This window comes from Lagenorhynchus albirostris, chromosome 1 (genome assembly GCF_949774975.1).
Source record: "Lagenorhynchus albirostris chromosome 1, mLagAlb1.1, whole genome shotgun sequence".
NCBI classification, from domain to species: domain Eukaryota; kingdom Metazoa; phylum Chordata; class Mammalia; order Artiodactyla; family Delphinidae; genus Lagenorhynchus; species Lagenorhynchus albirostris.
The window spans coordinates 87,641,906-87,903,786 of record NC_083095.1 but is presented as its reverse complement, the minus strand read 5'-3'; the positions used below and the strand labels follow the sequence as shown (position 1 = coordinate 87,903,786).

The 261,881-nt window shown below is 39.6% G+C and overlaps 7 protein-coding genes, 1 long non-coding RNA gene and 1 other non-coding gene across 16 annotated transcripts; 4 read left to right on the top strand and 5 right to left on the bottom strand.

Moving 5' to 3' along the window:
* Positions 1 to 14,721: 14,721 nt before the first annotated feature.
* LOC132531271 (E3 ubiquitin-protein ligase RNF4-like) lies at positions 14,722 to 22,183 on the bottom strand. 2 transcript variants are annotated; one of them, XM_060168959.1, is made up of 2 exons: positions 22,025 to 22,183; positions 14,722 to 16,006 (listed from the first exon to the last, which is right to left on the bottom strand). In XM_060168959.1, the coding sequence occupies exon 2, from the start codon at positions 15,747 to 15,749 to the stop codon at positions 15,180 to 15,182; it is 570 nt and encodes a 189-aa protein (XP_060024942.1). In that variant the 5' UTR covers positions 15,750 to 16,006; positions 22,025 to 22,183; the 3' UTR covers positions 14,722 to 15,179. The 2 variants fall into 2 exon arrangements, with proteins under 2 accessions (XP_060024942.1, XP_060024945.1); XM_060168962.1 differs by lacking the exon at positions 22,025 to 22,183 and adding an exon at positions 21,651 to 21,937.
* An 11,389-nt stretch (positions 22,184 to 33,572) lies between these two features.
* LOC132520389 (beta-2-microglobulin-like) lies at positions 33,573 to 39,825 on the bottom strand. Its single transcript, XM_060149146.1, has 4 exons — positions 39,682 to 39,825; positions 36,069 to 36,344; positions 35,463 to 35,490; positions 33,573 to 34,097 (listed from the first exon to the last, which is right to left on the bottom strand). The coding sequence occupies exons 1-3, from the start codon at positions 39,746 to 39,748 to the stop codon at positions 35,477 to 35,479; spliced, it is 357 nt and encodes a 118-aa protein (XP_060005129.1). The 5' UTR covers positions 39,749 to 39,825; the 3' UTR covers positions 33,573 to 34,097; positions 35,463 to 35,476.
* Positions 39,826 to 53,305: 13,480 nt separating this feature from the next.
* LOC132520381 (beta-2-microglobulin) lies at positions 53,306 to 59,430 on the bottom strand. Its single transcript, XM_060149135.1, has 4 exons — positions 59,275 to 59,430; positions 55,492 to 55,767; positions 54,886 to 54,913; positions 53,306 to 53,522 (listed from the first exon to the last, which is right to left on the bottom strand). The coding sequence occupies exons 1-3, from the start codon at positions 59,339 to 59,341 to the stop codon at positions 54,900 to 54,902; spliced, it is 357 nt and encodes a 118-aa protein (XP_060005118.1). The 5' UTR covers positions 59,342 to 59,430; the 3' UTR covers positions 53,306 to 53,522; positions 54,886 to 54,899.
* An 8,115-nt stretch (positions 59,431 to 67,545) lies between these two features.
* On the top strand, positions 67,546 to 78,038 carry PATL2 (PAT1 homolog 2). The gene is made up of 15 exons (XM_060164301.1): positions 67,546 to 67,629; positions 70,108 to 70,198; positions 70,798 to 71,018; positions 71,636 to 71,716; positions 72,434 to 72,576; positions 73,087 to 73,158; positions 73,381 to 73,522; positions 74,808 to 74,928; positions 75,026 to 75,123; positions 75,337 to 75,390; positions 75,492 to 75,619; positions 75,759 to 75,918; positions 76,424 to 76,564; positions 77,226 to 77,323; positions 77,885 to 78,038. Exons 1-15 carry the CDS (start codon positions 67,612 to 67,614, stop codon positions 78,036 to 78,038), a joined length of 1,722 nt encoding a protein of 573 aa, XP_060020284.1. The 5' UTR covers positions 67,546 to 67,611.
* A 3,717-nt stretch (positions 78,039 to 81,755) lies between these two features.
* SPG11 (SPG11 vesicle trafficking associated, spatacsin) lies at positions 81,756 to 158,157 on the top strand. 2 transcript variants are annotated; one of them, XM_060149103.1, is made up of 40 exons: positions 81,756 to 82,004; positions 84,307 to 84,491; positions 85,359 to 85,583; positions 87,033 to 87,234; positions 91,623 to 91,760; positions 91,948 to 92,396; positions 93,897 to 94,042; positions 98,689 to 98,821; positions 100,687 to 100,842; positions 101,261 to 101,436; positions 103,100 to 103,276; positions 104,145 to 104,216; positions 104,521 to 104,648; positions 104,968 to 105,149; positions 105,824 to 106,037; positions 109,659 to 109,862; positions 111,202 to 111,308; positions 113,149 to 113,294; positions 114,472 to 114,633; positions 116,967 to 117,033; positions 120,947 to 121,112; positions 122,253 to 122,458; positions 122,711 to 122,819; positions 123,729 to 123,888; positions 124,264 to 124,536; positions 125,176 to 125,376; positions 126,135 to 126,242; positions 139,116 to 139,278; positions 141,468 to 141,682; positions 142,354 to 143,107; positions 148,569 to 148,708; positions 149,463 to 149,661; positions 150,077 to 150,214; positions 152,388 to 152,521; positions 153,300 to 153,407; positions 155,196 to 155,364; positions 155,827 to 155,915; positions 156,065 to 156,220; positions 156,928 to 157,079; positions 157,550 to 158,157. In XM_060149103.1, exons 1-40 carry the CDS (start codon positions 81,775 to 81,777, stop codon positions 157,728 to 157,730), a joined length of 7,320 nt encoding a protein of 2,439 aa, XP_060005086.1. In that variant the 5' UTR covers positions 81,756 to 81,774; the 3' UTR covers positions 157,731 to 158,157. The 2 variants fall into 2 exon arrangements, with proteins under 2 accessions (XP_060005086.1, XP_060005079.1); XM_060149096.1 differs by having other exon boundaries at positions 139,116 to 139,296.
* LOC132504507 (U6 spliceosomal RNA) lies at positions 154,230 to 154,337 on the top strand. The gene has a single exon (XR_009534920.1). It is a non-coding gene; the product is annotated as a U6 spliceosomal RNA (small nuclear RNA).
* A 620-nt stretch (positions 158,158 to 158,777) lies between the features above and the next one.
* EIF3J (eukaryotic translation initiation factor 3 subunit J) lies at positions 158,778 to 180,309 on the bottom strand. Of its 4 annotated transcripts, XM_060149114.1 has the most exons (10): positions 180,149 to 180,309; positions 179,959 to 180,062; positions 169,616 to 169,673; positions 169,019 to 169,110; positions 165,451 to 165,565; positions 162,855 to 162,922; positions 162,663 to 162,731; positions 162,379 to 162,541; positions 160,193 to 160,266; positions 158,778 to 159,847 (listed from the first exon to the last, which is right to left on the bottom strand). In XM_060149114.1, the coding sequence occupies exons 1-10, from the start codon at positions 180,183 to 180,185 to the stop codon at positions 159,716 to 159,718; spliced, it is 912 nt and encodes a 303-aa protein (XP_060005097.1). In that variant the 5' UTR covers positions 180,186 to 180,309; the 3' UTR covers positions 158,778 to 159,715. The 4 variants fall into 4 exon arrangements, with proteins under 4 accessions (XP_060005097.1, XP_060005101.1, XP_060005110.1 ...); XM_060149118.1 differs by lacking the exon at positions 179,959 to 180,062 and having other exon boundaries at positions 180,096 to 180,309; XM_060149127.1 differs by lacking the exon at positions 162,855 to 162,922 and having other exon boundaries at positions 162,663 to 162,730.
* Positions 174,552 to 176,059, top strand: LOC132531264 (uncharacterized). The gene is made up of 3 exons (XR_009544056.1): positions 174,552 to 174,667; positions 174,972 to 175,066; positions 175,965 to 176,059. It is a non-coding gene; the product is annotated as an uncharacterized LOC132531264 (long non-coding RNA).
* Positions 180,310 to 190,541: 10,232 nt separating the features above from the next.
* Positions 190,542 to 261,559, bottom strand: CTDSPL2 (CTD small phosphatase like 2). Of its 3 annotated transcripts, XR_009540529.1 has the most exons (14): positions 261,411 to 261,559; positions 243,294 to 243,503; positions 226,839 to 226,977; positions 225,156 to 225,305; positions 219,244 to 219,456; positions 215,160 to 215,238; positions 214,751 to 214,862; positions 211,906 to 211,992; positions 201,299 to 201,361; positions 201,115 to 201,194; positions 197,686 to 197,812; positions 196,111 to 196,206; positions 194,540 to 195,462; positions 190,542 to 192,149 (listed from the first exon to the last, which is right to left on the bottom strand). XR_009540529.1 is itself a non-coding variant. In XM_060149080.1 (13 exons), the coding sequence occupies exons 2-13, from the start codon at positions 243,477 to 243,479 to the stop codon at positions 195,397 to 195,399; spliced, it is 1,398 nt and encodes a 465-aa protein (XP_060005063.1). In that variant the 5' UTR covers positions 243,480 to 243,503; positions 261,411 to 261,559; the 3' UTR covers positions 190,542 to 195,396. The 3 variants fall into 3 exon arrangements, 2 of the variants coding, with proteins under 2 accessions (XP_060005063.1, XP_060005073.1); XM_060149080.1 differs by having other exon boundaries at positions 190,542 to 195,462; XM_060149090.1 differs by lacking the exon at positions 211,906 to 211,992 and having other exon boundaries at positions 190,542 to 195,462.
* Positions 261,560 to 261,881: the final 322 nt, after the last annotated feature.

Sequence of the window (261,881 nt, the reverse complement as noted above, 5' to 3'; positions counted from 1 at the left end):
CAGAAATAGAAAAGAATTATAAGAGAATACTATGAAAAGCTGTATGCCAATAAATTGGATAACCTAGATGAAATAGAAAAACACAGAAATTACCAAAACCGACCCAAGGAAAAATTGAAAATCTGAACAGACCTATAACAAGAGATTGAATCAATCATATAAAACCTCCCAACAAAGAAAAGCCCAGGACCAGATAACTTCACTGGTGAATTCTACCAAACATTTAAAGAAGAATTAACATCACTCCTTTCCAGACTCTTCCAGAAAATAGAAGGGAACATTTCCTAACTCTTTCTATGAGGGTAGCATTATCCTGATATTAACACCAGATAAAGACATCACAAAAAAAGAAACTGATTTTAGTTTTCTTTTCACAACATAGTGAAAAGGCAATTCACAGAATAGTGGGAGTGGGGGGCAATATTTGCAAATATATATACCTAAGGGTCTAGAATCCAGAATATATAAAGAACTCTTACAAATCAACAACAAAAAGATGCTCAATTTACAGATTAGCAAAGGACTTGAACAGACATTTCTCAAAGATAGACAGATGGCCAACAAGCACATGAAAAGATGTTCAACATCATTAGGAAAATGCAAATGAGAACTACAGTGATATCCCACTTCATACCCACTAAGATTGTTATATTTTTTCATGGAAAATAACAAATATTGGTGGGGATATGGAGAAATTGGAACCCTCATATATTGCTGTTGAAAGTGTAAGATGGTGCAGCTGCTGTGGAAAACAGCTTGTCAGTTCCTCTAAAAGTTAACCAGAGAATTACCATATAATCCAACAACTCTCCTCCTAGGTATATACCCAAAAGAGTTGAAAACAGATATTCAAACAAAAACTTGTATGCAAATGTTAATAGCAGCACTATTTGCAGTAGCCACAGATGGAAACAACCCAAATTCCATCAGTTAATGAATGGATAAAATGTGGCATATCCATAAAATGAAAGGTTATTCAGCCATAGAAAGGAATGAAGCACTGATATCTGCTACAACAACATTATGCTAAATGAAAGAAGCCAGACATAAAAAGTCACATATGATTCCATTTATATGAAATATCCAGAATAGGTAAATCCATAAGAGACAGAAAGCATATTAGTTGTTGCCAGAAGCTGGGGGACGGAGAAGTGGGAAGTGACTTCGTAATGGTATGAGTTTTCTTTGGGAGGGCGATGAAAATATTTTGGAACTAGATAGAAGTGGTGGTTGCACAGTGTTGTGAATGACCTAAATGTCACTGAATTGAATACTTTAAAATGGTTAAAAAATAATAAAATGGTTAATTTTATGTTATGTGAGTTTTACCTCAATTTTAAAAGATTGAAGCTATATCTGACTCCAGAGCAAGAATTTTTATATTGACAGTATCCTACATTGAAGAATGCTGTATTATAGCTACTATTATCAAAAAGTAGCCACCAGAAGTGGCTTTGAGCTCAATACCTAAGAGTCTGATGAAGTAAACATTGAATAATTCCAGCTCTGTTCTAATGACCATACTTGCTGGGGCATAGAAATGGGTAAGATAGAGGCTCTGCCCATGAACTGCTCATATCTGGGTTTCCACTAGCACTTGTGGGCCAAGGCAAAGTACAACTAGAAGTCCCTGGCCCATTCTTCTTCCCCTCCCAACCCCCTCACCCTGTGCCATACCTCATAAGCATGTGTGTGGAAAACCTAGCCCACACAACCAAGCTCCATACATGTACACACACCCCTACACACAACTGCCCTTTAGGCACACAGTTGCCTATGGGAGCTATGGAAGTCCTAACAGTGGACTCAGAATCTTTTGGACAGATAATTTTAGAGTCCTGGGTACATGTCATGTAATTTAAAGTAGGAGAGAGCATGGGCTCTGTGGTCTCATGGACTCTGTATCTTGTAAAGAGGAACGTAGTTGGAGAAGGGTCAGAGTGGGAGCCTTAAAGCATAAGCCAAAGGAAAAGCCCTTCATTGCCCAGGTCTAGGGGTGGTACTTCCCTACCCACTCCACTCACCCTGTTCTGTCTCATCTGAGCACCAGCCATGGATAGAACCTGTTTCTGCTCTGGAATTAGCAAGGAGAGGCTGGCCTGAAAGAAAGTCTGGTGTTTCATCTCACAGGTCACATCTTTACCAGAACTGAATTTCTGTAGCCTCAGGGACCCTGTGGGGTTTGTCTGACTTAGCTGTGTGGAAGACCTTGCTGTCACCATTGACTTCCCAGATTCCAGGAGTTTGGACTCTACTTCCTGCAGAGTTTTCTGCCAGAATTCCTGAAGTGACCTTGCCCACCTTAGACTTTCCAATGCCAGGATCCACTGCTCCCAGCATATTCCATTACCAGCTCTCTGTATTCTTACCTTTTCCTAAATGCTAAAGATGAAAAGCTATGATCCTGGGCTTCCCTGGTGGCGCAGTGGTTGAGAATCTGCCTGCTGATGCAGGGGACACGGGTTCGTGCCCCGCCGCGGAGCAGCTAGGCCCGTGAGCCATGGCCACTGAGCCTGCGGGTCCGGAGCCTGTGCTCCGCAGCGGGAGAGGCCACAACAGTGAGACGCCCGCGTACCGCAAAAAAAACAAAAAACTATGATCCAGGAGTATAAAAATGGGGACTGAGATGAAACCTCCTCAAAGTAGGAGGATCATTTGTATCAATATAATAGAGATAAGTACGTTTTAGGAGAGCATAATAGATGGGTCCCTGATGCATGACTAGGGGGTGTGGTCAAGGGAAATATATAGGATATCTAAGATGGGACTTAAAAGATCAAATCTTGGGCAGACAAAAGTGAGGAAGATTATTATGGGGGGAAAAGAAATGTTAAATGTACATACACTATTTTTCAATTTGCATATTGTGGCCTCTGAAGGATGAAAAACTTAAATATAGACAACATTTATTCTGAGGCAGAATCCCTGAGGATTGGTCCATGGGTTAGTCTCATGCTCTTGAAAGGAAAACTAGAACTCAGAACTTGCTCTGACACTCAAGTCAGTGGTAGAATTGAGGGAATCCAAAGAATTCTAACCCTAAGACCAGCGCTGTCTCCATCTTCTGTACATCCCCTTGAGAATCTGAGTGTCCAGAACTCCTTATTCTTCATTTCTAACCCTCCATTCCCAGTCATAACTTTGTGTTTGCCTCTGTTTGTGAGCTTAGTTTCACTCATAGATCTGTTCTAGCCAAGGGAACATGGCTAAAATTCCTTTGCCTCACCATCCATCAAATTCCATACTCATTGATGACTCTTTTGCTCTCTTTCCATACCTATATCTTCACCTCTTTCTATCCAAATTCTGTAGCTTGAGTCCCTAGACCTTTACTCCCTAGTTTCCCACACTGCCTGTGTTCCTTACCCCTGATACCTGATCTTCCCAAACCGGGGTCTTGCCTGCCTGAACCGAATATAGCCATTTTCTCTTGGAATATTACCTCTCGTGTATTCTCTGCAGTCTTTCTGAAACTCCTATCAGACAAATGTCAGAGTCTCTCACTCTATCCCACATTCCTCTTAATTTCCTTCTCATATTCTCTAACTCCATAGTTCTCTGCGCTTTGCTCTGGACATTTCTCCCCACTCTTGTTTAATGGATGCTACTTATATTTTTGTTTCTTTAAACACTGAATGAGGTGAGTTCTTCCTGAGTCAGCTGTTTGCAAGAGACTTGCAGGAGGGTGGAGGCAGTACCATATTTAAGGCCATTTTCTTTATGAAATAGTATTTGCATGAGTTCTTATAGCCCTTGCTGTTTCCCATGATTAGCATTTCAGGGTTGCTTACAATGCAGAGTCTATGTCCTTCACTACTCCTCACCAACACACTGCTTTCTACAAATATAGCTGTTTGTCCCTTTTCAGCTTCACCTTCCCTGTATCTAAGTCTTTGTGTCAAATGTGTGGAAAAAAAGCCCTTACTTCAGTCTGCTTGCCTGTTCTTATTGTTCAGTACAATAAGGACTTGTGGGTCTTGGGTCACTTTCTTTGGAGAGCTATGTCACTCTCACTTTGTATAAAATCTGCACCCTTAGGCATCCATTATCACATTCCTGTTTGACTTTCACTATATTGGGCAGTTCTTACTCATAGGTTGTAGTCCAGGCTTACAGGTGTTTCTAGTTACATCACAAATAAAGTTTGTCTATTTTTCATTCTCCTTGTAGTTTTGAGTTAAAGAAGGATGAATTTCTGAGAAGAGGAAAAAAAATCACTGTTTTTATTCTGCCACTTGAAAACCAAAGCTTCAACTGTTTTTCACAATTTATCCAACCTTTTTATGTATTTAGAGAAGGGTTGGGGGGAGGGAAGGGGGAGGATATTTCAATATGTCCTCCATACACATCTTAACCAGATTGAGTAAATGAACTTTCAGCAATAATCAATATGGATGCCTCTCTTCAAAGATTGCAAGTTGAATTTCCTTCCAGCCACAGGAATGGGGACTCAAAGTCAATATAAACAGTGTTATAGAAAAGGCTATGCACTGTTCTTCGCACAACTGAGATTCACCCCCAATACCTACTCGATATATTAATCACAGTTGCTGTCGTTCCCATAGTTCATGCTAAAGGTCAAGCCTGCACATAGCTTGTGGCCTCCAATCCTTCTCCCGGGCCACAGGTGATTAAAATACAGGTGGGCTTCTGACTGATTCCATGGGCTGTTCAACAACTCAATGAAAAAAGATGATCTGGGCAAACCAGAACCTCTTGCAAATTTAGCTATGGAAGCAAAAGAGAGAATCAGAAAATTGACAGTCAAAGCAAAAGCTTAAAGATTTCTATGAGGTAGAGTTTGGGACAGAAAGGTCATGGCATGGAGAATCATAAGGAAACAGAATCTAAGAGATGAATTTTAAACAGGAGGCAAAAAAATGCAGAGGTGTAGGGTGGAAAGAGTCAATTAGTTGGTAGAGACAAGAATTACACATAGAAACAAATGTGGAGAGTGGTTCTGTTATGTTAACCACAGCACTGTCCTTTGGCTTTTCCTGGATTCCTGTACCTAACACAACACCTTGCCATAGTAGGGCCTCAACAAATGTGTTTAGAGGGATGGATGTTTATCCTCAGGATAAGTGAGGTTACCTCTTTGCTTAAGGTAACCTGTCTGAATCTCTGCTTTGTTACAGACCCTCTACCCCAGCACTCTATAGAAACTGTTTTCTTAAAGCTTGCCATGGAGTTTGCTAAACACTCATTTAATGACTTATTCTTCATTCTCCTCGATTTATTGAGTCTCTCCTTTGGCTCTTGTGGTGCAGTACTGTCCTAGTTCTCTTGCCTCTGACCACTCCCCTGCCTCAGCTGGTTTCTCTTCCTTTTCTTCTCTTCCTGAGTAAATAATCACCAAGGACTGTCTTCAGCTCTCTTCTAGTTCTATACTCTCTTTTTACCAAGTGAGCTATTCATGCCCATAACTTCATGTATAGCTGCTATAGAGGTGACTCCCAAATCTGAATCTCTGGGAGCCCACATCTCCGAGCCCACAACTGGGTCCTTGAAACTCAACACGACTTAAACAGAACGTGTCTTTCTTTGTAAATCAGTTCCTTCTTTTGACTTCACTATTTCTATTGCACTACCAGTATCTCAGTTTTGAAATCTGAATTATCTTTGGCTGTTTTCTTCTTCATTCTCCATCGTCTAATCAGCTACAGAGTCTAGTTAATAATGCTAATAGAAATAATAATTGCTAACCCTCCTCTGCCTCAAAAATCTTCTGTTGCTCTCCATAACCTACCAAAATACGTTTTTTTAAAGGGCCCCAGAGTTCAGAATTCTCTACAACATGTTGCAAACTCATATTTCTAGTCTTATTTCCTATGGTTCTGTTGTACAGTGAGAATTTTAAATTTACCATCCCTTTACATATTAATGATTCATTTAATTCCATTAACCAAAGATAACAAATGATTTTCTAAAAGATTATTCCTTTTTTTTTTTTGTACTTGGCTGAATGGGAAATTCTGTGGAAGTGAAGAGGAAAAAATATGTTTATTCTCCACCCTCTCTCAATATGTGCTCGGAAGATCAAACTCAGAAAATTATGCCCATCAGGGAATATGAAAGGACAAAAAACATTGCATTTTAAGCCACTCAGACTATCTTGAAAACTTTAAAATTAGATGCATTCTGTATAAGATAAAACTTGTAGAAGAACCTGGCCAATTGAAGGTGATTTAAGAGAAAGTCTTGCCTACTAGAGCCAGTTTTTAATCCTTGTGTATGCAGTATCTTTTGGAAGTGGATGCCATTTAGGAACTTTATTTCATGTGTTTTATAAACACAAACAATAAATGCTGGAGAGGGTTTGGAGAAAAGGGAACCCTCCTACACTGTTGGTGGGAATATAAATTGGTATAACCACTATGGAGAACAGAATGGAGGTTCCTTAAAAAACTAAAAATAGAACTACCATATGATCCAGTACCCCCACTCCTGGATATATATCTGGAGAAAACCATAATCCAAAAAGATACATGCACCCCAATGTTCATTGCAGCACTATTTACAATAACCAAGACATGGAAGCAACCTAAATGTCCATCAACAGAGGACTGGATAAAGAAGATGTGGTACATATATACAATGGAATATTACTCAGCCATAAAAAGAATGAAATAATGCCATTTGCAGCAACATGGATGGACCTAGAGATTATCATACTAAGTGAAGTAAATCAGACACAGACAAATATGATACCACTCATATGAGGAATCTAATTTTTTTAAAAAATGATACAAATGAACTTATTTACAAAACAGAAACAGTCTTACAGATAGTGAAAACAAACTTTTGGTTCCCAAAGGGGAAATGTAGGGGGAGGGATAAATCAGGAGCTTGGGATGAACGTACACACACTACTATGTATAAGATTGATAAGCAACAAGGACATGCTGTATAGCACAGGGAACTCTACTCAATATTCTGTGATAAGTATAAGAGAAAAGAATCCAAAAAAGAATGAACATATGTTTATGTATAACTGAATCACTTTGCTGCATCACCAGGGAAGCCCTAAAATTTTTTTTTTAAGTAGATAAGTGGGGCTTCCCTGGTGGCGCTAGTGGTTGAAAGTCCGCCTGCCGATGCAGGGGACACGGGTTCGTGCCCCGGTCCGGGAAGATCCCACATGCCGCGGAGCGGCTGCGCCCGTGAGCCATGGTCGCTGAGCCTGTGCTTCCGGAGCCTGTGCCCCGCAACGGGAGAGGCCACAACAGTGACAGGCCCGCGTACCGCAAAAAAGTAACTGGTGGAAATGATAACTCAGAACCTAAGGGCTCAGTGTCACAATCTCTTGTTGATGAACTTTAGTGAGGTTTTTTACCTTCCTTGTAGTAAATAAACATTTTCTTTTATCTGTACAACAATCAAGAAAACACTAAATTCAGAATAGCATTTATTTTTAGCTCCGAAGAGATCTTGAAGGAATTCAATTTAAAATGTTTAATCAACTCCACTTTAAGTATAAAATACCAAGTGTGATAGTATAATGAGCAAATCAAGTTATACATAATAAATTTTTTCAATCTAAAATAATAAAGTGATTACATTAATAAGGAAAGTACATTTTTGTATAGTATTTATTTTAATTTTTCTCAAAAGTTTTTGGTAGGTTTCATCACTTTTCTACCAAACTCTCTTCTCTAAATTCTCAATTATTCCAAGGCCTAGAGAGAGTACAGAAGCTATAAGCTGCCACAGGTTAACTATCCCCCTGAATTTTCTTTCATGCTGTAAAATCCATACCCTCTTCTTTGATCCAGTTTTCCACATTATGCTCCAGAAATCAGCTAAGTTAGAAAAAGGTAACTCACCTCCATGAAGCTCTATCATCAGGCCACCACCAGGGGACAGAGGCAGGCACTTGGACCAGAGCTCAATAGGCCTAGGATGGTTGCAGACCAGAAGTCTGTGACCTGTTAGTTTGCTAAGAATGGGCCCAGAGCATGACAGAAGGAGGGAAAGTTCAGGAGCTGGGAGGCGGGGAAGGCCAGAGTGAGGTCTGACAGATTCCGTGACAGTTTGTCAGTTGCTTTGATCATCATTAGCTTAAGAGAAAGAGAAACCCTGACTGGAATGGCCTACCTGCCCACCATTTTTTGTGAGGGAGGGGAAGGCAACTCATTTAGATCCAAGGTGGCAGTCTAATCTTAAGGGTCACATATCCCCATCTCTGGCCTAGGGCACTCTACGAAAGAGGAAATAATCATTATCATCTGCCTAGAAGTCTAACACATGAGAAATAACCACCTTATCCCTGCTCACGATTTCATCACAGCACTGAGACACCAGCTAAGTGGCTTTAATAGTTATTCCACCTCTCAGAGCTCACATTCCATTGAAACAGCTTGGACTCTGTCTCTGAGAAAGTAACAAATGCCTGGAAAACTTCAGACCATAAGGAAGCAAGATGAGAAAAGCTTCATTTCAAACAGCTTTCTTTAGCAGTTTTAGCTCATAGCAGTACATACCTAGACTGTGCTCCTGAGTGACTTATGAAGAGCCATCGTGGAACCAGTTTTTCTTACAGTAATTCCTCTAACTCAATATATTTTCTTGAATGTCTAGCTCCTCCCTAGCTGTCCAGCCTTAATGCCTGCAACTCTTCCACCAGTGTGTGGGATTGCCCAAATATGCTATGCTTCTGTGGCTTTGTACATGTTGTTCCTTATTCTGGGGATCTTCCCTCCCTAACCCCAATCATTATCTCTTCAGTAAACTCTTCCACAACCAGTCCCCCAAGATATAACCCCCTCACCCATCCCTTGTAGAAAATATTTTGCTGGCTGTCTACCACAGTTTCTCAACCTCAGCCCTATTGACATTTTGGGCTGCCTAAGTCTTTGTTGCTGGGGCGCTGACCTGTGAACTTTAGAAGGTTTAGCAGCATTTCTGGCCTCTGATCACCAGTATCACCACCACCGCCCCCCCCCCATGTTGTGAGAACCAGAACTGTCTCCAGACATTGCCAAGTGTCTGTTGGGTATATGGGAGTGGGACCCACCCCCAGCTGAGAATCATCACTTTACACATTTCTATAGCACCCTAAACCTTTGTACATGCTTGTACATAATTATTTTAATTGTTTGATTGCATGTCTGCCCCTTCCCTAAGTTGTGAACAACTGCTGGGTTGTGCGGTGTCTTGCTTACCTTGACAGTACATGGCATTCATTGGATCAAATTCTTTGTCAAATAAATGGCTATGAAATGCTGATGATCACCTAGAAACGATGTCCCCAAGTAAAAAAAATTTTTTTTGTTGCATCTTGAATGTCTTGTTGTTGGCTAAAATGTTTAACAATGTCTAGTAAAGATGATTGTATGAAAACCTGAAGTCTGCACATTCTTGAGTCTTTGGCCCTGGGGCAAGAGCAGTGGGCTAGAAGAGAGAAGCCTTGGGCTTCCCTGGTGGCGCAGTGGTTAAGAATCTGCCTGCCAATGCAGGGGACACGGGTTCGAGCCCTGGTCTGGGAAGATCCCACATGCCACGGAGCAACTGAGCCTGCGCCCTAGAGCCTGTGCTCTGCAACAAGAGAAGCCAAGACAATGAGAAGCCCACGTACCGCAACGAAGAGTAGCCCCCACTTGCCTCAACTAGAGAAAGCCCATGAGCAGCAACAAAGACCCAATACAGCCCAGAATAAAAACAAACTAATAAATAAATTTATTAAAAAAGAAAAAAAAGAAGAGAGAAGCTGTGTCTCCCACCAGAACAATGAGTAACTTTGGTTGATGTTTAACTCCTCTGGGCATCAGTTCTTCCACCATAAAATATGAGTTCCTAAGACTCCCCTTCCACCTCCAAAGTTTGTGATTCCACATCCTATGTAGCAAGAGTCCCAAATCTCACAAAAAGGCACTTCGAGCTTTTATTTCACTATTTAAAAACGAAGTTTTGTACAGCGGGACAGTGATGTTTAAGAAACTACATACCAGGTTTTACCATATAATTGGTACCAGGAGATGGGAAACAAAAACAAAGTCATAAACCAAAGTTACTTTTCTTTTCCAAGCCTCAATTTTATCGTATATAAAATAGAGATGATAGGGAATTGCCTGGCGGTCCAGTGGTTAGGACTCCATGCTTCCACTGAAGAGGGTATGTGTTCAATCCCTGGTCGGGGAACTAAGATCCCACAAGCCACATGGTGTGGCCCAAAAATAAAAAAATTAAAATAAAAATAGAGATAATAATACTTACCTCATAGGATTGTGGTGAGGATTAAATGAGATGATGTATGTAAAGTGCTTAACAGTACCTGGCACATAGTGAGCACCCAATAAATGGTCATAGCTATTATTATTGTTATTGCACTAACATTCGTATAGAAAATAGTTTACAAAACTAATGCCCCTTCAAATTAACTTTGTCTTGAAATATAACAAGAAATGTAAGTAGGTATTAATCTTCAAGGACTCCGTGGAGCTGAATATAAATTAAAAGTTCAATTTTCCATCTTCTAGACTCCAAGGAAGCTACTGAGAAGTCAGTTATTTACTCTTTTATGCCTCGGCAGCACCTGGCAGATATTTCTGTCATAGCTTTTATTTCACTGCATTATTTCTTTTATTATAACTATTTTCACATCTCTTCCCCACTAGCTGTGAGCTTCTTGGAGACTGTCTTATTCATCTTTTTAACTATATACGTCTATCACACTATCAGAATTTAATAAATACTAGGCAAATGAGCAGATGAATGAAAGAATTAATGAGTGGTCCATGCCCAGCAATGCACTGCACCTTCTCTTTTCTGGCTGGAGAATACAGCAGCTGCTACTTCTGTGACTTGACCTCGTTCAGAGGAAAGGAAGAGAGAAATTTGTTCTCTAAAGGCTCTCATCTCAGCAGGGAAGCCAAGTGCTGTCGGTAACTGCTACCTCTATCTTGTGACACCATGCTGGCCGCCCCTCTGCCCTCCCTTTAGAGGGTCAGTGATGCTGGCAGAGTCATACCTGGGGCCACATGCCTTCTCCATGCCACTCCACAGGAGAAAGGACTATGCCCTGTAGGATCTTTTTGCCTGCTGAAAGCTAAGGGGGCAGGGAAGGGCCCATGTCCAATGCTGCCCTGATTAATGTTCCCCACACAAGAGGGTTATCATGTTAGAGCTGTCTGTACATAGTCCCTGGATAGTGAAACAAAAAACATTTTCTCAAAGTTGGAAATCCATCTGCATAATACCATGAAACTGAACTATGAAATTGGAGATGGAAAAAGAAAACGTTTTACTTTCAAAATACTATGTACTAACAAATGTCTAAAACTGTGATAAATAAGGAAACCAGTAGGAGAGAACCATTGGGAGTGCCTGTGCATTTGTGCAAGTGCCGCTGCTGTTCCCTGCTCTTGTTGCAGGGAAACTACTGTTTTAGAGACAAGACACTGAGCCAATGATATCATTGAAACCTACTTCCCTGGGATAGTCATCTCAGTATGCAGATTTTAATATGAAATCAGTGGGATCTAATTGATATAGCTAAGGAAAGGATCTAAAAGTTTATCCATCTTAACAATTTTAGGTTCTCAGAGAGTAACTTGTTTCTTCTGGCAGGTGTGCTTAACATTTGCTGCAGGGATGAATTCAGTGTGGATCAGACAATAGAAAGACCAATCCTTGCTGAAAGATGCCTCTGACTTCTCCACTCTGTCTCTCTTAACCCTTTTCTTGAACAGCTTGATTTTAATCAGTGATTGATGAAATCCTCACATATTATAGCTCAAGAAGTTTGGCTTTAGTTCCCTGCCGTAACCTCAGGGAACATCAGGAAACAGCTAATTTAAATTGCCAGATTATCTCACTGTGAGGCTAACTTGTTCTAAGGCTAGATCAGTCATAAAGTGGATAAATTTGATTGTCCAACCTCTTCTAATCCATTTCTACTCTGGTCAAATGAGCTTCCACTTTTCCAGAAAGGTACCTGAAAGCTAAATCCAAACCACCACAGCTGTTCTCTCAATTCCTATCATTGCTACCTCAGACCAACAGCCGTCTCCCAAGAGCTGCCATAGCTCAAAAGACTTGCACAGCCCTGGTGGCTGTGCTAAAATGAAACTGCTAACATCAAGGGCAAGAGAGTACCAGTGCATTACCACATTCCTCAGACCAAGGGTACTTTCATCCTTTTTCTTATACATTTCAGAAAATTCACTTCTATTTTGGGAGGAAAATCAACACCAGGACCTTTCCTTCCTGATCCTACCTCCATGTTTTCTCCCCAGTTTTCAAGCAGTATCTTCAACCCTCACTGATATCATGCTGAATCCTTAAGAATCCTTCTCTGGAGGCTCTTTTTCAGAGCCTTTAATGGTTCCTTAGCAACTGTAGAATAAAATCTAAACTCCATAACACAGCACACAATGCTCTACTCAGGATGTGGCCTTAATATTCTTTTCTAGCTTTAGTTCTTACTTCTTCCCACAGCCATGTACAATAGTCAGCCAACCTATTCACACTAATGTGCCTGTGGCAGCTCCCTTCCTTCAACTTTTGTTCTAACATCCTGTTGGGTTCCTGCTGTTGCCTAGATGTATGTGTGAAGTGCCTTGTACTGTGCCTGGAAAATAGCTATTGTTTAATAAATAGCAGGTGTCATTATTAATACCTTCTTGCTTCAATTCTTAAGAAAAATAAGTCATACTCCCACTAAAATAAACCCTTGACCCTTGCCTAATGCTTATATTCCAAATTTCCCTATCAAACTTTCCTCCCAGATGATCTGGGCTAGACAATGAAGTAATAAAAGTCAGTGTCCCCAAACATATCTATGATGATAGTAATCAAAAAAGTGGTTGCCTGTGGGGGATGGGGATTGACTAGATGGGAACTTTCTGGAATGATGGAATTGTTTTATGTGTGTGTGTGTGTGTGTGTGTGTGTGTGTGTGTATGTATGTGTATATATATATATATATATATATATATATTTTTTTTTTTTTTTGCTGACAAAGCAAAAGACTTTACTGAGAAGGTGGAGAGCAACAGGGTAAGGGAACTCAGGAGAACTGCTCTGGAATTGTTCTATATTTTGATTGGGGTGCTGGTCCTGTGAATGTACATAATTGCCCCAGCTCATCTAATTATACACTTTAAGATCAGTGAATTTTTCTGTCTGTAAAATTTATCTCAATTTTTCAGAAAAGTCAGAATCCCCTCTATTTTTTCCCTAAAGCAGAGATCAAAAACTCAAATGTCTACATGAGTTTGGTAGATAAGGTAAAAATGTAGTGGACTGGGTAGAACACAATAGGGAGGGTCAAGGGCTGCTGGCAAGCTGGAGAGAGTATGCTCTTTTTCCTGATCACATGGGCAATATATGCAAAAGCAGAATCTGTATATTTAATAGGCACCTCTCAGGTGTTTCGATCATTAGCCAAGTTTGTGATACACTATGCTATGTGACAGAGCAATTAACAGTCTCCAAAGTGGAACACACAAGATGTCCTATTGAAATGCAGGAAGTTCTACATCTAATATTTAGAACTTTTTTCTTTTAAAAAAATTTTCATGTTGTTTTTCTTCCTCGTTTTATTTTATTTTATTTTAATAAATTTATTTATTTATTTTTGGCTGCATTGAGCCTTAGTTGCTGCATGTGGGCTTTCTCTAGTTGCGGCGAGCGGGGGCTACTCTTCATTGCGGTGCACGGGCTTCTCATTGCGGTGGCTTCTCTTGTTGTGGAGCATGGGCTCTAGGCACATGGGCTTCAGTAGTTGTGGCACGTGGGCTCTAGAGCACAGGCTCAGTAGTTGTGGCACACGGGCTTAGTTGCTCCACAGCATGTGGGATCTTCCCAGACCAGGGCTCGAACCCATGTCCCCTGCATTGGCAGGCGGATTCTTAACCACTGCGCTACCAGGGAAATCCCCTCATTTCATTTTAGAAAATACAAGGAAACCCACGGAAGGAAGTATACCCATTTATCTTGCATATCCTGTGCTAAGACAAGCAACTGAAGTTTGGAGTATGAGCTATTGCAGAGAATGCAGTGTGTAGAACAGACATTATGCTGGGATGGGCATTGCTCCATTGGCAAAACTGAGCCTCCATGGAGGAAAGCAACACTGCTACAACCATTGAAAGTAAGGAACAAGCTTTACTGCACATTTCATCATGAGGGAAAAGGAGAGAGCACAGTAGAAATCATGTCCTCTCTAATTCTAAAGTACAGATGGAATTGTGAGTCCTTTGTGATTTTCTTCAAAAGAAAAAAGTGTGTGTGTGTGTGTGTGTGTGTGTTGGGGGTCTGTGGGAAGCAGTGATGAGGTCTTCTCAAGCCTGTGACCCAGTCAGGCTGCAGGAGCAGCTAGGATGGTGATGCAGTGATGTATTTGTTCAAAGAGAAGCAGACCAACTTGTTGATTAGCTGACCAGTATGGTGGAAGGCAGGCACACCTGTAAGCCTAGGATGAAGGGAGCCTCTCTCTGGTGTGGCAGGTCAGAGAGCACAGAACCACAGCTCTAGATTCCAGTGTGTCTAGGTGACTCCTCAGGCTGGTTTCAAAGGCCACCAGGAGTCCCAGCAGGACATGGTACCTGATTGTATACCTACCTCCACCTTGCTGGTTGGAGAGATGGTCAGAAAGGACTGACTTCCTTTTATTCCAGTGGAGTCAGGATATTCAGAAAAACCAGGAAGATATCACCCTGCCTGCTCCATTAATTAAAATAAAGTTCCCATTACTCTAAGTAAGACTCAGTATAATAGTTGCATAAACAAGAATGAAGTTTATTCATCTCTCAAGTAAAAGCCCAAACTTGTAGGTGGCTCTGGTTTGCAAACTTGTCGGTCTCTCAGGTTCCTTCCATCTTGTTCCATCATCTCTAGGATGTTGCCCTTATTTACATGACCCAAAATGCTCACATGTGGCCAATTAAAAATTGATTGTTATGAGAAAGAAAGGAAAATTTGCTTTGAGGACAACCACCAGTCTCTGGCACACTATGACAACCAAGTCCAGTCCTGCAGCATGAAACAAAACAAATCAAAAGGTAGTCTCATTGTGTGTGGGAAATGAAAAAAAAATTTATATACTCCAGAGAACAATTTTTAAAATCAGGCGTTTTTAACTCAGTGCACTGAATGCCAACAACCCACCACTTCTGCACAAGGACATGGAAGAATCTAGCTAGCTTGTCTGTCTGTCCTGAGCAACACAGCACACATCATATATAGATGCAGTGGTACAGATGGCAGCTGATTTTTTTCAAACAAACTGGGCAATTTCTAGTATATTTAAGGGAAGTGCAGAGGCACTGACTACAGAAGATGTGGCCACATTGTGTAGAGTAGATATGTCGTTTACTCAGTTCAATCTCTAAGTACCCATCCCTACAAATTCGACACCAGATATAACCAGGTAGTGTGCAACTTAAAGTTTCTTCTTCCAGGGCATTATGGTAGGCACTGTTGGTCACAGATACATCTCTGTCCCTCATCAACCCCTCCTTATCACTGCTCACCACACAGCTGCCAGTTTGGCCTTGGAGTGACCTTGTATTTCCCCTTGGCCTCCTCCTTTCTTCAGTAATCACAACAGAGTCATGGTGAGTTAGGTCAATCACTGCAGGTTCTAGAGAGTCACAAGTGAGGTCAATTATTTCATCACTTTCCCCAAGTTCTATCAGTTCCACTTCCAAGATCACCTCAGGAGTTGTGCCTCCTTCCCCAGATGTACCGAATTCTCGTGCTTGTCTGGAATTCACCCTAGTACCATAGCACATTCTTGTGTTCATTGTGCTTTTTGGATCCAGTATTCAGAGAAATAAGTGACCTGTGCCAAAGTTTACAGTGAATGCTAAAGTCCTCAATGTCCCACAGCTCTTGGCCAGTCAGTCTCTGACTTACATAAGAATTTATGGTCCACATTTTCTGGTATATTTGAACTCTGGTTCCATTCCTGTCTCCATATCCACAACTGCTGTGTTCCCATAGTGGGGTGGGGTGAATCTTCTGGGAGCCACTTATGAGAAAGCTCAATCTGAATTTTTAACTGAAAAAAATGAGACAAAGATTAAGCATTAGTAGTACTTAAAATAAGATTGACAGCAGTATAAAGTATATAGATAGAGAAAAATGTGTACTCAAAAGTTTTTGATAACTCTGCATTCTCCAGAATAGGTCACAAAACAAGGCCACAAAACAAGTCTCAGTAAATTTAAGAAAACTGAAATTCATATCAAGCATCTTTTCCAGTCACAATGCTAGGAGACTAGAAATCAACTACAAGGAAAAAAAAAGACCACACAAACACATGGAGGCTAAACAGTATGCTACTAAACAACCACTGGATCACTGAAGGAATCAAAGAAGAAATTAAAAATATACCTGGAGACAAATGAAAACAAAAACATGATCCAAAAATCTGTGGGACGCAGTAGAAGCAGTTCTAAGAGGGAAGTTTATAGCGATACAAGCCTAACTCAGGAAACAGGAAAAATCTCAAATAAACAACCTAACCTTACACCTATAGAAACTAGAAAAAGAAGAACAAAACTCAAAATTAGTGAAAGGAAAGAAATCATAAAGATCAGAGTGGAAATAAATGAAATAGGGACTTAAAAAATAGAAAAAAATCAATAAAACTAAGAGCTGGTTCTTTGAAAAGATAAACAAAATTGATCAAACTCTAGCCAGACTCATCAAGAAAAAAAGAGAGAGGCCCCAAATAAATGAGAACAGAAATGAAAAAGGAGAAGTTACAACTGACACCACAGAAATACCAAGTATCATAAGAGATTACTGGGAACAATTATATGCCAATAAAGTGGACAACCTAGAAGAAATGGAAAAAATCCTAGAAATGTACAATCTCCCAAGACTGAACCAGGAAGAAACAGACCACTTTACCAGTAATGAAATTGAATCAGTAACCAAAAAACTCCCAACCAAAAACAAGCCCATGACCAGATGGTTTCACAGGTGAATTCTACCATTAAGAGAAGAGTTAACACCTATCCTCCTATCCTTCTCAAACTATTCCAAGAAAAATGCAGAGGAAGGAATGCTTCTGAACTCATTTTACAAGACCAGCATCACTCTGATGCCAAAACCAAACAAATATCAGAAAAAAGAAAATTATAGGCCAACATCCCTGATGAACATAGATGCAAAAATCCTCAACAAAATATTAGCAAATCAAATTCAACAAACCTTAAAAGGATCATACATCATTATCAAGTGAGATTTATCCCAGAGATGCAAGGATGGTTTGATATCCACAAATCAATCAATGTGATACATCACATTAACAAATTGAATAATAAAAATCATATGATCATCTCAATAGATGCAAAAAAATAAGGTTTTGACAAAATTCAACATTTACTTATGATTAAAATCTTTCAGTGAGAGAGTGGCATGGACTAATATATACTACCAAATGTAAAATAGATAGCCAGTGGGAAGCAGCCACATAGCATAAGGAGATCAGCTCGGTGCTTTGTGACCACCTAGAGGGGTGGGATAGGGAGGGTGGGAGGGAGACACAAGAGGGAGGAGATATGAGTATATATGTATATGTATAGCTGATTTACTTCGTTATAAAGCAGAAACTAACACACCATTGTAAAGCAATTATACTCCAATAAAGATGTTTAAAAAACAAAAAACTGTCACTGAAGTGGGTATAGAAGGAACATACCTCAACATAATAAAGGCCACATATGACAAGCCCACAACTAACATTATACTCAGTGGTGAAAAGCTGAAAGCATTTCCTCTGAGATCAGGAACAAGACAAGGATGCCTACTCTCACCACTTTTATTCAACATAGTATTGGAAGTCCTAACCATTGCAATCAGACAAGAAAAAGAAATAAAAGGAATCCAAGTTGGAAAGGAAGAAGTAAAACTGTCATTGTTTGCAGATGACTTTATACTATATGTAGAAATTCCGAAAGACACCACCAAAAAACTACTAGAACTCACCAATGAATCTGGTAATTCTAAAATTTGTATGGAAACATAATAGACCCTGAATAGGCAAAATAATCTTGAGAAAGAAGAACAAAGCTGAAGGTATCACATGCCCTGGTTTCAAACTATACTACAAAGCTACAGTCATCAAAACAGTATGGTACTGGCACAAAAACAGACATATAGATCAATGGAACAGAACAGAGTGGCCAGAAATGAACACACACTTATATGGGCAATTAACCTAGGACAAACAAGGCAAGAATATACAATGGAGAAAAGATAGCCTCTTCAGTAAATGATGTTGTGAAAACTGGATAGCTACATGCAAAAAAACAACTGGATTACTTTCTCACACTATACACAAAAATAAATTCAAAATGAATTAAAGATTTAACTGTAAGACCTGAAACAATAAAACTTCTAGAAGAAAACAAAGGCAGTAAGCTCTCTGACATCAGTCTTAGTAATATGTCTTTGGATATGTCTCTTCAGGCAAGGGAAATGAAAGCAAAAATAACCAAATGGGACTGCATCTAAGTTTTTGCACAGCAAAGGAAACTATTAACAAAATGAAAAGGCCACCTACGGAATAGGAGAAGGTATTTGTAAATGATATATCCAATAAGGGGTTAATATCCACAACATACAAAGAACTCATATAACTCAACATCAAAAAAACAAACAACCTGATTAAAAAATGGGCCGAGGGTCTAAACAGACATTTTTCCAAGGAAGACATACAGATGGTTACAGACATATGAAAAGATGGTCAACATCACTAATCATCAGTGAAATGCAAATCAAAACCACAATGAGATATCACCTCACACCCATCAGAATGGATATTATCAAAAAGACAGCAAATAGGGCTTCCCTGGTGGTGCAGTGGTTGAGAGTCTACCTGCCGATGCAGGGGACACGGGTTTGTGCCCTGGTCCGGGAAGATCCCACATTCCGTGGAGCAGCTGGGCCCGTGAGCCATGGCCACTGAGCCTGCACATCCAGAGCCTGTGCTCTGCAATGGGAGAGGCCACAGCAGTGAGAGGCCCATGTACCTCAAAAAAAAAAAAAAAAAAGACAGCAAATAACAAGTGTTGGCAAGGATGTGGAGAAAAGGGAACACTTGTGAACTGTTGGTGGGAATGTAAACTGGTACAGCCACTATGGAAAGCAGTATGGAGATTACTCAAAAAATTAAAAATAGAACTATCGTGTGATCCAGCATTTCCACTCCTGAGTATTTATCCAAAGAAAACAAAAACACTAATTAGAAAAGATATATGCACCCCTGTGTTCATTACAGCATTATTTACAATAGCCAAGATATGGAAGCAACCTAAATGCCCATCAATAGATGAATGGATAAAGAAGTTCTGGTATGTATGTGTATATATATTGGGTTGGCCAAAAAGTTCATTTGGGTTTTCCCATAAAATATTACAGATTTTATATATATATATATATATATATATATATATATATATAAAATGCAATATTACTCAGCCATAAAAAAGAATGAAATCTTGCGTTTTTGACAACATGGATGGACCTAGAGGGTATTGTGCTAAGTGAAATAAATCAGAGAAAGACAAATACTGTCTGATTTCACTTATATGTGGAATCTAAAAATCAGAACAAATGAACAAACATAAAAAAACAGAAACAGAGTTATAATTACAGAGAACAAACAGGTTGTTGCCAGAGGGGCAGTGGTGGGGGAGGAAAGAAATAGATGAGGGAGATTAAGAGGTACAAATGTCCAGTTGCAAAATAAATAAGCCATGGGTATAAAATGTACAGTGTGTAGAATATAGTCAATAACTATGTAATATCTTTGTATGGTGACACTATAATGTGACTATTTTGAAATGTATAGAAATATCATATTGTGTGACAGGAACTAATGTAGTGTTGTAGGTTAACTATACTTCAAAAACAAACTCATAGAAAAAGAGACCATATTTGTGGTTACCAGAGGCAGGGGTTTGTGGGAGGGGAATTCAATGAAGGCAGTCAAAAGGTACAAATTTACAGTTATAAGATAAATAAGTATAGGGATGTAATGTACAACATGATAAATATAAGTAACAGCAGGATGTTATATATAAAAATTGTTAAGAGAGTAAATCCTAAGAGTTCTCATAACGAGGAAAAATTTTTTTCTATTTCTTTAATTTTGTATCCATATGAATTGACGGATGTTCAGTAAACTTATTGTGATTATTGTTTCGTGATGTAACACCTTAAACTTATACAGTGCTGTATGTCAATTATATCTCAATAAAACTGGAAGAAAAAATAAGTGTTGGCGAGGATGTAGAAAAATTGGGACTCTCATATACTGCTGTTGGGAAGGTAAAATGGTGTGGCACTTCTGGAAAACAGTCTGGCAGTTCCGCAAAAGGTAAACATAACTATATGGTAAACATATAGTTACTATATGACCCAGCAATTCCACTCCTAGGTATATACCCAAGAGAATTGAAAACTTCTGTTCACACTGAAAAGTTGTACATGAATGTCAATAATAGTATTATTTTTATTTTATTTTTTATTTTAAAAAAATTTATTTTATTTATTATTTTTGGCTGTGTTGGGTCTTCATTGCTGCATGCGGGCTTTCTCTAGTTGAGGTGAGCAGGAGCTACTCTTTGTCGTGGTGTGCGGGCTTCTCATTGCAGTGGCTTCTCTTGTTGCGAAGCACAGGCTCTGGGCGCCAGGCTTCACTAGTTGTGGCTCACGGGCTTCAGTAGTTGTGGCGCACAGCCTCAGTTGCTCCATGGCATGTGGGATCTTCCCGGACCAGGGCTCGAAGCCATGTCCCGTGCATTGGCAGGCAGATTCTTAACCACTGCACCACCAGGGAAGCCCAGTAATAGTAGTATTTTTAATAGCCAAAAAGTGGAAACAACCCAAATGCTCATTAACTGATGAATGAATAAATAAAATGTGGTATAGTCCTACAATGGAATATTATTCAGCAATAAAAAAGAAATGAAGTGCCAGTACTTGCTATAATGGATGATCTTTTAAAACATCATATCAAATGACAGAAGCCAGTCACAGAAGACCACATACTGTATGATCCCACTTATATGATAAATCAAGAATAGGCAAATCCATAGGGACAGAAAGATTAGTGGTTCCTTAGGGCTGGGGGTGGTTGGGGAGAAATGGGGAGTGATGTCTAATCGGTACAGTGTTTTTTCGGGGGGTGATGAAAATGTTCTAATATTGAGAAAATGGTTGCAGAACTCCATGAATATACTGTAACCCACTGAAGTACATTATAAATAGGAAGATTTTATGGTTTGTGATTTATACCTCAATAAAGCTTTAACGAAAACAAATACCTTAAGATGCCATAGAAATATTACACAAAACAGTGTGAGATATCTAAATTTAGACAAGCCCTGGAACCTGGGAGCCCCAGAAGGAAATGGGGAGAGCCCAGAGGATGCTTTGACGAATACAAATACCTTAATAAAGCTTTAGCAAAAACAAATACCTTAAGATGCCATAGAAATATTTCACAAAACCGTGTGAGATATCTAAATTTAGACACAAGCCCTCGAACCGGGGAGCCCCAGAAGAAAATGGAGGGAGCCCAGAGGAGGGTGCAGTGCTCAATGCTCCACCCGATGGCGCCGACCTACTTACTGAGTCAGTTCTTATCTTAGACCCCACAAACACCTGTCTCTCATCGGATCACTTACCTTCGTGACCAGCCTGCCCCTCCTCCGGTCTGCATTCAGGGAAAGACAACCTTCGGGGTGATACCGGGCAGCCCTGCAAAACAGTGCCCACCACCCTCGACTCCACCCAGGCAGCCAGCAGCTCATCAATGACCTAGTGTTTTGTCCGGTTGCGCCCTGTGAGCTATCCAGTGAGAATAGAGCAGGAAGCCTGCGCTCCAGCGGCCTGCCACTTTCCGGCCCCTCCGCTGCTTGTCGGTCCGCTCCGGACCGAGCCTGAACCAGCCGAACCTGGCGCCTAACTACACTGGGCAGGGAAAGAGCACCAAGGAACCAGAGGCCAGGGAAGAAAAGGAGAAGTCGAGGAAGGGGGCGGCGCGGGAGCGGGTACTCACGGTGAACGCGCCCAGGCTGGCGGCAGCGCCCAGTGAAGAACAGAACCAAGGTCACGGAGCAGCAGTCGCGGGCGCTTATTCCCACCCACCCGATGGCAGCAATCACTGGGGTTTTCTCTCCTTTCAACCCGCTATTTTAGTTTCTCAACTAACCAATCAAAATCCGAGCCCGTGGTAGCTCGTCACAAGTCTTTGGGCAGAAAGAGCTGTTCCAGGTTAGAAAAGGGGACTTTCCCGTCCCTAGTCTCTCTCCCTCTCCCTCTCCCTCTCCCCCTCCCCCCTCCCCCTCGTCTCATGTTTTCCGAGAAAGGGGAAGGACCGGGTTGGTTGGTTGTTTTTTTGTTTTTTCTCTAGTCATTAGATCAGCAACTCTCACGCTGAGAAAAGTGGTTCTCAATGGAGGCGGTACGTCTCTCTAGGAGAAGTTTTGGAAATTAACTGGGCTTCTTTTGCTTGTTCCAATGATGGGGTCCCTACGGTATTTAAGGGCTGAGGGCCAGGGACCCCAGCGTATACACACACTCTGTTTCTCTCTCTCTTCCTCTCTCTCTTTGAAAAACCTGCTTACACCAGCTCAGTACCAAGAAGTTTTCCCTTGTATCTCCTTGCTGTGGTTTTAGGTAATTTTATGTTTTCTAGTGGGCTGTGAAAATAAATAACCACTGGAGATAAAAGCAGTTGCCTAGAGCTTTACATTTTACAGAGCTCTTCTTATCACCATCCTCTTCTCAGAATAACCCTTGAACAGAATCTCAGAGTAGACACTCCATATTCATTGAATGAATGATTGATCAAATAAATGAGTAAACTTTCTGATGTAGGGATGATTCTTCCATTTTATGGATATGGTGACAAAGAGTCAAGACAGTAATAATGACTTTTCCAATTTCTTTTATGGGGTTACGATACAAACTTAAACAGTAATATGACTTTTCCCATTCCTTCTGTGGAATTAGGATTTCAACTCAAATTGGGGTTCAATGGCATTCACACTTCAATGCCAGCTGCTTAGAAACTTTGAACTTTTATTGGAAGTTTGGGATAACATGTGTTGTGGGCCCAGTAGAGGAAGTTACCAGGAAACTCACAGTAGCTAACTGATGCCCCACCCATGGTCTATGAGCCCATCCCCAGCTTTTTCATATTTTGCTGCTATCAGCTGCACCTGCACATTACCCCAGTCCTGCAAATTACCCTCAGGCACTGGAGTGAGCTGAAAGTACCTGGGAGTTCTATGTTTCACCCCACTTCACCCTCCTGGCAGCCTATAGCCAAAGCCAGGCTGATGTGGAATACCAAAGCCCAGCTCCTTTGTTTCAAGGCAGGACAAACTCTGATGTCTATTCCTTTATTCTGAACTCCCACGGGCATAGGTTGAGTGTAGGACTTCTGAAATCACACCCTCATTTGGCTTCTTCCTATTACCTATCCTTCATCCCCCATGCCCTTATAGGTTTCTCCTGGAAGCCCTTTCTTTTTTTAAAAAAAAAAATATTTATTTTTTTATACAGCAGGTCCTTATTAGTCATCACTTTTATACACATCAGTGTATACATGTCAATCCCAATCGCCCAATTCATCACACCACCACCACCACCCCCCCACTGCTTTCCCCCCTTGGTGTCCATATGTTCGTTCTCTACATCTGTGTCTCAACTTCTGCCCTACAAACCGGTTCATCTGTACCATTTTTCTAGGTTCCACATATATGTGTTAATATACGATATTTGTTCTTCTCTTTCTGACTTACTTCACTCTGTATGACAGTCTCTAGATCCATCCACGTCTCTACAAATGACCCAGTTTCATTCCTTTTTATGGCTCAGTAATTTCCATTGTATATATGTACCACATCTTCTTTATCCATTCGTCTGTCAATGGGCATTTAGGTTGCTTCCATGACCTGGCTATTGTAAATAGTGCTACAATATACATTGGGGTGCATGTGTCTTTTTGAATTATCGTTTTCTCTGGGTATATGCCCAGTAGTGGGTTTGCTGGGTCATATGGTAATTCTATTTTTAGTTTTTTAAGGAAATTCCATACTGTTCTCCATAGTGGCTGTATCAATGTACATTCATACCAACAGTGCAAGAGGGTTCCCTTTTCTCCACACCCTCTCCAGCATTTGTTGTTTGTAGATTTTCTGATGATGCCCATTCTAACTGGTGTGACGTGATACCTCATTGTAGTTTTGATTTGCATTTCTCTAATAATTAGTGACGTTGAGCAACTTTTCATGTGCTTCTTGGCCGTCTGTATGTCTTCTTTGGAGGAATGTCTATTTAGGTCTTCTGCCCATTTTTGGATTGGGTTGTTTGTTCTTTTCATACTGAGCTGCATGAGCTGTTTATATATTTTGGAGATTAATCCTTTGTCCATTGATTCGTCTGCAAATATTTTCTCCCATTCTGAGCGTTGTCTTTTCGTCTTGTTTATGGTTTCCTGGGCTGTGCAAAAGCTTTGAAGTTTCATTAGGTCCCATTTATTTATTTTTGTTTTTATTTCCATTTCTCTAGGAGGTGGGTCAGAAAGGATCTTGCTGTGATTTATGTCATAGAGTGTTCTGCCTATGTTTCCCTCTAAGAGTTTGATAGTTTCTGGCCTTACATTTAGGCCTTTAATCCATTTTGAGCTTATTTTTGTGTATGGTGTTTGGGATTGATCTTATCTCATACTTTTACATGTACCTGTCCAGTTTTCCCAGCACCACTTATTGAAGAGGCTGTCCTTTCTCCACCGTACATTCCTGCCTCCTTTATCAAAGATAAGGTGACCGTATGTGCGAGGGTTTATCTCTGGGCTTTCTATCCTGTTCCATTGATCTATATTTCTGTTTTTGTGCCAGGACCATACTGTCTTGATTACTGTAGCTTTGTAGTATAGTCTGAAGTCAGGGAGCCTGATTCCTCCAGCTCCGTTTTTCGTTCTCAAGATTGCTTTGGCTATTTGGGGTCTTTTGTGTTTCCATACAAATTGTAAAGTTTTTTGTTCTAGTTCTGTGAAAAATGCCAGTGGTAGTTTGATAGGGATTGCATTGAATCTGTAGATTGCTTTGGGTAGTAGAGTCATTTTCACAATGTTGATTCTTCCAATCCAAGAACATGGTATATCTCTCCATCTGACTGTATCATCTTTAATTTCTTTCATCAGTGTCTTATAATTTTCTGCATACAGGTCTTTTGTCTCCTTAGGTAGGTTTATTCCTAGATATTTTATTCTTTTTGTTGCAGTGGTAAATGGGAGTGTTTTCTTGATTTCACTTTCAGATTTTTCATCATTAGTGTATAGGAATGCCAGAGATTTCTGTTCATTAATTTTGTATTCTGCTGCTTTACCAAATTCATTGATTAGCTCTAGTAGTTTTCTGGTAGCATCTTTAGGGTTTTGTATGTATAGTGTCATGTCATCTGCAAACAGTGACAGCTTTACTTCTTTTCCGTTTTGGATTCCTTTTATTTCCTTTTCTTCTCTGATTGCTCTGGCTAAAACTTCTTAAACTATGTTGCATAAGAGTGGTGAGAGTTGGCAACTTTGTCTTGCTCCTGATCTTAGTGGAAATGCTTTCAGTCTTTCACCATTGAGGACGATGTTGGCTGTGGGTTTGTCATATATGGCCTTTATTATGTTGAGGAACATTCCCTCCATGCCTACTTTCTGGAGGGTTTTTATCATAAATGGGTGTTGAATTTTGTCAAAAGCTTTTTCTGCATCTATTGAGATTATCATATGGTTTTTATCCTTCAGTTTGTTAATATGGTGTGTCACGTTGATTGTTTTGCGTATATTGAAGAATCCTTGCATTCCTGGAGTAAACCCCATTGATCATGGTGTATGATCCTTTTAATGTGCTGTTGGATTCTGTTTGCTAGTATTTTGTTGAGGATTTTTGCATCTGTGTTCATCAGTGATATTGATCTATAGTTTTCTTTCTTTGTGACATCCTTGTCTCGTTTTGGTATCAGGGTGATTGTTGCTTCGTAGAATGAGTTTGGGAGTGTTCCTCCCTCTGCTATATATATATATATATTTTTTTTTTTGTGGTACACGGGCCTCTCACTGTTATGGCCTCTCCTGTTGCGGAGCACAGGGTCCAGACGCACAGGCTCAGCGGCCATGGCTCACGGCCCCAGCCACTCCGCGGCATGTGGGATCCTCCCAGACCGGGGCACGAACCCGTGTCCCCTGCATCTGCAGGCGGACTCTCAACCACTGCGCCACCAGGGAAGCCCCCTCTGCTATATTCTGCAAGAGTTTGAGAAGGATAGGTGGTAGCTCTTCTCTAAATGTTCGAAAGGATTAGCCTGTGAAGCCATCTGGTCCTGGGCTTTTGTTTGTTGGAAGATTTTTTTTTTTTTTTTTTTTTGTGGTATGCGGATCTCTCACTGCTGTGGCCTCCTCCATTGTGGAGCATGTGGGATCTTCCCGGACCGGGGCATGAACCTGTTTACCCTGCATCAGCAGGCGGACTCTCAACCACTGTGCCACCAGTGGAGCCCTGTTGGAAGATTTTTAATCACAGTTTCAATTTCAGTGCTTGTGATTTGTCTATTCATATTTTCTATTTCTTCCTGATTCAGTCTTGGCAGGTTGTGCATTTCTAAGAATTTGTCCATTTCTTCCAGGTTGTCCATTTTATTAGCATAGAGTTGATTTTAGTAATCTCTCATGATCTTTTGTATTTCTGTGGTGTCAGTTGTTACTTCTCCTTTTTCATTTCTCATTCTATTGATTTGAGTCTTCTCCCTTTTTTTCTTGATGAGTTTGGCTAATGGTTTATCAATTTTGTTTATCTTCTCAAACAACCAGCTTTTAGTTTTATTGATCTTTGCTATTGATTCCTTCATTTCTTTTTCATTTATTTCTGATCTGATCTTTATGATTTCTCTCCTTCTGCTAACTTTGGGTATTTTTTGTTCTTCTTTCTCTAATTGCTTTAGGTGCAAGATTAGGTTGTTTATTTGAGATGTTTCCTGTTTCTTAAGGTAGGATTGTATTGCTATAAACTTCCCTCTTAGAACTGCTTTTGCTGCATCCCATAGCTTTTGGGTCGTCGTGTCTCCATTGTCATTTGTTTCTAGGTATTTTTTTATTTCCTCTTTGATTTCTTCAGTGATCACTTCGTTATTAATTAATGTATTGTTTAGCCTCCATGTGTTTGTATTTTTTACAGTTCTTTTTCTGTAATTGATATCTAGTCTCATAGCGTTGTGGTCGGAAAAGATACCTGATACAATTTCAATTTTCTTAGATTTACCAAGGCTTGATTTGTGGCCCAAGATATGATCTATGCTGGAGAATGTTCCATGAGCACTTGAGAAAAATGTGTGTTCTGTTGTTTTTGGATGGAATGTCCTATAAATATCAATTAAGCCCATCTTGTTTAATGTATCATTTAAAGCTTGTGTTTCCTTATTTATTTTCATTTTGGATGATCTGTCCATTGGTGAAAGTGGGGTGTTAAAGTCCCCTACTATGAATGTGTTACTGTCGATTTCCCCTTTTATGGCTGTTAGTATTTGCCTTATGTATTGAGGTGCTCCTATGTTGGGTGCATAAATATTTACAATTGTTATATCTTCTTCTTGGATCGATCCCTTGATCATTATGTAGTGTCCTTCTTCGTCTCTTCTAATAGTCTTTATTTTAAAGTCTATTTTGTCTGATATGAGAATTGCTACTCCAGCTTTCTTTTGGTTTCCATTTGCATGGAATATCTTTTTCCATCCCCTCACTTTCAGTCTGTATGTGTCTGTAGGTCTGAAGTGGGTCTCTTGTAGACAGCATATATATGGGTCTTGTTTTTGTATCCATTCAGCCAGTCTGTGTCTTTTGGTTGGAGCGTTTAATCCATTTACGTTGAAGGTAATTTTCGATATGTATGTTCCTATGACCATTTTCTTAATTGTTTTACGTTGGTTTTTGTAGGTCCTTTTCTTCTTTTGTGTTTCCCGCTTAGAGAAGTTCCTTTAGCATTTGCTGTAGAGTTGGTTTGGTGGTGCTGAATTCTCTTAGCTTTTGCTTGTCTGTAAAGCTTTTGATTTCTCCATCAAATCTAAATGAGATCCTTGCTGGGTAGAGCAATCTTGCTTGTAGCTTCTTCCCTTTCATCACTTTAAGTATATCATGCCACTCCCTTCTGGCTTGTAGAGTTTCTGCTGAGAAATCAGCTGTTAACCTTATGGGAGTTCCCTTGTATGTTATTTGTCATCTTTCCCTTGCTGCTTTCAATAATTTTTCTTTGTCTTTAATTTTTGCCAGTTTGATTATTATGTGTCTCGGCATGTTTCTCCTTGGGTTTATCCTGTATGGGACTCTCTGCGTGGAAGCCCTTTCTAAATACTAAATCACTTACATCCACTGGCTCAGGGCCTGCTTCTCCAAGAACTCAACCTAAGACATTTACTGACTCTTCAGATGATGAAAATGGTATGCAAAGTTGTAGATCGCTTAGCATACCAAAAAACCCACTTCAAATAACAGTATGGCATTGTGTGGCATCAAGAGTCCTCTCTGTTTTTTCTAAGTGAAAACAGTAAAAAGAGGAAGTGGGCCATGGGGGAGGGGAAGGCTGCACATCACTGCGGTCTTTAGTTGGGCCTGTGTGCTATAGAGATATAAATATCTCCTTAGTTTTGTAGACTTTTTAATCATCTATGTTGTGGAGGACTGAAGAAGATGAATAACTGTATCCAATTAATGAGAGAAGTTGTGTTGAATTTAGTGCATAATAAGTACTTGATACATGATCAAACTGTGATTTTTAATTGTATTTACTAGTTGTTTTTTTTTCTGTTAGCCCTTCTTATGCTCTCTAAAGTATCAGAATAGTGGGGTGTTTTTTTTGCGGTACGCGGGCCTCTCACTGTTGTGGCCTCTCCCATTGCGGAGCACAGGCTCCGGACGCGCAGGCTCAGCGGCCATGGCTCACGGGCCCAGCCACTCCGCAGCATGTGAGATCTTCCTGGACCGGGGCACAAACCCGTGTCCCCTGCATCAGCAGGCGGACGCTCAACCACTGCGCCACCAGGGAAGCCCCAGAATAGTTTTTAATGCATAAAGTTTCCAATTAAGGTACTCACAGATACTTTATTTCTTAATATAACTGGGACCCAAATTTTAGTCTTCAATTTTTTTTTGTAAAAGCCTAGAATTCAAGGAAAGATGAGGCTAATTTTTGGCCCTAAAATCTTGATGGCTACATCGCAGACAAAATACTCATTTTTATTAAAGAAAGGCTTTGAGTTTTACCTCAAGAGTTTACAACATAAGAAATATAAGTAAAAAGCAACAAGCCCAAACATATTGGGAGAGTAGTTGTTGACAAAAACTAGAAAAGAACATTTGCCAGTTCTCTGTATTGTTTCCTTTTATGCCATGTTTTCATTTGGGACAGTGAAAAAAAAGTGAGATATAAAAATTATTATTTCAAACAATTTTTAAGTAAACATAATAATAATGACCATTTTTTAAATGATAGAACAAAAATTAAAATCTCCTGAAAAGCTAACCACACCAAAATGAACACTGATAAGTGATCATCTCTGGGTGGTGGGATTAACAAGTTTCTTTTCTGCCTATACAAACTTTCTATTTTTAAAAATAATGAGCATACACTCAAATAATAAAAGATGTAAAAATTCAGATCATATAGAAGTATGTAGAATTATATTTTAAAAGTCTGCCTCCATCTTCTCCTGAAATCTTAGCCCCTACCCCCAGGTAAACATTGTTAAGAGGTAGTTGGATACATTTTTGGACCTTTTCTTGTTGGTGTATGTGCTTAGAGAGGTTGAGAAAAAAAGTTAAAGTTTAATGTAGTTTGTTTTAAATCTATATAAAAATTGGGTCAGAGGTAGCACCTCAGCTTGGAGTGCCTGAGATGGCAAACGCTGATGCTCTGAAATGGGGGATGAGCAGGATGACCACCACAGTTGCCAAGATCTGAGCACCATTCTTGAGGAATACACAAACCACTAAGTTACAGTCACAGTCTCATCTCTTGATGTTTCCTTGTAGGTCTTTGGATTAGCAGAGCAGTTCCAGGTTAAAATTGATGAATTCGAACTCTCATTTCTGAATTTCTTTAGACTCTCTCTTCCAGGTGTGTTTTTTCTCCCTTTACCTTGGTGAATTGCCTTAAGCCATGGGTCCCACCCTAAAGCTTTTTCTCACTATTGCTTGCTTTGGTCAGTTAAGGTAGGGGGTCCCCTCAGGCTGTCCCTTCAGTTCTAGAACCTGCATCCAATCATATGCTGTCTTTCTCTAGTTTCTTGGACCTTTCTAAATTCTTCTAAATGGGGAATTATAAGGAAATGCAAGGAGAACTATTTACCAAAGGTTAAATTTTAAAAATAGCCATAACATAAAATGGAGAGTGATGGGTACACATTGAGAGAATCCAATGGAGTCCAAAAGGTGGTAATCCTGTTATAAGAGATTACAGGAGTTTATGATATTTTTTTCTTTATTTTCACTATTTGATGAGGGAGACAATTTTAGAACAATTATAAAATCAATTTCCTAAAAGAAAAATGTTATATATCAATTAGCCAAATAATTCTTCAAATAATCAATTTGCCCCAAACTGAGAGACAGCTTCTTTGGGCCCTTTTATCAGCACAGCCTGGGGTGAGACCAGCCCCCTGCCTGGGAGAATGGTGGAGTATTGTGGGTTCCACCCTCCTTCCATCTGGCCAGGCCATGGTAGGTGGTGGTTGGCTCAGCTGCCACATCCCAGTGTTTAGAAGAGCAAGACACAGGCTCTATTGTTGGCCATGGTGAGCAGGATGGAAACACCACTGCTCAGGGTCTGACCCTGCCATTTCCCCTCTACTCCTCCACTCTCATCCCACCCCCAAATCCCTCCTCCTTCCCCCCGATACATATGGTTTCAGAAAAACACCAACTGACACCAAGGAAAATGGATTTTAGCAAATTGATTTTCCAACACACTAGTCAGCTTTCTCTTCTTTATTTACCCCTCATCCATGCCTTGAGTAACAACTATTCAGGGCATTGCCTACCAGACCTGCTATGGTGTGTGATACAAATATAAAATGCATGCGCTTGTATATAATGGCTTCCAATATAGATTTTCTAGAAACTGCTTTTTGTTTCAGCAATATAGCATGGTTCTTCTTCCATGTCAGTATATAAGATCTAATTCTTTATTACTGAAATTGAGACTTTTTAATCTGCATTGCACAGTTATATTTAATAAGCTTAATTAAGGTCCAATATTTCTCCTCTTTGATCAACCTCTTCTTCTGAAATGGGGGACTAAGCCATGCTCCAAAGGGGCATTACATTGAACCATTAGCCAGCAAAGCAGCTTTTCACAAAATTGTTCTGTTGAGTGACATGGAACAAAAAGTCCTTTATGATTTAACCCAATAGGTCTCAACCTTGGCTGCACATAAGAACTATTCAAAACCTTAAACAAACAATACTGTGAAAACTTATGTCCACAGAAATCTGCACGTGCCATTTATAGCAGCTTTATCCATAATTGACAAAATTTGGAATAAACCAAGATGTACTTCAGTAGGTGAATGGATAAATAGACTGTGGTACATCCAGACAATGGAATATTATTCAAAGCTAAAAGATGAGTTATAAAGTCATGAAAAGACATGGAGGAACTTTAAATGCATATAACTACGTGAAAGAAGTCAATATGAGGGACTTCCCTGGAGGTGCAGTGGTTAGGAATCCACCTGCCAATGCAAGGGACACAGGTTTGAGCCCTGGTCTGGGAAGATCCCACAAACCGTGGAGCAACTAAGCCCATGTGCCACAACTACTGAAGCCCGTGTGCCTAGAGCCCGTGCTCCACAAGAGAAGCCATCGCAATGAGAAGCCCACACACCTCAATGAAGAGTAGCGCCCCCCCCGCCACAGCTAGAGAAAGCCTGCGCACAGCAACGAAGACCCAATGCAGCCAATAAATAAATATTTTAAAAATAAAAATTTTTTTAAATTAAAAAAGTCAGTATGATAAAGCTACATACTGTATGATTCTGGATAAGGAAAACTATGGAGACAGTAAAAAGATCAGTGATTGCCAGGGGTGGGAGAAATTAATAGGCCGAGCACATAGTAATTTTAGGGCAGTATAATGATGGATACATGTCATTATACATAGTATATACCTACAGAACAAAACACCAAGAGCAACCTTAAATTATGGACCTTGTTGATTATGATGTGTCAGTGTAGGTTCATCAGTTGTAACAAATATACCACTCTGGTGGGGGATGTTGATAATGGGGGAGGCTATGCATATGTGGGAGCAGGGGGTAGATGTGAAATACCTGCACCTTCCCCTCAATTCAGCTGTGAACCTAAAACTGCTCTAAAAACATAAGGTCTTAATTAAAAGAAAAAAAAACTAAGAATAATACTGATATCTGGGCTCCATGTGATTTAGTTGCTCTGGATTGGTGCCTGGAAAGCTGGCATTTTTGCTTTTTTTTTAATAGACTTTATTTTTTAGAGCTGGTATTTTTTATTAAGTTCCACAGGTGATTCTAATGTGCATCGAGGGTGGAGAGTTATCAGTCTAAATAAGGCACCCCTCAATCTGCTCAGCTGAGTTCCTACAAGTCTTCACCCAGGTACCCTTGCTCCACTGGTTGGAATTATCCACACCTGTCATAGCTCCATACATCTTATAATTTTACCTCCTTACCTCAGGCCCCATTTACCAATTGGAAGAACCACTACCCAGTAAGTCTCAGCACAAGCAAATGCCTTCCTTAACACTTACCTAAAGTTTTTGTTTTTGCATATTGGAAGTTAGTTAGGCAGAAATATAGATAAATATTGGAGAAAAGGGAGCACAGTTGGTGCACTGTTGGTGGGAATGTAAATTGGTATAGCCACTATGGAAAACAGTATGGAAGTTCCTTAAGAAATAAAAACAGAGCTACCGTACAATGTACCTAAGGATTTTTGTTCCCTGAACACATTTTCCTATCACCTAGTTGTTCGAGCATAACTATGCTATACTCTTTATCAGGATATATTTTAATTGTTCAAGTGCATGTCTACCCCTCCACTAAGGCAATTTGAGAGCAGTGTTATGTCTTATTCATCTCATCAGTACCTAGCACTAACTCACTCAAATTCATGGTCAGATTTTTTTAAATGCACAAAGCTGGTCATCAAGTATAAATTATGCCTTGAAATTTTTTAATCTAGTATTTTTCATTTAGGTATATTGCTTGCTAAAATAAGAAATCCTCCAGATACTTTTGCTCCCTCTTAAAGTCCGCACAGTCCTCATTTCTTAGCCCAGGGAACAGAATTCTGGTGAAAAGACAGAAGCCAGGTCTTCCAGCAGATAGCTGTGTCACCCTAAGTCATTTAACTTCTTGCAGATGCTGTTCCTCATTTGTAAAATGCAGATCACTGATGCCCCTTCCACTGTGAGCCAAACCCTATACATCAGGAGTTCACACTCTTTTCCAAGTGATATTTGAAGATCATTTCCCTGTTTGAACAAAGGGGTTAGAAGAGGAGTGATATATAAGTACTAAACACATCAAGTTTTACCAGCATTTTAATTAGTGAAACGAAATAACATAAAAACAGGCACAACCATGTCTCATACTAACAGATGTTAAGTAAATATGATTTCATATGACAAAATGTCATCCGCTATAAAAAATTTCCAATAATTCTGACAATTATCTTTCCAAAAATTTTCCAAAATTCTAAGAAACATTACAAATTGGAGGTTTACTCTAAATATGCATAGTTATCTTACTACCTAGTTTTGTGTGCAAAAGACAATAAAGACTTTAAATTTGACCAAGATGTTGATGCTGAACATGAGAGTTCTTTTCTCCCCACCTCTAAGCTGCCAGCACCCCAACTACAACTACATGCCAAGACAGGTCAAACATGGAGACATAGTGCACAAAGAAAAATTATAAAGAAGATGATATTTGTCGTAACATCAATATAACTTCTGATTTATGTCCATAAAGCATAAAAGCATATCAGTATTAAAAAGCAAGAAAACAGAATTTGGAATTAATCCAATCCAAATGAGGCATCCTCAAACCTGAAAAAAAGAAAAAAAGGGTTATTAGCAAATACATTTATTTTATTTGGATTACAGATAGCACTACCAAAATTCACCTAACCTGTGCTATATAAATCACTGTTGGTAAAAGTAATAGCTGCAGGCAATTTTCCAGACTCATTAAAAGAGCATATCCTACTAGTTTATCCCACTGGTTCCCCCATAACCTTAGAGGAAAGAATGCTGGTACTATAGTTCAGATCCTGGCTCTACCATTTAGTAACTGTGTTGACTCTGGGCAGGTCACCCAAACTCTCTCATGCTCTCGAAAATTACCTTCCCTGTCCTACAGTGTAACAGGAAATTTGAATAGGTTTTCAGTGCCAAGATACCCTGTGGAGTAAAATTTCCCAGAAAAGCTGGATTATCTGCCTCTGGCCTCCAACTGAAGATGCAGAGAAGTCTAATTGCTCCCTGTTTCATGCAGCTACAGATACTTGCAAGATACGTCTGTTATAGTAGCTTTACATTAGGTTACAACAATCTGTTTCCATTTCTTTCCTCTATTGGACTGGGAGCTTCTAGAGGCAACCACAGTGCCCACACACTTAGGAACGGTGCATCTGCAGAATCATGTCACTCTTCCCTTATGGCTGAATAACAAAGCAACTGTCATGCAAAGGAAGGGACGGTTCACTTTTGAAGGCACAGAGATGCCCAAGGCAGAAATGGCAGAAGAAAGAGCAAACCCTTGAAGGTGCTGTGGGTAACCACAGCCTCTGTCCTGTCACAGCACACCTGTAGCTCTTCTGTCCTCCCTTTAGAGGGTCAGTGATGCTGGCAGAGACACACTCAGGGTCACATGCCTTCCTCATGCCACCCCACAGGAGAAGGGAATGTGACCCCGTGGGGTTCTTCTCTGCCTGCTAAATTGCTACCCTGATGAATGTCCTCCAGACAGTGCGGGTTATCATATGAGAGCTGTCTATAACAGTCCCCAGGATAGTGACATTAAAAAAAGATTTTCTGGGGCTTCCCTGGTGGCGCAGTGGTTAAGAATCCACCTGCCAATGCAGGGGACACAGGTTTAAGCCCTGGTCCGGGAAGATCCCACATGCCGCACAGCAACTAAACCTGTGCACCACAACTACTGAGCCTGTGCTCTAGAGCCCGCAAGCCACAACTACTGAGCCTACATGCCACAACTACTGAAGCTGGCACGCCTAGGCCCGTGCTCCACAACAAGAGAAGCCACCACAATAAGAAGCCAGCCCACCACAACAAACAGTAGCCCCCACTCGCTGCAACTAGAGAAAGCCCGCACGCAGCAACAAACACCCAACGCAGCCAAAAATAAATAAATTACTTTATAAAAGAAAGATTTTCTTAAGATTAGAAACTTACCTCCATGATGCTGGTTACTGGTCTCGATCTACAGAAAAGAAAATGGAGAAAGAAAAAGAGAAACAGTTAAGTTTCACTTTTGAAATACTATGTACTAACAAATGTCTAAAACTGTTATAAATAAAGCTGGCAGAAGAGCCCACTGTCCCTCACCATGAGTGCCTCGTTAAGAAAAACCCAGCAGGTCCCCACCTTGCCTACTAGCCTTAGATCCCAAGCCAGCCAGAGAACTGAAGGAGTCTAGGATTGGAGGGCACTACCATAGCAGGACTTACAGACAAGACCGGTGCCTTCCTGAGACTCTCCTTGGTCCTGAGTATCCCTGAGGCTATCAGGAAGGCCCAAGGAAGCCAGTAGGGAAGAATCATTGGGAGTGCCTGTGCACTTGTGGAAGTGCTGCTACTGCTCCCTGCTCTCACTACAGGGAAACCACTGTCTCCGTGACCACGCTGTGCAGAGATCTCTCAGAAGGTGCCACTAATCAGAGCTTTAATAACATTCCCTGATAATCCCAGTATGCACATGTTCTTATATGAAGGCAGCTTTATGCTGTGGCTATGTTCAGATACAACTGTCAGCAGCTAAGGAAGGAACTTGAAAACTTACCCCACTTAACTATCTGGGGCTCTCTGAGAGTAACGTGTTTCACGCGGCAGCTGTACTTATCCACTGCGTTGGGAGTGAACTCAGCGTGGACCAGAAGGTAGAAAGACCAGTCCTTGCTGAAAGACAGGTCTGATTGCTCCACCTCCATCTTCTCCCCATTCTTCAGCAAATCAATCTCAATCTGGGGTGGATGGAACCCAGACACATAGCAGTTCAGGTAATTTGGTTTTCCATTCTCTGCGGGGTGTCGTGAGTAAACCTGAACCTTTGGAGGACCTGAGGAGCAGCAGGGGAAGACAGATGAAATTGCAGAGTATTTCACTTGGGGCTACCTTGGTCTAAAGCTAGATCAGGCCCCAAGTGTTTCTATTTGATCCTCCATTTCTCCCAATTCCATTTCCCCTCATGCCAAATGAGCTTCCATTTTTCCAAAAGGCAGCCTCCATTTTCTGGGATAAACCATGACTTAGTATCTTTCCCACATAATTCCCCTACACGTGCCTTTCAGGCTTTTTCTAGCAGATTTCTCTTAACATCTTCTTCAGTGTCAGTGAAGATTGTGCTGTATCTTTAATAATCTTTCTGTGGAGAATCTCAAGAACTTTTCATTGGCTCCTCAGCACCCACAGAATTCCTTATCACTCAAAAGTCTACATGATTTGGCCGTAATCTACTTATCAAGCTTCATTTCTCACTTCACACTCCCCCCATATTAGCCACATCAAAAATTCCCGTTATTGGGCTTTCCTGGCGGCGCAGTGGTTGAGAGTCCACCTGCCGAAGCAGGGGACACGGGTTCGTGCCCCGGTCTGGGAAGATCCCACATGCCGTGGAGCCGCTAGGCCCGTGAGCCATGGCCACTGAGCCTGCGCGTCTGGAGCCTGTGCTCCGCAACGGGAGAGGCCACAACAGTGAGAGGCCCACATACCGCAAAAAAAAAAAAAAAAAAAAAATTCCCGTTATTGTACGCTGTTTCAACCCAGTCAATTTTTCCCCCTATGTTTACTCCTTTTTTTTTTTGCCTCCTGCCTAGATCCACACCGATCAGACTTCTCAATATGTGCCTAGTACAGTGCCTGGCACACAGCAATTGCTCTGTAAGTGGCAGGTGTAATTATTGTTACCTCCTTGCTCAGGTTCCTAACAGAGTCAACCCAAAGTATATTTCTACAAAACACAACCTCCTCATCGCGTCCAGAGTTTATATGACAAATCTCTATCTGAATCTGTATCTGATTTCATGAGCTAGAAAACAAAGAAACAAAACTGAAACACCTACAGGAGCTGGCAAATACCTTAAATGAAGTTGTTGGGCTGGGTAAGAACAATAGGGAAGGGTGAGGACTATGGCAAATGGGAGAGAACATACTCTCCATTAGGACCAGCTGGAATAATGCATGTGACAGTGGAATATGTATTTTTAATTAGCATGCTCAAGTGATTGCCATAATCTGCCAGGTTGGGAATATTGCATAATGCTACAGAACAGTGGCTTCCAAAATGGGATGCATGTCTAGACCCTCCAAGGGGATGTGTAAAGAAAATATTATAAACTCTATTTCTATATTTTTCTTGCAAAGTGAAGTGTTGCTGCTACTGAATATACAGACTGATATAAATATATGTATATAACCACTTAAATACAAATACACTCAGGGTACAAGATTATAAAGTTCAGCTCATCCTCCATGTCCAGTGGTAGAGAGAAGGTGGAGTACCAGGCCACTCTGACCAGATGTATCTGTTTAGAAATGTCCCATCATCAAAGAAAAGGTCCCTAGGCCCACCAAGAGCTAGACTGGACATACCATGAAGCCCTGATATTTTTTCATAGTTCAAAGTGAAGATAATTCAGAAACCTCTTTGCATTTGAGCTTCTAATAATTAGAACATGTAGGTGCTACAGTAGTGAGAGCACAGGTTCAGCCCACCTGGAATTCTCTCTTTGAGCGAGCTAGGCAGTTTGTGGGTTTTCTTTTTTTTTTTTTTTGGAAGAATATCACAATAGTGGCTTCTAAGAAGAGGAGGTGTATCAGACAGGCCTGGGTTTGAATCTGCCCTCAACCACTTACTGGCTAAGGTTTTTGGGGAGAGTTATTTGAGTTTCTGTAGTTTAATTGAAAAATTATCTACACCCAGAGTAAAATAAAACCCACATAGGGGAAAGAGCAGAAAATAGATCCCCCAGAGGGAATCACAATTACATGTTTCTTGTATACGTTCCAGAAATGGCCTTGTATATCTTGCAGGCATGTATTACTTAGGAAATTTTCAAATTCAGATAGTTTTTAATGTCGGCTTGCTATTTTTCTACAGCTGTATGCAACCACAAATATCAATAATAGTGATAATACACACATTATGCTTCTTTTCTAAATAAATTTTAAACTAACTTCCTTTTTCTCATGAACAACAACAAACAAACACACACACACACAAAAAAAAACCCGCTTCACAGAGCCTTTTGTGAGAGAGAAAAATCTGAGGGTCCGGTATATTGCAGGGTATTTAGAAGGTACTGAGTATCCATGGTGTCCCTGACAGCTTGGGTAAGCATGTTGATTGCTCTTATCCCTAGTTTTACAACCTTTCTGAATGATAAACCTTCGCTTACTCAAACCTGAAAGTACATACTCAGTTCATCTTGGAAAGAACCAGGCAAGGAGCCAAAGGAGGAGCCCTCTGTGAAGAAAGGCAACAGGGGCCCATGTCCGCCCAGCCTGCTCCCGAGAATCTCTCCCCAGAAGGCTGTGAAAAACGCACGGATTACAGGCAAAGGGCTCACGACCCCCCAAATGCTCTGGTCAGGCTCTACTGTCTGCCATAAATCCCCTGCGTGATTAAGTTACTTCAGCTCTTCTAGCCTCCCTTTCCTCATCTATGACAAGCTGATGATAAAGGCACCCTGTTTACATCGTAGACGCATTTCACAATTAAATGACATACAGCACATAGCGCAGGTCAGTAAGCCGCCAACGGGTAGCTCTATGATTATTATTAAGAGCGACAGGTAGCGGGAACAAGAGAATGAACGACGTGAAGCGCTATGTAAACACCTCAGGACATTCCACAAGAGTCGCGTGCAACTTCCTCGCCGTGGTTTGGTCGTCGCGGATTTGGGGAACGTGCAGAGAGGCAGCTGAACCTGGCGGGCGCCTGGAGGAAGCTCGAGGCCCTCGGGCTCCCAGCGGACTGATACACCCTGGCGGCGACTCCCCCAAAGCCCACGCGTGGTCTCCACCCATTCGCAGCCCCCAACCCAGCCCTTTGGGACCCGCCAGCCCGCCCTCCGCTCCCGCTGCGCGGGAGAAGCCAAAGGCCCAGCGAACCAGCGGAAGAGAACCCCTCCCACAACTCGGTCGCTCTGTCCCGACCCACCCGGTGCGAGCATGCCAGAGGTCCCCTCCCCCCATCCCGGAGAAGCCGGCGTCCTGGGCTCGCAGCCCCTCCCCACTCCACACACCCCAACCGCCTCCACAGCCCGAGAGAAAGCCTCGTGCTACTCCACCGAACCTTGGGAGCGGGACCGGGGGGTACGGAGTTAGTGCCCAGTGGCTGCTAGCGGGACAGGGACGGGCTAGTGGAAGAGGGGAAGGGAGGAGGTGACACTCACGCTGGACGGCGTCCAGGCCAGACAGCGAGAGAAGCCCGAGCAGGACCAAAGTCATGAAGGGGGCCATCGCTACAGGAGCAGCTCCGGCGTCAGTGAGGACCCGGTCCCGCGCCCGCACTTATAGCCAGGCCCAGGCCGCCAATCAGAACCGTGCCCGCCGGGCCGTCACCGGTCTCCTAGCGAGCGAGGCCCTGGCAGGTTAGAAAGAGGGACTTTCCGATTTTCAGTTTCATTTTCTGATAAGTCTCGTGATGCTTAGGAAGGCAGGGTTGAACCGGGTGGATTCGCTGTCTGTACATTGGCGCCCTCTTATCAGGGGTGCGCGCCCAAGCTTGGGGCGCGGGCCGCCCACCCGAGAGCTTCAGTCCGGAGGAACCTTCGCTTTTCGGAACAGCATCAGAAACGCTAAGGCACTTGCTCCCCAAACATGCCCCAGCTAGTTAGGAGCCTAGAACCTGGTTTTCGATCGGGAAAACTGAAGCCCAGAAAAATTAATGAGAGTAAGGACAGAGATTGAATGGTACTGGGCAGAATCAGAACTTGGGTTCGCAATCACAGCCCGGAAATACGCTGTAGGGCTTCGGGATTCTTTGGGCAAGAAAAGTCGTCCAGAAACCTCGAGGCCTCATGAGGACAGCTCAGAGAACCGTCCAGAGTGAAGGAGGACCTGCTTGCTTCCTGAGTCCCTTCGGGGAAAACCCTGTGTGGAGAAAGTCTGGCCTGTATCTTGCCTCTGTAGTTTAGGTAATTTTCTTTGTTTTGTTGATTTGTAGGGAAATGACCCCTGATAGTAAAAGGTAAAAGCAGTAACTGCTTAGAGCGTTAGGCTTTACCGATCCCTTGAGGAACATCATTCCCTGCAAATTACCACACTAGAATGGTGCTTGGCATGGAGTAAATAGTTGGTAAACTGACTGAATGAGTGAATGGATGGATGGATGGAAGGATGGATAGATGGTTGGAAGGATGGATGGATGAACCTACGAATGAAAGAACGAACGAACATGCGAGGGAATACGTGAGTAAACATTAGGATGTAGGAATTACCCCGTTACATTTTTACGGATACGAAAACAAAGGCTAAGTGTTAGTTTTCAGATGGGCCTGATTCATTTGTCATTCGTGCTTCAGACACTTGGAAGATAGAGAACTGGGCAATTTTAGTGAGAATTCGGGTTGCATCTGCTGTGGGCCCAGCCAAAGAAGTTAGGCCTACTGACTCTAAGAGCGTGTCAGTGTTAGACTCCTTAAGGAAACCTCCACTCCAGAGATACCATAAAAAGATGCTGACATCACCTGGTAGCTGAGAACAGGGATCTTTTCTGAGTGGAACACTCAGAAGAGGAAGTGAACCATGGGGAGGGGGAGGGGCAGAGATCTTGGAAATCACCCTGGTTTGCACTTGAAGGGAGTTGGGTGGTGCTTCCCCAAAGAGCTCAACCAATGTCATCTGGATTTCTTTTACATGTTTTTAGAGGTTTCAACTATCCCTACTGTGGTGTTTGTGTCTAAACTAGAAAAAGGATACTCTCTGCAGACCTAATGAAAGGAGATAATGGCACAGAGGGAGCCCCGGGGAGCACAGAGGGAGTGTTCAGTAATGATTAAGAAGTGTACTATGATTATTGATGCTAGTTTCCTATTTTTTCTACCAGCTCTTTATAACTCTCTCGAAATGAAAGAATAATGGTTAGGCATAAAGTTATGAGTAAAGACACTCCTGCCCCTCGCTTTTGTTTGTTTGTTTGTTGTTACGTCATTTAAGGGTCTTAACGCCTGGAATGTTAGTGTTGAATTGTTTTCTAGTGCCTTGGGAGCATAGGAAGAGACAGGGCTGGTGGTCACCTCTATATTCCTTGTTTACCACATCACAGACAAATACTGGAGTACTTAAAATTCTTAAAAGATAGAATCTGATCTATTCACTTGGAAAACCAGTTTTTAAAACACTTTTTTAAAAAAAACAGTGAAGACAGAAAAAATTATATTTTTTCAGGTTTTTTTTGTTTTTTTTTTAATAAAGGAGACCACTGTTTGCCTAGGAGGGCAAACTTCTGGAAATGTACAAACATGGCCTTTTAACAGTGTTATCTCCCATTAGTGGGATGAATGGCAGAATTTTTTTTTTTTTGGCCTAATGACTTTTCTAAAAAACTTTTGTACAATAAATGTTATTCATAATAGTAAATATTTTCTGAATGTGGAAGAACTGGGACTTCATACACTCTTTTTGGGAATGGAAAATGTTACAACTACTTTGGAAAACAGTTTCAGTTTTTAAAAAAGTTAAACATATGCTGGCCATATGACCCAACCACTCCACTCTAGGTATTTACCCAAGAGAAAATGAAAGTGTATTTTCATGATGAGGACTTGTACAAAACTGTTCAAAGCAGCTTTATTGGTAACAGCCAGAAATTGGAAACAATCCAAACTTCCATCAACAGGCGAATGGATGAACAAACTGTGACAGCTATCCATACGATGGAATACTATCAGCAATAAATAAGGCATGGAGGTTTCCCTGGTGGCGCAGTGGTTGAGGATCTGCCTGCCAATGCAGGCGACACAGGTTCGAGCCCTGGCCTGGGAAGATCCCACATGCCGTGGGGCAACTAGGTCCATGAGCCACAACTACTGAGCCTGCGTGTCTGGAGCCTGTGCTCCGCGACAAGAGAGACCGTGACAGTGAGAGGCCCGTGCACTGCGATGAAGAGTGGCCCCTGCTCGCCGCAACTAGAGAAAGCCCTCGCACAGAAACGAAGACCCAACACAGCCAAAAATAAATTAATAAATTTTAAAAAATCATTGAATAGACAAGGCATGAACTATTGGTACACAGAATAATGGATGAAATAATGAGGCTGAAGGAAAAAAGCAAGACAAAAAAAGAGTATGTGCTGTATGATTCTTTTTATTTAAAACTCTAGAAAAAGCAGACTAATCTATGTAACAGATGGTTGGTTTCCAGAGGGTGGAGGGAGCATCAGGAGCCTAAGGACACTTTATCCATTATCTTGAGTATGATGATGGTTTCTCAAGTGTATACATGTAATAGAACTTATTAAAGTGTATACTTTAAGTGTAATTTATCATATGTCAATTACACCTCAGTAAAGCTCCTTTAAAAAAAAAATAACCTAATAAGACTCCACGCTTCCAGTGCAGGGGGCATGGGTTCAATCCCTGGGCAGGGAAGTTCCACCTGCCGCGTGGCACGGCCAAAAACAAAAAAAAACCACAAGAAAACCTAAAAGCACAGGTACCTGTATCTTTATTAGGCCAAGGAAGAATGAAGTCCTTGAACAGAAAGAAAAAGAAGGATATTGAAGTAGGGAGAAAATAGGAATAGGTTAAAGCTCAAATGAGTTGGGTTGCACCTCAGTGGATCTCAGTCAGCACTTTTCTGGGGTGAACTCATCAGACAGCCAGAAAATCCAGGCCCCCTGGAAGGAGAGGAAAAAGCACACATAGGGCATTTGTGCCTGGACTCTTTCAAATGTTATGTCATAATCAAAGTGTGGTACATGCATCACAACATCAGCAGCACCTTGGAGCTCTTAGAAATGGAGACACTCGGGCCCATCCTAGACCTACTAAATCAGAGCCTGCATTTTAACAACATCCCAGGTGACTCGTATACACATTAAAGTTTGCGAAGCTGCTAACCCAAACTATACAACAATCCAGAAGGTAGGTCTTACTTTCTTTTACAGGTAAAGAGACAGTTTCAGAGAATTAAGATGCTCGTCCACGTTAGCTCTGAGCTATGATTCAAATGCTGGTCCATGTGATTCGAAAGGCCTCATAATGTCCACTAGACAACCACTTCTGAGAAGGGGTTCGTGCGAAACGGTTCATTGGGTGGCTTGGATCAGGGCAACGATTAAAAGCATATGAGAAGGTGCAGAAAGCAGGAACAAGTAACACAATGTATGGTAGTTTTTATTTAACTCACATTTGTTTTTGTCTGCCCACAAAAATAATATATGCATGTGGTAGAAAATTGGAACAATCAAAGAACTATAGGGAATTCCCTGATGGTCCAGTGGTTAGGACTACGAGCTTCCACTGCAGGGGACCCAGGGGTTGATCCCTGGTTGAGGAACTAAGATCCCACAAGCTGCGCAGCGTGACCAAAATAAATAAAATTTTTTAAAAATTAAAAATAAAAAAAACTATAAAGAGGAAAATTAAAACCACAGTGACCCTGCAACCCAGAGAGAACTATCGTTAAATGGTTTAATTTAATGAGTCTGAAGGTGGTTGCCTGCTCAGAAGTCCATCCTGAAAGCATGTCTCTATGTGTATAACCGAGTCACTTTGCTGTGCAGCAGAGATTGGCACAGTGTTGTAAATCAACTATACTTCAATTAGAAAAATAGAATTAACAAAAAAGTCAGTCCTGGTTAGATCTGTTTTGGGGCTGGCAATCCTCAGTCTTCTGTGTTAAATTCCATTGAATACAGCCAATGTCAATTGAGTGCAGGCTTTGTGGCAAATGGAAATACTGTAAGGATAAATCAGAAGATTCCAGACTGCCAACCAGGAGAATCCAATCTAGAGTTCAAATCAGCCCAATAATTAATTTATTAGCAGCCACCTAAGGTGTTCATGCCGACTGAATTCTCAGATATGTGCTGTTACGTAACAGGCAACAGACCCAAAGGAAATGGGACACAGAGGGGAGCCGTCTTGTTTCCTGATAGTTTCAAAGTCAGACGCCATACAAAGGAGGGAAAAAACCTCACAAGATCCCGGGAAGGCAAGTACTATTCTCACTAATTGAGGGAGAGTATGTGGGAAGCCTAAAGTTGAGACAGGTGAAGTATCTCGTTGGTGAGGAATCTCTGCCTCACAGGCTTGTGTGTAACCACCACGCTCTTCCAATTGTCAGGGTGATTTTATTGGGAAAACCACACAGACTTGGTATAAAATAAATCAAGCAGTACAGAACTATAAACAGTAGTAACCACAGTGTTTCAAGCACTTTTTATTTTTAATTACAATTCTGATACATGAATGTATGTCTGTTGCAAAACTACAAACAGGTCTACTGAGTGAAAGTGAAAGTTGCCTTCCTGTGTCTCTTCCCATCTCATTGTCCTCTCCTCAGGAAACATTGTTAAGCTTTGGTGCCTATCCCTTCATGGATATATATTGTATATAGTTTGGAAGGTGAGGAATTTTAAAATTATAACTACAGAGACTGCTATTGTTATGTGTTAAGAACTCAGTGCTCACTAAAAGCATAAAGGGAGTTAGAGGTAGCATCGGTCCTCAGCTTGGATGGAGAGAGCGTTAGGGAAATGCTGAAGCCAAGACCCGCTGACACTGTGGGGACAACAGGACAATCCCAGGAGCCAAGGATCGGGCACCGTCCCTGGGGAATGCTACGCCCAGTGACTAAGTTACTGGCCTCCTTTCATGGGTGTTTTCCTCTCATAGGTCCTTGCGTCTGCATCTCAGAACCTACTTAAAACTGCAGAATTCCTACTTGGATTTTCTATCCTGCCTTGGATTCTATTCAGCACTATTAAAAAACGAAGACTCTCCTTCAAATGCCCTTTTTCCCTTTTGGCAAATTCCTGTACGCCTCACCTTCTCACTTTCCACATTGCCTGGCTGACACTTGCCTCTGGCCAATTGCAGTGTGTGGTCCTTTCTGGCTGTCCCCTGCTATGTTGAAGCTGCATCAGATCCTTTCCTCTCTACTCTCTGGTGTCTTGGACCTTTCTAAACTCTTCTCCTAAAAGAGGACTGTGAAGAAACCAGTGCCTTGAGAGTTGCGTGGGTGAGGTAGAAGCCGAAGAAGCCAGGCTATGAACGGTGGGGTGCGGCTCAGAGAGAATTCATTCAGCATTTATTGGGGGCAAGGGAGATTCCACAAAATTTGGATCATTCTATAAATACTGTACTGAACTTGCTTATTTCCATTTCATAATATATCATCGATACTATCCATGTCGTTATGTACAGAGCTGCCTACTTATCATTAACAATATTATACTTTTCTCCTTACCATACCTTGTGGTAGGGAGACTAATGCCTCCCCCCTCCCCCCAAAAAAGGATGTTCATAGCCTAATTCCTGGAACCTGTGAATATGTTACCTTACATGGCATAAAGGGCTTTGCAGGTGTGATTAAGGTTAGGGACCTTGAGATGGGGAGATTATCAGAAATGATTGGGGTCCGCCCAGTGTAACCACATAGGACTTAACAGCAGAGAACTTTGGGACTTCCCTGGTGGTCCAGTGGTTAGGACTCTGAGCTTCCACCTCAGGGGGCACCAGTTTGATCCATGGTTGGGGAACTAGGATCCTGCATGCCTCGCTGAGTGGTAAAAAAAAAAAAAGCAGAGAACTTTCCTGACTGTGGTCAGAGGGAGATGTGACTACAGAAGTACGATCAGGGAGATGCAGCATGCTGGTTTTGCAGATGAAGGAGGGAGCGTGAGTCAAGGAATGTAGGCAACTTCTAGAAGGTGGGAAAGGTAAGGACATGGAATCTCCCATAGTCTGCAGAATGGAAAGCAGCCCTGCCTTAATTTTAAGCCCGGGAGACTTGTGTTGGACTTCTGACTTACAGAACTGTAGGATGATAAAGTGTGTTGTTTGAAGCCATCAGGTTTGTGGTAATTTATAACAGCAGCAAGAAAAAAAAGAAACAAACCCCCTTCGTACTGCTGCAGAATCCTACAGTTTTGGGCCTTGGTTGCCAGGAGCCTAGCTCAGTGTAACTATTTGCCTTTTCAATGTTGTCTTTACCTGTCGGTTAACCAGATCTGGCCACACAGCGCATTTTGGGTACTCTTGTGTGAGGGAGGGCTATCAGCAGCTCAGCAGCTGAGGGGGGAGGAGTTTTGCTGTAGCCTGGCTTGGTCAGGAGCCTTGGTCCTCCCCCTCCTACCACTGACCCGACTGAGCTGGGTCAGCCCCAGTGATGTGGGCCCAGCTGGCCCTGACATTTCTGGACTATTTCTCTGACCCCACGCACCCAGTGGGCCAAACCACTCCTGCTGTACCTGCTGTTGCCAGTGCTGAGCAGGGAAGGAGAGTAAGAAGAGGAGCCCTCTAGTCCCCAGGACAAAGGTGCCCCAAAGCTTTGGCCTCTTTCTTCTTAGCCTGGCCCCAACCTATCCATCAGGCCTCAGTGTTCACAGCAATCATTCAGGTTCTATAAACTTTTACTATCACCTTGCTAGGTGCTGGGCACTGGGCTGGTCTGGGGAAAACTCATTCTTCAAAGAATTCATGGACTCTGGTTTATATACCTTTAATAGATTATGATTCCAGGAAAGCAACCTGTTCCACGTGGAGGGGTCAAAGAGCCTGTGAACGACTTTGGAGCCAAGAAAAAGAATGTGGACTTAACCTTTAGACCATGATGCTGGTGCCAGTTGAGCTGGGGTTTTGTTTTTGTTTTTTCCTTGTGGTTTTCTTCTGAGCATTTTTTGTTTGATATTTTAAAAAACTTTTCCACTAAGCTTAATATTTTTCCAATTATAAAATTAATATCCGTTGTGAAAAGTTCACACAATGTAGGTAAAAATAAAGATAAAAATTTAAATCACCTGTTAACCCTCCATCTAAAAATATCCACTGCTAATGAATTGATGTTTGTTCCCAGACTTTGTCTATTCATATACAGATATAAGCATGGATATATATGTTTGGAAAGATGTAATCATTCTGCCCATATTTCTTTGCAACAGCTTTTTAATTTAATGATGTGTCATGGACAATATATCTCTTTCTATAATAAAAGATGTACATAGTTTTTTCATACTTTCATTGCATTTCATTATATGAATATTCCATATTTTTATCCAATCCTGTATTGGGGATGTTTCCAGTTTTTTCTATTATAACTCATCCTGCACACTATGAAACTGCCCTCTGGTCCATGTACTATTTAATGGTCATGGTAGTGGTGTCAGCCATTCAGGTTTTGTGCTAATCCATCTATTTGAAAGTAAGCAGAAAAGCAGAACTTACTCCAGTCTATTTAACATTTTATAAAGGGGGCTGAAATGCAATAAACTGTCACAGTAGAGATTATTAATAGTCTTATAACCATGAAAAAAGAGCTCTAACTTGCATTTTTAACGTAGAGAATTAGCCTCACTTTTAGTTTTATTCAGAAGTTCTGTAAAGCCTGTGTGTTTCTGCTGAACACAGGATGTGGGCACAGAACCCAGAGTCGCTGAGGGGCTAGATGAGGCGCAGATGGGTCTCAGGTTTTGCCACCAGCAGTCCCGAAGTGCTTGTTTTTGTTGTTTCTTTTTCTTTTTACTCCTGAACTTCTGAACCAGTTTTCCATTTACAGCAGCCAAGAAGATATGGGATTATGTGTGTAACTCATGCAAAAGTGTTTTTAACTTGAACATCTGGCTTCTACATTCTGAGTGTAGTACCCATGAGTGGGTAGCCAACTCAAGCTCACGGGACCCAGTGAAGGGCAAGCATCACCAGGTGGACCTTAGGGGTCCACAAGCACCCTGCCCTCAAGCACTGAGAACTTGGCTGCTCAGTAATTGCCTCAAGATCCACCCAGGGATTTCCTATCCAATTTAATGGAGGAGAGCTTAAGGATTGAGAGACCATTCGTATTAAGGGTGTGGAAAACAGGGATCCTCTTTTTAAATATCTGCTCCCCAATACTGATCCCAACAAACTGCACTCACAACCATGGATGGTTAAAAATGCACTTTAATTCTCTTGCCCTTTGTAGAGTTTTCTTTCTCATGAATTAGTGTTCTGTCGTTTCTACCAGGATGCAGTGGTTGGGGATGCTGGCCCTTTAACAGGGGAGCAGGGGAGGGGCTGGGAATTTTTTTTTTTTTTTTTTTTTTTTTGCGGTACGCGGGCCTGTCACTGTTGTGGTCTCTCCCGTTGCGGAGCACAGGCTCCGGACACGCAGCCTCAGCGGCCATGGCTCACGGGCCCAGCCGCTCCGTGGCACGTGGGATCTTCCCGGACCGGGGCACAAACCCATGTCCCCTGCATCGGCAGGCGGACTCTCAACCACTGGCGCCACCAGGGAAGCCCTCTTCTTTTTTTCTTTTTTCTTTTTTTTTAAAGAGGATGTATTTTGGTTTTTTGTTTAAATTTTATTTATTTCTTGGCTGTGTTGGGTCTCGTTGCTGCTCGCAGGCTTTTATCTAGTTGCAGCGTGGCAATGCGCAGGCTTCTCATAGCGGTGGCTTCTTTTGTTGCGGAGCATGGGCTCTAGGCAGGAGGGCTTCAGTATTGCGGCGCATGGGCTCAGTAGTTGTGTCTCGTGGGCTCTAGAGCGCGTGGGCTTCAGTAGTTGTGGCGCACGGGCTTCGTTGCTCCATGGCATGTGGGAATCTTCCTGAACCAGGGATCGAACCTGTGGCCCCTGCGTTGGCAGGTGGATTCTTAACCAGTGGGCCATCAGGGAAGCCCTGACTTGCATTTTCCTAATGACTCATGTGTTGAACATGTTTTCAAGTGCTTATTGGCCATTTATATATAACTTTGTAGAAATGTCTACTTAAATCCTCTGTTTACTTTGTAATTGAGTTATTTGTTTTTATTGTTGAGTTCTAAGAGTTCTTTATATATTCTAGACCTTTCTGAGGTATATGATTTGTAAATATTTTCTCCTATGGGTTGTCTTTTCACCTTCTCGATGGTGTCCTGTGAAACTCAAAAAAGTTTTTAAAAGTCAGTTTTTACCTTTTTCAGGTCACTTGCGCTTTTGGTGTCACGTCTAAGAAACCATTGCCTAATCTGAGATCATGAAGATTTTTTTACAAGAGTTTTATAGTTTTAGCTCTCACATCTAGGTCTTTGATGTATTTTGATTGTTTTTTGTGTATGGTATGACTAACAGACCCAACGTCATTCTTTTGCATGTGGATATTCCATTTTTCCAGCACCATTTGTTGAAAAACTTACCTTTATATACTACAGAATATCATTGTAGAACATTGAGTAATAGAGGAAAAAAGGAAATTTGTCACTTATAAATCTATTACTCAAAGTGATCTTGTTTACTTTTAGGATTATTTCCTTATAGTTGTTTTTTCTTAAATATTAATGTTAACAATCAGGTGTTATCTAGTTAATCTTATCAATTTTATAGGTAAGTACTGTTATTATTTCCATTTTACAGATGAGGGAACACAGAGAGATTAGGAATTCCAATTCAGATGTACTTGGGCAGTAAGTGGTAGTGCCAGGATTTGAACCCAAGCGGTGTGACTGCAGAGCCTCTGCACTTATACAATGTGCAGGCATGTGTGAGTTAAATTATTATTTTGTGGTATTACAGCACTGTTCTAGCCTTAGTCTCCCCCTACATACAAATGAGTGAACATGTATGATTTAATTGATAACAACAATAATAACTAAACACATACTCTTGTTCCCACCATCCAGGCAAGAACTCAGGTATCTCCAATATCTTTAAATGTGTTCCCCTTCTGTTGAATGTGTGTGCCCATCCCCATTCTATTCCCTTACCTTGCCAGCCTCAGAGTTAACTACCATTCTGAAATTTTCTACCATTCCCTGTTTTTCTTTATCTGACTTACTCCATATAAATATATACCCAAATAATGCTATTTAGTTTTGGCTACTGTTGAGTTTTGTATAAAATGGAATCACTGTATATATTTTGGGGGGACTTGCTGGGTTTTTCTTCACTCAACATTTTTTGTGATTCATCCATGTTAATTTTTATAACAACAATTCGTTCAGTTTCACGCCTGCATAGCATTCCATTGTCTGAATGTATCTTTATCCAACTTTAGATTGTTTCCATTGTTTGCTGTTAGAAACAGTGTTGGAATAAAGTTTCTTTTTTTTAATAGATCTTTATTGGAGTATAATTACTTCACAATAACTGTGTTACTTTCTGTTGTACAACAAAGCGAATCAGCCATATGCATACACATTTTATACATCTATTGCAGCCCGTGTGCAAGAGTTCCTCTATGTTAGTAGTAGAATTGCTGAGTCATAGGGTATGTGCATCTTTAATTTTACTACATAATACTCTAGTTTTCCAAAGTTGTTTTATCAGTTTATGCTCTCAACAGCAATGTACTAAGTTCTCATTGGGGTATGTCTTTGCCAACACTTAGCATATCCAGATTTTTAAAACTTTTGCCTATCTTTTGGAATGATGGGTTTTAATTTGCATTAATGTTAAACACCATATATATATGGTGTGGAGTTTTTTGTAAAATGACTGTTCAAGTCTTTTGCCTATTTTTCTCTTGGGGTGTTGCCTTTTTCTTAGTGGTTTGTAGTGTTTGATATATTCTAGATACCAATCTTTGTTATAGGTATGGTGAATATATTCAATCTGTGGCTTGACGTTTTACTTTTTTCGTGGGGTCTCTTAATGTAGTTCTAAATTTTAATGAGATCAATCAGTCTTTTGCTATATGCATGTAATTTGTGACTTCTATGTTGAGGTCATAAAAATGGTTTTATATTTTTTTCCTATGTTTAAAATTTTTGAATCTTGCATCTAAATCCTTTTCCGTTGGAACTTACATTTGTGCATAGTGTGAGGTAGGGACCTATTTTCCCCCCACATTTTGATAACCATTTGTCTCAGCACCGTGTTTGTTTTTTTTCAGAAGTCCTTCCTTTTACCATTGATCTGGAATGTCTTGTATGTCAAGTTTCCATAGATGCATGAGTTTGTTTCTGGGCTCTTTTCTATTCCATTGGTCTTTGTCCATCCCTGGGCCAATTCCATCCTGTTTTAATTATAAATCTCTCACTTTATTATTCTTCAGGTGTGTCTTTGTCTTTCTTCCTCCATTAACTCTCTTCCATATTTTAGGATCAGTTTGTCAAGTTTCATGAAAAACTATTAAAATTTTGTTAATAATTACATTAAATCTATATATCAAGTTAGGAAGAAGTGATATCTTTAGGATATTTAATCTTCCTATCCATAAACATACTCTCTCCCCATTTTTTTTGTCTTCATTAATTTCCTCCAATAAAACAATTCCTACAATTTTTCCATTAAGAGCTTCCATTAACATCTTTTGTTAGCTTTACATTGGTGTATGCATTTATATTTAAAAACTGTATACATTTAAATATGTGTGTATTTAAATTTAAATACTATTATTTGAACATATATAGCATATATATTTATACTTAAGTACTATGTATATTGCTACTATAAATTAAATATTTTTAATTTACATTTTGTTACCAGTATAAATACATTTAACTTTTATGTTGATTTTTCTGTCCAGCAAATTTAAATTCTCTTATTCAGTTAAATTCTCTTATTAATCCTAATAATTCATCTTTTATACCTTATTGACATTTCTATATAGTTAATCTATATATAACATCAAAATAATATAATTTTGTTTCTTCTCTTCAAATCCTTATTCATTTTACTTTTTTTCCTCGTCTTAATTTGCTGCTGGGACCTCTAGTATAATATCACTCAGAAGTAGTACTGGGCCTCCTTATCTTATCTCTGATTTTACCTGTAAAATACTGATATCTCTCTATTAATGTGTGCATGTGTCTGTTTATGTGTGTTAAGAAAACCCTTATAAGTCTATTAGCCTATTTTTCCTCCAGCTATGAGTTTTTTATCATAAACTCACTGAGTGTTGAAATTTAATTGAACACTTATTCTGAATCTTTGAAATAAGCATATAAATCATCTCCTTTAATCTGTTACTGTAATAAACCACATTAATTTTATGATTTTTAATGTGAAATATAACATTCCTTTAAAATGTGCAGAATATATGTACATTTAACAAAAAATTACAAAGCAAAATCTCTTGTAACCACCATCCATGTCAAGAAATAAAACATTACTAGCACTCCATAAGCTCCTGTGCCCGCTACTAGTTAGATATTAAATATTCAGTTTATGTGCTTATTTTTTGATTTCTTTTTACATAGAACTGATACATTTCTTTTCCTCTTCCTTTCTTCTCACATTTTAGGCTTTCTCTCTGCCTGAAGTGCATCATTTAGAATCTCCTTTAGTGAGGACCTAAAGGGTACTGAAATCTGACTTTTTATCTAATGACGTTTACTTTGCTGTAATTTTTTAAAAGATATTTTTGTTGTGTATGGAATTGTATGTAGGCAGTTGTTTTACTCCATTCATGATTACTTTCTGCTATGTTCTGGATCCCACTGACATTGAGAAGTCAGCTGTTGTTCCTTTGAGAAGCTGAACACAGTGTTTTACCATTGTTTTAATTAGGGAAACAAACAAAATAGGCACAACCAAGTCTCTCTCTAACAGATGTAAGAGGTAAATATGAATTTTATATGGCAAAATGTTTTATCCACTGTAATAAATTTCCATAATTCTGAAAATTATCTTTCAAAATTTTTCCAAAATTCTAAGAAAAATTACAAATTGGAGGTTTACGCTAAACATGCATACTATCTTATTATCCAGTTTTGTATGCAGAAGAGACTGAAGAGTTCAGATTTGACCGAGATGTTGATGTTAAACCTGAAATTCTGTCTTTCCCACCTCTAGGCTGCCAGAGCCCCCACTACAGCTACCTGCCAAGACAGGTCAAATGTGGAGACGTAGCGCCCTAGGTAGAATTATAAAGAAGATGATATTTGCGGTAACATCAATACAACTTCTGATTTAATGCATAAAGCATAAAAACATATAAGCATTAAAAAGCAAGACAAGAATAACGGAATCACTTTGCTATACAACAGAAGTTAACACAACATTATAAATCAACTATACTTCAATAAACTAAATTTTTAAAAAAAAGAAAAATAAAAAGCAAGACAACAGAATTTGGAATTAGTCCAATCCAAATGAGGCATCTTCAAACCTGAAAAAAAGAAAAAAAGGAGTATTAGCAAATACATTTATTTTATTTGGATTACAGATAGCACCACCAAACTTATCTAACTTGTGCTGTATACATCACTGTTGGTAAAAGTAGTAGGTGCAGGTGATTTTCCAGATCCATTAAAAGAGCATATCCTACTAGTTTATCCCACTGGTTCCCCCACAACCTTAGAAGAATGAATGCTGGTACTATAGTTCAGATCCTGGCTCTACCATTTAGTATCTGTGTGACTCTGGGCAGGTCACCCAAACTCTCTCATGCTCTCGAAAATTACCTTCCCTGTCCTACAGTGTAACAGGAAATTTGAATAGGTTTTCAGTGCCAAGATACCCTGTGGAGTAAAATTTCCCAGAAAAGCTGGATTATCTGCCTCTGGCCTCCAACTGAAGATGCAGAGAAGTCTAATTGCTCCCTGTTTCATGCAGCTACAGATACTTGCAAGATACGTCTGTTATAGTAGCTTTACATTAGGTTACAACAATCTGTTTCCATTTCTTTCCTCTATTGGACTGGGAGCTTCTAGAGGCCACCACAGTGCCCACACACTTAGGAACGGTGCATCTGCAGAATCATGTCACTCTTCCCTTATGGCTGAATAACAAAGCAACTGTCATGCAAAGGAAGGGACGGTTCGCTTTTGAAGGCACAGAGATGCCCAAGGCAGAAATGGCAGAAGAAAGAGCAAACCCTTGAAGGTGCTGTGGGTAACCACAGCCTCTGTCCTGTCACAGCACACCTGTAGCTCTTCTGTCCTCCCTTTAGAGGGTCAGTGATGCTGGCAGAGACACACTCAGGGTCACATGCCTTCCTCATGCCACCCCACAGGAGAAGGGAATGTGACCCCGTGGGGTTCTTCTCTGCCTGCTAAATTGCTACCCTGATGAATGTCCTCCAGACAGTGCGGGTTATCATATGAGAGCTGTCTATAACAGTCCCCAGGATAGTGACATTAAAAAAAGATTTTCTGGGGCTTCCCTGGTGGCGCAGTGGTTAAGAATCCGCCTGCCAATGCAGGGGACACAGGTTTAAGCCCTGGTCCGGGAAGATCCCACATGCCGCACAGCAACTAAACCTGTGCACCACAACTACTGAGCCTGTGCTCTAGAGCCCGCAAGCCACAACTACTGAGCCTACATGCCACAACTACTGAAGCTGGCACGCCTAGGCCCGTGCTCCACAACAAGAGAAGCCACCACAATAAGAAGCCAGCCCACCACAACAAACAGTAGCCCCCACTCGCTGCAACTAGAGAAAGCCCGCACGCAGCAACAAACACCCAACGCAGCCAAAAATAAATAAATTACTTTATAAAAGAAAGATTTTCTTAAGATTAGAAACTTACCTCCATGATGCTGGTTACTGGTCTCGATCTACAGAAAAGAAAATGGAGAAAGAAAAAGAGAAACAGTTAAGTTTCACTTTTGAAATACTATGTACTAACAAATGTCTAAAACTGTTATAAATAAAGCTGGCAGAAGAGCCCACTGTCCCTCACCATGAGTGCCTCGTTAAGAAAAACCCAGCAGGTCCCCACCTTGCCTACTAGCCTTAGATCCCAAGCCAGCCAGAGAACTGAAGGAGTCTAGGATTGGAGGGCACTACCATAGCAGGACTTACAGACAAGACCGGTGCCTTCCTGAGACTCTCCTTGGTCCTGAGTATCCCTGAGGCTATCAGGAAGGCCCAAGGAAGCCAGTAGGGAAGAATCATTGGGAGTGCCTGTGCACTTGTGGAAGTGCTGCTACTGCTCCCTGCTCTCACTACAGGGAAACCACTGTCTCCGTGACCACGCTGTGCAGAGATCTCTCAGAAGGTGCCACTAATCAGAGCTTTAATAACATTCCCTGATAATCCCAGTATGCACATGTTCTTATATGAAGGCAGCTTTATGCTGTGGCTATGTTCAGATACAACTGTCAGCAGCTAAGGAAGGAACTTGAAAACTTACCCCACTTAACTATCTGGGGCTCTCTGAGAGTAACGTGTTTCACGCGGCAGCTGTACTTATCCACTGCGTTGGGAGTGAACTCAGCGTGGACCAGAAGGTAGAAAGACCAGTCCTTGCTGAAAGACAGGTCTGATTGCTCCACCTCCATCTTCTCCCCATTCTTCAGCAAATCAATCTCAATCTGGGGTGGATGGAACCCAGACACATAGCAGTTCAGGTAATTTGGTTTTCCATTCTCTGCGGGGTGTCGTGAGTAAACCTGAACCTTTGGAGGACCTGAGGAGCAGCAGGGGAAGACAGATGAAATTGCAGAGTATTTCACTTGGGGCTACCTTGGTCTAAAGCTAGATCAGGCCCCAAGTGTTTCTATTTGATCCTCCATTTCTCCCAATTCCATTTCCCCTCATGCCAAATGAGCTTCCATTTTTCCAAAAGGCAGCCTCCATTTTCTGGGATAAACCATGACTTAGTATCTTTCCCACATAATTCCCCTGCACGTGCCTTTCAGGCTTTTTCTAGCAGATTTCTCTTAACATCTTCTTCAGTGTCAGTGAAGATTGTGCTGTATCTTTAATAATCTTTCTGTGGAGAATCTCAAGAACTTTTCATTGGCTCCTCAGCACCCACAGAATTCCTTATCACTCAAAAGTCTACATGATTTGGCCGTAATCTACTTATCAAGCTTCATTTCTCACTTCACACTCCCCCCATATTAGCCACATCAAAAATTCCCGTTACTGTACACTGTTTCAACCCAGTCAATTTTTTTCCCTTATGTTTACTCCTTTTTTTTTTTTTTTTTTTTGCCTCCTGCCTAGATCCAGACCGATCAGACTTCTCAATATGTGCTTAGTACAGTGCCTGGCACACAGCAATTGCTCTGTAAGTGGCAGGTGTAAATATTGTTACCTCCTTGCTCTGAGACCTGATTCAACCCAAAGTATGTTCTTGCAAAACACAACCTCATCATCCTACCCCAAGTTTACACACCAAACCTCTACCTGATTTTTTTTTTTTTTTTTGGCCATACGCGGGCCTCTCACTGTTGTGGCCTCTCCTGTTGCAAAGCACAGGCTCCGGACGCGCAGGCTCAGCGGCCATGGCTCACGGGCCCAGCCGCTCCATGGCATGTGGGATCTTCCCGGACTGGGGCACGAACCCGTGTCCCCTGCATCGGCAGGTGGACTCTCAACCACTGCACCAGCAGGGTAGCCCCCTCTACCTGATTTTATATGTGATTTCATGAGCTTGAAAAAAAGAAACCAGACCAAAATGCCTGCAGAAGATGGCAGATACCTTAAATGAAGTTGGGCTGGGTAAGAACAATAGGGAAGGGTGAGGACTGTGGCACATGCGAGAGAACATACTGTCACCATTAGAAAACCAAGTGGAATAATGCACATGGGAATGGGCTTTGCATTTTTAATTAGCATGCTCAAGTGATTGCCATAATCTGCCAGGTTGGGAATACTGCATAATGCTACAGAACAGTGGTTTCCAAAATGGGATGCATGACTAGACCCTCCATAGGGATGTAAAGAAAATATTATAAACTCTATTTCTATATTTTTCTTCCAAAGTGAAGTGTTACTGCTACTAAATATACAGAATGACACTAATACATGTTAATAATCCACCTTTAAATACAAATACATTCAGGGTACATGATTGCAAAAGTCAGTTCATCCTTCATGTACAGAAGGTGGTGGGGTAAGGAGGAGAACCAGGCTATTCTGATCAGATGTATCTGTCTAGAAACATCCTATCATCAAAGAAAAGGTTCCTAGTCCCACCAAGAGCTGTACTGAGAATCCTAATGAACACTGATTTTTTTTTTTAATCAATTTTACCTTTTTTTTTTTTTTTTTGGCTGTGCTTCGGGGTTTGTGGGACCTTAGTTACCCGACCAGGGATTGAACCCGTGTGCTTGGCAGTGAAATGACTGGAACACCAGGGAAATCCCATGAATGCTGATTTTTAAAAAATAAATTTAAAAGTGAAGATAAATCAGAAAGCCCTTCACATTTCAACTTCTAATAATCAGGACATAATAAATGCCACAGGAATCAGAGCACTGATTCATCCTGCCTGAAATTCACTCTTTGAGGGAGCCAGGGAATTTTCTGCAAGAACATCACAATAATCTCTTCCAATAGTGGGAAGAGTATCAGAATCTGGCCTCAGCCACTAATGGCTCTGTGACTTTGGGAGAGTTATTTGAGCTTCTGTAACTTAATTGAAGAGTTAATGTATGCCCACAGTGAAATAAAACCCACACAGGGGAAAGAGCAGAAAATACACCCCCTAGAGGCAATCGCAATTACACATTTCTTGTATATCTTCCAGAGAAGGTCTTGTGTATGTTCCAGGCATTACTTCGGAAATATTCAAATTAAGATAATCTTAATGTCATTAATGACATTAAGTTTTTCGAAAGACTTACATAGTCATGTAATAATAGTGATGATACAGACATTATGCTTTATTTTGTAAATAACTTTTAAACTAACTTCCTTTTTCTCATGAACAACAACAAACAAACAAACATACACACACACAAACAAACAAAAAAAAACCCGCTTCACAGAGCCTTTTGTGAGAGAGAAAAATCTGAGGGTCCGGTATATTGCAGGGTATTTAGAAGGTACTCAGTCAGTATCCATGGTGTCCCTGACAGACAGCTTGGGGAAGCATGTTGATTACTCTTATCCCTAGTATTACAACCTTTCTGAATGATAAACCTTCGCTTACTCAAAACTGAAAGTACATACTCAGTTCATCTTGGAAAGAACCAGGCAAGGAGCCAAAGGAGGAGCCCTCTGTGAAGAAAGGCAACAGGGGCCCATGTCCGCCCAGCCTGCTCCCGAGAATCTCTCCCCAGAAGGCTGTGAAAAACGCACGGATTACAGGCAAAGGGCTCACGACCCCCCAAATGCTCTGGTCAGGCTCTACTGTCTGCCATAAATCCCCTGCGTGATTAAGTTACTTCAGCTCTTCTAGCCTCCCTTTCCTCATCTATGACAAGCTGATGATAAAGGCACCCTGTTTACATCGTAGACGCATTTCACAATTAAATGACATACAGCACATAGCGCAGGTCAGTAAGCCGCCAACGGGTAGCTCTATGATTATTATTAAGAGCGACAGGTAGCGGGAACAAGAGAATGAACGACGTGAAGCGCTATGTAAACACCTCAGGACATTCCACAAGAGTCGCGTGCAACTTCCTCGCCGTGGTTTGGTCGTCGCGGATTTGGGGAACGTGCAGAGAGGCAGCTGAACCTGGCGGGCGCCTGGAGGAAGCTCGAGGCCCTCGGGCTCCCAGCGGACTGATACACCCTGGCGGCGACTCCCCCAAAGCCCACGCGTGGTCTCCACCCATTCGCAGCCCCCAACCCAGCCCTTTGGGACCCGCCAGCCCGCCCTCAGCTCCCGCTGCACGGGGGGAGCCAAAGGCCCCACGAACCAGCGGAAGAGAACCCCTCCCCCACCTCGGTCGCTCTGTCCCGACCCACCCGGTGCGGGCGTGCCAGAGGTCCCCTCCCCCCATCCCGGAGAAGCCGGCGTCCTGGGCTCGCACCCCTCCCCACTCCACACACCCCCACCGCCTCCACAGCCCGAGAGAAAACCTCGTGCTACTCCACCGAACCTTGGGATTGGGACCGCGGGGTACGGAGTGCCCAGTGGCTGCCCAGTGGGACCGGGGGGTACGGAGTGCCCAGTGGCTGCGAGCGGGACAGGGACGAGCTGGTGGAAGAGGGAAAGGGAGGAGGGGACACTCACGCTGGACGGCGTCCAGGCCAGACAGCGAGAGAAGCCCGAGCAGGACCAAGGTCACGAAAGGAGCCATCGCTACAGGAGCAGCTCGGGTGTCAGAGTGAGGACCCGGTCCCGCGCCCGCACTTATAGCCAGGCCCAGGCCGCCAATCAGAACCGTGCCCGCCGGGGCGTCACCGGTCTCCTAGCGAGCGAGGCCCTGGCACGTTAGAAAGAGGGACTTTCCGGTTTTCAGTTTCATTTTCTGATAAGTCTCGTGATGCTTAGGAAGGCAGGGTTGAACCGGGTGGATTCGCTGTCTGTACATTGGCGCCCTCTTATCAGGGATGCGCGCCCAAGCTTGGGGCGCGGGCCGCCCACCCGAGAGCTTCAGTCCGGAGGAACCTTCGCTTTTCGGAACAGCATCAGAAACGCTAAGGCACTTGCTCCCCAAACATGCCCCAGCTAGTTAGGAGCCTAGAACCTGGTTTTCGATCGGGAAAACTGAAGCCCAGAAAAATTAATGAGAGTAAGGACAGAGATTGAATGGTACTGGGCAGAATCAGAACTTGGGATCACAATTATAGCCCGGAAATACGCTGTAGGGCTTCGGGATTCTTTGGGCAAGAAAAGTCGTCCAGAAACCTCGAGGCCTCATGAGGACAGCTCAGAGAACCGTCCAGAGTGAAGGAGGACCTTCTTGCTTCCTGAGTCCCTTCGGGGAAAACCCTGTGTGGAGAAAGTCTGGCCTGTATCTTGCCTCTGTAGTTTAGGTAATTTTCTTTGTTTTGTTGATTTGTGGGGAAATGAACCCTGATAGTAAAAGGTAAAAGCAGTAACTGCTTAGAGTGTTAGACTACCGACCCAGTGAGGAACATCATTCCCTGCGAATTACCACACTAGAATGGTGTGGTAATGGAGTACATACTTGGTAAACTGACTGAATGAGTGAATGGATGGATGGATGGAAGGATGGATGGATGAACCTACGAATGAAAGAACGAACGAACATGTGAGGGAATACGTGAGTAAATATTAGGATGTAGGAATTACCCCGTTACATTTTTACGGATACGAAAACAAAGGCTAAGTGTTAGGTTTCAGATGGGCCTGATTCATTTGTCATTCGTGCTTCAGACACTTGGAAGATAGAGGACTGGGCAATTTTAGTGAGAATTCGGGTTGCATCTGCTGTGGGCCCAGCCAGAGAAGTTAGGCCTACTGACTCTAAGAGCGTGTCAGTGTTAGACTCCTTAAGGAAACCTCCACTCCAGAAACCATACCATAAAAAGATGCTGACATCACCTGGTGGCTGAGTCCAGGGATCTTTTCTGAGTGGAACACTCAGAAGAGGAAGTGAACCATGGGGAGGGGGAGGGGCAGAGATCTTGGAAATCACCCTGGTTTGCACTTGAAGGGAGTTGGGTGGTGCTTCCCCAAAGAGCACAACCAATGTCATCTGGATTTCTTTTACATATTTTTAGAGGTTTCAACTAGCCCTACTGTGGTGGTTGTGTCTAAACTAGAAAAAGTAGGATACTCTCTGCAGACCTAATGAAAGGAGATAATGCACAGAGAGAGCCCCGGGGAGCACAGAGGGAGTGTTCAGTAATGATTAAGAAGTGTACTATGATTATTGATGCTAGTTTCCTATTTTTTCTACCAGCTCTTTATAACTCTCTCGAAATGAAAGAATAATGGTTAGGCATAAAGTTATGAGTAAAGACACTCCTGCCCCTCGCTTTTGTTTGTTTGTTTGTTGTTACGTCATTTAAGGGTCTTAACGCCTGGAATGTTAGTGTTGAATTGTTTTCTAGTGCCTTGGGAGCATAGGAAGAGACAGGGCTGGTGGTCACCTCTATATTCCTTGTTTACCACATCACAGACAAATACTGGAGTACTTAAAATTCTTAAAAGATAGAATCTGATCTATTCACTTGGAAAACCAGTTTTTAAAACACTTTTTTAAAAAAAACAGTGAAGACAGAGAAAATTATATTTTTTCAGTTTTTTTTTTTTTTTTTTTAAAGGAGACCACTGTTTGCCTAGGAGGGCAAACTTCTGGAAATGTACAAACATGGCCTTTTAACAGTGTTATCTCCCATTAGTGGGATGAATGACAGAATTTTTTTTTTTTGGCCTAATGACTTTTCTAAAAAACTTTTGTACAATAAATGTTATTCATAATAGTAAATATTTTCTGAATGTGGAAGAACTGGGACTTCATACACTCTTTTTGGGAATGGAAAATGTTACAACTACTTTGGAAAACAGTTTCAGTTTTTAAAAAAGTTAAACATATGCTGGCCATATGACCCAACCACTCCACTCTAGGTATTTACCCAAGAGAAAATGAAAGTGTATTTTCATGATGAGGACTTGTACAAAACTGTTCAAAGCAGCTTTATTGGTAACAGCCAGAAATTGGAAACAATCCAAACTTCCATCAACAGGCGAATGGATGAACAAACTGTGACAGCTATCCATACGATGGAATACTATCAGCAATAAATAAGGCATGGAGGTTTCCCTGGTGGCGCAGTGGTTGAGGATCTGCCTGCCAATGCAGGCGACACAGGTTCGAGCCCTGGCCTGGGAAGATCCCTCATGCCGCGGAGCAACTACGCCCGTGAACCACAACTACTGAGCCTGCGTGTCTGGAGCCTGTGCTCCGCAACAAGAGAGACCGTGACAGTGAGAGGCCCGTGCACTGCGATGAAGAGTGGCCCCTGCTCGCCGCAACTAGAGAAAGCCCTCGCACAGAAACGAAGACCCAACACAGCCAAAAATAAATTAATTAATTTTAAAAAATCATTGAATAGACAAGGCATGAACTATTGGTACACAGAATAATGGATGAAATAATGAGGCTGAAGGAAAAAAGCAAGACAAAAAGAGTACGTGCTGTATGATTCTTTTTATTTAAAACTCTAGAAAAAGCAGACTAATCTGTGTAACAGATGGTTGGTTTCCAGAGGGTGGAGGGAGCATCAGGAGCCTAAGGACACTTTATCCATTATCTTGAGTATGATGATGGTTTCTCAAGTGTATACATGTAGTAGAACTTATTAAAGTGTATACTTTAAGTGTAATTTATCATATGTCAATTACACCTCAGTAAAGCTCCTTTAAAAAAAAATAACCTAATAAGACTCCACGCTTCCAGTGCAGGGGGCATGGGTTCAATCCCTGGGCAGGGAAGTTCCACTTGCCGAGTGGCACGGCCAAAAACAAAAAAGAACACAAGAAAACCTAAAAGCACAGGTACCCGTATCTTTGTTAGGCCAAGAAGAATGAAGTCCTTGAACAGAAAGAAAAAGAAGGATATTGAAGTGGGGAGAAAATCGGAATAGGTTAAAGCTCAAATGAGTTGGGTTGCACCTCAGTGGATCTCAGTCAGCACTTTTCTGGGGTGAACTCATCAGACAGCCAGAAAATCCAGGCCCCCTGGAAGGAGAGGAAAAAGCACACGTAGGGCATTTGTGCCTGGACTCTTTCAAACGTTATGTCACTAATCAAAGTGTGGTACATGCATCACAACATCAGCAGCACCTTGGAGCTCTTAGAAATGGAGACACTCAGGCCCATGCTAGACCTACTAAATCAGAGCCTGCATTTTAACAACATCCCAGGTGACTCGTATACACATTAAAGTTTGTGAAGCTGCTGACCCAAACCACAACAATCCAGAAGGTCTTTCTTTTACAGGTAAAGAGACAGTTTCAGAGAATTAAGATGCTCGTCCACGTTAGCTCTGAGCTATGATTCAAATGCTGGTCCATGTGATTCGAAAGGCCTCATAATGTCCACTAGACAACCACTTCTGAGAAGGGGTTCGTGCGAAATGGTTCATTGGGTGGCTTGGACCAGGGCAACGATTAAAAGCATATGAGAAGGTGCAGAAAGCAGGAACAAGTAACACAATGTATGGTAGTTTTTATTTAACTCACATTTGTTTTTGTCTGCCCACAAAAATAATATATGCATGTGGTAGAAAATTGGAACAATCAGAAAACTATAAGGGGCTTCTCTGGTGGTGCAGTGGTTGAGAGTCCGCCTGCCGATGCAGGGGACACGGGTTTGTGCCCCGGTCCGGGAAGATCCCTTGTGCCGCGGAGCGGCTGGGCCCCCGAGCCATGGCCGCTGTGCCTGCGCGTCCGGAGCCTCTGCTCCGCAACGGGAGGCCCGCGTACCGCAAAAAAAAAAAAAAAAAAAAAAAAACTATAGGGAATTCCCTGATGATCCAGTGGTTAGGACTACGAGCTTCCACTGCAGGGGACCCAGGGGTTGATCCCTGGTTGAGGAACTAAGATCCCACAAGCTGCACAGCGTGACCAAAATAAATAAAATTTTTTAAAAATTAAAAATAAAAAAAACTATAAAGAGGAAAATTAAAACCACAGTGACCCTGCAACCCAGAGAGAACTATCGTTAAATGGTTTAATTTAATGAGTCTGAAGGTGGTTGCCTGCTCAGAAGTCCATCCTGAAAGCATGTCTCTATGTGTATAACCGAGTCACTTTGCTGTGCAGCAGAGATTGGCACAGTGTTGTAAATCAACTATACTTCAATTAGAAAAATAGAATTAACAAAAAAGTCAGTCCTGGTTAGATCTGTTTTGGGGCTGGCAATCCTCAGTCTTCTGTGTTAAATTCCATTGAATACAGCCAATGTCAATTGAGTGCAGGCTTTGTGGCAAATGGAAATACTGTAAGGATAAATCAGAAGATTCCAGACTGCCAACCAGGAGAATCCAATCTAGAGTTCAAATCAGCCCAATAATTAATTTATTAGCAGCCACCTAAGGTGTTCATGCCGACTGAATTCTCAGATATGTGCTGTTACGTAACAGGCAACAGACCCAAAGGAAATGGGACACAGAGGGGAGCCGTCTTGTTTCCTGATAGTTTCAAAGTCAGACGCCATACAAAGGAGGGAAAAAACCTCACAAGATCCCGGGAAGGCAAGTACTATTCTCACTAATTGAGGGAGAGTATGTGGGAAGCCTAAAGTTGAGACAGGTGAAGTATCTCGTTGGTGAGGAATCTCTGCCTCACAGGCTTGTGTGTAACCACCACGCTCTTCCAATTGTCAGGGTGATTTTATTGGGAAAACCACACAGACTTGGTATAAAATAAATCAAGCAGTACAGAACTATAAACAGTAGTAACCACAGTGTTTCAAGCACTTTTTATTTTTAATTACAATTCTGATACATGAATGTATGTCTGTTGCAAAACTACAAACAGGTCTACTGAGTGAAAGTGAAAGTTGCCTTCCTGTGTCTCTTCCCATCTCATTGTCCTCTCCTCAGGAAACATTGTTAAGCTTTGGTGCCTATCCCTTCATGGATATATATTGTATATAGTTTGGAAGGTGAGGAATTTTAAAATTATAACTACAGAGACTGCTATTGTTATGTGTTAAGAACTCAGTGCTCACTAAAAGCATAAAGGGAGTTAGAGGTAGCATCGGTCCTCAGCTTGGATGGAGAGAGCGTTAGGGAAATGCTGAAGCCAAGACCCGCTGACACTGTGGGGACAACAGGACAATCCCAGGAGCCAAGGATCGGGCACCGTCCCTGGGGAATGCTACGCCCAGTGACTAAGTTACTGGCCTCCTTTCATGGGTGTTTTCCTCTCATAGGTCCTTGCGTCTGCATCTCAGAACCTACTTAAAACTGCAGAATTCCTACTTGGATTTTCTATCCTGCCTTGGATTCTATTCAGCACTATTAAAAAACGAAGACTCTCCTTCAAATGCCCTTTTTCCCTTTTGGCAAATTCCTGTACGCCTCACCTTCTCACTTTCCACATTGCCTGGCTGACACTTGCCTCTGGCCAATTGCAGTGTGTGGTCCTTTCTGGCTGTCCCCTGCTATGTTGAAGCTGCATCAGATCCTTTCCTCTCTACTCTCTGGTGTCTTGGACCTTTCTAAACTCTTCTCCTAAAAGAGGACTGTGAAGAAACCAGTGCCTTGAGAGTTGCGTGGGTGAGGTAGAAGCCGAAGAAGCCAGGCTATGAACGGTGGGGTGCGGCTCAGAGAGAATTCATTCAGCATTTATTGGGGGCAAGGGAGATTCCACAAAATTTGGATCATTCTATAAATACTGTACTGAACTTGCTTATTTCCATTTCATAATATATCATCGATACTATCCATGTCGTTATGTACAGAGCTGCCTACTTATCATTAACAATATTATACTTTTCTCCTTACCATACCTTGTGGTAGGGAGACTAATGCCTCCCCCCTCCCCCCAAAAAAGGATGTTCATAGCCTAATTCCTGGAACCTGTGAATATGTTACCTTACATGGCATAAAGGGCTTTGCAGGTGTGATTAAGGTTAGGGACCTTGAGATGGGGAGATTATCAGAAATGATTGGGGTCCGCCCAGTGTAACCACATAGGACTTAACAGCAGAGAACTTTGGGACTTCCCTGGTGGTCCAGTGGTTAGGACTCTGAGCTTCCACCTCAGGGGGCACCAGTTTGATCCATGGTTGGGGAACTAGGATCCTGCATGCCTCGCTGAGTGGTAAAAAAAAAAAAAGCAGAGAACTTTCCTGACTGTGGTCAGAGGGAGATGTGACTACAGAAGTACGATCAGGGAGATGCAGCATGCTGGTTTTGCAGATGAAGGAGGGAGCGTGAGTCAAGGAATGTAGGCAACTTCTAGAAGGTGGGAAAGGTAAGGACATGGAATCTCCCATAGTCTGCAGAATGGAAAGCAGCCCTGCCTTAATTTTAAGCCCGGGAGACTTGTGTTGGACTTCTGACTTACAGAACTGTAGGATGATAAAGTGTGTTGTTTGAAGCCATCAGGTTTGTGGTAATTTATAACAGCAGCAAGAAAAAAAAGAAACAAACCCCCTTCGTACTGCTGCAGAATCCTACAGTTTTGGGCCTTGGTTGCCAGGAGCCTAGCTCAGTGTAACTATTTGCCTTTTCAATGTTGTCTTTACCTGTCGGTTAACCAGATCTGGCCACACAGCGCATTTTGGGTACTCTTGTGTGAGGGAGGGCTATCAGCAGCTCAGCAGCTGAGGGGGGAGGAGTTTTGCTGTAGCCTGGCTTGGTCAGGAGCCTTGGTCCTCCCCCTCCTACCACTGACCCGACTGAGCTGGGTCAGCCCCAGTGATGTGGGCCCAGCTGGCCCTGACATTTCTGGACTATTTCTCTGACCCCACGCACCCAGTGGGCCAAACCACTCCTGCTGTACCTGCTGTTGCCAGTGCTGAGCAGGGAAGGAGAGTAAGAAGAGGAGCCCTCTAGTCCCCAGGACAAAGGTGCCCCAAAGCTTTGGCCTCTTTCTTCTTAGCCTGGCCCCAACCTATCCATCAGGCCTCAGTGTTCACAGCAATCATTCAGGTTCTATAAACCTTTACTATCACCTTGCTAGGTGCTGGGCACTGGGCTCATCTGGAAAAATTATTTTCTCAAGGAGGAAATGTTTAAGATGTTTCACATGTTTACTTGTTATTTGTTTTTCTTCTGTGAATTTCCTGTTCATAGTCTGTCAACCAAAGTCCCTGATCACTCAGGACAGACACTGCCTGATGTAGCAGAGAAGGAGTTTATTTAAAGAATATTGCGGGACTTCCCTGGTGAATCAGGGGTTAAGAATCTGCCTGCCAGTGCAAGGAACATGGGTCGGGAAGATCCCACATGCCTTGGAGCAACTAAGGCAGTGCACTGCAACTACTGAGCCTGCGCTCTAGAGCCCACGAGCCACAACTACTGAACCTGCATATCACAACTATTGAAGCCCGTGCTCTGCAACAAGAGAAGCTACCTCAATGAAAAGCCCGCACACCGCAACAAAGAGTAGCCTCCGCTCTACGCAACTAGAGAAATCCCGCGGGCTGCAATGAAGACCCAACACAGCCAAAAATAAATTAATTAACTAATTTTAAAAAATAAAAAAATGAAGAATATTGCTAAGCAGAATGTTATCAACTGCTAAGTAAAGGATACACAGAAGTTAATTTTATTATTCTCTCAACTTTTTGTAGGACTGAAAATTTTCAAAATAAAACACTGGGAGGAAGAGGATACTGAGGACACAGAGGCCCACAAGTGTTCAGAAAGTGATTGCAGCCCAACCTGGATCTGTCCCGTTCTCTGACTATGCTCCCAGCTCTGAGGACAATTGACACCGCTATCTGGAGGTTCTCAGACAACTTGGATGAGTCCACCTCTTCCAACAGGATGGGTGACAAGAGCCAGCCTGCTCCTGAGCTAGCCTCAGCTCTTCTGTACAGTGACTTTCACCTCAGTGGAGATCAACTACCATGTTTCAGATAAAGCAGGAAAAGATATTGATTTTCATCTTGCCTCTCCAGGAATGAAAACCTCAGTTTATGAACAGAGAAAATCAGGTAGAGTACACATGGTGGACACTAAGGTTGGTGAATATACATTCAGCACCATTTCTGAAAGGTGACTTCCTCTGAATTAATCCTGGATAATATGGGGGAACAGGACCAAGCATAGGAGGAAATATATGATAGGCACAGATGAGTTGGATAGGAAACCAAAAGACATCCTGGAACCATCATCAGAATCAAATCACGGCTAAGCAAATGTAGTCATATCCATATTCTGCTTAGAGCATTTAAAGCTCATGATCAAAATTTACAAGGAAGCAACTTCGATAGAGTTGAGTTCTGATCCATGAACAATTTAATTGTCATGGTAGTACTGTCAGCCATTCAGGTTTTATGCTAATCCATCTTTTTGAAAGTAAGCAGGAAGGTTGAACTTAATACTCCCAACTATTTAACATGAAAAAAAAAAAAGGGCTTCCCTGGTGGCGCGGTGGTTGAGAGTCCGCCTGCCGATGCAGGGGACACGGGTTCGTGCCCCGGTCCGGGAAGATCCCACATGCCGCGGAGTGGCTAGGCCCGTGAGCCATGGCCGCTGAGCCTGCGTGCCCGGAGCCTGTGCTCTGCAACAGGAGAGGCCACAACAGTGAGAGGCCCGCGTACCGCAAAAAAAAAAAAAAAAAGTTCTGCATACAGCAACTGAATCTCCCCCAACACCTGGTCTCTATAACAACCTGATAAATCACTTCTGGAACCCTGAAAGTCACCATTTGGCCCTTTTTTAAAAAATTAATTTATTAATTTATTTTTATTTTTGGCTGTGTTGGGTCTTCTTTGCTGCGCACAGGATTTCTCTAGTTGCCGCGAGCGGGGGCTACTCTTCGTTGCGGTACTGCAGGCTTCTCACTGCAGTGGCTTCTCTTGTTGCAGAGTACAGGCTCTAGGCATGCAGCCTTCAGTAGCTGTAGCACACGGGCATAGTAGTTGTGGCTCACAGGCTCTAAAGTGCAGGCTCAGTAGTTGTGGTGCACAGGTTTAGTTGCTCCGTGGCATGTGGGATCTTCCCAGACCAGGGCTCAAACCCATGTCTCCTGCATTGGCAGGCAGATTCTTAACCACTGTGCCACCAGGGAAGCCCACCATTTGGCCATTTTGATAATAATACCAGGGTAAATGATTAGGGAGTTATTGAGAGAAACAGCTGAATAGCATTACCAAAAAGGCCTGAACCCAATTAGATATTTGAAAATAATTTCAATAACTTTCAGGCTATTTAAATTTTTTCCCTCACCCATATGGTTCTACCTACAGCAAAACTTTTGAAAAGAATATTTTTCTTTAGAGGCACCAAGAAGCATGGCCCTATAACCATGACAATAGGGCCCTAACTTGCATTTTTCATGTAGAGAATTAGCTTCATTTTTAATTTTATTCAGAAGTTCTGTAAAGCCTGTGTGCTTCAGCTGAACACAGGATGTGGGCACAGAACCCAGCATCGCTGAGGGGCTAGATGAGGCGCAGATGGGTCTCAGGTTTTGCTGCCAGCACTCCTGAGGTGCTTGTTTTTGTTTCCTTTCCTTTTTAGTCCTGAGCTTCTGAACCAGTTTTCCACTTACAGCAAGCAGCCAAGAAGATATGGGATTATCTGTGTAACTCATGCAAAAGTGTTTTTACCTCGAAGATATGGCTTCTATATTCTCAGGGGTCCCTCCTCAGTAGGAGTGCTTAGTAGACTCAAGCTCATGCGGACTCAAGGAGACGGTGAAGGGCAAGCATCACCTGGTGGACATTAGGGATCCACAAGCACCCTGCCCTGAAGCACTGAGAACTTGGCTGCTCAGTAATTGCCTCAAGATCCACCCAGGGATTTCCTATCCAAGTTAATGGAGCAAAGCTTAGGGATTAAGAGAAAAGAACCTCACAAAATTCCTATTAAGGGTGTAGAAAACAGGGATCCTCTTTTTAAATATCTGCTCCCAAATAGTGATCCCAATAAACTGTACTCACAACCGTGGATGGATAAAAATGCACTTTAATTCTCTTGCCCTTTCAAGGGTTTTCTTTCTCATGAGTTTGTGTGCTGACATTTCTACCAGGATGCAGTGGTTGGGGATGCTGGCCCTTTAACAGGGGAACAGGGGAGGGGCTGGGAATCTTAAAGCCAGGGGCGGAGAGCCTGCCTGGCCCAGGCCGCCATGGCTAAGCTAAGCAGAAAGGATAGCCACAGTCCTGGGGTGGGTGTCGCCACCCCGGCCGCTGTGAGCCCCCTTCCTGTGCACAGACCGAGGCTGGTGGTGACCTCCAATTCCTAGCCCTGCTCCTCTTCTCTGTCCCTTTGCAGGACAGCTCCCTAGAGTTGGGCTAGTGAGGTCAGAGGGTGGAGGTTTAGGGCAGTCTGAGAGCCCCGGGTCCTGCTCCTTGAGATCTGGGTCAAAACTTTTCTGACAACCTTGCTGGGGGGAGACCTTGGCTGTTTGGGTGCCACGCCATCCTTACCCAGGACAGGGTCTCTGGGTCTCTTCCTTTTCCCAGGTTTACCTTCCAGAGGCTGACAGTGCTCTCTCGCCAGAGGAAACAGCCATGGAGCAAGTCTGCCACCCCGAAGAGATGAAATGCCTTCAAGGTACTATCACCAAGTGGTCTGTGGTATCTGATAAAAGGCCCGGGAGTGCGGCAGTTTGATGGTCTGGTTCAGTGGATAGACATGGGTTTGGATGTCTATCGGTTTGGAGTGATTCCCAGCGACATCATGACGGTGACTGAGATAACTTTTATGGGCCCTGTGTTTTCCTCCCCTTCAGAGAAAAATGATCAATACCGGCCTTGTATGGTTGTTGTGAGAATTAAATGAACAGATAGATGTAAAAATCCCTGGCCCACTAGGGTTAAATTGTCATGAGTCAGGGCAGCTGGAACTCGGTTAATCAAAGAGGCACAGAAAGGGCTGTCAGAGGAGGCGAGCAGGTGGAGAAGCCTGTGGTGGGACTAATGAGGCAATGGAAGAGGGGATGAAGAAAGTGAAAGTGAAACAGCCAGGTTCTGTTTGCTCTAGTGGGGATGGTTAGAGGCGCCCTGGGGTAGTGAGGCTGAGTTGAACTCATAGAACAAGAGAAGATGTTTGAAGATGGTGCTGGACATGGCTTGTGAACAGAAGTGCTACAGAGAAGCATCCTCTCTAGACCAGACCCTTCCCAGCTGAACCCCTGTCTACTTCCTCCTCAGGCACGCACTTAAACCAAAGCCCAGGCAAGTCCTGTGACCCCTTGGCTCTTAAGGAAGCGCTGGTGTGTGCCTCCCAGTTGGAGGAAGAGGAACAAAATGCAGAAGAGAGGGAGGAGGAGCTGGACCCAGATTTAGCCCCTGACCTGGAGGGGGAGGAAGAGGAGGAGGAAGAGAATGATCTCGGGGATCCAGCTGTCCTCAGCGCTGTCCGTAACATTCAGGTACCACAGCAGGAAGACGTGGGGGAGGGTTGTCCTGAACTGTCTGCATCTCACAGGCTGTGGCTACACATCTCTCTCCTCTTCTTCACCCCTTTCTAGGTGGGCTAACACTTTCTATTTCAGGCTTGAACCCTAGTAAAGACTCTCTCCTTCCTTCCCTCCTTTCTTCTGTCTCCTACTTAGTTTCTGATGCTGCCCTCACCTGAATCCAGGTCCTAGCAGGGCTGTGCATCACCTAGAGATGCTGGTCCTGCTCCTGGTGGTGAAAGCGAGTCATCTTTGACCCTGGGCCCCTATGTCTTCCCAGTCCATCCCTGGTCTTTATTCCCTTGGATTCCCCTAGCAGGTGGAGAGACCCAAAGAAGTCCCATGTAGAAATGAAGTTACTCAGACCCTGCTTCAGCTTAACTCCTAAGATGCCAGTCTGGCTTCCCTTCAGTGGAAGGAGAGGGGTCCTGATTGTATTGACTTTGAAACTGAGGGAGGGCCAGGCTGCCACTGTCCTGGGTATTGGAAATGGTTGGTCCTGCTGCTCCCCTCCCCCCATTAACACAGGTGAATGTAGATGATGCCACAGGGGCTCATTCCAGCTTGGGGTTTCCTCCCTCTCATTCCAGAAAGGTCTTCTCAGCTCCCCTGGAATCAAGGCCCCTGGTGTGCTGGGGATGTCGCCTGCTTCCTTGCACTTTCTGTGGCAGGTGAGTCACTCCAGTCTCCATCCTGTGAGAAATAGGCTGGGTGTTGAGAAGCAGCATGCCGCCTGTGCCTTATTTCCGTTATGTTCACTGTGCCCTTGACCTTGCTCTGGAGGTACAGCGTCCAAAGTGAAGTGTGGGTAGGAAGGGGGAAACGCCCCTCATGCGGGGTAGCTTGGTAAACAACAGAGGTGGTACTGGGACAACTGGCCTTCCTATGAAAAGGACAAACTATTCCATCTTACAGAATATAAGCAGCACTGAGCCTAGTGCTAGAAAGAGCATATGGTCTGGGGTAGAGCAATTGCCAGAAATCTAGCAGCGGGAATAGAAGGGAATTGCAGACTGAGGAGGGCTTCAGAGGTGTCCGAAAAGAGCTAAGCATGGCCCCAGTGGCTAAAGACAAGATCTGAGTGAACGCTCAGAGAGGAAAGGGCAGGGAGTTGACTCACACACAGTGGGGAAAGCACAGGCCCCCACATTGTCGGGGACCGTGGAGTTGCTCCCTAGGAGGTGACAGACTTGTTGGAAACAAGAACGGGATCCACAGTCTGGTGTCTTCACAACTGGCTCGAGGGGCCCCAAGATGGCAAAATGTTGAGCGAGGTTATTGAAGGAAAAGGCAGGTGAGACCATAGAGGCAGAAAGGCAGTCAACAGCAAAAGCAGGATTCTGTTGGTGGAGATGCCCTTCTCCCAGACCCTGAAATTCCTCTCCCAGACCCTGGACTACCTGGCACCACTTCCTTTCCGGCCTGCCTTTCCCAGCACCAGCGCTGCAGCCCCGCACTTCGGACCTCGACTGCCCTCGCCAGACCCATCTGTCCTCTGCAGCCCGTCGACCTCGTGGCCCCTTAGGCTCAGGTACTGGTTCAGAGTGCCCGGTGTCCCAGGGTCCAGGACAGGCTGGGCTCTTCTCCAGAAGTCTCAGGAGGTAGTGGCTGAGGAGGCATGGCTGCCCCTCTACCAGCTGCCACAGAAAATACTTAGAGAAACTCACTAAGAGAAGGATGTGGTAGAGTGCAATTCCTTCCCCTCACAGGTAAGGAAATGGAGGCCCAGGGACTATCTGAGGTCAGCTAGGACGGCAGAACTGAGAGTAGGACTCAGAAGTCCTGACAACCAGGCCAAATGATTTTATATTGTGTCAGGATTTCCTGTAGCCAAGTTTCAGGGAAAACCATATCCTGGAGGGGGAGGTAAGCCCTGCTGAGCTAGGATAGGGACGCTTCATGTGGCTGACGCTTGGGCAGGGTCCTAAGCAGGTAGGGTCCCTTAGATGTCTGGCTGAGGTTCCCAGAGGCTAAAGGAATGGGGGCAGGGGGCTGAGAGCTTGCTCCCACCCAGCCCAAGTTTCTTTCTACGTCTTCCCAGTCATCTGACCCAGCTCCACCCTCAGCACCAGCGGATCTTGAAGCAGCAGCAGCAGCATGGTCGACCACCAAGGTAAAACCGAGAGGAGAAGCAGGATTAAGGGGGGGGGCCCTGCATGCTGGTTGTGACAGAGCACCTCCCCCAAAGCCCCACCAGTTAAGCCTCTCACACCCTGGCCCACCTCTGCACTCTGCTGTCCTCCCCCGACATCCCGCTCTGAGCTCTCCACTCCTTGGGGGAGTTCTCTGTGGCAGGGGTGGGTAGGTCTAAAGGGACACTCCTCCTGGCTTGAAGTCCCCCAGCCAAGAAGCCTTGGTCTCAGCAGCCAGACCCCTATGCTAACCTCATGACCCGAAAAGAGAAGGACTGGGTGGTAAAAGTGCAGATGGTTCAGCTGCAGAGTGAGAGCCCCCGCCTGGATGACTATTACTACCAGGTGAGCCCCAGGGGCTCTGCCCAGCCTCTGACCTTGGCGTCAAATGGGCCTGACTCCGTGGGTCCTCTGAGATTCTCCCTTCCCCTCACAGTGGCCACGTCCCTTCAGGTGGGAGGAACGATTGCTAAAGGATGGGGGTCATATTTCTACACTTGACATCCAAACTCCTTCCCCTTCTTCTCCTAAATTTCAGCCACATGGGATTAGTTATGATTCCCCAAACAAACTCTGAGGTTTCTGTCTCCGTCCTTTGCTGAGACTTTCTCCTATTCAGTCGGCAAATGAGGACTCTTTCATCTTTGTACACTTTGGTTTCTCTCAGAAATGACTTGTTTAAAATAAACATTCATCTACTTACTTTTTACTTTTGAAGATCTAAAACACAGGGAACTTTTATAAGTAATGGGATTCAATTTCTTGAATTGAACAAATGCTGGCAGGCTTTTGGACTCCTTTCTGTTTGCTTCCTGTCTGCCCTTTGTCCATGAGTTTTGGGTTGTCTAAGTTGTATTTCAATTTCTCTTCAACCTCCGTGAGACCCCTACCGAGGTTTCCACCTTTATCTCCTTCCTATTGACATTACTTTCTTCCTTTACTTCCCACCAGCTTCAAAACCCTCTGCCTTCTGCCAGGATTGCTTGAATGTGATCATCTTCCACTCTTGACTTTTAGACATTGCTCCTCAATGAAGGAGCTGTATTTAAATTCTTGTTTGTCTCTCAGTCAGTGGCTTTATTTTAGTTCTGGATTTCACAGTCTTCCTTAAGATATTAGAGCTGCTGCACAAACCTCACAAGCGTAGAACTGGCCTAGAGGCCAATTGAAGTAGTGTTCTCGCTGTACTTCAAGCTACTGATTGGTCTTCGTACCATCAGATAACTGATTTTGGAGAGCAGAGGTAGGATCACCAAATTAAAATGGGGAGGGGGAAGGATAACGGTGTCCCATGTGTAACCTGGAATAAAGATTGCAGGAAGGTTGCAGACCCTGGGACACGTTTGCTTCCTGGCTCTCTGCTTTGCTCTCTGCCCTGCTCTCTGCCTTTCCATCAGATCTGGTGGTGGTACTAGCTCTTCAAGTCCTTAGGATGGGGACCCTGAAACAGGTGGCATGAGGCCTAGGGTGCTTTAAGATGCATTATAGTGGCTACTATAAGGCCCTAAGGTGCCAGGAGCATTTCTAGAATGAATGCTGTAGGCAAGGGTATATTAAGAGGTTGCATTGCAGAGCCCTAACTCTAAGTTCAGCCAATGAGTATACATTTGACTAATCCATGGACTCTCAGGAATATTATCAGAAACTAGAGAAGAAGCAGGCAGATGAAGAGCTGCTTGGGCGAAGGAGCAGGTTTGAGTCTTTCAAGCTGGTCACACCTTACATTCAGAAGGCGGAGGCTTATGAGTCAGGTAGGACCGGGGCTGACCTGCTGGGTTGGGGTGGACAGCTGGGTAGACACAGGTGGAAAGCAGAGGGGCACGTGCCTGTCTGACTCCTTCCATGCAGTGGTTCGAATCGAGGGTTCCCTGGGCCAGGTAGCTGTATCAACGTGTTTTAGCCCTCGCCGAGCTATTGATGCTGTGCCCCATGGAACTCAAGAGCAGGTAGGAGCATTATCTTCCTACAGCCTTTTTCTCTCCCCTGTTTTGGAGAAAGGTCTGGAACACTCTCATGCTTGAGTTCAGGTCGTGACCTAAGAGTGAGGAACAAGAGTGATCGGGCTTTGTGGTCTAGCCTTTCCAGATCACGTTCTAGCTCACCTAGGTTTGGGCTGCTGCTGTGGAGGTGTGGCTAACAGCCAGGGACTTTTTCTCTAGGAGACAGGAGCTGCAAGCAGTCAGAGGCTTCAGGTGTTGTACCGGATTGAGAAGGTGAGACATCAGCCTTAGCAGTGAATTCCTTACCTCCCTTGAGAACAGGATATACTCATCATTGACCCCTGCTTCCTCTCTCCCCACCCTCATGTTCCCAGCTGTTCCTTCAGTTACTAGAGATAGAGGAGGGCCAGAAGGATGGGCCCGCACAGCCCTGTGAGCAGCAGAGCAACCAGCTTGAGAAGCTCTTCCAGGCCTTAAAGACCCAGGAACAGAATAATCTGGAGTGAGTGTGGGAGGGTCACACCTCAGCCCAGGAAGGGACGGCTCAGCAAAGACAGTGGCTTAGCTTCTGCCTCTCCTTTCTGGCCTGTGGCCCTTTGCTCTATGCGGATCCCTGCAATGCTCTCCTGTGTCACCTGTAGGGAGGCAGCGGATGGCTTCCTGCAGGTGCTCTCCGTGAGGAAGGGAAAAGCCCTAGTGGCCCGGCTGCTCCCCTTTCTGCCCCGAGATCGAACTGTCAGCCTTCTTCTGGCCATCACCCGCCATCTGCCCCTCCTTGTCAAGAGGGATGTGGCTGATCAGGTACTGTGGCATCGGGTGGAGGAGAGGACGGTTCTGTGGATGGGTTAGGAATGTTTACTCCTCCTCCTCTCCCCCTTCCTCCTCCTTCCAATCCCCTCCCCCAGAGAAGCCAGAGAATGTGCTGGGCAGTGAGGAGTGTTGACCCTGCTACCCTCAGGTGAGGGGGTTACAGAACAAACTACCACAGGAACAGCTGATCATCTTCAGGCAAATGAAGAAAGGAAAACCCACAGGCCTATGGTTACACAGGTGTGAATGTGCTCTGGAGGTTGAGAAGCTCAGGGCCCCCCGATAAGCGGTGAGCCCCATAGCTACTTCGCTTAGGGAAGGCATCCTAGACAAGTGGGTATTGAAGGACCAGTGTTAGGGATGGAGACACCTGAGTGGTGATAGGCCTGGTAGGTCTGACCTGACCAGAAGGGGCCAGAGGCAGGTGAGCACGGAAAGAGACCGGAGGTGAAGTTGTCGAGGAGTCAGAGAGAGGCCCTTACTGACCTTCTTGCAGGCCCTGCAAACGTTATTCGAACCTCTGGGCAAATGTATCAGCCGCTTGACCTTCCGTGAACTCCTCCAAGGACTTCAGGGACTCATGCTGCAACCACCTGGCTCCTCAGAGCGGCCAGTCACTGTGGTGCTGCAGAATCAGGTAACACGCGTGGGAGGCTTTTGTCTTTCCACAGGTGGCTCCAGGTGCTATCTGGAATGGACCCAGGGTGGGGCTGCTTTTTTAACAAGCTCCCTGATGGTGGTGCGGCTATCACCTCTAAATCAGAAGTCACCAAACATTTTTGATAGTGAATCCCTTTTACCAAAAAAATGCTGAACTATACCACCTGTGTGTGTTTATAAATCATGTACGTGGAACACTATACTTACCTTAGGTACATAATAAATACAAGATGAGACTCTAGATGTGAAAGATCTCATATCTTCTAATAACCTAGTGGATTATCTTGTGAACCCCTCTAAAGATCTTTGCCTAAAGGAATGCCTCTTAAAATGGGCTCCTACCTACGTCAGATTCCTGGGTCTGTTCCTGATCTATGGTCTCTGATTCTGGGGATGGAGCCCACAAGTGTGCATTTCATCAACTCCCCAGAGGAATCTTTTGGACTATTCAGAGCAGTGGTTTCCTTGGAAAGGGCTCAGAGTTCTTGGCCAGCCAGTATAAAACTTGATGGGTTTATGGGTGTTGGACTTCATTTGTACCTGTGAACTTGCCCTTTTAGTTGGGAAATAGCAGAGCCAGGGAAGCACTGAATGCCTAGGGTAAACTAACTTTACTCTGGATACTTTATCACTTGCAGTTTGGAATATCTTTGCTCTATGCCCTGCTAAGTCATGGGGAACAGCTGATATCCCTGGATTCTTCCCTAGAGGAACCCAGCAGTGACCACACAGCTTGGTAAGATCATAAAAGCCTTCTAAATACTATTTCGGTACCCTTGGGATGTATAGGCTGAGCCAGATGAGATGTTTCCTGAGTGGTTTATTCAAGCACCAGGGAGGAGGTTGGACAGAGAAACAGAGTTGCAGCTGTTCTGCCTTTTTTTTTTCTATAGTGCCCTAGAGCATTGTCCCCCATGGAAGGCAGTGTAAGATAGACTCTAAAGCTTGTCCCTTTAATTACTCATAGACCTAGGTGTGAATTCTGCTTCTGTTACTTATCAGGAACATAACATTGGGGCACATTATTTTACTTTCCTTAGCCTGTTTCCTCATCTATAAACTAGGGATCTAACGATAAGGGTACTAACCAGTTAGAGATCTAAAGATTAAATGAGATGGAAGATGTGTGTAAAGCACTAAACATTGCCTGGCACATACCAAATGTGCAAATGTTCTCTCAGTTGCTGGAGGTACAGAGGGTGATAGCGGTGGTAGAAAGACAATAAGAAACCTGGGCCCTGAGCCTATTTCCTGCGTGCATACAAAGATGCTGATATATTACTTCTCTGCCCTCCAGGACAGACATGGTAGTTCTCACTGCCTGGGAGATAGCTCAGATGCCCACAGCCTCTCTGGCAGAACCCCTGGCCTTCCCCAGCAACCTTCTTCCTCTGTTCTGTCACCATGTGGACAAACGATTGGTACAGCAGCTGGAGGCTAGGATGGAGTAAGTGACTGTGGAAACAAGGTCATAGCCCCCTATTCAAGCCCAGACTAGGTTCTGTCACTTCTCTACTACTTTATTTATTTATTTATTTATTTTTGGCTGTGTTGGGTCTTCGTTTCTGTGCGAGGGCTTTCTCTAGTTGCGGCGAGCAGGGGCCACTCTTCATCGCGGTGTGCAGGCCTCTTGCTGTCGCGGCCTCTCTTGTTGCGGAGCACAGGCTCCAGACGTGCAGGCTCAGTAGTTGTGGCTCACGGGCGTAGTTGCTCCGCGGCCTGTGGGATCTTCCCAGACCAGGGATTGAACCCGTGTCTCCTGCGTTGGCGGGCAGATTCTCAACCACTGCGCCACCAGGGAAGCCCTCTACTACTTTTAAATCAAGAGTAGGGAGGATAGGGCTTCCCTGGTGGCGCAGTGGTTGAGAGTCCGCCTGCCGATGCAGGGGACACGGGTTCGTGCCCCGGTCCGGGAAGATCCCACATGCTGCGGAGCGGCTGGGCCCGTGAGCCATGGCCGCTGAGCCTGCGCGTCCGGAGCCTGTGCTCCGCAACGGGAGAGGCCACAACAGTGAGAGGCCCACGTACCGCCAAAAAAAAAAAAAAAGAGTAGGGAGGATAACTTGCTTTTAGAAGTATTTCTAGACATTGGTACTTATTGAGTAACCAGTCTGCTCCAAGTTAGGGTTGTGGGGCCTGTTTCTTCAGCCAAACCTTTCCATTTATTCCTAGGAACTTTGATTATTTATCATGCTAAGCTATCTGAGGGTAAGAACGAGTTTGAGAAGATGAACTTTTCATTAAAGAAGTATTTGAGGGACAACTCAAATGTAAATAAGATGTAAACACACAAACAACATGTAGGTCATCTCTCAGAACTTAACATCTGCTGGAAAGAGACATATTAATCACATCACACAGTATTTTAAAGGGAATGCACCTCTTCTCTTTGTAGGTTTGCCTTGATCTACTGATCAGGTTGTTCCGGAATACATATGTGGGAAGAGTTTAATGATCAGACATTAGTTGTGTATGGGTTTTGCCTAAAGCGATCCAGAGAGTCTGAAGACAGTTGTATGCCTTGATATATTGGTGAACCCTGCCCAAAACCTTTTCTTATGCTTCAAAAACTATGAACTATGTGCCTAAAAAGGCATGGCAAAATGAGGTATAATTAAAAAGATAATAGAATGAAGCATGGCAGTTTGTTTGTAAGTTAAGAAAACGGCTTTCATTATATCTCCTATGTGTGAAGCTTCAAGTGTCCTTAATGTAAGGGACAAGTCCTTGTTATGTCTAACAATAGACCTTGGAAACTGTTCCACTGTTGCCATTTTTTGTAAGTAGCCCTAGCTGAGCTAAGAGTGTTTTATATAAATATCTCCTTTGAGATATGGGATGTTTGGTTTACTTTGACAAACAAGGTCATGCACTCATCAAAGAACACAAGAGTCCCTTTTATGAACCAGGGACCATTTTAGGTGGTTGAGAAACAGTGGTGACCAAGGAAAAGCCCCTGCTCTTCTGAAGCTTACATTCTGATTGGACAGGGACTGACAGAAGACATCAAATAGTGATAAATACCACGGTGAAAACAAAATTGGGGGATGAATGACTGGAGTGGAATGGAAAGCCTGTCAGTAGAGGTTACAATTAAGCTGGAATCAATGACAAGTATTCCATGCAGAGGCACTAGTGAGCACAAAGCCCCCAGAGTGAGAATGAACTTGGTGTGTTTCAGGAAAAGAGAGGAGGACAGTGTGGCTGAAGTATACAGGTAAGGGGGGAGGGTGATAAGGTAGGAGAGAGGTAAGCAGAGTACACATCTGTAAGCCATGGTTATTTTTTAAAGTCTGGATTTTTAACAGCTGGGAAGTCAGAATTTTAAACAGGGAAGTGACATAACGTGATTTTGTTTTGAGAAGATCACTCTGACTGCTGATTGTTAGGGGAACAGCATAGAAAGCAGAGAAAAAAATGTTCAGAAGTTCTTTTTCCAAAGCTGGGGCAAGAATGGAAGAGCTTTAGGGACAGAAAGAGAAGACGTTTGGAAAAGGTTTTGGAAGTAAGAGTTGACAGACATTGCTGATGGGCTGGATAAGGATGGTGGTGAAGAATCCAGGATGACTCCCAGGCAGAGTGAATGGTGGGTGCCCTAGACTAACGTGGGGAACACATGAGGAAAAATGCATTGTGAAGGGTTATAATCAACATTTTAGATGCTTTAATATGTCCTGTTAGAAATCCAAGCAGATATATCAAGTAGGTGAAGAGCAGTCTGGAGGTGAAGGAAAAGGTCAGGGATAAAGACACAAAAGTGGGAGTATCAGCACACAGATGTATTACAAGTTAGGAGTGAGGAAGAGATGATGTAGGAAGAAAAGCCAACAGGGGACTGAGGAGGAGTTATCTGAAAAAAATAGGTTGAAAATTACAGAAGTGGTGCTACCAAAGTTGAAAAGAAAGTACTTTAAGAAAGGAGTGTGTGGGCTTCCCTGGTGGCACAGTAGTTAAGAATCCACCTGCCAAGGTAGGGGATACGGGTTCGAGCTCTGGTCCAGGAAGATCCCACACGCAGCAGAGCAGCTAAGCCCATGGGCCACAACTACTGAGCCTGTGTTCTAGAGCCTGCAAGCCACAGCTACTGAGCCTGCGTGCCACAACTACTGAAGCCCGTACGCCTAGAGCCGGTGCTCCGCAGCAAGAGAAGCCACTGCAGTGAGAAGACCCGGCTCACCGCAACTAAAGAAAGCCCACGCACAGTAACAAAGACCCATGCAGCCAAAAGTTAAATTTATTTTTTTAAAAGAGTGTGGAATGAGGAGATGTGACAGAGGAGGGAGGCACTGACTACAGAAAGAGTCAATTTGGAATCTTCTGAAAGGGTAGCAGAGCAATTGGACAGTAGGTAGTAGTCTATGTAGGTTAAGGAACGATTTTCTTTTAAAGAGTGATATTACAGCATGCTTGCATGATAATGAAAGCACTGCCATTAAGTGGCCGGGGCGGGGGAAGGGTGGAGAGTAATGAAGGCGAAGAAAGTTTACAAAGTCCTACAACAGGAGGAAGATGGGAATCAAAGCACAGACAAAGGAGGTGACCTTTGATAGCTGTGTGACCCCATCTGATTGTGGAAAAGTATGTGTTAAGAAAGGCATTGCTGTCCTTTAGGAGACCATTCCAAAATGCCTACTCCCCACCTCTTCTCGCCCCCTCTGCTGGCCGATCTTGGATTATACCTCCCAGAGGAAAGAGTAGTAGGAAACAGGAACTCTACCACTTCCACCCACCCTGTTCCCCTGGCTGTTACAATGGATATTATTTGATGTCAGCATCAAGTCAGCTCCCTCATCATGGATCGGTCAAATACCAAGGACGTTGCACCACTCAGGGCCTGTAAGCAAAAATAACAGCCCAATAAGAAAAGCGAAGAGTGGCAGGCACAGGCCTCCAATAGAGAGGAGGCAGCAAGGGTAAGAAAGCAAAGGGTAATGCTACAGAGTGAGAACAGCTGCTACAGCCACCTTAAGCAGCTAATGGAGGCCCTCAACTCTCTCAGCAAACCGTGGGCTAGAAACAAAGGCAGCTGTGGCTTTGCTGGAGTGGGTGGTGCGGAGAACTTAACCGGGCAGACTACGTCAGCGTATATCTCCCCGCGGGAGTCACGAGGCTGACAGCGGGTCGGCTACACTGCGCACGCGCAGGACGCAGCGGGCTGTAGGGACCGGAAGGACCGGTGCGAGCGGGATGGCTGCAGACAAGGGGGCTGGAAGCGCTGAAGCCGTGGAGCGGGTTCTACCCGTGTTGTTGGTGCCGGTCCCCGCCGAGGCAACAGGGCGTCTGGGATCCCGGGCGCAGTTGCACAGGGAGCAGGAGGTTCTGGGGAGCTTGACGGCTGCAGGCAGCCTTCACGTGCTTCCCTTGGCGCCCGGCGGCCGGGGCGGGGGCGGCTGCCGCCTGGAAGGCCCTTTTCGGCAGTAAGTGCTGTGGCCGGGCCTGGCCTTGTGGAGGGAGTCTGCAGCCTTATCTTGGCTGGCGCCTCTGCTCCCCTCCTACCTTGGAGGTAGCGGGAGAGGGATTACGGTGGAGGGCAACGCCTCAGAGGCAGGCCCGGTTCCTTCTCGGAACATTTTCCTCGGTTTGTCGCGTCCCTGCACCCATTTCCCGTTCCGGGTGGGTGGAGACAGTATCCAGATCCTCTCCGGATGTGGAGAACCTGTAATGAATCCTAGCTTGGACGCTTTTTAAATTCATTTAACACAGGTTGATTAATCGTCACTTTGCCGTGCCCCACACCCATTTTCTTCAGTTAAATCTGTTAAAGATGCCAGCTGAGGGGCATCATCTCTCATTTGAATCAACCTGTTACCTTTTCCTTATCTCTGATACAGATAGCTGTTTCCTTCACATTTGGGCTTCCCCTCCCCTCCACCCCCCTTCAAGGACAGAGCCTGCGTTTTCTACGCACTTACTAGCGTATTCACTCAACAAATACTTATTATGCGCTTTCTGTTCGTTACCTAGGAGCAGTGCCTAAAAGGTAAAATAAGACAGTTCTTACATGTGAGGTTGTATGGTTGGGAAGACAGAAAAGAAACAATTTCAATCATATATTACTTTCCACATATGTAACTCTTACAGTTTACATCATTAAGTTTGAGTGCCTTCCGACGCTTTGGACTCTTTAATAACAAAACATTTTAGAAATGTTAACGATTTTGAGTAGCCACAGAGGAGTTCTGGAATATCCAGGTCCTATAAAAGTGCCTCACAGTAGAGATTCGTTTGTTCAATCACTGAATGTTTTAACCTGTTTTATGTTTGTCTTCTTTATTCCTGATCTCCAGTTGCTAGGAAAAGGAATCCCTCCTTACCATAAGTTAGTTGATTCAACAGTATTAAGTACGTATGAACACAGCCATATAAGGAAAGGAATGAGGCAGAGAGAGAACCTCACAGAAGATAAGCAGAACAGACATAAAATAATGGGGGCTTTTGTAAGCTATAGCATGAAATTAGTGGGGGAGGATCAAGAAGGGCTACTTTTTAGTTTTTTTAGTTGAATTCAGTTAAAATAATTCGTAGGGTAAAAATAAGGACAAGTTTATAGTGTACAGAATTTGCTTCCTCCTTTTCTCAAAGTATGTATGGTCCTTTGTATGTTGTTGAACTCACTGTACATTCTATATTATGTTCACTGAAAATTCTCTTTCCACGTGGCAGTATAGTCCCATGTGCTAATGATGTTACTGGTTTCACAGTATTCAGCCTTTTAAATATATCTTAATTTGTTTAACCTTTTTCATATTTGACATCAGATTTCAGTGTGAACAGTCAGGAATTGACTGTTTATGAAACATTCTAGGTATAAAGACAGAAATATAAAATGTCAGTGTTTTTTTCTAATAACATAGTATCACCAAGTCCACTGTTTTTAGGTATAAAACTTACTACTTCTCTAGAAAAAAAGCTTTTTTTAAAAGATGAAACTATCAGCATGGTAACCTCATCTCATTCCATTGCATAGTTTTCAGAATTGGGGCTCTCTTTTTTCTCTTTTAATGTAACTTAATTTTATTATTTAATTTGAAGCTGTAGCATCATTAGCCTCTTTCCATCCTTGTTAGTCATGTTGGTATGTTGACTTTACACTGCTTTAAATATTCTATAACTGCACTTAAAATGGAAAATTTAGTTCCTCAGTTGCATTACCCACATTTCAAGTGCTCAGTAGCCACATGAGGTTGTTGGCTACTGTATTGGACTTTGCAGATGTGTAGAACACTTGCATCTCATGGAAAGTTTCGTTGGACAGAGCTATTGTATAATATGCCAGTTTAGAGTCTTCAAAGTCTATAAATGCAAATAATCGCTTTCTTTTTTTAAAGTTATTCAAAGCACTTATGTTAGCAAAACGTATTTTGTTAATTGTGAAGACCACCTCTTATAAATAATAGACATATTTGGTTGTTGAAACATATCCTTGATCATGACAGTTCCTTTAAACATACCATCAGTCCAGATTTAGGATGAAGGAAAAAAGCAGCCACCATTTCTTGCTCTTTGCCCCCTTTTCACAAATGACTCCTATATTCTTGTGTTGCCCTGAAGGGGCTGGAAGTTCTAGAGCAGTTTACATTCCCTTAGGTTGTATATAGAAGTAATGCTATTAGGTGAACCAAAGAGTTGTTCTCTACTTCTTCTGTCCTACCTTCACCATTGTGGGTAAGTATTATTGTGGATATAGAATATAATAAATAGTCTAAACTTTTTCCTTAGGTTTGTATGGGAGGACTCTCATAACAGTGGGACACCAACAGACAAGCCCAGACTGCTTGCTCTTAGTGAAAATAATGCACTGCTCATCTGTGAATTTAGTTTGAAAGATGGAAGATGTGATGCAACCATTTCATATAGCTATACTGAGGAGACATTGCAAAAGCTCGTTGAAGATCAAATTATCAGTAAGTATTTGCAGGTGGTCTTTTAGCATGTTTGAATTTGTGTATTACTATGTAATTTTATGTATTTCAGGAAAAGCTCTTATAGAGGTGAAGTCAGGGAGGAATATTTGTCCTGTCCAGTATAGTAGGCACTAGCCACATGAGGCTATTAAGCCCTTAATGTGCTTAATATCAATTAATATGTCCTTTAAATGTCTAATGTTGATACATTCCAAATTTGAAGACTTGGTACTAAAAAAGTAAAATATCTCACTAATAGTTTTTTGTATTACATGTTGATAATGATATTTTGAATATGAGGTAAATAATATGTAATAAAATTAGTTTCACCTGTTTTCTTTCTCAGTGCAGCTACTAGAAAATTTAAAATTACATGTGTGGCTCACTTTTGTGACTGACATTATATTTCTGTTGGATAATGTGCTGATCGAGACTGGTTACAGACCTGTTTGCTATGTCCCATCCTGAGGGCTGCAGGGAGCAGAAATCAAAGCACTCAGGCTTCTATTTTTAAGGCAGTTGCATTCTCGCTACCCTGATTATAAGGTTCCTTCTTTTCCTTTTAAAAAAAGAGTCTGTGATTGTTCTTATTTAGTCTCATGGGTAAGTAGGCTTTTTTGATGATCTTCTGGTGTGTTGTCACACTCTGGCTGTAAAAAGAAGGCACAGAGACATTGTAGGCCATCTTTATTCAGTTCCTTACTTACCTTCCACTTGCTTAGGTGAGTTTGACCAATAATTGTCTAGAGTTGGACTAAGTTAAATGCTGATTCTTTTTTGTTTTACCTGTTTGTGTTAACAGAATCAAATTTACCAGTTGTAAAATTGTAACCAGTGAGTTTGACGTAATATCCTTTTGTTTTATAGGTATTTCCTTATTATCTTTGAGAATTCTGTCATTTCACAGTAACACATCATTATTGTTCATCAATGAATATATCATCCTGCACATTATATTTCCTGAAAGAGATGCTGAGATTAGGGTACTCAGCTGTTTCACATTATCCTTACCTGCACAGGCAGTGGACAGGATTATTGACACACAGCTCTGCAGAGGAATTCTTTTTGTTTTGAGTCGTTTAGGCTGGATCTGTATCCTTGTTGGTAAAGATGTTGATGTGTGGGGGAGGAGAATACCTGGAAAAATGAGCCTTTTTATAGGCTTTTAGTTTTAGGGACTGGGCTGTAGGTAGAAAGATTAATTTTTCAGTAAAACTTTCAGGGAAAAAGATCTTCATGAACTTAAAATACTCAAACTACATTGCTTTATATTCCATTCAAATATTTTTCAGTTTATAAATCATAATCATCTTGTCCAACTTATTTATGTTGTTTTAAAATTGTATATGTTCTGCATTACCCATTTATTTAAAATATACTTATTAAATATCTACTTTGTGCTTGTTCCAGGAGAGATTTAGATGACTGCTTATGATATGATACACACATTTTCATGTGTGAATATAACCTATCTCTTATCGTCTCTGATGGTGATTCCATCATATTAGGGAATCAGATGGTTTGCATAACTGTTTGAAATTTGTTTTTGGAAAACTATCACAGATTTTCTGTCTTTAGCAGATTCATAGGTCACCAGCAAAATTATTTTGAAGATTATTTAAAGAACGATCCATTATGTGTTTTTGGAACTTTCATTTCTGCATTAAAGAAGTAATTTTTCTATTTTACATGTATCATAGCCTGTGTTAAAATTTATTTTGTAAAAATTGTTATAGAATGTTGGATTAACTTCATTTTTGCTGCCAGGTTACAGAACTGAACTGTCTGACGTGGTAGGCAGTAGGCATATGTGGCTGTTGAACACTTGAAATTTTTTGGCTAGTGTGACTGAGGAACTGAATTCATAATTGTATTTAATTACTTTAGATTTAAAGTCTGATACTTGATTGAGTTATTGGAGAACTCTTGAGTATGTTTGGAACAACTCTGGCTGTTCCAAGTTCTTAAATGTAAATTTTTGAAGTCTAAATACAGACCAGATATTTCCAGTGAAAATTTAATTGTCCAAATTGAGATGTGTTGTAAGTATAAAATAACTAGGGTTGAACACTTATGTGAAAAAGATGTAAAATATCTCAATTTTTTAATATTGATTACATATAGAGATGATATTTTGGATATACTAGGTTAAATGAAACGTTCTTAAAATTAGGTTCACTGGTTTCTTTTTACTTTTTTAATAAGGCTGCTAGAAAATTTACAGTGACAAATGTGCCTCGCGTTGTTTCTTTTGGACAGCACTGTTGTAGAACACTAGTGGAAAATATTATTGTTGTCTCAGGGCCTGGCACAGAGTGGAGATTCAGCAAGTATTGTTGAGTGAACTCTCTATCAGGTTGTTTATTGGTTCCCCAACTTCATAGTCACCTGGTTAATATGATGGGATTTTTAGTGTCCGTCTTCCTTCTATTATTATTCCTACAAGGTTGGAGCAGTGAAGTCTATAACTCTTATTTCGTCCTGTGTTTTAAATGATTAGGCATACTTAAGACTGACGTTTTCTTTAACTCTAACTCGAAGACATTTTTGACACTGTGGATGGTAGACATGTAGCTCATGTGGATTTGGCACTTCCTCAAGAAGATATGTATAATGAGCAGCAACAAGAGCCAGCCAAGAGTTCTTCCTTTACTTCATTGAAAGTGTCTCAAGACCTAGATGTTGTAGTGATTGTCAGCTCCTCCAACACTGCAATTGCTCTTAACTTAAATTTGTATTTCAGGTATGTAGATTACTTCCTTCTCTGATTTCAGGTAAATAATTAGAGCCATAAGAGGTTAAAAATGTACTTGTTAGCTTCTTTTTATTCTTTTAACCGTTTTTTTCCCTCTATTTGCTTGATCACGTTCTAGCTACTACCTAGTGAGCTTATTACTATATAAAAGTATGTACAAGTGACCACTGGCTACCTTTTTATTTCTGGATACATATCCAAGTTTGATTTTGATTATTATTATATATGGCTTATATCATCATAAATGAAAAGTAACCAAGCACAATTTTAAAAGCCCTTAGCTATTATACATTATCTACTCACTTCTTCTCAATACTAGAGTAGAAGAAAAATGGGACTTACCCTGTGTTAGAATTGTGTCTTACGTGGGTTAGGGTCCTGGCTGCCTAGGGGATCACTTTTCACTTAAGGACTTTGACAAGATGTATTAACTGTGCTTTCTCCATTTTAGGATTTCCTCAGGTGTTTGCTTTTGAGGACCCACACACTTCCTAAATATATTAGTGAAAATTGAGTATTTCTTTGTGTAGCTTTTTGATTTAGAAATTCTAATTGCTTCTGATTTTATAATGTTTGAAAGGAATATGTGTGTATGTGAATATGCATACACACACACACACAGAGCACCCTGTTTATTGAAGCTTGCAAGTAGGGTAATCCACATTTATGACTTTCAGTATTAAGGGACATTTCAAACCATTAGGATTTTTGGTCCTAACTTAATATGAATGAAATAAATATATCCTTGAATAATTGGGAATGCACTTTGATGGGTTTATTGCTCATTGTCTGGATTACAAAAAAGGGTTAATTTCATCTTCACATATCAGCCAGAACTTCTTACTACTGTGAGTTTTTCATTTGTTTTCAATGGCCTTTTAATACTTTTTTTTTTTAATCTTTGAGCAGGGATGATTATCACATTTTCAGACTGTGTGCTTGTGTATCAGTAGGCCATTTTCACTGACTAAAATATATCCTGTATGTGTAGAGTTACCTTCTAATCAACTTCCTTGGAAAATAATTTGACAGGTGAGGGGGGAAGGAATGCCCACTCAGCTACTCTGATCCTTGAGTGTAGGGTTCTGTTCCTCCAGATGTTTTGGCAACACCCCAAGAGAAGAGCACTGAAGTGGGCACCAGGCACATCCCTTTGAACAAATTTCATTGAACTCAGCCACTGTAACATCAGCCAGTGAAGAGCTGCTGTTCTGTTCCCTATAGTCAATTTAGGGATCTGTCCTGTCCAACTAAATGAGTGATCGCTGTTTGTTAATTATTTACATGAGTGCTCTTTAATTAGTATAATTTCTTGAGGAAGTTGACTGCATGTTTATTTTCTAAGTGTACTCTGAAATCTAACAGTGTTTTTTACCATTCCTGCCTCCTGACCCTAGTTGTTCTTTCCTGCCATACAAAAAGTCAGCCACCCCTTTTCATTTTATCAAGTCCTATTCATGCTTTGAGATCCACTTCTTCAATGAAGTCATTCCTTACTAAAATCCCTTCCACTTGTAAATTTCTACTCATTTAATAATTTTTCTCTCCTTTGGACTTCTGTAGCACTTTTGCTTTGAACTACAGTTTAGCACTTAATTGTGTATAGTCTTGTATTATTTCTCTAATTTTTTGTGTTTCCTACAGAGTTTGTAAGCTCCATGTAAGCTCCTCATGGTTTGTTCATTCAATTCACTGTCAATGACTTTTCCTTCCAGTTTACCTTAGCTGTCCATTCCCATAGTCATACCCTGGGCTTTGTCATTATATGAAACAGCTCCTCCCGCAAATCACTCTTCTACACATCCCACTCTGAGCACGACTTGCCAGACTGTACAGCTTGCTTACTCAAGTACCCCCACTTCTCTCATCTGACCTCACTGGAATTTCTAATATGCTGACTTCCCAAGTGAAGACAGGAGCCCCCTCTGTCTTCACTGCCCTCCCTTTACAGCATAGATTCTGTGACCTGTCATTTCAGTCACTTTCTTGAATGAGCCACAGTGGTAGCACTTGATCTGACAAATCTTTTTTTTTTATTCTCTCTTCTCGTTCCCTGCACTCAAGCAACTGAGCACTTGTGAGAAAACCACAGAGGAAAATTGATACCACTATAAGTTCACATTCACTGTCTTCTGTGGTCTCTCATGTTGCCTGGAAATTTTACAATGACTTTTCATGAGTCCATTCTTCTTTTTTTTTTTTTTTGCGGTACGCGGGCCTCTCACCGTTGTGGCCTCTCCCGTTGCGGAGCGCAGGCTCCGGACGCGCAGGCTCAGTGGCCATGGCTCACGGGCCCAGCCGCTTCGCGGTATGTGGGATCTTCCCGGACCGGGGCACGAACCCGTGTCCCCTGCATCGGCAGGCGGACTCTCAACCAGTGCGCCACGAGGGAAGCCCATGAGTCCATTCTTTACAACGTTTTAAACCTCCATTTTCCTCAAACCTTTATTCATCTCTTTACCCCCAACTGTTCTTGGATGACTTTACCTCCAACTTTATAAAGGAAGTAGAACCCATCTAATGGGAGCTCCTTCAGTTTCTCACATTAAATTGCAAACCCACTTTCCTGCACTCGTCTTCTCCATCTTCTGTCCTGTTACAATGGAGAGATTCCCTCCTCCTGTGAAGGCCAATCCTTCTGTGTGTACTCTGGACCCCATTCTTTCCCTCCTTCTCAGGGACCGTTTTCTGTTTCCTCTCTTTTCTAGATCTCTAGCCTCTTTTAAGTATTAGATCCACATCCAGCTAATCACAGTCCTAGCCATTCTAGCTCCTGAGTGTGTCTTGAATCTGCCCACTTGTCTTAACTCCTCTGTCATCACTGTGATCTATTCTGCTATCATCGCTTACCTGAACTAGCTTACCAGCCTCGTAATTGGTCTCCCCATATCTGTTCTTCCCCCCTCAAATCCATCATCTATGGAGTAGCCAGAGTGGTGGTGTTACAATGCATGTCTTATCAGAGTATAGCCGGGTGTGAACATCTGGGGCAGGGTATGTATCTTTTGTTGGTGCGGGAACTACCCTCTCCATGGATCATGTTTTTTCACTGTCACCCTGCCTTCTCTAACATCATCTCCTTGACAAATGTATATCAAGCTGTTACCTTCAAATTGTTGAAAGGGTTAATAATTTAAGTGTTCAGGGGGTTTACATGCATCCCATTCTCCCCACAGCTACTCTTCTGTGTCTGATCATGGCTTCTCTGCATAAAACCCTTATTTAGCTTCTTCCCGCGCCCCCCTCACCCCAAGATAGAAGCTAAGAATCCTTAGTAGCCCATAAAACCTGACCGCATCTGGCTCTTGCCAGGCTCTCCAGCCTCATCTCACACCACCTTGCTTCTCATTCACTATGCTTTAACCACCGTAGCCTTCTTTGTGCTTCTGCAACGTGACAGCCCTCTTTCCACATACACTCTCCATCCACACCTGCACTCATACTTTACTTTCCTAACTTTTATGTATTCCCAGGGTCTCAGCCCAAGTCTTAATTTGTGGTGATGGTATGGTGAGTGATTAAAAACCTGGGCTTATGGTCACATTCACCTGGTTCACATTAAGCTCCACTGTTTGAGCCTTACTTTCTGTATCTACAAAACTGGCTTCTATTTACCTCATAGGGTTGTTGAGAGGCTCGAATACCTTAGTTTAGGTAAAGTTTTTAGCACAACATCTACAATGTAGCAGATAATCCATGCTTTTATCTCTACATAAAGCTAACTTCCCTTAAGGGTCAAATTTTTTTTAATTGACATAAACATTATATTAGTTTCATTTATACAACATATATGTGTGTATATTGTGAAATGATCACAATCAATCTAGTTGACATCTACACACATAGTTACAGGTGGGTCAAATTTTTAAGGTTGACTTTATCAATCTGCCTTAAGCAATGGAGGTAAGGAGTCTGGGTCAGGGAAACTTATTGTCTATACTCTTTCTACTCTGTAACACCTCCATCCCATACCCCCTTCCATTTAAAAAAAAATATATATTTATTTTTGTCTGCGTTTGGGTCTTAGTTGCAGCGTGCAGGCTTCTCTCTAGTTGTGGTGCACAGGCTCCAGCACACGTAGGCTCTGTAGTTGTGGCGCTCAGGCTCCAGAGCACATGGGCTCTGTAGTTGCAGCATGCAGGCTCTCTAGTTGTGGCGTGCGGGCTTAGTTGCCCCGCAGTATGTGGGATCATAGTTCCCTGACCAGGGATCAAACCCGCATCCCCTGCATTGGAAGGTGGATTCTTAACCACTGGACCACCAGGGAAGTTCCCACCCCCACCCCCACCGCCCTTCCATTTTTAACAGGAGCAATGATAACAGATTTTGTTTGATCATCATTTTTTTTTACCATGACTATTGTTTTTAAAACATAGGCAATACCCAGGACACCTACTATGTGAAAGAACACTAGAAGACATTCCTATTGAAGGCCCTAAGGGGATAGATGAAGATGATCCTGTTAATTCTGACTACAACATGAAACTGACGAAGTTTTCCTTCCAAGTTGATCGGTACAGAAACCTCCTTTTTGGATTTACTTTATTATTTCCATTTTTTGTCATGCTGACACTGTACCTTTTCACTAAAAGTCTTTACAGAGGTAGACACTTTTATTTTCCTAATTGCATCTTTGCTTGATTTACTGCTTTACTTTGTGCCTTTCACTGTCACAGATGTAAGTTCTGCCCTATCTTCCAGGTCTTGGAAAGCCCAGCTGTCATCACTGAATGAAACAATAAAGAACTCCAAGCTGGAAGGTACCTGTTGTGCTCCGTGGTTCCAGGATATTTTGCATTTGGAGCCCCCTGAATCTGGTAACCACAGTACCAGTGTGCCAAACTGGGCCTTCACTCCACAGGATGTAATGTGCAGCCAGTATAGTTTTCCACAGAAAGGTCCTGTCAAGACCAGTGATTCAGGAAGATCATGGAAAAGAATACACATCAGTGAACAGGAGGAACCCTTTGAGCTTACATGTATGTCTGTGACAGGCTTCACTGCACTGTTTACTTGGGCAGTTGAAAGGACGGGCTGTACCATTGTCCTGTGGGATCTGGAGACCCAGAGCATGCAGCGTTTTTCGCTGGGCAAGAAGTGTATTCCTGTAGACAGTGGTGGAGACCAGCAACTGTGCCTTGTTTTGACAGGTGAGAATGTCTTGTATCAGGTTGAAATCCATGCTGAGAGGTGCTCTCTTATCTATTTTACTTCTGCTGCCTGGGTGGTGGTGGTGCCTACTCCTCTAAGCCTAGACTGTTTGTTTGTTTGTTTTTGCGGTACGCGGGCCTCCCACTGCTGTGGCCTCTCCCTCTGTGGAGCGCAGGCTCAGTGGCCACGGCTCACGGGCCCAGCCGCTCCGCCGCATGTGGGATCCTCCCGGACCGGGACACGAATCTGTGTCCCCCACATTGGCAGGCGGACTCTCAACCACTGTGCCATCAGGGAAGCCCTAAGCCTAGGCTTTGATGGAGAAAATTTGGTGTTACTCTCAGTAATGTTGTCTCATGTGTTTTTAATTAAGGTTATTTCTGCTCAGCTAAATGCTAGGACTGAGTCAGGAAGAGTTTAAGAATAAGAAAGATTGGTTTTAACCCAGTGAGTCATTCATGGGACTTCAGTCTGTACAGGCAAAGGATGTAAGCTGTTAGCTCGTGGGCCATGCATGAACTCAGATTCATTTTGTTTGGCCTACACTACCTAGGCTTTTTTTTTTTTTTTTTTTTTTGCGGTACGCGGGCCTCTCACTGTTGTGGCCTCTCCCGTTGCAGAGCAGAGGCTTCGGACACGCAGGCTCAGTGGCATGGCTCACGGGCCCAGCTGCTCCGTGGCATGTGCGATCTTCCCAGACCGGGGCACGAACCTGTGTCCCCTGCATCGGCAGGTGGACTCTCAAACACTGCACCACCAGGGAAGCCCCACCTAGGCTTTTTAAAAAAGATTTTATTTATTATAAACATGTAAAATTAGAGGGTTTCACACGAAATCTGGAATTTCAGTTGTTACTGAAAAATTAAAAGCTCTGCCACACTGCCCCTCATCCCTCATAGTAATTTATGGATTGGAGCCAAATTTCAGTGCTCTTAGATGGGTTAGTTTCTTTCAGGTTAGGTTTTCTTGCACTTCTTCTCCCCACCTGTTTGGTCCCATAGGCATTTGGGTTTGGTGTGTCAGATATACATTGATTCAGCATTTATGCCATAACCTCCTATAAAACTACTGAGTGTTCTCATTGAACTAACCATGTGTTTCTTCTTCAGTATCTCAATTTTGGTAATCATGTATTTCTTTGTGTCAAGAGCATGCTATTAATTGTTTTATTTTAGTAAACCAGAAATGTGACATCTCGGTAAATAGTTAAAGGTTCCAGGTATTGATTGTGCAATATAGTACAATGTAGAAAAGAGAGATTCAATGTTATTTCATAGGATGCATTGTTCTTATGAGCATTTGTCTTGCAGTTACTGTTTTAAAAAATAACATTCTTTGAAAAATTATGATGAATTTATTACTTAAGGGCATTAGTTACTAGTACCCAATAAATCTGTTTGTAGTTACAGTGCTGAAGTATTGAGTAATTAGAAATTCCTGTCATAATCCTGAAACCTAACTCCTAATAATTTATTAAAGCTAACTTTTTTTTCTTACAGAAGATGGACTCTCTCTGATTTTGTTTGGTTTGACTCAAGAGGAATTTTTAAATAGGCTAATGATCCATGGAAGTGCCAGCACTGTGGACTCTCTTTGCCATCTCAATGGTTGGGGGAGGTGCTCCATCCCCATACATGCGCTAGAGGTAACAGAATTAAATGTCTGTAGAACTTTGCTTGGTTATTTTCTGTCATCTACCCTTACTTGACTAACAATTTCGGAGATTCATTTAACCTAGCGGCAAAGGATCTGTAGCCTCTACCCATCCATTTGCTTAGTTTTGGCTGTTTTGTTACCCTAATTTTGCTTAGCAGTTTACCCTTTTTGGCTTTAAAAGATAAAAGATTATAATAAACACTATTTAAGAAAAAAAAGTTACAAGAGTTGGAGGCAACAATAAGCTGATGAGAATAAATGAAATGGAAACAAGCTATGGAAAGCTCGAGCAGGAGTGATCTCTTATTCCTACTGTATAGCCCCCAATCCTCTAATCCAGCTGTGGTAGTGACATACCTGAATTTATGTAGCATTTTATAGTTCACAAACAGTCTTTTTTATGCATTCTCTAAATTGTGCTAAAATAACCACATGGGACGGGTTGGGTAGTTTTTATTCATTTCATTTTACAGATGAAAAACGTAAGGCTCAGAAGGGTTGAGTGAGTGGCCCATAGCCATACTAATAAGGCAGGGTCTAGAATCAAAATCAGGGCACTTTCTACTGTACCACACAGCCCAGCAAGGTCGAAAACTGGAAGTTAATAATGTTATGTACCAGACTGTTTTTTTAGTGGCAGCTTTATTGAGATATAATTTACATACCATAAAATTCACCTGTCTAATGTACAATTCAGTGGGTTTTAGTATATTCAGAGTTATACAACCATCCTGTCTAATTCCATAACATTTTCATCACCCCAAAGAGAAACAGCATACCCATTGGCAGTCACTCCCAATTCCTCACAAACCCTAATTTCCAAACAGTTAATCTCGTTTCTGTCTCTGGATTTGCCTATTCTGACAATTTCATATAAATGGAATTATAAAAAATGTGGCCTTTCATGACTGGCTTCTTTCAGTTGGCATGTTTTCAAGGCTCATCCATGTAGCATGTGTCAGTACTTCATTCATTTTTATGGCTGAATAACATTCCATTATGTGGATAAAGCAGATGTTTTTTATCCATTCATCAGTCGATGGACACGTAGGTGGTTTTTCCTTTTTGGCTGTTAGGAATTATCCTGCTATGAAAGGTGGTGTACTAGTTTTTGTGTCGTCATGTGTGTTTATTTCTCTTGGGTATACACCTGGCAGTGGAATTATGAAGTCATTTAACTTTCTGAAGAACCACCAAACTGTTTTCACAGTGGTTACACTATTTTACATTCCCACCAGCAATGTATGGGAGTTCCTGTAGCTCTCCATTCTCACCAAAACTTGTTATTGTCCAATTTTTTATTATCATAGCCATCCTACTAGCTCTGAAGTCAAAGTGAAGTGGTATTTCATTGTGGTTTTGACTTGCATTTCCTAATGACTAATGTGTTGAACATGTTTTCAAATGTTTATTGGCCATGTGTGTATCTCTTTGGAGAAATGTCTGCTTAAATCCTTTGTTCATTTTGTAATTGAGTTATTTGTTTTTATTTTTGAATTCTGAGAGTTCTTTCTATATTCTAGACCTTTATGAGATATATGATTTGTAAATATTTTCTCCTGTTCTGTGTGTGGGTTGTCTTTTCACCTTCTTGATGGTGTCCTTTGAAACACAAAAGTTTTTAATTTTGATGAAGTTAGTTTACCTTTTTTTTTGTTTTTTGGGGTTTTTTTTTTTTTTTTGGTCACTTGGGCTTTTGGTGTCATATCTAAGAAATGAGTGCCTATTCTGAGGTCATGAAGATTTACTCTTATAAGAGTTTTATAGTTTTAGCTCTTACGTTTAGGTCTTTGATGCATTTTGATTAATTTTTATGTATGGTCAGTGGAAGGGACCCAACCTCATTCTTTTGCATATGGATATTCAATAGTCCAGCACCATTTGTTGAAAAACTTACCTTTATATACTAGAAAATATTTATTGTAGAAAATTTGAGAATAGGAGAAAAAAGAAAATTAGTCTCTTACAAATCTATTATTCGGAAGGAATAGTGTTTACTCTTAGGTTATTTCCTATAGTTATTTTTCCTAAATATTAATGTTAATAGTCAGATGCTAGCTCATTAATTTTCTTATCTATAGATAAATATTGTTTATTATTTCCATTTTATGGGTGAGGGAACACAGAGAGGTTGTGAATTCTAATACAGATATACTTGGACACTGAGCAATAGCACCAGGGTTTGAACCCAGGCAGTGTGACTGTAAAGCCTCTGTCTTTATACATAGTGTGTCCGTGTAGTGAGTTTAATTAGGATGATGTGGTATTACAGCATTGTTTTGGCCTTAGTCTCCCCCCACATACAAACGAGTGAATTTGTTGAGACTCAGGTATAGCCTAGTAAGTACTCAGTTTCATAAATGTTCCATGTGTGTGAAAATTGAATGTGCATTTTCCAGTTGTCACAATGGTACTTCAGTCAGAAGTAGTTAGAATTTTCATACTTTCCTCAGTTTCTCTTAACCTCTCTTAACTCATGTCTTTGGATAATTCCTTTATATCACTCTTTCAGCTCATTACTTCTCTTTTCAGCTATATCTAATCTGGTATTAAATACATCCACTGAGTATCTGGTTTCAATTTTTATTATTTTAATTTCTAGAATTACTATTTGGTCATTATTTTTAAATGTGTTATTTGGAAATTTTTCAAATTTATAGAAAAATTATAAAAATAATAAAATGAGCATCCATTTACCTCTCCCATTTACCGACTGTTAACATTTTGTCACATTTGTTTTAGCTGTATGTGTACTTCTTATTTTTGCTGAACTATTTGAAAGTTGCAAACTTTGTAACTTTTCATTCTAAGTACTTTAACATATATCTCCTAAGAGCAATAATATTCTTATTTAACCATACATAGTATAGTTTTTCCTTTCACTACCTAGTGCAAAGGTGTGGTTTGTTTATGGTCTCCCTCTGGTGGAGTAATTTTTCTAGTTCATCTTCTTTTGGCGATTGTCACTGTGCATAGACCCTAGGTTTATCCTCTTTCTTCTTCCTTCACACATAACTTTCACCAATACCTCTCACCTAGCCTGCCTGGCCTAGCACCCAGAACTTCAGCCCATTGATTCTCAGTGTGGTCCCCAGACCAGCAGCATTACCATCTCCAGCAGATTTATTAGAAATGTAAATTTTCAGGCCCCAACCCAGACTTAGGGAATCAGAATCTCTGGGGAATGGGCTCAGCAATCCACATGTTAACAAGCTCTCCAGGTGATTCTTAGGCACAGTGCTTTAGGCTAGGCATGGGAAACTTTTTCTGTCAAGGACCAGAGAATAAATATTTTAGGCTTTCCAGGAAGATTTCTGTTACAAATACTCAGATATGCCATTATAGCCATTGACAATAGGTAAATGAACGGATGTGGCCGTGTTCCCATAAAACTTCATTTACAAAGACAGACAGGAGTTGAATTTGGTTGGTGGGCCCTGTTTTTCAGCCCCTGCTTTATTTAGGTCGTCAGAGATTTGTTTATACTCTCTGAGGATTTTTCTCTTTCTTTCCAGTTCAACTGAGCGTTTAAAGGTATATTTTATAAACACACACACGTAATTGACCCTTGAACAACATGGGTTTGAGCTGCGCAGGTCCGCTTGTATGATGACTTGTTTTCAATAGTGAGTACTACAGTACTGCACAATCCAAGGTTGGTTGAATACATGGATGTGGAACCTCTGATTCAGAGTGATGACTGTAGAGTTATACATGGGTTTTTCACTGCACGGGAGGATCAGCGTCCCTAACTCCTGAGTTGTTCAAGGGTCAACTGTATATATATTTTTAAATCTGTGATTTTTACGTGTTCTTTATAGAAAACTTTCCTCAGATGCTTACTTTAGAAATGGGAGTCTGTATTTAGCCTGCTTTTTCAGTTTAACTTTTTATCATACTGCTTTAACATTTTAATTAAAATAGACGATAACTGTGAGGGTGATCCCTGAGTACCTAGCTTTGAATGGTGTTAGAATTACAGAATGGTAGAACTAAAGCAGAACTGAAGTTCAGAAAGGTTACAGAGACTTGCCCCAAGTCATATGGTCATTGTCAGAATCCTCACTAGAACTTAGGTACTCTTGCAAGATAAAGATAGCCTTGTGGGGACTTCCCTGGTGGTCCAGTGGTAAAGAACCTGCCTTCCAATGCAGAGGACGTGGATTCGATCCCTGGTCAGGGAACTAAGATCCCACATGCTGCAGGGCAACTAAGCCCGCACGCCACAACTACTGAGCTCACGTGCCTCAACTAGAGAGCCTGCGTGCCACAAACTACAGAGCCCACGTGCTCTGGAACCTGCACACCACAGCTACAGAGCCCACGCACCCTGGAGCCTGCGCACCACAACTAGAGAGAGAAAACCCGCATGCCCCAACTAGAGAGAAGGCTGTGCGCTGCAACGGAGAGCCTGTGCGCCGCGATGAAAGATTCTGCATGCCTCAGTGAAGATCCCACGTGCTGCAACTAAAGACCTGATGCAGCCAAAAATAAATAAATAAATAAACATAAATCTTAAAAAAAAAAGATAGCCTGTGTCTCTTTGTGTTAGTACATTAAGTTGTAAAGTTTAAAAAATCTGTATCCCAATTTTTTTTCCTATTGTAATTTTTTTCTGATTTTCTCCCACCTCAGGCAGGAATAGAAAATCGTCAGCTGGACACAGTAGATTTCTTTTTGAAGAGCAAGGAAAATCTTTTGAGTCCATCCTCAAAATCTTCTGTACCTGATCAGTTTGATCACTTTCCATCCCATTTATATTTAAAACGTAAGTAGTGTAGAGACTTCTACATTTGTATTTATCATCTTTCCTTTTTAATCACTTTCAAATTATCGTTGTGTTTTCTGATGACTTATTTATTTGCCAGGAGTCAGTCGTAACATTTTATTTACTTTCTGGAATCTTGAGATAGTTGTGAGAATCTATAAATGTTCTTATCATATGCGTTGATTATTCATATCCTGTACTGTGCTTTGTATCTTTGGTATGCAAAGAAGAGATGATCTTTCAAATTCAAGAGCATTTTATTCAAAAGAGAATAAACTTCATTTGCAAAAATTTCCAGGTCTTGCAGTTGTCTGAGATATTGATGTATAGTGGCAGTGCAGCTGGCTGAGTTGGGGACTGGGACTTGTTATAAGACTTCTCAGCCTGACTCTTCTGCTTTTTTGCTACATTAGCAACACTTCTTTTCAAGACTTTGGCTTTCATTTTTAATAAACGGGAGCTCTGCTTTTCTGCTTGGACCAGGTAGTCATGCAAATCCTCTCTTTAGAGGACAGGGTAATAAAGTGTGTTTTCCCTTGTACATAAAGTTTTATAATCTGCTTTTTTTTTTTTTCACTTGATAATATGTTACAGACATCTTTCTTGATAATGATAGATACACCTATTATTTATGGTGGCATAGAATTTCATTGTATGGGCTGTACCATAATTTACCCAACCAAACTCCTATTACACATTAGGTTGATTCTAATTTTTACTATTATTGGCAATGTGCTATAAATGCAGTGTGTTTGTGTAATTTCACATATGTACAATTATTGGGATTAATTTCTAGATGTGGAATTCACAGGTCAAAGAGACACACAATTTACATTCTTAAATTTTTTTTATAAATTATCCTCCAGAAAAGTTTCACCAATTTGTACTCTTCAGTGGAGAAAATGACAACCTACTTTTTCTATCAATTTAACGTTAGTCCTTACTGACAATGTGGATTAGAAATTTTATTTTTTAAAAACATTCTCTTTTGTTTTGCGTGCAGAGTTTGGTCTCCTCCCTCTTGAATTGCTAACTTTTTTATGCTCCATTGTTTTTTTTAAGCCTGCTTGAACTTATAGAGAAAGGCCTGGTTTGTGGTGTTGAGGGGGACTCCATCAATGATTATATGGTCATTACTCACTTCTGCTGTTGGGTGGTCGGTGATTACTCCTTATTCCACTCTCAGCTGCACTGCTTTTCCTTAAAGAGTGGGGATGGATCTGGAAACAAGAAGCACAGGACTAACTTTACCTGCTTTCTCAGGGTAAAATCCATGTTTCCCATCATTCTCACACAGGTACAATTCTAGAGGTGGGGCCAATGCTAAGATAAACAGGAATCATTTTATTTATTTGAAGCTGGCAAATAGAGGATTCAGGGGCCTTGCTTTCACCTGTGTGTTTAAGAGAATGGTTTTGGAATCAGACAGGCTTAAATTCAAATTTTGTCTGTACTTTCAAATTAGCTTGGACAAGTTATTTATCCTCGCTAAACCTCAGTTTCCTCATCTGTGGAAAGGGGGCTATAACACCTACCTCTCAGGTTGTTAAATGGAATAAATGAGATAGCATTTATAAAACACCAAGTACAGTATTTAAAATATAGTAGTTGGTCAGCAAAATCGTAGTTACTAGTAGTACCGGTAAATGATGACTAGTAGTAAGTAGAGTAAGTAGCTAAAGTAGAGTAAGTAGCTAAAGTTTGCAAGTAATGAGACTTCATGAAAGTTTTGTGAGCTTTTCGAGAATAAGACATTAGTCTTTGTCTTATGTTTTAAGATATTGCAGCATGGTATTTCTGGATAGGTTAATTTTACTGGGAGTATCCTGGTGTTCTTCATGTTCCTTTCTTTGATTTTTCCTCAGATGTGGAAGAGCTGACACCAGCATTGGATTTACTTTGCTCAGCAATTAGAGAAAATGATTCTGAAACCCAGAGCAAACACTTTTCGGAACAGTTGCTTAATCTTACACTGTCTTTCCTTAACAAACAAATAAAGGAGCTTTTTATTCACAATGAAGGTAAGAACAGCAGCAAAGAAAGGGATAATTAGCCCATTCTTATGTCAGGACAGAGATATAAGTGGTCCTATTGCGTGAGAGAGCGTAAGCCGGGGAGTGCCGTTTGCTTAGGTTGGGTAAAGTCAGTGTGTAACTGAGTGAGTGAATTGGGTTTTAATACTGGGAGATTTGGCAGAAAGAACTAATCATTGTGAAGAGGGTGAAAAGGGTTATATTAAAACATGGACGTACTTGTAAATAGGAGAAAGCTCAGAGATTTTTTTGTTTGACATGAAAACGCTGAGTTTGAATTTTGCCATTTTGTAAACTTCTTTATAATAGCTCAGAGTTTATTCTGTCTGTGCGCACGCACACACACACACACACACACACACACACATTTATGTATATGAAATTGGCACATTGGTGTTTTCCATAGGGCTAGATGAACATCTACAGAAAGGAGTGAACATTTTGACCAGCTACATTAATGAACTTCGAACCTTCATGATAAAGTTTCCTTGGAAGCTAACAGATGCTATAGATGAATATGATGTAAATGAAAATGTCCCCAAAGTAAAGGAGAGCAATATATGGGAGAAGCTCAGCATTGAGGTAAATATGAGTAATTATCACTTCTTTTATTTGCCAGACTTAGAGGATCTGAGAAAATGATAGAAGAAACAGAATTTAGAATCTGAACACTTGTGATTCAGAATCTTTGGCAAGGGTTTTAGGTTTTATAGATTTTTGGATCTCTGGGCACAACTTCAAATTTATGTCTGCAAGTTTCATTTATTTAATTCAGAACACAGATAGGCTCCCTCTTTATGCCAGATCTGCCCATTTGGATCCAGGGACAAACACCTGACCCCAAACTCATTGTGAACTGTCACTCCTTCAGTGTCTAGGGCCTGGCACTTTGGACTTATGCATTCTGCCTGACCCTTGAATAAATCAAATTGCTGCTGTTGATTCTATCTTAGGAAAATTTTATGACATTATTGCTTAGAAGTATATTCGAGTCTTATCTCAGATTCTAGTTAAGATATTTTGTAAATTAAGTTTCCTGTATTTATCACCTTGCCTTTCTTTGTATAGTATAAGTTAATACAGCCAAACTCTGATTCTTTTTTCTGACTAGGGACTGGAAGAATTCCTCTAACCTCTTGGAGAGTGTTGGCATTGGAAAGACAAAGGCCAGGATAGCTTAACCCAGAGGATCAGAATTGATAGGGTTTGAAAGTTGATAAGGCTGAGATGCTGCCAGGTTCACAAGACTGCTCTTCTTGGGGTGGAAGGGTAGGGAAGTACCTGCTGTGACTGCATTTTCTGTCTCTTAATCATTCTCTAGCCCAAAATTACTTGATTTTCTTTCCACTCTTTAGGGCTTCCCTCTTCCCGTCTCCTTTGCAGGTTTCATTCATTTCCTGTTTTCCCCTCTTTTAATGTGCTCCATGGCTTCATCCATGGTCTTCTGTTCTTTTTACTCACATTCATTGATTTCTAATTTTGGGGGAGGTTACAGTCCACTTTGATGAAAGCAGTGGACGCTGTCTCCAAAAACATGCATATGAATACATGTTCTTTTTAAAATATGTATATCTTCCTGAAATATATATATGATTATATCACCCTTGCTTTTAAGATCCTTCAGTGGCTCTGCATAAGTTTCAGGATAAAATCCATCTCACACACACAATGCCCTTTATGATGGAGCCTTTGCTTTTCTTTCAAGTCTCGCCTGCTACTCTCTTCAGCTTTTTCTCCAGTTATATTAAGTAATTTGGAGTTCTCTGAATGCTTGATACTGTTTCTTGCCTTTATGCCTCTGCATATAATATTCTCACTTTTTGGAACACATGTTCTTTTTTCAATAAATGTATGTAACACGTACTTGTCTTTAAAACTTTTACTTTATCAGTCATCTCTACTAGGAAACCTTTTTTTCTTTTCATCTCTCTTATTTAGATGTTCCTTTTCTGGACCCTTCTCTCTGGAACCCTGGGATACCTATATCATCACCCTTATCATACAGTACTATAATCAGTGCTTTATTTGCATTTCTTGTACTAGTCTAAAACCTCCTAGAGAGCAGAGTCCATCTTTTGGTCAATTCATGTCTCCTGTGCAAAGCCCCAAATCTAGTAGAAGGTTTTCGGTAAAAGTCCCTTATTGAGGTACTCAGTAAATGTATAAGTCCCATGTTGATAATCATAATAAGATAATAAAGAGGAACTCAAAAAGCAAATATTTTTCTTCCTTCCTTCTTTCCTAGGAAGTTATTGCCAATGCCATTTTAAACAACAAAATACCAGAGGCACAAACTTTCTTCAGGATTAACAGTCATTCTGCTCAAAGACTCGAGGAGTTGATTAGAATAGGCCTAGATTTGGTCTTTGACAATTTGAAAAAGAATAATATAAAGGAAGCCTCTGAGCTTTTGAAGAATATGGTAAGTGGCATAATCTGTTTGATCATAAAGTCTCTAAGAGAAGTTCTCTTATGTATTTAATATAATTTCTGGTTGATATAAAAATTGATTTGTATTCATAGATGTGTCACAAACTAAGAAATTTGTGTAACTTTTACTAAGAAATTATGACAGTAATACTGGGAAACATTCTTTGGTACTAAGCACTTTCTTGAAGAAATTTTTGATTGGAATTTCCATCATTTGTTCTCTGTTAGATTTGGTACTTTGGTTAGAAGGAGACAGTATTTCTCATAAAAGGTTTCACACATGTCAGAGCATGCACAGGACCTCATTATTTGTTGGGGGACATTCTTTATTGTCCGTGTGACCTCTTATATCTCCATTTGAACTTTCCAATGGCTTTTACCTTTACTTTGTGTTCCATGGTTTTACTTCATTTGAGAAGGGAATGTCCTAGAGGTGGAGTTCCTGGACAAAGCTGAGATCTGGGCCTCATCTGCATGGTTGAGGTCTTGCCCACGGTAACTTTCTGGAAGTTCAGAGGAGTGAAACTATGTAAAGGTTGTTATTTACACAGACTTTTGTCTTCAAGTGAATCATCATAACAGATAGCTGTAGTTTTGGTACTATGGTAGCCTGGCATTACCCTAAATTGTTCTGTGTGCTGCCTTTCTTCTGGCAAACAAAGTACCTTAAGGACTTTAGGGATAGGCAGTAAATATGCATGATAAATGTAGAAAATGAATGTTTACAAGAGCTGAAAAGTTGTGGAATTCTAACGAGGCGTATGTCTATAATAGAGTACTTCTGTATTTAACATATATTTATGTTCAAAATAGCTCCATTACAAAATGTAAGTTTTCTTGATTTTCTATGTTTACTTCAGGGCTTTAATGTAAAAGACCAGTTGCTCAAGATATGCTTCTATACAACTGATAAAAACATACGGGACTTTTTGGTAGGTAAAGGTGAGACTAAGTAGTTTACATTTTCTAGTAAATGTTGGTGAAACTTCAAAACGAATTATTTTAATATTCAACTAATACCCAGTAAGTAAAAGTATGAAAACTCTTTTGTCTTTTTAAATGATCATTTTGCATTTGTGGTAAAGGAAAATTTGTGCTAATACATACATTGCCTCAAAAATGCAAAACACAATTCTTACATGACATTTAAAATCATGACATTTGTTTTGCAAATGTTCTTGATTTTTGTGAGGTCACTGCTTTAATTACTTTTTTTTAAATTACTTTTTATTCAAGGTTGAAATTTTAAAAGAAAAAAATTATTTTTCTGAAAAAGAAAAAAGAACTATAGACTTCGTGCATCAAGTTGAGAAGTTTTATTCAGGATATTTCCAAGAAAATATGCAGATCCAGTCTTTTCCCAGGTAGTCTCATTAGCCCCCTTTTTATAACATGGGAAGAATATTGTAGACAAGGCTTAGCTTATAACTGTTAGCATGGCCTTCTTATGTGGAACTGAGCTTACATTCCTTATGAAGATAAAATTTGTATCATCTAGAAGAGACTTAGGAATTCCCTGTCATTTCAATATGTGCATAATCAGATATATATTTTTAAGATAATAAATACAAAATTAAGAGTATTGAATTTTGTGTTCCCCAAAAGAGTAGAACTTCTTGAACAGAGAAAAAGGAATGATGCTTTTTCCTCCAAAATTAAAAAAATTTCTTATCACTCTTTTAGGTATTCGATAAAGGAACAAGATTTTTTCAAGCACAAGTCTGTTTTGGACTCATTCCTGAAATATGATCATAAAGATACAGATAAACTTAACAAGCAAGATCACAGAATTGTGTTAACTTGGGCTCAGTGGTGGAATCAACTAACACAAGAATCCATCCTTCTCCCCAGGATAAGTCCAGAAGGCAAGTGTGAAAGAGCCTAAAATCTGAGCATAGTGAATGAGGATTAAATAAGGCATTGGTATTTGAATATTTTGGTGTGTCCTCATTTTAGAATTCCTTTTGGGGAAAAAATATATTCAGTTACTTTAAAATGCAAGTCATTACATTGAGATTGAGCCCTTATTCTTGAGGTTTTTGTAAGGGATTTATAATGTGATAGCGAAAGAGAAAAGTCACGTGGTTCAGTGAATTGAGATTTCAAGGCTAAGAGTTCTCTTCCCAGCCTCAGAGTGACATTCTTTGTTTTTCCAAATAGTCTTTTGTTTCTTCCTATTTAAACTGAGGATCTGCATCATACCAGGGCTCTGGGGAATAACTAACACTGGCAAACAGTGGTAATTCATAGGGTGTCAAATTCGTGTTTATTATTACAGCCAGAGTTTTTATTTATATTAAGGAAAAGAAAAGGGAAAAGAGGGCTAATATATCGATTATAAAATGAACAACACCACAAAAAAAAAAAAAATGAACAACACCACAAAAGAGGAAAATAGTAAAAGAAGCAGAGGGCCTGAATAATTCATCTGTTATATAGATATTTGTCCAGATCATCATATTTACTCAATTAGTGTTGAGCTTTGTGTCAATAATCATCATTCATTGCTATTTTAAAATGTATTTTCTTCTTAATGTAGAATACAAATCATATTCTCCCGAAGCCCTCTGGGGATACCTCACAGCTCGCCATGATTGGTTCAGCATTACCTTGTGGATTGGAGAATTTCAGACCCGGAATAGATTTGCCTCACTTCAGCAGAACAAATGGCCCCCTCTGACTGTTGACGTTGTTGATCAGAATACTTGCTGCAACAACTACATGAGGAATGAAATTTTAGATACGCTGGCCAGGTACTGTAAACTATGGGGATGTGTAAAAGGAAGAACAATAAAATACAGTGGTGCAACTTTTCCTCTGAAATGCCATAAATCCAATGCAACATTGTTTCATAATATTGATATTTTAAAATTGAAAGGGCATTATTGTATATTGAGGTTTTAAAATCACATGTATTTAACATTAGGTAGTGAATAGGCTCTCAAATTCTACATGAAGGTTCTTGCCAAAACACTGTATATGCTTTGGGGTAGAAATGGTAAGCTATCCATGGGGATACAAGGACCAAGTGACAAGAGCTTGCGATGAGGATACCTTAGTATCCTGTAATGTTTCCCACTCTTCTCAGTACTATCACTGCACCCGTACGCCATGTATGGCCTTGAACTAAAGAGGACAGCTCAATTAAGAAAACAGGGGAAGTATCACTTGAAGTGATAACTGAAGACTTTAAACTTTTTTTTTTTAATTTATTTATTTATTTTTGGCTGTGTTGGGTCTTCGTTTCTTTGCGAGGGCTCTCTCTAGGTGCGGCAAGCGGGGGCCACTCTTCATCGCGGTGCGCGGGCCTCTCACTATCATGGCCTCTCTTGTTGCGGAGCACAGGCTCCAGACGCGCAGGCTCGGTAGTTGTGGCTCACGGGCCCGGTTGCTCCACAGCATGTGGGATGTTCCCAGACCAGGGCTCGAACCCGTGTTCCCTGCATCGGCAGGCAGATTCTCAGCCACTGCGCCACCAGGGAAGCCCAAGACTTTAAACTTTTAATTCATTTCTAAAAATAATTGTTAGCTTGAATCATGTGAACTTGCCGTTTGTGGAGGTGAAAAATGGTTGAATATCAGCAATTTCATAGAGCTCAACCTATCTCCCTAAGCTGTCAAAATAATGAGACTTAACATATTTGTTAATTTTTAAGTTTCTTAAAATTATTTCCCATGTATTCTTTTATATTTATACTTATTGGGGAAGTATAACTGTACTGTCCTACCCAACTTAAAGATGTGGAGAGGGAGATCTAAAGAAGTTAAGAGCTTTGCCTAACCCAGTTACTTACAGGCTTCAATCATTTTACCCCTGACTTTCTAGTCACTGTTCTTTTCATTGCACTAAATCCTTTTCTTCTTGTTTGCTAAAAGTAGACTTTTGTATAACTTGTATGCTTATCAAATATTTTGCTTAATACTTGATTGTTTATAAAGATAATATGTATGTGTTTTAACATGAATTATGAGAATAATGAATTAGTAAGATCTACTGTATTAACAGATTAAAGGGAAAAAATCATACCACCCTGATAGATACAGAAAAGCATTTGATAAAATTCAACATCTATTTATAATAAAACCTATTAGCAAACTAGGAATAGCTGCAAACTTCCTTAACTTTAAAGAGATGTTAACAAAAAATCTTCCAACTAATATTATACTTAATGGTGAAACATCACAAGCATTCTCTTTAGATTTGGAACAAGACAAGACTGCTATCAATTCTTCCCAAGTTGATCTTTAGATATAGTGCAATCTCAGTGAAAATCTCAGCAATGGATTTGACAAGCTGATTATAAATGTTTATATGGAAATTCAGAGGGTCAAGAACAACCCTGAAAAAGAAGAACTTGCCCTACCAGATATTAAAACTTACTCTAAAGCTATAGCAATTAAGACAGAAGAGTGAGCATAGAAACACTTTTTTTAAAAAATTATTTTTATTGATTTATTTTTGGCTGCATTGGGTCTTTGTTGCTGCGCACGGGCTTTCTCTAGTTGCAGTGAGCAGGGGCTACTCTTCATTGCAGTGTGCGGGCTTCTCATTGCGGTGGCTTTTCTTGTTGTGGAGCACAGGCTCTAGGCATGCGAGCTTCAGTAGTTGTGGCATGTGGGCTCAGTAGTTGTGGCTCATGGGCTCTAGAGTGCAGGCTCAGTAGTTGTGGTGCATGGCACCACATGGCATGTGGGATCTTCCCAGACCAGGGATTGAACCCGTGTCCCCTGCATTGGCAGGCAGATTCTTAACCACTGTGCCACTGGGGAAGCCCTGAAACAGACATATATGTATGCTTACCTTATATATGACAGAGGTGGCACTGCAGAACAGTCTTTTTGGAGGAAAGAATAGTCTTTTCAACAAATGGGGTTGGGATAACTAAATAGCTATATGGGGGAAATGAAATTGGACCCTCTGCCTTATATCATGCATAAAATCAATTCCAGGTAGATTTTAAAACCTAAATGTAAAATGTAAAAATTATAATGCTTTTAGACGGTAGGGAAGAATATCTTCATGACCTTGGGAGTAGGGTGGGCTTTCTAAAAGGCCTGGCAGGGCAAAGGAAGACAGCAGTTACTGAGACCAAGGGAGCTGCCTGGCAGGAGTTGTGTCTCTTAGTGGAGAATGTTAGCCAACCTGCTGTCACCTCACACAGAGAGCGCCAAGGTATCCCCATCCTCCCTTTTTCTTTAATTCTTATCTCCCGATGGGAGTCTCCCATAGGAGACGAAACCAAAACAGAAACCTGAGGGCACAGGAGTCTTCTAGAGCAACCCATACAGGTGAGCCTCCAGGGACGCAGAGCAGGAGAGTAGAGCTTGGATCTGGAGGGGAAAGATACCAGCACACATAGACATTTCACAAAAGAGGAAGCACAAATGGCCAATAAACATGTGAGATGTTCTTCCTCATTTGTAATCATGGAAATGGAAATTTGTTTTACCAAAAATCTAGGAACAATGATCATCAAAGTTAGAGCAGATAAGTAAAATGTAGTATAATCGTACAGTGGAACACTATATAACAATGAAAACTAAAAAACTATAGCCATAGGTATCAACATGGATAAATCACACAATGTTGAGTAGAAGAAACAAGACAATAATATATCTAAGATGTTCCCTTCTTATATAAAGTTTGAAATAGGCAAAACCAAACCTTATATTATTTGGGGTTACACACATGGGTGATAAAACTATATGGGTGAATAAAAGTAAGGGAATAGTTATCATGAAAGTAAGGATAGTGGTTCCCTCTGAGGGCAAAGCACACGTAAAGGGGGAGGAATACACAAAGGACTTCTAGGTACAGTGTTCTGTAATCTGGGTGGTGGCTATGCAGTGTTTCTCTAAACTCCACATAATATGTTCTCTATACTCCTTTAATGGTATGTATGATGTATTTAACAGTAAACTTATAAAAAATATTTAAATGCAAATTTCTATTCTTTAATGGTTGGTCTATTTAAATTATTCTGCTTTAATTTCTTAATGATTTTGTTTGGATATTTTGGTGAATTCCTCAGTGTGTAAAGCATCTAGCTTCAAGATTTAACCACTGTTGCCACACTGGATTGTACAGTTTCAGTAAAAACAAAGTAATCGAGGTGGCTTAGTTTAGGTTTTTGAAATATTTAATGTAACTCGAGACTGTCATTACTACATTAAAATACTACAGTGGTGCAGAAACCTTTATTGGTAACTAGCAAAATATGTGTGTCTGAACATATTTATGGGGTAAGAATTGGCAGTATTAATTTGTAAATACTTTTAACTAGTTGAGACTACTTAACAATGGAAATGATTTGGTCTGCTCTGAATATAGCAACTTTTTAACTTGCCATCTTTTATTTAAACCTGCCCAATAGGAATGGAATTTTTCTTACATCTGAACTAGAAGACTTTGAACTCTTTCTCAAAAGACTGAACCGTATTGGGGGCGTGATGCAAGATACCCTCCCTGTTCAAAACTATAGGTCCAAAGATGGTTGGGATTTCCATTGTCACTTCATTCTCTATTGTTTGGAACACAGTCTGCAGTATCTTCTTTATGTCTTTCTTGACTATTACAAGTGAGTACTAAGAATTAACTTGTCCTTGAGCAGGCCTTCATGTTCCCTCTTTCTGTACTACTTCTGAATGTGACTTTTAGGAAAATATTAAGCATTCTCGTGAGGAATACTGACCTTTTTGAAGTAGTTCCTCCCACTCTAACATTTGGTACATCTTTTAGTTCAATACTGCATTCAACTAAATGCTTATTATGTGTTTTTTGGTGATGTTAATTCTGTAACATCTCTGTTAACCTTTTAAATAACTAGAAATTAGAAAGAAATGCTTTACAAGTTTAAAAGAGGGAGGATTCTAAAGGTTAACTTGGACTTCTTTGATATTTTCATTACCAAGCAAATGTTAAAAACTTTGAATTCATCGCCACTGCAAGGTATCTTAGAAATGCTCTAAAGCTTATATTTAGATAGACAGATATCAATATATATTGATATCTAAGATCAACCTGCAGTATCGTTATCTGTGGCCAGTGTTAATTGTTATTGGGTCAGTAATAATAAAAATAGTAGTAGTCTCTAACATATGAGTGCTTACAGTGTTCTTGACACTAGGCTTAGTACTTTACATGCATTATCTCATTTAATCTTCAGAAAACCCTGTGAGGTGGTTACTTACTCCTCCATTTCACAGATGAGGAAACTGAAGCTTTGAGAGAGACTAAGTGCCCTATTTAAGGCGTACAGCTAGTAACTGGTAAAGCTAGATTTAATTATACTTATGTTTGATTCCAGAACCCACATTCATGTGCTAAGGAGAACATTTTTATTTTATTTTGTGTAGTAAAGACTAGGAAGTCAAGCAAAGGGTGTATTTCTTGTTCATATCGTTAAGACTTACTTTGAACACAGAAATGTTTTCCTGAAAGCTACTGGCAAGTGAAAGTTTAAAAGCTGTATTTTTAGAGGACCTGTTATGAGCCTTAACTGCTTAGTCCCAGCTTCTCTTGTAGTTACGTAAAGGTTTTCAAAAACCTCTTAAGTTTGAAAAAGCTAAAGAGCTTTTGTTGTTAAAAAAAAAAAAAAAAAAAAACAACCAATACAGCGTATCTTCAAGTGCAAAGATATCTGGTGGTAATCTTATACAGAGTTGGTAAAATTTCATCACAGTAGGAAATACATTTTAAGTGATATTATCCCTGTCTCTAAAATTCTCTATTTCCAGATCATAAGGCATATGTAAAACACAACACAAGACTGGGATTTTATTGTGTTATATTTACTTTTTAATTACAAAGTTCTTTTTTTTTTATGCTAGTTATCCCCTGAGCAAACATGATTGTAATTGTCTGTCTTATCCTCTATGTTAATCAGTTAGTTTTTTTTTTGTTTGTTTTATATACAGACTTAGTCCTCCAAATTGTCCCTTTTTGGAAAAAAAAGAATTACATGAAGCTCACCCTTGGTTTGAATTTTTAGTCCAGTGTCGACAAGTTTCCAGAAATTTAACAGGTATGGGTGTATTGTATTAAATAATAAAACTTGCTTTGGATAAATAACTGGTCTGTTGAATGGAATTTAAATTGCGAACTCTTTGAATAAACTGTCTAGCTGTAGACAAATATTTGACCATAATCTAGACTCAAGCTTTATTTAAAAAGCAAAAGACCAAAAATGTTAGTTAGCCTCTTGACAGTGAAGAAAACCAGACTTGGAGCAGATAGCATGTGTGGTTATGTTGGCTATCTCTTACCCTACCAGTTCATCACAGGTTCCTGCTCTTTGGTAGACTGACACCCTGTTTCCATGAGGAGGTGGTCTGTCTTCCAAATGGCTGCCCTGAATCTTTCAGTAAGGAACTCCAATTGGAGTGAAAATAAATCCATAGTATATGTGGGATTGTTGTGTTTTCTCTCGTGGAGCCAATGATGGAGAGCCTTGCTCTGGTTATAATCAGGTAGAAAAACCCTGTGATCCCTGAGGGCTTAGTGGGTGTTATTCTAGAGGTTCAGGAAATGGGACAGGCCAAGCCACAACATACGCAAGGAGTGTCAACAGCCAATCTTTCACTTTTATGTAATGCCTGATTTCTTTCCTAATGAATAACTTTTTTCATAATGTGGGTTGAGGGGTTTTTGGTTTTGTTTTATTTTTCTGGTGATCATAAAGTAACATGTTTCATTGTTAAAAAATAATAATTAAAAAAATAGGAAGCCACAGACAACTATCAAGATAACACCTCAATAGGTAGATAGCTTAAGTGAACAGGAAGATAACTATCCATAGGGAACTCTTGATATGTTTTAATATATTTTGTTCTAGTTATTTTCTCTATACTTTTTTTAAACCTAGTCAATATTGTATTTCATTCATCCAACAAATATTTATTTATCCCCTACCTGTGACAGTCTGTAAGTGCTAGGGATATAACCAGAAACATCTATGTATTTGTATATTGTGTTTTTTCATATAGTAATTATAACATAAGAATTTTCCTATGTTCTTAGAGACAATGACCATTTTATGTCTACATAATATTTCATTGTATAGAAATACTCTTATTTAATTTACTATCCTCTCATTTTTTGACATTAAGGCTGTTTTCAATTTTTCCTGTTATAAATAATAATCTTGAGTATATTTGAACATAAAATTTTTGTGCTTGTTTCAGATTATTTCCTTAGTACAGATAGGTTCCTGGATATAAAATTCCTGGGTCTGGGGTTATGTGCATTTTGAAGGTTCTTCGTTTTTTTTTTTTTTTTTGAAGGTTCTTGATATAAGGCTAGATTGCTTTCCAGGAGGGTTACACCATTCTTTTCTGTAAGTCCCAGCTTCTGTGCACACTGACCAGCTCTGTGCTTGAGGATGAATATGTTTAAAAATCATTGCTGATTTGATAGGTGATATATGGCATCTAATTACTATTTTAATTTGCATTTCTTTATTGCTAATGAATTATATATTTTTATGTGTCAGACATTTATATTTCCTTGTTTGTAAAATGGTTATTTCTTTTGTCCATTTATCTGTTACAGTCAGTATTTTGGGCTTTTGTATTGATATGAGCTCTTTGTTGAAGGCATTAATTGTTAGGTTGTCATCTGTTGTTGATTTTTCCCCTTGTTCATTACTACCTTTCAATTTTCTTTGTTTGAATGGAAGTTTTTATTTTTATGTGGACAAATCTTTCTTTTTTTTCCTTTGTGACGTTTTCCCATTGCTCTTAAACTTAGAAAATCCTTCTTACTGTGGACAGAGTTAAAAATTAAGTTTCTTTCTCAGAATTATGTAATCCTTAGTTTAGTATTTCTCTCTCTCAAGGAGAAAAATGTACTCTCTTATTTTTCAGATCCCAAACTGATCTTCCAGGCTAGCCTTGCAAATGCTCAGATACTGATTCCCAGCAACCAGGCCAGTGTAAGCAGTATGCTATTGGAAGGACATACCCTCCTGGCCCTTGCTACCACAATGTATGCCCCTGGGGGCGTCAGCCAGGTACAGACAGCACTTTTACCTATTATGGCAAAATAGGACTGATTTTAAATTTAGCAGAAATATCGGTGGATTTTCTAGGTCTCAGTTGATATTAAAATATAACCACTTACAAGTATTTCATTAGATTAAAGAGCATAAAACAAGGGTGAATTTTTAAACTTTATATCGTATCTTCTTAAGTTGAAAGGAGACTACTATAGTCAGCCCTCCATATTCGGGGGTTCTGCATCCACAGATATGGAGGGCTGACTGTACTACAGCATTTTATATGAGGGACTTGAACATCCTTGGATTCTGGCATCTGTGGGGGTCTTGGAACCAATCACCTGTGGATACCAAGGGGCAACTGAATGTTGTATAGTGATTTTTTTCCCGTTTATTTGTTCTCTAATACTCCAGGTTTGTTTTCAGGATAGAATCAAGATCTAATTGCTCCTTGGAGTAAGTATACTTTAAATCTGTGACTTGGGAATTATTCTCTGTTATTTGACCTCTTTGAGAGTTAAAAAGGAAATCATAATTTTTAGCTACCCTTAAAAACTCTTTTGAGGAATCCAGTGAAAAGTTGCCCGTCTCTGCTTTTTTGAAAGTATAGTGTGGCTGGTTAGAGGGAACTTAAGAATGCTGTTAAACATCTAATCTGCAAAAGTTTGTTACTGATGCTAGCTTAATTTAATACCACCTCTTTTAGATTGTTGCAGTATACCTTAACTTCATGGTTATTTATTCTTCCTGTTTTTGATCACCTGTCAGAAATCAGTCAGAATAACTTGAGACCTGAGAGGAAAGGACCTAAGAGTCATCTAGTCTAGTAGGTTTTTTTCTTGTAAAATATTTACTATTTAATATCTGAAATTTTTAAATATTGTAGTAGAGCCTTTTTTCAAACAGCTTTTCCTTATGCAGTTTGAAAACCACTGATCTAGCTGAACTTTCTAATTCTGTAGATGAGGAAACTGAAGCCTGCCTGATATTAAATATCTAGACCAAGGTCGTACAGCTAGTTTGTCTTAGAACCAGAACTAGAACTATTGGCTACTGACTCCTTGTCCAGTGCTGTTTTCTCTACCACCTATTATATCAAGCTAACCTTGTTTCACAGGCTACTTATGAAAAAAGGACTTAAATTTGGAGAAGAGAAAAACATTATTCTATACCATGTTATCTCTTTATTTAGGTTGTTCAGAATGAAGAAAATGAGAACTGTGTGAAGAAAGTAGATCCCCAGCTACTGAAGATGGCATTAACTCCTTACCCCAAGCTTAAAACTGCTCTCTTCCCACAGTACACTGCCCCTAGTGTCCTGCCACCAGATATTACACTCTACCACCTGATTCAGGTACAGTATTTAGGAGTATCAGTCAGCGTTCAGCCAGGAAAACAGGAACCACTCTGGGTCTTCCAAATGGAGGACATTTAATATAGGGAATTACTTAGAATGATAGCAAAATGGAGAAACCAAACGTGTGATGATGAGACAACCCAAAAATTAACAAAGAAGGAAGCAGTCAACACCCCCTAAGGCTGCAAGAAAGTGGTGTTGTCTGAACCCAACAGCTGTAGCCTCTCTGGGAGCTAAAATCACAACCGGGCTACCTACTGGGAGCTGGGACGAGAGGGTAGGGCTGGAACCATGCAAGAGATGCCCTAGAAAATAAAGAAGGAGAAAATATCTTGGTTTCTCCCCTCTTGCCACCTTTAATCTCCCATGTTGTCTCTCATGCCTATACCTATCTGGTAGCCAGAGGGCAAGTGAGTTTGGGAAATGCAGTTCTCCGCAGTTCAGGGCAGAACATGGGAAAGGTAGAAATGGATCTGAGAGCAGACAGATAGTTGGCCAGCATACTTGTCTGCTACTTTCATTGAAAGCTGCTTCATTCTACCACTGATAATTTCTGTCTCTTCTCAGTGAATAGGGCTGTTTATTTATTTAAGTCACCTTTAGGACAAAGACCTCTGTAAGAATGTGAGAGACTTCCCTGGTGGTCCAGTGGTTAAGAATCCACCTTCCAATGCAGGAGATGCGGGTTTGATCCCTGGTCAGGGAACTAAGATCCCACATGCCGCACGGTCAGCTAAGCCTGTGTGACGCAACTACAGAGCCTGTACGCCTCAAGTAGAGGGAAGCCCACTTGCCACAACTAGAGAGTCCACATGCCGCAGCCAAAAACAATAAATTAAAAAAAAAAAATGTGAGAGAGCTATGAACCCTCTTCCCAGAAAAGTTGCACATAATTTTGCTTATATTTCAGAGGAATTCACAGATTCCCTGAAACCTATCCTGGGATCCTCAATTAAGGACACCTTCTTTTGCTCATTTCTCATTCCAAAAGGCTTTTGCTTTTTTTCCTGGGTACCAATATTCCTATAGTGTCTTCAGTTCAATCTAAACTCTATAATCCTATGAAGGTACAAAACCTCTCTTACTCTAATGTGAAATTTTTTAGGGTACAGACTGGTGCTACTTAAAAATGTAGTCCCCAGGCAGGCGCCAGTCCATGAACTGCTTGTTGCTTGTATGTGTCAGCAGGGTTGTTTTTTTTTTTTTTGGGTTCGTTTGTTTTGTTCTGATTTTATGTAGCAAGACTTTCTCAAAGAAGGAAGCAGTAAGCTAGATTTATATTTATCACAAGCTTCTTATCTCATTGCAGGTCAGCACTTTGAGTAACATTGGTATATAAACTAGATATAAGTAGATTATATAAAAACATAGTTTTACTACCTAAAGTGGATTCAATCAGTCTAAAACATAAGAGGTTTCAGGTTGTTCTTTGTTCTGTTTTCAGGTTGACTGATGCAGTTATTTAGTCCTGTTATTTTAGGAAGAGTATTCCTTCCTTAATAGACCACAAGATTCTCCCTTAATTTAAAATTAAAGCTGCTTTGGAATTCCATGGCGGTCCAGTGGTTAGGACTTGGCACTTTCACTGCCATGGCCCAGGTTCAATCCCTGGTCTGGGAACTAAGAATTAATAAGTAAATACATACATACATACATACATACATACATGCATACATAAATACATAAATAAAATTAAAGCTGCTCTTTTCTTAGCCATCCAGATCTTGGCCTAAGAGTTCTGTTGTCTCCTGTATCCCTCCCACCATCTATTTACTGTCTTTGCTAAACCTTTGGCCTACAGATTTCAAAACAGCCAGCGCTCCTTGCTCTCAAACCTTTTCTGACTGACCTGATCTTAGTTGGCTGTTTTTTCTTTGCTGTTGTTAGTGATGATTTGTTCATCACATTCCTTTAACCCTTGATCTAGTTGTCTCACTCTTTCCTGACCTGCCTCAGCACACCTTGTTGTATTTACGGTGGTAACATTTTCTAGCCTCTCAGTCCTCTTGACTTTTGATTCCAAAGGACTTCTAAAGCCATTTTTACATTATAATTGATGCTGGTTCTATCAAAAGAGAGTATACTTTGCAGACATAGTTTGAAGTGCGGAGAGTCTTTAAAAGGAACATAGCCAGTTCTATTTTTATTAATGTAGAAAAATGTCTCATATGCTCTGTGTTCAAAGAATTTATGTCTAGAAGGATAAAAGTTTTTAATTGCCCTGAAGAAGGGAAGCCGAACTGCCTGTGAAGCTCTTTCATATGATTTTGTTTACTTCACTTTAGAATCAATTAACTTTTAACTCTGATTTGACTTTTCCCCTTTTTCAGTCATTATTGCCCTTTGATCCTAGCAGATTGTTTGGCTGGCAGTCTGCCAACACACTGACTATAGGAGGTAAGTCATTATGGATTCTTCTTGCTTTAGAAGCATTTCAGCAGTGTTGACAGAAGTTCATTTTTGTAAAGCCAACCTAGTTTCCCCTCTGCTTTCTATTTTAAAAATAAAGGCATATTCCACTGGAAAACATTTTCTTTTTTCTTTTTTTTTATTGAAATATCGTTGATTTACAGTATTATGTTAGTTTCAGGTGTACAGCACAGTGATTCAGTTGTATATATATTCTTTCTCTGATTCTTTTCCCTTATAGATTATTACAAAATATTGAATATAGTGCCCTGTGCTATACAGTAGGTCATTGTTGGTTATCCGTTTTATATATAATAGTGTGTATATGTTAATCCCAACCTCCTAACTTATCCCTCCCCACCCTTTCCCCTTTGATAACCATAAGTTTGTTTTCTGTGTCTGTGAGTCTCTTTCTGTTTTGTAAATAAGTTCATTTGTATCGTTTATTTAGATTCCACATACAAGCTATATCATATGATATTTGTCTTTGTCTGACTTATTTCACTTAGTATGATAATCTCTAGGTCCATCCCTGTTGCTGCAGATGGCATTATTTCATTTTTTATGGCGCTCTCTCTCTCTCTCTCTCTCTCTCTCTATGTATATATATATATGTGTCACATTTTCTTTATTCATTTATTTGCTGATGGACATCTAGGTTGCTTCCATGTCTTGGCTATTGTAAATAGTGATGCAGTGAACTTTGGGGTGCTTGTATCTTTTCTGATTATACAGAAAATTATACAGAAAAAATCAGAAAAAATCTGATTATACAGAAAAAATTTACATCTGTAACTCTATTTCTGTCTTGTAGATAAGTTCATTTATACCTTTTTTTTAAGATTCTACATATAAGCATCTACATCTACATCTACATCTACATCTACATCATATGATATTTGTCTTTGTCTGACTTACTTCACTCAGTATGACAATCTCTGGGTCCATCCATGTTGCTGCAAATGGCATTATTTCATTCTTTTTTATGGCTGAGTAATATTCCATTATATATATATGTACCACATCTTCTCTATCCATTCCTCTGTTGATGGACATTTAGGTTGCTTCCATGTCCTGGCTATTGTAAATAGTGCTGCAGTGACCATTGGGGTGCATGTATCTTTTAAAATTATGGCTTTCTCTGGATATATGCCTAGGAGTGGGATTGCTGGATCATATGGTAGCTCTATTTTTAGTTTTTTAAGGAACCTCCATACTGTTTTCCATAGTGGCTGTACTAATTTACATTCTCCCCAACAGTGTAGAAGGGTTCCTTTTTCTCCACACCCTCTCCAGCATTTATTATTTTTAGACTTTTTATGATGGCCATTCTGACCATAGTAAGGTGATACCTCATGGTAGTTTTGATGGAAAACATTTTCTAGGAAGCTGAATTGAAAACATACTGGGAGTTAAAAGTCATTGTATGAGGTCACTAGTGCTTTACTTGCTGGGGAATGTAATATAGACCTTCTGCTTAAATTTCTCCCTTTCCAAAAATCCTTGTTCACTTGCACTATAGTATTATAAAGGTTAAGAGCATAGGTGTTGGCATTAGACAAATCCTGGCTCTACCATGTAATAGCTGTATGACCTTGGGCAACTGATTTAACTTCTCTTCAGTTTTCTATAAAATAAGTAAGTGACAGTGTCCACCTCACATGTTACATGAGAATGAAAGGAGACCAGGCATTTAAAAAGCTGCTGCAGTTCCTGACACATGGTAAGCACCAGATGCACACACACTGCCATCCTCTCTAGACCATAAAACTTCCCGATTTTTTTTGTGTGTGTTATTCTTAAACTCTGCTTTTTCTATTTCTTTTTTACTTATTCATTTTGAATTAGCCTTTAATATCATATTACCTGTGGTGCCTCTGCCTACATTACTCTAAAGGAGGCTTCAAATTAGTACTTTTCACATAATATATACCTTGTAATATATACCCTGTAAATATTTATTGACTTATGTAAAAGTGCATTTTCTAATGTGTCAGTTTTATAAGTTCAAATTTCAATATATTGAATTTACCTAGTGCCTAGTGCAGTGCCGGGCCTATAATAGATATTCAATCGATATTTGTTCAGTGCAGGATAAAGTAGTGCTTATCGCATTTTCAAGTGAAAATATTCTAATCTCAGTGAGGTTACCGGAGAGTAGACAGAATCCCCTGTACTGTTCTAATGCCTCCAACTCCATCAGCCAGAGTCCTGAGGCCCTGGTGGAGATGGAACACTCTACTGGGTACACAGAGGAAGCTGAAGGCATGTGCCCTGCCTGATTTTTAGAAGTTTAAAGCATATTTGAGGCAATAAAGCACAAATTAAATGAAACAGTTATCATGAAGACATAATACGGATTTTTTAAATTGGAGAGTTGTATTTAATTAGAATGTTGACTTCTTTTATCATATGGTTTTACCACTGAAAGTGGCCACAAGGCAACTGCGTGGTGATTTGGCTTCTGCAGCAGGCCAGAGAAAAATTTCTCTTCAGGTAGAATTTTCTCTTATGCAAAATCTCCATACTAGCCACCAAACCACTAAAACTTCAGGGTCTTATTTGAATAAAAACTCAAGTTTGTTCATTCAGCTTTATATGAACTCAGCAAATATTGAATGAATGAATGGTTTTATATGTAATTGTAAGTTACCAGAGTCACTCTGATCTTACAAAGAATACAGATAAGGCGTGTGACAGTTTTTTAATCTCAGAGGAGGTATACTTTTAAGTAATAGCTTTGTAAGATGACAGACTCCTCTAAAGTCTTCAAGTCCCGTTTTTTTAATAAGAGCTAAGTCACAATATAAAAAGCCCTTGGAATTCCATGGGAGGGATACAACTTTATTTCAGAAATAAGCTCTGAACTTTGAAAATAAGAGCAGATGCACTGTTAACAGTTCAAAATGTTGTTTTGTCTCGTTTTTTTAATAGGTAGTAAGCAGTTAAGAAGCAGTTAACTGTTCCTATCAAGCCCTAACTTTGTTTCATACCAACTTTTCACATCCAAATATCTTTTGACTTCGTATTTTTCTAAAAAGATAAAAAAAATTTTTTTCTGCTTTTTTTGTGGACACAGAGGAACTTTTGACTACTCTGCTGGTCTTGGAAAGTTGGTATCATGATGTAGATAATAAGGTGCTCTATGAATCCAACATCAGAAAGTACAGGTAGTGATAACAAAAGTTTATTAGGAGGGTATTAATATGGAGAAAAGGATGTTCTTCTCAAAGTATTTGTTGGAGAAAGGTACAGTGAGTTGGCCTTGGTGAATAGAGGATTCATATAAATATGAGCTGCATGAATGAATTAAAAAGCTACACTTGCAAATCATTAGCAGAGATTTTGTAGTTAAAGGGTTATTGCCACTGTGAACTTAATGGATCATCAAATACAAAATTAAAGCATCTAAAATAACAAGTAAGTTCAGTAGGGGAAAAGCATAGTTTATGTTTTGTTTTGGTTTTTTTTGCTGTACGCGGGCCTCTCACTGTTGTGGCCTCTCCCGTTGTGGAGCACAGGCTCTGGAGGCGCAGGCTTAGCGGCCATGGCTCACGGGCCTAGCTGCTCCGCGGCATGTGGGATCTTCCCAGACCGGGGCACGAACCCGTGTCCCCTGCTTCGGCAGGCGGACTCTCAACCACTGCGCCACCAGGGAAGCCCCTGTTTATAAGTTTTTATGCAGCTTCTCAGGTACACATTTTTGTATAAAATGAGGGCTACCTCCACGTATTAAAATAAAATTATTACATCCTGGTGGTTCAAAGTGATACACAGTGGTACAAAATGATTACAGCAACCAGTTTTCTTTTACCATTGCAGAGTAAAGTTTTCCACATGCAGATCTGCAACTAATCATGGTGAGGTGCAGAGGATTAATACTGCTTCACTTTCCCCCCAGATGCAGCGAGTCAGCTCCCACATTTCTCTAGCCCTGACCTGGTTAATAAATATGCTATAGTAGAACGTCTGAATTTTGCTTATTATTTACATCATGGACGACCATCGTTTGCGTTTGGTACTTTTCTGATTCAGGAATTAACCAAGAGCAAGACCCCCAAGCAGCTGTAAGTATTGTACTTTTACACATGCATATAAATGCATATAAAAAACCTATTGGAAACATACCACAGTTAGTAATTATATTTGACTGGGGAATTATATATATATGTATTTTTTCATTTGTGCTTTTCTGTATATCCCAGATTTTTGGCATTTAGCTTGTCTTACTTTTGTGTTTTTTGTTTGTTTGTATTTTGGCCCGCACCATGCAGCTTGCGGGATCTTAGTTCCCCCACCAGGGATTGAACCCATGCCCCCTGCAGTGGAAGCATGGAGTCCTAACCACTGGACCACCAGGGAATTCCCTTACTTTTGTTAATAGGAAAAAAGATTAAAATATATTTTAAATAAGATAATAAATATATCTGAAAACCATGTTTTTAAATAATGATCCAGGAGCTTGCCAAATGTTAGCAATTATTATAAAGAGGGAATTCTATAGTGAGATGTGAATTCTGTATTTAAGATCTTGGTCTTTTATAATTCACTTTTATAAAGCACAGAATTGGGAGGAGTATTTGATATAATCAGCAGCTAAATACAGATTTATTTTATTTATTGTTTTATAGTTAACAAAATAATGCATCTTTATGTTAAAATATTTAAGTAGGTCAGAAGGGTGAAAAATGAAAGAAAAAAGTCCCTCATTCTCTCATCTTCATTCTACATGGTGTATAAACATGGTTAATTTCTTGTGCATCTTTCCTCAAAATTTTTCTATTCATGTAAAAGTACATATATGAGTCGTTTAAAATGTATGTGCTTTATGATGTCAAATTTTAGGTGGCATTAATTTGCTTGGTAGTTTGTGTACATACAATTAATAAGATCATAAGTTGGTAGTCTTTCATAAGTTCTATTCCACGTTCCTTGAATAAAGTTGGAAGCAAAAATAATTTGGACTATGAGTAGGCATTTTAGGAGAAGGTAAATATAAGGGAATAGGGGGCTATGGAGCCAGAAGGAGACTAAAAGCTACCTAGAGCCTAAATGGATGTATATAAGGGGTGAAAAAGGGAAGGGGGAGGAAGTCAAAAATCGCATGCATCTGATGCTCCAAGTATCACTGATGTAATTCAATCTGCTTTTCCTGGTGAGAAAAAATGTTCACGTGCTCATGTGATTTTGATTCCTTTCTTTTTCAGAATCCAGCAAGTAGGCAATGAAGCCTATGTTTTAGGGCTCTCCTCCTTCCACATACCATCAATAGGAGCTGCCTGTGTTTGTTTCTTAGAACTGCTTGGCCTCGACAGCCTCAAGCTCAGAGTTGATATGAAAGTGGCCAATATAATTTTGAGCTACACGTGTAGAAATGAAGATGCTCAGTACAACTTTATCAGAGAGTCTCTAGGTACAGCACCTTTATGTCATTTGTTGAGAGGACAAGGGACAAATAGGTCTAAGGCATTGAATTGTGAGTGATTGGGGAGGAAACAGTTATCTTCTGTTTCATCCTTCTTCTGCAGAATTTTTGCACTTTATCTCACTTTATTGGGCCCTTTAATGGGTTTCTGAAATGTCTCTGGGCCATACTCTTCAAACAGAACTGCCCAGTTCCCGACCTTTTCTCTTGACCATATTTTGTTGTTTATATTTCTTATAGCTGAAAAACTATCTAAACTGGCTATGGGTGAAAAGTCAACCATAGAAGAATTGCTTGTTCTCTTAGAAGAAGGTATATGGGACAGCATTCAGCAGCAGGAAATAAAGAGGTTTGTGAGTTGCGATCCCAGCCTCTTTTCTAGCAAGCTTTATTGTTCCAATCTGTTTGCCTAGTCTTTCTGCCAACACATGTTTTCACCAGACCTTATCTTCTTACTCATCGAGCACATAACAGATTTCAATTGCATCTTGCCATCAGTAAAAGAAGGGTGAAGATAATGATTCCCTCTTTACAGATAGAGTTTCCAAGAGGTGGAGAAGAGCTTTGTCTCCTCTACTGTGCTGCTGGTCTGAGAAGTCTCTTAAGTGTTACATGTTGAAATCATTTCAGAAGGAGCACGATAGATGTCACAAAATTTGACTCTTAAGTGATGTCCTTGATTTTTTTCTTGCTAATATATGTCCATATAATATATGGAAGGTGAGGTGACCATCTGGCCACAAAAGCCCCTCTCCTTATACATTTATGTCATCTTTCCTCTGTGCTATTCTCCACTGGGGCTGACCCGCTACCCCGACCCTGGGAATGCACCATTCTCGTGTACCTCCTGTCACTGACTGTTCTCAGCAGTTTCCTTCTCAGCAGGTACCCTCCCCTTAGCAAGGAAGCCCAGGCACCGATCAGGGCTCTCATAGTCTAAAGTGAATCATGCAAGAGAATTAAGCACTCAGACAATTTCTTGAGTGACTATTTTTCTCAATTCTCCTAAAGATGGTGCATAGCTGGTTTGATAGATACTTGGTTGATAAAAAAGGAATGAATTTTGCCAGTATGCTAAGAAAGTTATTGTACATTATGGGTGAAAGAGTCCTTTTTTCCCCCAAAGCAGTCTAATAAGTATTTGTTGAAAGGCTTTTTAGAGAATATACTGTAGTTTATTTTTTACTAAGTTTCCAGTTTAAAGCTACATTTTAACGAGTTTTTTCCTCTTACCCCCCACCCCCACTCCCAATTATAGGTTATCCAGTGAATCCAGCAGCCAGTGGGCATTAGTGGTACAATTCTGCAGGCTCCACAATCTGAAACTGAGCACCTCTTACCTTAGAGAATGTGCCAAAGCAAATGATTGGTTACAGTTTATTATTCACAGCCAACTCCATAATTACCACCCAGAGGAGGTAAGCAACCAATTGTTGCCAGTTTTTCAAGAAGAGAAATTGGAACACTTCTCAGAAGACAGTGTTCTTTCTGTTGTGTATACATAGGCTTTTGTTTGCTATGATACTATTATTTTTACTAAGATTTCAGTGGGTTGGCTTCAGAGGACTAGTCATTACTACTAAAGAGCTGAAGGAAGAGTTTTTGTGACTCCAGATTGAATATGGAAACTTACTCAAACACAACAACTATGTAAAATTATATGGTCACCTCTGACGCAGTTCAGGGTGAGAAAGAACAATTGTGCCTATGCTTTTCTCCAACATTTTCAGCTCCAGCTGAAATTGGAAGTTGGTTGTCTTTTTTGATCATCAATCATCTAATATGTTTTCTAGGTGAAATCTCTTCTCCAATATTTCAGCCCTGTTCTTCAAGACCACTTAAGACTGGCTTTTGAGAACTTGCCCTCAGTGTCCAAGTCTAGAATGGACAGTGATCAAGTCTGCAACAAGTCCCCGCAGGAACTGCAAAGAAACAAAGTAGAGATGACTGATTTCTTTGAAATTCTGCTTCAGTGCTCAGAGGTGCCAAACTCCTGGTGCTGGCTCCTGGCAGAAGCAGTGAAACAACAGGCCCCAATCCTTAGTGTCCTGGCCTCATGTGTCCAGGTGAGAATCTTGAGAAGCCTACATTAGGGACTCAGAGGGCAGTAGAAAAAGTGGGAAGAGACAGGGAAGGCTGATAATCAGGGAGAATGTGAGGTGATGACAGTGAGGCCCTAGCATGTGCTTCCAAGGTCACTGCCACTTTTTGTGCTTCCCCAGCTTAGGCTTCAGGCCATCTAGTGCATTTCCTTGTGCCTTAATGTTCAGTAACTTAAGTGATCAGAGCCTTGGCTTCCGGTTGGCAGTCATAGAGAAGGATGCTTTGGTGGACCGACCACATCTGTGTCTTGAGCAGGAAAGAGGGATGCTCCGAACAGTCCCTTGATCAGCAGTTCTGTAGAGGACAGTCTTGTTTTCTTATACTTAGTACTTTGCTGACCTCCACATATATCCCCTCGGTTTCTTGGCCTTTTGACCTACTATACTCTGCAGGACAGTTTATAACTGGTTGTTCCCTTGGTTGTTCATTAGAGTTTGTTTCATGTTTGAAGGATTTTCAAGTCATTTTAACCAATTTCGTGAGGTGACTTGTTCTAAACAGGAAATATTCATCTGTAGTTGTAGCATTACTGGAAGCTTCTGCAGTCAAGTAATCCATGTGCAGTCATTATCTTATTTTGAAAAGTTCTTATCCACTGGCAGGACGCCAGTGCTATTCCTTGCCTCTGTGTTTGGATCATCACTTCTGTGGAGCACAGTGTTGCAGCTGAAGCAATGGGACACATTCAGGACTCAATGGAGGGCCATACTTGGGACCTTGAGGACCTCTCAGTCATCTGGAGGACATTATTAACACGGCAGAAGAGCAAAACTCTCATCAGAGGTTTCCAGCTTTTCTTTAAGGTAGTGTTAGTTCATTTCTTTCCTCAGTTTAAAAGGGTTACTTCAGAATATCCCCCGTTGGCTTTTAAAATTATTCCTATCTCTGGGATTTTTTTTTTAAGCCAACAACAGATAACGATATTAGAACTATCATTTATTTAGCACAGTGCTTTATATATATTATTTTAGTCGATTCTAACAATAATCCTATATAAAGTAATATTTTAGAAGAATGTTATGAAGTGATATTATCCTCATTTTACAGAGTGATATACCAAAGCTCACAGAACTTAAGTAACATGCCCAGGGTCTCAGAGTACTTTAGTAAGTGGTTTACTTATGGTTCAGATCCATAATCTCTAATTCTAAAACTCCTATCCTCTGACCAAAAAGCTCCCACCAAAGTGATGGAAATGTATGGATTAATGCCACAAACAAGCAGTAGGTTAACAGATCAGTGGAGCCCATTACCCAGGAGTGTATGTAGAGGTGTCTTAGCAGCGTCTAATGGAATATCTCTTGCTCATGTGTAGTGGACCAAGTATAGACTGGAGTATGGACTGTTGAGTAGGTGTACCTGGCCTGAGTATCTTTTTTCCAAAAGGAAATATAAATTTAATTTCCTTTCTTTTTAATATACATGATTTCATTCTACTACAAAGCTGTTATTAATAGTTTTGTTTTTTACTTTAACCTCTCCTATATTGGCATTACTCATTGAGAATGTAGTATTGATTAAGTGTCAGGATTTTTAACTTCATTCAAACTCTTCCTCAAAGGAGTCCCCATTACTCTTCATGATGGAGATGTATGAACTGTGTATGTTCTTCAAGAATTATGAGGAAGCCGAAGCTAAACTTCTGGAGTTCCAGAAGAGCCTTGAAACTGTAAGTTGGAATTATAGTGCTCTTTCTTGCTGATCTGAAATTGGCTAAAGTGGCCTCTCGTCTGCTCGTAGTCAGGATGTGGCAGCAGTTGAATAGCTGTTACGTGGCATAATGCAAACTGAATCATTTGTATTGTTCCAGAGATGGAGAGGCAGGACAGGAGTTGCAGGGACCTTGCTTACAGCACATCAGTTGCCATGGATGACAGAGAGGTTTCATCCAGTGTGCTAATGAACTCTTATCAGTATCCTGAGGCCGCAGCCAAGCTCAGTGGGAAAGGGAATAATGGTATCCACTGTGGATGCTACAGAGGAGTGTGGGGGTACATGGGCCATGTTTTGCCAATCCACAATAACTCCAAGAGCATTGAGAGTGAGGGGTGTTTAATACTGCTTTATTCACTGTGACAGAAAATAATGGTTTTTTCCATCAACACTCCTTGTGGTCTCTGTCCAAATGATGCTGAGCCTTATGGTCAATTTCAGGCTTTACCTATTCTGATGCTTGTTTCAGAGCTATTTACATGTGGAGCTAATTAACCCTATGGAAGAAAGAGGAAGCTGTAAAAAAGGAAAATATGCCTTAGTCCTGCTTGGGGTTTCAGCACTTTTGCCCTCTCTATCCCAAAAAAGCTTTATGATAAATGAGACAAAACCGTATACTGATTTTACCCAACAAATACATCACAGTGGAACTTGTGTATATGATTTTCCTCTCAATCACATTCGTCTTAACTGTAATGAAGATTTTAAAGTTTTATTATTCGAAAATACTGAATCAGTTATTCAAATATGCCTGAAGTTCCTAAATCACAGAAAATAGGGACATTCATTTCCTTCATCTGTCACTCTCCATGGCTAGAGCCATACAGTATCTTCTTTTTTTTAAATTATTTTTAAAAATTGTGATAAAATACACATAACATTTACCATCTTAACCTTGTTTTCTTAAACAGGCGTCTTTTTTTAAATTTTAATTTATTTTATTTATTTATTTTTGGCTGCGTTGGGTCTTCGTTGCTGCACACGGGCTTTCTCTTGTTGCGGCGAGTGGGGGCTACTCTTCCTTGCAGTGCACGGGCTTCTCATTGCGGTGGCTTCTCATTGTGGAGCACAGGCCCTAGGCTCATGGGTTTCAGAAATTGTGGCATGCGGGCTCAGTAATTGTGGCTCATGGGCTCTAGAGCGCAGGCTCAGTAGTTGTGGCACACGGGCTTAGTTGCTCTGTGGCATGTGGGATCTTCCCGGGCCAGGGCTCGAACCCGTCTTCCCTTGCATTGGCAGGCAGATTCTTAATCACTGCACCACCAGGGAAGCCCTATACCATCTTAACCATTTTTAAGTACATAGTTCAGTGGCATTAACTACATTCACATTGTTGTGCAACCATCAGCACCACCATCCATCCGGATAGCTCTCTTTTCTTTTTTTTTTTCCCATAACTCTCTTTTCATCTTGTAAAATTCTCCACTCTCCCCTCCCACTAGCCCCTGTCAATCACCATTCTACTTTCTGTCTTTATGATTTTGACTAAGTACCTCACAGAAGTGGAATCATACAGTATTTTTCTTCTTGTGACTGGCTTATTTCACTTAACATAATGTCCTCAAGATTCGTCCATGTTGTAACGTGTGTCAGAATTTCCTCCCTTTTTAGTGCTAAATAATATTCCATTGTATTTATATATCACATTTTGCCTATCCATTCATCCATCAGTGGACATTTGAGTTGCTTCTATTTTTTAGCTTTTGCAAATAATACTGCTATGAACATTGTGTACGAATATATATAGACCTTGCTTTTAATTTGTTTGGGTATCTACCTAGAAGTGAAATTGCTGGATGACATGGTAATTCTATTTCTGATATTTTGAGGAACTGCCATACTGTTTTCCATAGCAGCTATACTATTCCCACTAACAGTACACAGGCTTCCAATTTTCCACATCCTCTTCAGCACTTGTTTTCTGTTTTTTTGTTTTTTTGTTTGTTTTTTTTTGCGGTTCGCAGGCCTCTCACTGTTGTGGCCTCTCCTGTTGCGGAGCACAGGCTCCGGAGGTGCAGGCTCAGCGGCCATGGCTCACGGGCGGGCCCAGCCGCTCTGCAGCATGTGGGATCCTCCTGGACCGGGGCACGAACCCCTGTCCCCTGCATCAGCAGGCGGACTCTCAACCACTGTGCCACCAGGGAAGCCCTGTTTTCTGTATTTTTGATAGTAGTCATCCTAATGGGTGTGAGATGGTATCTCATTGTATTTTTGATTTGCATTTCCCTAATGATTAGTGATGTTGAGCATCTTTTCATGTGCTTATTGGCCATTTGTATATCTTCTTTGGAGAAATGTCTATTCAAGTCCTTTGCCCATTTTTGAATTGAGTTGCTTGTTTTTTTGGTTGTTGAATTTTAGGAATTGTCTATATATTCTGGATATTAATCCCATGTCATACGTATGATTTGTAAATATTTCCTCCCATTCTGTGGGTTGCCTTTTTACTCTGTTGATGGTGTCCTTTGATGCACAAAATTGTTTAAATTTTCATGAAGTCCAATTTGCATATTTTTTTTTTGCTACCTGTGCCTGTGGTATCCTAGCCAAGAAATTATTGCCAAATCCAGTGTTGTGAAGCTCTTATCCTGTGTTTTCTTCTAAGAGTTATATTGTTTTAGGTCTTACATATTTAGGTCCTTGGTCCATTTTGAGTTAATTTTTGTGTAGGTTGTTAGGTAAGGGTCCAACTTCATTTTTTTGCATGTGGATATCCAGTTTTCCCAGCACCATTTGTTGAAAAGACTGTTCTTTCCTTATTGAATGGTCTTGGCACCCTTGTCAAATATCATTTGACCATGTATATGAGGGTTTATTTCTGGGCTTTCTTTTCTTAGCCATTGGTCTATATGTCTGTCTTCATTGGCTATTTTGATTACTGTAGTAGCTTTGTAGTAAGTTTTGAAATCAGGAAGAGTGAGTCCTCTAGTTTTTTTAGTTTTTTTCAAGATCGTTTTGGCTATTTGGGGTCCCTTGAGATTCCATATGATTTTAGAATTTTCTGTAAAAACAAAATGTCATAGGGATTGCATTGAATCTGTAGATTTTGGGGATAGTAATGAGATTTTAACTATAGTAAGACTTCCAATTCATAAACATGGAATGTGTTTCCATTTACTTATGTCTTTAGTTTCTTTCAGTGGTGTTTTGTAGTTTTCATTGTACAAGTCTTTTACCTCATTGGTTAAGTTAATTCCTAAGTACTTTATTCTTTTTTTTTTTTTTTTTGACTGCACCATGTGGCATGTGGCATCCTAGCTCCCTGACCAGGGATTGAACCCCCATCCCCTGCAGTGGAAGCACAGAGTCTTAAACACTGTACCTCCAGGGAAGTCCTATTCTTTTTGATGCTGTTGGAAATGGAAACATTTTATAATTTCCTTTTCAGATTGCTCATTGTTTGTGTATAGCAATGCAACTGATTTTTGTGTGTTGACTTTGTATCCTGCTACTTTGCTCAATTCATTTACCCTTAAGTTTTATGGTGGAATCTTTAGGGTTTTCTATATAAGATCATACCTGCAAACAGAGATCATTTTATTCCTTTCCAACTTGGATGCGTTTTATTTCTTTTTCTTGCCTAAGCACGCTGGCTAGAACTTACAGAACTGTGTTGAATAGAAGTGGTGAAAGCAGGCATCTTTGCCTTGTTCCTGATCTTAGAGGAATGCTCTCAGTCTTGCACCATTGAGTATGATGTTTGTTGTGGGTTTTTCACATAAGGCTTTTATTATGTGGAGGTAGTTTCCTTCTATTCCTAGTTTGTTGAGTGTTTTTTTTTTATCATGCGGTGGTGTTTAATTTTGTCACATACTTTTTCTGCATCAATTAAGATGATCATGTGGGGTTTTTTTTCCCTTCATTCTGTTGAAGAAAACTGTGACATATACATTGAATTTTGTATGTTGAACCATTCTTGCATTCCAGGAATAAATCCCATTTGGTTATGGTATATAATCCTTTTAATACGCTGCTGAATTCAGATTGCGAGTCTTGTGTTGAGGATTTTTGCATCAGCGTTCATAAGGGATATTGGTCTGTAGTTTTCTTGTAGTGTCTTTATCTGTCTTTGGTATCAAGATTATGCTGGTTTCACAGAATAAGTAGGGAAGTGTTCTCTCCTCTCCAGTTTTTTGGAAAAGTTTGAGAAAGATTGGTATTAGTTTTTTAAATGTTTGGTAGAATTCATCAGTAAACCCATCAGGTCCATGGCTTTTCTTTGTTAGGAATTGGTTTTGGTTTTGTTTTGCGGTTGGGAGATTTTTGACTACTGATTAAATCTCCTTACTAGGAGATTTGGTCTATTCAGATATCTATTTCTTTGTGATTTAGTCTTGGTAGGTTTTGTGTTTCAAGGGATCTGTCCTTTTCATCTAGATCATCCAGCTTTTTGGCATACAGTTGTTCATAGTACTCTCTTATAATCCTTTTGATTTCTGTAGAATAGGTAGTAATGTCCCCACTTTCATTTCTGATTTAGTAATTTGAGTCTTCTTTAAAAATGTGTTGTTTAATTTCCACAATTTTGTCAGTTTTCCAGTTTTCCTTTTGTTATTGACTTCTAACATCATCTCATTGAAGTCAGAGAAGATACTTCATATGATATCTGTATTTTAAAATCTATGAGACTTAATTGGAGTTAACATATGTTCTATCCTGGAAAATATGCCATGTGAACTCGAGAAGAATGTGTTTTTTATTGTTGTTGGGTAGAGTGTTCTGTGTATGTCTGTTAGATCTAGTTGGTTTATTGTGTGAAGTCCTCTCTTTCCTTACTTGTCTCCTGTCAGGTTATTCTGTCCATTATTGTAAGCAGAGTACTGGCATACCTTTGAGATATTGCAGGTTCAGTTCCAGACAACCGCACTAAAGTGAATATCACAATAAAGTGAGTCACATGGACTTTTTGGTTTCCCAGTGCATATAAAAGTTATGTTTACACTATACTGTAGTCTGTTAAGGGTGCAATAGTATTATGTCTAAAAATATATATATACATACCTTAATTTAAAAACACTTTATTGCTAAAAAATGGTAGTTCTAAGTTCAGTCTTTTAAGGAAACTCCATACTGTTCTCCATAGTGGCTGTATCAATTTACATTCCCACCAGCAGTGCAGGAGGGTTCCCTTTTCTCCACACCCTCTCCAGCATTTATTGTTTGTAGATTTTTTGATGATGGCCATTCTGATTGGGAGGTGATACCTCATTGTAGTTTTGATTTGCATTTCTCTAATAATTAGTGATGTTGAGCATCTTTTCATATGCCTCTTGGCCATCTGTATGTGTTCTTTGAAGAAATGTCTGTTTAGGTCTTCTGCCCACTTTTTTTTTTTTCTGCCCATTTTTTGATTGGGTTTGTTGTTTTGATATTGAGCTGCATGAGCTGTGTGTATATTTTGGAGATTAATCCTTTGTCAGTTGCTTCATTTGCAAATATTTTCTCCCATTTTGAGGGTTGCCTTTTCATCTTGTTTATGGTTTCCTTTGCTGTGCAGAAGCTTTTAAGTTTCATTAGGTCCCATTTGTTTATTTTTGTTTTTATTTCCATTTCTCTAGGAGGTGAGTCAAAAAAGATCTTGCTGTGATTTATGCCAAAGAGTGTTTTTCTATGTTATCCTCTAAGAGTTTTATAATATCCAGTATTACATTTAGGCCTTTAATCCATTTTGAGTTTATTTTTGTGTATGGTGTTAGGTAGTGTTCTAATTTCATTCTTGTACATGTAGCTGTCCAGTTTTCCCAGTATCACTTATTGAAGAAACTGTCTTTTCTCCACTGTATATTCTGCCTTCTTTGTCATAGATTAGGTGACCATAGGTGCGTGGGTTTATCTCCAGGCTTTCTATTCTGTTCCATTGATCTATATTTCTGTTTTTGTGCCAGTATCATAGTGTCTTGATTACTGTAGCTTTGTAGTATAGTCTGAAGTCAGGGAGCCTGATTTCTCCAGCTCCGTTATTTTCCCTCAAGACCACTTTGGCTATTCGGGGTCTTTTGTGTCTCCATACAAATTTTAAGATTTTTTGTTCTAGTTCCATAAAAAATGCCATTGGTAATTTGATAGGGATTGCATTGAATCTGTAGATTGCTTTGGGTAGTATAGTCATTTTCACAATATTGATTCTTCCAATCCAAGAACATGGTATATCTCTCCATCTGTTTGTATCATCTTTAATTTCTTTCATCAGTGTCTTACAGTTTTCTGCATACAGGTCTTTTGTCTCCCTAGATAGCGTTATTCCTAGGTATTTTATTCTTTTTGTTGCAGTGGTAAATGGGAGTGTTTCCTTAATTTCTCTTTCAGATTTTTTCATCATTAGCATATAGGAATGCAAGAGATTTCCATGCATTAATTTTGTATCCTGCAACTTTACCAAATTCATTGATTAGCTCTAGTAGTTTTCTGGTGGCATCTTTAGGATTCTCCATGTATAGTATCATGTCATCTGCAAACAGTGACAGTTTTACTTCTTTTCCAATTTGTATTTCTTTTTCTTCTGTGATTGCCATGGCTAGGACTTCCAAAACTATGTTGTATAATAGTGGTGAGAGTGGACATCCTTGTGTTGTTCCTGATCTTAGAGGAAATGCTTTCAGTTTTTCACCATTGAGAATGATGTTTGCTGTGGGTTTGTCATATATGGCCTTTATTATGTTGAGGTAGGTTCCCTCTATGCCAACTTTCTGGAGAGTTTTTATCATAAATGGGTGTTGAATTTTGTCAAAAGCTTTTTCTGCATCTACTGAGTTGATCATATGGTTTTTATTCTTCAAGCTGTTAGTATGGTTTATCACATTGATTGATTTACGTATATTAAAGAATCCTTGCATCCCTGGGATAAATCCCACTTGATCATGGTATATGATCCTTTTAATGTGTTGTTGGATTCTGTTTGCTAGTATTTTGTTGAGGATTTTTGCATTTGTATTCATCAGTGATATTGGTCTGTAATTTTCTTTTTTTGTAGTATCTTTGTCTGGTTTTGGTAACAGGGTGATGGTGGCCTCATAGATGAGTTTGGGAGTGTTCCTTCCTCCGCAATTTTTTGGAAGAGTTTGAGAAGGGTGGGTCTAAATGTTTGATAGAATTCATCTGTGAAGCCATCTGATCCTGGACTTTTGTTTGTTGGAAGAGTTTTAATCACAGTTTCAATTTCATTACTTGTGATTGGTCTGTTCATAGTTTCTGTTTCTTCCTGGTTCAGTCTTGGAAGGTTATACCTTTGTAAGAATTTGTCCATTTCTTCCAGGTTGTCCATTTTATTGGCATATAGTTGCTTGTAGTAAGTAGTCTCTTATGATCCTTTATACTTCTGCAGTGTCAGTTGTAATTTCTCCTTTTTTCACTTCTAATTTTACTGATTTGAATCCTCTCTCTTTTTTTTAAATATTTATTTATTTGGTTGCACTGGGTCTTAGTTGCAGCTGGTGGGCTCCTTAGTTGTAGCATGTGGGCTCCTTAGTTGCTGCTTGAGGGCTCCTTAGTTATGGCTCACCAGCTCCATGGTTGCAGCACATGGGCTCCTTTGTTGCAGCTCACGGGCTCCTTAGTTGCAGCTCACCAGCTCCTTAGTTGTCGCATGCATACTCTTGGTTGCAGCATGCATGTGGGATCTAGTTCCCTGACCAGGGATCGAAGCCGGGCCCCCTGCATTGGGAACGTGGAGTCTTAACCATTGCACCACCAGGGAAGTCCCTCCCTTTTTTTCTTGATGAGTCTGGCTTAAGGTTTATCAATTTTGTTTATCTCTCAAAGAACCAACTTTTAGTTTTATTGATCTTTGCTATTGTTTTCTTTGTTTCTATTGCATTTATTTCTGCTCTGATCTTTATGATTTCTTTCCTTCTACTAACTCTAGGGGTTTTTTTGTTCTTCTTTCTGCAGTTGCTTTAGGTGTAAGGTTAGATTGTTTATTTGAGATTCTTCTTGTTTCTTGAGGTGAGATTGAATTGCTATAAACTTCCCTTTTAGAACTGCTTTTGCTGCGTCCAATGTTTTGGGTTGTTGTGTTTTCATTGTCATTTGTTTATGTATTTTTTTATTTCCTCTTTGATTTCTTCAGTGATCTCTTGGTTATTTAGTAGTGTATTGTTTAGCCTCCATGTGTTTGTGTGTTTGTGTTTTTTATAGTTTTTTTTCCTGTAATTGATTTCTTTTTTTAAAATATTTATTTATGTATTTGGCTGCGTCAGGTCTTAGGTGCAGCGTGCAGGCTCTTTATTGCGGTGTGTGGGCTCTCTAGTTGTGGTGTGCGGGCTCTCTAGTTGTGGCGCATGGGCTCCAGAGCACGCAGGCCCAGTAGTTGTGGTGCACGGGCTCTCTAGTTGTGGTGCACCGGCTCCAGAGCACACAGGCTTTCTAGTTGTGGTGTGCAGGATCCAGAGCATATGGGCTCAGTAGTTGTGACATGTGGGGTCTCTAGTTGTGGCACAGGGGCTCTAGAGCACGTGGGCTCAGTAGTTGTGGTGTACTGGCTTAGTTGCCCTGTGGCATATGGGATCTTAGTTCCCTGATCAGGGATTGAACTTGAGTCCGCTGCATTGGAAGGCAGATTAATAACCGCTGGACCATCAGGGAAGTCCTGCCTATAATTGATTTCTAATCTCGTAGTGTTGTGGTTGAAAAAGATGCTTGATACGATTTCAACTTTCTTAAATTTACTGAGGCTTGATTTGTGACCCAAGATGTGCTCTATCCTGGAATATGTTCTGTGTGCTGTTGAGAAGAAAGTGTATTCTTCCACTTTCTAGTGGAATGTCCTGTAAATATCAATTAAGTCTATCTGGTCTACTGTGTCATTTAAAGCTGTGTATCCTTATTTATTTTCTATCTGGATGATCTCTCCATTGGTGTATGTGGAATGTTAAAGTCCCCCACTATTATTGTGTTACTGTGGATTTCCCCTTTTATGGTTGTTAGCATTTGCTTTATGTATTGAGGTGCTCCTATGTTGGGTGCATAACTATTTATAATTGTTATATCTTCTTCTTGGATTGATCCCTTGATCATTATGTAGTGACCTTCCTTGTCTCTTGTAACAGTCTTTATTTTAAAGTCTATTTTATCTGATATGAGCATTGCTACTCCAGCTTTTTTTTGATTTCCATTTGCATTGAATATCTTTTTCCATCCCCTCACATTCAGTCTGTATGTGTCTCTAGGTCTGAAGTGATCTCTTATAGACAGCATATATATGGGTCTCGTGTTTGTATCCATTCAGCCAGTTTGTGTCTTTTGGTTGGAGCATTTAATCCATTTACATTCAAGGTAATTATCAATGTGTATGTTCCTGTTACTGTTTTCTTAATTGTTTTGGGTTTGTTTTTGTGGGTCTTTTTTTCTCTTGTGTTTCCCACCTGGAGAAGTTCCTTTAGCATTTGTTGTAAAGGTGGTTTGGTGGAGCTGAATTCTCTTAGCTTTTGCTTGTCTGTAAAGCTTTTGATTTCTCTGTTGAATCTGAATGAGATCCTTGCTGGGTAGAGTAATCTTGGTTGTAGGTTTTTCCCTTTCATCACTTTAAATATCCTGCCACTCCCTTCTGGCCTGCAGAGTTTCTGCTGAAAAATTAGCTGTTAACCTTATGGGGATTCCGTTGTAGGTTATTTGTTGCTTTTCCCTTGTTGCTTTTAATATTTTTTCTTTGAATTTAATTTTTGTTAGTTTGATTAATGTGTGTCTCGGCATGTTTCTCCTTGGATTTATCCTGTATGGGACTCTCTGTGCTTCCTGGACTTGCTTGACTATTTCCTTTCCCATGTTAGGTGATTTTTCGACTATAATCTCTTCAAATATTTTCTCAGACCCTTTCTCTTTCTCTTCTTCTTCTGGGACCCCTATAATTCAAATGTTGGTGCATTTAATGTTGTCCCAGAGGTCTCTGAGACTGTCCTTATTTCTTTTCATTCTTTTTTCTTTATTCTGCTCCTTGGCTGTTATTTTTACCGTTCTATCGTCCAGCTCACTTATTTGTTCTTCTCCTTCAGTTGTTCTGTTATTGATTCCTTCTAGCGTAGTTTTCATTTCAGTTATTGTGTTGTTCATCACTGTTTGTTTGTTCTTTAGTTCTTCTAGGCCCTTGTTAAACATTTCTTGTATTTTTTCGATCTGTGCCTCCATTCTATTTACGAGATTTTGGATCATCTTTACTGTCAGTACTCTGAATTCTTTTTCAGGTAGGTTGCCGATTTCCTTTTCATTTATTTGGTCTTATAGGTTTTTACCTTGCTTCTTCGTCTGTACCATATTTTTTTGTCATCTCATTTTTTTTGACGGGTGGGGCCGTGTTCCTGTCTTGCTGGTTGTTTGGCCTGAGGCGTCCAGCACTGGAGTTTTCAGGCAGTTGGGTGGAGCCGGGTCTTGGTGCTGAGATGAGGACCAATGGGAGAGCTCACACCGATTAATATTCCCTGTGGTCTGAGGTTCTCTGTTAGTCCAGTGGTTTGGACTCAGCACTCCCACCACAGGAACTCAGGCCTGACCCCTGGCCTGGGAACCAAGACCCTGGTCACACAGGGATTCCTCCCATCCCCTTAGGTGTCCAAGGTCCCTCACCAGCGCCTGATTGGTGCCCTAGATATGAGGAGACATGAACTCTGCGTCCTCCTACTCCACCGTCTTGACTCCACACCCTGAATTTAAGTTTCTTTCATGTCTTTTTCATAGCTTGATAGCTCATTTCTTTTTAGTGCTGAATAATACTACATTGTCTGGATATACCAGTCTATCCATTCAGCTACTGCAGGACATCTTGGTTGCTTCCAAGTTTTGGCAATTATGAATAAAGCTGCTCTAGACATCCGTGTGCAGGTTTTTCTGTGGACGTAAGTTTTCAACTCATTTGGGTAAATATCAATACCAAGGAGTACTCAGTCATATGGTGAGAGTATGTTAGTTTTGGAAGAGACCACCAAACTGTCTGCCAAAATGGCTGTACTGTTTTGCATTCCCACCAGCAGTGAATGAGAGTTCTTTTGTCTCCATATCCTTGCTAACCTTTGGTGTTGTCAGACTTCCAGATTTTGGCCATTCTAATAGGTATGTTGTGATATGTCACTGTTTTCATTTGCATTTCCCTGATGACATATGGTATGGATCTTCTTCTCATATGCTTATTTGCCATCTGTATATGTTCTTTGGTCAGGTATCTATTAAGCTCTTCGGCCTATTTTTTTAATAGTGCTGTTTGTCGTCTTATTGTTTAGTTTTAAGAGTTCTTTGTATATTTTGGATAACAGTCCTTTATCAGATGTACATTTTGCAAATATTTTCTCCCAGTCTGTGGCTTGTCATCTGATTCTCTTGACATTGTCTTTTGTAGGGCAGTTTTTATTTTTAATGAAGTCCAGCTTATCAGTTATTTCCTTCATGAATTCTTCCTTTGGTATTTTATCTGAAAAAGGCATCACCATACCCAAGGTCACCTAAGTTTCCTCCCATGTTATCTCCTAGGAGTTTTATAGTTTTGCATTTTACATTTAGGTCCTTCCAGGTCTCTTCTTATTCTTGCTTGTCTGCCCCTGCTGCAGTCCCCAACCAAGGGGCAGTGCAGCTGCTCCATTGTTACCTGAGCTCTTTACTTCCATATATTTTTTACTTCAACCAGTTCCATCGTCTGTCTGACATAGACCCTCTTCTTAGAGCAACAGAGGTAGGGAAACAAGTAAATAAAGACTAAGAACTAATGCTCTGAGGGCTTCCCTGGTGGCACAGTGGTTAGGAATCCACCTGCCAATGCAGGGGACCGGGTTCGAGCCCTGGTCCAGGAAGATCCCACATGCCGTGCGCCACAACTACTGAGCTTGCACTCTAGAGCCCGTGCTCCACAATAAGAGAAGCCACCGCAATGAGAAGCTCGTGCACCACAATGAAGAGTAGCCCCTGCTCGCCACAACTAGAGAAAGCCTGCGTGTAGCAACGAAGACTCAAAGCAGCCAAAAATAAATTAATTAAATAATTTTTTTTAAAAAAGAACTAATGCTCTGATTCAAGCTTAATGTGGCTGCTTCTTGGGGTCATCTTCCTATTAATATTTTTCGCATTTGATTGAAATGACAAAAGTTCAGGCTTACTAATTGAGATCCTTCTCTAATGATAGTATAAACTACAAGCAAACTAATAGAACCAGCTCAGCAATGTTAAGCAAGTCTTTTTTTTTTTTTATTTTTTTGCATTATGCGGGCCTCTCACTGCTGTGGCCTCTCCCGTTGCGGAGCACAGGCTCCGGATGCGCAGGCTCAGCGGCCATGGCTCGTGGGCCCAGCCGCTCTGCAGCATGTGGGATCTTCCTGGACCGGGGCACGAACCCGTGTCCCCTGCATCGGCAGGCGGACTCTCAACCACTGCGCCACCAGGGAAGCCCAAGCAAGTCTTTTTAAGAGGTCTTCATATGTGAATTTCAAATCTTCTGGACTCAGGGCAGGACTAGACCCCTCTCTAAAGAAGCTGCTAAGTGAAACATGTCTGGTTAATTTCACAGCCACTCACAGAACTGTTACTTCGGCAGTCACTAACTTGGCAGTATTTGCATTGCTTCACTCCATTCAGTCTTTAGGTCTCTTTCCCATTTTTGACTTTCACACACACAGCTCTCTACAACAGGATGTCCCACAAAGAGACAAACTACAAAGCTGCCAGAGAGGGCTTATTTTTGCTACTCCTCTGAGCTGCAATACAAATTACTGCTGTTTGAAAAGGACCTGAATAAGCATCCTCCTTTGTGATAGGAGATGCCTTTGATGGTACCTTGGCTTTCTTAGACATTCCCAACTTCAGAGGTTTTGATTTGCTGTTCCTGAGAAACCACTTTCCTGACCCTTTTTTTTCATAGCTTGAAACGGCTTCCACAAGGGTCCACGCTATCATTCCTGCCCCATGGCTGAAGGAGCATGTGTATTTTCTTTTGAAGCTTATGCTGCAGCAGTGTAGGACCCAGTATGAGCTGGGGAAGCTTTTACAGCTGTTTGTTGGAAGAGAGCATCTCTTCTCTGATGGTAAGACAATACTTACAGGTAAGTTGCTGTTAGGACGTTAGCTTACTTAATCCTGAAAATATTTTAGAAGGGCATTCAGGAAATTAAAATGCATAGGATATAAGACATTACAGTCCAGAACGGGGTGTGAAGAAGAGGTTACAGGAAACTTCAGTCATGGTTAAAGCATTTAAAACAGCACAACAGGATATAAAACAAGTAATACAACTATCTACTAATTCTAAGCAAATAGCCAAATTTCCCCGGCTAACCTCTATAATACCCTGTCACTATTATTGTTTTCTTTGACAAGTAACCTTAACATGTCATCGTTGCTCAAGGTCACAGACTTGTTTCAGGAATGCCTAATTCATTTTGAAGGTTTTAAGAGACAAATTGTGTCGATTTTTTGCAGATTCCTCCAGACATTGGCAGTCTCTAAGCTTGTTGCTGATTGAATGAAACCAATATTGCCTTACCCTCTTTTCTACTTGTTTGATAATTTCAAGTTTTTGTTGAGTGATAATGTTGTTCTTTTACGCTGGATTCTGGTATTTTTCACTACCAGGGTTATTTTATCACATTTAAACTCACAGATGTTCAACTGGAAAGCTCACATTTGCACAGAACAGGCGTAGAATGCCTGGGCTTCATGCCCGTGTTGTGGGCTGTGGGGCTGATGACTAGAAGGGAAGGGGGGTGTTTCCAAAATGCAGTGTATATAAGCTACTGTCAGTTACTACATAGGCCAAACAGTAGGTCCTTTTAATATAAGATACTTTCATTGCTCTTTAGTAACTTTAATTAAGAAATAAATTTTCTGTTTTCTTGCCAGAGTTAACCCTATCCTTAAAAAATTACAAGGGTTGTCTACATTGTTAACCATTACTATAATGCTTTTATTCACGTAATTAAATTATTTCTGTTTTTATAGAATATTTGTATGTGTATATCATGTATGTGCTTAGAGAAAAGAAAGGTTTTTTAAAAGACTTATGTTTTATATTATGCCTGCAAAGAAACCCAGCATGCTCGTACTGGTGGTTAATGTGCAAGGTGTCTCACTGTCCCTGGAACTACCTAAATCAGACCACAGCTCAGCAGGTGGCATTGGGAGCAGGCTCCTATAGAATGTTTTTCATGCCCCTCCTTCATGGTAGGGCACACGTAGGCTCTATGCATACTATATTTGGGAGTAGGAGCAAACCCAGCCACATAAATTATGGCAGAGAATTCCTAATGTTACTAAGGGTAAGAATTTGTTTGATTTCATTTATATGTATAATCTAAAGAGCGAATGAACAAACAGAAACAAACTCATAGATACCAGGAACAAACTGGTGGTTGCCAGAGAGGAGGAGGGTGAGGGGATGGGCAAAATAAGTGAAGGGGATTAAGAGGTACAAACTCCCAGTTATAAAATAAGTAAGTCACAAGGATGTAATATACAGCATAGGGAATATAGTCAATAAAATTGTAATAACCTTGTAGGGTGACAGTAACTAGATGTATCATGGTGATCATTTTGTAATGTTCAAAAATATCAAATCACTGTGCTGTACACCTGAAACTGATATAATATTGTAAGTCACTTATATTACACTTTGATTAAAAAAAGAGTCTCTCTTTTTTTAAAAGAGACTTTCCTGGGGACATCAGGAAGTGCTTAGCTGGGTCTCCCTGGGTTAAGTTAGATAGATATCTGGAGGAGCAAGTGGTGCTCCATTCTGAAGACAGTGTACCACAGGAGAGCTTTGGCTGTTGACCACCTGCAGTTTCAGCTGTCCTAGAAGTTCTGTGTCTTGATCCACATGCTGCCTGCAGTGAATGAATGAGTGAACAATTATAAAAACAAATTTGTTCAAGGTAGGAGAAAAATCTGGAAAAAGATGGAACTAACCTGAATGAATGGCCAAATCTTCCCAAGGTTAACTGAGTTGCTACTACATAGCAGGCCACCAACTTCTGCCTGGTATATAAAGCCAGATTTATAGATGGAGTCCATGTGCTAATCTTAATAGTTCTTAATATAGGAGCTGCCTTTGGCTTCCTCTGTCAGCCAACCAGAGTAGAAAAATAGGTTTTTATTTTCCCTTTAACTACATTATTATGTTAAATATAAATATTCTCCCCTCATATTTAGTTACTCTTGAAATGCCATAGCAGTATTTTACTGATTAAATGCTTATATCTGCTTCTCTTTGGCACAGGTCCAGATGTGAAGAAGCTGTGTGTCCTTAGCCAAATTTTGAAGGATACATCCATAGCCATTAATCGTGTAATTATTACCAGCTACAGCCTTGAGAATTTTCAGCATGAATGTAGATCAATTTTAGAAAAACTGGAGACAGATGGATACTTTGCTTTGGCCAGAAGGGTAGCAGAACTAGCTGAGCTACCTGTGGATAACTTGATTATTGAAGAGGTATGATTAGTCTTTTAAGTTATTTAAAATCTTAGCTTTGTGAACCAGCATTAAACAGAGAACTAAATGACGTATGTGATTTACCAGTGATGATACTTTTTCACTTTTTTTTTTTTTTTTTTTGCGGTACGCGGGCCTCTCACTGTTGTGGCCTCACCCGCTGCGGAGCACAGGCTCCGGACACGCAGGCTCAGCGGCCATGGCCCACGGGCCCAGCCGCTCCGCGGCATGTGGGATCTTCCCGGACTGGGGCACGAACCCATGTCCCCTGCATCGGCAGGCGGACTCTCAACCACTGCGCCACCAGGGAAGCCCTACTTTTTCACTTTTGACACAGACATTACTTTCAGAAATGGATGAGCCTAGAATGCCCATTTTTGACGAATGTTTGCTTTAATATAAGGTTAGCTTACAGGACATGCTACAACTATTTTACTTTGAATAGAATTAAATATAAGGTGGCTTCCTCTTGAACCTCATTCAATTAGATAAATTTAGATTTGTTTTTCATACCTTAACTTCCCAGATAAAATATCCAGGATCATCTGTAGCCAAGTCCCATGTTCTCTAACTTGATTTGGGTTTTAACAAGTACGGTATACCGAGGGAGCATTAGCATTTATATTTCTTTATCCAGGAAAGGCTAAAAATTGCTGTGTTCAATTTCACAGATAACACAGGAAATGCAGACCTTAAAACACATTGACCAGTGGTCCCTGAAACAAGCAAGAATTGATTTCTGGAAAAAATGTCATGAGAATTTTAAGAAAAATTCCATTTCAAGCAAAGCAGCTTCTTCCTTTTTCTCAGCCCAGGCTCTTATGGCATGTGAGTGCCCAGCTGAAGAGGGACCAAGCAGCACTGAGGAGCGCCATCTGCTCCTCACTCTGGCAGGACACTGGCTTGCCCAGGAGGACCTGGTGCCTTTGGAGGAGCTGGAGGAGCTAGAGAAGCAGATCTGGCTCTGCCGCATCACCCAGCACACCCTCAGGGGAAGCCAGGAGGAAATAGGCCCCGGATGTTCTCAACAGATTTCAACTAGTGGTGAACTTTCCTTTGAAAGCTTAGCCAGTGAGTTTTCATTCTCTAAGTTGGCTGCTCTGAACACATCAAAATATTTAGAATTGAATGGCCTTCCATCCAAAGACACTTGTGAGAACAAACTGAACTGGAAGGAGCAGGAGTCCCTAAACTTTTTGATTGGGCGCCTATTGGATGATGGCTGTGTGCATGAAGCAAGTAGAGTATGCCGATATTTTCATTTCTATAACCAAGATGTTGCCTTGGTGTTGCATTGCAGAGCACTAGCTTCAGGGGAAGCTAGTGTGGATGACCTGCACCTGGACATCCATGCTCTCTTACAAAGTCCTGAGCTGCTTGAGGAAGAAGAAGAACCTGGCGTTCCTCTAAGGAAAGTCCAAAGCAGTAAGTGAAGGAGATCAAACTGCCCTGAGTCCTGTGAGGTGCTGTTGGCATTCTCTCCAGGAAGAAAGGGTCCCTTTTGGCATACCAGTTACACTAAATTAAGGGTAATTCATAAACTAGTTAATTAGTCAATGAAGTAGGAACACCTATGTCTTTTTTTTTTTAACCTAGAGCTCCAGTTTATCACACTTATTTATCTATTTACTTATTTATTTATTTGGCTGCATTGGTCTTAGTTGTGGCACACGGGATCTTCGTTGCAGCATGCGAGATCTTTAATTGTGGCATGTGGGATCTTTAGTTGCAGCATGCGGGATCCTTTAGATGTGGCATGCAGAATCGTTAGTTGTGGCATGCGAACTCTTAGTTGCAGCATGTGGGATCTAGTTCCCTGACCAGGGATCGAACCCGGGCCCTCTGCATTGGGAGTGCAGAGTCATAGCCACTGGACCACCAGGGAAGTCCCACCTAGGTCTTTTAACTAGCTAAGTAACAAAGTTAGAGGGAATCTATCTGACTTGTGGCTACTTCACTGAAATTTATCCTATGTAAATAATCAGGTTTCCAATTGTACATGATCACATATAGAAATATAATTGATTTTTTATGTTAACCTTTAATCCTGTGATCTTGCTAAACTCACTTATCCTAGGAGTTTTCTTATAGATTCCTTGGGATTTTCTATGGAGATAATCATATCTGTGAATAGAGGCAGTTCTCTTTCCTCCTTTCCAATCTGTTTGCCTTATTTATTTTTCTTGCTTTACTGCTCTAGCAAGGACTCCCGGCATGATGTTGGATAGGGGTGGTGAGAGTGGACATCCTTGCCTTGTTACTGACCTTAGGGAGGAAGCATTCAGTCTTTCATCATTAAGTGTGATATTAGCTGTAGGTTTTTTGAAGACACCCTTTGTCATGTTGAGGAAGTTCCCTATTTGCTGAGAGTTTTTATCATGGATCAATGTTGAATTTTTTCTGCATCCATTGATATGATCGTGTTTGGTTTTTTTTTTCTTGTTTAGACTAGTAATACAGTAGATTACATTAATTGATCTTTTAAAATATTGAACCAGCTTTTTTGTATTCCCAGGAAAAACCTCACTTGGTTATGGTGCATTATTCTTTTTGATATATTACTGGAATCAACTTGCTATTTTGTTGAGAATTCTTACATTTATGTTCATGAAGAATATTGATCTGTACTTTTTTTTTTTAATACTATCTTTGGTTTTTGCATCAGGGTAATGCTAGTTTAATGCATTTCTGGAAAACATTACATGGAATTGGTGTTATTTCTTCTTTAAATGTTCAGTAGAATTTACCAGTAAAACCATCTAAACCTGGAGATTTTTGTTTTGGAAGATTTTTATTTATTTATTTATTTATTTACTTTTGGCTGTGTTGGGTCTTCGTTGCTGCACGCGGGCTTTCTCTAGTTGGGGTGAATGGGATCTACTCTTCATTGCATGTGCAGGCTTCTTATTGTGGTGGCTTCTCTTGTTACAGAGCACAGGCTCTAGGCTCACAGGCTTCAGTAGTTGTGGCACGCGGGCTCTAGAGCACAGGCTCAGTAGTTGTGGCACACCAGCTTAGTTGCTCCGTGGCATGTGGGATCTTCCCAGACCAGGGCTTGAATCCATGTCCCCTGCATTGGCAGGCGGATTCTTAACCACTGCGTCACCAGGGAAGCCCTGGAAGATTTTTAACTACAAATTTATTTCATAGTTATATGACTAATCAGGTTATCTTTTTCATCTCAGGTGAGTTTTGGTAGTTTGTGGTTTTTGAGGAAACCTTTTCTTACCTTTGGGTTATTTGCACACTTTTTAGTCATCCATTTTAATTTGTGATTTTGACTGTATAGCTCTGCATCGCTTTTTTAATTGGTTGCTTTATGGGTTACATTATACATTTGTAACTTTTCACAGTCTACTTAAAATTATATTTTAAGGGTAGAAACCTTACCACCATGTAGGTTACTTTACTTCTCTCCCTTTATGTGTTAGTTGCCTTATTATATTACACCTACATACACTGAAAATCTCATCAAACAATGCTAGATTTTTTGTTTTCAACCGAAAAATATATTTTAACAAACTCAAGAGGAGAGTAGTTTATTATATTTACTCAGATATTTACAATTTTTGTTGCTCTTCCTTCATTCCTGATGTTCCAAGTTTCCTTCTAGTTTCTTTTTCCTTCTGTGTGAAGGACTTCCTTTAGTAATTCTTTCAGAGTTGTCTGCTGGAAACAGATTCTCTTAGTTTTACTTCATCTGAGAATGTCTCTATTGCACCTTCATTCCTGAAGGATGATTTTTGCTGGATATAGAACATTTATTATTTTCTTTCCACACTTAAAAATGTTCTGCCGGGCTTCCCTAGTGGCGCAGTGGTTGAGAGTCCGCCTGCCGATGCAGGGGACACGGGTTCGTGCCCCGGTCCGGGAAGATCCCACATGCCGCGGAGCGGCTGGGCCCGTGAGCCATGGCTTCTGGGCCTGCATGTCCGGAGCCTGTGCTCCGCAGCGGGAGAGGCCACAACAGTGAGAGTCCCGCCTACCACCAAAAAAACAAACAAACAAAATGTTCTGCCACTTCCTTTCGACTTCTGTGGTATTTGATGAATAATCTGCAGTCATTCGAATCACTGTTCCCCTGTAGATAATGCATTTTTCTCTTGTTGCTTTCAAGATTTTTTTCCTGTCTTTTGTCTTCAGCAGTTTGGTTATAGCATGACTGGACATGTATTTTGGGGGGCTTATGCTATTTGGGGTTCACTGAGTTTCTTAAATATGTAGCTTTATCAAGTTTAGGTAGTTTTCAGACATCATTTTTTTCAAATATTTTTCCAGCACCATACTCTTCCTCCTCTCCTTATGAGACTCCAATGACTCCAATGAAACAAAAACAAAAGTTATTGTTTCACAAGTCCCTGAAGCTTTGTTCAGATTGGATAATTTCTATTTTTCTATCTTCAGTTTCACTGACTCTGTCCTCTGGCATTTCCATTCTGCTATTAAGATTTTTTTTAATTTCTGTGATTTTAAAATTTCAGTTCTACAACTTCCATTTTATTCTTCTTTATACCATTTATTTCTTTGCTAAGACTTTCTGTTTTTCCGTTTAAGAGCGTTCATAGTTGCTTGTTGGAACATTTGTAATAGCTGCTTTAAAGTCTTTTTCAGATAATTTCAACATTTATGTCATTTTAGTGCTGGGTTTCATCGTTTGTCTTTTCTTTGTCTTATATGAGTTGAGATCTTCTTGTATTTTTGTATGCTGAATAACTTCATGTTGTATCTTGGACATTTCGAATAGTGTGTTATGGGATGCTGCATCTTGTTTAAATCCTATGAAGAATGTTGGATATGTTTTTAGCAGGCAATTGACCTGGCTGTGTTCAGACTACACGTTCCAATGTACTTTCTGTGGGCTGTGGTTGTAACATCAGTTCAGTTTTCAAATTCTTTGTGGTGCTGTTCAGATCCATCCTGTATGTGCCATCCTGTGGTCAGTCTGCAACCTGCGTAGTGGTCTGTCTGTTGACTTAGTTCTCAAAGTCTTTGATATGTTGGTCGGGATCAGATCCATACATGCAAAGCCTAGGAATGAGCCCTAATGTTTATAAACAACTTTATTGTGTTGCCTTCCTGAATCTCTCTTCCAAGTACTTTCTGGTTGCCCGAGGCTTTCCTTTTCAGTCTTCTGGCCAAAGCTGGAGGTTTAGTTACCCCATCCTGTCATGTACTTTCCTGACTGCCCGCATCTAGGGCCAGCTGACAGGAGGATAATACAAAAAGGAACAGGGATTCACTCTGCCCCCTTAGGACCAGAGCACCTCTGATCGGAAAAGAAGGTCCCTCTCTGAGTTTTGGCTCTTGCCAACTGCTACTGCAGCCCCTCCCACCACAGCTGAGTGGTTGCTTAGGAGCTAGGACCAGAGAGAATGGGCTGTGGGAGTTCCCTTTCCGCTCCTTGAGCCTGTTCTGGAGGACGTCTCCTGGAGCCCACTCTCTTTGTGAGCTGTAGTGCTTGGTTCTGGGTTTCGGGCAGTGTTGCATTCAATCTGGAGATTCCTAGAGGGGAGAAAATGGTGATGCAGGTTATCTTCGATCCATCTGCTACTATTTGCTCTTCAGAGTCCTCATATAGCACTGCATGCACTGTGTCCAGGTTTTATATTGAGGTCAGTGGGAGAGACCTAGAACTGAAAACTCTAATGAAGGATTTTAAGTAGGGGAATAACATGGTCTGAGTTGCTTTTTATATTTTTGTGTTTAAAGAATATTTTTAAAAGAGTAATATCTTAAAAGCAAAAGTATTACATGCTTAATGTAATAAATCACACAATACAGAAGTGCATAAAGTAAAAAGTGAAAGTTATTTATCCGTTCAACACCACGCCCACCAAATTCCCCCAGAATAACATCTTTTACTTGCTTGGCGTACATTATTTTCTACGTGTGGGCTCGCACATGTGTGCGTGTGTGCACACATTTATTTTCTACAAAAATACAGTTATATTGTTCTGCAACATTTTTCCCTGTCAGTACAGATAGATTGACCTCATTCTTTTAATAACTGCAGGGTATTCTACTATATGAATGTACTATGATTTTTTTTAAATTGGAGTATGGTTGCTTTACAATATTGTGTTAGCTGATTCACTTTTCTGTACAGTATAGACTATATGTATACATATATCCCCTCTTTTTTGGATTTCCTTCCCAGGTCATGTACTATGATTTTTTTAACAATGATTTACTGATACACATTTAAAATTTTTCAATTTTGTTTTTGCTATTAGAAACAGTGTTATATAAATATTCTTTTCTACTTTTTTCCACTAACAGAAACCCTTTCTCAAATTAAGAAAGTTTTATTTTAGGCTAAGAGCTTTTTTTAAAAAAGCAGGAATGGATTCTAATTTTACTGTGCCTTTAAGGTATCTGTCAGATGATCCTTGATTTTTGTGATTTGCATTTTAGAATGTGAAGAATGCTGAGTGTGTGGAAGATGGAGTTGGGGAAGAAGGGAGGCTGACGGCAGGAGACAGTAACACCTCTTAGATGCAGGGTGATAAAGGCTGGAACTAAGGTGGTGACTGGAGAGATGTTTTGGAGATACAGTCAGGTAGACCTGGTGATTATTTGACATAAGGGGAAATTGGGAGGCAGTGTATGTGGAGGACAGTCTGGCAGGCATCTTTGGTGATGATCTCTAGAGTGTTCATTAGGTGGCTTTGAGTCTTTGAAGTATCCTGGGCTGGGGATTTCCTAGAAGAAGGCAATGAAAGAAGTTTAAGTGGGGTGTGAGCCCTGTTAGAAGTGGTCCCAGACCCAGGGGGAGTCAACAGGGTGCAGTGAAGGAAGCTGTGAGCAGAGAGGTAGAGTCATAGGGGGCTGAGGAGAGACCTTAAAAGCCCCTTAAAGCCCCCCTCAGACCTGTATTTGCTTCCAGCTTCAAGTTTGGACAGTCAGTCATTTGTGATACTGCCCCCCAGTGGTGAAGTGGTGACTACTCTGGAAACTCTGACAAGCAAATGCCTCCATGGGAAGAATTATTGCCGGCAGGTCCTCTGTCTCTATGCACTTGCCAAGGTACGTGCCAAAGGGCTGGGTCTCCACAGGAGCTCCCTCTGAGAGGGGGGGAAGGGAGAAGGTGAAGGTGGATTTTGGACATTGCCCTCGGTCAGCCCTTCAGATTATAATCATGACCTGGGAGTAGAGCTCTTGTCAGGATGTTGGCCCCTATAAATCCATCCCTGGGGAATAGTGGTGAGCTTTCCATATGGGAAAGAGCCCAAAATAAGTTTTAAAATAGAATTAAATGGAATGTAATGACTGTAAAACAGGAACCAGAGCAGCCAGGAATTGTTCTGGCTTTGTGCTGAATGAGGGAGAAAAAGAGTAGATTCTAAGTGCAGTGGAAGAGCACGAGAGAAAGCAGGCCGAGCACTAAAAGCCCTTCCTTGGACAACAAGGCTCAGAGACTTCTTTGGAAATTGAGGGTTTCCTTGCTGCCACGGGAACAATAAAGAAGGGGCTCTGCCTTTTATTCAGCTTCCTTAGGTTTCATAACATTTGAAAAGCTCAGTGTTCAGTGAGAGATCAGTCACCTGATGTTTTCTGAAGACAAGCCTTTCTCTTGCTTGGATTCACCTCATTGGCAAAGCAATTTAGAAAGGGCTAGAAAACAGTGTTTGCTTCTTCTAAGGTTTCTGCTCAGGATGAGGGATCTTTAAGCTCAGAAAACCATGGCGTCTGTCCACATCAGATTTCAGGAAAGGCTGTCTTTTGCTGGCTTTCTCCTGGTTCCTAACGATGGCTGGGATTGGCTCTGCCTTCCTCTCAGGAGTTGGGCTGTTCCTACACAGATGTCGCTGCCCAGGATGGTGAGGCCATTCTCCGGGTAATCTTGGCCTCTCAGCAGCCTGACCGATGCAAGCGAGCTCAAGCCTTCATCAGCACCCAGGGCCTCGAGCCAGACACAGTGGCTGAACTTGTGGCTGAAGAGGTGACCCGGGAGCTGCTGACCCCATCAGAGGGAACAGGTGCCCTACTTTTCAGGCCTCCCCAGCCTTTCAGATCACATTCTCAAGTTCCCAGCATTAAGGATTTGATGTTATGCTCATATATGTGCTGTCCTTTCAAGGTTGCCAGGTTGCACTTGTAAGAGGAGAACACATTGCATTTATTTTGTTACTATTGCTTTTTGTTTATTGTTTTATGATTATATTTAGAGTAACTGTGCCTTTCTCTGAGCTAATGAGCTCCTGCTGTCCTGTAAGATGGCATCTCACCTGAGATATTTGACCCCAGCAAGAGGAGAGCTGCCCGGGAGCGCCTTCACCATTACCTCCTGGTGCCCAGGCCTGGGCAGAGTGGGCCTCCTGCTCTGGGGCTCTTGTCTTCCTTTCATCTCTCTCAAGGTAAAACTAGCACCTTTCTCCACATCTTTCTGTATAGGACATAAGCAGACGTTCACCCCAACAGAGGAAAGCCAGACGTTTCTTCAGCTGACTGCTCTGTGTCAAGACCGCACCTTGGTAGGCATGAAGTTGTTGGATAAGATTTCCTCCGTTCCCCATGGGGACTTGTCTTGCAGTAAGTTCTTGGCCACTTTCTTACATGTTTTGGGCCCAAGCAGGTCTCTAAGAAGTCTTCTGAGGTTAAGTCTTTTCAAAACTCAGTTTGGATCCTTGTTCCTTCTCTGGATCCCTACTCCTCCAGGATTGTTTATAAGTTCTTAGTAGAAAGCCATAAGTTCACTGAAGAAAAGTTAGAAAATATATATGGCAAAGCAGCCCCAAATTTAAAATCACACAAAAAGGTAACCTTTTAACATTTGGCATATTTAGCTTATTTTCTTCTTACATTACCCTGAAAAATGGCTATTATTGTCCCCATTTTAGAAGGAAACTGAAGCTTTAGAAAAGTTGATTAATTTATAACTATTAAGCGGCAGAGCTGGCATATGAACCGTCTGTGTGATTTCAAAGCCTGCTCGCTTTTCAGTGTTGTTGTATGCATTCAGTAGTATGTGTCCCTCTCATCTTTTTCTATGCAAGTCCATAGGTTTTTATTTTTCAAAAATAGCATTATACTGTGTATACTGTTTATAATTACCAATATGCTGTCATTAATATCTTTCCATGACACTATTCTATATAATTTTTTATAATTTTTAGTCGTTACATATTATTTCTCTTATATGTAATTAAAAAATGTATATACCCTATTGTAGGACCTATAGATTGCTTCTAATTTTCTGCTGTTTTAAACACTGTGATTGACATGCTTATAGGCAAATCTGTGTGCACATCCATGGTTATTTCCCTAAGACAAATTCCTGATTCAGGAGTATGCCCATTTTTAAGGCTTTATATATATATATTGCCAAATTTACTTCAGGAAAAAAAATTCACTTTCACTCCCTCTTAAGCAGTGTGTGAGTATCATTTCCTGGAGCCCATTATACTCTGCAAATTTGACTGACACGTAAAAGGCATTTTACTGATGTTTTGTGAATACGTGAGATTTTAAGAGGTTGAATACATTTATTATTATTTTTTTTGTGGTACGCGGGCCTCTCACTGCTCTGGCCTCTCCATTTGCGGAGTGCAGGCTCAGCGGCCATGGCTCACGGGCCCAGCCGCTCCGCGGCATGTGGGATCTTCCCGGACCGGGGCACGAACCCGTGTCCCCTGCATCAGCAGGCGGACTCTCAACCACTGCGCCACCAGGGAAGCCCTGAATAGGTTTATTTTTAAAACAGCCTTTTGGGAATTCCCTGGCGGTCCAGTGGTTAGGACTCGGCAATTTCACTGCTGTGTGCCTGGGTTCGATCCCTGGTCAGGGAACTAAGATCCCACAAGCCGTGCAGCATGGCCAAAACATAAATAAATAAAATAGCCTTCTGTATCTCTTCTCAGTCCAGTTCAGCAACATCTACTGAGTACTGACTGTGCGCCAGGCACTCTAAAAACAGGGGTATGGTGAACAAGTTAAGCAGCAGTCCTGGAGCTCACAGACTAGGGGTGTCATTCACAGTAAGCATGCTGATGGGGCCAAAGGTTTTTTTTCCTTTCCTTTTTTTCCTTTCCTTTTTTTCCTCCCAAAGGTTATGGGAGGAAATGTGCAAACCAAGACCAGAAGCATTAGTAGCCAGTAGGTTTGGGGAGGGCCCCACAGGTGCAAAGGCCCAGAGGGCACAGCATATATTAAGGCTGAGAACCCCTCTTCTGTCTTCCAGCATTGCAAATATTTTTCCCAGTTTGCCTTTTAATTGTGCTCATAGTGATTGTGTATAGTAGTTTTAAATTTGTGTGCGTCACATCTCAATCTAGAAAGCCTGTAGAAGCGCAGAGCATCAAATAGCACTTGATTAGGCCCTAAGACTCTCCACTCAGCTACAGAGAATGCCCTCGGACTTGTATTGGCAGGTACTCCATCAGTTTGTCTGCAGAAAGTTCCTCCATCTTTAGAAAGCTAGCGTTCTTTGTTCTCATTTTTTGAGCCTTTGGGAAATGCTGTCACTATATGCAGACTGTCTGAGGAGAGAGTTAATCCCTGTGCTGTCACTGAGAGAACTGACTTCATCAGGGGGCCATCCCAGAGCTAGAACTGGTGAGGTCAGGGATCTCAGAGGACTGGTGAGAGAGCCTTCTCCAGACAGGCCCAGCTGTACCAGGCCCCTTGACCCTCCTGCCAGGTACAGAGCTAGACAGGGGTTAGCCAGGGTTGAAAGTCCTGTCTTACCAGTGCCCAACCCACCCAGCCACAGAGCTGCTGATCCTGGCTCATCACTGCTTCACACTGACATGCCACATGGAGGGCATCATCCGAGTCCTGCAGGCCGCCCGGCTGCTCACAGACAACCACTTGGCCCCCAATGAGGAGTACGGACTGGTGGTAAGTCACCCCCTCACCTTCACCCTCCATCCTGAGGAAACCTTTGATAGAACAGATAGGCTGGAGACTATCAGCTCAGAGCTGATGTGGTCTTAGGGAATTTAACTATCTGGATACCACTACCTACTTGGTAGCTGGCTGGGCAGTTCAACCCTCTGCTCCAGGTTATGATTTCTGTCCAAATCAGAGATTGCTCCAAAGGAATAGAAATCAAAGAGGATCCCTGCCATGCTCCAGGACTGTCATACCCCCTTACCAAGCAGTTCGCTTTTCTAGAGGGCTAAGACGGCAGTTACTTCCCCCACAAAACAAGGTTCAGACCTGCCTCTTATATCTGAATTGAAAATTGAAATGAGCTGACAACTCAAGCTTCCTGTACCTCCCCCCAAATCCTCTAGGCTTGAAACTGACCCAAGTGTGTGAGCAAGCCATTGGGTGCTGTAATGAGGAGTGGTGGGAAGAGGAAGAGTGCCTGCCCAGGAGGGTGGCACTTCGGCACTTGATAGTCACGTTTAGAGACAACAGAGGAGGGGACGGCCAGCCAGTGGTTTCCCAATGACTAGCATTTCTGAATCCTCCAGAGAAGCCCCCTGTTGGGTACATGGGATGGGAAGGAGGGGAGACAGGCAAGGAGGAAAGGAGTTAAGTATGGCAGCCTGGCCACTAACCCTTCTTCCTGCCAGAGGTCGGTATTTGAAAGCAACCAAACTGTTGGGGTAGTGGTCTGGCTCAGAGAACTCCAAGCAATGCTGATGCAAGCTTCCCTCTCCCTTTGTAGGTGCGTCTCCTCACTGGCATTGGAAGGTACAATGAGATGACATACATATTTGATTTGCTGCATAAAAAACACTACTTTGAAGTGCTGATGAGGAAGAAATTGGACCCGGTAGGTGTACCATATTTTTGAGCTGCAGTATGACATGTACTACTGACACTTGGGAGTCTCAGGTTTTCTCAGGATTAATTCCAATCAGGATGGACTCCCGGGATATAGAGGGAGGGAATTAAGGGCCTCCCTAAGACATATACTGTAACCAGTAGCTTAAGGTTACAGAGCTCAGACCAGTTTAGAGTGGAGAGTTTTCAGGGGACCATGAAAAAGTGTGTTGTCGAGAGCTATTCAGAAGTGAATGCCAAGGTCTGGGTCTAGAAAGCTGTGGAACTATTTATGATGATGACCAGGAAGGAGGCTGGGAAGCAAAAGCCTGACTTGCCAGGCCTTTGGTCTCCGGGCGCTTGTCTGTCCTCAGCATACTATGTGACACCAGGCACGCACTCACAGAGCCTCTGTTTTCAAGTTATTCATTGACTGATTCATTGTTTTCACCCATTTCACCTCTAAAGATTTAAAAACCTATGGGACTTCCCTGGCGGTCCAGTGGTTAAGACTCTGCGCTTCGGGGAACTAAGATTAAGATCCCACATGCTGCGTGGCAAGGCCAATAAACAAATAAATAAATAAAAACCCAGGTGCACTTTTGACATCTGGGAACTTGGGCCCAGCCAAGCAGGATTAAGAGACAAAACAGAAAAACTCTCCTCAATGCTGGGCTAGTTTCAGGAAAGGAGCAAGTCCTGGACATAGGGACACCTTCAGGATTTTAAAAGCTGTTTTTGAGGCATTTTTTTCCTGCATTTAAATATTCTTTTAATAACTTTGTTTCTGATTACAAAAGTAATGAATATTCAACGTTAAGACGCTTAACGGGTGCTCACTTCGGCAGCACATATACTAAAAATTGCAACGATACAAAGAAAACTAGCATGGCCCCTGTGCAAGGATGACACGCAAATTCGTGAAGCGTTCCATATATTTTTTTTTTTTTTTTTGCAGTACACGGGCCTCTCGCTGTTGTGGCCTCTCCCGTTGCGGAGCACAGGCTCCGGACGCGCAGGCTCAGTAGCCATGGCTCATGGGCCCAGCCGCTCCGCGGCATGTGGGATCTTCCCAGACTGGGGCACGAACCCGTGTCCCCTGCATCGGCAGGCTGACTCTCAACCACTGCGCCACCAGGGAAGCCCGCGTTCCATATTTTAAAAAAAAAAGCCACCTGGAAAACAGAACACGAAAAAAAGCCCTGTGTGTCTAGCAACTGTCTGCAGACAGCCACTGCTAACAATTTGGTATAGGCCCTTTCTTTGCACATATACCCACAAACATATACATACATGTTCACATATTTTTATCAAACTTCTGTCATGCTGTGCAGATAGGAAATAGCCTGCTTTTCTCAGTTAATAATAAGCATGAATAATTTTCAAGTCAACATCGGTTTTAATGGCTACATGGTGTTCTCTTAGATCTTATTCTGGACATCTGGAATATTTCTAATTGTTTGCTATTAAATATCCTTGTTACATCCATCTTAGCACTTTCCTCTGCCTGCTTCTTTAGGGATAGAGTCCTAGAAGTGGAATTGTTAGACTAATGCACGTGTGTACATTTTTAAGGCTTCTCGCCTCTGACAGGTCTTACCATTTACACTCCCACCAGCAGAGATGTGCCTGTTTCCTTATACTCAGGATAGTATAAACTTTTGTATTCATTTTTGCTTATCTTTTCCTTTTCCTTGGGAGTTTCTGAGGAACTTTCAGAATCAAAGGACTAGGCCAATCCTGCTTACCTTGCAAAACATGGCTGAGACCTTGGTATCCCCCGCTTTTTTCTGGGCAGAGTGGTACCCTGAAGACGGCCCTACTGGACTACATCAAACGCTGCCGCCCTGGGGACAGTGAGAAGCACAACATGATTGCCCTGTGTTTCAGCATGTGCCGGGAGATTGGGGAGAACCATGAGGCAGCTGCCTGCATCCAACTGAAATTGATTGAGTCTCAGCCCTGGGGTGAGCAGAGGTCACAGCAGCACCTCCAGGGCAGTGCTGCTGGCCAGGGAAGGTTCTCAGGGCTAAGCAGGGCAAGAGTCCATGGGACTAATACCCACCTCAGCTTCTAACATTTAGTGGGGCCCCAGGGGGCAGAAAGGAGATGGAAGGGGGGTTGGAAGGCATTTTACCCCTCTTGTAGCCAGTGCATCCAGGGGTGTCACCTGTCAAGAACCAATGTATGTTGATGCCGTGTAAGCCTGCCTTGCTGTTTCAGAGAGAAATTGAACTAGATGGGGCAGTGAATCCTACTCCAGTGTGTGTGTGTACTTTTTGCCCAATAGCCTTTACCTGAGTGAGACATACCTGCCTCCCTGTGAACATGAGCTGGGTTGTTTCTATAGTCCACCCTACTACTGAGTGGGATGAGAGTACCCAGCCTTGGGAGTCAGACACACCCAAGTTTCCTTTACTCCCCTACAGAGGACAGCCTCAAGGATGGGCACCAACTGAAGCAGCTGCTGCTGAAGGCCCTGACTCTGATGCTGGATGCAGCAGAGAGTTATGCCAAGGTAACCATGAGAGTCTTACTCCAGACTGGACTTGGGGCTTGGTGTCTGCAGTAGGAATAATTTTATTTTGTTCCATTGCTGGAGGGTTCACAGGGGAGATGACGGCAACAAAGTCTTTATCTGTGCCTACTGCCACCCTTATCCCTCAGGACTCCTGCGTGCGACAGGCCCTGCACTGTCACCGGCTCACCAAGTTGATAACACTGCAGATTCACTTTCTGAACACCGGCCAGAACACAATGCTCATCAACCTGGGCCGCCACAGGCTGATGGACTGTATCATGGCCCTACCTCGGTTCTACCAGGTGAGCAAAGAAGAAAAACCTAGCCCGTGCTGCCAGCATCCTCTCTCCTGCTGTCCTTATCATAGGACCCAGAAGCTGAGTGGTTTCCCTAAGGTCTCAGGGCTAGTGACAGAACCAGGACAGTCCAGCTCTCCAACTGCCTTTCCATAGTAGTATTTCTTACCAGCATATTGTCTGGGCAGAGGTTGGAGAACAGTGAGACATACTGTCTCCTTTCCCCACGCTATTAAGCCAGCAGAGAGGCAGACATCTTTGCACTTAAGATAGTTGAGGTTCAGGGGAACATCCCTGCTAGTGGTCCTGTGAGCATCTCTTAGCCCCAGCATTTCCAGACCAGTGCACTTGGGTTAGCATAAAAAGTCAGGGCTTCTGAGAGGCTGGTTCTAGCCCTTTAACAAGGAGGGATGGTTATCAGGGAATCAGCCCTTTCACTGTTCCTTAGAGAGTTGAGTTAGTGAGAAAAATATTCATCAGCAGTTCTTTTAACCCACTATGAGGAAGATTAAAGGAAGGTGTTTGGGGTGTCAGGGAAGGGGAAATAGCAAACTTTTCACCAACCCTGATACATAGAGTCTTCTAACATTATTGGTGATGATAATATTGTACACTCATAGAGTGAATATGAAGTCATTTTCTAGAGCAGTTTGCCTTCAGTTTTACATCAAATAGGCTCTAATGGTGTCCTCCTTCCCCTCCATCCTTTTAAGGCTTCTATTGTGGCTGAGGCCTATGACTTTGTTCCTGATTGGGCTGAAATTTTATACCAACAAGTGATTCTTAAAGGAGACTTTAATTACCTGGAAGAATTTAAGCAGCAAAGGTTATTAAGATCCAGTATATTTGAAGAAATTTCAATAAAGTAAGTATTAAAATGCCTCTGCTTTGAGATCAGGCACGGGTAAGAATTTTATGACTACGTATAACATGCCTATAGGCTACCCCTCTGCTTGAGATGGCAAAGAGATGTCAAGAATACCCAGAAAGACGATCTTTTAACAAATTCATGCAAACAGATGAATGAGAATAGTTTGCTTATGGTGCGCTGTACTTAAAATGGGAGAACTACTCAGCTTGTCTGAGGTGCCAAAAACACTAAACATCAGAGGTCCCCTTTGGAGTATTGAAATTATTCTAATTAAGGCCAGCATTAAGATACTCATTTTTAATGAAATAATTTCATTGTCTATCAAGCACTCCCTAATAGTCTGAATGAATGATTCCTCAGATTCAAGCACCTTCTCCTCTATAGACAGTGATAAGTATCAGAGCTGATAGCCCTCGTTCAAGATGCAGTTATCTTAAGCTGTACGTTCTTGTTTCTTTGTCTAGATGTAAACATCATCAGCCTACTGACTTAGCTGTGAAAAACCTGAAGAAGTTACTCACATATTGTGAAGACGTCTACTTGTATTACAAGCTGGCATACGAACACAAATTTTATGACGTTGTAAATGTGCTTCTGAAGGACCCTCAGACAGGTTGCTGTCTAAAGGACATGCTAGCAGGTTAGCTGGATTCAGATGACATGAGGATGGTTACTGCCAAAAATTCATACATGCCTGTTTTCTTATACTGAAATGAGGTACTGACAGATGTTTGTGGTCAGACTATAGAAATGCCCTGTAAAACCCCAGGACTGACCATACCAGTCCTTTGTGAATAGTGGGTGAAGAAGGAGAATTTTCACAAGGAAATTCCTATTTGAAAATAATTATTCATCTATACCATTTTATACAGATATTGGTATTAAGATCAAAAGTCCATCTTCCTCAGGATAGCTTCTACTTTAGGAGATGATACAATATTTAGTAAAGAATGCCTGTGCCTGCAGATTCCAGTTTCAAAGGAATTTAATATTATTTACACAGTTAAGGAACAGATGATACATTTCCATTTATTAGAAACTGATCTCTATAATAAAATAGATTTTAAATTCAGTGTATGTCATTATTACTGCTAAGGAAATCTTAGCCCTTGTCTACCTTAAAACAATCTTTATTGGCTGTAATTATTGCTGTGTAGTCACTGCTTTCTGTTAATTCCTCAAATCATTTAGATGGTCCTGTCTTCCACTTAGTGGTCTACAGAGCTTTGATTGAGGATCCTACTTCCCGTGTAAGAGAAATTTAAAATATTTTTTGCTCTGTCCCTACTTTTGGTTCTGTGGCAGTTTCAAAAAAAGACTCCAACCACAGATTTGGTTAAATTGCTGAAAAGAAAATATATAATAGAGACGATCACCCTATCTCTGCTTACAGCCACAACCTGAGTTATAAGTTCAATTACTCCAAATAAATAGTTCTTCTAGGTACTTAATTAGGCCTTAGTATCTAAACAACCAACCAATTTCCCCAAATAAATAAGAAGAGGAAGGCAGCTCTATGCCTTTGTTGCTCTAGGGTGACACTGTTAAGGACCTCACATCATTTTTGTTTTAAAACTACATCTACTTATCAAGCACTTATTAAGCTTTATAAGTATACAGAGAACTCTAGTCCCAAGAGCTTTGTTCTTTACTCTCCAAAAATATCTCTTGGGAGGTAACACAAAATTTAAGTCCTCACAATAGTGACTTTATTAAATTAGTTGCTTTATAAAACATTGCAGATGTCATAATTGTTAACATAACAATTTACCAAACTGTAGTTAAGTGGCGCAGTTTGCTAAACACGTTTTATAAAGGAAAGGAAATGCCAAAACCCTGTTAAAGCTGATCCACTGCAGCCTCAGAGAACAAAGGAGATTTGTTTCTCAGACACTTAAATCAGACAAATAAAATAGGTAAGGAGTTTCCCTCCCCCATCTGAAGCACTCCAGCAGTAGAATAGTCTGATAAATAGAAACTAGACAGTCTAGCATTCAAGAGATTCCACAACTTGGTAGTGCAATAATGGAGAGGTTTACCTTCTTCAGCTTCCAAGTTGGAGGGTTTTGGTCATTTAATTTTTAAGTATCAAACTAGTGCTTTTCAGCCGCCGTATCTTCACTCTGAGATAAGCAGTCTTCTTCACAATGTATTTTTAATATCCTCACGCTCAATTTTAAGACAAAGCAACTTTAATACTAGGTGCACACCACATGCCCTTGCAGCAGACTGCTTTTCTTGACAAGTTATGAAGTAGTTCAAGGAGGTATGGTTAAGGCTGTATTACTGAATGGTGCTGGTAAATACTACACAATTTTTTGTCATGTTGCAACCTTTGTTTCCAATTTAGTGACTGCTGCTATGGAATCAGATAGCAACAACATTATTAGGTCTGTTTTTTAAACTATGATTTAGTAGCAATGGAGGTTCCCAATTTTAACCCCTTGGCAGCAAGATCCAAGTTCCCTCATTTGCACATTAGCACCTAAGTGTCAAGGGGTTAATAACCAGCACAAAAGATACTGCACTTCTGATTGTAGCATTTGGCAGAACTGAAAGGAAAGGAAGTTGTGCTACATGTTGAAGGGATTGTGGGCAACAGAAAGAAGACACCAGGAGAAGATAAAACGTCACATGAAGTCTTCAAAATCTTGTACATATCCTCCATCATAACCACCATAATCTGCCAGATCATCTTTCATGGTAGCCTTTAATCCCCCTCCGGGAACCACACCTTTCTTCTTCTTTTTGGCTTTGCTTTGCTGAAGATAAAAAGAGAATTAATTCATGAGATTTTATCTACTGTGGGCATCTTATATGGTACAGCAACCCTCATAGAGTCAACAAAGCTCTGCTTCCAGAAAAAACTTAGTTCTCTAAGGGAGATCCCACACCTGACCCAGAGAAATTTCTATTATTAATTCAGGAGAACATGAACATGTCTGTAAACAAAAGGATGGTAATGGCACTCATACTCCTGTTCTATTCCAATATAAATGGTATTGGTGAAGTGCTTGACTTCTCAGGCTCCTACTACACTTGTTGAGAATATTATGCCTATACCCCATCCTTGTGTAATACACATTTCCCACGCAGCTAGCTCTTACCTTTTCTTGCTTTTGTTTTTCACTGCAAAGTACAGTCAATGAATTGGTAATCTTTTTCAAGTCATCAATTTCCACTAAAAAAAAAAAAGCATACCAGTAATTTTTAAGCATTTTGGAGAATAAGTAAAAGCAAAATATACATTCTTCCATCTAATTTGTCCATCATTAACTTCGGTAACTTGGAAAGGCTATTAATTTCTCCTGTTTAACATAACACGATGGAGAATCATTCAGTCTATGGCTAGGCTCACAGATCAGAACCGTTTAAAGTAAAATGGCAAACTCAGCAACAAAAATTTATAATGAACTCTAATTATAATGACACTGCTCACCAGCGAGAAACTAGAAATGTCTTTATAGCTCACAATGCTCCCTACCATTTTTCCTTATCCGGTCTAAATACGCAGAGAATAACCATGACTTATGGAAATAAACATCCTTGATGCTCAGTGAGGAGTAGCTGAATGACTATGTAACGACAATTCTTTTTTTTTTTTTTTTTTTTGCGGTTCACGGGCCTCTCACTGCTGCGGCCTCTCCCGTTGCGGAGCACAGGCTCCAGATGCGCAGGCTCAGCGGCCACGGCTCACGGGCCCAGCCACTCTGCAGCATGTGGGATCTTCCCGGACCGGAGCACGAACCCGTATTCCCTGCATCAGCAGGCAGACTCTCAACCACTGCGCCACCAGGGAAGCCCATGTAACAATTCTTAAACCTACAGATGATAACTCCCCACCCCTTGGGGTCTCCATTTTCTAGCATAGGAATGAGAATGAAAGTGGTAGTTATCTCAGAAATCTAAGTGCCCCACCAGGAAATAAGCCCATTTAGTGGACAACACATCCTTCCATCCTTATAAAAATATAAAGCTGGAAACAGACATGAGTTTTTAGCTACCCAAAAAAGTGTTCAGTCTGGTTAGAGAGCACCTTCAAAAACAGTAAAAATAGTATACGGAAAATAAAATACCAACTATGGGTATATCACTGATAAAATTCAGAACCTTCAGCTTAGTAATAATTTCCCAAAGAAAACCTAACTTAAAATTCATTGTGTAGGGACTTCCCTGGTGGCACAGTGTTTAAGAATCTGCCTGCCAATGCAGGGGACACAGGTTCAAGCCCTGGTTCGGGAAGATCCCACATGCCGTGGAGCAACTGAGCCCGTGCACCACAACTACTGAGCCCACGTGCCACAACGACTGAAGCCGTGCGCCTAAAGCCCGAGCTCCGCAACAAGAGAAACCACCACAATGAGAAGCCCGTGCACCGCAGGAAGAGTAGCCCTTCTTAGAGGGGCTACTAGAGAAAGCCCTAGTTGCGTGCAGCAACAAAGACCCAACGCAACCAGACTAATTAAAAAAAAAAAAAAAACTCATTGTGTAGAATTTATTTTTCTCAATCTTAAAACAGCAGACAGGGCTTCCCTGGTGGCGCAGTGGTTGAAGAGTCCGCCTGCTGATGCAGGGGACAGGGGTTCGTGCCCCGGTCTGGAAAGATCCCACATGCCGCAGAGCGGCTGGTCCCGTGAGCCATGGCCACTGAGCCTGCACATCCGGAGCCTGTTCTCCGCAACGGGAGAGGCCACAACAGTGAGAGGCCCGCGTACAGCAAAAAATAAAAATAACAGCAGACACTAGCAAAAGCAGTCCTTCCCACCTTAGTGCTATACCACCCCAGGTTGTCACTCCCATACCCCCTGCCCCTGAAATATATGACTCAGCATGAAACCAAATCCATGGACCCAGAGAATGGGTGTCAGCTCTGCTGAGCAACTTGCACCTGGCCATGGGCTTCCTCATTTATAAAATGAACAGACACTCGCTGTGGTCTCACTCAGCTCTAAAATTCTGTATGATTTTCCCCAAAAGACACTTTGCTAGCCGCCGCCTCCAATATATAATTAGATAAAATAAGAAACTAGTGTTTTATTAGCTGTTGTGCCAACAAGCACAGATGTCTCTTTGGGAAGCCACTGTAACACTCAGAAAGCACCCTCAAAAAACAAAAACAAAACCACTCAAACTCAATGTATATCTGCAGAACAACACTCCCAAGCTAACTGCTAAAAAGCAAATCTTAAATATATTAGAGCATCCCCTCCCCTCAAAAGTCAATCTCCATTCTCCTAAGTATGATGTGCCCCTACACATCCATTCACAGAGGCCAGAGATTAGAATTACTTACATGAAATACACACATCTCGAACTAAGGCTTCCAAAAAACTGGCATAATATAGTGATTTTTCATATTGTGTAATTTTATCTTTTAGTAACTTTCCAAACTCTGTGAAGTCATCCCTTGAAGATGGGTTCATAGCATCTATTCCATAAACTGTATTATTAACACCTGTAGGAGAAAGGGGACACAGAAAATATCAAAGATATTTTTCCTCGAACTAAGGCTTAAAAAAAACTGGCATAATATAGTGATTTTTCACATTGTGTAATTTTATCTTTTAGTAACTTTCCAAACTCTGTGAAGTCATCCCTTGAAGATGGGTTCATATCATCTATTCCATAAACTGTATTATTAACACCTGTAGGAGAAAGGGGACATAGAAAATATCAAAGATTTTTTTACTCAAACTAAGGCTTAAAAAAAACTGGCATAATATAGTGATTTTTCACATTGTGTAATTTTATCTTTTAGTATAACTTTCCAAACTCTGTGAAGTCATCCCTTGAAGATGGGTTCATATCATCTATTCCATAAACTGTATTATTAACACCTGTAGGAGAAAGGGGACAGAAAATATCAAAGATTTTTTTAAAGTTTAGAAACTAATTAGATACCTGAATAACCCTGTTATTTCATTCTAAAACAGAGGTTCTTAACCTGAGTCTATTGAAATCCTTGGACAGAATTCAAATGGTCTGTACGTAATTACTGTATCACAGGTTATTTCAATATTTTGATACCTATTTCATTATAACAGGTTTCCTTTGTAAGTAAAATCCTGTGTATTTTATGCATTTAAAGACAGTATATTAAGAAGGGGCCCAAAGGCTTCACCACACTGCCAAAGGAGTCCCTGGCACAAAAGTGATGCTCTTAAAGCATCTGTCCAAGAACAGCCCACAGAAAAGTTGGGAGAGAAAGAAAAAAGCAAAGCAAACTAAGATGGTTCCTGTGAAAGTATCCAGCTAACTACAGAAGCTAAAAAAGAGCAAACCATGTGTTAAATCCCAATAGAAAAATTAACCTGGCCTAAAAGGATTCCAGGCGATTAGACACTATGCTTCTGTATACTCCTCAATTATCAAGTAAATTAGTTGTTGACAATAACATTGATCCAGTATTTTAGTATGAGAAACACAACATTAAAATCCTATTAATCAAATGATCACCATATGAATACATGTTTTTGCCTTTTAATCTATAACTGGTGTTCCATCTTAGAATTTATTACCACATAAACCCTCCTCTTTAATAAACACATGGGTGGCTTTTACCATTCTACAAAGACAGGATAGTGGCCAAGTGCTCTCTGTAATGAGATGAGTGTGGTTAAGACATGCCAAGCACTCACCAGTGGAGCATCCATAGCAACTCTTGAGATTGCTAAAGACCCACTGAGAGATAAGGTCATACTTCCAGTGAAAAGGAGAATGATCACTACAGTCAGCCTGCTTGATCCATTTTAAAGAAGAGGAAGGAGAGGGGAGGAAAAAATCAAAATAACTAGATCCTTCTTGGCTCTAGGTTTCATTTAAAAGTTATTTAACTGTTTCAGGACTTCCCTGGTGGCGCAGTGGTTGAGACTCTGCACTCCCAATGCAGGAGGCCCGGGTTCAATCCCTGGTCAGGGAACTATATCCCACATGCATGCCGCAACTAAGAGTTTGCATGCCGCAACTAAGGAGCCCGTGTGCCACAACTGTGACCCAGCACAAGCAAATAAATATTTAAAAAAAAAAGTTATTTAACTGTTTCAACACAACATTCTACTCTGAAAAGCACTCAATAGAGACAACAACAAACTTGGTTAAATGAAGTGAGAACTTTTAATTATTTCTCTGACCGTGTTTCTTACATTACCCTCTGTGCCATGTAACTATCCTCCTGGAACACTCTGAACTTATCTATTTACAGAATCCTGAACATATCTTTTATCTTACACACTAACCACAGCTGCAGGCATGGCACACAGAAATGGAAGTCCTCTAAACATAGGGCATGGTGAAGGCCAAGAAGGGGTACAGAAAGAAAGGACCTTGAGCACAAGAAGGCACAACCAAACCTGAATGCCCCACCGGGACCAGCATACTATTGTCTAAATCTTATCCAGACTTAAGACAACAGAACAGTCCTACAGTCCGTTCAATATTTAAATCTCAAAGCTAAAGACTTCACATTTCACCCAAATTTCATCCAGCTGATACATACATTTAAAGCAGCAGTATACTTTATTTGGGTCCAATGACTTTTTTTTTTTAAATCTTTATTGGAGTATAATTGCTTCACAATGGTGTGCTAGTTTTTGCTCTGTAACAAAGTGAATTAGCTATACATACACATATATGCCCATATCTCCTCCCTCTTGCGTCTCCCTCCCACCCTCCCTATCCCACCCCTCTAGGTGGTCACAAAGCACTGAGCTGATCTCCCTGTGCTATGCGGCTGCTTCCCACTAGCTATCTATTTTACAGTCGGTAGTGTATACGTGTCCATGCCACTCTCTCCACTTCATCCCATCTTACCCTTCCCCCTTCCTGTGTCCTCAAGTCCATTCTCTACGTCTGCGTCTTTATTCCTGTCCTGCCCCTAGGTTCTTCAGAACCATTTTTTTTTTTTTTAGATTCCATATATATGTGTTAGCATATAGTATTTGTTTTTCTCTTTCTGACTTACTTCACTCTGTATGACAGACTCTAGGTCCATCCACCTCACTACAAATAATTCAATTTCGTTTCTTTTTATGGTTGAATAATATTCCATTGTATATATGTGCCACATCTTCTTTATCCATTCATCTGTCAATGGACACTTAGATTGCTTCCACAATTACTTTTTATCTTAATCACCTTTTATACAATACTCAAATTATTCAAAAATCTGAACATGTATCTCACTCTACCTTAAGTAATGAAATCTCAAATATAAACAAAAGAGATTAAAAACTGTTTTCTACTATCTAAATTAGCCAGTATCATGTTTCTTCAAAAAAGGTGTTTTCTGAATTTTCGTAACTAGTAAAAGACTTCCATAGTATCACTTGGAACTTCAATACTGCACTGTTATCAAACCCCCACTTACCAAAAGTTTCTTTCGCTAATTCGAGGTCTGCCTCTTCCTGTAATTTCTTTAGCCGCAGTTTATCTGCTAATTGTTCGTCTGGTGTTAGCACTTTAGGTTCTTCAGGTTCTTCTAACTAAAATGAGACAGCAATGAAGTTTTAAAAGGGCTGGGATTATAATGGACCCAGAACATTTCTGTATTGTATGAATTTTTTTTCTAGACACATATAAAAAATAGCAAACACTTATAAAGTGTTTACTGTATTTCAGGCATTCTTTTAGATATTCTTATCCCAATTTTACAGGAAAAACACCTGAGGCACAGAGAGGGTAAGCAACCTGCCCATGGTAACAGAAGGTTAACTCAGGTGGTCATGTGACAGAGTTCAGATTTGAAGACTGGGTTTATTTTGTGGTAATGTTTTTAATTAAGGAATTGAGATTGCAGACAAGTTGAAAATGGCACTCTCACATACTTTAGCTAAGACTGTATATTGAAACAACCTTTCTAGGGTAACTTGGTAATATTTATCAAGTCTTAAAAATATTCTTATATGCTTTAATCAAATAATTCCACTTGTAGGTATTCATCTTAAGAAACCAAAGCTGCATACAAATATTTAACCAAAAGGAGGTCAAATGGGGTATTATTCATAATATCAAATAAATTTAGAGATGATCTAAATGTTCCACAACAGAATGGTTAAATAAAGTATATGGCACTTCCATATGACAATACAATGTAGACAGAAAAAATATTTTTTTCGAAGAATTAGAAAAACATTTCCCCCCATTTATCTTTTTGTTCCACTTCTCTGAGATGACAGTTAACAGTTTAGTTTATATCCTTTCTATATACTGTAATATAATTTTCTACAATATGTTACTTACTACAAGGGGCTATCTTTGATAATATTTATCAAAGTGGGAAAAAGATGAAGGGAATTTGTGCCATTCATGGTTATCCATGCCTGTGCAGTTCGAAGAGTTTGATTCAGAAGTCCACTTCTGAAATAGTTCACATTTTATTTCTCATGGAAAAGATGAAATAAGAAAGGTCATGGGCTTCCCTGGTGGCACAGTGGTTGAGAGTCTGCCTGCCGACGCAGTGGACACGGGATCGTGCCCCCGTCCGGGAAGATCCCACATGCCGCAGAGCGGCTGGGCCCGTGAGCCATGGCCGCTGAGCCTGCGCGTCTGGAGCCTGTGCTCCGCAATGGGAGAGGCCACAACAGTGAGAGGCCCGCATACCGCAAAAAAAAAAAAAAAAGAAAAAAAAAAGAAAGGTCATGATGCCAAGTTAGGAAATCTCAGAACACTTTCTCAAAAGAAAGAGGGAAATATCTCAATTGCCTTAGTAGACCTGAACATCATTTCCTGCATCAAAATTGAATATATCTTAACTCAATACTTGACCTAAGATGAAATTAATTTACGCAAACTAAGGTTTCTTTACGTTGGGACTAATATCAAGATACAACAAAATAAGTATAATTCTAACTTCAATGACCAAGAAAGATCAAATCAATACAACTTCTTAGACTGAGCTATAAGAATCCATTGCTTGTTCTGATCATATAAACACACATGTAGGGACTTCCCTGGTGGCGCAGTGGTTAAGAATCCGCCTGCTAATGCAGGAGACACGGGTTCAATCCCTGGTCCGGCAAGATCCCATATGCTGCAGAGCAACTAAGCCCGTGTGCCACAACTACTGAGCCTGCGCTCTAGAGCCTGCAAGCCACAACTACTGAGCCCACGTGCCACAACTACTGAAGCCTGCGTGCCTAGAGACCATGCTCCGCAACAAGAGAAGCCACCACAATGAGAAGCTTGCACACTGCAATGAAGAGTAGCCCCCGCTTGCCGCAACTAGAGAAAGCCCTCGTGCGGCAACAAAGACCCAGCGCAGCCAAAAATTAATTAATTAAAAAGCATACATGTAGGTATTTTTAGATATACAAATTATTAAAAAGCATCTAAAATGTTCCTGACTTGGGGAAAACAGACATTCTCACACATTGTTGGCCATGATAATTTGCTACTAAAAAGGAATTTTAGTAGCTGATTCCAGGCCTAGGGGAGTTTACCAGATAAGCCAGGCATTACTTTTTTTTTTTTTTTTAATTTTTATTTATTTTTGGCTGCATTGGGTCTTTGTTGCTGCACGCAGGCTTTCTCTAGTTGCGGTGAGCGGGAGCTACTCTTCATTGCAGTGCGCGGGCTCTCACTGCGGTGGCTTCTCTTGTTGCGGAGCCCGGGCTCTATGTGTGCGGGCTTCAGTAGTTGTGGCTCATGGGCTCTAGAGCGCAGGCTCAGTAGTTGTGGCGCATGGGCTTAGCTGCTCTGCAGCATGTGGGATCTTCCCAGACCAGGGCTTGAACCTGTGTCCCTGCATTATTGGCAGGGAGATTCTCAACCACTGTGCCACCAGGGAACCCCCGGGCATTACTTATTGTGCCAGAAAACAAGGAACCTTTCAAAGACTAATGGAGTTCTGTCAAAAGGATGAAGATAGGAACAGCTTTGAGGGACCCCTACTGTCCAATGTTGGGACAATTTAAGCATCAAAAAAAAAAATCACTGTGGGCTTCCCTGGTGGCGCAGTGGTTGAGAGTCCGCCTGCCGATGCAGGGGACGTGGGTTCGTGCCCCGGTCCGGGAAGATCCCACATGCCGCGGAGCGTCTGGGCCCGTGAGCCATGGCCGCTGAGCCTGCGCGTCCGGAGCCTGTGCTCCGCAACGGGAGAGGCCACAACAGTGAGAGGCCCACGTACAGCAAAAAAAAAATAAATAAAATAAAATAAAAAATAAAATAAGAAAGCTTGCCATGATCTATGGCAAGATTTCCATGATATATTAAATAAAGCAAGATGAAAACTATAAAAATTGGGAGGAATATGACTATACAGTTGTATACAAATGTACAAAATCACCTTGGAGACATCATAAACCAATATTTACTTATGGGATAAAGGGAGAGAAACAGGACAAATGAGTGAAGAGTTGGGAGTGCTTCTTAATACCGTTCTGATTTTTGAATCATGTAAATGTGTTTTCTATTCAAAAAGCAAGTAAATTAACACAAAATTCCTGATATTGCTCCAAATAATCAAGAACAAAAACATTTATACAGCACATGGCAGAGAAATGGACACTTTCTGTATTCACTCAAAATGTACACTGCAAAAAAAAAAAAAAGACTAATCACAGCTAGAGAGAACTGCAGGCACTGACAAAAATCACTGACTATGGTCACAACACAGTCATGTTCCAAAATGTCTGTGAAAACTTAAAAAGGCATTCTAATACACACAGCTTCTGGGTTTGGTTTTTGCAAAAACCACAAATTCAGTTTGTTTGGGATCATCTTATCTGACAGTATCCACTTATAGTCCTTACAAAGCCCTTCAAATGATTAGGTAATATTGCCTATTAAGATACTGCACCACTACTGATGTGAGAATTCTATATTTTAGAAAATAAATAGTACTATTTATTAGGTAATATTAGGTAATACTGCCTGTTAAGATGCTGCACCACTACTGATGTGAGAATTCTGTATTTTAGAAAATAAATAGTACTTACCCTCTTTTTAATTTCTTCTTGCCTTTTCTTCTGCTGCCGTTCTTTCTCTTTTATCTTCTCTGCTGTTTTTTTCTTTTCTGAAATTTTTACTTCTGAAAGTAATGTTTTAATCACAGTTATCTTGAATACTTTCCAGTTTATGAATGAGACAGACATGATACTTATATACTTCAAGAGACCAAACCTCACCCAGCTCCAATTTCATATGGTGATTTCCTGGCAAATAAGAATAGGAAAGTTCTGGGACTCTTCCTTTCTCCTCTCTAATCTGACCCCTAAGATCCAAACATCTCCCTTCTTATTTCCCTACAGTCCTTTAGGCAGGACTTAGATCATTCAACTATGATGTCTTATTTTTTACTCTCTCCTTTAACAAAAGCACTCAAACAGAAATTTGGCAGGTATCTAATCTGATTATGTTTTGAGGAGAGAGAAGAGATACAGGGAGAAGAGAATGAAGTGGGAACGGAAGGATGTTTGGTTTCTAAAAATAACCAAAATTTCTGATTTTGTAGGCATTTTCTCATTTGTCTTAACATAAGCGCCAGATGTTCACTAAGATATAAAACCAAAAATGGAAGAACCCCAATGGCTTACCTGGTTTTACTTCTGCTTCTTCTTTTTTTTCATCATCATCATCATCATCCCAGTTATCCTAAAGAAAAGGACCTCCGTTAATAATTCTTGCATGTTTACTTTTCCACGTGATCTTTATTATTAGCTTGTCTAACTCCACAGAAACAAGTTTGTTGGGTTTTTTTTTGGTGTTGCATTAAATTTATAAATTAATTTTGGGAGAACTGACATCTTATAATGTTGAACTGCCCTAGCCAAGAAAAAGGGCTATCTTTCCATCTGTTCAATTCAAGGCTCCCTCTGTATCTTTCAAGGAGTGTTTTAAAGTTTCTCTTAGAGGTTTTGCACATTTCTCTTTAGGTTTATTCCGAAGTATTTCATCATCTCTGTTGCCACTGTAAATATGTTTCTTTTTTCCTTTTATGTCCTCTAACCAGTTACTATTTTAGTATAGAAAAGCTATTGGTTTTTGTATGTTAATTTTATACCTTGCTACCTTACTAAATTCATTTCACTTAAGTTAGTTCCATCATTGATTTTCTAGGGTTTTCCCAGGTGTACTACCATATCATCTGCAAACAAGAGATAGCTTTATTCCTTCTTTATCAATTCGTGTGCCTCCACAATTGATTTTTCTTATCTAACTGCACTGGCAAAACCTCTAGTACAGTGTGAATGAACAGTGGCAGAGAAAATGGGCATCATTGCTTTGTTCTTCTCTTAATGGAAATGCCTCTAGTGTTTTCCCCATTAAGTGCTACGTACCCCACCACATTTATGCGGTAAAATTTAATCTTTTCTTTTATTCCCTCTGGATTCCAAGTCAATTAGAAAGTCTTTTTTTTTTAATTTATTTATTTTTGGCTGTGTTAGGTCTTCGTTGCTGCACGCGGGCTTTCTCTAGTTGCGGCGAGCGGGGGCTACTCTACGTTGAGGTATGCAGGCTCCTCACTGCGGTGGCTTGTCTTGTTGTGGAGCACGGGCTCTAGCCGCGCAGGCTTCAGTAGTTGTGGCTCGCGGGCTCTAGAGCGCAGGCTCAGTAGTTGCGGTGCACAGCCTTAGTTGCTCCGCGGCATGTGGGATCTTCCCGGACCAGGGCTCAAACCCGTGTCCCCTGCATTGGCAGGTGGATTCTTAACCACTACACCACCAGGGAAGCCCAGAAAGTCTTTTCTTAAAGCAAGGAATTTTCTTCTAGAACATGTATGCTTTCATTGTTTTTTCATTTAGATCTCTGATCCACTGGAGGTTTTTCTTTTGTATGGTGTGAAGTATGGATCTAATTTTATCTTTTTCCAAATGGTTACCCACTGTCACAGCACCATCTATTGAAAAGTCCACCTTTCCAATATTTTCTAACGATAAATGGAGTATAATCTCTAAAAGTTGTGAACCACTATGTTGTACACCTGAAACTTATAATATTGTAAATCAGCTATATCTCAATTTTAAAAAAAGTCCATCTTTGCCTGTGATTTACCATATACTAAATTTTCTTAGGTACCTAGTCTATTTCTGTTTTCTATTCTGTCGCACTGGTCTGTTGTCTCTTCACGTACCAGCACCGACTGTTTTGATTAGAGGCTTTATCGTATGTAAGCTGGGGCTAGTCACCCCTTGCAGGTTTTCAGGGTTTTTTACTGTTTTCCTGGCCATTCTTGCACATTTGTTTTTCCATATGAATTTTTATATCAACTTGTCTAACTCCACAAAAAAGCTTCTCCATTAACAATTAAAACACAAGACAACCAAGCCAAAACTAACAGCCTCTCTTAAATAATTCAGTTGTTTTAAATGAAAAACTGAGCAGTCTTTATACTTCTTACTTCCCCAAATGTAAAAGCATCCAACATTCTAGCTAATGGCTTGGTTATTTCAAGCAATATTCCATACAACACAACCCTGGTTAATGAATTAAATCTTTATAAAAATTTAAGCCCAACACTATAAATCAACTATCCTTCAATTTTAAAAAATTAAATTAAAAAAAAAGTTAATCCCAGTATTAGAAAAGTCAAGAGCTGATCAACAGCTTCATGGAACCCACTCCCTAACTTGGGCGGGGCACTTTAAGGTGGATCTATACTGTCTTTACAGTCACAGTCACTGGGCAAAATATAAACCAATTATCAAACAATCTTCTAAAGGCTCCACAGAATTTAGGAGGTTTAATAGACAAAGACACAGCCCTGTGTTTAAATAGACTTTAATCTATAGGTAGCCTGACCACTGTCTCAACAACCGCCAGGCACACCAGGACACGTCCACTGGAAGCTGAGCCACAGGTGCAGGCAGGTGCAAAGCAGGAGGTCCTGATGCTAGTGGAAGAGGCAGAAGCTGACTAATGTGCCATAACTATGACACCAAGCTTCTGGTTTTTAACAAGACAGGTCATAAATCTGAATCAACAGCCTAGGTATATAAACTAACCAAGCCTTGATTCTTAATAAAAATCTGTAAATCCAAAGAAATAAAAAATCCTGATTAAGGCTGCCATGGGGTCTGCAAGCAGTGGGAAGAACTTTGTACAAAAGCATTTTTATAATAACTTTACCTTCGCAATTTAACCCTTAGTTCATAGTTAACAAACAGAATGAAAGCAAACCAGCTAGTCATTGTTTGAACATCTAAGATACTAGATTAGAAATTAGACAGCAAACGTTTATATCACCCTGCTGGTTTGCTTAAGTGTTTGTATCAATACACCATAGTACAAAAGGAACCAGAGAGCTAAATATAAAAGTTAACTACTACCAGGAGTTTTTTGTCATTTTAATCTTCACAGAACACAGGAAAGCTGGGTCTGTGAGTGATATGCTGCTTAGATGGTGCTTCAGATAAAAGGACCAACTGCTTACTTCCAGGGGATGTTTATTTATAACTCCCTACTAATAACAGTGATGATGATAATAATAATAGATAGCATTTACTGAGGGCTTACTTTGCACCAAGCACTGTGCAACGTACTTTATGTTTTATTTTTACTTTTTAAATTTTGGCTGCACAGAGAGGCTTGTGGGATTTTAGTTCCCCAGCCAGGGATTGAACCTGGGCCCTTGGCAGTAAGAGCACGAAGTCCTAACCATTGGACAGCCAGAGAATTCCCCAAAGGATTTTACATATAGTAACAGTTAACCCTCACAAAAGTTCTGTAAGTAAGGTGGTGTTATCCCTACTTTACATGTAAGTACACTAAGGCCCAGAGATAGCTATCCCACAATCCGAATGGAAAAATAATGAAGGAACCTGTTTTGAACAGGCCAAAGTTCCTTTAAGGCGTCATATTAAACATGACTTCTTACCTGAGTGCTGAAGTATAAAATATATGTCTGGGAACTAGGTCCCTCCACACCAAAATTTGTTCTTTCAATTAGTTCTGGAATGAGGTCCCCTGGAATTTCAAGGAACCCCATATCAAAGAGAAGGGTTACAGTACATACTAAGATATGCCCAGCTACAAATATGTCAATTATTCATCTCAAATTGCCTGTGCTAGATTTCCACTAATTTTAACAAATGAGTCTAGCAGCCTCTGGTACTAGGAGGCCAAGAAGGGAGAGGTATAGCTGAAAATGAGCAGCTCCATCCCAGTAACTCCAACATAGAGAAACAGCACAACAGAGTAACATTTCTGTTCAATGCTGATGTGCCTCAGTTCCCTTTACCAGTAAAACATCACCCCACCCATATCACTGCTCCTTCAGTATCTCATTCGCACTAACTCTATGCCCCTCCTCTACCCCGCCCTGGTTTCCCTATCAAAGAATAAACCTTATTCCAGACAGTCATTACATTGTCTCATCAGTGCAAGCATAACAAGGCTACAGAGAATTCCACCACAGAATGGATTTCAGTAGCAAAAACAGTGGTTCCTAATAAGTCCTGGAAACAACCATGACATCTGCTCCTCAGTTCATAAAAGGGCCATGAAAGGCACCCTCACCCCAGACTGCCTGAAACAGTAATAACTGCCCTGAAGTTATTCCTATACTGGGGACAAGTTGCTAAAGAAGGGAGCATAGTGATGTCAGCAAAAAGAGCCTGGCCATACTTCCAAATAGATGCAATCCCAAAAGCAGAAGGCCAGGTAGCTTTCCCCCAGAACTTAAAGAGTTTTTGCATCCTTAGTTATAAAAGTAAATGTATAAAAGTAGAATGTCTATATCTGCCTAATTTTCCATAAACATCAGGACTTTGTAAATACTGACAATAAATTCAGATAAAATGTAAGAAGGGTTCCAAGAGAAACACCTAAAATGAACACTTAAAATAGGGAGTTAAGTCTATAATTTTGTAAGCCCTAAATGGTTGTTTTTGGTTCAAGAGATTACCTATAAACACCCAGTTAAATTCTTTACCCAATTATCATTGGTAGCCAATAACTCTTCCAACTATAATATCCGATCTATCTCCAAAAGTATTAACCAGGCTGCTCTCCTAAAATGGCCAGCTTCCTCAGAAGAGAGGCTGTTGATAAACTACTCACTTATCTATACTCATGTTCTACAGACACACACCCAGCATCATTTGAGCCATTTCTCTGAAAGAGATGGCTGCTTTTCAAGTTTAAAATCTGCTTCCCAATCAAATATGACTAAGAACTGAAAACATAACATAAAAAATTTAAACCCTGCTTTCTTTATTCCTAATAATGCAGTCAGTAGTTGGCCAGTCTGTCATTTTTATAATGTACAACTACAGAATGTCACATGCAATGAGAGAACACATTTAGGGCTGAAAATGTTTTCCAACTTAAGCAAGATATATTTATAGATCGTCAAATAGAAGTAGCTTCAAATGAGCAGTAAATTTCTTCTGTCCCATAGCAATAGTCCATTAACTAACATATACTCCTCCCCCTTTCTTCTTTAGTTTGGTTTAGATAAAGCATAATCTCTTGCAGTAAGAGTCATTTACTGGTGTTCTGTAAGCTGTACCAACCTGCTCTGAGAAGCCTCAGAACTCTGTAGTGAGCTCCTGCCATGGCTAGACCTGCCAGGAAACTTTAGTTCTTAAAAGAAGCCCAAATATTCTTCCATCACCTCAGAACTATGATGGTCTCTGGAAGCCAAGGTACCTGCCTCAATAAATTCTACTTCACTTAAGTCAATTCACTAAGTTTTTAACACCCTACTATGGCTCAGCACTCTGCTGAATTCCATCTTAATGCTGACCTGTCTCATATTTGGAACTGTTATCAATTCTACTTTAAATTCCTGGCTAAGCTAGATCAAGAACAAGACACTGAACTCCAAACAAGTGGCTTATTTATTTTCAATGGTCCAGCATGACAAATATATTAGGTAAATATTTTTCAGTATTTTTTTTGCCTTTAAAATTTTTAAGATGTCATTTATTGTGTTTTTCTTTAAAAAAGGAAAAAACAAAACAAAAATGTAAAATGAGATTCAAATTGCAAAACAAAGGCGAATACAGAGGCACAAGTGGAGGAGTTTACTCGATAGAAACAAGGTAGCCGAGTCTAATTATGGCGAACTGGGTGGGGGGCCGGGAAGGGGTAATGGATGCCTTATTGTAAAAATAACCATCCTAACTAAAAACTTACTAGTTTATAAAAAAAACTGTCAGGGTATTGAAATGATATAATTGATATTTTCTTCAAAATAATCTGGTTGGGGGAGGAGAGCAGTAAGTGGGGATACAGAAGATAAAAGATTGGTCATGGTTTTTAAAAATTTTATTTTTCTTTATTTTTTGGCTGTATCGGGTCTTAGTTGTGGCACGCAGGCTACTCTCTAGCTGTGGTGTGCAGGTTCTCTCTCTAGTTGTGGCTTGCAGGCTCCAGAGTGGGTGGGCTCTGTAATTTGCAGCACATGGGCTCTCTAGTTGAGGTGTGTGGGCTCAGTAGTTGCGGCACGCAGGCTTAGTTGCTCCGTGGCATGTGGGATCTTAGTTCCCTGACCAGGGATCGAACCTGCGTCCCCTGCATTGGAAGGCAGATTCTTTACCACTGGACCACCAGGGAAGTCCCTGGTCATGGGTTTATTAAACTTTTCTTTCCACTTCTTTATATGTTTAGAACTTCTCATAAGTTACACACACACACTTCCAGATACCCATTTCCTAGCAAAATGCCACCTTCTGAGAATTTCCCAGCAATCTCCAATTTCTTTGAAATACAGATGCCCTACTTCAGAAGTACTGTTTCCAACGCTTAAAAATGTCCTTACTCTGGTAGATATAAACTATTAACCAGGATAGGATCCTCACAGACAGTTGAATGGGCATGATGTGGCAGGCAGTTTTCAACTAAGTCAGCTCTCTAGGATCTTTTGTTTGTTTGTTTGTTTTTGTTTGTTTGTTTTTGCAGTACGCTGGCCTCTCACTGTTGTGGCCTCTCCTGTTGCAGAGCACAGGCCTAGCCGCTCCGCGGCATGTGGGATCTTCCCGGACCGGGGCACGAACCCGTGTCCCCTGCATCAGCAGGCAGACTCTCAACTACTGCGCCACCAAGGAAGCCCTCTCTAGGATCTTTTAAAGAAATTCTGTAATAACATTACAGAAGCAAATGTCTGAGATGATTGATCACAGCCAGAAGTTTTCTCAAAACAAACTCCACACCCTTTGAATAAATCTAGCTTCTAATCTGTTTTACTGAAATGATGGGATACTAGTAAAATGGAGTAAAAGTTGTATTGTTCCTGCGTGCAGTGGGTAGGTACTCACTGCCTTCTTTCTTTCTTTTTTTCTATCTATCTATTTGGCTGTGTTGGGTCTTCGCTGCTGCACGTGGGCTTTTCTCTAGTTGTGGCGAGTGGAGGCTACTCTTTGTTGCAGTGCACGGGCTCCAGGCGCACAGGCTTCAGTAGTGGTGGCACGTGGGCTCTAGAGCGCAGGCTCAGTAGTTGTGGCACACGAGCTTAGATGCTCCACGGCAAGTGGGATCTTCCCAGACCAGGATCGAACCTGTGTCCCCTGCACTGGCAGGGAGACTCTTAACCACTGCACCACCAGGGAAGTCTGTGCCTTCTTAATCAACATAGCCTACACATCATTCCAGCAATGGGGAAGGAGTCCAGAGATATATGCCAAGAAAATAATTCCTCCCACTGCCTCTACATAACATCAGGATAGTACAGAAAGGGAATATAAAGCTAATGTGACAGGAAAGTACGCTCCCTAGTTCTTACCTTTTCACTGGGAAGAAGCATAGACTCCCCCCCAACCATGAATATTAAAAATTCTACAGTTTCACCTATACGCACTGCCACTTTCAGACAGCTATCTGAAAAGTCAAGGGCAGCAAAATGCTATATCTACTGAAAAACAGTAAACTACTGAAGCAAGTTACTGTAACGAGGACCTCAGTTTTCCTTTCATTTCTCAGGACACTACAAATGACATTAAACCTATACTCTTAAAGGTTAAACACTAGATGCTGACATAAACTGAAGAACTTACTGTTTCTACATACCTTACTTTTGAAGGACTTTTCAAAAATTCACATACTGTATTATTTAAGGACTATGATTATTCGATCTCATGGTAACTAAACCTTGTTAGCATCTCCTTACAAAAGGATTAAATGCTAAAACATTAGAATTCAGAAATTTGGTATTATAGGTATCCCTCACTTTTTAAAGTTCACTTTATGCCACTTCGCTTTTTCGAATGACCTTCATTAATAACTGTGCTCACTAAGTGAAAGAAATCCAAAGAGGATTTTCGCTTTTATTACAAGTGAAAATAGCATTCGTTTTTGCACTGAGCCATTATAGAGGCAGCGTGCACCCAAGCAGCAAGAGTGGCACCGCCAAGGCCAAGCTCCTTCTCCACCAAACTACTCAGCATCTCAGCATCAAGCTGCCATAGCTTTGAACTGTGTCTGCGAGCATCTGTGCTTTACCTTGATTCATCCCGTGCATTTGTTAGCAAGATGTGTCCTAAGGCAATTGCTTCTTTCAGCTTAGGGAAGGTTTCATAGGAATGCTCTACTTTTGGATAGCAGGGAAAACCTGTACTCACTACCATTCAAGGTGACAAATTTCAACTCTAGATTGGTAACCTCTGAGCAAGCAAAAACTTGCTTGATAACCATGGTCATTCAGTTCAAAACAAAAAATTCACAGTAAACAGCCACCGTGGAGAGAACTTACTCCTACTGAGCTTAAGCACAAAAAAACGTGGCACAAAAATAACCCCAGCTACTCGATCTAAACAGACTAAAGATATTTTCCATTAGCCAGAAAAATATTCTCTCTTGCAGAGAGAGAGAATTAACATTTACTGAGTGCCTACCAAGTACCAGGCAACTCTGCTTAATGCTTAATATTATCTCATTTAAAGTGCATAATCCTCTGAGGTAGCTTCTGTAATGACAAGATTGGGAAATGGAAGAGAAAGAAAAAAGTATTAAAAAACTGGTTCATGACCACAAACAGAAAATGTCAAGGCAAAAATATAGATCCAGGTCTGTCTATTCCAAACTACTAGGAATCAAACTACTCCATGAACACCTTAACTTGGAAATCTTGAAGAAACTCAACAGAAATAAACCAGCATTTCAACATGGAAATAAAATGGACAAGTTCAGCTTTCTACTCCAATATCAACTTCAAAGTTTATGTAAAAGAAATAAGCTACTTGTATAAAAGAAAGAAATTCTGCACTAAAAGAGTGCAAAGAGGCGAGATGACCTTTAGGGTACATAATATTTACCTTTTTGTAAATAAGATTTACAACTTATAAATCTCCAAAATTAGTTCCAAGTGGTCAGAATTATATTTATCAGGATTGACACCATTTAGATACAATAATTTCAGTCAGTCTTCTTCATGATATCAGTCTAGACTACTTCATTCAAACTTCATTATCTGATAATTCTTTTCTGATTTCTCTAGTCGTTTCTTCTCACTTATTCCCAATTTTCATAACAGATGTCTTAACTCCTACATCCACTCTGCACAGAAAAAGTGAAAGGACAAATCTGAACTAAAGACTCAAAACAGAAAATCTGCTACAATGTAGGGAGGTAACTAATATCTTGCAATGAGGCTGATAACACAATCCATTCCTACGTCTATACAACATTTAAATGAAGCATTTAAGTATCTTCACAATAGTAGTGCTCATTTATTAAACCCAAGATTTGCAAAGCTCGCGTCATCCCTGAACCTCACAAGCTGTTCAATGAATTGGACATCCACCTCATCAGACTCAGGTAAAATGTAACACAAGCAGTATTAACACAAAATTCAGAGTGATTACCTAGCTTAAATTTTTTTTCAACCCAAGCAGAAGGATTTGTAGGGTTGTTAGCATGAGCTGAAGGGTAAAAGTTAGAAGAGTAAAACATTCACCAAATGAATCGAAACCATAAACCACCATTTTCCAACTCATACTAAACCTTATCTTCACAAAAATAAAAAGATTTTGAGAAGTTTGTTAGTAAGAGTCTTAACATTCTGTGCTTGAGACTTTTGTAGCTACCTGAAAAACAAAAACGAATGCAGTAGTCATAATGTCATCTGAAGCCCCCAGGAGTTCTCAAAAACAAACGAAGACGGTAAATCAAGTTCAAATCTACAAGGCATAGGAAAAACAACCAACCACCAAAAAAACACAAAACACTGACTCCCTCGTCTTCTCCAACCACCAAATCTTCACTATTTCCTTACGCGTTCGTGTGTAAATGAATAATAGGTCGCTGTGTGGACTACCCAGGTTTCTCATCACTAACTGCTAGCTATCTCAGTACTCAGTTCATCCTTTTACCACAGGATGGGAGAAGGGAGGCTAAAAATTATTGCATTTGTGTGGGGGAAAAAAAAAAGGTGGCTAAAATTAAACCACAATATTTCACTCATCTAACACCTCGAACAAACTCTACAAATGGGCCTTCGGGGATATAAATGAGTTATTGGCCCTGGGGAGACCTGAGCTTGAAAGGGCAGGTGGGTTGCAAGCCTTTCCATATGGGATAAGCCAGGGGCTCCATTCTCAGCTTCCCAGTCTCATCCCCGCGAACAACTCCAGACCGCGAAGTTTGCACGTGGGCCGGTCCAGCAGCTGCTGTCACCTCCCGTCGCCAGTTGGCGGGTGGGATCCAGGCCGGAGCGCAGACCTTCAAAGAAGGTCTGGGGCTAGGGCTAAGGCTAGGGCTGGGGCCAGCGACTCGTTAGGGAAGTTCAACAGACCACGCTGCCCGCCTCCAGCCCATATGGCCGGCGAAAGGAGGGGAACAGGGCACCGCCAGGCCCTACGCTCGAGCCTAGACCCACGGCCCGCAGGCCCGGGCGGCGCCCCTGGGCCCACAGTCCGTCCGCCCGCCCGTCGGCGGGCAACTCTGCCCGCGACAGCGCCAGCCCGCTCCAACACTGCTCGGAGCCCCGGCCCGCACCCACCTTGACGTCCTCGTCCTCGTCCTCGCCTTCCCAGCGGTCCCCGCCGGCGGTGCCGCCGCCCCCCACCTTCCGCACCGGGTCTTCCACGGAGAACGTGTCCGCGTCTACGGAAGAGAGCGAGCCACGTTAATGCTTGCCTGGGTGTGGGGCCAGCGCCGGCCCAGGCCCTGCTCCCGGAACTTCTCCTCACCCCAGGAGTCGGAGTCCCCCGCCGCTGCCGCCGCCATCTCGAGCCGGGTGTAAGCGTGTGCAAGTAGAGAGCGAGCAAAGAGTTAGCGCGGCGGATGTGAGTCACTGGATCTGCTCTCGTTGACCGCCGCAGGGCACTCTGGGACCTTGGCTGACTGAACGCCAGGGCCCAGGCCCCGCCCCTTCTGGCGGCGGCTGGGGCGACGTGCGCGCGGGCCGGAAGGGGCGCGGAATGCGGCGGGCGAGGCGGAGCGTCCTGTATTCCACGCCCCGGGGAGGTCCTGTGGGCTAGTGGGGTGGGGAGAGAGGAAGGGGCTGAGGGAAGGCACCCAATCCTGGGCCCTGGGAAGGAAATGTAAGTGCGGGAAAGTTAGCAGGGCGGTACCTTGCCTGGCGCTGGGCTCTCGCCTGCCCTCTCCACCCCTCCCCTGCCAACCCCATCCGCGCCCCAACCGGTCGGATGCGCCCTTCCTCTGGTCACACGGATCGCCTCTCGCTGCCGCTGGCTGACACCTAGGAAACCCACAGCCTCTCCACGCCGCACTCAGAAGCGGGCTCTGAACTCCACGCCCACCTGTGGGGGCGGTGGATTGGCCTCCCCGATCACTGGAGGGCGCGGTTGCGCTGGGCGAGGTGGGGTCCCTCTGGAAGCCGGGGTACGCAGGGCTCCCGGGAAGAAGCGAGCGGAGAGGGCCGAGCTCCTGGCAGCCTTCCCAGCCAGGGTGCTCAGAGTCAGCTCCTGGCACACTTGCCTCCAGTTCGTCACGAAGGGATCGAAGGCAGCCCCAGTGCTCAAGGATTTTCCCTTCCTTTGAGCTCCTTGAAGCCAATACATGATTCATTCTTTCGCAGAATAATTTCGGAACTCGGTCTGCGCTAAGCATAAACTCTAGCCTTGACCTAAAGGAGCGCACAATCAAGTAGCAAAAATAGACATGTAAACAAATTTCGGCACAGTGCGATGACTGCAACAAAAAGAAGCATTGCGAGGTTAAATGTAAATGGGTAACATTAACCGCGGGGGGCGGGCGGGGAGCGGTAGGCCACTTGAAAGGCTTCGGGAGGGTAAGCACTGCAGTAACGAGTTTTAAAGACCAAGTGAAATTTGCTCCAGTGCATTTCCCGTAGAAAGATTGCATGTGGTCCCTGGTCTGACTGAATGGCGCAATTGGAGATAAGCTGAACAGGTAAACTGATCGTAATAAAGGGTTTAAGATGGGTTAACCTGCACTCTGTCCTTCGGGCCATTGGGCTCCACTGCAGGATTTTCAGAGGCGTGCAGTTTCAGATATTTTTATTTTGTTTTTGTTGTTTTCTTAATTTATTTTTGAATATGTAACACACGTACTTGGTACAACGTTCAAGTTATAAAAGGGTATACACAGTGATCAGCCATTCTGTTTTTTCTGGTGGCAACTATTGTTTCCCATTTCTTGTGTACCTTTTCAGAGTCTACAAATAGTACACATTTTATAAAAGATGGTCTTCCAAAAGATATCCTACAGCCCACTTACTCAAAGTTTGTTCCTGATCAGCAACACCTGGGAGCTTGTCAGAAATGTAGAATCTCAGACTCCATCCCAGAATCAGAATCTGCCTTTTAACAAGATCCTCAGATGATTGTATGTTAAAGTGTGAGAGGCAATGCTATAAGCCATCCATTGATAAAGAGGGATTGGAAGGAGGTAAGACAGAAGGCAAGGAAAGACTAGAATGTAAGGTCCCTAGGGCACAACCTGTCTTTTATTAACAGTTATATCTCCAGCATTTGGCACAGTATCTAATACATAAGTAAATATTTTATGAATTAATAGAGAAGAACACCATCCTAAAGCAAGGCAGTGGCCAAAGAGGAAGGAACCAATCAGATAAATAGTTAAGGGTCAGAATCAACAGAATTTAGTGACTCTGATGATTAATTTTATGTGTCATCTTGGCTAGGCCATGGTACCCAGTTTTTGGTTAATCACTAGTCTAGTTGTTGCTGTGAATGTATTTTTTGTTTATGATTAACCTTTAAGATGCAGATTTTTAGTAAAACAGATTACCCTCCATAATGTGGATGGGTCTTATCCAATAAATTGAAGGCATTACGAAAACACACCGAGGGCTTCCCTGGTGGCGCAGTGGTTAAGAATCTGCCTGCCACTGCAGGGGACACGGGTTCGAGCCCTGGTCTGGGAAGATCCCACATGCCGTGGAACAACTAAGCCCATGTGCCACAACTACTGAGCTTGTGCTCTAGAGCCCACGAGCCACAACTACTGAAGCCTGCGTGCTTAGAGCCCGTGCTCTGCAACAAGAGAAGCCACTGCAAGGAAGAGTAGCCCCCGCTCGCCGCAACCAGAGAAAGCCCACACGCGGCAACGAAGACCCAACACCGCCAAAAATAAATAAATTTTAAAAAATTAATTATTTTTATTTTTTTTAAAAAGGGGGGCTTCCCTGGTGGCGCAGTGGTTGAGAGTCCGCCTGCCAATGCAGGGGACACGGGTTCGTGCCCTGGTCTGGGAAGATCCCACATGCCACGGAGCGGCTGGGCCCGTGAGCCATGGCCGCTGAGCCTGCGCGTCCGGAGCCTGTGCTCCGCAACAGAAGAGGCCACAACAGTGAGAGGCCCGCGTACCGCAAAAAAAAAAAAAAAGAAAAAGAAAACACACTGAGGGACTTCCCTGGTGGCACCGTGGTTGGGAATCCGTCTGCCAATGCAGGGGACACGGGTTCGAGCCGTGAAGATCCCACATGCCTCAGAGCAACTAAGCCCAATGCACAACAACTACTGAGCCTGTGCTCTAGAGCCTGTGAGCCACAGCTGCTGAGCCTGTGAGCCACAGCTGCTGAGCCGTGTGCCACAACTGCTGAAGCCCCTGCGCCTAGAGCCCAAGTTCTGCAACAAGAGAAGCCACTGCAATGAGAAGCCCGTGCACCGCAATGAAGAGTAGCCCCCGCGCTCCACAACTAGAGAAAGCCCACGCCCAGCAACGAAAACCAAAAAAATAAATAATTAATTTTTTAAAAAAAGAAAAGAAAATACACTGAGGAAAAAGGGATTCTGCCTACAGACTGCCTTTGGACTCTGCAGCATCAGCTCTTCCATGGGTCTCCAGCCTGCTGACCTGCCCTGCAGATTTGAGACTTGCCAGCTCCCACAATTACGTGAGCCAATTTCTCTTTCTTTTTCTTTCTTCTTTCCTTCCTTCCTTCCCTCCTTCCTTCCTTTCTCTCTCTCTCTCTCTCTCTCTCTCTCTCTCTTTCTTTCTTTCTCTGCGCTGCACAGCTTGTGGGATCTTAGTTCCTCAACCAAGGATTGAACCCGGGCCCTCAGCAGTGAAAGTGCCATGTCCTAACCACTGGACAGCCAGGGAATTCCCTGTGAGCCATTTCTTAAAATAAATCTTTCTCTCTATATATACACATGCTACTGGTTCTGTTTCTCTGAATAACCCTGACTAATACAGTGACTGACTGGATATGGAGGAGGAGGGGAAGGGAGCTGTAGAGGATGATGCCTTTGGAGATTGAGTGGAAGTAACATCCATCTATAGGTGCTCAAGTCAAAAACCTGGGAGCTATCCTTGCTTTCTTCCTCTCACTTACCCCTTAAATTTAGTCCATCACCAAGGTCTGTGAATTACTTCCAATGTTAATCTCGAATCCATGTCTCTTGCTACCACCTTAATCCAAGCTTTTTCTAGGCTGTTCTACTATAATATGCTTTCAATTGGTTTCCCTTCTTCTACTCTTCCCTCTCCACAGTCCATTCACTATACACCAGGCAGTTTATTTAAAAAACGTAAATTAGATCATCACACCCCTTCCTCCTAGTTGAAATCCCTTTAGTGGCTTCTTGGTGTTTGTTTTGGATTTAGATTCAACTCCTTATGATGGCCTACAAGGCTCTGCATAATCTGACTCCTACCTCCCACCAACCCCCTTATGATGCCATTCCGTCTCATTAACATCATTGTTACTGGCCCTCTGAGGCTACTAAGCCTTTTCCTATTTTTGGACTTTGTGCTTGCTATTCTTTCTGTCTACAGTGCTCTTTCCACACCTTTACATGGTTGGCTTTTCTTCCTCCAAAATTCAGGTGTTACCTTTGTAGAAAGTTCTTCCCTGTTCTCCCTCCAGCAAAGGGCCTCTCCCAGTTACTCATCTTGTCACTCTGGTTTTGTCATAGCATTTATCACAATTTCTCATGACCTTGTTTCCTTATTTAATATCTGTTTGGAGCACAGGTATTTTGTCTGTGTTCTTTGCTACTGTATTCCCAGTGCCTGGCATGTAGTAAATGCTCCGTAAATGTTTCTGAAGATGCCTGAATGGTGTTTCTCATCATAATAAGGAATGAGGATAGGTTAAGTTTTGGCCACACAGATCTTGACATTCCTCTGAGGCATCCAAATAGAAATGTCTAGTATATATTTGGAACTAGAGAGGTCTGAGCCACAGATAGAGGATTAGGAGTTATCTGATGATGGGGGTAGATGGAATCAAGTGAAGTAGAGGCCATCTGAAGATAGGATAGAATGAGAAACCTTGAAGGACATCAACATTTAAAAGTAGCCAGGAGAAAAAGGTATATAAAGGATAGTAAGTTAAAAAAAATTTTTGTATCCTTCCAATTCTACTACATTTTTAATACAAATTTTAAAATGCTATGCAATATAGTATATTTGAAAATTCACTGTTGTAAGTCAGGAGACCTGAGTTCTAAACATTTAAATGATCAGATTATATTGAACTGAACACTGGACACTTATGGTGAGGAGTGGGGAAGGCTCACAATGATTTCTCCTTTTCTGGAAATCGTCCTAGTATACAAGAGTAGGTGGGCTCCCCAAGCCATTCTACTCCCTTACCATAGCTGATTTGAGAAGGGGGGTCAGAAGGAGATTATCTATGAATCTAATGAAGCTGTAGCTTCAGGGCCCCTCATTGCATAGGCCCCTTCCATTCTTCAAGAAAGCCCTCCAAATTGTATATGCTTCAAGCTGTATAAAATCTGAATCTGCCCCTAGGTGGGATATAAATAACCCAGTGGAACCATCAAATTATCTGGTAGCTAGTCTCCAAAGATGGCCCTTTAATGAATAGTATCCAAGCCCTTATATAATTTTTGAGTCTGGGGTAGCCCTATGATTCATATTTAACCAGTAGAATAGGACAGAAGTGACACCCAAGGCTAGGCTATAGCAAGCCTTGCAGCTTCCACCTGTGCCTTTTGGAGTGCTCACACTGGTAGAAGCCAGCCGCCATTTAAGAAGTCTTATTACCCTAAGATTGCCATGCTGTTTCAAGATAACTTTACAGAGAGCCTGTTTAGGGAGAGAGAAGTATTCAGCCAGCCCCTGGCTGTTCCAGATTATCCCAGCAGAGATGCCAGACACGGGAGCAAAGAAGTCATCCTGGACATTCAGTCTAGTTGACCTGTCAGATGATTCCATCCACAGCTACCCGTTTTTTTTTTTGTTTTTTTTTTTTTTTTTTGCTGTGCAGCTTGTGGCATCCTAGTTCCCTGGCCAGGGATCAAACCCGGGCCCCCTGCAGTAGAAGCTTGGAGTCCTAACCACTGGACCACCAGGGAATTTGCAATCCACAACTACGATTTGATCACAACCACAGAAGACCCCAAGCAAGAACTGTCCAGTTGAGCCCAGCCAGCCCACAGATCTGTGAGAGATAACTTCTCTTAAGCCTCTTAAGTCTTGAGGTGAATTGTTATACAGTGATAACGGAAAGATTCTCTTTCCCAGGACTTTAGAATTTGGAACTCAAGACTCTCAGGGCCTGGGAGTTGGTGGCAGATGACAGCAGCCTGAAGGAAAGACCTCCTGATGAAGTGATGATTTCCCAAGCGACCTTACTTCCTCTTGCCTTCCCTTGAGGTCCAGTTGTCCAGCTCTTCCTTAAATGCCATGAGGTACCCCAGTATCTTTCCAGTAAATTCCATCATTGGCCTCAGCTAAAATTTTTAACGAATACATCATAGTAGTCTTATCTGCAGATAAGAAATCTTGAGAGGCTAAGCTCTGCTATACTTAAGTCTGTTTGGCACATAGTGGGCACTTAATAACGGTTGAATGACTGCATGAATAAATTTCTAGGCAAAACTGGTTTTTTCCTCAAAGAAAAACTCGCCCATCAGGCCATTGTTTCTCCTCATGAAAGGTAGTCTCAAAAGAAAATTAATACAGCTGCACCCCAAAGAAAGCTGCTTTTTTAATATATTACTAGTAAGCCCACAGCATTATAGCAATGACCTGAACTAGGAAATAGTAAATAATTGGCTAAGAAGGTGCCAGATTCAATCGAATATCCCAAGGTGAAGACTCAGGAAAGCAAGCCTGTGTATTTCTGAAGTGGTAGTACAGTCATCTGTAATTCCTTGCCTGAAGATGTTCTAAGACAATGTACCTTCAAACAAACAAAAAATGTTAACAGAAAGAAGGTGAAATATAGGGGAGGTGAGGCCAAAGAATAAGATTTGGACAGTCCCCAGAGAAAAGGCTAAGCTGACCTGCAGACTTCTGGCAGATACCTAGCAGAGATGAAGATGAGGGCATCCTGTTGACTTGATATTAGCCGTTATGATTCTCTTTCAGTAGACCTTTTTACTGGTTCTACCCTTACCAAGCTGGCATCGGACTGTGATTTAGTTTCATAAGGAGGTAAATGAATGGAATTGATATTTGGCCTAAAAATTAGTGTTTTGTGAGTTTAGTTAGTGTGAACCAATTCCTCTGAATTTCATCAATTCTGAGTTGCACATTCAGAATCAATTTTCTGGACTTATAAATTGAAGTCCAAACTTTGAAATATGAGCTCATTCATTATATCATGTATTCAACAAATAATTATTGACGGCCTACCCTGTACCAAGTACTATTCTAGGCTCTGGGGTGTTAACTTCAAGGTATTAAACCACATGCAATTGAAACTAGGGTGTGAGAGTTGGAGGTGCTATGCAAAAAATACATGGGCTCTATGTATGCTTCATTGATAAAGTTTTGAAACAGAAATTGAGAATAGAATTTATTCACAGAATTGTGCATGCTGCTTTTTGAAATAAAGAAGCTGGGAGACAATTGTCAAGAACTCTGTGCTGGAGACTTCGATTATTCCTTAAAACTAATCTGTGAACCACACACTAATCTCTAGGGAAACCCTATAATCACACATAACACTATTCCCATCTTACAGATGAGCAGAGTGACTGATCCGTGTTTGTTGAACAAATTAACATTAAAACTTCTGCCTTTAAGAAGCTTCATCATTAAAGCCATAGGAGAGTAAATGCCAGCAGAAAAGAAGCAGGGCTGCTTATGGCTTATTTTTAAGTGAAGTGCCTTAAGCACCAGATTCAAAATCTCCTAAAGATGAAATAAGGCCAGGCTGAGGAGGCGGTTTTAATTGCAAATAGCACCAGATTAAAACTCATTTATAGGGACTTCCCTGGCGGTCCAGTGGTTAAGACTCCGCACTTCCAGTGCAGAGGGCACAGGTTCCATCCGTGGTTGGGGAACTAGGATCTCACATGCTGGCCCGCTTGGCCAAACCACCCCCCCCCAAAAAAAACACTCATTTATAAAATACCAAAATCACTGATTTGATTTACATGATTTGATGTAGAAACAACTAATGACTTTTTCAATTTTAACCCTCCTCCCCTAAAGAGCCTACCCAAGACATGAAATGACAGCATCTGTCTCCTTTCAACTCCTATACATTTTTCCGTACTTAACTTTTATATGGTGCCATAAAATCCTAGAGTACCTTCCCATTTCTATCATTAAGCTGGGCAAGCCATACTTTCCCTAGAACTTTACCAATCTCCGACCTCAGATTGTCCATTACGATGCTACCCAATACATTAATACGTTACATTACATTACATTACATTGGGTTAATATATTAACCCAATACATTAACCATATTATCGTGGAGAAAGGAAATTCTTTGTGTGGAACGAATTAGGTCAACGTCTGTATTTTTTCAAACTGGTCTCCCACTCAATCTATTCCCTATTCAGCAGTCAAAGTGATCTTTTTAAAACAAATCTGATTATTTACCCCCTTGCTTAACTTTACCCCCTCCCCCAACCAAGCCTGGCTTAATATTCTTTCAATAAATGTTCTACAGATCTCAACTTAATACTTCTTCAGCCAATCCAAGCCTGACTTCAGATTAGATTGTTATTAGCCCTCAAAGCCAGTCTTTTCGTTCGTGTTCCTTTTCCCAGCAAATGTCAGTCTCCACTGCTAGCCTGTTAGCTTGAGGGCAGTGTCAGGTTTGCTTTCTTCTGCCATCCACAGAGCCTAGCATAGTTAAGGCAGTGTTTTTAAACGACTTTTACTGTCATCAGAAAGGCTACCTACAGCTACCTTCAACAATTGTCATACATCAAATATAACATTAAAGCTCAGTATATGGGAGCCACTAAAAGCTCTAGTTCATTTGGTTCACTGATTACTAAGAGACTTCTAACTCGGCAAGTCATTTACATGAGCCTGCTACCCCAACTACTTACTTCTCAAGCCATTTAATACTCACTCTTTAATTTCCTCATCCTCCATTTCTTCCTTCGCAGTTAGCATTATTTTCATCCAAAATGTTCTTAACCAGGGGTCCCCAACCCCCGGGCTGCGGACAGGTACCGGTCGGTGGCCTGTTAGGAACCGAGCCGCACAGCAGGAGGTGAGCAGCCGGTGAGCAAGCGAAGCTTCATCTGTATTTACAAGCTACTTCCCGTCGTCGCTCGTATTACCGCCTAAGCTCCGCCTCCTGTCAGCATTATGGTGAGTTGTGTAACCATTTCATTATATATTACAATGTACTAATAATAGAAATAAAGTGCACAATAAATGTAATGCGCTTGAATCATCCCGAAACCATCCCTCCCGCCACCACCAGGCCGTGTTAAAACCGTCTTCCACAAAACTGGTCTCTGGTGCCAAACAGGTTGGGGACCAATGTTCTTAACAATCATAGGTGACCTCTCCATTACTTCTCCAGTCTTTCTTTCCAGACTGCTTGCTGCTCATGTCTTTCTTTAAAAATCTCCCTGACATTTGTGGTATTACAATAACCTGATTCTAACTGCTCATTTCTGCCCCCTCTAGCTTCAGACATCTCCCAACACCCTGTATAGATCTCACACACCCTCAAGAAAATTAGCTGCTTTAACATTTCAGTTCTGGTAGTTATTTGTATACATGTTTCACCACCCATTTTACAGATGAACAAATTAAGGATCAGAGAACTCCTTTGTCTAGTAAGTGGATGAGTTCTTAAGTTCTTGAATTCAGGTCTTTTGACTCTGAACTTTCCTTTTTATTACCCATACTCCTAAGTCAGCTATTCCCAAGTCCTGTCATTTATTTCTAAAGGCCTACTGCAGTGACACTCAAACCAGTCTGTGTGCATCACACTCCTTTGAAGCTCAGGGAAAATAGTTATCAAGTCTCATCCCAGCCAGGAACTGGGGGGGTGAGAAAAATGAAGAGATGTTGGTCAAAGGGTACAGACTTCTAGTGGTTTGAGGATCTAATGTTCCAAGGATCTAACGTATAGTATGGTGACTAGAGTTAACAATACTGTATTTAAGTCTCATCACAGAGATTGGGGTGGGACCAGATTGCTATTTTGTTGTTATACTGGCTCAAGTTATTTAGCCCATTACATCAAGAATAATTTCATTTTAGCTCACCATAATCTGGTTCTTTCTTGCCATTTTATCTCTACTTTTTAAAGCTAACCACTTCATTATTCAGGTTTTATGCAACTTCTGCACTTCTGGTAGTTCCAGAAATTAAGAATGTTATTCCTCCTAAAGTCATTACTTTGAGTAATGGTAATTAACAGAGCTAGATTCTAATCCCAGCTTTGTGATCTTGGGAAGACACTTTTCTAGACACATTTTACATCTGTAAAATAAAGATGTACACTTAGAAGATGGAATTTCCTTCTACTTTAAATATTGGATTGTTAAACTCTAGGGCCTAGTTTGTACCACGAGCTTTTGCACTGAGTTAATATATTCTTTTATAAGAACATTTTGTTGGCTACATTCATTTTATAAACTAGGGAAAGCTTTGTATTTATGTACAAACATGATTATACAAAAATGCCAATGCCTTGGGAAATAGCCTGTGGTAATGATACTTGAATTCAAGTCTCCTAGAACAGCTGTGTGGTCTTGGGTCACAGCCTTCTCTGAGCTTGTTTCCTTATCTGCTTTTTCCGTATCTGTAACCTGCTCTACGTTCCTTACGGATCATCGAAAGAGAAAGCAATGTGAAAAAATTGTGTACTTGTAAACAAAGCACTATACAAATATAAGTTGTTAGATATTATATTGTTTCTAATGGCTGATAAAATATCACCAAAGAAAAGTGCTTCCATAAAAGTTTTATTTATCCCCACAACAACCCTGTGAGGTAGGGTGATCAGGGCATTTGAAGATGAGAAAACTAAATCTACATTACTTGTTCACGGCTATACTGCATAGTAAATATGTAGAAATTAAATTGAATATTTTAAATGTCCATGACTTTATATTGATTCATGTGGAAAAAGGCAGAGAGAATATTAACTCCCCCCTACCTTAATGCCAAAAGGACACTGCCTTGAAAAATCCCATTTCAAAAGATGAAAGTAGTATTTCATTGCTTATTTCTACAAAGATTTATAAAATAAAAAAATAGTGAAATATTTTACAGTTAATATATATAATGGTCTCATTCAGGGATATGTCCTTCAGCTGTGTATATGATCAACTATTCCAAGTGCTAGAAAATGCAAACTCTTAAAAAGTATGAAAGACATGAATGATAATAAGCAGTAACCTCAATCTTCTTTATTATTCCTCCATGCATCTTGAATAAGTTCTGTGAAATCTGGTCCCAGTTAAAAAAAGAAAAAAGAAAACTCTACCACAAAGAGATGTCTGGTAAACTTAATTTTGTTGCCTATTCTCAACTCCCAAACCACTGTCACATTAAGTAAAGTAGTGATTTCCCAAATCTATGAGAATCACTTGGAGAGCTTTCAAAAAATACAGAACTCTCAGGCCCCACTCTAGACCCAGTGAGACAATTTGGCAGAGGTCAGGCCTCAAGAATCTGTATTTCAAAAGCTCCACAGAGTAATTCTAATGAAGAGTCAGGTTTGGGAACCAGTGATATATTTTAAAATACTAATAACTAATATAAAAACCATAAAGTAAGTATAAACTTGTTGCTCTCATCTCCCCTTTTAAAAATTTCTCAAAACACATAATCCCGGAACTCTTGCCTCTGGGCAAGTAATTTCAATTCAAGATACAGAGAAACATTTTATAAAAATGTATCCTAGTGAATGAGACTTGGATTCCAATAATAATTTAAATAGCATTTAAATATAAGATACTGAGTTCTGTGGTTCTTATTCTGAAATTTTTTAAATGTATTTTATACAGGTTCTTAGCAGGCTTTTAACTCAGGGGACGACATGAAAAGTAATGACATAATCAAGCACATAGCACTGAAAAAATACTATACTCAAAAACAGCTCATGAGAGGAATAAGAAAGTGAATGAATGACAACCTAAGGCCTTTTGGCCCATACATTTTTGTTCCCAGTCCACTCTTCCCCTATAAGGGGAAATAAAATAAACATTCTTTCCTAGTTACTTGGCATAGTTATTTGGTGGGTGACTATTAACACTAAGTTAATTTAGAAACACAAGTTTAAAAGAGATAACAAATAAATACCTAGGAAGACAAAGAGAAGTCAGGTCAGAAAACCTTAACTAGCTAATGATGTAGTATATAACACCATCATGTTAGGACAATTAAATGAAGGCTTCAGTGTCCTTTACATTTCAGCTTTATGTGATTGACACAAGACGTGGAAAAGATCTGGTCCTTATGAAGAAGTCTGTGCTCGCTGCAAAGATTTGTAGGAATAATGAAATGCTTTCTTCATTGATGAGATGAAGTCTCTGTTTTTCAGCAAGCTGACTAAACGAAACAGTAAAAAACAAACTTCTTTAGATGGTTGAATGCAAGTAATATCTAGTTGAAAAAGTCATTGGCCAAAGATAACTTTTTTTAGAAAAATGATTCTATGTTTAACATCCCCCCCAAAACCCAAAAAACAAACAAACCAGGAAAACCAAAGTAATATAAAAACACAATGTACACATCCATTTTCACTGACAGTTACAAGAAAATAGCCATTTATAGAAGTTACAATGCTTTCAACAAATGCCCCCAAAATTTTGGGAAACAAGATAAAGCCATCAGGTAAATAAATATACATACTAGCTAATATAAAACAATTTATGCTTTTAAATTGTTGTCAACTCTCTTTTAAGACCCAAGGAGAAATATGGTGCTATAAATCTGATTAGGGCTACATATATTACATGGAATTAAAAAACACAACTGATTAAAACATCCTAACAATAATACAAATATTTAAAAGAATGTCTTTAAAAGTCAGACATTTACCACTGGAAATATCACAATTATAATATGTACTTCAGAGTCGTAATGTGTATATAGGTCACTTTTGCCGTGTCTTATCAGGTATCCATCTCTCCTGCATTTACTAGTCAGTTTTTAAGAGTTCATGTTTTCTGTGTGAACTGAAGAGGCTGGGCACATCTCAATTCATAAACACCTCCATTTAACTAATGGAAATGTTTAAGGTAATATCTACCAACAGATAAAGCAAAGAAGGGGTAATAAGATAACACATTTTAAAGTGGAGGAAGCTGGATAACTGTCTCTATAACTTATTTTAAATTTTGTATTAATAACAAATTTAAAATGACTCAAATCAAGTAATGAAGAAAAAGAGACTGAATTGATCTCAAGAAATTTTCTCAGGCCATATAAAATTCTCCCTTAGTTTATTTCTTTACAGAATCTTGTTAGGCTTGATTCATTTGTCAGTCAACTTAAAAGAGCTCTGCTAGCAGGGGATCAAAAACAGCTTTACCAATAAAAGATGATTAAAAGTTGTTTTTAAAGTGCCTATAGGCACAGCGGTATATATAGGTGCTTACATTTCCCTTTTAGTTGTGGGAAAGCCCGTTGAGACTGTAGTTACTTAATCAGAAAAGCTTTCAGCAATTATAATGCAAGCTGAAAGTTTAGATCCTGTATAGGTTTTGGGTTTTGCTGTTTGAACATAAAAAGGGAGCAAGGAGAAATGTAACCAGGTTCACAATTTTGAGCAAGAGCATATGTAAAGGTAACATATGTACATTTTATTTCAAGAAAGACAGAAGACAAACAGCATAAAGATGCCCGGATGCCCTAAAGATAAATACATTTCAAAGATTCTCATTAAAATGAATCTGTAGTATTTTTTCCTGCAAGCAAAATACCTTTCTTTAAATTAAAAACAAACAAAAAAACCCCCAGTATTCTGAATTGCAAATGCTTTTGCTTTTTTTTTTTGCAGAAAATCTGCCATGATTATTTTTTTAATGAATAAGGATTTTCCACAAAACAGGCTTGCTCTACATGCTAGATTTTTAAACAGTTCAGTGACACAATATGCTAACTACATACACAACAGATAATATAGTAAGAAAACACTCAACCTGATGAAAAGTTAAAATCTTCATTAATACACTGAAAATTGACATAACTCATGCCTTTAAAATCAAAAATACAAAAATTAAATGTTTTCCTAAAAAGATTTCCTTATTTTAAGGATTCATTTGAAAATGAAGCTGCATGTAATTTGTACAATAAGTTGTACAAGTAAACAGGTAATATACATAAAAAATTAAGTGACATACTCCTCAATTATCAGTTGTCCACCTTTAATTTCCAATACTGTACTTTCTTAACAAGCATACAAAATATCAAACTTCTCTTTAGAAAAAGTGCCGTTCTTTGACATCCTTTACACAAAAACAGTCTGAGCCTGTGGCATGATAATGCAGTTGAGAGGCAAAGCATACTAACTTTTACAAATTCTACCTTCCATAAAAAGCCTCCCGAAAAAGAGATTACACGCCACTATAAAAATATCAACCTCTTGTGGTAGCTGCATTAGAGAACCAAGGCTTGAAGACTATTTTCATATAGCATAGAAAACCACTATGAGAACATATTAACTGCATTGGTGGCTTGGGAGTTTACTGTGCCACAGGATTATGCATAGCTACTGTAAGGTACCAAGACTGTTACACAGAGTTTTAATTGATTGTAACTGAGAGCATAACAGAGGTACTACCAGCCCATGCAAAATAACTAAAAATACTGAATCACTGTGCTGAATACTTCATTCCTGGAGAAAACCAAAGGCATCAGTAACCAAATCAAGCCCAACAGGTGACCAAACTCATTCTCCTCAAAGATTGGTGAGCACAGTGAAGTCTGAGGTATACCTTTTATCCATCAAATCTGTGTGCCACTGCAAGATATTACCACTTGGGAACACATGCCATCACAATGGTTTAAATCTTTTGAATATTAGTCATTCATATATTCTTATCTACCCAGTCTCTTGATTTTTGAAAAGATTTCACCTACAGTAGAATATTACAGAAACAAAATATAAATGCATGTTCTAAATGAAACTTACATGGACTAAAAGTAGAGAATATTTTTAAACAAATATACAATATGCAGGCAGACAAAGCAGGAAAACGGCCATTCAAATGTATAATAAAAAACTAAAAATTGACTATTTCCAGAAAACTATGAAGCGCCTCAACTAAAAGGAATGCATAATGAAATTCTAATCTAATACAGGTCAAAAATGTAAAAAGGTTATAAACCTTAACAGGAAAAATAAAACAACTTTTACTGGCCATTCCTGTTGAAATGAGAATTTTAAAGTAACAGAAAAGTGGCTACAAACCCACTTAGAGCACCAAACAGAGAGAAAATAAAAGTCCATTTTCATCTCTGTTATTATCATAAAATCCTGTGTGACTACAGGTCAAACTGCTGGTGGCAGAAACAGAATTCTTTATAAACTGCAGATGTCCTGTACATAAAAAAATTTCACTGGAAGTTGCACTAGTTCTAAAGACTCTTCTGTTTTAGCCTACCTACTGTATGTATTCAATCTGAGATAAAGTCTCTTTCTGTAACCCTTGATTATTATTGGGCACCAAGATAAGAAAAGCAAGACGGGGTACAAAAATGCAAAATTTCAACAGTAATGGCAATGTTTTTGTCTTAGTCCAAAAGGGTCCTGCATTCTCTCCCCCTTCAGTGATTTGACAAGTCTTTGTACTTAATCTGGGGGCAGCAAATCATGCAAGCGAAATCGGTCTCTGATGTGAGGTCGAACATCTTCATTCTGTGTGGAGAAATAGACATTTTAAAAGCCACGTAATTTCAAAGACATGATCCCCATAACATTATGAACATTCTTACTTTGCAAAGAAACTATACCGCCATTTATCAATATTTTATAATTTACATTATTTTGTTTGCCAAATAAAAAGATACTACACAGAAGCAGTTAATTTTAGATTAAAAAAAAAAGCCTATCATTAATGTATTAATTTTGTAAGAACAATTATGCAATAAGAGGTCAAACCAAAAGATAGGTAAAGCATTCAGTCAATGAATTCTACTTTATATAGTAGTTTTAAAATTAATCCATGGACACAGAGGAAAAAGTTCCCAGAATAAAGTTTCAGTACCATAAGCATTAATTCTAGACCTGAACTACAAAATCAATTTAACAAAACTAGTTAGTAACAACTAGTTAGCAAGAGGAAGTCTGGTAAAATAAAACATTCGATATATAAATTTTTAAATACTGATAAATATAATTTTAATATAATTTATAAGTTTCAAAAATGCTTGTAATCTTTTTTCAATCTCTGCCCTAATGTCCCACCATGTTGACTTAAAGTTAGTACACATAAAGCAACTGAGAAGATTTATTTCAACAGAGTTAAAGCAACAAAAACCTAACAAAATGATAAGATATACTTACCAGTTCTACTAGCTTCTCCAGAAATGGAATCAATTTTAGAAGTTCATTGTCATTTTTATCCATAAACCAGCTTTCTATAGGGATTCCATTAGATAGCTAAAGTGAAAAATAAGTAATTAACTCTTTTCATTTACATTTTGCCTACTTTGGAAAAGCTTAAAAGTAACAGATTTTAGTAAACATTAATCAGTAAGTTCCTTTGAAAAAAGGAATGCCATCAGAGTTTATGTCTGTCATATTCTTTGACAGCTTAATAGTGCAAGAGACAGATGTTAAGGAAGGAACTGAAACATAATTGGTTTTTCAGAGTAATTTATTCTTAGTGTATATAAAACTTAATAAGAAATATTCATTAAAACAAGTTTTGCATTAACATAACTAAAAACATTATTCATTCAAGAAATATTATTAGTCAATGCTAGGCATTTTGAATAAAGGAATTTTACCAATCTCAACAGAGAATACTATTAGAAAGCATATACTCTTACACAGGGACTGTGTCCCATTATTTTATTCCCAGCAACTAGCAAGATAACCTGAAACATAGTAGGAACATAACAAATTGACTCAATGGTATTTCATTGGTCTAAAAACAAAAATACAAACCATATTTGTTTTATAGTAAATATTCTCTAGGATAAAATATCTTTTAACATTTATGCAGAACACTGTGTTTGAGATGGAGGATAACTGAAATTATTTTATTTACGAACCAATTCTTAAAAACATTATTTCAAAATGCAAGTGAATAGAAGTAGTGACCTAAACTGAACATACTTCAATACCATATATGCAATTTTTCCCCATGTATTCTTTTTTACGTTTTATTATGGACATTTTTGAAACAGAAAAGTTACGGGCAAAGCTTGTTTCATCTTCACCCAACCCACTTTCCACCATTCCAATTCTGTACTGATTTATTCTGAAGAAAATCTCAGCCATATCACATGAACATACTCATAATGTAAAATATATCTTGCAAGGATGGCTAATCTCTTGTCAGTCTGTCTGCTATCTATCTATCTATCTGTCTATCTATCGTATGCTGTGCTGTATGGCCTATGGGATCCTAGTTCCCTGACCAGGGATGGAACCTGGGCCCTCAGCAGATGTAGGTGCTGAGTCCTAACCACTGGACTGCCAGGGAATTCCCTCTAGTTGAATTTATATTTCTAAGAATCATTGACAAAGGGTACAAACATATTGACAAAATAGTCTAAGAAAATATTTTGAAATGCCAAATCAAACAGACCAGAAGAACATGGTTAAGCTATTCATAATTCTGAAACATGTTTATAATCAAATTACTGATTTAACAATAGATAAGAATGCTATTAAATGATATATATCTTATAGTCCCTTCTTAGGGATTTACTACTTCAGATTTACTACTCAGATTTTTATGTATGTTGTACTTCATTTAGAAGAAAAATTTCCACAAGGAATATACTAATTTGGCATTCCTAATTCTAAAAGATGACACTAAACAGGGAAATTCCACCAGTGAAAATTCTGTTATCCCATCAAATCTTTCGGCAGCATTTGTCTGAGTTTGTTTAGCAACCCTCTTCCTACCTGATATGCAAAGGCTTGTGGTGAGTTGTCAATTATTATAGTTTTTGAAAGATCTCTTCCAAGGATATTTAAGTCCTTTATATAGTTTCCTTGTACACAAACACAATGTTCGCGGAAAAGCCGGTGCCTAAAGATAAAAGTAAAAACAAATTAACTAAAAAAATATATATATATATATATGTAAAAAGCACAACATATACTGAAACACATATACAATACACATACCATAGGCTTTTCAAGTTAAGCCTTATCATTTTCTCTCACAAAGGAAATTCAAATGCAAGTGTGGGCCTAAGCTTTGGGCTACAGTTTTATTATAAAAATTCTTAGTGGGCTTCCCTGGTGGCGCAGTGGTTGAGAGTCCGCCCGCCGATGCAGGGGACACAGGTTCGTGCCCCGGTCCGGGAAGATCCCACATGCCGCGGAACGGCTGGGCCCGTGAGCCATGGCCGCTGAGCCATGGCCGCTGAGGCTGCGTGTCCGGAGCCTGTGCTCCGCAACGGGAGAGGCCACAGCAGTGAGAGGCCCGTGTACCGCAAAAAAAAAAAAAAAAAATTCTTAGCAATTATTGAAACCTTACAACCAAATATTACCATGCCTTAAAGAACTTTGTTTTATCCCAAAATGTTATATTAAATGATAAAGAGGGATTAAAAACTCTGTAAATTGTTTTTGTAATTTATTTACCCAGGAAAGCTCAGTTCAGATGCAGCATCTGGTTGTCATCGAGGTCCTGCTTTTTAACCAATTTTCCAGATGGTTGACTGAGGCACAAGGAGGTCAAGTGACTTGCCCAAGGTCACACAGTAAGTCAGTGGTTAGCCCCGCATTGGAACCCAGGATCCTCCTGGCTCCCAGTCCTTTGCTCTAACCAGAAGACCACACAGCCTCCCTATCCCTGCACATGCCAGAACAGAAAATATAAGAAGGAATGTTTCCGTGTTGGCATTTTTAAAAAATGTTTTTAGTTTCTCTTATAGTTTTTGAGGAAAGGTGCAGAGGCCAAAACATTCCATCATTTCAACTTTTCCCAAACACCCATCTTTATTTTAATTGCATGCGTGTGTGTGTGGGGGGGTGAGAGATCATTTGAAAAAACAGGGATTGAAAGAAAAGATGAATTCAGATTTAAGTATTACAAATGTAAACTTATCTTTCACCAATGAAACTGAAAAATGCTATATCATTTTAAAAAGGTATTAAGGTTTTATAATAATATTTATATACTTGTAATAATTAATCTCCATTTAGCACTCAGAATATTAGATTCTGAATATTACTAATAACTGATACAGATCACCTTGAAATACTCCACTTGCATACATTAATTCATTTGGTAGTTTGGCTTCCTTGTGTCTTAATCCCACTATACAATTTTTCAGGAGCTAGGGCTTACACATACCTATATTTTGAATTATCCAATTTCAAGAAAGGGGCATTTTCTACCAACAAAATCTGCCATAGCTCTAATAACAACAAAACTGATACTTTAATCAGGGCCAATGGTGATGGAAAAGTGGAAGAATTTTAAAACCAGACAAAATGTAGTATAAACAATTCTTTTTCCCTTATTACAAAGAATGCTTTTAATTAAATGTTCATGAGTTAAATGATCACCTACCTCTGAAAGGTTTAAAGACAGTCCTACTTTGAAAAAAATAAGACTAGGCAAAAGAATTTAAGTCCTGGTTGGACCTAAGTAAGATTCCATATTTTATTTGTATAAACATTTAGATACGAGGAAATTGGAGAGGCAGGTACAGCACATAACTGCAAATCACTATTGATAACTCTTCTCCAATAGCAGCAAATTCACCAGACACAGGAGACAGCTGAATATATATATATGGATACTAATGATTATTTTAATTAAATTATACTAAACCCCTTCCAGTTATTCAGGAATCTGAGGGTCAATAGCATGTATTTGCAGTTTTAGAAAGAAACTACTTTTGCTAGTCATCAAATTTGCATTCGGACTCACAGGATTCAGAGATCACAGGAATTTCTGAGTCTACCTTGTCACCAACATAGATGATTCCCTAAAGCACTCTAACGCATTCAATATACTGTTCAAAAAGTTTTTCCTGTTTTAACTTTTTCAAAATACAACTAGATAAAACAAGTTTAAACTCCCAAATGTGTAGATTTTATAAAACTAGTTTAAAAGAGGGGTTTTAATTTGTAACGTAACTGTGTGACTATGATTTGTCCCCTAGTAAAAATGAAAGCTCCAAGAGGGAAGGGCTTGTGTTGCTCACCACTGTTCCCTGGAACATTGGAGGGGCTGAATAGAAATCTTCAGAATAAATGAAGTCATGAGAGCAAAATCACTTGTATGCTTTTATAAAAGTTAGGTAAAATGAGCATAAATTATAATAAATTATATACTTTTATGAAACACACACATTTTCATTTGTGTGTCTGAAGCTTGCTTATATGGAAGATAAAATGGAAACTGACTACAGGACACATTTTGATCCTTTAGATTAAAAAAAAAAATCACATTCTATTTACAAAGGAAAAATCTCCTAAATGTGGACATTAGGAAAAGCCTTTCACCATAGCTGAAACCACTCAATAATACAGGTACTTTTAACAGTAGAAATTAAGTTTAGGATTTTCCACTAAGTATGGGAGAAAGTATTCAAGACAATGAACACCCAGCTATTAAAGCTTTTAGGAGCCTTTTGTGGCATCTCAGCTCTTGATCAAAACTCAAACATTAACTCCTATACCTTAGAGGATGCAGCAAGACTGCTGAGTCTTGGTATCTCACTTCAGCTGACAGAAATAATGAAACTAATTTTCAAATTGTTTTAAATTCCCATCTAACCAGGAACACACTCCCATCTAACCAGGAACACACTGCATCTGCTGGCTCAGGACACACAGAAGGAACTGAGTCCAGATCAGGAAAACCTGAGTGACTAAACCAACTGCAATTTCCAGTTAGATTTCATGTAACATTTTCTTTCCATGGAAGATAAATTTGCTCTTGAAAAAAGCAAAAGAGTTTAATTTGATCCTTTTTGTTAAAATTAACTTTTATTTCCCTAAGCCATTAAAAAGATGACAACACATGCATTATCTCAGAGACAGAAGGAAGGGAAAACATCATGCACACAGTGAAAAATTCCACATACCCCCAACCTCCTCCCAATCCCAAAAGAAGTGAGGATACAGATATACAAGTGAATAAATACATTTGATCTTTGTATCCTTTAAAGAACGTCTGTCTGGAGTTAAATAATTAGGAACTCTTAAAGACTTTTGGGGCTTAAAAAAAAATTCACTTATTTTCCCCATTTAACACACAAATCTCTATATATGCAGCCAACTGAAAATGGCTATCAAAATTAAGTAGAAGCATAGTAATTTCATAGATCAGTGTGACAGACATTTCCACTATTTGTTAATTAAATTTACCTGACCAGTTGCTTTTTAGGGTCTAGTATGTTCAGTAACTTGTCTGCATACACCTTCTTAGAAGCAGTAAAAAGAATGATCTACAAATTCAGGGGAAAAGAAGTAATCATTATACATGATCTAAATATGGGTACTATATTGAATAAAATAAAAATACTTATATAATTAGCTTAAGTATATTTACCTCATACATCTGAGACATTCTTTCCAGGAATTCCCTGAAGAATGGTCTTAATCTCACGTAAACCTGAAAAAATACAAAGATAGGCTTCAGCAAACAAACATATAAAACAGGAACAACTTATTTATAAGATATGTTCTAACTTTGGATATAATTTAAAAGTTCGTATGTTAAAGTAATACAAAAGTTTACTAAGTACCACTCAACCAAATATATTTCACATATACCAAAAGGTACTTAAAACAATCTTTTGGTAGGGTAATAATAATCGCTGGTGATCATTTCACTTTTTAATAGTTAAATAGCAGCATATAATAGTACTTCATGGAATATAATTTTAATAAACATTTAAACTAAAAATGGCAGGTTTCCCTCTGAGATTTTGATCCACCAATCAGCTCCATCTTCCAGCCAGGTAGCATCCATCCAATTATTAGGCAGGCTGTATATCCACCTCTAGCTGACCTATCTCAATGACCTTCCTCAATAATTACTCAGAATTTCTTCTTAACAATCACCTGCTAAGAGTACCTTTATTTTAAATTCCTATTAAGGTAAATAATGTTCAAGAAAGAGATGTCTGGATTGGTGGGTTTAAATAACTGGAATTTTTCAGAAATCAATCTTGTTCTATACTTACTGATTCAGATGTGGTATCTAAATTAGCGCTACTGGGCTACTTGAGATTGAAAATATAACAGTCAAATACACCAGTTATCAAAATCAACTGACAATATCAGGAAAGACTACAGTACCCAAAGAACTGACTTAAATACATTATTTTCTTATTTCTGTCTTCTTTTTGCCTACATTTAATGTAGCTCTTGTAATATACTCAATATTCAAAAAGCACAGAAATATAAGCCATGAGCAACCACTAAAACTGATTTACGAAAGAATTTGACTCCTTTAAATTGTATTTATTTTGTGACAAAAATTTATAAAAAGAAAAGTTTGTACTCTACTCAAAGGTGATTATTAACATCAAAAAACATGAACAACAAATACTTATAGAATGCCTATGCACCAGATTCACTTGATTCAGATTTTTTTTAAAAAGCTGTGGTGGCAACAAATTCAAAATTTAGGCTTCACGGAATTTAATTTTGTTGTCAATACACATCTAAACAAAAATGCCCTTATGATAAAAATCTAGTTCTAGGAATGTTTTAGGGCAGAACAGGGAAATCAGGCAAAGGATATTAGGAGGTAGGGACTATGTACTACCAGTCTTTGTAAGTTCTGAAGCCCAAAGGGCGTAAGACAATGCCAAATATATAGTAAGTACATGATAAAAATCTGTTAAGTAAATTAAATATAATTGCCTGAACTTAAGCAATATAAACAAAATAGAGAAAGAGAGGCAAGACTACATACTACACAGGGACAACTACTGAATTTCCTTAAGAACTGATCACTTGTGGAAGACCAATTTCAAACATTAATATGCTAATAATATCACTCTATCCCTGCCTACAGGCTAGAATAATAAAGGTTTACTCATTTTTAAGCCTATTAGGCAGTTTATCTCAGCATCTTGACTAATCAAAAACCAAGTAAGCCACACACCCCCACCCCTAGCAAATAAATATGACGAAATCCTTAGTATCCAATCCCTATCACTTAGGATGAGGTATAAAATTTTTAACTAGAGTTGTGCTTCTAATTAATTTTAACATTTACATTGTGAAATATTTGGTATAGTTTGGTTTAGTTTTCAACACACCTTATTTGTTTGATAATCCAAGTAACTGATAGATTTAGATACATTTCTACCTTAACTGACAAAACCCCACAATTCGGCCAATACTTTTTTTCAATTACCTTATCTCATGGAGGATGATAAACCATGAACCATCAGAGCCTTCTGTTTATTGCTAAGAAGGCTTATCAGTTAAATGCATTTAATAACCAAAAATACTTCATTTTTGCGTATGTATAAATGTTTTCATTTGCTTTCAATATCCCTGCTATCACTCGCTCCATATTGTAAAGTAAAATAAGCAGGGCCTCTACAATTTGGGATTTGTCTCCTTTGAACACTAAAACACTTCCACTGTAAAGGAATACTTCTATTTAAACAGTATTATCTAAGCATAATAAGTGGAGCACTGTACAAAGGTGACATTTTCCAACTTCTTACACAGTGACTTCCTGATTATGTCAAAACTATAACTTCATTATGCATTCTACTACTTTGACTATACTTAAATATAAAACACATCTTAAAATTTGATATTACTTTCATAATGTACCTGTTCACTGGGGATGAAAGGTGGCACTGAGATAGAGGAATATAATGCTAGAGTGTTTCCTTACCATGAGAACAGGATAACTGTTGACTGTAAATGTTCCTATTCTCAGAACAGATTCACCATTTGAAACACAGGAAGGTGTTTCAGGATTAAAAGATACAGGCAGAAACTGAGATGGTTAGCGGGGGGTGGGGGTGGGGAAGGAATGTAGAAAGGTACAAAGTAACAGCAAGCTAGGATGTGGCTGGGACCACAGGAGGTTCTGCCATGTGCTGAAAAAGTAAAATCTCAGAAAGAAAAATAGAAATAGAGACATAGGGCTTCCCTGGTGATGCAGTGCTTAAGAATCTGCCTGCCAATGCAGGGGACACGGGTTCAAGCCCTGGTCCGAGAAGATCACACATGCTGTGGAGCAACTAAGCCCGCGCGCCACAACTACTGAGCTTGTGCTCTAGAGCCCGTATGCCACAACTACTGAGCCCGCGTGCTGCAGCTACTGAAGCCCGCGTGCCTAGAGCACATGCTCCGCAACAAGAGAAGCCACCACTATGAGAAGCCCATGCACCGCAACAAAGAGTAGCCCCCACTCGCTGCAACTAGAGAAAGCACGCGTGCAGCAACAAAGACACAACACAGCCAAAATAAATAAATAAAACAAAAAATTTATAATAAAAAAAGAAATAGAGACATAAGGCCAACAAGGTCTAACTCATTTGGATGGATATATTAAAGCAGAAATATATAGAAGTTAAGAAGCACTAAGCACTGTCCAGTAGGAAATAAGAACAATTTTAAGGTATGTATAATACAGTGAGACTACGATCACTTATTGTATTAGGTCAGAGATATACAAACATACAGATACACACATAGACATGCTTCCAAATGCTTCAAAATCTATTCCACAGATGCTCTTAACTCCATTTTTCTTCTCCTAACCTTCTCGTAACAAAGATTCCTGTCCCAAGCTGCCTACTTCCTATTTTCTACATTCTTCTACTACTTAGTACTTCAGAAACCATCCTTCTTCAAACCTGCAATTCTTCAAAATGATATAGTCTCTCAAATGTAAGACTAGGCCATACGTTTCATTTCAGGCTGGTATACATATATTCCTCCAAATATACAGCAATTATTCTATCTACACAACACATAGTTTTAATCTATCACTAAACCAAATATATTTTGAAAAAGTCAGTTTTAAAATAATGCATAATACTATAATAATGAACTGTTATACAAAAATACCATACCCAAAACATGTCTTAAATAAGACTGCCTACTACCCAAAGATGTTCATGTTATGAAATGTTTATTATGTAAAATTTTTGTACATTTCATGCTCGTGACTCTATTTTGTAACTGGAAGTTTGTACCTCTTAATCTCCCTCACTTACTTCATTATATGTTCATGATGTAAACTTTTAAAACAAAATCTACTAGAATAATGTCTGCAAAATAGTGATAATGGAACTAATCTTGTATAATATATTGTGGGCTGATTTTACCAAAACTTAAATTTTATATAGTAAAATGATAAATATATTATAGAAAAATAATATTACATTAACAGTACACTAACAGTACTTGATTTGAACAATATCTGACAGTCAGCCTGTACTTTCTTTAGTACAAGAGGATGTCCTATAACTGTGCATGTAAGATGATCCTAACAGGCAATAAATGGTTAATGGAACTAGATTTAATAGTCATTAAAATAGCAAGCCAGTTATAAATTAATTATAAATATTTTCTGACAGTCTGCCTAAAGTCAAATTCATGTCTAAATATGCAATGTCAAGTTATATACAAGAATTTCTGACTATTAGTTTACCAAACCATTATCTAAGTTATCTAGGTAACTTTATGAGCACGACCAAAAAAGGGGGGTAGGGGGAGAAAACATCCAAAAGATAAGCAATTTCAATTTGTGGGCAAAATTGAAAAAAAATTTCTTACATGTGGATCTTTTTAGGAAAAATATTTCTAAATGGTTTTAAGCACAGATAATATGACCCTAACATATTCAAAAAGAAGTATCTTTAATAGTTTTTCCATGAAATCCTTTGAACTTATTGCTACACTGTTGCAGGAAGGAAAACAAAAAGATAAATTTGGTGGTATTCACCTACTTAAGAGTAGGTACCTTTAAATAAAAAGATGATTGGTGGATGCTATCTATTTTTTTTTTTTAAACATCTTTATTGGAGTATAATTGCTTTACAATGGTATGTTAGCTTCAGCTTCACAACAAAATGAATCAGTTATATACATACATATATTCCCATATCTCTTCCCGGATGCTATCTATTTAATCAGCAGTAATAAGTTAAAACAGTAGAAAACTAACAACACTGAACAATGTGAAGAAGAGATGCTACAGGTATTAGCAGATACCACAGGTATACAAGGGGCTCTACCATTTTTTTTAACCCTTCTGCACACTTCTGTTTCTTTATCTATAAAATGCATATAATAACAGTACCTATATAGTGTTGTTTATTAAATAAGTTAATACATATAAAGCACCTAGAACAGTGCCAGCACACTGAGACTCCTAATAGCTATTATTACTATCCACTTTATTATTTAAAAGTAATCAGCCATAAGGAGAATAGCTGGAATGAGTAGGATTTTATGGGGGCAGAACTGGGCAACCTCAACTCAAAGAGAAAGCCATATCTATACTTTTAGAAGATGTAAAGTAAGTCAACTGATTACTTAACTATTTAACTTAGTTAACATTGTCTTAGCATCAATACCAGATCATAGAGACAAAACCCAAACCTTCTCCATAGAAAGAGGGTTGCTCAATAGGCCTTGTGGAGGCCTCAACTTCATAACCCATTGGGTGATTTTACAAGTCACCTTTTGCTTCACACAGTTCCAATAAGAGGCTGCTGGGGATAGTATTTGTAGGTGGATCAATCTGAGGATGAATAGGTAAATACTAAAACATCAGAACCAATAAAAATAAAAACAAACAAAACCCCCAAACTAAAACCTTCTGCAAAACCTTATACTGTATTAAATAGAAATAAATTTGAAAAGATATTTTCTTATGGAGTCCCAAAGGGATAAAGTGCTTAATGTATTCATACAGAAGGTATATTAAAAATTAGCAACGAAGCATACTTTTCAAGTAATGGCCATTTACATACATATATAATATATATACAATATACATATATAATTTTTGAATTTAAATATGTATGTACACATATTTGTGCATATATATAAAATATTAATGTGTTTATCTTAAAGTCAAGTTTACTCATTTTAAGAGCAAAAAAAAAAAACCCCACAAATGTTGCCTTTAAAAACAAATTCTAAATTTTGAAGCCTCCAATGTAATATGCTTAGTAATCAACTGTCACATCTCCTATATTTGCAAAATATTTTTAGTTACTGAACAAGAATTTTCTGTATTTTTAAATGAACTTCTTCTAATTTGAAGATACATTTATAAAGAATACAAACCATGATGAAAAAATTAGTGCCAATGACTAGCTATAAGGATGGAAAAATTACTTTAAAATTATTTAAAATATTGACTCACAATTAGTTATCAAAATATTCTTCCCTACCAGATATAAAATATTACTTTTATCCTCAATCCTCAATGTCGATGACCCCAGATGTTTTAAGGAACAAAATACATACTACTTTTTTTTTTTTTTTTGCGGTACGCGGGCCTCTCACTGTTGTGGCCTCTCCCGTTGCGGAGAGCAGGCTCCGGATGCGCAGGCTCAGCGGCCATGGCTCACGGGCCCAGCCGCTCCGCGGCACGTGGGATCCTCCCAGACCGGGGCACGAAGCCGTGTCCCCTGCATCGGCAGGCAGACTCTCAACCACTGCGCCACCAGGGAAGCCCTACATTCTACTTTTGTACAATAAAATTATGCTTTATGAATGTCAAAACAAAATGCCTCTTACTTAGTATCAATTTAAGCCAGAGCTTGAGGGGAGGAAAAACTTCATTAGGTGTTTACTAACAAAACTCTTCATTTAAACGATTGCTTTTTTCTTCGTGAAGCAAAAATAATGCTGACTTTTCTTCCTAGACTGTGGAAAAGAGATAGATGCCACTGACCCTCTACTTCTATTTTTCTGTGGTATAAAATATTTGAGATCCTTATGAAAATTATCCTAGGTTGTAAGTTTCCCAAGAAAACAAACTATAATAATGAGGAAGAGGCTGAGCTTTGCTAACATGGGGCTTCCCACCCACCTCTCCCCCCAACTTTTCCCATAAAGGCAACCTCTACTATTAAAACAAAGCATCCTTTAGCAAGTAGCTCCCTACAGGATCCTATCTCTCCTTGAGTGCTTACCACAATCTGATTTCTGGACAGCTGACCCAAAGTTTGTTGATTTTACTGATCTTCAGAAAGCCACTGACTGGCTAAAGTCTTATTGGTGAACAGAGTCAAAAATCAGATGCCCCTGCCATACTTTACAGAATGAGGAGTTGGACAACACAGTTACGTTTGGTTGCACTGTAGTGAAACATATGAGGCATCTTCTTTTTGTCTTCAATTAGCCACGTTTGGGCTGAGTAGCTCTATTACATCTTCAAAAAACTGAGCTCCAGTTCTTGATGGAGACAGAGGAAGGTCATTGAGGAGGTGGTTCAGCTCAAGAGCTAAGTGAAAAATCTGTCTTTTGATTCAGTCCTGCTTGTGGATAGAAGTCATCTTCTGGATGGAAGAGGGAGTGAGATGACCTAGAGTCTTGAATTGGTGGATCTGCAGGAACAGAAACTAAATACAGTGGAGACCTCTTAACTGAGTAACACCACGAGATGGATTTCCTGACAATGTGTCAATATAAGCTAAATATAAAAATTAAAACATGTGCATTGGAACTGATCACGCACTTGTTTTTCCAGATATCAAATGCATTTGTACCATTCTATGAATAAATACGTTTCCCAATATCTAACTGTAAAACAATTCATGGAAAAACTACCAATTAAGGGAGAGGAAAAGACCCATTCAAACAAAAATCCATATACTTTGCCTTTGTGAATGCCACACCCTCACTTTAAAAACCCAGTTCTTCTTTCAAATGACTTTTTCTCCATATACACAAACTACGATCTGTCTATCTGTATAGTGTCAGTGGTAACATATATCAAAATTTTAATTTGAGTTGGATCTTTTAGGTTTATCTCCTAGAGAAATGGAAATTCAAATACATTCAAGGTACTAATTGAGGCTTGAATAATCTACATCCTCATATATTCTAAGTCTTGCATCAACTAGGTTGAGTCCTACTTATCAATCAAAAGAAGAGTGTGTATCATGAAGTAAGGCAATCTTTAAACGTGAGTAGTGACCACCTTAAATTTCCCTCAAACTTTCATCTGAATAAACCTAAGAAAGCCCATAACCAGGTTACAGTGGACCTAATTTTAAATCTCTCTATATATTAACAAGAATTTTGATGAACATTTGATTAGTTACTTCCACTTATAATTTGAATATGTAAATTTATTGCATATACTCTCATAATTATTAGACCAAGGGTCAGCAAACTATGGCCTTTGGGCCAAATCCAGATCATCACTTATTTCTGTAAATAAAGTTTTAATGGGACACAGTCATTGCTTATTCATTATGTATTGTTTAGGACTACTTTCATGCTACAATGGCAGAAAAAGTAGTTGTAACACAGACTGCAAAACCTAAAATATTAACAACTGGCCCTTTAAAGGAAAAAGTTTGCCAACCCCTGATACAGACCATTATCAAAAGATATGTAAGACAACTTATATTTTAAATTGTTTTGAAAGAAAGAGAGTAACAAATAGAATTAACATTAGATATGGTTCTACTATAACAAACTTACCATAAACAAAAAGCAAAAGCAACAAAAGTTCCAAGAGGAAATTTATCTAGCTTTGAATCAGATGAAGAATTTGATCCTATCTTAACATTACCATTTTATTTTTAAGAGTATATACATAAATGTTATGGAATTGACATATTCAAGAGTATATAAATGCCATGAAACTGTTCCCCCTTAAAAATGGTTAATTTTATGTTGTGAATTTCATCTCAACAAATTATTTTTTTAAGAGTATATACAGTATTTTACAGGTTTCTACCTTTAAGTGGGCCACATTATACTGTAGTGGTTAAACATGTAAGTTACATCTTACCTAATAATGTGGTTTCTCCAAAATCTCTTAGATCATCCCAGACCCTTGTGTATATTTCTTCTTTGCCAGTAGATGGAGACAACACCACTGAAAGTTTAAAAGACATCATTCCCTGTTTAAAGGGAGCTTGCTGGTCTGAAAACTGGGGGAACCCTAACCCAAGATTTCTTCAAAGTTATTTTTTAAAAAGCAGACAGAATGGCTATGCCAAAACTAGAAATCCAGTATTAACTATGGACATCCTCAAAACTTACTGAAAGGGAACTAAACTCTGTACATGATGTAGTAACTAAATCATTTTAAAATACAATCATCTCTATAATTTTTAAGATTCAAACTTCCTGCTCATTGCTCCTGATTTAGGTTAGCTCATTTAATTTTCCTGTTTCAGAAAGTATAACTCAGATATATAAGAAAAAGAATTCTTTGAATTCCACAGAGGTAGATGCAGTACATATGAAGTTTTTATTATATTAGTCATATGCACTGCTAGGAGCCTTTTATTCAAAATAAGACAACTGTCTGGATCCACAGGAAACAGTAAGAATTTTATAAAGAAGAGAACTAAAGAAGAAATGGTGGAAGCAATAAGAAAAAAATTCAATTTTATGGTCACACTGAAAAGAAATACACTCATGAAAGGGAAATCAAACTCATCTACTCTCCAAGTTTCTTATTTCACTACTAAAAATTATGTAAACAGACCAAAACCATCTATCAGAAATAAATTTCAAATCTGGAAGCTTAAGAAATCACATCAAAATAATTATTTATAGTTTTCAGTAACAGTTTTCTTTTCCAAATTCAAAAGCCTGAAAGCCATTGTTTTTAAGGGCAATTTTGAACATAAAAACAAGGTTATCAAGCTAAAAAGAGAGAACATATTGCCATGCTATTTATATTTGCCACAAGACTCCTGTCCTTGAATTACACTAAACAAGAACAACCTATTTGGCAGAAAATGTCTTAAGAAAAAGATTTACCTTAAACAAATAATATACAGTTAAAAAGGAATTCAAAACCCTAAAATCCCTCATTTTTATGTATATTTTGCTCATCCTCTGATCTATATCAGAACTAAAATCAGTATACATTAAAGGGAAATAAATATATTGATAGTATCCAGATATTACCATACCTACAGTACCTTTCTAGGTTAAACCAGAACTGACAATAACTGCTTAAATCCTCTTATGACTGATTACAAGATAACGTAGGTAAAGTAGATCCTGAACCACAAACTATTTAACTCTAAAATTTTATGATTTCCGAGCTATAATAACTATCATGTGCCAAGAAAACTATACACATATTCTAACTGCCTATTAAGAGCACATAAACAACCATAAACACCTTTTCATTGTTCACATGGTAAATGTTCTGTGACTTTATTTAGTTAATCCTTGGGTTGGCTTCCACCTGACAAACAACAAAGTTTTTGACCCTTTCCCAATCCTTCAACAACTGGTTTATAAGAAGGTAATGCTAGTTCAAGAACAACCTCCATGAACAGAAAGGCACGTCGTAGTTTTTGAAGTGTATTCACATATATTAATTCAAATTATATAATAGGAAAATCTGAAACATAAAGTAAAACCTATGGTCAACACACATAATCTGCAGTGAAATGTAAATGGTATTTGTATTTTGCACTGTTACCTGTCCATCGACACAGAGGAGGAAGAAATACTTATACTCTAATTTTTTAAGTAAAGCAGTAACTAGAAGAGTGTCCTGGAATTCTGTGATTAAAATAAAGTAGATCTACTACACTGCAACCTACACACCATATTACTACAAAAGGCAATAACAATGACCAACAAGGAATAAGGTTTCTTCCTACTAATTGGGTTTTGGAAAAACAACAACAACAACGCCAAGTGTTAACCTGGCAAGCTCTCGGGGACCTAAGATGTCAGTGTTCCTGCCTCCACCTGCTGGCAAACAGGTTATGAAACTAGCAGAGAGCAATGGGTAAAAAAAGTTCACATTTTTTTGGTAACATTTATGTTGTTTTATGTAGTTATTTATTTAGCATGATGCTACTTTGTGTTACTAAATCATTAAAATACAGATGAAATCCATTAGGAATAAACACATTAAATTTCACCAAAAAAAAAAATTTACAGAAGATTTCTTGGTTCAAAATATCTAACAGGCCAAAACTCAAGTTAAAAAGTTTTAATTACCTGATAAATGACATCTTGGAAAAGGACTGGAAAAGTAAGTGCTGCATCTTCTAGCTCATTTAAACTACAGTGTACTAGTGTTTCATCCTTAAAATAAAAAGGACATATTGAATGAACCAAGATATTACGACATTTCAATTGATAATTTTATGTATTCATGCTCACCAAAAACATTTATTAAAGCACCCATTCATACATGGAATTTTATATTTATAATACATTATTGTGTGTGGCATAGCAATCTGGGATAGAATTTTCTAAGTCACTTGTTCTCACGTGTGGCTGCTAGAACAGCAAGCAGCATCAGCATCATCTGGGAACTACTAGTTAGAAATGCAAAACCTCCAGCTCCATTTCTTATCATTCAAACTCAGCAAGGAGTAGAGAGGAACTCAGCAATCTATGTTTCAATAAGCCTTTTAGGTGATTAGGATGCATACGCATGTTTGGCAACCACTGTTCTGAGTCCTGCAGTTGCCAACTTTCTGTTAAGTAAACCACATATAAACTTTCTTAATTTTTTTTTTTACAATTTGCCAATGGAAGTTTAGTATCTAACTATTAAAAATATATATCTTCTATTTATATATAGCTCCTTATTCTTAAACCTTTTATAAAGAATTTTATTTTAGAAAATGGATATTTCAGTATCTGTTGAACATGTTTCATAGACATAAACATTGTTTAACTAAATTAGCAGTCAATCAAGACTTCTTTCTCATCTTTGATTACCAAGCCCTGTTTTCTCATGAGGAAAAGAAGGTAAGGATCATTCAACGTAAGGTATGTGCAAATATGTATATTTCTCAAATCCTGAAGGATAAAAAAAAAAAAGGCTTCCATTTGTAGAAAGTGACAACACTTAAAAAAATAAAGCTGCTAGTAACTACCCCCCAAATTTTTCAATGTGTTTAAGATGAATTAAAATGAAACACAAATGCTCATACCTTGTGATTCCACATCTTATTAGCTGGAGTGTTTCTTTTAACCTAAAGTTAAACTGTGAGGAGGCAAAGAGCAAAAAACACTCTAGATATGCCTCATTTTCTTTTTCTTTTTTTAACATCTTATTGTAGTATAATTGCTTTACAATGTTGTGTTAGTTTCTGCAGTATAACAAAGTGAATCAGCTATATGTATACATATATCCCCATATCCCCTCCCTCTTGAGCCTCCCTATCCCACCCCTCTAGGTGGTCACAAAGCACCGAGCTGATCTCCCTGTGTTATGCAGCTGCTTCCCACTAGCTATCTATTTTACATTTGGTAGTGTATACATGTCAAAGCTCACTTTGTCCCAGCTTCCCCACCCCGCCATGTCCTCAAGTCCATTCTCTACGTCTGCATCTTTATATCTGTCCTGCCACTAGGTTCATCAGAACCATTTTTTTTTCGATTCCATATACATGTGTTAGCATATGGTATTTTTTTTTCTCTTTCTGACTTACTTCACTCTGTATGACAGACTCTAGGTCCACCCACATTTTCTTTTAATAGCATATCAGAGTACACAATTCAAGGTATTCCCTTAGTATCTTTAAAAAAGGTATTCTCTTTCTTATAATTGAATCATAGCTAATTCTACTTTCTTCATCTACAGCCTATCTAAATTTTGATCATTCTTCTTTACCCAATTCTGTAAAATTACTCATTTATGCTCACCAATTCTTATCTTTCCCTCTCTATTTACCTCCACATTGGATTAAAAATTATATGGCCAAACTTGCTATCATGACATCAACTGCTAACATAAAAATCTAGCAAAATCTTTTTCAGTTTCTGTATATCAAATCTAAACTACTCATAATCAGTTTCAAAATTTCTCTTTTTTTGCCTACTTATCCTCTAATAAACACCTTAAATACTTAGGCCTTCTGGATGCCTATTTTATTTATATCTCTTTGGCTAGGCAAAGGCTAAGGTGCTCAACTCTCAAAACAACTATATATGCTAGTTAAGATTTTAAAAATATGCTTTTCCTTAAGATAAAAAAATTTTTTTTAATAAGAACTAAACCACATTTCCAACTATAGGTTACTAGTAACAAAGGCTTTTAAATAGTAAAATGTTTTCCAGTATTATATAATAGATACATATTTTTGCTAATATCAAGAAATTGCCGGCAGATGGTAAATAATGGTGACCATATATTAAATTTGGTTAGGAAAAGATAAGAGATATTCAGTTTTCAAAGCTCTTCTGGTACCCTAAAAAAATATAAATTTTAAAATTCACACCAAGAGAGCATATTAAAGGTTTTATTAGTCAGCATTAAGAAGTCATACTTTTGAGAGTCTATTAATAAAGTTATTAGTATTAGATAATACTAATACTTAGTATTAAGTATTACATAGATTGCCCCTCCCCCCAAAAAAGGAACAAGAAAAGGAGTATGGTCTTGCATGAGGTTAACTCATTAAGACCTAGGTCCTTCAGGGGAACATGACTGGGACTCCCCCACCCCCCAAAAAGGTTGAAATCTAGCCATGAAATTAGAATTTATTGGGAGATTAAAAAACAAAACAAAGGGTATAGGAGTATGGGGGCAATAATTAATTTAATTTAAATAGAAAAATAGTGAAATAGCGGGGGTTGTTGGGGGAGAAAAAGAAAAAGAAAGCCTAATTTATTTTCAAAGGGTACTGGAAACCAACAAATTGGGGAGGCCCTGGCATTAGACTGTGCTTAAAATAAAAACATTTCAGAACACCTAAGACATGTTTTTATAGTAAATGTATGTGTAAGGCTATTCATTCACTTGTATTCTTTTAGGTATTTTGGGCTAGTATTTTTAAAAAGAATTTAACGCCTTTATTTTCCCTAACTCTACAGATAATATACTTACCAAGTCTAAAACTAGGGAGAATTCTGGTGTGCTTCTTGTCTTCAGTGGAAGGGCAGGTTTCCTATTTAGTTGTTCTTCTGTCAGTGGTGGAACATGTTTGATGAAATAATAGCTATAAATCAAATTTTAAGAAAATTTCAACATTTCTACTTTTTTGTAAATATAAAACATATTACTAAATTCAGCCCATCTTTAAGTTTTTAATTAAATAATGCATATTTAAACCTAGTAAACCAAACTTATAAAACACATAAGTAAAACTGAAAATATACAAATTAGTATTTCAGTAACTCAGCAAAGTATTAATACCTACAGGTCAAATGCTCTTTGCAATATACCATTTAGCCACCCCTCTACACATGTACTTTCATTCCTTTCAAAGAGAGAAAGGAAAAAAAAAACAACTCACGGGTCAAATACTTCCCAGTCTTCTTCATAGGTGGCCTCTGCGTGGGCTGATGAATAACCACTATCTGGAGTTACTGGTGCTATTTAACAAAGTGAAAAACAAAATGTTGCTTTTACTCACTTAATGCTTCCATGAAGTATACATTTTTACTGCTTTTATTAAGATCTTCCTGAAGCCCTGTGTATTTTAGGTTAAAGATAAGACAGAAATAATTTGTAAACAGTATTTAAAAGTAAATTTATAAACACATAGATCTAACTCTGGATCCAAAGGAAAAATTTACCATTACATACAAAGTGGCAAGTTATATCGTGGCTAGCAAAATTTAAATCCCTAACAGCTAAGAGAAAATTTACTACTTACACTATTTCCTACTATTTACTACTTACACTGTGGAGTGTATTATTAGGAAAATACACTCCACAAAATTTCCATTTCTAACTGGATGATGTTTGTATGTATAACCATAAAAATTTCATAGCAGTAATACTTCACAAAGTGCACAGTACATACAGGCAGTCAATATATGTGTGCTGACAGCAGATCCCGAAGGTAGTTTTAAACCTAAGATCCATGAACAGGCTTTAAGAGGTCTACAAACCCCTAGACTTATGAAAAAATGTTTTATGTACATTTTTACAGGATTCTCAAGGTTGTCTATGATCTTAAAAGTTAAGAAATTATGCTGTATATAGAAATCAGTGCTTTAGAAGACCCATTATTTTACTTCTCATTTACAAGCAACTTAAAAATAATCAAGAAACAATTCTGTATTCCACGACACATAGTCCATTCTAAGTTTGAATTAAAATTTGATCAATTGATAAAGCTTTAGAAATTATGTTAGGAATTTTCTAAGACAATATTTACAACTTAAATTCACTGAGACAATGTTAACTTACAAGCTAAACAGGTAATGTCTTGGAGATGAAAGTTTAAGGTGGATGCTAGAGACTGAATGTTTGTGTTGCCCCAAAATTCATATATTGAAACCTAATCCCCAATGTGATCGTGTCTGGAGATGGAGTCTTTGGGAGGTCATGAGGTCATTAGGTCATGAGGGTGGAGCCCTCATAAATGAGATTAATGCTCTTTAAAAAAGACCCCCAAAGAGCTTGCAGAGCTTCTGGCATAAGAGGACACAGTAAGAAGACAGCTATCTATGAACCAGAGAGCAGATCTTCACCAGACACTGAATCTGTTGGGGCTTTGATCTCAGATTTCCTAGACTCCTGAACTATGAAAAATAAATTTCTATTGTTTATATGTCACCTAGTCTAATGGTAGTTTTTTACAGTAGCCTGAAAGGACTAAGACAGTGGGCCTCAATAAAAATTGCTGTACTCTATCTATAGGAATGGAATACTGGTGGATAGTAGTCTTCCAGGATAAAAACTTATGTTTTTTGCTATTACCATGTATTAATACCTTCTGAGACAGAGCCAATACAGTGTGTATGTTCAATAAATGACAACAGATGTAAAGCAGAATTTTTGTTCATTTCTAACAACTTTATGCCAGTAACGGTTCATTAGCACAAGGGGACAAATGGAAAAATATATCTTCCTACCACTTTACTATTTCAAATTCCTATTAATCTCAGAGAAAGGGGGACAGGAAGTAATTAGTATTCGAGCACCTCCATGCTAAGCATTTTTCATATTTCATCTCATTTAGCCTTCAAAGCTCTAAATTATTATTGCCATTTGAAAGCTAAGAAAACTGTCTCAGAGAGCTTAAATAAGTTATCTAAAGTCACACAGATAAGTAAATGGTAGAGCCAGCCTCCTTCCTTCTTGTTCTCTCTGGCTACGTTCTTGAAGTTGGGGAAAAGTACCACTTTTGTCACTCATACTCATATTTGAAGATCAGCAAAACGTTTACTTCTTCCTTTCATGATCCTCCCAGAGTAACTGCAATGTGCCACCTCAATATTTTGCTCATTTATTTGTAACAACACTCACCACACTGTACAGTAATTTTTGTGTATACTTGGCTCATCAATTAGATCATATACTCTTCAGGGTCAATAAGCACATCTTAGTCATCTTTATAAATAGTGCCCATCACAAAAAGTACGTGTTCAATTAAATGTTAGAAAAACGAATGAATGAGACAAATGGAGTAAATCTTACTATTCCCCTCTAGAAACTAAAGTTACAGAAATCCCTTCCCGGTAGGCACAGCTGTCAGAAAAAAACGAGTACAAAGGTTTATATAGAAGCACAAAAACAGAAAAAACATCAAAGAAGTCAAAAGCCCTGGCTTCGGGGCTTCCCTGGTGGCGCAGTGGTTGAGAGTCCACCTGCCGATGCAGGGGACACGGGTTCGTACCCCAGTCCGGGAAGATCCCACATGCCGCAGAGCGGCTGGGCCCGTGAGCCATGGCCGCTGAGCCTGCACGTCTGAAGTCTGTGCTATACCTTATCATTCACTAGCTTGTAACAACAGGCAAAGTAATCAGCATTAGATTTGCTTGTTAGGTTCAGTATTATTCTTAAATTATAACATTATAATTAAACATTATCAATATTAACATTTTATTTGTTATTGATTGATTGAGTGCCGCACCACATGGCTTGGGGGATTTTATTGGGTTGGCCAAAACGTTTGTTAGGGTTTTTCCCTCAAGATCTTACAGAAAAACCCAAACTTTCTGGCCAACCCAACAGTTCCCCAACCAGGGACTGAACCCGGGCCCTCGGCAGTGAGAGCACAGAGTCCTAACCACTGGATGGCCAGGGAATTCCTTATTTGACAAATTTAAAATAAACCTTGGACTTTCCTGGTGGCACAGTGGTTAAGAATCTGCCTGCCAATGCAGGCGACATGGGTTCGAGACCTGGTCTGGGAAGATCCCACATGCCTCGGAGTAACTAAGCCCAGCACCACAACTACTGAGCCCACGTGACACAACTGCTGAAGCCTACGTGCTGTAGAGCCCACGCGCCGCAACTACTGAAGCCTGCACACTCTAGGGCCCGTGCTCCACAACAAGAGAAGCCACCGCGATGAGAAGCCTGCGCACCGCAACGAAGAGTAGCCCCCACTCACTGCAACTAGAGAAAGCCCGCGCACAGCAACGAAGACCCAATACAGCCAAAAATAAATAAAATTTAAAAAATAAATAAAATAAACCTTAACTCTATTATGTTGCTTTTCTCTTCATACTGATACAGGGTTGCACTGTATATAAGTTTCATAGTTGTATGCATTTTTTCTTTAAATGTTATCATGCTGTTTCAATGATTTTTTTTCAAGTTTCCCCTTTATATCAGAGAGATCATCATTTTGCTTCCTTTGCCAAACTTATTTCTCAACCAATATATATGTACTAGGTTCTCTCAAATATCTGGCACCACAAGGAAAAACAAACAAATCTAAAATAAAAGTCTAAGATCTTCTCCTTCTGGGAAAAGATGTCCATCCTCAGTTTTATTTCTGCTTTTAATCATAATGGAATACAATTTCATCTTTTAGCCTTATATGTCTATCTACCACCTCAGAAGTGGTCTATCTACCACCTCTATCTAACCCTCAGAAGTAACAAATGCTGACCTCACATGTTTCTACATTTCCATAACAACTGGCTCAGGGACCTAACAATTATGTTAGGGCTTTAAAAGCATCCAGGATTAGGCTGCAAAGTTTGTGTATAGGAGAGACCCAAGAACAGAAACTTCTTCTTTGGGAATGTCATCTGTATATGAAACAAATCCGAAGGTATGAGACTACCTCTATGTAGGGACTTCAGACATTAAGGATCTAAGACTCGTGCAATTATAATAAATATGTTCATAAATGTAAGCATATTATTTTGTTAGCTGTGTTAAATTTCTCTAAGTGGTAAGACCGGTACACATAATTAAACTGTAAAGTGACTAATATGCAGTAAAATAACCTTAAAAAAATTCAATTTCAAAATGACTGGATTTGGGGGGAAAAGTTTTATTTCCAGTTTTAATTTTATTAACTTCAAGGAAGAAAAACTTATGCATTTAATCTGCCTATTTAAGAAAAAATACAGTAGTATTTTTACAAACTATTCATGAAAATGTATAAGAAAAAAAGGAATCTTATTTACCTGTAAGGGGTGGGATATCACGATTAACTGTTTCTTCTGCTTCTTCTAAACCATTTATTGATGACCTCACTTGAACTGCTTGATTTGAGTAAGCTGCTCCATTAGTTGATGTAGTAGTACTGGTAGTGATTTCATCCACCTGTTCCATATCAAGCTGTTTTACTATCTCTTCAGCTTCCACAGCCTGTCCTGGGGAATCAGATCCTGATGTTCCTGAAATCATGATTAATTGTATATTAATCGTCACTTAAAAGCTCATAGTGGGTGGGGAAAGATGGGAACAAACTTAAAACAAGTAATAAATAAGCCTTAGAGATCTAATGCACAGTATAGTGAATACAGACAACATTGTATTATAATCATCAAACCTGCTAAGAGACTAGTACTTAATTACTCCAACCACTAAAAAGAAAGAATAATTATATAACATGATAGAGAGCATATGCTAATTATCACTACGATGATGATCAAATTACAATATATAAATTATCAAATCAACATGTTGTACACTTTAAATTTATACAATGTTATATGTCAAATATATTCAATAAAAATTCATAAATATTTAGAAAAACTAAATGGAACAGAAACAAAGCTGAGGATACCATTATTTAGTGACTCTTTACTAGACATTTCAAAAATAAGGAATAAGACTATTATAAGCTAGAGTAATATTTGTGAGCAAAGTTTTTCTTAAGAGTGTTCAAATAGCTTAGAAACACCCATTTATAGTCAAACAAGTCAATTTAGAACTTTAAAAATTTTAAATGAGATATAATTAACATAACATTGTGTAAGTTACAGGTGTACGTATTGATTTAATACTTTATATACTGCAATATGATTACCAACTGAGCGTTAACTAACACCTCTATCCTGCCACATAATTATTTCTTTTTTGTGGTGAGAACATTTAAGATCCAGTCTCTTAGGAACTCTGAAGTATATACAGTTGACCCTTGAACAACATAGGGGTTAGGGGCACTGACCCCCATGCAGTCAGAAAACTGAGAATAACTTTACAGTCAGCCCTCCATATCCACAGTTCCACATCCTCAGATTCAACCAACCACAGATTGTATACTATAGTATTTATTGAAAAAAATCCTTGTATTAAGTTGACCTGTGCAGTTCAAACCCATGTTGTTGTTGGGTCAACTGTCATATAGTATTTTTGACCACAGAACTTCTCTTCATTAAAGCAAATATCATTTATTAAGTGCTTACTATGTGCTGGGCAATACAACACACACACACACACACACACACACACACACACACACACACACACACACAAAATTTTCCATTATCCTCAAACAGCTCCTGATCTTTCTAGTACTAAGCATCCTAGCCATTTTGTGCAGTTGTAATTTTTAAACCAGAGACAGTTCTCTAAAAATGAGCTAACTGTTCCCCTAACCATGAGACCCTTTTTATTCAAAGACACAAGAACAATTTCTCAATGAAATTCCATCTCAATAACAAAGATAGAAGCTAGTTTCCTCATTATATTCAACCATCCCCTAGATGAACCCACTGCCCAATTTTTCTTCCACTATGGACTGACCCCAAGTCTCCATTTCTTTATGAAATCCTCCGAATGTCACTGTCAACAACAAAATCAACCGCCAATAACTCTCAACTTCCTCACAGAATATTCTTTCTCCCTCATTGCCTTACATTTAACCTCTTTCCAAAAGACATCTTTTCCTGATACCCTTCCCTCAAAGCTGTTTATTCTCCCATACTTGTTACTCAATCAGAATTCATTTACCTCCATTGCCGCCACCAGATCATTGGTTTTCCACTAATGTGTAAAAATGTTTGCTCCTTTGAGATTGCTGTCACCTGGCTATACAATTCTTCGCTTATGCCCTCTGCTGTCACCTACCATCTATTGCCAGCATCCTCTCTCAATCTCAGAGGAATTTAACACCTAGATACCAGTTTACTGCTCTATTAAATGCCTATATAGTTATTGCAGGTGATGTCAATGACTCATCCAATAACTAACCCTCAAAGGTCTTGCCCTATTTAGCCCCATCTACATTCGTAATGCTCTTTAGTAGTTATTACCATGGCTAAAACCTGGACACTATCACAGAGAAACTGTTCACCTCTGAAACCTATAATTCAAATAATTAATCTCCTACCACGACCTCCTAATCTTCTAATTATCTATCTATCTATCTAATATTTCTATTACATGTGATCTTCACGTTTGATAAAAGCCAATCTCTTTTATCCAAACACATCCCTCAATGGCTTCTTCTCCACCCTCCTCATCTAGTTAGACTTCATGGTGTATTATTTAAACCACTCTCAAGCCAGCAGCCTCACTGTCCTCGCTTCCTTGTCTTTCCACTGTCATTCATCATAGAAATCCCTCTTGAATCAATCTAACAGGCTTCTCAGGCACTAGACCCAGGTAATAAAGAAAACAATAGAATTATAAAGACTGATTGTACTCCAAGTAAAATCCTCTAATCTTAGCTACGCCTATAGCATGCTGCTCAGTATTTCTGTGTGTGAGTCATTCAGCTTCTTTTACTTATACCAAATAGCAAACATTCTAAACCTTCATTCTCTTCAATCCCTGCCACCAGGACCATCTCAGCAAAATGATACCATGTCCTCCTTCAAAGAAAAAATTCTATCAAACATGAACTACTGCTGCCCAAACGTTCTTTCCTCCAGCATCAGAGAAAAATGTCTATTCTCCTTGTTTCAATTCTAATCCTTCTACCTGTTCTCTTGATCCCATCCCTATCAGTAGATCCTAGAAACTTTCTTCATTAGTTTTCCTTTTTCCCTTATGTTCAACCTATTAGACCCTTCCCTGAGGCTTAACAACATGCTTCCTTCTCACAAATACAAAACATCCCTTGAGGCTTCATGACCTCTCTAGTTTTTCTCATATTCAGGTTCCTCATAACAGTAATCTATATGTGCTGATCCCTTTCTTACTCTCCATTTCACTCTTTTAACCCATGGATTAGGCTGCCAACTGCAATCACTCCTCTGAAACTCTTCTGGCAAACGAAACCAATGACCAGTTAATTACCAGGTTTAATGATACCTTTTCAATGCTCATTTCCGTTCCTTCTATCTTTACAATTGTTTGACCCTGGGTTTGACAGTCTCTTCTTTTGGCTTCTATGACTCAGTTTCTCCTGGTTTCCTCCATTTCTCCTTTGTTGGCTTCTTTAGCTTTGTCCAGTCCTTAAATGTCTTTCCCCAAGATTCTGGTCTTAGTTTGATGAACCAAATGGACCATTTAGTCCACTGGTTTCAATTAATATTTGTAAGCTGATAATACCATGCCCTACTGCTTATTCAGATTTCTAAGCCCCATACCTGAATGACAAATTGTTAGTAGACATTTTTATTTGGTTGTTTCAAGGCCTCTCAGGCTCAGCATGGCCCAAATTAAATTCAATTATCTATCTCTCAGGAACTTACTTTTCTCTCTTGAAAATCTAATGTGTACATCTTACTCTCTCTCTTCCTTCACCTCCAATCTGTTCCCAAAATTTGTCCATTTGTATCTTTGATCCTTCTTTTCTTCTCTAATACTACAAGTAAGGTTGTATGAAGTCTCACATGGACTACAAGTCTACTAATGTTCTCCCTGCATCCAGCCTCTTTAGAATTTAGCCTACATGCTACTGCCAAATAGATCTTTAGAAAACACAAATCTGGGCTTCCCTGGTGGCGCAGTGGTTAAGAATCCACCTGCCAATGCAGGAGATACGGGTTCGAGCCCTGGTCCGGGAAGCTCCCACATGACGCAGAGCAACTAAGCCTGTGCACCACAAATACTGAGCCTGCACTCTAGAGCCTGTGAGCCACAACTACTGAGCCTGCGAGCCACAACTACTGAAGCCCACACGCCTAGAGCCCAGGCTCCGCAACAAGAGAAGCCACCGCAATGAGAAGCCCGCACACTGCAACAAAGAGTAGCCCCCACTCGCCGCAACTAGAGAAAGCCCACACACAGCAACGAAGACCCAACACAGCCAAAAATAAAGTAAATTAAAAAAAAATAAAATCTGTAAACTTAAAAAACAACAACATAAATCTGTTCATATTACTCACAGTTTAAAACTTTTCATTCATCCCCCCATGACTAAGGATAAAGTTCAAAAACCCTACAAAATTGGCTCTATAATCTGACTTCTTTATAATTGTCCTATCTTATCCCTTCCCATGCACTCCTCAAATCTGATGCTCCATCTGTGACAAACTAATTTGTTTCTGAAATACACTGTACCTTTGCTTACACTGCTCCTTCTACATGGAATGCCCTTTACCATCTTTCAAGATTCAGCTTTTCTATGAAGCCTTTTGTGAGCCACCACCCAGAATACAGGACCATTCCATTCTTTGAATACTGTTCCATACCTCTCTCAAGGCACCTATAAAAATTTATTATACTTATCACAATGGCTGGAACATAGTAGATGCTCAATATTTGTTGAGTGAACTGGAATCTTCACTCCTCACATTTAAGTATAATTACCTTTTCTCATGGATTAAGAGGCTCAAGAGTTTAAAGAACTGGTCCAGCATAACATAAGTAAACAGTGGCAGCTGGGAACAAATTCAAAACAAGTTTATCTAACTCCAAAGCCTGTTCTTTTCCCACTACCCCAGCATTTCCAAAGATGTTTTAGGAGGCACTAGTTCTAAAAGATGTTAAGATGTTAACAGATGTTCCATAGAAGAGTACTTGGTCAGATATGTCTAGGGAATACTGGGTTAAACAAAGTTAAAGGTAATTTTTTGTTTCTATTCTAGGACTTCACAGTCCTTTAATGTGCTAATATACATTATTTCTGCCCCTACATCATCTTGATTTTACAGTGCACCATTCTGCCTTTTAAAAATTGCTTTATCATCCAGAAATCAGGCAACAGGTATTTAATGCCTATTTCCCATGTGCCCAATACTGTATCAAACAACATGGTAGATGTAAAAATAAAGACATGACCTCTTGCCCTCAAATAATCTAGAGACTAAATTATCATGTATGAAATTAGACATTAATTATCAGAAAAAATAGGACACCAGATAATTTTAAAAAGATATTTTGAGAAAGAGGCCATTTTTAATTTTTTTCCAAAGGCATACAACGGGAACCTTCAATTCATGTGAATTAGGGTAGTTTTACTATTTGTCTAAACTGAAGATTCCCTACGGGGGAAAAAAAACAAGCAAATGATAATAAAAATAAATTGTATTACCAAAAAAAAATCTGGTTTCAACTCACTCAAAATATTCAACAAATTCTACTTTACTAATCTAGAATATTGAAAATGCTTATCTCTAAAGATGCAGAAGTCATCCCAACGCAGAAAAAATAATACTTTCCCTCCAGCCCAAAGTTTATCATCTAGCTTTTCAGATAGTTAATTAAACATAACCTACATTTATTTCAGTCAAAAAAAAAAAAGCCTTTTAGAAGCTGTGTATTTTGGGGACTTCCCTGGTGGTCCAGTGGTTAAGAATCCACCTTCCAATGCAGGGGACTTGGGTTCAATCTCTGGTCAGGGAACTAATAAGATCCCACCTGCTGCGAGGCAACTAAGCCTGTGTACTACAACTACAGAGCCCACATGTCACAACTGGAGAGAAGCCCACGTGCCACAATGAGGAGCCCACACATCGCAACAAAAGATCCCGTGTGCCGCAACTAAGACACGATGCAGCCATAAATAAATAAAGTAAATAAATATAAAAGAAAGAAAATATATTCTTTAAAAAAAAAAAGTCTGTGTATTTTTAACGAGACTGAAAACAAACATAAGATGCTAACAAAAATATGCCCCAAAAATCAAACAGATCTTTTAAAAAGCCAGGAAAACGATTAATCTTTTAAACCCAAATTATGGTTAATGACTTATATTTACCATTTTTATTTGCTGGTGAAAAAAAGTTGAAGACAGGAGAAAATATGGTCCCCAACAATGTAGTCCTTGGAGGACTGCCAGAGGAAGGATTATCTTCTAATTTTCCATTTTGTTTTACATGTTGATTTGTCATTTCATAACTACCAGCTTCTAAGAAAGAAACAACAAAAATAGTTGCAATCTAGAAAACATGACTTTCATAAATATGTTCTAAACGATTCATTATAAAAATAACTTTTTCCCTCAAAATACATAAGGAAAACTGATGAACATTAATGTTAAAAAGCTTATTATTTCAAGAAATCCTGAGGTAAATCACTTGTAAATCAAATGATCTTTATAACAAATTTATTTATAATGGTTTATAAATGCTAAAATTTACTGAGTTTTTACAAAGTAGATTTATATCTGGAATTACACAGACTGAAAGTCTTCAAATCAACACAGTGTAACAGAAAATGAAATAAAACTCTTTGTAAGTAAAGCAAGCAAGTTACAATATGAATAACACAAATGCAAGATTTTGTCTTTGTTTATTTACATTTTGGGATGCTGCCTACTTCACAAAACTTACCCCCCAATCTATTTCTAATGAGTAACAGCTAAATAAATAGAGGCAACTATTTCTACTGAAGCAGAAGACTATATATACAGCAGTGTCAAAAACTACTTATGGATATTGTGAGGCACCATTTCAGAGTAGTTAGGAAGAATAACCAGTTTTTTTTTTTAAGTTTCTTATAAATAAAAAAAATTTAATGGGTTTTGGGAAAATATAAAATACAAATGTCTTAATAAATCATCCTTGACCCTCCACAACTTTAGCACATTTCTTTCCTTCTTTGTTAGTGCTCTTTTAACTTGTTTATCCCTTTTCTCCCTTATGGTCAATTCTAACAATGGAGATACATCACTGCATTAAGAGGAAAGAGGTAGGGAATTATTATCACTGCTGTGTTTAAAACAGTATTGGTTAAAAGGTAGCACTCCATGCTCTAAAGTGCTATTCTGTATAGGTTTCTCTGCTTGTCCATCTTTTTTTTTCTCCTTTTTGACTTTGAGGAGCTTGTCAGCAATACAATAAGGTACTGATCTAGAACAGGATTTATAAATAGCAACAACACTATTGGCTTTTGGGCTGGATAATTCTTTGTTATGGGAGGATGTCCTGTGCATTGTAGGATGTTTAGCAGTGCCCCTGACCTTCACCTGCTAGATGCAAGTAGCAATCCCTCCACAGGTTGTGACAAACCAAAAAGGTCTTCATACACTGAAAAGCGTCTGCTAGGGGACAAAAACACCCCTAGTTGAGAACCGCGGACCTGAGAGCTCCAAGCCCCCTCTATAGCTCTGAAATTCCATAATCCAGAAACAAATTCTTTGTACATATTTCAAATAAATTAAGTCACAATTATTACTGCTTTAAGAAATGAGTTTCATATACATTTTCATGCTAAACACTATAAAGCTAGTTGCTCTGCCTCTGTCACTTTAATTCATCAAAGTAGATTTACATTAGGAAGGTAAATTTTTATTTACTTCATGCCACTAATATTTAATACAAAGGAGATTACAAAAATAAGGCAGAAATTGCTCAAAGTAGATTTTTAAAAACAGAACACAAACATGTCAAGTGAGAACTCTGCTTACACCTAATAAAGCAATATGTAAACATTAACAAACCTCCATTTACTTGACTTTTCCGTCTTACTCGAGATATCTGTTTGTTAGGCTTTTCTCCTGCTCTTGGTGTTGATGTGATCAAATTATTATCTATATCACGTTCAATTCTACTCCGTTTTGAAGGATTTTCTCTCTCTTCCTTAAGATATAAGAGGGAAAAACATGCATTGAACAGAGTCATTCTGCTTTACAGGTTACTTTTTTTTTTTTTGCCACACCACGCAGCTTGTGAGATCTTAGTTCCCTGACCAGGGACTGAACCCGGACCCATGGCAGTGAAAGCACCGAGTCTTAACCACTGAACCGCCAGGGAATTCCCTACAGGTTACACTTTTAAAATGATAAAATATGACACGTACCCCCATGTTCACTGCATTATTTACAATAGCCAATTTTATCCATTATCAATTGATGGACACTTAGATATGGTTGTTTCCATATCTTGGCTACTGTAAATAATGCAGTGAATATATATATATATATGCATATAACACACACAGACACACACGTATACATACATACATAAACAATGGAATATTATTCAGCCATAAAAAAGAATCAACTCTTGCCACTTGCAACAACATGGATGAACCTAAAGGGCATTACACTAAGTGAAAAAAGTCAGACAGAGAAAGACAAATACCATACGATCTCACTTACATGTGGAATTAAAAAACAAAAACAAACAAAAAACAAAAACAGCAAGTTCACAGATACAGAGAACAGGCTGGTGGTTGCCAGAGGCAGGGAGGTGGGGATGAGTGAAATGGGTAATAGGCGTCAAAAGGTACAAAAGGTTATAAAATAAATAAGTTGCAGTGATATAACGTACAGCACGGTGACTACAGTTAATAATACTGTATTGCATATATGAAAATTGCTGTGAGAGTAAACCTTAAAAGTTATCAGAGAAAAGAATTCTGTAACTACGTATGCTGACAGATTTTAACTAGACTTATTGTGGTAATCATTTTGCAATATATAAAAATACTGAATCAGACTTCCCCGGCGGTCCAGTGGTTAAGATTCCACGTTTCCACTGCAGGGGCACAGGTTCAATCCCCGGTTGGAGAGCTAAGATTCCACATACCGTGTGGCGCAACCAAAAAACAAATTGAATCATGCTATATATCTGAAACTAATATAATGTTGTATGTCAACTATGCTCAGATTTTTTTTTTTCTTTTTTGCGGTACGCGGGCATCTCACTGCTGTGGCCTCTCCCACTGCGGAGCACAGGCTCCGGACGCGCAGGCCCAACGGCCATGGCCCACGGGCGCAGCCGCTCCGCGGCACGTGGGTTCCTCCCGGACCCGTGTCCCCTGCATCAGCAGGTGGACTCTCAACCACTGCGCCACCAGGGAAGCCCACATTTTTAAAAAGATAAAATATGTTGTAATATGCTTTCTCCTCTTTTTTCATTTCCAGGAGAAACAAACAGAATTAATACCTAACAGTAGAAGAAAACACAGAAAAAATCTGACAGTCATAAGAGTATTTATTAACGTTATTACAATACACAAATATAATTACAGCATCCTCACAATTCAGATTCTTTCCCCAGGGTCCATTAAATTTTCATGCTACTGAAATACTGAATCTCACAATGTGGTCTAAGTTTCCAGCAATTTTCCTTACTTTTAGAATTACTCAAAAGAACAGGGGTCATTTCCTTGAGCGAACCCCACTGGAATTTGCTGGCATTATCACATAGTCCCAAAAATGACACAAAATTAATAGGGCCTGCCACTGCCACACACCTAATGTCAATTCTCAAAATGTCCAAATTAACACTAAGGAGTCTACTCCTTAACAAAGCTCTCTATTCATTTCCTTATATGGGGCAAATCCACATGACCAGTTTACACTATTTTTGCAATATAGACTTATCATAGTTTGACTTAAAGATTTTTTGACTTTACAGTGATGTGAAAGCAATATGTATTCAGTAGAAACTGTACTTAGAATTTTGAATTTTGGTCTTTTCTCGGGCTAGCCATTTGCAGGTACTATATACTCTTGTGATGCTGGGCAGCGGCAGCAGTGAGCCACAGCTCAAAGTCAGCCACTTGATCATGAGGGTAAATAACTGACACACTTATAACCATTCTGTATCCATGCAACTATTGTTTTTCGCTTTCAGTATTCAATCAATTACATAAGACATTCAACACTTGTGATTTTGCCCAACTGTAAGCTAATGTAAGTGTTCTGAGCATGTTTAAGGTAGGCTGGGCTAAGCTATGATGTCCATCCAGTAGGTTAAGTGTCTTAAGTGCATTTTCAGCTTACAACATTTTCAACTTACAATGGGTTTATCAGGACTTAACTAAAATATTATACTCCATGCAATAACCTGATTTTTCTCCATTTATACATCCATCTTCCTCATCTGTACAATTTTTCTAGAGTCATCCATCACATGAGCAATCTTCTTCCATTACTGTAATACTGGCCTATAATTCCTTGCTGTTTTAAGGAAAGTACCCAAAATCTTTTGATAAGGATTAGATTTTTCCACAACAAATAATAATACAGCATACTACTATGCATTTTCTGTAAGTTGAATATTATTATTTCTGAAACAAACCTTGATATTGTAAATGGCCCAAATTACAATTCCCTACCAGGATCAAAATAGAAAAAAGATAATACTGTATCATCCAATACAGAATTTTACATTTACTCACCAGTTTCTCTAATTTTACGTAGGTTCATCAAAACAATCTCATTAGCACAAAATAAAGCCTCAGTGATCCACAACATAATTCCTCAAATTTTTACTGTTTATTATTCCCCTGCATTTAAAAATGATGAATAGGAAGCCTCAAATCCCAAACACTGGATCTTTATTACAGGAGAATTATAGGGGCTCTTTTTATAAAGTCCTTCAAGAACAGAAACAATGCTGTAAAGCCTCACTACACTAAGCTCCAACATTTTCTTGAAGTTTCTTAGTACATCTGGTATAATGTAAATACATACATACATTCCTGGAAACTTTGCACTCTGCAACCCTAAAAATAACAAGGCTTATGGGGAAAAAAATGGGTCCAGAAGGGTAGAGAGGGGTACATTGGGGCAGATCAGCCAATGCCCCTGTAACTCTGTAACCACAGCACTAAGAAAACCAATGATTGGAACCTCCAGAGATAACTTGCACACCCCAGTTAAGCAGCTAAGAGCAGCTGAAATGCTTCCTCAGAGCTTAATATAAAGGTATTAGAAGCAAAGAAGTAGAGGGGCTTCCCTGGCGGCGCAGTGGTTGGGAGTCCACCTGCCGATGCAGGGGACACGGGTTCATGCCCCGGTCTGGGAGGATCCCATATGCCGTGGAGCGGCTGGGCCCGTGAGCCATGGCCACTGGGCCTGTGCGTCCGGGGCCTGTGCTCCGCAGTGGGAGAGGCCGCAGCGTTGGAAGGCCTGCGTACCGAAAAAAAAAAAAAGTAGAAACGAGGGTTTATGGGAGCTCAGAAGTGGAGCTTTAAGCCAGGAAGACTGCTAAAATGGACAAAAAAGGAAATGCAAACTGCCATATGAAAAGAAGAGTCCCTGCTAGACCAGGGTGTACCTCTCTGAAAGGGAACCCCATACACAGCTTACCACTTTTAATTAAAAACTCTGTGCAGTATAAAATTCTACCCCCATTATTCAGGATCCCCCTGTCCAGTTTAGAAAAAAATCACGTATAAACCAAAACCCACCCATGTTATACTGAAACTACTTCCCTATTTACCAATAGTATATAAGCTAACTGATAATATGCAGGTGCCCCATATAACAGAAAAGGTTATACTGTGGTCAATTGAGAATATATTCAAATACTTGAGCTTATATCTCTAAAGAGAAAGAGGAAGCTGTTAAGATCAGGATTCAAGGTCTGCAGTCATTGACAATAAAATTCCACCCTTCAGAATAATGCATTCAAATGTCTGATGATGCTCCAATTCTGAAATGTGTCACCAAATCCTACTCTTCCTTAAACATTCAAGTATATAATTTGGGGACATTTTTGGATATAGTATGATTTTTAGAAGAGGAACTAGGAAAAACAAGATTTCTACATTACTGTACATTTTAAAAATTTAATAACCCTACAATGTCTTGTCTGGAATTTGTATTTTTCAAAGTTGCCTCTTAAGATAGGCTTTTAAAGGGAAAATCTTGGGAAGGTCGTATTCTTAAATCTCTGAATCTCAAAGGAAAAATACAGAGAACTAAAGAGGTAACAAAACCCCAAAAGCCAATTTACAACAAAAGCAGGAAACAAGGTTTCTCCCCCAAACTCCAAGCAGATGAGAACAAACCAACAGTCATAACACTGGAGTAACCATCTGTACCAGTGCAGAAGAAAGCAAAGGAATGCAACATGGCATGTGACACATCTGAGAACAGGAGAAGCCCCAAATAGCTAACAGGCAGATATTCAATTGAAAGCATGGCAGGCCAATTTAATGACAGCAGATGAAATAAGAGGGACTTTCCTGGTGGTCCAGTGGTTAAGACTCTGCGCTTCCACTGCAGAGGGTGTGGATTCGATCGGGGAACTAAGGTCCCACGTGCCACGCAGCGTGGCCAAAACAAAAAAAAAAAAAGAAAAAAAAATGCACACGAGAACAGACAAAAATTATACCTTTATTTCAAAAAAGACAAAAAAAGTTAAGAAAGTGATATGACATATACATCAGAGTTAGAAAAAACTCAGTAACAGAACAAAATAATTAGAAATGAAAAAAAAATTTTGGAAATAAAGACTAAACTAGAACAGACATAGAAGTGAGTAAATAGAATAGATTATGCCTTTAAGAGAAAGAGAAGGTAAAATGGGGGAGGGGGCTGGATTTTAAGACATCAAAATGTGTCAAGCACTGAATATGGACAAAGAAGATCCAACAGACAGAAAACAGTAGGCCGAGACGGAAGCCAAAACAAGAGCATATCAGAAAGTTTTCCTCAAATATCTGAAATTACATACTGAAAGAGTACACTAGTTTATTTATTTATTTATTTTTGGCTGCAACCACTGCGCAGCTTGTGCAATCTTAGTTCCCCAACAAGAAACTGAACCTGGGCCCTCGGCAGTGAGTCTGGAGTCCTAACCACTGGACCACCAGGAAATTCCCAGACTATACTGTTTAACTAAAACTATCAACCCCAAAAAACAACTACCAAGATCCTAAACTTAACAGAATTTAAAGGAAACAAATCCTTTGGAGAACAAGGCAAAATCCATTTATCTACATAGGGAAAATTAGAGTACCATCAAACTGTGAAAGCAATGCTTTTTATGCTGGAAGAAAATGGAATAATATTTTAAAAAATCAAGAAGAGAAACTGTGAGACAAGGATTTCATATTCAGTAAAACTGATTTTTAAGCACAGAACTCAGATAATAGTGCCCATGAGTGCTTTGTGTGGCATCTACCAGAAATTGAGCTTTCAACAACAAAAATGACTACAGATCATAACTAGAGGACTGAGGATAAGCATTAAACATACAGAACACATGTAGAACCTGTGTACGATAAATGAAGATTAAAAGATAGTATGTAGGACTTCCCTGGTGGCACAGTGGTTAGGAATCTGCCTGCCAATGCAGGGAACACGGGTTCGAGCCCTGGTCTGGGAGGATCCCACGTGCCGCGGAGCAACTAAGCCTGTGAGCCACAACTACCGAGCCTGCGCGTCTGGAGCCTGTGCTCCGGAACGGGAGAGGCCGCGACAGTAAGAGGCCCGCGCACCGCGATGAAGAGTGGTCCCCGCTCACCACAACTGGAGAAAGCCCTCGCACAGAAACGAATACCCAACACAGCAAAAATAAATACATACATACATACATACATACTTTATCAGACCACGTGTTGTAATTAAAAAAAAAAGATAGTATGTAATGGCTACAGGCTCAGAATATATAAACTGTTAAGAAAAATTGGCAAGAGATAGTAAATATATAAATTTTTTAAATTGTTCACTTTAAAAACATTCTGAGACAGAAAAGCTAACAATTCATTTCCAGCTGATCTTCACAAGAAATAACAAATGAAGTTCTTTAGGCATAAAATAAATAATACCAGATGGGATCCTAAATTTGCAATAAGGAATGAATACCACTAAGGCAAATCTATGAGTAAATACAAAAGATCTTTGTGTTCAATATTTCTACTGTGCCTTTACTGTCTTCAACACTAATACCTGCTATAATCTCTGTAGTCTCATTATGATCCAATAAATTATTCTGAAGTCTCAAAGTTTTATTTTTTTTCTCTCTATGTATATACGGAAACATAGTAAGAGTACTCTTGTTTTGCTTTGCAATATTATTAAGTTTGGTTTTTAAAATTTCACCTAAAACAGTTATTTTAGAATTTAGTAACTCTTTTTAAATAAAAGAAAATTTATAATTTATAACTAAGAATGGATTGTTGGATTGAAAACTGGAGCTGGGCGACTTGTAAATTCAATCCATTACTGCAAGTGATAAAAAGAAACCGACATAGAATTCTCTAACTCATGAAAGGGGGGAATATACTCTAAGAAATAACTGAACGAAACTGTAAATCACAAATGAAAATATGATAAAACTAATGTCCCTTTGGCTGTAAAATTAAGTTGTCTTATGCAATAGAACATATTCAAATAGAATTATGGTGCCGATTCAGTTGCATTTGAGAACAATCATTCCGTTTTAAAAACAGAAACTCAATATTTTAAATGTACACATGATGAGATCTTTAAAAGCCAAAAAGTTACAGTTTTTCAAACTTAAATTACAAAACCCAATGAGATATCTTAAAAAGTTATCATATTGCATTGTTCGAAGAAGTGTACATAACTTATGAGAGACTTATAAACTCTTGCACAGTAGTTTGTGCTGAAGCCTGCTCAATAAAAGTCGATAAAAGAGGGACTCTTCCCTGGTGGTGCAGTGAATAAGAATCCACCTGCCAATGCAGGGGACACACGTTCAAGACCTGGTCCGGGAAGATCCCACATGCTGTGGAACAACTAAGCCTGTGCGCCATAACTACTGAGCCTGTGCTCTAGAGCCCACAAGCCACAACTACTGAGCCCGCAAGCCACAACTGAGCCCACGTGCCACAACTACTGAAGCCCACGTGCGTAGAGCCCGTGCTCCATAACAAGAGAAGCCACCACAATGAGAAGCCCCCGTGCTGCAACAAAGAGTAGTCCCCACTCACCACAACTAGAGAGAACACGCGTGCAGCAACAAAGACCCAACACAGCCATAAATAAATAAATATATAAATTATGAATCTGGAAGGTCTTACCTTCCAGATGAGTGTATGTTTAAAAAAAAAAAGTCAATAAAAGAAACAGGCACTTCCACTTTCTCATGATAAAGTAAATCACTGAATTAAACACTTAACTGTAAATACAGAAAATGAGTTAAAATCTGGTGTGTTGAATTGTACTTTAGCCTTACTAATGTAGTTGGACTTTCTGTTTTGACTGTACTTGTCTGATACTAGTATCAACTAATCATCAAAAATTGTCTTTACTGTGAATGCATGATAACAAACACAAGTGGTAAATTATTTTTTTACATCTCAATTTATCCTAGAATAACTTGTGCCAAAATTTGCAATGACTGTGCAAAAAAAATGGTTTATAACTACTGCCACCTTAGCACAAATCAAGGCACTGACACCCAATAGTTATTTTTCACTGCCATGCACCCGCATGGGGGAAAAAAAGCCAGCTCTACTTAGGAAGGTCCATGATGAAGCTGTAAAATTAATTAAATCTCAACCCTTAAATATGTGTTCAATTCTGTATGACAAGATGGGAAGTACACACAAAGCGTTTCTGCTGCAAACTGTGTTTCCACAACTGTCTTGAGAAAAAGCATTTGTGTGACTGAATTGTAAGCTGAATTAGACCACTTTTTCTGATAGAAAACTATCTTTACTTGAAGTAGATTATTTTCTGAAAAGTGAACAAAGCAAGCCTGTCACTTCAAGAAAAACCGATACTTCTTGCTGCCAACAATAAAATTTGAGCATTCAAGCAAAAACTGAGATGTTTGAAAACTTGGACAAAGCACCATGAGACTGACAGCTTCCCAATACTTAAAGATTGTTCTGTTGAGATCAGTGGGGTTGTTCAGAAATGTGATTTTTAAGTATTAAATAATAAACTATGTCAATGTGGACACATATGTGGAAGATCTACATAATTCAGTGAACCAATATTTTCCAAATAATCAGTGCATGATGTTACAAAATCATATATAGATAAAAGATTCATTCCAAGCGCAAGACAGACCAATGAAAAGATCATTGTAGTGCTCTCAAATTCAATCTTGGAACAAGAACTTAAGATACTACACAATTTGTCAAGTTTTGGTATAATATCTGCAATTATCTACAAAGAATATTAAAATACTCTTCCCTTTTCTAAATACATGTATGATTTTCTTTATATGCTTCAATGACAACAAACTACCTTCTATGAAGCTTCGATTAAAGAGCTTTATAAAACTGTAATGTCATGTTTCCCACTAATTTCCTTTTTGTCTTTAGAAAATAGTTAAAATATTATTTGTATCAACATGTAGGGTTTAGAATTATAATTTTGATATTTTCAAAATTCCTCAGTTTTAATATCTAATGAGATATATTGACAGATATAACCCACATAAACAAATGTTCTTTAGGGTTTCCAATCATTTATAAGAAGGTTAAGGACCCGAAGTTCAAAAGGTTTAAGAACCACTTGTTCAAGAGGCACTACTAATGAAATCACAAGAGAAGATTTTAAAAGTCACCCCCAACAAATGAGAAAAAAATTTAAGCTGGAAGGTGGAGCTGACAAGTGAGAGCCAAAGGGTCCAGAGTTTCTTTGGGGAATGATAAAAGTGGTCTAAAATTGACTGTGGTAATGTCTGCGTAACTTTGTGCATATACTAAAAGCAACTGAATTTATACCTTAAATGGGTGAGTTTTATGGTATGTGAATTGTATCTCAATAAAGCTACCATAAAAAAAACACACATATATCATATAATCCAGCGATGCCAATCTTAGTTATTTACCCACGTTTAACCTAAATATATGCCCACACATGGATTCAAGACCGAAATAGTCATAGCAACTTCATTCATGATAGCCAAAAACCAGAAATAATCCAAGTGGATAACAAATTATGACATGTGGTATACTCATACAACAGAATACTACTTGGAGTACAGGAGAGGGAGGGGATAAATTATGGATACATGCAGTAACATAGATGAATCCAAAAACTTTATGTTGAGTGAAGGAAGCAAGACATGTTATATTCATAGGTCACTCCAGAAAAGATTTATACAATCTATAATGATAGAAAGCAAATCAGTGGTGTTTAGGGTGATGCTGTGAGACTGCAAAAACTCCAAGGGTACTTTTTGGTCATGGGTGTACAATTCTGTTAAAATTCATGAAAACATATACTTTAAATCAGTGTGTCTTATTGTGTTTCATTATACCCCATAAAGTTAATTTTTAAAAAGTCAACATAGGAGAAAAAGTGGAATTCTAAAAGATAACTAGTTCATCAAAAAGAAGGCAGGATAAGAACAGAGTAACAAATAACAAATGGGATAAACACAGAATAAATAACAAGATGGGAGACTTTAAACTCAACCATATTAATAACTACATTAAATGTAAACAGACTAACCATGCCAATTTAAATATAAATACACGGTGGAAAAAGGTGTATCATGCAAATGGTAAGCAAGAAAACTGTAGGGCTTTATTAATATTAGGCCAAGTAAACCTCAAGGCAAATAATATTACTAGAGATAATGAGGGACATTTCACAGTGGTAACAAGAACAATTTACAACCAACAATCATAAATGCGTATGCACCTAACAGAGCTTTGAAACACATGTAGCAAAACTGACAGAACTGAAAGACAAGGTAGACAAATTCACAATTAAGAGTTGGAGATTTAAAATAAGACACAGAAAACTGGAGTATTATCAACTAACTTGACCTGATATTTATAGAACTGCACTAACCAATTCCAGAATATGCATATTTTTTCAAATACATAAGACATTCACCAAAATAGTCTATATGCTACAAAATATCAAGACACCAAAGAAATGAAATCATACAGAGTATATTCTTAGATAACAATAATATTAGATTAGAAATAAACAATTAGAAGATATCTAAGAAATGCCCAAATATCTGATCTGGAAATTAAATAACACATTTCTACATAATCTATGGGTCAAAGAATAAATCACAAATAAGGTAACAAAAATATAGTCAGAGGACTTCCCTGGCGGTCCAGTGGTTAGGATTCCGTGTTCCCAATGCAGGGTGCTCGGGTTTGAACCCTGGTCGGGGAACTAAGATGCACTGCATGACACGGCCCCCCCCCCAAAAATACACACACACACACACACACACACACATATAAAATCAGAATGTGCGGGAAAGCAGTACTTTGAAAATCATAGCTTTAAATACTTGACTTAGAAAAAAATTAAGGTGTAGTATTAATGACCTAAGCAAGGGGCTGGCAAGCTACGGTCCAAACGCCAAGTCCAGCACATTGTTTTTGTATGGCCAGCAAACCAAGAGTAGTTCTTATATTTTTAAATGGTTGGGGGGGGGAAGAAAAGAACGATAATATTTTATGACTCACGAAAATTATGACGAAAATCAAATATCAGTATACAAAGTCATGCTCATTCATTTATGTATTGTCTACAATGGAAGAGTTGTGTAGTAACTGCAATTACAGACAATATAGTCTGCAAAGCCTTAAGTATCACTTATCTGAAATATTCACAGGAGAAGTTTACTAATTCCTATTCTAAGCTCCCACTTCTATGAGTTAGAAAAGTAGAAGTAAATCAGATAAAGTAGAAAATAGTAAAAATAAAAAGTAGAAATCAATTAAACAGACACTGGAAAGAAAAGAGAAAATGAACAAAGACAGATGTTGGTTCTTTGAAAAAGTAATGAAACTGATAAAGCTCTAGGAGCAAAATGGATCAAAACAAAGATAAATCATAAATTATTCACATCAGGAGTGAAAAGAGGAACATATCATTACAGATCCTGCAGACATTATTAGGTTAATGCAGAAATACTGCAAAGACTTTACACCTAAAAATTTGACAACTTTGATGAATAGACAAATTCCTTGGAAAACACATGACCAAAACTGAAGAAGAAATAGAAAAGCTAAACAACCCCATATATATTAAAGAAATCAAATTTATAATAAAAGCTATTCCATAAAGAAATCCCAGTCACATTCCAGAAATCCCTCTCCAGAATTCATCAGTGCATTCTACTCATAATTTAAGGATGAGATAATACTTAGTCAACACAAGTTCTTTTAGGAAAAAAAAAGCAGCAGAGGAACAGTTCTTGACTTGTTTTATGATACCAGAATAATCCTGATCCCAAAATCTTAAAGCATTACAAATCAAAACTACAGACCAAAACCCTCATGAACACAGATGTAAAAATCCTTAAAAACAAACCCAGCAGCAAATCAAATCCAGCCATACAAGTTTGGTTTTCCATTCAAAAAAATTTATGTTCTACTCCACATTAAAAGAGGAAAATCTGAAGAATATCTCAATAGATACAGAAAAGTCTTTGATAAAACTCAACAACATAATAAAATCTTATAGCAAACTAGGAACAGAAGGGAACTTCCTCAAACTGATAAAAGATAACTGCGGAAAACATTTAGCTAACATCATACCTAATGTAAACAAACTCTCTTCCCCTAAGATCAGTAACAAGTGTTTGCTCTCACCACTTCTACTAAACAATGTACTAGAGGTCCTAACCAATGCAATAAATGAAGAAAAAGAAATAAAAGGCCTAAAAATCAGAAAAGAACAAGAAAATTATGGTTATCTGGTATATGATTATGTATGTATAAAACACTATGAAATCTTAAATAGAATGATTAAGTGAATCTAGCAATTTCACATAGTACCTGGTCAATATAGAAAAATAAATTTATATATATTAGCAACAAACAGAAAGTAAAAACTTTAATGTATTACATCATTTAAAACAGCATTGTAAAACATCAAATGTCTAAGAATAAAACTAATGAAAGGTGTGTAAGACCTTGATATTAGCAGGAAAAAATTAAGAACACCTATATTAACATAGAGATATATCACGATCATGAAGTGGCAGACTCAATATTGTTAAGATGTCCAGTCTCACTAAATGATCTACATGTGATACACTCTCTATTATAATTCTAGTAGGCTTTTCTGGAGAAACAGACAAGCTAATTCTAAAATTTACATGCAAGGGGACTTCCCTGGTGGTGCAGTGGTTGGGAATCCACCTGCCAATGCAGGAGACACAGGTTCGAGCCCTGGTCTGGGAGGGTCCCACATGCAGCAGAGCAGCTAGGCCCGTGCTCCACAACTACTAAGCCTGTGCTCTAGAGCCCACGAGCCACAACCACTGAAGCCCACACACCTAGAGCCCGTGCTCTGCAACAAGAGAAGCCACCACAATGAGAAGCCCACGCACCACAATGAAGAGTAGCCTCTGCTCGCTGCAACTAGAGAAAGTCCTTGTGCAGCAACAAAGACCCAATGTGGCCAAAAATAAATAAGTTAATTAAAAATAAAAATAAACGGTAAATTAATCTAGTTGTTAAAGAACTCATCTAGAAAGACGTTCTTTTACACAAACAAATGAGATTTAACTCTGGAAGGAAGAAAATTCCCAAATATAACTATGAAGCTTAGTAATACAAAGGTTAAAGAGAACAAAGTTTTCATCTAATCATGTTTTTCACACTAAGGAGCACAACCCATCAGTGGATCATAAAATCAACTTAAAACATGAAAATCACCTTTAAAAGGAGAATAAGAAACAACAGCATAGAAAAGAAAAATCAGAACACATCAAGTATGTTAAGGGTGAGTTTTGTTTCATATATATGAATGTAGTATATAAGATGTTATTTCTTTCTGTGGATCATAGTTAAAAGATCTAAAAACACTGATTTATGTAACAGGAAACTGATGACTCCTAACTATGACAGTGTAACAGTATTTAGGTAACAGAGAAAAAGACCATTTTGTTATGGGAAAACTCTAGAAACCACCTATTTAGAAAGGAATAGAGAGATCACTGGTACAAAGCAAATACATTTTAGTTGTGAGGTCTTCTTTCACTTCAAATATATATTAGGAATCTCATCATGCTAAAAGCAGAAAGACTGAGTATGAACACTTCCTGAGTACTCTTACTGACAATTACATAATTCTGAAATGAGAGAAGTGGTAGATCCTTGAATCATAAAATCTAGATCTGAAAGACATGAGAGATTTCATTCATTCTATTACAGTCTGAGTTGTGTCCCCTAAATTCCTATGTTGGAGCTCTAACCCCAAAAGCCTGAAAATGTAGTCATACTTGGAGACAGGGCCTTTAAAGAAGTAATTAAAGTGGGATCATTAGGATGGGCCCTAATCCAAATATGACTAGTGTCCTTACAAGAAGAGATTACAAAACAGACAACACATACACCAAGTGGCAACCATATGACGCCACGGCAAGAAGGTGACCATCTGAAGTCAAGGAGCGAACCCTCAGAAAAAACCAACCTGGCAACACCTCATCTTAGATTTCAAACTGCCAGAACTGTGAGAAAATAAATTTCTGTTGTTTAAGCTACCCAATCTGTGATATTTTGTTATGGCAGACTATTACGTACCCTAGTAAACTAATACACACCTCTTAGATGAACAACATATGTTTAAATTATCTAAATACTCTCATGGCTAATTTATGCCAAGTTAGGACTAGAATACAGATTAAAACTTATAAGGAAAATAAAAATAGGTCAGTGAGAGTAAACTGGCAAGAATACCAGCAGCCATTCAAACTGGAAATCATACAGTAAAGAAGAGCAAAAGAGTTGGCCCATATGCAGAGACCAAGTTTCAAAAAGCCAGACTCATAAGACAGGCATGAGAGCAATGTCAGACACCTTAGAAGAAAGACAACTCAAAGAGAAAGCAAGAAGACTTGTCTATAAAGTTCAATTCTAACCACATAACTTTAAAAGTCCAAAAGAAGAGAAAGGAAAGGTACCAAAGAAACCAGTGGCTGCATAGGGAGTTATCTAGCTAACTTGGATTTTAAAAGGACACTTGTAGAAATAAGAGAAGCAGTCTATCATCCACTCAGAAAGACTGAAGACAGAGGATGATGATACATGCAAAAAGTACTAGGGAAAAAAAAATTTCCTAGAAGAAGAATAAGCCTCAAGCTTTGAGCTGATGATAGAATATAAATAAATGACAAAATCAGCAGCATAGAAAGACTCAATTCTTATTTACTTTCATCAAGAAAGTTTTCAATCCTTACACAAGACAGGTGATGCTATAAAGATATTATCTAGCTGCTTTGAGACAGAATGGTATAGGAAAAAGAGCACAGATATCAGAGTCAAATTGTACCTGGGTTAAATCCCAGCATTGTCACTTATTGGAAAGGCAGTAGTGCATATTGTTAAATAATTGACAACAATTACTATAGAAAAACCCTGAGTGTTTTAATTGACATGGGCAAAAATTTGCTGACCAACAAAGAAGATCTAAAACTACTAAAGGAGAAAAAAGAAAGCATGACATGATATATGATATAATATAATGCCACATTAGTAGAAGTATGTCCAAATCAACGGAAATAAATATGAACAGAAGTCAAAAGACATAGGAAAAACCAATGTTCGCTTCTGGTTGTTACCTTTCATGAACAACAGAAAAGGGTGACCAAGGTGGTGATCTATATCATATATGTCATATAATGAAAACTAGAAATATTTAGCCAGGACAGTGACTGAGGGTTTGTACTTGCACATGAAGAAAAAGAACCTATGAAAAAGTAAAGGGTATGGGCTTCCCTGGTGGCGCAGTGGTTGAGAGTCCACCTGCCGATGCAGGGGACACGGGTTCATGCCCCGGTCCGGGAAGATCCCACGTGCCGCGGAGCGGCTGGGCCCGTGAGCCATGGCCGCTGAGCCTGCGCGTCCGGAGCCTGTGCTCGGCAACGGGAGAGGCCACGGCGGTGAGAGGCCCGCATACCAGAAAAAAAAAAAAAAAAGTAAAGGGTAGGTATATTTTCTTCAAGATAAGGAAGAACTTTACAACATTTAGAAGTGTTCAGAGAATGAACTGACATACAGTGATGTTCTCATCAACAGGGGCTAATGATAACCCATACGGAATTTAAAGATTCAGGAATTCATGTTTCTGGAAGGAATTTTATCATTGTTATACAATAATATTAGAATACTTTTAGGCTCATGTAAATTAACTCAAAGAAACTTAAAAATTACATTTAAAATTAACAAAAGAAATTTTACTTATATTATTAGAAAAACAAAATAAAACCACCAAAACGAAAAAGAAAATTCTAACACAGAATACTTCTAAATCTTGGCCAATGGTTCACAGTAACTAGGCTTTTTTAGTTCTATGATGACAAAAATCTATCACTATGAATAAACCGTCACATTTATTTTTCTACTTATCAAAGTGACAAACTTATATTATAATAAGAAATTTATCATATATATAATAATCCCAAGAAAGAACATGAGTAGGCAACAGTGATAACAAAATCTACATACAATGAATGATAATAACATTATCATTAATGCATTAAAATTTCTCAAAATGCTTTTCCACCTGTTTGCCATCCAATCTGAAAACAACTCTGAGGCAGACAAAGCAGTTAGTATTAGTCCCATTTTACTGTCTTCCTGAGGCTAAGAGGGGCAAATGCCTTTCCTCAGATCATTTAAGTTGGTCCAGAGTATGAAGTATGAATCTAGAGCATATGACTCCTGGGCAGTGTCCATTCTTTCTTTCTTTCTTTTTTTTTGGCTGTGCCACATGGCTTGCGGGATCTTAGTACCCCGACCAGGGATTGAACCTGGGCCCATGGCAGTGAAAGTGCCAAGTCCTAATCACTGGACCGCCAGGGAATTCCCCATTCTTTCTTTAATAACTTTTGTTTTCTCATCAATGAATAATACATTTTCATTGTACAAATGTTAGAATTCAGATAGATAAATCATCTCCCTAATTAGACAATGTATTAATATTAACAATAAACTTTAACTTATCTTTGAAATGAAAAAAAATGGAAGTAAAAGAAATAATTCAAGTAAATAAGAAAAAATTTATTTTACTTCCCATAATTCTAAGTTGAGAAAACAGAAGGCTAAGTGGATCAGTTAAGTAGAATAAATAATGTTTTCTTGACCGACCATTAAATATTTTACATGTCAATACTCTTAACACCAAAATGTAGACACATTCCCTTAAATAGGGCTCTAGCAATATTAGATTTCTCATCTTTACATGCTTAAAGAAAACAACCTAAACTTCATTTTTAATGATATAATTAAAAGGTAAAACCATTACTTTGGGTGTGCTTCCTTTAATGAATTTTTTAATTGAAGACAACAAGCCAGTTTCATTCTTCGGTGGTTTTTCTCCTCCTGAAGGCAGGCTATCATCAACCTCTGAATATTTCCTCTTTGCTCTGGCAGTGCGTTGTGTTTGGATTTGATTTGATTGCTGAGAAGCTTTCCGTGTTCTCAGCCTCATCTTTTATGGGTGCCACATGTAAAACTATAAGAGAAAAATAATACAGGTTATTAAAATTAAACCTAGCATACCCATATGTGCCCAGCTTATATAATAAAAATATCTTGATTAAAAAGAAGTCCAGGTCTATAAGGGATTGAAATAAGAAACTGACATTTTATTTATTTATTTATTTTGGCCATACCACACATGACTTGCAGGATCTTAGTTCCCCAACCAGGGGTTGAACCCAGGCCCTCAGCAGCGAGAGTGCGGAGTCCTAACCATTGGGCCACCAGGGAATTCCCAAGAAACTAACCTTTTAATTGAAACGTGTAGTGCTTTGAATTTTATTACATTCTCCCAAATAACCTTCCCACAACTTCTGAAATATTATATCCTATGATCTAATAGAGCGTGCATGTTCCTTCCAGAGCACTATGCTGCCTCCACCCATGCTGACCTTATCATTCATTTAATCACTCATTCATTCATTCAACAAGTATTTATTGGGCACTTACCACATTCTAGGCACTGGGCTAGGTAAGTGCCTAGTAAAACAAGATAGAGAAGGTTTTTACCCTCTGGAGCTTACAATGTAGTGGAAAAAACCCTTAGTCAATGAATGAATTAATTCCATGAGCACAATTCTAAATATCAACAAGTATACAAGTATCAATATAACAAGAATGACTGGATCATTCTGTGGTATTTGATGTTACCATATGTAATGATCTTTTTTTTTAAGTGTTCAATTCAGTGACATTTATTAATTTGCGGTGTTGTCCAACCATCACCATTATCTATTTTCAGAACATTTTCAATCACCCCCAGAGGAGACCCCATACCTATTGGCAGTCAATCCCCATTTCCCCCTGCCCTTAGCCCTAAGCAACCACTAATCTCTTTTCTGTCTCTATGGATTTCCCAATTCTGGACACTTCATGTAAGTGGAATCACACAATATATGGTCCTGTATAACTGTTTCTTTCACTTAGGATAATGTTTTCAAGGTTCATCCATATTGTAGCATGTATCAGTACATTATTCCCATTTACGGCTGAATAATGTTCCATTGAATGGGTAAGACTACATTTTGTTTATCCATTCATCTACTGATGGACATCTGTGTTGTTTCTACCTTTTGGTTAAGTGTGAATAGTGCTGGAGTGAACATTCATGTACAAGTTTCTTTTTGACCACCTGTTTTGAGTTTTATTGGGTATGTAACCAGGAGTGGAATTGCTGGTTCATGTGGTGATTTTATGTTTAACATACTGAGGAACTGCTGTTTTCCACAGCAGCGGCACCATTTTATATTCCCACCAGCAATGTACAAGGTTTTCACTTTTTCCGTATCCTCACCAACACTTGCTACTTGTTTATTTTTTTATTATAGCCATTTTAGTGGGGGTGAAGTGGTATCTCATTGTGGCTTTGATTTGCATTTCCTAATGGCTAATGATGTTGAGCATCTTTTCCTGTGCCTGTTGGCCATTTGTTTGCAATGACCCTTTAAATACCAAATTCACATCAGACAGAAAATATGAGGCCATCGATTTGAACTCTCTCTCATTTCACTGATGAGAAAATTAATGGCTGGCAAAAATTGTCCCAAGACTTAGAAGTAGTTGAGAACATTCCCTGAATTATAATCTGTGAAATAGAATACAAAAACTACTACACTAATAATTAAGAGATATTAATTAGGTCTAATCCTACTTCAATCATAGCTAAGCTATAGCCACTTAAATATTTTTTCACCTGTATAATGAATACATTATTCATCTTACCATCTTGACGCTCAAAATGAAGAAGGAATTAGAAAAGCTATAAAGTGCAGAGAAGAGTAAAACTACTCACAACAGTGAATGCATTAGCAAAAAAGTCTAACCAGTTAAGCACTCTAAACTCCTAAAGGTGAAGAAATTCTTGGCAAAGAGTAGGGTCTTCGCAGACAAATTAGGAAGCTTAAGAAGTCGTGTCTTGGGCTTCCCTGGTGGCGCAGTGGTTAAGAATCTGCCTGCCAATGCAGGGGACATGGGTTCGAGCCCTGGTCCGGGAAGATTTCACACGCCATGGAGCAACTAAGCCCGGCACCACAACTACTGAGCCTGCGCTCTAGAGCCCGTGCGCCTAGAGCCCATGCTCCGCAACAAGAGAAGCCACCACAAGAAGCCTGCGCACCTCAACGAAGAGTAGCACCTGCTCACCGGAACTAGAGAAAGCCCGCGGTGCAGCAATGAAGACCCAACAGAGCCAAAAACAAAAAACAAACAAACAAAAAGTCATGTCTTTTGTAATGCAACACAACAGTCACAGAAAAAAAGTTAGGACCCCTCCCTTTTTTAACATATAGAAACTACACACACACACACACACATACACACACAATCTACCCCAACAAAAAAGTCCCAACCTCAAAGGCTTCACCAGAGGAGTCCTAAAATATCTTTCCAAACAACCATTTGTTTTTCATCACCAAGTAGTGTTCAGTTTTAAGCTGTCATCCCCAAATAAAACAAATACTGCCTTTTCTCCTAAAGAGTCAATGTTAACTTCTAAAGGGATTTACTCAAGGTATGTATTATTTACTTAAATAACTCTATTTACAGTGTATAAATTTTGTCTTAATTCCTTTGTTCTTCAGCACAGCACTCCTTAAAAAGGAAAATTCCCATAAAGCAAATGCATGGGGTAATTTTTCAAAAAGAAAGTTATTTGTATTCAATTTCTTTAAAAATCTGTAAATTTTTTTTTTAATATTTTCAAAAATACCTATGGGTGAACCTATCTTAAACCCAGAATCTTTAATGGAAATTTAAAAATTTTATGAAATAATATCTTCATATAAAGTAGGTCTTAAAAGACTAAACACATATAGCTAGTTCAGTCCAAGGGGTTCAGCTCATTAAAATTTAAATATTGGTCACCTGCTACCAGTATGGTAATAAAAGGATAAAAATGATACCTCTTCCCATGAGAATCAAAAAGTCTAACAGGTTAAGGATAGATACACATCATAGTGTATATATAAAATGCTAGATCACTCTTCATGGAGAGTGAAGATTTTAGGAAAGCTTAGGAGAAAGGTCCTCTGAACTTAAAAATAACCAGTCACTGGAAAGAAAGACAAGAGCATTTAAAGAAGGAGGCTGAAATGTAGAGGGTTTTAGTCCATTCCAATAATGAGTTGTAAAAGGTATACTTAATAGTTCTAAAAGGGCTGGAGCAGTCAAGCCCTCATGAACTTTTGAAACTGACCATCAAGACTAAAATCTTACAAAGTATGTTCCTTGACTACAATTATAAATCAAAAACAAAAGAAATCTTAAATAGTACCATATACTTGAAATTTTTTAAATTTATAAATAAATCATGAGTCAAACAAGAATTCACAAGGGAAATACAAAATATTTTGTAATGAAAATTAACAAAAAGAGAGCACATCAAAATTTCTGGGATGTAATAAGCAGCACTTAGAGGGAAATTATAAACATACACGTACCTAACAACAGAGTCCCCAAATATATAAAGTTAAAATTGTCAATCAAAGTGAAAAACAGGCAATTCAACAAGAGTTGGAGGCTTTAATACTCCACTTTCAAAAACGGATAGAATAACTAGACAAAAGATCAATAAGGAAACAGAAGACCTGAACGATTCTTGAGACCTAAGAGTCATATACATAGAACACGCCATCCAACAACAGAATACACATTCTTCTCAACTTACAAATGGAATATTCTCCATGAAAGACTACATGTTAAGACACAAAACAAGTCTCACCTTTAAAAGAACTGAAATCGGGTCTCCCTGGTGGCACAGTGGTTAAGAATCCACCTGCCAATGCAGGGGACATGGGTTCCAGCCCTGGTCTGGGAAGATCCCACACGGTGCAGAGCAACTAAGCCCATGTGCCACAACTACTGAGCCTGCAATCTAGAGCCTGCATGCTACAACTACTGAAGACCACGCGCCTAGAGCCCGTGCTCTGCAACAAGAAGCCACCACGATGAGAAGCCTACACACCACAACGAAGAGTAGCCCCCAGTCGCAACTAGAGAACGCCTGCACACAGCAATGAAGACCCAACACAGCCAAAAATAAAATAAATAAAATAAATAAATTTATAAAATAAATAAATAAAATAACTGAAATCATACAAGTATATGATCTCCAACCACACTGGAATTAAATTAGAAATCACAAGGAAGGAAAGTTGAGAAATTAACAAATGTGCAAAAATTAAACAACAAAGTCCTAAATAAACACTGTGTCAAAGAAGAAATCACAAGGGGAATTAGAAAATACTTCACAATGAATGAAAACAAAAACACAGCACACCAAAACTCATAGCATGCCCCTAAAAGCAGTGCTCAGAGGACAACTTATAGCTGTGAAGGCTAATATTTTTAAAAAGACCTCAAATCAATAAAAAAGCCTTCTAGCTTAAAAAACCAGAAAGAGAAAAGCAAACTAAATGTAAAGCAAGCAGAAGAAAGAAAATAATAAAGAAATAGAACAAAAATAAATCAAACAGATAATTTTTTTAAAAACAATGAAGCCTAAAGTTGGTTCTTTGAAAAGAGCAACAAAATTGACAAATCTTTAGAACTAGACAAGAAGAAAAGAGAAAACTCAATCTACTAAAATCATCAGTGAAAGAAGTGACATTAATACCAACTTCACAGAAATAAAATGGATTATGAGAAAATACTACGAAAAACTGTACAGCAACAAATTAGATAACCTAGATTCAATGGACACATTTTTAAGAAGACACAACTAAAATGACTCAAGAAAAAACAGAAAAAGACTCATAACAAGTAAAGAGATTTAATTAATAATAAAAAAATACTTGCCACAAAGAAAAGTCCAGGACCAGGTGGCTTCACTGGTAAATTTTACATAATGTTTAAAGAAGAAGTAACACCAATCTTTCTCAAATTCTTCCAAAAACTTGAGGAACACCTCCCAACTCAATCTATGAGGCGCATTACCCTGATACCAAAGTCAAACAAAGACACTACAAGAAAACTACACATCAATATCCCTTAGGAACATAGACAGAAATATCCTCAACGAAATACTAGCAAACCAAATCCAGCAGCTTAATAGAAGGATTACACACCATGACCAAGTGGTATTTCTCTCAGGAATACAAGGGTGGTTTAATATGAAAACTAATCAATCTAATACACCATATTAAAAGAATAAAGGAAAAACTCCACACAATCATCTCAGTTGATACAGAAAAAGTATCTGACCAAACCCAACATCCTTTTCCAATAAAAATACTCAACAAGGGGCTTCCCTGGTGGCGCAGTGGTTGAGAGTCCGCCTGCCAATGCAGGGGACACGGGTTCGTGCCCCAGTCCGGGAGGATCCCACATGCTGCAGAGCGGCTGGGCCCATGAGCCATGGCCGCTGAGCCTGCGCGTCTGGAGCCTGTATTCCGCAGCGGGAGAGGCCACAACAGTGAGAGACCCGCGTACCGCAAAAAAAAAAAAAACAAACCTCAACAAACCAGGAGTAGAAGGGAATTCTTACCCAATAAAAGACATCTACAAAAGCCCCAGAGCTAACACCATACTTCATAGTGAAAAGCTAAATGCCTTTCCTCTTACGACCAAAAATAAGACAAGGATGTCTACTCTCACTACTTCTATTCAACATTTTACTGTAGGTTCTAGTCAATTAAGCAAGAAAAGAAAAGAAACCTATGTCAGAAAGGAAAAGTAAAACTATCTCCTTGTAGATGAAATGCTCTTATACAAAGAATAACTATAAAAGCAATAACCATAAAAGGAAAAACTGAATAAACTTGGCTTAATAAACACTAAAAATTTTCTGTTCACCAAAAGACACCAGTAAAAAAAAATCAAAAGGCAAGCAACAAACTGATGCAATATTCATAAAACATGTATCTTGTAAAGCACTTGTATGCAGAATACAAGGAAATCCTAAAACACAACGAAGACAAACAAACCAGTAGAAAAAAATGAGCAAAAGATTTGAGAAGATATTTCATAACAGCTAGATAACCTGCCACAAGCATATGAAATGATACTCGATATTATTTATTATCAGAAGTGTAAGTTAGAAACATTAATAGCATACTAATCCGCATCTACTTGAATCGTAAAAAGTATTGTACAAGACTGACAACAATAAATGGTAGCAAGGATGTAGAACAATGAGGACTCTCATATTTTGCTGATGGGAATGTAATTTTGGTAAAAGTTGAGCACTTTCTAATAAACAACACATAGCCCTCTGATCCAATAATTTCATTTCTAAGTTTTTAAACAAGAGAAATATAAACATGTCCACAAGGTTCTTTTACCAAAATGTTCCTGGCAGCTTTATTTACAATAGCCCCAAACTGGGAACAACGAAAATGCTCAGCAACAGAAAGATGAATATTGTGGGTTTTGCTTTGTTTTTTACAGTGGAATAGTAATCAGAAACAGAAAGCAACAATTACTAATATCATCAACAACATGAAAGAATCTCACAGACACTGAGCAATGGCAGACACAAAAGAGTATGCATTTGGTGATGGCATTAAAAAGGCAGAGGCAAAAATAATCTAAGGAGAAAAAAAAATCAGAATAAAAGTTGCCTTGAGGAAAGGAAATGTCCTATATTGTGATACGGGTGTAGATTTGTCAAAACTTACAGCTAAGATCTATGTATTTCAAAGTATATAAAATTTACCTAAATAAACACCTATAAAAAGTTCTTATGAATAACAACCAACCAGGTAGGAGTGGGTGGAGGTATAGATCAAAGAAGACAGACAAAGTGTTAATAACTACTAAAACCGAGTGATGGTTATATGGAGATTCACGATACCATTGTTTACTTTGTGCATATGTTTGATATTTTCCATTAAAAAATAAGAACAAAAATCCTGACTATGAGAGCTACTGACAGGGTTCAATACGAGGAAACTGCCGAATAAAGTCAAAACAGAGTAGGACAGAATCAAATGAGAAAAGCAAACAGAATACTAGAAAAAGACAGAAAGAGGAACATAAACTAAGCAATCTCAGAGAGCAGTCCTCCATATTTTCAAACACTATAAGAAAACAACAGAAAGTTCCACTTAAGCCAAAACCTATCTTTAACCAAAGCTCCTTCTAAAAGTTTAGGAAAACGAATTTCACATTAAAAAGTAACAGAAATCAGACCAGAGCCCATATAGTTATCATAAGAAGAAGAAAAAAAAAAGAGAAGCAGAATAAAATCCCTAATTTCCTACAAACAATAAAATTACAAAAAGTAACCCCATAAAGACAGATCGCAACTATAAACCACTTCCAAGGAAAGGTTAAAACCACTAATATAAGAACAAATTTAACTGGAATTCAGGGGGGTGGGGATAAAGTGACAGAAGTCAGAAAAAAATTAAAAAGTAAAAAAAAAATTATTTCATAAATGAAGACTAAAGAAAAAAGAACAAAGAAGTAAATGAACACAACAGATAGAAAAAAGAAGACATATTTCTAAACATTAAAAAAATGCAGATTCAAGAAAAACTGATCAAATATTGAAGAGAGTCAAAGATCAGACACTCAAAAGTACAACAAGAAAACTTTCCAGAAACAGAAGTCTGAAACCATGTATTGAAAGACACAGACATGAGAATAGCAACCCAGAAAGACAAATACCAAGACAGTCTAGTATGAGCTACTAGAACTTTAAATTACTGAATTTTAAGAAATGGGGGAAAAAATTCTTTGGACATATAGGCAAGATAGACATAGGCAAACTTTTTCTTACAGAATCAGAGAGTAAATATTTTAGGTTTACAAACCATAGGGTGAAAGTTATATGAAATTCAAATATCAATGTCCAGTGTCCACAGCCATGCTCACTGGTTTCCAAATTGTCTATGGCATTGCATAGCATAAGCAGCCAAAAACAATATGTAAATGAACAGACATAGCTGTGTACAAAAAAAGTGTTTACAAGCACAGGCAGTCAGCCCATGGGCAGTAGTTTGCAGACCCCTGATTTAGGCATACACTAAGTGACTTTATAATGGACAGAATATGAGACTATTCTAAATTTTTCAATAGCAACGCTTTATGCCAGAAAAAAATGGAGTAAAATATTTAAAATAAAATAATCAAGGAAAGAACATGTAAACTGGCCTTCCCTGGTGGCGCAGTGGTTAAGGATCCGCCTGCCAATGCAGGGGACATGGGTTCAAGCCCTGGTCCAGGAAGATCCCACATACTGCAGAGCAACTAAGCCTGTGCGCCGCAACTACCGAGCCTGCGCTCTAGAGCCTGCAAGCCACAACTACTGAGCCCACGCGCCTAGAGCCCATGCTCCGCAACGAGAAGTCATCACAGTGAGAAGCCTACACATCACAACGAAGAGTAGCCCCCACTCGCTGGAACTACAGAAAGCCCACATGCAGCAACTAAGACCAAACGCAGCCCCACCTCCCGCCCAAAAAAAAAGAACATGTAAACCAAGGATTTTACATCCAACAAAAATAACCTGTAAAGGGACTTACCTGGTGGCCGAATGCCAATGCAAGGGACATGGGTTCGATCCCTGGTCCAGGAAGATCCCACATGCTGTGGAGCAACTAAGCCCGTGAGCCACAACTACTGAACCTGAGCCCTAGAGCCCGTGAGCCACAAGTACTGAGCCCACGTGCCGCAAGTACTGAAGCCCATGCACCTAGAGCCCACAACAAGAAAAGTCACCGCAATGAGAAGCCCACACACAGCCCCCCTCGCCACAACTAGAGAAAGGCTACGTGCAGCAACGAAGACCCAATGCAACCAAAAATAAATAAATAAATTTATAACCAAAAAAACAAAAGATAACCTGATCAGCCCCATATCTAAAAAAAATTAAATTGCAGGAAAAGTCTCCAACATAGAGAATTCCAGACCCAGATGACTTCACTGGAGAATCCTACCAAACATCTTAATAAAAACAAAACAAACAACAAACTCTTCCAGAAAACAGAAGGGAACACTTCCCAACTTATTTTATGAGGCCAGCATTACCTGACCAAAACCAAAAACAATACATACCAATTGGGCCAAGTACTGATCAGAAATTGCCTACATAATATCTGCAACAGTCTAATTTTATTACCTAAACATAAAATATAAAAGGAAGAGTTTTACACATACATATACAGCCTCATCTTGCTAACTCTACTACTTATGTTAGAAATTAACAATCCTCTAGGTTCTTTAGAGCTCCATTACTAGATAAATTCTTTTCTATTACCAGTAAAAATAGAATAATACAAGTAAAGATTGGGAAATGAGTACATCAGGGAAATAAATCTACTAATGAATGAAGTAGATACAATTTAAGTAGATTACATCACAAAACAAACATAGCAATGGATGCAACAACATTTTAAGCTTAAGAACTCATGACATTGGGGGGCGAGTATATAATGTAAAACATTTCCACTTTTCAACATTTGAACCAGATCTCATCTCAGGAATAGAAAAAGCTGATTGTTCAGCAATTTAAAACCAAGCAATTAAGTTTGCTTTCTATGTATCTGCAGCCCAGCTAAAAAGATTGGGCGTGGGTGCCTCTTCCAAATTGCAACATTAATTCTTCTAGCTTTTGTATCATCTATAAATTTCAGACTATCATCCAACAGCTTTCTCAACACTTTCACTCTACACCTCAAATTCAACTTACCCAAGGCTGAATTCACCTTTCCTATCCCACCCCTATTCCCAAACCTGCTCTTCCTTTTGTATATTTCCTGCTGCATTCCTTTTTAGTTCCCTGAGCAGGGATGGAACCCGAGCCTCCTGCATTGGAATTGTGGAGTCTTGACCACTGGACCGCCAGGGTAGTCCCCCTACTATATTCTTTTTTTTTTTTTTTTAAATAAAATGAGCTCAGCTTTTTTTTTTTTTTTTGGCTGCATTGGGTCTTCGTTGCGGTGCGTGGGCTTCTCATTGTGGGGGCTTCTCTTGTTGTGGCTCTAGGTGTGTGGGCTTCAGTAGTTGTGGCATGCAGGCTCAGTAGTTGAGCCTCGTGGGCTCTAGAGTACAGGCTTAGGAGTTGCGGCACACAGGCTTAGTTGCTCCGCGGCATGTGGGATTTTCCCGGACCAGGGCTCGAACCCATGTCCCCTGCATTGTCAGGCGGATTCTTAACCACTGTGCCACCAGGGAAGCGCCCCCCGCCCCCCCGGCTCTACTATATTCTTAATCACAAGTAATCTGTCTAATCAATGAAGCCAGAAGCCATCCTAAACACCTAGTCATTCTTCCCCTCCCTTGTCCCCTACAATCACCAAATCCTCATGATTCTATCTCTAAAATATTTCTCAGTCTTCCCCCTTTAAATCCATCCTCTGCACTCTACAAATCTGCCTGTTCCATCCCACGAACTCTCTTCAAAATAAAGACTAAACTCTAGCAATATATATAAAACCCTCCAAGATCTACCTCTCCAAGTCTTTTTTCACTGCTATTTGCTGCCTCACTCTTTGCACTCCAGTAATAATAGTTTCTTGCCCACACTGCTGTATCATGCTTCTGCTTTTTCTCTATACCTCAAATATTCCTTCCTTTCAACTAATTCTTATCCTCATCATTTAAAGCTCAGCCCAAGTACCATGCACCCCAATAAGTAACCACCCCCACATGCCCATGCCTGTGTAAACTGGTGATTATCTCTCCTTAGCTTTTAACAAATCGTACCGAAATAATCTATTTATATATCTTTAACTGCACTAAATTGTAAGAGTGTTGAAGGCAGAGATCTTATCTGTAACTCCAACAACCCGGTACACATGAAAGCTCAACCTTTGTTGAACTGAACTATAATTTTTCTCATTTCCCTCAAAGAGACAAGAGAATAGGGAAAAAAATATGTCACTGAAACACAAAATCCTCACTGCAGTAATCAATTCTTGCTCACAAAAAGAGCAAGAATAAAACTAAAAATATTCCTTCCTCATAAGATTTCCTTCCTTTTCACAAAATCCCTGACCCCAAGCAATATTTGATGCCAACAATTATGGCTGCAAATTGTCTTGTGCTAACAAGATTATGATACAAGCATAAACTCAGTTGATAATTCGCTGTTGAGGTCTTGAGTACACAATTTTCTATCAAAACAACAAAACAGCATATTATATATGAAGGATTCTTAACAAATTATCTAGGACTAATCTAATGTGCATTCTTTCAAACAAATTTTTGCTGAATAAAAGAGAGAAAAGGGAAACGAAAGTGGACAAAAAAATATGAATAAGAAAATTGTAAAAAGATCACAAATCAAACTTTAAAGGCAACAAAGTCTGGGTTTCCCCATAAAATTTAGGTATATATAAGTTATAAATTGCCTATATAAAGAAAATATGCATGCAAAGTTCTGGAGTAGGCTCCTGAGGGAGTTACTAGAGGAAGAGCCCCTGGACTGGGAGGTATCAGTCCTGAATCTATCACTAGTTAGCTGTAACACTGATTAGACACTAATTAAGTCATGCAATCATTCTAGCATTTCATTTCCTCAACAGCAAAAGAAGTTATTGGACTTCAGATCTATGCATTTTACTACATGTAAATTTTACCTAAAAAGAGAGCTGTCACAACAGGAGATGAGTCATTAATTAATCTGAGCTGTTTTCATCCTTCTATCACATACAACTTATCTAGAAGCACCCTAATTAAGACCAACACTTACTACATGTTAAAAAGTCTTCAGATCGTTCATCATTAAGGAAACAAAGACTAGACGACCCTTTTAGTCTCCTCTAGCTCTAAATTTCTGAGTTTGTTAATTTATATTCTATTATAAATGGTATCACTACTCAATTTACACTCATGAAAGAAAAAGCTAAAAATCACTGCCTTAGTTGACACCAAATGACAAAAGTATCAGTATCTGTTTTCACTATATTTCCAGTTGAATAATCTGAAATCAACAGGTTCAGATACTACAACTGTCCACTTTTACTCTCCTTCCTTTACTACTTTCCCAAGCCCTTCATTGAATGACTTTACAGAAAGAAGAGATTTCTTGGTCCCTCCCACTTATCACCTAATAAAAGCCAAAAGTCAAATAGGGCAGGAGGATTAAGTAGAGGAGGATTATATAAAGCATCAACTCCAAGACAGGGAGATTCTTTTCCCTGAACCCTGCCCAACAAAGTATGTGATAAAGTGGTCTTTTCAGGTTATTATTATGTGATACATAACTTTCTCTCCTTTTTTAAACTAGATAATGGAATTCTTCAAAAACTACTAACTATAAACATAATCAAAAATATTTGGGAAAAAAAACTGCTATTGAGTTGGGTTGATAAAATTATGGCTCTTTTTCCTCTTAAAGTTTTCTTCAATGAACAACAACCAAAACAAAAAAAGTTTTTTCTAAAACCATGGTCAATTAATTTTCTCTGGGTTGTTAGATTATTGATGACTAAAATGCTCAATGAAAATATGAAATGATTTTTTAAAGATGGCATTATTTCGTTTGTTGATCACTGAAAATACAGCCACTCACATACATGTTTTAAAATACTATTATCAGGACCCCAACTTAAAACTTTGCATGTACTCAGCAGAAATACCATTAGGGCAAAATCAATATTTGTTATGTACCGAATGAGACAGTATGTACTTCTGCTGAGGACAGACTTGTATTTCTCTCACCTAAGCTTTAAAGCAACAGTAATTTGGAGATTGTTCTAATTTTAACTAACTGCAGTAAGTATAATGTACACATCTTGTAAAAAGAAGTATTCTATTACACAGCATGAAAGAAATTCATACCAATAAAACTTTATAACAAAATGTGCTATTTTAGAAAAAATATAGTTATGAATTCATAAGAACTGAGTACTATAATATTCATTAGAAACTTGTCAAAAGTACATGGGAGGGCTTCCCTGGTGGCGCAGTGGTTAAGAATCCACCTGCCAATGCAGGAGACACGGGTTCGAGCCCTGGTCCGGCAAGATCGCACACGCCGCAGAGCAACTCAGCCTGTGCGCCACAACTACTGAGCGTGCACTCTAGAGCCGGCGAGCCACAACTACTGAAGCCCGCGAGCCTAGAGCCCGTGCTCCACAACAAGAGAAGCCACCGCGATGAGAAGCCCACGCACCACAGTGAAGAGTAGCCCCCGCTCACTGCAACTAGAGAAAGCCCACGCAATGCAACAAAGACCCAATGCAACCAAAAAGAAATAATAAAATTTAAAAAATCATATTAAAAAGCTATTAATGAGATTAAAAAAAAAGCACATAGGAAACCTCTCACTCCAGTGTATCACTTTTCATCATATTACTATCCTTTCTATGGAATATATTCCAATATATGCAATTTTTAAAATTTACAGGAGTTACCTGTATACATGCAAGTTACAATGTACTTATTGGATACATTAAAGAAAATTTGAAGAATAAAAACGTGAAGTTAATTTTGGCAGAATTTTCCTAAGAATGCTTTTTAAGTAGTTCTCACCAAAATTGGGCAAGGGGAGAGATATAACTACTCCTTCAATAAAAGCTTCTATTTAAAGAAAATTAATTTTATATTCAACTTACTCTCAGGCCAGTAGAAATATGAACTCTCAGAACACATTAAGTTGATAATAAAAGAATCAATGAGATGTTGGCAAAAAGGAAAAATAGTTAATTAAAAATCTTTGAGTACCTGAAATAATTTCCTACTATTCTTATTAATGCTACCTACCAAAGAAAAACTAATCATTATGATTGAATAAACCGAAGACAAAAAGTTTTAAGAAGAGTTTTAAGAATTTTTATCTAAATTACTAGTCAAAGAGGAGGTAAGATCATAATTCTCTAACAGAAGTGCCCTCTTGTTTGCTACTACTAAAAAAGTAAAATAAAATAAAGTAAAATGGTATATTACCAATGAGGGAAAAATGCATGATTGTTTGAAATGTGATTATATTTTTCAAATAATTTTTATCAGTACATCAGAAAATTAAAGGATTTTACTGTATAATTATCTTATTTAACAAAATACACTAAAGCAGGTACTTGTAAAGTCAGTGTGAAGTTAATCAATTTCAACTCAATAGAATAATCATATATATTTGGGGAATATCAGAAAGAAAGCAATTATTACTGAAACAAATAATCATAGTTGTTCTCAACTGAAAAGATACTTATTGGTTCTGTATATTTTTCTTTAACAAATAATATACTCTTCTTTTAATAAAATATATTTTGAATTCCTACTTAAACATTACTTTAACTGGTCAACACGAGAAACTTAAAATATCATGTCATGATGCTAACAGATTCTTAATATCCCTTTCTTATTTATTTTTAGCAATGATTCTGCCTTTTTAGTTTCCAGTTTCTCCATATAGAAGTATTTAGTCCAAAGAAAGAAAACATTCTTCCTAAACTATATATAAGCCACTATTACTAAGTATAATCCCAATTATTTCTGAAGTATTCAAGTGCCTTCTATTAGAACAATTTTATGTTTCTTTAATCAAAGTAATAAACACAGTTCCTTGTCCTAAAATTATTATAGCTATTATGGAAACCTGACTGCTAGAACCTCAAGTCAAAGCACAGTTGATGATTCATGTTTAATCTAGATAAACTTCCTTTTCTATAATTTCTCTAAATGAATATAGGAGAGCCTATGATTACCATAAAACCTGGGGTCCCTAATATAGTTAACTGGCCTACTGTGACCTTATATTAAAGTTAAAAGACTTTTTATGTAAATATTTTACAACACTTTCTTTTTCAATGGCATTTTAGTGTTTTCCTTCACTCTTTTCTAAAAATATCATACTAAATGGGGACCTGCAGATGAGGTAAATAAACAAAAGGGCAGGCCAAAGCTATAAACCACGTTTGTCCTTAAGGTCCTACAATTCTTTTTGGGACCACACTTAGTCTCACTCCTCATTACTGTCAGTCAGATTCACAAGATTCCCAAAGGACCCCAAGAGGCCCAAGCTTCTCACTATAACTCTACTCCCACCATGCCTTTCTCCCTCAGACAATATTCCTACATGCCACACCTCTCCTGATCACAGCCAATGCAAAGAAGCTTAATTCTGTTGTTCCACTGCCTCTGAACCCTCACCTGTTTGTGGTATCAGCAAATTTATTTGATAAACTAATCTGTACTAATATTGCCAATAAAAGGCAATAGTTTAAAGTTTTCCTTCCAGAGAATTTGTAATTTTAAATGAAACATTTTAGAAAGAATTCCATAACACAAAGGAGAGACACAAATAAAGTTTGGCATTGGCAATTCTCAGATTATACCACACAGTCAACCACCTAGTCCACCTATTTGTAATGTAGATCCAATTATAATTTAATACAATTTAAATTAAAAATTAATGTAGTCATAAACCAGTAGTGAATATATGTCTGGCTTAGATATATGTCTCATGGCAAATGTAAAGTGGAAACTAAAAGTTGTACGGTTTTATCTTAAGTCCCATCTCTGTTAAATCTTCTCATCTTCAAAGTAGAGCAAATGACCCCTGTAGCCAATCCAGTTAAAATGGTCAGGTAACCTACACAAAAGAATTACTTAGAGAATATCATATATGAGGTCTTCTTAGAACATTTGGTATTTATGACTTAAAGTGTCTTTTCTACTTTATGCTTTCACAACAACTCAGTAAATTACAATTTAGTTAGATATTGTTTATTCAGACAAACCACTTTTTCTTTATCGCATTAATCGAAAAATCTCTTATGAATGAGATAAATTTATACCATTTTATTCAATCTGCAATTAATCCTATAGTTACAAGTCTCGAGTCTAGAACATCCTTTCTGAACAAAAGAGCCAAGGTTTTTTTTAAAATCAGAATTGGATGGATTCTGCTAATATAATAATCTTGTGAGGAATCCTCTTGACCAGAAATCTCAAACATCGGATCAGCTAGATGAATTTCAGAAAGATAAAACACCCCTAATTCTTAATTTCTTGATAGTGAGAAAAGAATAACCTTACTAGCTCAAATGAAGTGTCCAAGAGACACTACGTAGAATACTATAAAACCCACCAATTCTATTTGGTTTTTCTATGGAATCCTATTTAGAACTTCTGTACAGCTACAAGTCCACAAAGGTTAAGGACTATACCATTTAGAGCTTTCACAGCCTTTCAACGTATACTGGGAAGAATATTAAAAGAATCAAATGAATGAAGAATTAAAACAATTTGGAAGAGTTCTTGAAGACGAAGTCTACAAACAGTGCTCACTCAGCTATCCGTAAAACAAATTTTATTTAAAACATTAATGCTTCATAAACTACCCAAAAAGATCATTAAAGTACAGATAAAACCTACACTAGACCAATAATTTATTTTACATCCTTTTAAGTCAAATATTTGGCCCTATTTTTTAAACAAATTGACTGAGCAAGTATCCAGTATGCCCTCACCTCCACTTCCCACCCCCTGTTCTTTTGGTTTTGAAGATAAGTATGAAGTTCAACACAATCCTAGAAGACTGCTTCACCTAAGAGCTACATTTTGCCTTGACTTTCTTTATGACCTTGGGGGGGAATCTACTAAATGACAATTGTAATAATGTTTGTGTGTTCCTGTTTATTAATGAAATTTAATCCTAATATGCAAACAATAGTGAAGTCTTTTAAACTGAACCTAGAGAGCTGAAAGCCTTTGAGTTACAAACATCAAATGACGTGTAATGTGAACCACATTTTCAAAACTTAATTTAACTAGTTTAAAAAAAAAAAACTACAAAGGCCCTAAATTCAACAAAATTGAAAAACAAATTCTGAAAAATACCAACAGTCTCCTTATTACTTCTCTTTATGGACAACTGGTCTGCAATGTGGAAAAGAACAAGAAGGAAGAATAAAAGTAGCTTTAGCCATTTCCTTGCTTTTATAAGGATAACAGCTGGACAACAAACGAAAACTTAAAACTTGGCAAAGAATGGGGAGAGAGTATATAAAGAAATCTACAACCTGAAAATTACGAAGATAAATCTTTTAAGTCACTAATTGTATACCTATGTTAGGCAGTAATCTTGGTATTGCCTTATTAGCATTGGAAAGGTAAATCCCTGCCTTGGAGGAACATCTACCAAGTACATTTCATTTCAGGATCTTAGTGCAGTTTACGAGCAGTATCTCTGTAGGTTTCCCTAAGGTACTCTAAAGTGCTTAACATCCTTCACACCTCCAGCCACCACTCAAGTGAGAAGTAAATAAAGACGATTTACTTATACAATTATTTACCATGGAATTCTAGTCAAGAATACAAAAATAAGCATTCTATACAGGCATTTGATACCCAAAGAAAGTGTAGAATACGAAGTACAGTAAGATTCACCCTTAATTGACCACTACAGAAACCAGAGGCCTTCCACATGGGCTGTTCTTTACCACCACTCTTAATTTGAAAAAGTTAACAATGTCAACTCAACATTTTAACAGTAGACAAACAGAACTTAGTGAAATCTCTTCTTCCAGATCCTCAAAAGGTATTTATAAAAACTGAGATAGAGCAACGCCCTCCCCCCGCAAAAGCACCCTACTAGAAAGAATGAAATGCCTAAAACGTCAGACGGGTCAAGGTTAGAAAAGCTGATCTAACCCAATTACCGGGAGGGACGACCACAGGTTTTGGGACTACGAACGTGAGATCGGGATGGGGGTGGGTAGCAAAGTGAAATCTAACCCCAGAAATCACAACACAGGCCGCAGCCTGAGAGCCGAAGCTGGCGGGAAGTGAGCTCCCTTTCTGTTCCCAGGGGAAAGTCCAGAGAAGAGCGGCTCCACACAGTGGACGTACGAGGCGCCAACAGTGCATGACTACCAAGGCGCCGCAGCCGCTGGAGAACCCGGTTAAGAAGGGGAGGAGATCCCGGCAGACGGCCCTGGAAGAGGAGGACTAAGACTGGGAGCAGCGGCAGCGTCTGGACGAGTGGGATTACCTAACTGTGACGACAGAGAAGTGTCCTCAGGCTCCGGCGATGGTCCCGACTGCGCAACGCGTGGTGTCTTTCCCGCTTAGCCCGCAGCAGCAACAGAACCAGCTCCTTCAGCCAGTCGCCATTTCCCGCCTACCGACCTGCTGCACCGCACGGACGGGGACCCGGATGGAAAGCGGCCTCTCCGCGCAGGCGCTTTGACTTTCTCCTCCCCCTCCCGCCACAATTCCGCGAGGTGGGAGGGAAGGAATGCGGGCAGCCCCAGCGGCCAAAAAAAAAAAAAAAAAAAAAAAAAAGCCACCTCCCCCCGCAAAAAAAAGCCAACAAAACAACTTTACTTCCGTGAAAAGCGTTAGAGTTCCTGCCGCCGGAAGAAACGCAGGAGCTCGAATTCCTGACAAAAGCAGAACGCAGGGCCCTGGAACGGGATGAAGTAACAAGGACAAAATCTATCAGGCTATGGCAGTGCCTGGG

Bases quoted from the DNA above. Each gene is read 5' to 3' on its own strand.
- LOC132531271 (XM_060168959.1), bottom strand. From the start codon at position 15,749: ATGAACACAAGAATGTGCTATGGTACTAGGGTGAATTCCAGACAAGCA.
- LOC132520389 (XM_060149146.1), bottom strand. From the start codon at position 39,748: ATGGCCCCCTTCATGACTTTGGTCCTGCTCGGGCTTCTCTCGCTGTCT. The intron at 36,345-39,681 runs GTGAGTGTCACC...GCTGCTCCTCAG, and splicing joins TGGCCTGGACGCCGTCCAGC to GTCCTCCAAAGGTTCAGGTT.
- LOC132520381 (XM_060149135.1), bottom strand. From the start codon at position 59,341: ATGGCTCCTTTCGTGACCTTGGTCCTGCTCGGGCTTCTCTCGCTGTCT. The intron at 55,768-59,274 runs GTGAGTGTCCCC...GCTGCTCCTCAG, and splicing joins TGGCCTGGACGCCGTCCAGC to GTCCTCCAAAGGTTCAGGTT.
- PATL2 (XM_060164301.1), top strand. The intron at 71,019-71,635 runs GTACCACAGCAG...CTCTCATTCCAG, and splicing joins GCGCTGTCCGTAACATTCAG to AAAGGTCTTCTCAGCTCCCC. The intron at 75,919-76,423 runs GTACTGTGGCAT...ACCTTCTTGCAG, and splicing joins AGAGGGATGTGGCTGATCAG to GCCCTGCAAACGTTATTCGA.
- SPG11 (XM_060149096.1), top strand. From the start codon at position 81,775: ATGGCTGCAGACAAGGGGGCTGGAAGCGCTGAAGCCGTGGAGCGGGTT. The intron at 141,683-142,353 runs GTATGATTAGTC...TCAATTTCACAG, and splicing joins ATAACTTGATTATTGAAGAG to ATAACACAGGAAATGCAGAC. The intron at 156,221-156,927 runs GTGAGCAAAGAA...CATCCTTTTAAG, and splicing joins CCCTACCTCGGTTCTACCAG to GCTTCTATTGTGGCTGAGGC.
- EIF3J (XM_060149114.1), bottom strand. From the start codon at position 180,185: ATGGCGGCGGCAGCGGCGGGGGACTCCGACTCCTGGG. The intron at 162,542-162,662 runs GGAAAGTTACTA...CTTTCTCCTACA, and splicing joins GGGATGACTTCACAGAGTTT to GGTGTTAATAATACAGTTTA. The intron at 160,267-162,378 runs GTAAGTAATTCT...TTTTTTTTTTAG, and splicing joins TCGAGATGTGTGTATTTCAT to TGGAAATTGATGACTTGAAA.
- CTDSPL2 (XM_060149080.1), bottom strand. From the start codon at position 243,479: ATGAGGCTGAGAACACGGAAAGCTTCTCAGCAATCAAATCAAATCCAA. The intron at 211,993-214,750 runs GTAAGTATATTA...TTTTATTTTAAG, and splicing joins TCTCCCTAGTTTTAGACTTG to GATGAAACACTAGTACACTG. The intron at 196,207-197,685 runs GTAGGAAGAGGG...TTTTCACTTTAG, and splicing joins CACAAGCCTTTGCATATCAG to CTATCTAATGGAATCCCTAT.